This window comes from Thermothelomyces thermophilus, chromosome 4 (assembly GCF_000226095.1).
Source record: "Thermothelomyces thermophilus ATCC 42464 chromosome 4, complete sequence".
Lineage (NCBI taxonomy): Eukaryota > Fungi > Ascomycota > Sordariomycetes > Sordariales > Chaetomiaceae > Thermothelomyces > Thermothelomyces thermophilus.
In genome coordinates, this window is record NC_016475.1 from 88,858 (window position 1) to 303,226 (window position 214,369).

Consider the following 214,369-nt stretch of genomic DNA (forward strand, 5'->3'; position numbering starts at 1 on the left):
TGCTATGCTTCCGCTTCATTCTCTAAGGTATCTATATCTAATTTACAAGTATTGGCAAAATTAGGTTTATCTCTACTTTATTATCTACTAGTACGAGCATTTCGTACTATTTCTATTATACTATTATCTATAGTCGCTTGTCTTGCTGCCGTCATCTAAAGATTATAGCGATTTCTTATATTTCCACTAGGAGGTTTCGATATAGTAGTCTCTTATACTAGTTCCTCCTATACTACGCTACTACCTGCCGCTATATAGGCGTTAATGGTTTCTAGGCCCCTCGAAGGGCCCTAACCCGTTTCCTAGGTTAGTGCTAACCTCTTCGGTTATTCGGCTAATAGTAGCTTTATCGATTGTGCTTATTTCTGTAAGCCATTAAGTGCTTATAGCTTTCTACTATTAAGTCCGTTCTGCTTTCCGTCGTACGTGCTATAGCTTTATCTAAAGCTCCCGAATTTGTGATTTCTTTTTGTCTACGTAATAAAGGTAATCGTTACTCTAGCACGAGTCCTATATATCTCGTCCTATTCTATAGTGCCTAGGCTAGGCTCGTCTTAGAACTATCGTAATGCCTTCTAGATCGCGGGCTTCGATCTTCTAGAGCAATTCGGCCGCTCTATTTCCTATATCGTAGACCTATTCCATAAGGTGTAAGCTTCCGTCCTCATTTCCTTGTTAGGTCGGCTAGTAATTGTTTTCGAATTTATCGTAGAAGTAGTATTAGCATCTATATGCTATATACTAGAACTAGGGCACTTATATATATACCTTATATTGAGGATATAGTCGTATAACGTTGCTTAGGAGGTATTAGAATTCTTTCCTAAATCCTTCCTATTGTATATAGACTATAGGTACCCTAATACTAAGGTAAGAATGTTTCTTCTAGTAGCTTTCCTACGTATGCTCGTCTTTTCTATAGTTTACGTATATAAACTAGTATTCTAGGTTCTATATATCGTTACTAAGTTACTAGTTATTAAGGTACTTAGCGTAGCTATTAGGCCTATTATATATTATAGGCTATTTTCCTTTAATAGTTTCTATAATATATTAGAGTTCCCTTGTCTTGTCCCTTATCTTATCGCTTTACTAGACAAGTTAAATCAAGCGTCTATCCTATTTACGTAATTCTATATTAAGCTAGAAAACTTCATTATGGTACCATTCGATTCGTTTCTAAAAGAATAGAATATTAGGTCTAGGTCTTTCGATTCCTTAGGTATTAGTTGTCTATAATCTATCCCGCCTCTATATAACTGTAAAACCCTACTACCTTAAGGCTAGGAGAATCGAAATTAGCGGTACATACTCTCCTACCGTATCCTATTCGGCAAGACCTATCTCTAGGTCTATAGTAACTAGTTCGGAGTACGGTACTTATTTATCTTTACTATTGCCGTCATGTCCGAGACTATCCATATTATTGCCCCTATCTTCATAGCCCGTGGCTACTACTTCGATAACATCCTTAGTAGTTTTGTCGATAACCGTAATTTCCTTTCTAGGGACTATCTTCTACTCTTTCTTTAGGCCTTGATATTCTTGCTTATAGTGCCCTTTCTTTCTATAGTTATAGTAAGTAATATTAGACTTGTCTTTAATTATCTTCTTCTAGTCCTGCTTCTATGCTATATCTATATCTATAGCTCTAGGGTGTATTCTATACGAGGTACTAATATATACTTGCTTTTTCTTATCGTTAGCCTTAACTATAGTTCTATTTATTTGACCTCGTTTCTACTACTCTCGTATATAGAGTTACTTATCGATTCTAATAGCCTATACGATATATTTATCTAGAGTCTTGGGCTGATTATACTTATATAGCTTGTCTTTAACCTTTTCCTTTAAGCCGTTATAAAATAATTATATTAATGCCTCGTTATTAAGCTAAGACTTAAGCATGTCCTATTTAAACTTATTACGGATAAGCATATAGACGGCCTAGCAGGCTATAGCTAAGACGTAGGATATTCTAATAGCTAATTACTTAACAGACTAATTAGAAGATTATTACCACCAAGACTAAGGTCTTTACTAGTAATAATAACATATCACTATCGATAATATAGAATTATAGAGTAAAAGGAAAAATAGTACTAGTAATAACTATTAAAGAAGGACAGACAATTATATATATATAGCTAGCTAGTCACTTGTCAGGTAGACTCTAAGAGTTCACTAGTAATAATAATCACAATTATAGTACTTATACTAAGTATTGCTAATTACTATAGGAGATAACTCTAATGTTATTATAAACCCTTTAGCTTTACTAAATCCCTTAGACAACCTGCCTACTTGTCCCACTTAATCTACCTTCGTCTAAACCCTTTCAAAAGAAGTCTAAGTTAGGTTCGTTATACATTAGTACCACTCCCTTTGTTCTATTATAGTTTAGAATAGAGGTAACTTCGACCTCGACATCGATATAGCTACTAACGTTATAGCCAAATAGCTGCTTGCCTAGCTTGGTTAACTCTATTAGCGAATCTAGGAGTTAGACTAGAGAGATAAGGCTACTTAAGCTTAAATTAAGGAACTTGAGAACGGCGAAAAGCACTTGTAGAAATTAGTTAACAAGGCCTATACCAAAATCAAGGCACTCGAGAGCGCTAAAGCGAGCTATATTAAGATTAAACTACCTAGCAAATATAGAAGAACTAAGGAAGACCTTATAGGATTCCTAACAAACCTCTAATCCTACTTCTGGCTTAATAATAATAAGTTTCTAGACGATAAAGCCAAAGTCTTCTATATAGTTATAAGACTAGAGGGCAAGGTACTTGGATAGTTCGAGCCTATATAGAATGACTATCTTACTAAGGAAGATAAAGATGACCGAGACGCGTTTACGTAGGTAGTCTTTTAATCTTACGACCGTTTCGAAGAAGAGCTTCGGAAGGTTTTTAGTAATAAAGACGAGAAGATTTATATATAAGAAAGACTTACTAATCTCTAATAGACTAAGTTAGTAACCTCCTATACTATATAGTTTAGATAGGATATACTTAAGTCTTAGCTTAATAATAAAGCGTTAATATAACTATTCTATAATAGCTTAAAGGAAAAGGTTAAAGATAAGCTATATAAGTATAATTGGCCTAAGACTTTAGATAAATATATCATATAGGCTATTGGAATCAATAATCGACTCTATATATAGGAGTAGTAGAAACGAGGTCAAATAAATAGAACTATAGTTAAGGCTAATAACAAGAAAAAGCGAGTATACATTAGTACCTTGTATAGGACGTACCCTAGAGCTATAGATATGGACGTAATATAGAAGTAGGACTGGAAGAAGACGACTAAAGACAAGTCTAATATTACCTATTATAGTTATAGAAAGAAAGGGTATTATAAGCAAGAATGTCAAAGCCTAAAGAAAGAATAGAAGATAGTCCCTAGAAAGGAAATTACAGCCATCGACGAAACTACCAAGGACATCATCGAAGTAGTAGCTATAAGCTACAAAGATAGGGGTAATAATACGGATAGTCTTAGATACGATGGCAATGGTAAAGACGAACAAGTACTATACTCTAAACTAGTTACTATAGACCTAGAGATAGGTCTTGCCGAATAGGACACGGCAGAAGAGTATATACTGCTAATTTCGATTCTCCTAGCCTTGAGGCAGTAGGGTTTTATAGTTATATAAAGGCAGGATAGATCGTAGATAACTAATACCTAAGGAATCGAAGGACCTAGACCTAATGTTCTATTCCTCTAGGAACAAATCGAATAGTACCGTAATAAAGTTTTCTAACTTAATATAGAACTATATAAATAAGATAGACGCTTGATTTGACTTGCCTAGTAGAGTAATAAGATAAGGGACGAAATAAAGGAACTCTAATATATTATAGAAACTATTAAAGGAGGATAGCTTATAATATATAATAGGCCTAATAGCTACGCCGAGTACCTTGACAACTAGTAACTTAATAACGACGTATAGAACCTAGAATACTAGTTTATACGTACAAACCACGGAAAAGACAAGTATATATAGGGAAGCTACTAGAAGAAACACTCCTACTATAGCATTAGAGTACCTATAGTCTATATATAATAGAAAGGATTTAAGAAAGAATTCTAATACCTCCTAGGCAACGGTATATAACTATATCCTCGATACAAGGCATATATATAAGTGCCCTAGTTTTAGTGTATAGTATATAGATACTAATATTACTTCCGCGACAAATTCGAAAACAATCACTAGCCAACCCGATAAGGAAATAAGGATAGAAGCTTACGCCTTGTAGAATAGATCTATAATGCAAGAAACAGAGCGGCTGAATTGCTCTAGAAGATCGAAGCCTGCGATCTAGAAGGCATTATAATAGTTCTAAGACGAGCCTAGCCTAGGTACTACGGAATAGGACGAGATATATAGGACTTGTGCTAGAGCAACGATTACCTCTATTACATGGACGAAAAGAAATCGCAAATTTAGGAGCTTTAGATAAAGTTATAGTATATATAACGAGAAGTAGAACAGACTTAATAGTAGAAAGCTATAAGTACTTAATAGCTTATAGAAATGAGTATAATTGACGAAGCTACTATTAGCCAAATAACTAAAGAGGTTAATACTGACCTAGGAAACAGGTTAGGGCCCTTCGAGGGGCCTAGAAACCATTAACGCCTGTATAGCAGCGAGTGGTAGCGTAGTATAAGAGGAACTAGCGCAAGAGACCACTATATCAAGACCTCCCGGCAGAAACATAGGAAATCGCCGTAATCTTTAGACGACGGCGGTAAGACAAGCGACTATAGATAATAGTATGATAGAAATAGTACAAAATGCTTATACTAGTAGATAGTAGAGTGGAGATAAACCTAATTTCGCTAATACTTATAAATTAGCTATAGATACCCTAGAAAATAAAGCAGAAGTATAGCATAGTCAAAGGGCCATTTCCAATATAATAAGTATATAAGGAGACCGAACTAATCGATATTACTATAATAGGAAAGACTATAGTAGTTATATTTAATATTATAGATATAGGCAACGACAAAGATATAATATTAGGGTTACTATAGTATAAAGATTATAACCTAGATATTAGCTAGAAGAATAATAGCTACCTATAATCCTAAACAGAGTTGTATTTGACTAGCAAGATAGGGAGCATACAAGGATTATAAATGGACAATGCTCAGGGGAAGGCATATCCTACGGATCTACTATAAGAGACGGACAGTGGCAGGCAGACTACTACAGACTCTAGAAGAAGCGGCATAACGATACCAACATTACGATGGGAAGAACGAGCTAAACCGCCAATAGCTATTCTCTCTATTAATAAATATAGAGTACTATAATTAGAGTAGTAGGTTAAGACAGAAGAAATTGCTAGCATTGCTATAGATAGAACCAAGTTCGTATACTATTAGAAAACTAAGAGACGAGACAAGACTAGGGAAGTACCAAAGGAATATAAAGGATACCTAGCATTTAAACCAAAATATCTAAAAGGACTAATAGAATATAGCCTATAGGATTATAAGATCAAGCTTAAGGAAGGAGCATGACTAAAGTTCTTCAAGATCTATTATACAAGCCAGACTTAGAACAAAGAACTTAAGTAATATTTAGAGGAGAACCTTCGAAGAGGATATATCTGCCTATTAACATCGCTAGCAGGCTACCTAGTCCTATTTATACCTAAGAAAGACGGAAAGCTATAGTTATATATTAACTATTAGTAACTTAACAAATAGACTATAAAAAACCGATACCCGTTACCGCTAATCTTATAGCTCCGAGATTAGTTAGCAGGAGCCTAATATTTTACACGTTTTGACTTGCTATCGGCCTATAACTATATATGGATTAAAGAAGGCAACGAGTAGAAAACGGCCTTTAGAACACCTTATAGCTACTATAAGTACCTCATTATACTATTTAGACTTATAAATACGCTAGCAACGTTCTAAGCCCTAATTAATCAAGCTATCCGACCCTTTCTTAACAAATTTGTAGTATATTATCTCGATGATATACTTATCTTCTCTAAGACAATAGACAAACACTAGAAGCACGTAAAAGCAGTACTAGATATACTATACACGTATAAACTATTAGTTAATAAAGAAAAGAGCGAATTTCTTATTAGGAAAATAGTGTTTTTAGGATACAAAATATCCCTAGGACAAATTCGGATAGAACCTTTAAAGGTTAAAGCTATCAAGAATTAGCTATAACCGATATTAGTTATAGAAGTACAAAGCTTTATCAGATTTGCAAACTTCTACCAAATGTTCATCAGGAACTTTAGAGCGATTATACAACCTTTATACGAACTTATAAAGAAGAATGCTAAATTCCAATAGAAAGAATAGCACGAGCAAGCATTTATATAGATCTATAACGCCATTACTAAAGATCTAATACTAGTATTACTAAATCCTAAGAAGCTATTCAAGATGGAAACAGACGCTTTAGACTATACTATTGGAGGATAATCAGGATAACGAGATAAACAAGGAAAGCTATATTCTATAGCCTTCTTTTTAAAGAAGCTCGATAGACTATATCTTAATTATCTGATCTATAATAAGGAACTACTTGCAATTGTCAAAGCTTTCAAGGAATGGTAACTATACCTTAGTAATATAATTAAACTAATATAAGTATATATGAATTATAAGAATTCACAATACTTTATAATGACAAAGGAGCTTAACGGACGATAAATATAATAGGTAGAATTCCTTGTAGAATTCAACTTTAAGATCTGTTATAAGAAGGGTAAAGAGAATATACAAGCAGACATCTTAAGCTAACGAACGGCTTATACAGAAAGACAAACAGAAACAACACCACCGTTATTTAAGGAACGAATAGACAGAACGCTATATCACGAAATATAGACACCTATAGAAGATAATCCACTTAACTCGTTCCTAGAATGTTATATAATCTTTCGAGAAGAAAGGATTAACGAGATATAGTATCAAGCAGCACCTGGACTAGTGGTACCTAATAGAGTAGAAGAAAGAAATAGGAAACTCTAGTACTAAGGCAAAGTATATATCTATAACAGGGATTAATAGCTACAAATAATTTGAGAACTCTATAAGTCGAAACTCGGAGGATATAAAAGAGTTATAAAGACTGTCGTATAAGTTAGGAAACATTATAAATTACTATAGTTAACGGTACGAGTTAAGGAAGTTATACGAAACTACGACATTTGCAATCAAAGTAAAACGGTATAATACAAGCTATATAGGCTACTTTAGCCACTACTAATAGCTAATAAACTATAGAGTTTAATTATAATAGACTTTATTACAAAGCTACTAGAATCTAAGGACATAGCTATAGGAGTAATCTATAATGGTATTCTTACTATAGTAGATTGCCTAACTAAATAAGTATACTTCTTTCCCTATAAGGAGTCCTAGATAGCTAAATAGCTAGCAGATATAATCTATTAGTAAGTTACATTAGTATATGCTTAGCCGTAAGAATAGATTACCGACAGAGATACCAAGTTCGTATTAAAGTTCTAGCAAGTGTTAATATAACAATTAAGCGTCAATAGCAAGCTATCAATAGTATACTACCTATAGACTAACAGACAAACGGAGCGACTAAACTAAGTTATTAAGCAGTACCTCCGCTCTTATATTAACTACTAGCAAGACGACTAGGTTATACTATTACTAATAGTATAACTTGCTTATAATATAACGCTAATAGAAATAACTAAAGTTATACCGTTCTTTACGAACTACAGATATAAAGTAGACCTTAGGCAAAGACTAGAGGTTATAGTACTAAAAGCAGTAGTTAAAGCAAAACAAATATACACACTATATAAAAAGCTTAAAAAGGAACTCGAGTTTGTCAAGACTAGAATAAAGAACTACTACGACAAATATAGGCTTAAGGGACCTTACCTAGAGAAGGGAGACAAAGTCTACCTAATCGTACGAAACTTATAAACCAAATAATCAAGCATAAAGCTAGACTTTAAGAAGGTCGGACCCTTTATTATTAAAGAACGAATTTTAATATCTAACTACTGACTATCGTTACCGTTATCTATATAACTATAGACAGATATTTTTTATATTTCACTTTTTGAACTAATACTAAAGAACGCTAAGGTTACTATATATATCGAAGCAAAGGATGAAGAGAAAGAATGAGACGTCGAAGAAATTCTAGATTTATATACTATTAATAAGGAACTATAGTATCCAGTTAAATACCTTAATTTTAGACTAGAAGATAACTTATAAGAACCTATTAGAAACCTAAACTACCTTAAGAAATTAGAATAGTTCTACTAGTAGAACCTAGATTAACTAAAGGAAAACCTAAGACAGAACTAAAGATAACACCCTAGTTAATAGTATCGACGGTATCATTAATCTCTAACAAGGGTATAGTAGGCGCCTCTTGCCGCTCTTGCCACTTAACTGCCTCTAACTCGTCTAAGGTCGATAGACTATACATTACTATATTGGTATCTTTCTCTACTAAAAACTCCTTTTACTAACAAAGACGCTAGAGCTACGTAAGCTTTTCGGACAACTCGTACTAGGCTTCTTCTAGACGGTATTAAGATTTATCTAGCTTAAGTTCGGTATAACGTTTAGTATCCTTGATATGACGCTACTCCTAGAGAATGCAATTTATTAGAATAAACATTAGGAATCATACTTAAAAAAAAAAAAAAAAAAAGGGAGACGAGCTTATAGGAAGAAAGCAGGATGCCAGAGCTATTGTAAGAACAACCTCGACAAATATAGGTCCTATAACGCTTCATACGCGTGATTATTTTATAGACAAGGCCTTATAACGCGTACTAAGAGCAAGGTATAACGATAAAACCGTTCTTAGCAATGTTCTAAGCAAGGGAAGCATAGTAATGTATAGAAAGCAACTTTCGTTTCTCTATTAGCATTTTGTCAATATGGCGACTATAACGTAGAAACAGGAAGAATGTAGTACTTATAAGCGAAGGGTGTTAGCACTATTTAAAACGGCCTAAGAGGGCTTTCGGGTCGAAAGCCTTAAAGGAGGGGCATCGTATTATAGATAAGTATATAGACGGCCTAGCAGGCTATAGCCAGGACATAGAACATTTCGATAGCTAATCACTTAACAGACTAATTAGAAGATTATCACCGCTAAGACTAAGGTCTTCACTAGTAATAATAACATATTACCGTCGATAACACGGAATTACAGAGTAAAAGGAGAAATGGTACTAGTGATAACTATTAAAGAGAGATGGACAATTATATATATATAGCTAGCTAGTCACTCGTTAGGTAGACTCTAAGAGTTTACTAGTGGTAACAATTACAATCATGGTACTTATACCAAGCATTGCTAATTACTATAAGAGATAACTCTAGTGTTATTATAAACCCTTTGGCTTTACTAAATCCCTTAGACAACCTACCTACTTGTCCTACTCAATCTACCTTTATCTAAACCCTTTTAGAAGAAGTATAAGTTAGGTTCATTATAAAACTATATAGCGTAGGAGGCTACTAACTTAGTCTATTAGAGATTAGCAAGTCTTTCTTATATATAAATCTTCTTATCTTTATCGCTAAAAACCTTCTAAAGCTCTTCTTTAAAATGGTTATAGGATTAAAAGACTGCCTATATAAATATATCTTAGTCATCTTCGTTTTCCTTAGTAAGATAGTCATTCTATATAGGCTCGAACTATCTAAGTACCTTACCCTCTAGTCTTATAGCTATATAGAGGACTTTGGCTTTATCATTTAGAAACTTATCGTTATTAAGCTAGAAGTAGGATCAGAGGTTTATTAGGAATTCTATAAGGTCCTCTTTAGTTCTTCTATATTTACTAGGTAGTTCGATCTTAATGCGGCTCGCTTTAGCGCCCTCGAGTGCCTTAATTTTAGTATAGGCCTCGTTAACTAGTTTCTACAAGTGCTTTTTGCCGTTCTTAAGTTCCTTGATTCGAGCTTAAGTAGCCTTATCTCTCTAGTCTAACTCCTAGATTCGCTAATAGAGTTAACCAAGCTAGGTAAGCAGCTATTTAGCTATAACGTTAATAGCTATATCGATGTCGAGGTCGAAGTTACCTCCATTCTAAACCATAATAGAATAAAGGGAGTAATAGCAACGTATGACGAACCTAACTTAGACTTCTTCTAAAAGGGTTTAGACAAAGGTAGATTGAGTGGGACAAGTAGGCAGGTCGTCTAAGGGATTTGGTAAAGCTAAAGGGTTTATAACAATACTAGAGTTATCTCTTATAGTAGTTAATGATGCTTAGTATAAGTACTGTAATTGTGAGTTACTATTACTAGTAAACTTTTAGAGTCTATTATAACGAGTGACTATTTATATGTATATATACTTCTGTCGATCACTTATAGTCCTCTTTTATCCTGTCCTTAGATTGCCTTTGGTAGCTAGCTATTCTCTGCTATCTTTCCCTTTTTGGCAATTGTTTGCCTATAGTAGCCTGTGCTCCCTAGCGATTCTATATCAGCCTCGCTTCGTGCCCTTTTTGATTGGTGGCTTATTTAGCCTGCTGCACCCTACCGGGTCGCGGTATATGGTTGGCTCGTAATACTATATTATTACCTAGCTAGGATAAAGGTAAGGGTAAGGCTATTAATCCCGGTAATAGCTAATAGTCGTAGATAGGGAGTATTAAGTAGTATTTTATCTAGTAAATTTGACTTATTTTCTACCCCCTAGTTATATAAGCCTATGATTAATATCTTAAAGATTAAAGAGAGCCCTTTAGCGCTTAAAGGCTTATTAGCTAAGTCATTTAGTAAGCCTATCTATTAGTATCTAACTAGTTAATAGATATATAGCTTTAAACGTTCCTTTTACTACTTCCTAGTATAACTATATATTATAGATATCTATATACTATTATTATTATCATTAGTCCCATACTATTATGCTAATAAGTATACTAGAGCCTCTCTAGTTATATATAAAGGAAACCGTGCCTAATAGGCCAGATAAAAACCTCTATCCTTCGTTTAACGCCTATTCTAGAAAACTAATACACTATAAAGAAAAGGAGAAGTGGCTAGAACAGCCCTAAAGAGGCCTTCCCTCCCGGTCTAGCCTCCTTGTAAGGCGGTATTCCGGGAGCCTCCCTAGGTCTATTAGCCACTATAGAACCCTCCTTGCCAAACGATAGTTATAGGCCCCTATACCCTGTAGAACGAGGTCTAGGTCCCTTTGTGACCGTATATCCTAGGACCCCTACGTTCGGCTTCTTAGTAGGTTTTGGTACCAAATAACTAGGTGCTTAATAGTCTCCCTCCCCTGGCTATAGGTATAGTAAGGGGTACTAACCCCTAGGACTTAAACCCTAAATAGGAAGTCGCGGAGGCCGATAGCCCTTATATGGGCCTATACTAGTAGGGAGCTCTAGGCCTTTATTAGGCCCTAGTACCTTTATAGGCCTTCCCCTATAAAAACTAGGCATAGGGGGTCCTTGTCCGACACGTGCTATATCTTCTTACTAGCCTAGTTAGCCCTCTAGTGGTTGCTCTAGCTAGCTACTACGGCTAGTTCTGTAGCCTGTAGCCTTCTTTATAGGGTTTGTAGGGGGGGTTAACCCCTTCTATAGCCTTTCTAAACCTACTGCCGGACTATCGACCCTGCTACCTCTAGGGCTATAGGCCTCGGCTCCTAGCCCCTTGCCTTAGCCCTTCTCTTCTAGAACCTTAGGCTTAGCCTATTATAGGCCTGCTAGATAAGAGCCCTTGTAGGGACCTAGGAGGCCCCTAGGCCTGCCCTGGTCTATAGGAGTAGCTAGTCGAGTTTGGCTTCGAAGTCGGCTAGCCTCTTGTTAAGATAGAGGTCGAGGGGCAGTACCTAGGCTTTCGTTTCGAGGCACTAGATAGGGGTAGCCTTATAGGCCCTAGTAACTACTCGAAGGGCCCTATATTAGGCCTTCGATAGTTCCCTAGCAGGGCCTTCTGGCTTACCCCCTGGTTTGGTAGGCTTATAGAAGTTCGAGGCCCTATAAGCTAAGGCGCTATAGATACACTTGGTATAGACTTCGTAGGCCTATAAGAGGCCGGGGCCCTAGGTCTTTATAGGGAGACTAGTCAGGGCAAACTCTTAGGTCTCTAGCTTCTTAGCTACCTTCATATAATAGGGGCCTTACTATAGCCTCTAGTCTTACTAGACCCCTAGGAATCTAGCTAACTTTAAAAGGGCTATAGTATAACAAACCCAACTCAGACTTCTTCTAAAAGGGTTCAGATGAAGGTAGATTAAGCAAGGCAGGCAGGTAGGTCGTCTAAGGGATTCGGTAAAGCCAAAGGGTTTATAACAACACTTAGAGTTATCTCTTATAGTAATTAGCAATACTTGGTATAAGTACTGTGATTATGATTATTACCACTAGTAAACTCCTAGAGTTCGCCAGAGTCCGGTAGAACGAGTGACTATATACAATTCCCTGTCCTTCCTCCTTAAGTCTTAATCGTGCGGTCGCTGCTACGATCCTACGATCGTTACCTAAGTGCTCGTCTTGATCGAAGTACGATCACTATGATCACTTCCTGATTGGTCCTTAGGTCTTGTGGTTCCTAATTGGTCCTATATGCCTTGCCGGGTTGCCTTATATAGCCAAATCGTGATACAATGCCCCTCCTTTAGGTCTTTTGTCCTTAAAAGACTCTAGTCCGTTTTAAATAGTGCTAATATCCCCTATCTATATGTAATTGCGTTTCCTAGTTTCTTCCTTCCTTTGCCTTCCTATAATGTTATCGAGATAGCTAATTATGTGAGAAAGAAGTCGAAATCTAAACCTACTATATCGACTCTTTGTGCTAATTACCTTCTTATAGCGATTCTTTCTTCGGATAACCTTTTAACGATACGTCCTTGTTTGCCGTGTGAGTCTAAAGGCCTTAGTTTATATAAGGTCTTGAAAGCTAACTCTTCTTAATATATAGAGTATGTCTATAATAAATGCTCGAATTGTAACGTTCTTAGCGTTTCCCCTACTTAGCTTTGGTCTATTACGGCTTAATATTAGAAACTTGAGGATGAACTTATAGCTGCTGAGGAGCGAGTCCTTCGTCTTCGGAAATAAAAGCGGATATAGTTTGAGAAGATGATAAGGGCTATTGCTCGGGGTATTGATAGTGTAGAGGAGTTAGAACGAGTAGAGCGTGAAGAGGCTGAGGCGGCGGCGGCAGTGGAAACTTCTGGGGTTATTGCGTCTTCTTCGACCCTATCTCGCCTGTCTGCCGATTTCGGATAGCTTTAGGATACCGTGTATCCTGAAGTTCCTTTAGATCTGTCCTTACTAGCCGATTTCGGGTTAGTCTCTGGTTTGTCGCTCTCGGCCGATTAGGGTTCCTCTAGTAGAACTGCTGAAGTTTCTTAGGGTAATTTAGGTTCTTAACAGGTTCCTATGAGTTATCTTCTAGTCTAAAATCAAGCCATTTAACTAGATATTACAGTTCTCTATTGATAACTTGTAAATCTAAGATTTCTTTGACGTCCTATTCTTCCTCTTTGTCTTCTGCTTCGATATTTGTGACGACTTTGGCGTTCTTTGGTGCTGGTTCTAAGAGTGAAATATAAAAAACGTCTGTCTGTAGTTATATAGATGATAGTAACGATAGTCGATAGTTAGATGTCGAGATTTGCTCTTTAATAATAAATAGTCCTAATTTTTTAAAGTCTAGCTTCTTGCTTAGTCGTTTGGTTTATAGGTATTATAAGATTAGGTAAACTTTGTCTCCCCTCTCTAGGTAAGGTCCCTCGAGCCTATATTTATTGTAGTAGTTCTTTATCCTTATTTTAATAAACTCGAGTTCCTTTTTAAGCTTTTTATATAGTGTATGTATTTGTTTTGCTTTGACTGCTGCTCTTGGCACTGTGATTTCTGGTCCTTGTCTAAGGTCTGCTTTATATCTGTAGTTTACGAAGAATGGTGTGACCTTAGTCGTTTCTGTTAGCATCGTGTTATAAGCAAGCTATACTATTGGTAATAGTATGACCTAGTCGTCTTATTAGTAGTTAACGTAAGAACGGAGATACTATTTGACGATTTAGTTTAGTTGCTCTATTTGTCTGTCGGTCTGTAGGTAATATACCATTAATAGCTTACTATTGACGCCTAATCGTTATATTAACGCTTACCAGAATTTCGATACGAACTTGGTGTCTCTGTTAGTAATCTATTCCTATAGCCAAGCGTGCACTAATGCGACTTGCCGATAGATCACGTCTACTAGCTGTTCTGCTATCTAGGACTCCTTATAGGGAAAGAAGTATGCCTATTTAGTTAGGCAATCTACTATAGTAAGGATACTATCGTAGATCACTCCTGTAGTTATATCCTTAGATTCTAGCAGCTTCGTAATAAAGTCTATCGTGACCGAACTCTATGGTTTGTCAGGTGTTAGCAGTGGCTAAAGTAGCCTATACGGCTTATATTGTGCCGTTTTGCTTTGGTTGTAGATGTTGTAGCTTCGTATGACTTCCTTAACTTATACCGTTAACTGTAGAAAGTCGTAGTATTTCTTGACTTATATAATAGTTTTCGTAACTCCTTTATATCCTCTAAGTTTCGACTTATAGAGTTCTCGAATCATTTATAGCTATTGATCCCTATTATAGATATATGCTTTGCCTTAGTATTAGAGTTTCCTATCTCTTTCTTCTACTCTATTAGGTACCGGTGGTCCGGGTGTTACTTAATACTATGTCTTATTAATCCTTTCTTCTCGAAAGATTATATAACATTCTAGGAATAAGTCGAGTAGATCATCTTTTACGGGTGTCTACGTTTCGTAATATAGCGTTCTGTCTGCTCGTTCCTTGAACAATAGTAGTATTGTTTCCGTTTGTCCTTTTATATAATCTGTTCGTCGGCTTAAGATGTCTGCTTGTACGTTTTCTTTGCCTTTCTTGTAGCGGATCTCAAAATTAAATTCTATAAGGAATTCTGCCTATCGTATTTGTCGTCTGTTAAGCTCTTTCGTCATTATAAAGTATCGTAAATTCTTGTGATCTATATATACTTATACTAGTTCAATCGTGCCGCTAAGGTATAGTTGCTATTCCTTAAAAGCTTTAATAATTATAAGTAGTTCCTTGTCGTAGATTAGATAATTAAGACATAGTCTATCGAGCTTCTTTGAAAAGAAGGCTATAGGATATAGCTTCCCTTGTTCGTCTCGTTATCCTAATTGTCCTCCGATAGCGTAGTCCGAAGCGTCCGTTTCCACCTTAAATAGCTTCTTAGGGTTTGGTAGCACTAGTACTAGATCTTTAGTAATAGCATCGCGGATCTATGTAAATGCTTGCTTATATTGCTCTTCCTATTGGAATTTAGCGTTCTTTTTGGTAAGTTTATATAAAGGTCATACAATCGCTCTAAAGTTCCTAATGAACATCTAGTAGAAGTTTGTAAACTCGATGAAACTTTGTACTTCCGTGACTAACGTCGGTTATAGCCAATTCTTAATGACTTTAACCTTTAAAGGTTCTATCTGGATTTGTCCTAGGGATATTTTGTATCCTAAAAAGACTGTCTTCCTAACATGGAATTTGCTCTTTTCCTTGTTAACTAATAGCTTGTACGTATATAGCACGTCTAGTACTACTCTTACGTGCTTCCGGTGTTTGTCTATCGTCTTAGAGAAGATAAGTATATCGTCAAGATAATATACCGTAAATTTGTCGAGAAAGGGTTAGATAGCTTAATTAATCAGGGCTTAGAACGTTACTAGCGTGTTTGTAAGTCTAAATGGCATGACGAGGTACTTATAGTAGCTATAGGGTATCCTAAAGGCCGTTTTCCACTCGTTGCCTTCTTTGATCTATATATAGTTATAGGCCAATAGCAAGTCAAGATATATAAAATATTAGGCTCCTACTAACTAATCTCAGAGCCATAAGATTAGTAGTAATAGGTATTAGTTTTTTATAGTCTATTCGTTAAGTTACTAATAGTCGACATATAACTATAGCTTTCCGTCTTTCTTAGGCATAAACAGGATTAGGTAGCCTACTAGTAATATTAATAGGTAGATATATCCTCTTTAAAGGTTCTCCTCTAAATATTACTTAAGTTCTTCGTTTTACGTCTAGCTCGTATAGTAAATCTTAAAGAACTTTAGTTATACTCCTTCCTTAAGCTTGATCTTGTGATCCTATAGGCCGTATTCTAGTAGCCCTTCTAGATGTTTCGGTTCGAATGCTAGGTGTCCTTTGTATTCCTTCGGTACTTCCCTAGTCTTGTCTCGTCTCTCGGTTTTCTGATAGTATGCGAACTTAGTTCCGTCTATAGCGATGCTGGCGATTTCTCCTATTTCAACCTACTACTCTAGTTATAGTGCTCTACATTTATCAATGGAGAGAATAGCTATCGGCGGTTTAGCTTGTTCGTTTTATTGCATCGTTGTTATCATTTTGCCGCTTCTTCTAGAGTCTGTAGTAGTCTGTCTATTACTACCTATCTCTTGTAGTAGATCTATAGGATATGCCTTTCCTCGAGCATTATCCTCTTGCGATCCTTGTATGCTCCCTATCTTGCTAGTCGAATATGACTCTGTTTGGGGTCGTAGGTAGCTACTATTCTTCTAGCTAATGTCTAGGTTATAATCTTTATACTATAGTAACCCTAATATTATATCTTTATTATTACTTATATTTACGATACTAAATATGACTACTATAGTCTTCCTTGCTATAGTAATATCGATCGGTTTGGTCTCCTTATGTACCTATTGCGTTAGAAATGGTCCTTTAACTATACTATGCTTCTGCTTCATTCTCTAGGGTATCTATAGCTAGTTTACAAGTATTGGCGAAATTAGGTTTATCTCTGCTCTACTATCTACTAGTACGAGCATTTCGTGTTGTTCCTATTGTGCTATTATCTATAGTTGCTTGTCGTGCCGTCGTCGTCTAAAGATTACGGCGATTTCCTATATTTCCGCTAGGAGGTCTCGATATAGTGGTCTCTTGTAGCAGTTCCTCCTATACTATGCTATTACTTGCTGCTATATAGGCGTTAATGGTTTTCGGGCCCCTTGAAGGGCCCTAACCCGTTTCCCAGGTCAGTGCTAACCTCTTCGGTTGTCCGGCTAATAGCAGCTTTATCTATCGTACTCATTTCTATAAGCCATTAAGTACTTACGGCTTCCTACCATTAGGTCTATTCCGCTTTCTATCATATGTACCATAGCTTTATCTGAAGCTCCCGAATTCGTAACTTCTTTTCGTCCGCGTAGTAGAGGCAATCGTTGCTCTAGTATAAGTCCTATATGTCTCGTCCTATTCTGTAGTGCCTAGGCCAGGCCCGTTTTAGAACTATCGTGATGCCTTCTAGACTCCGGTCTTCAATCTTCTAGAGCAATTCGGCCGCTCTGTTTCCTATATTGTAGACCTACTCTATAGGGCGTAAGCTCCTATCCTCATTTCCTTGTTAGGTCGGCTAGTAATTGTTTTCGAATTTGTTATAGAAGTAATATTGGCATTTGTATGCTATACACTAGAACTAGGGCACTTGCGTATATACTTTATATCGAGGGTATAGTCGTGTAGCGTCGCCTAGGAGGTATTGGAATTCTCTCCCAAATCCTTCCCACTATACGTAGACCGTAGGTACTCTAATGCTAAGGTAGGAGTGTTTCTTCTAGTAGCTTTCCTACGTATGCTTGTCTTTTCTGTAGTTCGCGTGTATAAACTAGTATTCTAGGTTCCGTATATCGTTACTAAGTTACTAATTATCAAGGTACTTGGTGTAGCTATCAGGTCTATTATATACTATAAGCTATTCTCCTTTGATAGTTTCTATAATATATTAGAGTTCTCTCGTCTTGTCCCTTATCTTATCGCTTTACTAGGCAAGTTAAGTCAAACGTTTATCCTGTTCACGTAATTCCGTATTAAGCCGGAAAACTTCGTTATAGTACCCTTCGATTCGTTCCTAGAGGAATAGAATATTAGGTCTAGGTCTTTTGGTTCCTTAGGTGTCGGTCGTCTACGATCTATCCTGCCTCTGTATAATCGTAAAACCCCACTGTCTTAAGGCTAGGAGAGTCGAAATTAGTAGTACATACTCTCCTACTATATCCTATTTAGCAAGACCTGTCTCTAGGTTTATAGTGACTAGTTCGGAGTATAGTACTTGTCTATCTTCTCTATTGCCGTTATGTCCGAAACTGTCCGTGTTACTGTCCTTGTCTTTGTAGCTTGTAGCTACTACTTCGGTAACGTTCTTGGTAGTTTTGTCGATGTCTGCGATTTCTTTTCTAGGGACTAGCTTCCACTCTTTCTTCGGGCTTCGACATTCTTGCTTATAGTGCCCTTTCTTTCTATAGTTATAGTAGGTAACATTAGACTTGTCTTTGGTTGTCTTCTTCCGGTCCTGCTTCTATGCTATATCTATATCTATAGCTCTAGGGTATGTCCTATACGAGGTACTAGCGTATGTTCGTTTTTTCTTGTCGTTGGCCTTGACTATAGTTCTGTTTATTTAACCTTGTTTCTGCTACTCTTATGTATAGAGCCAATTATCGATTCTAATGGCCTATATAATATATTTGTCTAGAGTCTTAGGCCGATCGTACTTATATAGCTTGTCTTTAACCTTTTCCTTTAGGCTATTATAGAATAATTATATTAATGCCTTGTCGTTGAGCTGAGACTTAAATATATCCTATCTAAACTATATAGCGTAGGAGGCTACTAACTTAGTCTGTTAGAGATTGGCGAGCCTTTCTTATATATGAATTTTCTTGTCTTTATTACTAAAAACCTTCTAAAGCTCTTCTTCGAAATGGTTATAAGATTAGAAGACTACCTATATAAATATGTCTTGGTCGTCTTTGTCTTCCTTAGTAAGATAGTCGTTCTATATAGGCTTAAACTATCTAAGTGCCTTACCCTCTAGTCTCGTAGCTATATAAAGGACTTTAGCTTTTTTGTCTAGAAACTTATTGTTATTAAGCCGGAAGTAGGATCGGAGGTTTGTTAGGAATCCTATAAGATCTTCCTTAGTTCCTCTATATTTGCTAGGTAGTTCGATCTTGATACGGCTCGCTTTAACGGTCTCGAGCGTCTCGATTTTGGCATAGGCCTTGTTAATTAATTTCTACAAATACTTTTCGCCATTCTCGAGTTCCTTGATTTAAGCTTAAGTAGCCTTATCTCTCTAGTCTAACTCCTAGATCTACTACTAGAGTTAACTAAGCTAGGCAAGCAATTATTTGGCCATGACGTCAATAGCTATATCAGTATCAAGGTCAAAGTCACCTCTATTCTAAACCATAATAGAACAAAGGGAGTAGTAATAACGTGTGACAAACCTAACTCAGACTTCTTCTAAAAGGGTTTAGATAAAGGTAGATTAAGTAAGGCAGGTAGGTAGGTCGTCTAAGGGATTTAGTAAAGCCAAAGGGTTTATAATAACACTTAGAGTTGTCTTTCACAGTAATTAGCAATACTTGGTATAAGTACTATGATTGTGATTGTTATCACTAGTGAACTCCTAGAGTTCGCTAGAGTCTGGTAGAACGAGTGACTATATACAATTCCCTGTCCTTCCTCCTTGAGTCTTGATCGTGCGGTTGCTGCTATGATCCTGCGATCGTTACCTAAGTGCTCGTCTTGATCGAAGTGCGATCACTGCGATCACTTCCTGATTAGTCCTTAGGTCTTGTAGTTCCTGATTAGTCCTGTATGCCTTGCCGGGTCGCCTTATATAGCTAAATCGTGACATATAGTAGTAGTGCCCCCTCTAGGCCGTAGGAGCTTAAGCGGCTACGACTACTGTTTCTAGCCCTTATTAAAGTAGATAAGTTTATACTTTTCTAGGGCGAAAGCTATACCCTAGGTCTTTGCTTACTATAGATAGGCCTTTTAAGCCTTCTATAGCTAACCATTATAGGCCTCCTTGGCCTTCCTAAAGGCTAGAAGGTTGGTATCGTTAGCAAAGTCTATTAAGCTAACTATAGGGCTAGCCTAGCGAATAGCCTGGTGGAGGGAGGCTATATAGAGGATAAATAGTATAGGGGAGAGGGGTAACCCCTATAGGACCCTAGCCCTTACTACTATATCCTCTATTTCCTAGCTATCGAAGTAAAGGATAGCTACCCTATCCTATAACCACTCCCTAACCTAGACTACTACCTACTTTGGGAAGCCCTAGCTCCGTAAAGTGGCTAGTAGCCAGGTATAGTTAATAGTGTCGAAAGCCCTTGAGATGTTGAGCTATAGGAGGGAGGTAGCCGCCTTATACCTCTAAGCCTCCTAGACCTGAGCCATAATAAGCCGAATAGCTAGTTCTATAGACCTATGTTCCTAGTTGCCTATCTGTTTAGCTAGGAGGAGCCTATAGGCTTTCATAATGGCCGTTACCTTCTAGGTAACTATAGCCTCTAGTACCTTGCCTACTATTAGTAGGAGCACTATAGGCCTATAGCTACCTAGGGTAAAGTAGGCCTATAGGGGTTCACTAGGCTTATAGAGGACTACTATCTTAGCCCTTTTAAATCAGGCTAGGAAATAGCTAAGCCGTAGGCTCTTCGAGGCTAGTTTAGCTAGTATCCGGTAGAGCGGCCGCCTATAGGCCTTTAGTAGGCCTATGGAAAAGAGGTCTTCCCTTAAGGCTTTCTATAGGGCCGCCCTAGCTAGTACTACCTTGACTTTGCCTACTATAACCTCCTAGCTTATTTCGAACTTTGGCTCCTAATGGTTATTTAGATCTAGGTCGTCGATATCTAACAGGTCTACTTTTAGGTTTAGAAAAAACTTATTAGCTAGAGCCCTAGCCTTCTATTAGTAGGTTATAAGCCCTTCTTTAAAGGCTAAGAGCTTTAAAAGGTCGACCAATAGGTGGCTTTATAGCCTTGCCTACCGCTCTAGCCTCTATAGTAGGTCCGGCGGGTTAGTTACCTCCTATAATATAGCTCTCTAGCTCTTAGTCTTTATAGCTAAAATAGTCTTAGCCTAGTCCTATAGGGCCTGCTGAAGTGCTTCCTATATATAGGGGTTTAGGGTACCCCTATAGGCCCTCTCTACTTCCTTAGCCCTCTTCTAGGCCTCTTAAACCTCCTTTGTCCACTACTAAGCTTGTTTACTACCTATACTAGCCTTCTTTACTAGGGCCGAGACCGTAGCTATCTCCTCGAGGGCCTCTATAAGCCTGTCAAAGGCCTATAAAAGCTCCTCCGGGCCCCGGAAGATAGGCCTGGCCAGGGCCGATGCCTACCTACTAAGCCAGAGTAGGAGGTAGGCCGCCTCGGCCTACATGACCTCCTCGTCTAGGCTCTTCTAGTCCTACCCTTTACTAGCTAGTATAGGCCTATTAGTCCCCTAGAGGGAGACATTTAGGGCCTATAGGTAGTAATCGGATTTCCCACGTTCCGCGATATCCCTATAGGTCGCTTCTAGCCTAGCTAAGGCCTAGAATAGGTCTATCGTAGAAGGCTAGCCACGTTAGTCCCCCTAGGGGGCCCTAGTAACCTAGCCGTAGGGTGTATATAGGTCAAGGTCCTATTAGTCTATAAGGCTAAGGAGGTCCCTAGCCCCCGGGCTAAGCCTATTAAATAGGTCCTAGACCGGGTAGTAAAGGTTAAAGTCACCTATAAGAACTAGGAAGTAGGTTAGCCAAGGTAGGGCTAGCAGGTCCTATAAGAGGGCCTGCTCCCCCTTGTTATTATAGACTAACTAGAGCTCGAACCCCCTCTCTCCTAGGGCTAGAAAGGTTACCTTATACCAGTTCTCCTCTGCCGAATAGTCCTACTAACTAACTAGGAAGCGCTTAGCTACTAGAATAGCCGTCTTACCCTTAGGCTTATAAACCAGGTAATATTTCGAAGCCTAGGGGTAGTATATTAACCCTATAAACTAGTTAATCTATAGTTCCTAGATAGCTAATAGGTCGTATTTAGCCTCCTCTAGTAAGACCTCGAGGGCCTATTTATTACCTTAGGTATTCTACTAAAGGATCTTAATTTACATTCGAGGTAGCCAGAGCAGAGGCCGAAGGTATAATAGTTAGCTCTATAACTATTACCCCCTCGGCTGGTTACGAAAAGGAGGGGGTTCCGGGTTGTAAAAAGAAGATACAGGTCTATCGGGCGTCAAATAAGGCGCTCCTAGCCGCCTATTAGACTAGGGTAGGCCTCCTATAGGGGCGTTTAGCCCCTATTTGATAGTGGTCGTCATCTTCCGGCTGGTTACTAAACTCGAAGGCTACCCTCTAATATAGTTGCTCTAGTGGTTAGAAGGTTTAGGGTCTATACTAGTAGGTCTTCCTAGCCCTCTCCTAGGCCTTGACTTTCTTCAGGCAGTCCCTATACTAGGCTATATAGGGGCCCCTATAGGCTATATACCTATAAGGGAGTTAGTTAGAGTAGGTAGGGCACTAGGCCTCCCTAGCCTTCCCCCCTTCCCTATAGGCCTTTATACTATAATAGCTATAACAGGCCAGCTACTAGTAGTACCGCTAGGTATAGCCAAAGCTCTAATACCTATAGCACTACCTTAGCTCTAGAGCATCCTAGTAAGGCTTGTAGTCTAATACCTAGGCATCCTAGACCACGCCCTTATTATAGGCCTTCTAGGCCTCTTCGAGGTCCTATAGGCCTAGGAGTACTATAGCCTACTTCTTTTACGGGCTCTTTAGTAGCCGGAACTTGATCGTTTCGATCGAGTATAGGCCTACGGCCCCTTTAAAGTCTTGTTCGCTAACCCCTTGTAACTCCTCCTTCTAGACTCCTTTGGCTAGGACTATATAGGCCCTGCTAACCTCCCTAGCCTCCTCTCCAAAGGCTATAGCTACCTATCGCTTATTAACCGAATACCAATCCTTAGTAGCCTTGTCCTTAAAGACCACTACTATATCCCCGCTTAGGAGCTTCTTAGCTATAACGGCTCTCTGGCGGCTAGAAGCCCCGTTAACTGTTTAGACTATCTCGGCCAGGGTTTGGGCTTTGAGGTCCTCCTATAGGCTTGCGTTCCGTATCGTAACCTCTCGCGAGGCCCGTAACGGCACCGCCTTGGCCGATGGTAGGCCTCCCTAAGGGCCTGTTATCCCCTGTTGCGAGCCTGCGGCCACCTATGCCTAGGTAGGGTGGGGGGTGGCCTTAAGGGCTTCTTTAAGCCTTTTTTTGACTTCCTTAGCTACGAGTTCCTATAGGTTCGGAACCGGGCTATCTATATACTATAAGTAAGTATTAATATATTTGTTCTTAACTATTACTAGTCTTATTATTTGCTAATTGTTATAGTAGATGTTCTAGGGTTCCCTAAGCTTAAGATCGATATCCATAAATAGCCTTTTAAGTGCTATAGCCTCTCTTACCGTAAGGGAGAGCATTAGAAGTTCTGCTTTAGTGCTTAACGTTATAATAATATCCTAGTATAACGCTTTCCACGTAATAGGACCTCTAAATAGGAAGAAGATATATCCCTATAACGAATACTGTATATCTAGATTATCTATATATAAAGTGTCCCTAGCAATTATAAGCGTTAGACTTTCTAGCGCTTGCTTACCTTTATACTAGATTAATAGGTAAGAGCTCCTAAATAGATATCTTACTACTTGCTATACCTTTAATAAGTAGTCTAGTCCTGGATTGGTTAGGTATTAAGAAAGTACTAAATAGGTATATACAATATCTAGACGTAGTATAACTATATAGTATAAGATTAATCTGACGAGCTCCTAATACTCTTTAATCTATATACTAGTAACGCTCCCTTCGAACTTCTTAAGTTCTTTATAGCTTAAGAGAGTTAGCTTATATATACTAGGTATATCTAGCCTATATCTTCTTACTACCTTTCTAATATATTAGTTATAGACTAACTATATCTTACGTATAGATCGGTCTTAAATCACTCTAATACCAAGGAACTAACCAATATTACTCTATTTATAGACGTCATATCAAGCTTTAATTCCTTCTATTATATACTCGGCCGCTATAGTATTACTTTTATAGAAGAAGACTAAGAAGTTATCAATATAGAAGATTAGGATAACTTATTTATTATAGCTTAGGAAGAGACACTTCTCTTTGCCTAATAGTTCTATACCTAGTTCTAATAGCGTTTTATAGAATTCCTTATACTATAAGAGTAGCGAGTCTCTTAAGCTATATAGAGCTCTTTATAACTCTATACATTTCCCTAGTTACTTAAATCCTTCTAGTAATTTGTGGACGATAGGATCGTCTTCCGGTCGTTCGGCGTTAAGGAATGCTTATACTATATTAAACTGCTTAACTTCTAAGTTAAAGTACGTAGCGATTGCTATCATTATATAGAACGACTATACCGCTAGAATAGCTATATATATACTTTCTACTAAGCTAATATCTTATAGATCTCCTTATATATGGATCCTTGCCTTATACTTTTCTAAGAAACTGTCCTTATCAAACTTATATATAAAGACCTATTTTAATGGGATAGGTCGCGCTTTCGCCTACTTGTACGGTATAATCTTCTATATTCCCCTGCTCTCTAGGTTATATATCTCCTCGCGAGCTATATCTTTAAATTATTATCCTAATAGGTAATTATATAGGTCTTGCTAGTTAGTAGGAACGCGAGCAAGATCGTTAATATACTAATATAGCTTATTCGGGGCTGCTCCAAGGTATATAGTATTCTTCTATTATATAGCGGTAACGAATACTATATATATCATTCTTATACTCTGGTTCTCTAGGTAAGCTTCCTATTAATTAGGTAGGTAAGTCTTATGAAACTATTACTGGAGTTCCTTAGTTATATAGATAAAGGAGTAGTAGTAATTGACCTTCTCTTCATTTTATAGCCTTTTACTTGACTAGATAGGGTCCCTAGGCTTATAAGCTCTCTTCCTACCCCTGCCTCTCCTTATAAGAGGTTACTAAATAGCTTCTCCTTTGCTTCTACCTTTTAGAGGATACGTTAGCTAATCCGGACTTTACTTAACACTCTACTTCTCTAGCCTAGCTAGGTACGATATATTAGTAGTACTATCCCTAGCTCCTAGCTCTTCTATCTATTTATCGTATATATTGGATTCTTCCATAGAAGGCATTCCTCTATTAAATTCGATAGCTCCCCTACTCTCTCTAGCATCTAATTAGCTAGCTAGCAACTAGGAAGGCCCTGATTTAAACCTTCCTACTTCTTAGTAGACATCCCCTTTACTAGCCGGTATAGAGTAAGTTATCAAGGGCTTAGGTATATATTTAGGGGTTAAGAGTCCTCTAAAGCTCTCTATCTATTTGGTAAGTTTATCTATTATTTATATCTCTATTATAGGAGTCTCTAGAACTGATTACTTACTTATAGGCTATATATTAAAGAGCTCCCTTACCCCTAAGTCTTGACCCTATTAGAGAGGTTAGTCTACCGCCGGACTCTCTTAAAATAGAGGTAGCTAAGCCACTATAATAGAGTCTTCTATTAGTTATCAGGTCTATTATAACGCTTCCTAGAGAAAATCGGTATCTTAGGAATCTTTGCTAAGATCGAACTAATTAACTTCCTAGCTTATTACTACTAGTAATGACTCCATCGGCTGCTCTTTACCTAGATAATAGAAAGTCTTCTTATCGAAGCGAACGTTACAAGTTATAATAACCCTCTTGAGCCTAGGTATCTAAACGCGATAGATATTAGATATACAATATCCTATAAGATACCTTGTTAGCCTATATAGTAGCACCTTAAAGTCTTTTATACGTTGCTTAGCTTCCCTATCCTTATGAAGGATATATACTTAGTATCTATATATAAAGATATTACTCTAATCTAGGTATAAGTCGCTAGTTAATGTAATTATTAAGCTAGGTTCGTACTAGCGAAAATACTATTTAAACTAGCTATAAAGTACTTTATTAGGAGTTCTAGATAAGTAAGTATAGCTTGGGCTTATTATATATAAGTATACTATTACTTATATACTTTCTAACTAGAGCTTTATAAGGAGATTTATACCATTAAGTATCTTAATTAAGTATAAAATTAGTTTTTACCCTACTTACTCTATTAGTTTATTAGGCTTATGGGTATATAAAGGTAAGAGTTTAAGATTAATACCGCTTTTTATAGCCTAAGTCTAGTAACGTATTAATATACGCCTTGCTAAACTGATCGTTATAATATCGTTATCCTGCTTAATCTTATGGATAGCAAGCCTATATTAGCGTCTTACCTAGCTCTCGAAATTCTAGATAACTCTTAAGATTTAATCTAGTAACTTCGTTATTAAGAGAAAAGGGAAGAGCTTCTTATTATACTTATTAATAATTATAAGTAGCTATCGCGATCTATTAATTACTTTAGGATAGTTAAATGGATCCTAGGCCACTTGCTAAAACAGGTATATAGACTTCTACTTAGGTAGTATTTTTCTAGAGATAACCTTACTTATATAAGTACAAGTATAGCTCTTGTACTTAATATATACTATCCCCTTAATATAGACGTTTCTAGCGTTATTAATAAGCGCTTTTAACGCTTCTAGTCCGAGGTAGCCAGCTCTTAAGTGCTAAAGATTCTCGGTATTCTCTTTTATAATAGGTAATACTCGTATATATAACCTTTTACTATATATAGTAAATATATTCCATAAGGATATATAAATATTTATAATACCTGCTTTACTAATTAAGATATAGTCTAGAAAGCTTGAGTAATAGGAAAGTAGCTTATATTCGAGGAAGGTAAGATTATACTTACATTCTAACTTATAAAGTATAATGTTATTTTCTAGTATTTTAAAACGTAGTAAGTAATCTAAGCTATAGTATTAAGTGCCTACCTTAAGTAATAAAGCTTCTAAGATAATATTAATATAAAATCCTTTGATAATAACGATATCTTTAAGCGTTAGGTTCTTAATATATAATCCATATAATCTATCTAGAATATTCTTAATTACTTAAGTACCTTTCTTACTAATAAGAAAGGTCGTTATACCTACTTTAATAAACTTAGGATCTTCTACCTTGACAAACGTCCTAGGCAAAAGGAACTTTTTATCATTAACTAAGTAAGTTATACTATATAAGTCTAGTAGAGTACTTTCTAAAGGAGGATAGCATTATAGAGTAACTATACTAAACGCCCTATAGTAAGTTAAGAGCTTACTAAGTAGCTAAGGGCTAATAATTAATATATTAAGGGAACTAGGGTATCTTACCCCTAACTACCTAGAATAGGATAGCTTCCCCTACTTAGCAATAAGTTAACTCTTTAATCTAGCCTACTTTAGCTTATTAAGCTTTTAGTAAATCCTCTTATACTCCTTATTAGAAAGGTATAAGCGTTACTTGTTACTATAGATAGCTTACTTAAGTATATAGCAGTTTACTAGATCCTATAGATATCTTAAACGCTTATAAGGACATCTTATATTACATTACTAACTATTATAAAAGTCTCTATATAAGTCTCTACCTCTCTCTTTACCGCTCTTCTAAGCTATAGGAAGTGTTAATATATAAGTTGTCAAGAAGATTCTATACTTCTAAGAGACTCTAGGTTATATATCATTATTAATTAGGATCTTAGCCATTATAATAAAGGTACTAAGCTCTAGATGTAGCTATTCTATACTATTAGCAAGCTCGATTTCTATCCTCTTGTTTACTACCTAGGTTAGTAAGATATATATAGTAATAGTATTAAGAAAGGTATAAAGTCCTTATACGCCCTATACTTTTAGAATATTATATTAGATAGCTTACTAGAAGATAATATTAAAGTTATAAATCTAATATTATAGATTAACTCTTAAATACTTAGCTATATTAAGACTAGCTATATATTATATAATAACTATTATATAAAGTATTACGATAGATAGCGTAAGTATAAAGTAAAGCGCCTAGATAATCCTTCTAATAAGGTTAATATCCTTCTTCTTATACACTTTTATAGCTTTATAGAGTTTAAGATCTATAGTATATACTAGCTAGTTGTCACAGAAATATATATGCAGCTGCCGCCTAGGCCACCGACACAAACAGGCCAATCAAGCCGAAGAATGATAGACCAATCAGGATAGGATCACACTTAGCAAGAAACGATCCTAGCAGAGGATCACTAGCTCACGACGTAAGCCAGGTAAGCTAGTACGGAGGATCACCACGACCACTAGTAATCCTAGGATTATATATATATATAGATAGTCACTCGTTATAGTAGACTCTAGGAGTTTACTAGTAGTAACAATTACAATTATAGTACTTATACTAAGCATTGCCGACTACTGTAAAAGACAACTCTAGTGTTGTTATAAACCCTTTAGCTTTACCAAATCCCTTAGACGACCTGCCTACTTGTCCTGCTTTACCTACCTCTGTCTAGACCCTTTTAGAAGAAGTCTGAGTTAGGTTTGTTACACGTTATTACCACTCCCTTTGTTCTATTATAGTTTAGAACGGAGGTGACTTCGACCTTAACACTGACATGGCTACCGACGTTATAGCCAAATAACTGCTTGCCTAGCTTAGATAACTCTAGTAGCAGATCTAGGAGTTAGACCAGAGAGATAAGGCTGCTTAAGCTCGAATTAAGGAACTCGAGAACGGCAAAAAGTACTTATAGAAATTAATTAACAAGGCCTATACCAAAATCGAGACGCTTAAGAACATCAAAGCGAGCTATATTAAGATTAAACTACCTAGTAAATACGGAGGAACTAAGGAGGATCTTGTAGGATTCCTAACTAACCTCTAATCTTACTTCTAGCTTAATAATGACAAGTTTCTGGACAAAAAAGCCAAAGTCCTTTATATAGCTATAAGACTAGAGGGCAAGGCACTTAGATAGTTCGAGCCTATATGGAACGACTATCTTACTAAGGAAGACGAAGACGACCGAGACGTATTTATATAGGTAGTCTTCCGATCTTACGACCGCTTTAAAGAAGAGCTTTAGAAGGTTTTTAGCAATAAAGATAAGAAAATCTATACGTAAGAAAGACTTGCCAATCTCCGATAGATTAAGTTAGTAGCCTCCTACGTTATATAGTTTAGATAGGATATATTTAAGTCCTAACTTAATGATAAGGTATTAATATAATTGTTCTATAACGGCCTAAAGGAAAAGGTTAAAGACAAGCTATATAAGTATGATCGGCTTAAGACTCTAGATAAATACATCACACAGGCTATTAGAATTGATAATCGGCTCTATATACAAAAGTAGCAGAAATGAGGTCAAACGAATAGAACCATAGTCAAGGCTAACGACAAGAAAAAGCGAACGTACGTCAGTACTTCGTACGGGACGTACCCTAGAGCTATAGATATAGACGTAGCGTAGAAGCAGGACTAGAAGAAGACGACCAAAGACAAGTCTAATGTTACCTGCTATAACTACAGAAAGAAAGGGCACTATAAGCGAGAATGTCGAAGCCTGAAGAAAGAGTGGAAGCTAGTCCCTGGAAAAGAAATTATAGATATTGACGAAACCATTAAGAACGTTACCGAAATAGCAGCTATAAGCTATAAAGACGAGGATAGTGATATAGATAGTTTTAGATATGATGGTAATGACAGACAAGTACTATACTCCGAACTAGTCACTGTAAACCTAGAGATAGGTCTCGCTAAATAGGATATAGTAGGAGAGTATATACTACTAATTTCGATTCTCCTAGCCTTAGAGCAATAGGGTTTTATAGTTATATAGAGGCAGGATAGATTATAGACGACCGACACCTAAGGAATCGAAAGACCTAGACCTAATGCTCTATTCCTATAGGAACAAATCGAAGGATACTATAATAAAGTTTTCTGGCTTAATACAGAACTACGCGAATAGGATAAACATTTGACTTAACTTACCTAGTAAAGCAATAAGATAAGGGACAAGATAAGGAAACTCCGACGTATCGTAGAAACCATCAAAGGAGAACAGCTTATAATATATAATAGACCCGATAGCTACGCCAAGTACCTTGATAATCAGTAACTTAGTAACGATGTATAGAACCTAGAATACCATTTTATATACGCAAACCGCGGAAAAGACAAGCATACGTAGGAAAGCTACTAGAAGAAACACTCCTACCTTAGCATTAGAGTACCTATAGCCTATATATAGTAGGAAAGATTTAGGAGAGAATTCTAATATCTCCTAGGCAACGCCATACGACTATACCCTCGACACGAGGTATATACGCAAGTGCCCTAGTTCTAGTATGTAGCACACGAATACCGATATCACTTCTACGACAAATTCGAAAACAATCACTAGCTAACCTGACAAGGAAATGAGGACAGGAGCTTACGCCCTGTAGAGTAGGTCTACAATATAGGAAACAGAGCGGCCGAATTGCTCTAGAAGATTAAAGACCGGAGTCTAGAAGGCATCACGATAGTTCTAAAACGGGCCTGGCCTAGGTACTACGGAATAGGACGAGACATATAGGACTTATACTAGAGTAACGATTACCTCTACTATGCGGATGAAAAGAAGTTGCGAATTTGGGAGCTTTAGATAAAGCTATAGCATGTACGATAGAAAGTAGAACGGACCTAATGGTAGGAAGCTATAAGTACCTAATGGCTTATAGAAATAAGTATAATTAACAAAGCTGCTATTAGCTAAACAACTGAAGAGGTTAGCACTGACCTGGGAAACAGGTCAAGGCCCTTCGAGGGGCCCGAAAACCATTAACAACTATATAGCGACGAGTGGTAGCGTAGTATAAGAGGAACTGGTGTAAAAGACTACTATATTGAGACCTCCCGGCAGAAATATAGGAAATCGCCGCAATCTTTAGATAACGACAGCACGATAAGCGACTATAGATAATAGCATAATAAAAATAGCATAAAATGCTTATACTAGTGGATAGTAGAGTAGAGATAAACCTAATTTCGCTAATGCTTGTAAATTAGCTATAGATACCCTAGAGAATGAAGCGGAAGTATAGCATAGTCAAAGGACTATTTCCAATATAATAGGTATATAGGGAGACTAAACCGATCGATATTACTATAGCAGGGAAGACTATAGTAGTTATATTTAGTATTATAGACATAGGCGACGACAAAGATATAATACTAGGGTTACTATAATATGAAGATTACGACTTAAATATTAGCTAGAAGAATAGTAGCTACCTATAACCCTAAACAGAGTTATATTTAACTAGCAAGATAGGGAGTACGCAAGGATCGTAAGAGGACGATGCTCGAGGAAAGGCATATCCTATAGATCTACTATAAGAGATAGGCAATAGTAGACAGACTATTACGGACTCTAGAAGAAGCGGCAAAACGATACCAACGCTATAACAGGAGGAACGAGCTAAACCGTCGATAGCTATTCTCTCCGTTAATAAGTATAGAGCACTGTAATTAGAGTAGTAGGTCGAGATAGGAGAAATCGCTAGTATCGCTATAGATAGAACTAAGTTCGTATACTATCAGAAAACCGAGAGACAAGACAAGACTAGGGAAGTACCGAAGGAATACAAAGGACACCTAGCATTCGAGCTAAAATATCTAGAAGGGCTACTAGAACACGGCCTATAGGATCACGAGATCAAACTTAAGGAAGGAGCATAACTAAAGTTCTTTAAGATTTACTATATAAGCTAAACGTAGAACGAAGAGCTTAAGCGATATTTAAAGGAGAACCTCTGAAGAGGATATATCTACCCGTTAACATTACTAGTAGGCTACCTAATCCTGTTTATACCTAAGAAAGATAGAAAGCTATAGTTATATGTTAACTATTAGCAACTTAATAAATAGACTATGAAAAACCAATACCTGTTACTATTAATCTTACAGCTCTAAGATTAGTTAGCAGGAGCCTAATATTTTATACATCTTGACTTACTATTAGCCTATAACTATATACAGATTAAAAAAGGCGACAAGTGGAAAACGGCCTTTAGGATACCCTATAGCTACTACGAGTACCTTGTCATGCCATTTGGACTTATAAACGCGCCAGCAACGTTCTAAGCCCTAATTGATCAAGCTATCTAACCCTTTCTCGACAAATTTACAGTATATTATCTTAACAATATACTCATCTTCTCTAAAACGATAGACAAATACTAGAAGCATGTAAGAGTAATACTAGACGTGCTATATATATATAAGCTATTAGTTAACAAGGAAAAGAGCGAATTCTATGTTAGGAAAACGGTATTTTTAGGGTACAAAATATCCCTAGGACAAATTCGGATAGAACTTTTAAAGGTTAAAGCTATTAAGGATTAGCCACGACTAACAACAATTATAGAAGTATAAAGCTTTATCAGATTTACAAACTTCTACTAAATGTTTATCAGGAACTTTAGAGCAATCGTACGACCTTTGTACAAACTTACCAAGAAGAATACTAAATTCTAATAGGAAGAACAATATAAGCAAGCATTTATATAAATCCGTAACGCCATTACCAAAGATCTAGTACTAGTACTACCAGACCCTAAGAAGCCATTTAAGGTAGAAACAGACGCTTTAGACTACGCTATTAGAGGACAATTGGGATAACAAGACAAACAAGGGAAGCTATATCCTATAGCCTTCTTTTCAAAGAAGCTCGACGGATTACGTCTTAATTATCCGATTTATAATAAGGAACTACTTACGATTGTTAAAGCTTTCAAGGAATAGCGACTATACCTTAGCAGCATGATTAAACTAGTACAAGTATATATAGATCATAAGAACCTATAATACTTTATAATGACAAAGGAGCTTAATAGATAATAAATATAATAGGTAGAATTCCTTATAGAATTTAACTTCGAGATTTGCTATAAGAAGGGTAAAGAGAATATACAAGCAAATGCCTTAAGCTAACAAATAGATCATACGAAAGGACAAACAGAAATAATACTACTATTGTTTAAGGAACAAGCAGACAGAACACTATATCACAAAACGTAGATACCCGTAAAATATAATCTACTTAACTCGTTCCTAGAGTATTACGTAATCTTTCGGGAAGAAAGGATTAACAAGATATAGTATCAAACGGCACCCGGACTAGCGGTACCTAATGGAGTCGAAGAAAGAGATAGGAAACTCTAGTACCAAGGCAAAGCATATATCTATGACAAAGATCAATAGCTACAAATGATTTAAGAACTCTACGAATCGAAACTTAGAGGATATAAAGGAGTTACGAAAACTATCGTATAAGTCAAGAAATACTATAACTTTCTATAGTTAACGGTACAAGTTAAGGAAGTCGTACGAAGCTACGACATCTATAACCGAAGTAAAACGGCACGACATAAGCCGTATAGGCTACTTTAGCCACTATTAATACCTGATAAACTATAGAGTTCGGTTACGATAGACTTCATTACGAAGCTACTAGAATCTAAAGACACGGCCATAGGGGTAATCTACAATAGTATTCTTACTATAGTAGACCGCCTAACTAAATAGGTATACTTCTTTCCCTATAAGGAGTCCTAGACAGCGGAACAGTTAGTAAACGTGATCTATCGGCAAGTCGCATTAGTGTACACTTAGCTACAAGAATAGATTACCGATAGAGACACCAAGTTCGTATCGAAGTTCTAGCAAGCGTTAATATAATGATTAGGCATTAATAGCAAACTATTAATAGTATATTACCTACAGACTAATAGACAAACAGAACAACTAAACCAAGTTATCAAGTAATACCTTTATTCTTATATTAACTACTAGCAAGATAACTAGGTTATACTATTGCTAATAGTATAACTTGCTTACAATATAATGCTAATAGAAATGACTAAAGTCATACCGTTCTTTACAAACTACAGATACAAAGCAGACCTTAAGCAAGGGCCAAAGGTCACGGTGCCGAGAGTAGCAGTCAAAGTAGAACAAATGTACATACTATACGAGAAGCTCAAAAAGGAACTTGAGTTTATTAGAACTAGAATAAAGAACTACTATGACAAACACAGGCTCGAGGGACCTTGCCTAGAGAGGGGAGACAAAGTCTACCTGGTCGTACGAAACTTACAAACCAAACAACCAAGTATAAAGCTAGACTTTAAGAAGGTCGGACCCTTCGTTATCAAAGAACGAATTTCGACATCTAACTATTAACTATCGTTACTATTATCTATACGACTACAGATAGATGTTTTTTATATTTCACTTCTCGAACTAGTACCAAAAAACGCTAAGGTTACTATATATATCAAAGCAAAGGATAAAGAGGAAGAATAGGACATTAAAGAAATTCTAGATTTATACATTATTAATAGGGAACTATAATACCTAGTTAAGTAGCTCGATTTTAGACTAGAAGATAACTTATAGGAACTAGTCAAGAATCTAAACTGCCCTAAGAAACTAGAACAGTTCTACCGCCAGAACCTAGATCGACCGTAGGCACTAGCTCGGACAAAACGGCCAAGTTAGCCTCCGACAAATCTAGGCCTAAAGAGGACTAGTCAAACAGGACGTTAGTACCCTAGGACTATACGTTACTAATGACACGTGCCTTAGAATCCTGTACCCTCTGTTCTTCTGCCTCTATTTCCTCTAGAGACTATATGCCTTAACGAAATAGCTTAGAACCCTGCTCCTTTAAGAAACGTTTCTAGCGATAAAGATAAGCTAATTGACTAACAGCCATCTAAAGTTGAGTTTGAAGAACGAAAAGGGCCTCTTTAGCATTAGCCTCTTCTTATTCTATATGTTTTTATTTAGATATAATCTTTATTACTATAAAAGATTAGCTATAAACATCAAGGCAATAACTAGGCTATAAATAAGCAGATGCTACGTCGGAACTATTATAAAAACGACCCCAATATATACACTCGCTATAGCGAGAAGAGCCTAATACTATATAATAAGCCAAGTTCCGCTTAAAACACTACGAACATAGTATAACGTCTATGCCAGAAGAGTCAATAAAAGAAGCAAGTATAGCACGTTATTAGGATTTCAAAGATTGGCATTTAGAGATACGATCTGCCATCTTATTAGCCACTAGTAGTATAGAAAAAGGGAAAAATTACAAGGTATATATAGAAAAGGATATTAGCGCTATTTGAAACGACCTAAAGAGGGCTTTTAGGTCAAAAGCCTTAGAGGGAAGGCATCATATCATAGAAATATATATACAGCTGCTGCCTAGGCCACCGACACAAACAGGCTAATCAAGCCAAAGAATGATAGACTAATCAGGATAGGATCACACTTAGCAAGAAACGATCCCAGCAGAGGATCACTAGCTCACGACGTGAGCCAGGTAAGCCAGTACGGAGGATCACCACGACCGCTAGTGATCCCAGGATTATATATATATGTAGATAGTCACTCGTTATAGTGGACTCTAGGAGTTTACTAGTGGTAACAATCACAATCACAGTACTTATACTAAGCACTGCCGACTACTGTAAGAGATAACTCTAGTGTTGTTGTGAACCCTTTGGCTTTACCGAATCCCTTAGATGACCTGCCTGCTTGTCCCGCTTTACCTACCTCCGTCTGGACCCTTTTAGAAGAAGTCTGAGTTAGGTTCGTCACACTAGTATTATAGCTATCCTATCTACTTATTAATATCTATAATATATATAATATCTTTATAAAAGGAGTCTTATAATTATATAAATTTAGCTATAATAGTTATATTAAAAGATATTAAATCTATAGATATTAAAGGTAATAATCCTTCTAAGAGTTACTCCTAGGAGGCTAGAATAAGGTTATCTCTAGCTTATTTATAGGTTAGGCATTATAGAACTTCTAGATCTAGCTTATAGTTACTATTAAGGTTAATAAATCCCTATATACTAGTAAATTTAGCCTATAACTATAGTTTAATATACTACAAGTTCCAGGAACTAAGCCCTATAAGGCATATAGAAGTCTTAACTAGGATCTTAGATATAATAGATAGATATATCGTCAAAAGCGTATTAAAGCAAGGTAAGAGAGTTCGTAATAGAAGAAGCTACTACTAATATTAAAGATACGTCAGTAGAAGAGTAGTCAAGGCGCCGGGCTTATAACTACCGAATGTAGTGATGAGCTTCCGGGAGCGTTAAAAGCAGTCTATAGTAGGTGGCTATACGAAGGAAAAGAGTGCCTTGTTAAAACTATCTATAAAGGAGACAAAAAGAGTGGTATTTATAGACAAAGGGACTGGCCAATGCGTTGAACAGCCTTATACAGCTGTGGCAAACGCGTGGCTAATGCGTTTGGAAGCTCCACAGCTTCCGACAAGCTTCGATCTAGGCCTACTCCGTATCCGTAGTGCTCCGGGAATAAGGTAGAGAGGCGTAATCATACCACTCCCAGTTAGACCTGGCCGTTCTTATTGCATTGGGGGGCCAACAACGGCTATATTGTATGTTGGATTAGTCAAAAGGCGTTACGATTGGACATATAACAACTTTATGTTCGCCCGCGACGCGCTTCAAGAGTGCCGTCGTGTCGGTTGCTTTGACTCCTTGAGCACCGGCATCTATTCCTACAAACATCCATACCCGAGATAATTGATTACTTTCGTTGCTGGAAACATCAACATGGCCCCGGTCTACGCAGATCATCCCTTCGCGCTCATTCCGACTCCCGGCTTCCTCGCCAGGAGCAGGAACGAAGAAGTATAACTTCATCCCTTTGGTCTTTTGTCTAGGTATGCTCGGAACTTACATGTCTCCCAGCCAGACATGTTCGACAGGGTCGCCTCGGAAATGGCCCTTGTGCACAACGTCATCATCCGCGGGCTGAACTCCATCTACCTCCAGGCGCCGTACATCCGGCCGGAGGACGAAAAGGCCGTTTTGCCATTACGTATCGAGCTGGTGCCAGTTCCTGGACGTCCACCACGGCAACAAGGAGGAGTTCTTCTTCCCTTTCGCGGAGGAGATGACCGGGGTCAAGGGCATCATGGACGCCAACATCGAGCAGCACAAGGCGTTCCACGACGGCGTTGAGGAGCTCGAGGCCTACGTCGGAGCGGTGCTCGCTGACGAGGACAAGTACGACGGAAGCAAGGTGGTGGGCACAATCGACAGGTTCGGAACGGTCCTGATGCAGCATCTCACCGACGAGGTCGCCTCCATTCTCAGCCTCCGTCCGTACGGCGACAAGCTGGCCGGATTGCCCAAGCTCCTTGACGAGGAGGGAGGCAAATCCATGGTATGCGAGTTCCAGCTTTCACAAGCCAAGCCCAGCCCGCCCAAAAGACCCGGAGCGAAAGCTGACGCCGTGGAGTAGAAGAAGATGGGCAACTTTGTCGGGGTCTTGGCGTTCGCCAATATGGACCTGCAATATGAGAACGCCATGTGGCAGGACTGGCCGTCGGCTCCGGCACCGGCAAAGCTGATCATGCGCTACGTCTTCTGGTGGATCTACGCCGATGCCAGGAAGTTTGGCGCCGTCGACAGAGCCGGCAACTTGAGGCACCTGTACGCCGTTCCCGAGTCGGCATGAGCACAGTATTACAAAGGTTTCAGCGTGTATAATTAGACTATCAGTGTAACAGTACTACTCTCAAGATACTAATACTCGCAAAATAAAGGCCGAGCCGTGCATACTCTGGGCATGTCTTGAAGATATTCAAACAGGAATTTTTTGGTGCTCGCCAGTAATTAACATACGGCATATTTCTGGGATGGCGTTCTCCGGATCGGGGGAACAAGCTCTCGTTGCGAAGGGACACACAGCATGCTCTCCAGTCCGATCAACACGGGGGATCACTTATTAACCCGCACCGTTTAAATCTAACCCTGAGTGCCGACGGTAGTTCAAAAGTGACAGGAAAATGACGGCGAGGGGACTGTTGGGCTGGTTCTGTTATTATTAATTATAGATCAACCCTGCACCATTCCCTCAATACTTTACCTACGTGACCTCAACATGTATGTGTCTTCTGAATAATGGGACCTGATGAAGCTCTTCATTTCTGTGTGCTCCATAAACTAAGTTTGGGTCGTCGTCTGATTGGAACGGAAACGGCATTCATTTGCAGTATTATCGACGGTGATGGCGGGAACCATGGAACCTCTCGACGGCACCGGGGCCGCTCCAGGGGCGTCCCTAGATCGGGACCCGGAGAAGACAAAGACGCGGACCAGGGTGCATGAACGCATTGGCGACCAGATCCCTCACGAGATGGTCGAGGAGCTGGCGCCGAACGGGAAGGCGAGTACATCCTGGACAAGATCAACAACATGAGCGAGGAGGAAGCCATCTCGATCATCCGAGAAGCGGACGATTTCCACGCCGACGACTGGAACTTCCCGAGCGACATGCGCGAGCGCATGCGCCGGCTCCTTCAGGGGCCCTAGCAGTATTACGGCGAGTTCTACGACCGCGACCTGCGAATTGACGCCGTCATGGTCCGCTACTCGTCCCCCTACCCGGGCGTCCGAGCGGTGGCAGAAATCATGGACGACTCGAGCACCCCGACCGAGACGGCGAGGGCCTACTTTCTCGCTATATCGTGGGCCATCATTGGCACCTGGGACTGGGCCTCTTCAACCCCATTACCACCTTGGACTGGAACGTGGCCACGAGCTCGTACAAGACGCCCGGCTTCCTCCTCCTGCTCTTCTTCATGTACTGGCTGCCCCGCCGCCGACTGGCCTGGTGGGAGAAGTACAACTACGTCCTCTCGGCCGCCCTGGCCGCCGACGTCGCCGTCGGCGCCGTCGTCATCTTCTTCGCCGTCCAGGACAACCCCGTCGAGCTCGACTGGTGAGGGAGCAGGGTCAGCTCCGCGGGTATGGACGGCAGGAGCGTCGGCATCTTGCCCATCCCGGAGAGGGGTTACTTTGGCCCCGAGAGGGGAAGCTTCCCGTGGCCATTCCATCCATCCACTCGCTCTTTTGTTACGTCGATCAAGCCGTACGTATCTTAGGGCATCTCGTCCGAGGCGGGATGGACCCGGTCCCTTTAAGGCACTTATTAATGGCGATTAGCAGCGGACAGGCAGATAGGACAAAATAAACTACCTTAATGAAAGCCGGGCGGCTTGCCATTGAATAGAACCTGTATCATTCGAGTGTGTGGCGGGCGATATGCTAACAACTGAATCTTCGAAATCGAGTGTACAGGGCTCAGATCAGAGTCGGGAACTCCTATACCTTGTTAATTATTCGGGCATCTCCGCAATGGTAACCGTCTAAGAATAGGCCAGTGGTTCAAAACTGAGCGCGCTCTAAAGGCCAGGAAGACAAGAAATTAGGGACAGCCCGTTGCACACACCAAGCACCCTTGCTATCTGGCCTTGTTCCACTTGCCACCATTGTCCAACAGCTGTTTCGTTTCACACTTGCTACGAGAGATTGTCGTTTTTTTGGCGGCTCCGGAAATGACGGGAACATGAAACTTGGACAGCTCGTGTAAGGTATCATGATTTATTCCCGCCACTGTGCCACTGTTGCACTCTCACTGTGCTCCATACCTGCCGCGTATTACTCTCCTTTGTCAGACCTCATGGAAACGCACCTTCCCGCCAACCAAGAGACTCGATCGCAGGCCCTTGCTCCATTGCAAGCGCTCTTTCCCTGTTAATGCAACGGAAGAGCGCCCTCGGCGACTCGAGGGACCTTTCTCGCCCCCGCGGTCCATTTCTTCGAGTCAGCGTCTGTTTGCTGGCCATCCTCTCATTCGCCCTCGTTTCAATCCGCCCCAGCAGCAGCATCAATGAGCTCACGCGACAGATCCTCAAAACGCTCGATTCAGCAGCTAATCCTCACCTTCCACCCATCAACTGCAAGCCCAACATGAATTCTAGCATCCGCCGATTACACGTCGCTCAGGAAGAGCACTTTGTCCATGAGGTTCCTGGCACGTACCCCCGCTTGTGCCGCCTCTCGGACGGCTCTATCCTCGCGGGATTTACGCGCTTCTTGCCCCGCGGTCAGCGTGCTCTTACAGTTGTGCGAAGCACCGATGGAGCCAGAACGTTTCAGCCTCACGGCGAGGTGACCCGCTCGTTCGGCGACTGCGATAACCTCTTTCTCCTCGAGGTGCCGCCCAGGCCCTCGGCAGGTGGAGAGCCCAGGCCGAGCGCGCCAACTGTCCTCGCCGCATTTCGCAACCACGATTTGGACCAGAACGGCGTGCACACCTACTTCCGCATCACTGTGTGCCAGTCCACCGACGGCGGCCGGACGTGGTCCTACCTTTCTCAAGCCTTTGAGAAACCCGCCCCTTTCGGTCTGTGGGAGCCTTTCCTCCGTATGAGCGCCGACGGCAAGGAGGTCCAGCTGTTCTTCTCCCAGGAGTTGGCCGCGAACGACCAGGACACCATGCTCGTCCGCAGCTCCGACAACGGCGCGACCTGGTCGGCGAGACAGCGCGTTACGGGCGCGGGCGAGGCACTGCGCGACGGCATGGTCGGGCTGGCCGAGGCAAGATACTGTGGGGGACACTCGGCGTTGGTTCTTGTCATGGAGACCACCCGCAGGGGCACCTTCTCGATCGAAGCTATGGTCTCTTTCGACGACGCAAACACATTCGGATTCCGGCACGTGGTGTATCAGGCGAAGGAGGGGCGGAATGCTGGGGCGCCTCAGATCACGGCATTTGCGGACGGATCGGTGGCTGTTGTGTTCATGACGGACGAGGACGGGGAGGGCCCGTCCAGGTGGCCACGCGGAGCGACAATCAAGGCCGTGTTCGGTACCTTTAATCCTGACGGAACGCTTCAATGGAGCGCGCCTCAAGTCGTTCGCAACGCCGTGAGCTGTTGGCCGGGCATCATGCGCATAGCTGATGACGCAGCCGTGGCGGTTTATGAGAGCTCGTCGAGCATCAGGGGCCGCGTTTTGAAGGTTGCAACACTCTCAGCTAGCTAACCATTGCTGATAGTACGCCGCCGCGTGGCGCGAGGGTGCGGCATGACAGCTGCAGGATCATCTAAATATGCTGGGAAACCTGCTTTGAAGAAACCTGGAGCCGACAGCAGATTTCAGTAGGGCTGGCTGGCTATAGGCTCTCGCCCTCCCTTTTCCTCCCCGCGCATGCCCCAAGTTAATTATCCCTCAATGCCCAGGGTATGACTCCCCGCCTTCTTTCCGTCCGCAGACATTCCGTCACCAAACCACCCAGGCTCTCATACCTAGCCATTAACGACGTGTTGTCTGCACCGGCCTGTTTTCCTCCTCACATGACCTATCGTGTTCCGTGGGGATCAGAGCAGAACTCAGAGGTCGATGTATCGATACTAGCCGGGACGCACTTGAAAGAAGTCGAGAAGGTGGCCCCTCCACCTGGACGGATATTTACCCGGCTACCGGTGCTGGCCGCGCGCATTCATCCCCCTTGACCAACCCCGGGTGTTAGCCAATCCGCAGGAGTTGCGGAATTGAGATCCGCGTAGACTGCAGCTCCTGCGCACAACGGAATCTGGGGTCCCGTGCTGCGTGGAACACGATACCCCGGAATATCGAGTTGGCATAGGAATAGATTAACAACGCCCCTCTTCATCCGGCGCGGTGGCTTGGGATTCCGAACTCGTATGGCGTCACTTCGGGCGACCCACTTATGGGCCAGAATGGAAAATACATGTGTATATATCCTCAGGTGAGGAAATGTGGGAGGGAGAGGGGGAAGGGCATACATAGGGCTACTCAGCAAGCTACCTACTTACCTTGCCGGCCACTCCCCTAGAAAGCAAATTCAGCGTCGTTACGCGTCGGAAAAACCACTGCGCGTCCTAGCCCGATCTCGGAGACCGTCATGATGAAACCCATCTTGATCGCGGCCCTTTTTGGCACAGCCCTGTCGTCGCCGGTGATCGCAGCCGACGACCCCATCTCGACGCCGACGCCGACAGAGCTCCAACCGGGGGCGTACTGGATCCGCGCGGTGGCCGCGCCCAACTTCCACAAGTACTTCCAGACGATACCGGCCAATGTGCCGGGGGTGGCGATCCTCGAGTCGCACACGACGGCCGGGCAGTTCAACATCGAGGACGGCCAGCTCGTCAACAAGGTCTCGAACCCGCCGCTGTACATGTGGGTGGAGGAGCCGGCCGACAAGGCGGACCCGCCGCGCACGCTGGCGACGGGCTTCAATACGACCAAGAACACGTTCGGCACGTTCGCGTGGCAGGGCGACGCCCTGACCTGGTCGGATCCGAGCATCAACCGGCAGAACCTGGCGGCGTGGCTGGTGTGTGCGAAACAGGAGCTGTTCATCAACACGGGTGCCTACGGTTGGCAGACGCCCGAGGGTTGCGCTGATCAGACGGTGAGTTCTTCATTCTCCCTCTTTTTTCCTTTCGTTTCTCCCCTTTCCCCCTCTTCCTTTCCGCCTTGGATTGCCGATTCCTATGAATGTGCATGGATGTGCATGATTGCTATTGTCGATGGCTGGTCTGTTGTACGTCCGCATTGCGAAACCACAGCAACTAATATTGGGGTTTTGTCCGCAGATCCACTACTATAACGGCCAGACGGCAAACGAATGAGGGGCAGGGGTTAGATTAAGCTTGAAAGATAAGAGAGGCAGGCGGATCAAGCCAAAGACACAATCATCTATGTGATGTACGGCTCCTCAAGTCACTTATTCAGTATCAATCAGGTGGTGTTAACGAGCTGGAAACTCGGTGCAAATTGCAACCAGTGAAGGAAATCAATTGCCAGGGTTATTATTCTACAAAGACTTGGCTGTACTCCGTAGTGGACGCGAAAAGGGGTTCAGCCTTCCCGTTGCTGCTCGTTCCCGGAAAAGAGCGCTGCGAATCAATTTTACAATACACTAGTCATTTGCCAAAGTGTTTTGTCTTTCGCGGAACAGGATCGCTCTGTTTCAAAGCCATGACAATCTTCGGCGGTAACTAGTTATTGAACGTGCCCTTTTTTTTTACTGGGTGTTAAGGAAAGAGCCGCGTGTGGGTACGGAAGAGTTAGATTACGTCCGTACATTCATTTTAACTAGACTGCCGGACTTCCCGTTTGACAACTTCTCCCCCTCCACTCTTCCGCTCCCGCAATTGTGTGCGTACTGCGGTTTCTCCGAGCCGTGTTCGGTGGGGCTCGGAATTGCCCATCGCTTGCACCATCCAATCAGTTTGAAGTAGGTAATCCGTACTCCGTACCCGACATCTGTTGCTTTTGCCCCGGATTGCAACTTGGGTCAGGACTCCAAAACATGCGTTCAAGATGAACGGCGGTGCAATCGAGTCCGTTGCCGTCATGCGGTGACCCAACTGCCGGAATCGAACCTGCGGCCACTGACGATCGCAGCGTCACCAAACTGCCGGTAACTGGAGAGCCCTCATCGACCGTTCTATCGTGAGCGTCCGATTCCGTTCGATCGCGCCCTCCAGATCGTGGTTGTCATCAACTGAAACCCATGGCCACCTGCCCTTTGCCCAGACCACCTCCTCCCAGCGAACGACTCAGGGGGTTTTCCATGGGGTCATCTTCCCGCTTGATGTCGCCAAGACGAGCGCCCAGAACGACTGCCGGCCAGTCGCATTGTCGCAGTGGATCGCCCAGCCGCTGCCGAGTCGGGCACCGCCCTGCGATGCCCAGAAAGCCAAGCGTCTACCGAGAGTACCAAGAGTCCAAGGACGCCCCTTTCGCGTCATGCCCCCGAGACACAGCACCCAGCCGTCCGCCGGGTTCCAGAAACCATGGTTTCTCTCACTCTCTCGAGAACGTTCCGCTCGTTGTCGCCCAAACTGTTGGCCATCATGACACTCGTTTGAACCCCTCCGTCACTCGCTTGTTTACTTTCGATACCCCGCCCTTATTCCTAGGGCGACTTGCTCAATAACTACGCATTTCAGCGTACGATTATATTTTTTTTCTCGAGTCATTTTTTGCCGCCGCTTTGCTCGCCCGGAATCGCTCTTCCCCGCCGGTAACGACTCCCCCGGTTCGCCGCATCAGAGTGTCGTGACCGAAGTTTGGGAGGATGGCACTATCACCACCGTCAAACAGTCCTGCGCGATGGCTGCTAAGCGCTCTTCTTGCGACGAGCAGCTTGCTCCCGGTCGCACAGGGCCAGGGGTACAAGGTTGGCACACCAGGTATATTCTAAGAGGAGCGACCCAGGGGATCAAGACTGTCAGGTAAGCTAATCGGGCCATAGACGAAATTCGGGAATCTGCACGAACCCTCGCCTACGACCTGATGCTGTTCTACAAGGGCAATCAGTCCGGTGAAATTCCAGGCATCTTGCCAGGTCCGCCAACAGAGCACAAGGGCGACTACTACTGGTGGGAAGGAGGGGCCATGATGGGCACATACGTCGATTACTGGTTCCTGACCGGCGACCCGAGTTACAACCACGTCGTCACAGAGGGCATGCTGCATCAGGTCGGGCCCAACGCCGACTACATGCCCCCTAACCACACGGCTTCCCTGGGCAACGACGACCAGGGATTCTGGGGCATGTCGGCCATGCTCGCCGCCGAGAATAAGTTCCCCAACCCGCCCGAGGACAAGCCGCAGTGGCTCGCGCTCGCCCAGGCCGTCTTTCACACTCAAGCAGCGCCCGACCGCCACGACGGAACGTGCAACGGCGGCCTTCGCTGGCAGGTGCCTCCGACCAACGCGGGATACAACTATAAGAACACCATCGCCAACGCCTGCTTCTTCAACCTGGGCGCCCGCCTGGCCCGCTACACCGAGAACCAGACGTACGCCGACTGGGCCAGCAAGACGTTCCAGTGGCTCTGGGACGTAGGCTACATCGACCACGAGAGCTGGAAGGTCTACGACGGCGGTCATGTCGAGCACAACTGCACCGACATCAACAAGGCCCAGTTCAGCTACAACGCCGCCCTGCTCCTTCACGGGTCCGCCTTCATGTACAACTACACCAACGGCAGCGAGATCTGGAGGGAGCGCGTCGACAAGCTGCTCGAGGGCATCCTCCGCGACTTCTTCCCCGACGGCGTCGCCTTCGAGCTGCCCTGCGAGGGCCGCAAGGGCGCCTGCACCGCCGACATGCTGTCCTTCAAGGGCTACGTCCACCGCTGGATGGCGGTGGTGACCAAGCTGGTGCCCGACACGGCCGGGACCATCCTGCCCGTGCTGCGGACCTCGGCCGAGGCGGCCGCGAGGCAGTGCACGGGCGGCGACACGGGCCGCCGCTGCGGCTTCTACTGGTCCGAGGGCGTCTTCGTCGACCCGGCCGTCGACAAGACCAGCGGCGCCGGCGAGGCCATGAGCGTGCTCGCCGCCGTGTCCAGCTTGCTCATCGACGAGGCGCCCCCGCCGGCCACCAACGCCACCGGCATCAGCAGGGGCGATCCCAACGCCGGCAGCCGCAGCCGCGGCCCTTCGGAGCCGCTCGCGCCCATCACCACTGCCGATCGGGCCGGCGCGGGCATCCTGACCATGTTGATCCTTGGCGGTTTCATTGGTACCTGGAGCTGGATGAGCATCGGTGATTAAAGAAGGGGGTAGGGGGAATTCGTTGTTTCGTAACTCTTCGATTTTCGGGTCCATATTTCTGGGATGTGGCGCTTTGTTTTCCTTGCAATGGTCGTTTAGTCTTGCAGTAGTTTCCTTTTTATTTGCTCTTTGCGCGGCACTGGTTGCGCGGGGGCACCAGGGGCGGCGTTGGAGATGGGGTTGGATAGTTCGGACCAGTCATCCAGTCATTTGCTTTTCCGGCCCTCCTACTGGCGGCGTTCGCGATATGAGGTATGTATGGATGTACTGTACTCCGCACATACCTTTACGGACCTGTACATTCGCTAGTGCATCATACTATATTATAGTGCATGGTGTCTATCATGATGACGGGAGCACTGCAGTTCAAACCGTGCCTCTTCGTGTCCCAGAACGGTTATCTCAAGACACAATTAATTGTGCCTTTTGGTTTTTAAGACCTTTTTAATGCGAACCGTCATCGATTGCTCTTGTATTGCAGTTCCCGGCCTGCCCTCTGAGCACTCAACGCGTCAGGATACCAGGATCCTTATCTAGGGCAGCAGCAATTAGGAGATAAATGCTGGCTTCAAACGTGGCGCACCTTGCACACCGGCTGCAGGTTTCCTTAGTTAGCTCTCCCCGAGCTCGAGGTCACGGATTGGTCTGTACAGAGTCGATATCAAGGCTATGCCGCAAGCTTGACGACTCGTGCAGACCACATCTGCTGTATGACCTGATGCTGCCCTCTTGATGATGCCCCTGGGAGGTCTCGCTCCTTTCTTCCTGCATCTGCGTTCCCTCGATTGAGTGACGGACCTCCTCGACAAAAAAAAAAAAAATTAATCTGCCATCCCCCTCCCTGATGTTGGCTCTTCGGTTCTAGCTCTGTATATGTGTTGGATCTCTCTTCCACGCTAGCTTGGTAACGTCGCCCAGGGTGCTCTCCTGCTCCTCTTGAGATCCATCATGGATCCAGACCGTTACTGGCACGCGGCCGAGGGCTACGAGACCGATACCTTCACGACCAAAGAGGTCGCCCGCCGCTCTTCACGGCCAAAAGGGCCACCCAAACGGGGATGCCCACTACGCAAAAAACAACGGCACATGTTCAAGTTCCCCAACCTACGCGAAGGCCTCGTGTACATCTCCCTCTTGGTGCCAGCCTACGCCATGGCCCAGTCATTTGTCGGCGGCGACCTCTCACATCAGGCCCCCTACGGCCTGCCGGTACAGGACTTCGCCGCCGCCTTCTCGAGGTCTTCTTCGGACGCCACGTTCCCCATCCGCGGATACAACACGTCACTTCCCGCCGGCACCGCCCGAGCGACGGAGCGCACGGTTGACGGCTGGACCATCACCATCGGCCTCGCCGCCAACGTGCCGCTGACCAACGCGGCCAACGCGGCGGTCGACAAGAGCCTGTACATCGACGCGACCGCGCTGTCCATCACGCCGCCGGCGAGCATCCCTCGCTACAACAGCAGCAGCTGGCGAGTGTGCGCCGTCGTCTTCACCGACGGCCTCAAGGCGGGCGAGAGCGCCAAGTCGGACGGGTCCTGCTCGGCCGTGCTTCCGGACGACTGCATCCGCCAGCTGCAGGCCGACAGCGTGGCCAGCAAGGCCGGGCGCACGGGGAGCTGTCGGAACCTGGCCATTCCCGACAGCTGCGTGGGGCATTTCAACGGGAAGAATGGAGGGACTGCTTTTGGTGAGTTTCTGAGAGGCTTATTTGACTTTTCTTCTTCCCATGCCCATGGTTTTATGTCATTGTGCGGAGCTGACGATGATGATGGCCGTTTATCAGAGATCACGCCTATCGGCAGAAGCGGCCGCGCGGACAGGCAATCCATGTTCTTCGCTGCGGGGTTCGACCCGGTTCAAAAGGGCAACAAGTCGGCGCTCGAGGCTGCGGCGCGCCATATCTGGCCTGTGGTGTTGGCGTGGACGCATTTCGGCAAGACCGGCGACGTCCAGGACAGTGCTGGATGGTTGTCGTGCGCGAAAACTACAGAGTCGAAGGAGGTGACGGGCGGCGGGCAGAGGATGGGCGCTGAGAACGTATTGAGCATCCCCGGATGGCTCTTTCTGATCTGGGCCATGTCCATTGCTTTGATGTCCAATTGAAGAAGGAGGGTCAACACAGAGGACTCTCTCGAGAGGTTGGATCGGTGGTTGCATGAATTGGGTGGGAAACGGATGGAATGCGTCATCGGAATGCAGATTTGTTCAGGTGCTACAGGGGCGCTAGTGAATGTCCTCTGATATTTCGGTTCTTGCGGATAGGTTTAAATAACAATATCGTAAGGAGAAAAGTGTATCGGGTGGCCGTTTCGGACCACCAAACGATTTCTCACGTCGGCAGTGTGAAGAGCTCAAGGTTCAGCAGTAGTTAGGTGTCTGGAATGGGCCATTGCACAAATTCATTCAAACCTTAATCAGGCCCAGAGCAACCCACTGACCCATCAAGGTTCGCGCCCAGGCCCCGCTAGGAGCCCCGCAACACCCCAAGCTCGAGCGACCGAGCCGAAATTTTTTGGATTACGAGCGGGAACAGGAAGCAACCACACGCGTTGCGGCGCCTATCAACCCCTCCACGATGCATTCCGTCATCCGCCCCAATGCTTGGGTAGCGCTTAGACTCCCATCCGGAAGCACCAAGGTTCTCCAGGTTGCCCCGAATACGTGAGTTCATCCTGGTTCTTCTTTGGCCAGATCGCATGCTGATGCAGTTTCTACAGAACAATATCGCTGGGCAAGTACGGATCGTTCCCTTCCAATCTCATCATTGGGCGCCCATATCACCTCACATTTGAGGTATTAGACAAGGCACCCGGTGAGAACTTTTCTCGCCTTCGAGTTGTCCCTACCGACGAGCTCTACGCCGAGGTGTTCGCCGAGGAGTCGGCCCCGGAGTGTTCGACACCCGCGGCAGGCACAAACGAGACAGTGATATCCGCCACGGACGGGGAGGAATTTCGCTTGGTCGACGACGATGGCAACGTAGTCGCGCGCTCGAACCATGAAGTCATCGACGAGAATGCGCGCCAGACCCTGACGCAGGATGAGATCGAGGAACTGAAGAGAGAGGGCACCAACGCCGGCAAGGATGTCATTGCCAAACTGCTGCTGTCGCATACAGCTATCGATCAGAAGACGAGCTTCAGTCTGGCAAAGTACAAACTCCTCAAGACGAAGAAGTACATCCGGCGGTTCCAGGTCCTCCCGATTGACGTTCCGACCTTCGCACAATGGCAGCTCGAGGAGAGGGATGCCAGCAAAATCATGGACCTCCGGGCCGAGATGCTAGGGCTCGTCGGTTGTTGGGGCAATGTGCACTACGGGGGCGACGATGTCATGCTGCCGGATCCTAAGGCCCCCACCGACGCGGGAGACGAGGCGCGTGTTCCCGTGGACGAAAAACTGCTGCGGGGGAGGTGGCTCGTGGTGGATGATACCTCCGGGCTATTAGTGGCAGCAATGGCCGAGAGGATGGGCGTGTTGTATGAGAGAGAGGAGACAAGCGAGGAAACGACCGAGAATGGAGCCGCAACAGAGCAGCGACCTGCTACTGCACAACACCCACAAGAGCCCCAGCCTAGCGCATCAACTCCCGGAACACAGCAGCAGCAGAAAGATGGAGACACCGAAATGGCGGATGCGCCGATGACCTCAACCACCACGAGGCAGAGCGATGGAAGGACGAAGCAACAAAAAGCCCATCCCTCCGACTTTGCGATTCCATACTCTCAAACAAACACCATCACAGTGATCCACTCAACCAGTCAGCCGAATCTCTCGCTTCTCAATTACTGGGGATTCGACATCACCTCCCCCAACCATCCGCCACACCCCTTACTCAATCATCTCCTGACCCTTACCTGGCTGCAGCTCTTGAAGCCGGAACTCGATACCTCGTACTCGACACCACCGCTCACGGCGACTCCCGAGACTCTCGCGTCGTGGAAGCCAAGCCGCAGAGGCAACTTCCACCGCAAGCGAAGGAGGTACGCCCGGATCCGGCACATTGTCGATAGCACCCGGGCGGGCAACTTTTCCGGCCTTGTCTGCGCGAGCACCATGGACCCCATCAGCATACTGCGCTACACCCTCCCCTTGCTCGCCGGTGGCGCGCCGGTAGCAATCTACTCCCCCTCCGTGGAGCCCCTTGCCGCCCTTGCCGATTGCTTCAGCGTGCCGCGGCGCACGGCCTGGGTCAGCGGCAGCGTGCCCGAGATCGAGGGGCTCTCGAACGAGGAACTGGAACGCTGGCAAGGTAACGACCGATTCCCGCTCAACCCCACGCTGCTCCAGGGCGTGTCCATCCAGACGAGCCGCGCCCGTCGGTGGCAGGTCCTGCCGGGCAGGACACACCCGCTCATGACGGAACGTGGCGGGGCGGAGGGTTATGTGTTCACGGCGTGGAGAGCAAAGCCGGCTGAGGGGAAGGTGGCCGCCAAAGGGAAATTCAAGCGCAGGAAGGTTGATTCTGAGACGGCCACCCCTGCTCCCGCGTGAGATGGGTTCGCACAGTGAGTACGGTGTAATCCGTAGACCTGAACAAAAGACGGTTCAAGTGCACCCTGGCGTTGGCGTCGTTTAGATATTACCACCATTAAACCGGCCATGTGAACCTGCACCGATTGCGAGTCGCATAGCGAGCGCCCTATTTCCTTGCCGGCGATCTATCATGCAGCTCTTGTTTTTGTCACTACAACGACGTCTACCAACCTAAAAGCCATCTGCCGTTTTGTTACAGCCCCTTGCCCATAAACTTCCTCTTGGTAAAGCTCAACCACCACTTGCTAGGCTTGGCATCGCCCTCGTCGTATACCCTCGCCAGTAGCCGTGACGCAAGCTCTTGCCTTACCTGCGACATGTACTGCCGGAGAACCTCGGCATCTTGCCTGTCGCGGGGGGGCTCATACATCTACGCGAAGCAGAGTGTTAGCATCCGTCCCACCTTCAACACACAAGGCACCCAATTTCCACATACTTGATTCAGAGGGAACGCAGGGTCCCCCGGGATCGCAAAGTTCAGGTCCAACGCGAGGTTCGTCACATCCTTGGTCGCCTCCCGCAGGGTCGCATTCGGCTTGATCTTGCTCAGACAGTCCGACACGAACCAGATGCCGTACACGAGAAGCCTATCGGCGGGGCCCTGAATCTCAAAGTTGCGGAAAAAGGTGTTGGCGCGGAAGAGCGCGAGCACCTCGTCCAGGATGTCGTAGCTCTCCGAGCTCGGGTCGGGCGACTCGTTCGCGGGCAGGGGCGGATCCGGGAACGGCAGCGGGTAGACGGGGCCTCGGACCTTGGTCCGCAGCGGGAACAGAGGGAAGTTGCCGATCAGCCGCGGGGCCGGCTCGGAGGCGTTGAAGACGGAGTTGTAGGCCTACGAGTGTTGCATCGGGGGCAAGTCAGCGGCGCAAGCGGCGAGAGAACAAAATAAAAGGGGGGGGGGGGGGTTGGGGTTGGAGGCGGTGTCGAATGGAAGCCGAAGAGAATGCTGGTCGAGGGCAATGGCAATCATTGGACTTATCGACTCACCGGCATCGTGGGCAGCACGCGCCTGGCGAGAGCTCCTTGGATTGCTGGGGAATCGAAGTGGGATGTCTATTGCTCTCGGGAGCTCTATCGCAGCCTTGCGGGGTCGCTTGGGCGGGCGCAACCAGGCTGCTGCCAGTCAACCCTGACGTCGCTGGTTGTGGCTGAGCTGGCTTGGCGCGCGGTCGGAGTAACTATGTGCCTCGGGCACAAAAAGATGGAGGTGTCACTGCACTGCAGGCAGCCACACCGTCAGCTGGCGAAATTGGTGGGGCCCAGCGGCTTGTGCCTCATTCCCCGTTTCAAGCTCGGGGGGGGGTCTGATGACACTTGACACCAAGATGCGATCATGCGAAACATTTCCTCGTGCTCATTAATTATGCTGTCTGAGTTGGTAAAATCTGAGCTGGTGAACCTGGCTTCAGAATTTGGAATGCGTCGCGATCCCCAACGCGTCGGACTCTTTTGTAGAATGAATGAACTTGTCCGAGCCAGGTATCCGTATTTCGTACTGCAAGTGGTGCCAACTCGCAGCAACTGCATGTGGTGCCAACTCGAGCTTGCGGCCATCAAGGCACAAGTGATTTGACACGTCGGTGCCTAGCCGGATCCAGTCAGTGTCACGGGATTTCGCGTCCGGGCCGCGATGGCCAAGAGCCCATGTTGTTGGCACATTTTGCTCGCCACACCCGAAGGGCGAGTTGAGGGGGTCGAGCCCCCCCCCGGCTGGTCGCGTTGGTTTCTTAAACCCACGCATTCCTACCCAGCCAGTTCCCGAGCTGGCCAGAGACCCTCTTGTCGCACAAATCACTTCACCACTGAAATACTCGTCTTTTCGACGCCCAGAATTACAGTTTATCTTAGGAGCCAAATTATTTGGGTCCTAGTTTTATTGTTTTTTTTTTTTTCGCTATTCATTAGGCGACACATTTTTGCGACCGAGGTCCTTCGCGCCTGTTCGTGTTTTGCGGGGCGACAATCGCGACAAGCGGGTGTCAATCCACCCACCCCGGCAAGGCGACCAGCCTTCCTTTTTCGATGCTCACAATTGAGTAAGTCGCGCCTTTTCGTGTTTTCAGCAGAGAGAACCGAGTGGACAAGATTCGCCAATTCGAAAATTCCTTGAAAAGGATATTCCCGCTAAGGCGCTCCGCCTACTGAACCAGATCCTTATTCAGCAGCAGCTTTCTCGGTCAGCTGCGCGCCATCGTCCACATGCCGACCTCACACGAGAAGTCCGGCTCGCCGGAGCGCGCCCGGCCCTCCAAGAACGGCAGCCCAACCCAGTCCACACCGGCGACAAGGCAACCGAGCCGGCGTCGGATGACGCGCATAACGCGGGCCGAGCCGGGCTCGTTATATGACATCATGCATGACCACGCCGGCACCCCCCTCTACGTCGTCCCCATCTGTTGGACCGATCAACACGCCCAGTTGCTGGGCGCACGGTTCCGCAAGCGCGCCACTATCACCACGCCCGTCCCTGAACTGGTTCCCGGAGTGTGGCTTGAGCCGTCCAAGATGGCGCAAACCCTGACATCCGAGTTGCACACGCTTGCTCGGGAGGACGCGACACCGGCGCGAGCCTTCTGCAAGAATCGCGCCATCAAGCACATCCTCTCCACTCTGTTCCCGACAACATTATCCCGTCCAAAAACTGGCGCCGAGCTGAACCTCTACTTCGGACATCGTGTCTTCAAGAAGGTGGTTCGCATCCCTTGCGTATGGAAGAGCCCTAGCTGCACCGACACGTCCTTTGACTCGTGTCCGGCCTTACCCGCAACGTCGTTCAACGGCGTGCCAAGCAGTCCTCGCGATGCGGGCATGCCGATGTTGGCCTACATCAACAAGTCGCAACTCGCCGCGGTTCGCAAGAACCTCTACACCGTCCTCCGCGGCCCTGGGGGCTGCGCCAACGAGCCGGTCAGCAATCTCCAGCGGCTAAGATCCAAGATGTTGATACCGGCAGACCCCGATCGCGACCGCTACATCATCGCCATCCTCCTCGCCATGGCGCAAGCACACTTTTACCATGAGTCGTCGTCGCGTTCCTCATCGCAGTCCGACTCGCAGAGCGGCCGGAAATCCTTCCGCATCATGCCCCCATCATTTCGCGACGTCCAAGTACAGGTTATCACGCATGACGAAGGCAACGACAACGACCCCAACTTTGTCGTCTACACGGCGACGGTCACGGCGACTTTCCTTAACCGCTTCATGTTTCCACACAAGGCACCCAGGGGCCCAGCGGGAGAAGACGGCGACGCCGGAATGGACATCTCATACACGCCGGTCAGTTTCTGGCCCATTCTGGGCCTGAAGGAACGCCTCGCCAAGGCCCTAGGCAGGGAGATCGCCGGCGACGCAATATACGACGATCCAAACTACATCGGTCTCTGGGGTCCCCTCATCGAGCCGCAGCAGTCGCCGGTGTACCACCCAGTCAGCCTCAAGCGGAGGCGTACGGACCGGGAGCCGCTCTCGCAGGTGTTCAACAGTAGCTTTGAGGAGGAACCACCGAGCAGTTCGGATGATCGGCCCGTGCTCAGTCCCGCGGCTAAGAAGCGAAGGACAGCTCGGCGGGTCAACGGTAGTAGTACCTTGGAGGTATGCTGATGCTGGATGGTATGATGATGACAAAAAGGTTTGGCGTCCGGGTCTTGGTTTCCTTTTCTCCGCCGTTTGGGCGGCAGGCAGTTTATGACTTCATCGCGAGGCACGACGGGTCAAGTCACGGGAAATGGTGCATGGAATGGGACAATATACCCCTTTCGCAGGACCGGCTAGACGGTGAGAGGTGTTTATGACAGTGCTGAGAGTTGAGATATGTCCGGAGATGGCAGCGTGGTCATGGCTATGCTCTTGAAAGTTGCATCATATATGCAGCGCTAGGTTGACACCTGGCTGTTGCCTTAAGTCCTCGCAGCGGCGAGTAGACATTCGGTGCTTCATTCTTGTTCGGCAAAGTATACATTTAAAAGAATATCCTTGCCTGGTTGGGGATACGTCGTGGCCCCGCCACAGGTCCTATCCATCTTCGCAAGCCTTCCGACTTTTGCCGTGATTCATGACTTAACGTGACATTTACGGTTGTTATTTCTCGCAACCGGCGAGGCGTTTCCATGAGGAACAGTGTTGAGTTGCTTGGAGGCAACGGCTTACGGTCTACCTGGCCAAGCGAGCATGAGAACGTATCATATTCCAGGGCTGTGTGCACCATCGTCATGCTCTTGGTGAGCGGCCTCTCCTTCGCAGGGCGAGGAACTCGACTTCAAACAAGTGCAGCGTTCCTTTCCCTCGCCGCGAGCGTGTCGGAATCTTAATCTCGGCCACCTGGGGCTCCCGCAACTCGGATAGCTCGCACACCCGAGCTGAATCGGACGTTCCAGACTCGTTTGCACGCTGCACGTTCGGGGGCACATGAGTTCGAAGCTGGCTCTGGGGCGACGGGAAGGAGCGGCAGGACCGTGAGCGTGATTTGCTTTCTCGTCGGACAGAAATACCAGGACGCCACTGCCATATCGGGATCGTGTCCGGAGGACTGATTTGGTTCTAGAGCGCCCCGACTGCCATCATCAGATCATCAAAGGAGAGTACGATGTCCGCACGACCGAAGAGGTTTCCCCTCTCTTCACATGTCTGTTGGCCTCAACCGCGGCGAGGGATACCTCATTCCCAGGCGAGCTCGCAGGCAGACACACCAAGGCGGGGTCTGTCGCACTGCATCCAAGTGAAGTAGCTGTGCTTATGTGTGGGGGACATTTCTTGCGGCAGTTGAGGGCCTTGGGATCAGAGCTCTCTATCTGTAGTACATATTTAGCGTAAGCTTGGGATGGTCGGAGAAAGCACCGTAAGCGGACAGCCTGGGGTACTAAGGGCAATAGGACCTTGAAGCACGGAAGGTGTGGATGCGGCACATGGTAGTGGGAACCCTCCGGGCGGAGCCGCTCCTCTTAGAACCCAATCGTCCGTGTTCCTTTCGGCGCCAAGGGTCTAGATTGGGCAACTCGCTTGCTTCCACCGTTGCGCTACTGAAGGGCTCATGTTCGGACGAGAGAGAAAGCAGCGGTGTAAACCTGACAGTCGGGCTGTCAGGGGATGGTTTTCTCAGGCCATCGATCTAATAAAGTTACTTTTGATGGTTGGCCACTTTCCAATTTTGACCGAGCAACTTGGGATTCACTGGCGTAGTAAACTGTGTCGGCACGTCCGTTTGGTTGTCGAGATATACTGCAAAGGGCTCGCAACGGCTGCCACTGCCAGCGTCGTTGCTTACTTACCTGAGAAAGGCCTGGGGAAGGGAAAGAAAGGGCGTACTCGGATATCCAATTTCACTGGCCAGACAACCCTCTCAAACATGGCGGCCTGACGCTCGGCGGTGTGCACCTCAGAGTAGCAACGGTAGAACTGATGGCGCTAGACTACCAAAAAAGCAGGAAAGGGTGAGGCGCAGCATAGAGGGTCGGGGCTTCACTCCAAAATGGGAAGGTCACCCCGGCTAACCCGCAAACCCGCGCAGGCCCCACACATCGCTTTCCCCAGACTTTCCCCAGACTCTTCCCCCGCAATGCCGGAGCGGTCAAACTTAACAGCAAAACTGTCAACCTTCTGCACACCAATACCGGTGCCCGCGCCTTTACCAGTCTTTTTTTTTTTCCAGTTCTTGATCCCGATAATACGTTACACCCGTGCCGTCGACTACCGCCCCAGCAAACAGATGACAGTCGGGAACTCTACCACACCTCGCATCAGCGCTTGAAACCGAGTGACACTGAACCTCTCACATTTGCCCTTCAAGCTTAGGAGACAATACATACAATACATACATGTGCGACAGAAGTAAAGAACGAGAGTAATATCTTTGGGCTTCTTGTTTTGCTCCCGGCCATCGGTTTCTCCACTCGAGATCGGGGTCGAACGGTGACTGTCCGAACTCGAGCCCAGATTTCGTAAGGCGGGCAACCCTCCGTCCAGGTGACGACGACTGGTTCCCCGCGTCCGCGAATGTTGGAGAATGCCCGCTGCGACTAACGCTAGCGGCCGTCTGCGGATCAACGCCGAAACGAAGTGCTAATGCACGGCTGCCCTGCTCGCCATTTTGTGTTGCCGAGGCTGACACTAACGCCAGGCACAAAAAAAGCCCTCTCTTCACATGCTTTTTTTCCCCACTGCACCCCCGCCAGGCACGGCGAGACATGGAAATGAGGTGGCTCATATTGGCGGAGGATGGAGGTCGTGGCTCAGGTTCAGGTGCGTGACGTGACCAATGCAACCCAGACTCACCCTGTTACTGACTGTCCAGCGGAACCACTCAGTGAACCCCTCCTACCCTTCCACCGTGGTGTTCCAAGGGTTGTAAGCGCCCTCTTCCTCAGTAGGAAAATGAAGACTGAAGATGCCGGCTGGGTCCCTCATTCGGACAGTTTCTCGGCGCGGAAGACGCTAGCAGCTCCCACCCCAACTGAAGCAAGCTAACTCACCCCGGACTTCGCAAACCGAATCGCAAAAGGAGTCCGGCTCCATTGTTGTTTCTCGGGATCTTTTGCCCACTCCGCCCAGATCTCCATGCAGTCGCGTGGTCACCTGGGCCACTGCGGAGCCCTAGGGCACGTTGTATGTATGTACATGGCCAAGTCGGACTCCCCTGCTATACGGTTTAGTCTGTACACTAAGTACTTCGCCGAGTCTTGTATGGTGGGGGGTCATGCCCAGCAGTCACTGTTGAACCCGTGTGGGCATCCTCGAAGGGATCCGTCTGCTCCGATCAGACAGGTGGATCACCACGATGGGCCTCCCCAGAAGCTGCTACTATATGAGGCTTCCTCTCGCCGCCCCTCTGGTGGAGCTACGACTTGAGGCTGGTCAGTCAAGCAACCTCTCGACTCCTCGTGCCTTGTCAGCCCCCTCCTCTTCCCCTTTCCTGGTGTCGCGTGCCCCAGCAACCAGATCACCCCCTAACGCGCCATGAAGGGCTTCACCACCTTGGTCACCGCCGCCCTCCTGGGCCGGGCTGTTGCGGCCCCTCCGGAACCGCCCACGAAGATTGTCGAGAAGAGGGCTGCCCCTACGGTCACCATCGCTTCAGGCTCCATCGTCGGCGTGAGCCGCCAGGCCACCGAGGCCTTCAACGGCATCCCCTTTGCGGAACCGCCGGTTGGCCCGCTGAGATTGAAGCCTCCCGTCAGGCTCAACTCATCTCTGGGCGTCTTTGATGCCACGGGGATTGCCCCGGCTTGTCCGCAGTTCTTTGCGGACTCGGACTCGAACGATTTCCTGTCCAGGGTCATAGACACCGTTACCAGCTTGCCTTTCTTCCAGAAGGCCCTCAAGGTCAGCGAAGACTGCCTGACCATCAATGTCATACGGCCGAAGGGTACCAAGGCTGGCGACAACTTACCCGTCCTGTTCTGGATCTTTGGAGGAGGTTTCGAGGTGAGTTATTGTGTCATGTTCCAACATTGCTCGGCCCATATTCCCCCCCTAACTTCCATATCAGCTAGGCTGGAGCTCGATGTATGACGGCGGCCCCCTGGTTTCGAACGCCATCGACATGGGCAAGCCATACGTGTTCGTGGCCGTCAACTACCGTGTCGGCGGCTTCGGTTTCATGCCGGGCAAGGAGATCCTCGCGGATGGCTCGGCCAACCTCGGCCACCTCGACCAGCGCATGGGTCTCGAGTGGGTTGCCGACAACATCGCGGCGTTTGGCGGCGACCCCAACAAGGTGACCATCTGGGGCGAGTCGGCGGGCGCCATCTCCGTCTTCAACCAGATGGCTCTCTACAACGGCGACAACACGTACAAGGGCAAGCCCCTCTTCCGCGGCGCCATCATGAACTCAGGCAGCATCGTCCCTGCCGACCCGGTCGACTGCCCGAAGGGTCAGGCCGTCTACGACCAAGTCGTGGCCAAGGCCGGCTGCGCCGGGGCCAGCGACACCCTGGATTGCCTCCGCCAGGCGCCTTACGACAAGTTCCTCGCCGCCGCCAACTCGGTCCCGGCCATCCTGTCGTACAACTCGGTTGCCCTCTCGTACCTTCCCCGTCCCGACGGCAAGGTGATCACCAAGAGCCCGGACGTCCTGGTCAAGGAGGGTAAGTACGCGGCCGTGCCCATGATCATCGGTGATCAGGAGGACGAGGGCACGCTCTTCGCCTTGTTCCAGTCCAACGTCACAAGCACCGACAAGCTCGTGGAGTATCTCGGCGGTCTCTTCTTCCACGGGGCCACCACCGAGCAGATCGAGGGTCTCGTCAATACCTATTCCACCTCGATCCTGGCGGGCTCGCCGTTCCGCAGCGGCATCTTGAACGAGATCTACCCGGGCTTCAAGCGGCTCGCCGCCATCCTGGGCGACCTCGTCTTCACCCTGACCCGCCGCGTCTTCCTCGAGGCCGCCACGACGGTGAACCCCAACGTCCCGGCGTGGTCGTACCTGGCCAGCTACGACGAGGGCACCCCGATCCTGGGCACGTTCCACGGCAGCGACCTCCTGCAGGTCTTCTACGGCATCCTGCCCAACTACGCGAGCAAGAGCATCCAGAGCTACTACGCCAACTTTGTCTACAACCTGGACCCCAACGACGCGAGCGGCGGCACCAGCGCCAAGAGCAAGGTCGCCGAGAGCTGGCCGCGCTGGACCGGCACGGAGCGCAAGCTCATCAACTTCTTCTCCAACCGGAGCGGCTATCTGAATGATGACTTCCGGTCCGAGTCGGCCAACTACATTAGCTCGAACGTGGGAGCTCTTTACATTTGAGTGCATGTTTTGGTTGTTTTCTTTTTTTTTTTTTCTATTCCCTTTCCAAATGAATGAACGTAACTATGGGCGATCTTGAAGGGTTTTAATGCTCTCCCTAGCATTAGGAACGGCTGGCATGTATGCAATGGGCTTGGGGTCAATGATACTATTTCTTATCTAGGTACATATCAGTTGGTTACGAATGTCTTGGATATGATCTTGGTTGGCAACTTGCACACACCATACGGTGCCTATTGTGGCAGTTAGGGAGTTATCCGTTTACGCCCGTGCGTCCGGAGAGAGAGAGAGAGAGAGAGAGAGTTGCATGTGACAAAGCCAACGATGACTGCTTCCGGTCCTTTTTTGCCCAAATGAGTCAGCAATCAAGAGCTGATGATTGTTTTGCTTTTGAACCGCATATTACCCAATGATGATAACCCGATATTGTCATGAGATCGACTCCCGAGGGCCAACAGGCTTCGGTTCGACACGCAAAGTCTCAGCTCTTCTAACAAGATGTTCAACAGAAGACAGAGAATATAATCAGATGCTATCTGCTTGTCGGAGCACACTGGATCCCACGGACATTCGGGTCTCCCCCGCGGGTTGAGATACCGCACCAAGCAATAATATAAGACATGCAACATCAAAAGCCCTGAGCAGATGCTGCGTGATCTGATTGGCGACCTGGAATGGTATCATTAGTATTTTTTTCGTGGCTGATGGTCATGAGTGTGAATCAGTTTCAAATAGTGTCTCTCTGCCTTTCTCTCTCTGTCTTTCTCTCTGTGTGTGTACGGAATACGTACATACATAATTACATCCCTTCTACAAGTAGGCTAGTCTACAATCCTGATATCAACATCCCTTTTCGTATTGATCAGTGATCACGCCTGTTTCTGTCTCTCGCCACTTTTGCCAGCTGAACTAACAGGCTCCAACTATGTTTCCGATGTCTCCGTTGGTCTCCCCAACGGTAACGACACCGTCTCCGCAGTTGTAATACTGATTCATCCATACGGCATCCGGCTGTTGGTCAAAAACCACCAGGAACAGGAGATTGCAGAGTTCCTGCGGGTGGGATGGAAGGTTGTGAAGAGAGAAGTTCGAGTGTTCTATTAGGTGTATTCTGAAAAGAATTTCTGTTCTTGCCGCCCCTCCGTGCCTGTTGCGGGTAGCACCGTGATCCACGGTCCCACAAGGTGATCGACAGTCAAGATTAATACCTCCAAAGCAGCAAAGCAGTTGCAGAACCCCGCTCGCAGATGCTGTCGCCATGGGAATTAAAAAGGCCACGCGTTACGGAGTTACTAAGACTCAAACTTCTGGTAAATGTGCAAATCTCAATCGTGAATAATAAAGGTCCGAGGTAGGTGCCATGAGGGGAAAGCAGAAGAAGGAATTACGCAGGGGCAGACATATGGCCATGTTCCGGGCCGCGCTTGATCTTCAGGGAGATTTGTATGTATGTGGTCAGGAAGGGAAATTTGGTGCCTGTGATTACTTAAGCCTCTCGGGCCATTTGAGCATCAGGAAGGGGAGATTCAAATGATAGATTGGGAATCGCTACCAGTGTTTCTCTACGGATCAGACGATCGGAGCACTCCGTACAATACTCGCACGACCATGTATAATGTCTCAATGTCTACGATCTTTCTCTCAGTTCCTTTGTTGCTCGGTACTCATGCAGACACCGCGTGTGCAATGCATTGTATGCATTCGGTGCATGCATACGTAATTACAATACGATAATTACACCACACCAGCTGGAACACAAGAATAACAGCACATAGCAGACTTATGTCCTGCTCAAAGTGTCGATGCTTAGGAGAAGAGAGTTGTTTTATCTACCACAAATTAGCCCGCCAGTTCCAACAATCAGCAAAAGCCGCCCTTCTCGGGTGTGGTGTAATGGCTAACATCGTTGACTCTCATTACTCAGCAGTGAATGTTCTCAACAGCTCCGGGTTCGATTCCCGGCATCCGAGTCACAACTTCTTTTTCTTCTCAATCTGTCCCTTTTCTGTTTTATTCTTTTGCCCTCTTCATCAAACAGTTCCTCATGTGTTGGAACAAAAGAGTGTCTTGCAACGCCGGGCTAGCCATGCGTGACCACTTCACACGAGGACTCCCTTCATGGCAAGCTCATAAACAGCTTCAGGAGCTTTGGGTAGATGGGCGACCTGCTACAGTTAGCCGCAACAAGATCATGTTCAAGGACGGGAACAAGTGTGTCTTTCTGCCATACCCCAGACCTGTCACCGGATCCCATCCCTCCTCGACCGGAAAGCCGTCAGTTCCGCATCCGGGGTTGGATCCCACGGTGATGTCGGTAAAAACCTCCGGGTGTTGATACTGAGAAGCCATGAGCAAAACCTGGCGGTCAGAGGGGTTAAAGGGGGGGGGGGAGGAAAAGAAAGAAAAGAGAAAAAAGAAACAAAAAAAAGAAAAGAAAAAAAAAGAAAAAAAGGGGGGGCAGGTTTAGCAACTCACGAGGACCTGATGCACAAAGCCGACGGGGCCCTTGCCCACCGCCCGGCGCTCCTCGTTGATGAGGGTCAGTATGGAGGCCCAGACCGGCGCGGCAGCCGAGGTGCCGTGCATGCGGTTCGGGTAGCCCCTGAGGACGACGCGGAAGTTCTGGCCGACGGCGGCCACGTCGGGATAGCCCCTGCCGAGCCTGTTGAACAGCTTGCCGCCGGCCGGGGGGGGCCGCAGGCTGTCGAAGCTCATCCCGGCCGCGTTGTCGTACCCGAGCTCGGACAGGTTGGTCTTGCGCAGATACTCCCTCACGTGCCTGTCCTGCCACTTGGGCCGCCCGAAGATGTTGGAGAAGCCGCCGCCCGAGGCGAACGTCCGGGCCGCCACCTCGACCAGTCTCGGCTCCTTGCCGCTACCGCCCCGGTCGGCATGCTGCTGCTGCTGCTCCTGCTCGGGGTCGACCAGCGCGGTGGCCCCGACGCTGAGCACGTACGGGCAGTTGGCCATGACGCGGGGGCTGAAGACGGCGCGGTCCGGGCCGAGGCAGCCGGCGCGGGGGTCGAAGGGGCGGCCGCCGACGCCGAAGTCGCCCGACGACTCGACGACGGTGACGCCCTGCAGGGCCAGCTTGAGCACCTCGAGGCACTGCCGCCGCATGTAGCTCGCCGGCCACGAGTCCTCCGTCCCGCTGTAGCTGACCGACACCACGCTCGTCGGCCGGTGCCGCCCGCACATGAGCGCCCCCGCGTACCCGCCCTGCTCCGGCGTCGCGTTCGGGTTCGGGTACTCCGGGTCCCGGCACTCCGGCGTCACGCAGTTGCCCGTCATGTTGAATGCCGTCATGTGGCAGTAGGACCCGTCGATCGCGTCAAAGAAGGCTGGGGGGCCACGTCAGTGTCATATATATTATGCTTTCTTACTCTCTTGTTTCTTTTTTCTTTTTCTTTTGTTTTCTCTTCCCTCCTCTTCATTCTTTCACTCTTCTGTTTTTATTAGTACACAGAGAGTTGATGGCACGCACGTACTGTTAAAGAAGCCCGGGTACTTGGTATCAGCGCGCTGCTGGTCTTGCTGATACCACTCGTCGTCCGTCTGGAAGAGGACCGTCCTCTGAGGCCATATCAGGGGAATGGCAATCTGGAAGTCGAGGTCCGCTTCCTCTCCGGCCCTGAGTGTGTCGTTGGCCGGGCCGAGGGCGCCGTTGATTGACCGGAGTTCCGGGTGCGTCCCGCGGGGGACCCAACTGCTTTGGGTCAGTCATCATCATCAAGCTTACCGCCGTGCTGAGGCGTTCAAAGAAAATGGGAAACCTCACGGGGCAACGTATTTCCAGTAGTTGTCGAGATCTTCCTGGCTGTAATGCTGACCCAGTCCCTGGAAGATGCCGAGCTCGTTGCCGCTCGCGGCTCGTGTACCGTTGGGGAGTTGATATTGAGCTAATTATCCTGATTGGTCAACAACTGTAATTACCAAACATCCAAACAAGAAAACAGAGAAATGACTTATGAACGTACCCCGAATACAGTTGGGTGTGATCTCGGCGCTGCACGGTCCGGTCACCCGGAAAGGGCTGTCGTCCACGACGGGATCATCCGGCGATCTACTTCCTCCTCCTCCTCCATGACCCATTCCATGGGCTCCCTTTCTGCCCTGGCTGGCCAGACCCGCTACGAGAGAACGCCGGTCCGCTTTCCTCCACCTGACCATTCTTTCCTCACGCCCACCGGCCATGAGCTTGATGCCAGGAGTGATGTAGTCGATGTGATGCGACACGTCGCGAGGAACATGGTACCTGGCCATTCAGTTGGTCCTGCTTATTAGCTCACTCAAGGGTGGGAGAGAACGGGCGGTTTTGCCTTACTCGGAACAAGCAATGTTCTGCACACCCGTCTCGAGGTTTTCAAAGATGTGGTACCTCGTGAGGAGCAATTTCTCGAGCTCGTAGACAGGAGCATCGAACTGAATCCACTGTACCGGCAGCCGCGGACATGCTACTTTAGCTCCTTGCTTTGTGTTTTCCCCACTCAAAACTCCTGGCCATAATTAGTATATGGCGGTAAACAACTTTCGCTCACCTGCTTGTTGGCCGATTGCGAGATTCTTCCTTCATCAACCCCTGCCGACGCCAGCCAGCGTTTGACCTTGGCAACCGAGTGTTCCCGAGGTGCAAAGAGATCTTCGACTTCGCTCCTCGAGAGGTGTTTGCCGTAGTTTGGGGAACGTGGGTCGGAGCTAATCATGTTCATGTAAGTGTTCATGTAAGTGCACCATCAAGTCATTGGTGTCCCCTTTTCAGACTTACATGTCCATCAGCAAGTCATGCGCAGCGTCCACGTTGGACTGCTTCAGCCCGATCCTGACCGGAACGGTGGACTCGGCATCTGCGAGTCCTCTCTTGACCCATCCTTCAACGTTGCCCGCCTCGTGTCTCTCGTGAAGGGTGTGCGACGGCGGGACAACCCGCCTCGATAACATGTCCCTACTACTGATTCGGGCCCCCGAGGCAGTCCCGAGGAGACAGCAGAGGCTAGCGATCCCGACCAGGGCGTGACGAATGCGCATCTTTATTGTTTCTCTCAGCCGCAAGCCAGTAGAGATTCGATCTCCCACAACAAGAGGAAGTTATCAGGCCAAGTGTCACATTTCTTGAGGGGGGGGGGAGACAACACGAGCCATCTTAAGGCGAACGGGTGTGCTGACTGACAACTCGGACACAGTGGCAAACCAAGAACAGGCGCGACCCGCCAATGTCTATTTTCGTATTAATATCTGTTATCCATCTTGGCAGGGATAATTATGAGGACCTGGTACAAGCTTAGCCTGGGAGTAGGATTGTGGAATGTGCGGCCGGGTAAATGCTACCTTTATTGCGGTACTGGGCCCAGAACCCTCTTAAAGGGAAAGCTGCGAGCTACTTGCACATCTTCCCGAGACGAATTCGGGAGAGAGGATGATGAGTTCCGCCGCTAGTCATAATAGCAGTCTCACTCAAATCCTCTCCTTGGTACGGGGCCGTCTTCCGGTCAATATTGCAACCTGTAATATTGTACAGCACATACATACGTAGTCGTAGTGTTGTACTGGCTCAAAGATGCCTCTTGAACACATGGATGAGGCTCAAACCCACATAATCCGAAGTCCTAGAACCTGAGCCACGTGCAATGCTGCTGCTAGCAGCAGCTTTTGGTGAATTCACTGGGGTATGCCTTCAAATGGCGTCCACAACGGTATGACGTCTTTGTCAAGGGGAGAGAGATGGAGGTATAATTATAGAATCAATCATTAAGTTGTATATATATTCCGTTCAAAGACGCCAAGATATGCCTGCTACCTAATATACCATCGTCTCTATATATGGACCTACGTACAAGCTCTAAACGGTCTATCAAGTCAACCAACCGCCCCAGGACGCCACCCAAACGAGGACTGATTAAGGCTTGGAAACCTGCTCCTTCCGGAAGAATTTGAAGAAGCCGATGGGAATGATCAGCTGGAAGATCAAGCAGACCCAGAAGAACGGGCTCGCAATCCCCGGCATGACACCCTGAGAGAAATCCGGGAACGTCGTGTTCGGCGAGAGAGCGTTCGGACTTGTCGCGCGCGCCAGCATAGTGAACACGCTTCCCACCACCTGCGCCCCGATCAGGACGGTCAACACGTGATGCCGGGTCAGCGTAGCGAGCAACAGCATGCCGATTCCGACGCCCTGGATGTTGTCTAGCAGACCTAGCCACAGCCAGAGGCACCTCGACAGGATCGTCGACCCCACGGGGCCGCCGGCCCACGGCAGGTACCAGCCGAGGCCGCTGGTGCCCCAGAATTCCTGGGCCCAGCGCGGGGCGCACAGGCCGATGGCGAAGATGGGCAACAGCCAGGTGTGCTCATCCGAGAAGTACGAGAATGCGTACAGCACCAGCGCCCACAGCCCGCAGTAGAAGCCGAGCGCGAGGAGGAAGATGCCCCAGCCGGGAACGTGCTGCGTGTTGAACAAGAACTGCCAGCTGCGGCCGTAGGGCGCCGAGAGCCAGTAGTTCTGCAGGATGATCATGACGAAGAACCACGGCACGACCTTGCGGCGATACAGCGAAATGTAGAAGCCCGGGATGGTGGCGGGGGTCTGGCGGTAGAAGTCCGGCAGCCCGAGGTAGAGCACGACGCCGATGGCCCAGCACAGGAGGCAAATGGGCACGCCTATGACGACTGCCTGCGGTACCTTGGAGGTGCCGACAAAGACGGTCGCCGTCGGGTCTGTGTCGGCTACTATGGAGCCCCAGTACCAGAGACCGATGCTGTAGACCTGGGCGAAGCCCGAAACGATCAGAGCGCGCGTAATCCATTGCTTGGTGGGCGCACCGCCTTGTTTCACCTGTCAGCATCTGCCTGCATACACGCGAGGGGGGGGGGGGGGAAGAGAAGAAAGGGGAAGGAGGCAGGGAGGATTGGGGCATTAGGGAGCCATACCTTCGTCGCCAAAGTTTAGGGCAAACGACAGCGCACCGCTGCTGGCACCGGCGGCGTAGAAGCAGGTGGCAGCGTCCTCGATCTTGTTGGCTACGCGCCAGTCGGGGATGAAGGGCGCGACGCCGATCAGCAGGAAGGCGAAGCCGAAGAAGAACCACGGTAGAGACAGAGGGTAGACGGACTTGAAGTTCCGCTCCATCGCCCACCAGAGCAGCGAGGTTCCTATGTACGTGGCCGCGACCATGTAGAGCTTCTCCGGTGTTTGGGTTGTCTCGCCCGTGAGGAGGACGATTTGATACGAGCTGACCGAGATGATCTGACAAAGAGCGAGGAGGAAGGAGTAGAGCGGCCAGTCGCCAAGACGGATGGAGAGGATCCTGGTCAATGGTCAGCACAGTTTACGCAACGACAACAAGATTAGAGAGCCCATCCTCGAGGCTCGGGACTTACTTCTTCAATCCGGTTGGGGGTTGGTAGCCGTCGCCCAGCAGGAACTCGTCGTCCACGTCGTTCGGCGGGGGCGAGACATCGAAGGCGGACCTGGCGAGGCTGCTTGGCGTTATGCTCCGGTGGCGTTGGCGGCCGCGGCTGACAACAGACTCGTTCCTCCCTGAGCCTTGTCTTGACGCCGGCCGACTGTTCGCTGGGCTTCCGATCCTGGAGTGCCTGCCCAGCTTGGCATCCCGGTATCTGGCGAACCATTCTTTCTCGCTCTTCTTGATGAACGCCTCGATGCACAGCTCGTTGGCCGAGTTGGACGCGGTCAGAGACTCCAGCATCTCCTCAAACATGGCATAGTACTCGCCATTGGAGTCGTTAAAGAATTGGTCAACCTGCTGCAGCTTCAGGTCGTGTCTATCGCCGACGACGTCGGGGAGACTGAGAAGACTGCTGTTGCGGTGGCTCTGTCCGACAGTGGCTCGAGGGGGGGCCAGCCCGAAGTTTGGGGTCAAATTGGGCGAGTCCATGCCATCCTTTTGTGCCCGAACACCGAAGCTGTCGACACTCATGGTGCTTTCCCTTGCCGTGGCATTCCCGTAGATGCTTCCTGCAATGGAGCTTGCGGCGGAATCACGGGGCGAGCTGGGAGCCGTGCCTGTCACCCACGGAGCCGAGGGACTTGGTAGGTCTGGGCTCAACATTGCCCTTGGTGCCGGCGAGGCGGACGAGTGTGGTGGCATAAGATGTGTCTCTGGCCCTGGGCTAAGTGCCGAGGACCCATGGTCAACATACGTGGCCGTGCTCGTTGGGGAAGGCGGCCGGGATGACAGCCGGGACGGCGGCCGGGACGGATTTGGGCTGCTGGGACTGAGTGCCTCGAGCTTCTTCTTTCTCGCCTCTTTGTGGTGGATCCGGATGGACTCGCTGTACAGTTCATCCAGCTGCTTGACCCATTGCGCGACAGGGAAGCGTTGCTTGGCGCTCCAGGCGCGCATGAGGGCGCGCTTGGAAGGCTTGCATTCCAAAGCTGACACAATGGCCTGCTTGAACTGCTGTAGGAGATGGGACGGCGTCATGGACTCGACCGTGTACCAGAAGCCGGGCATCTGGCCGAGGCCTCCAACGCGTGCGCCGACGCCCAGCGCGCCCTTGCGACCGAACTCAACAGCGACCAGACCGAAAGGCTCGTCCCGCGAGGGAATGAGAGCGAACTCTGCGCCGCTGAAGACATACGGCGGCAGCTGGGTGAACTCGGGCTTGCTAAACACTCGCTTGGGGTACTTCTCCATCAGCTTCTGGAGCTTCAGAGCCGCAAACCGACCGTAGAGGTCGATAACCGGGCCGACGCAAATGAGCTGCGTCTTGGGGTACTTCTCCAGAATGCTGGGGAAGATGTCGGCGATGAGATCCACGCCCTTCTGCAAACTCCAGCGACCGACGAAAACAAACAACTCTGCGGTAGGGTCAACTTCCAGGCCGGCCCATTCTTGCGCCTGGCGTCTGAGGTCGGCCCTCTTCTCCTCGAAAGCCTGGTCGATCTCAATGTCCTTGGATTGCTTCGAGACGTCCTTGGTAGGATCCCATTCGGCCGTGTCAGACGGGTCGGGGTTCGGGAGCTGGCCGATATTCTTCAAGCTCCAGAAGATGGGGTACCGTGCAAGAGAGCGGTCACCGTACTTTTTGGACACGCCCACTGCGCCGAAGCCCCGCTGATGGATCCGGAGGTAACTGGCACCGGCGTGGAGCAAGTTGAAGACTGAGCCGTATTGTACGTATTCCTTGACTATTTCCGGCGACAGGTTGAAGACGTCACAGACCTCTTTCTGTTCTTCCGGCGTTCGCATCGGCCACAGACCTTGGAATTCGGCGTTGTGAAGAGAGAGACAGCAGGGAATGGTCCGCGGGAGGAGATAAAGTGGAGCGGCAGCACCGTGATAGTCGTTGATATGGTAGATATCGACCGGGAACCGACGGATTGTCTCGGCGATGCAGCTGTTCCATGCGGAGTACAGAATGGCGCTCTCGATGTCGTCCATGCGAGCGATGTACGGGTTCGCCTTGGTCTGCTTGCGAAAGATCGGGGCATCGAGGAGGACGTAGGTGATGTTTTTGGTCGTGTAGTAGTAGACCTCTATCTCGTAGGGCTGCCCCATGACGTTCACGAACATGGATTCTGCCCGGGTCATGCGGTCAGTCGGGTAGTCAACATCGCCCACCATGGGAACAACCCAAATGAGGTCGACATGAGAGAGCGCGCTTCCCATCAGCTGGGCCATGACGCCTAGGCCACCAATCTTGATCTTGATACCGAAGTCGTCAATGTTGTACTCCATGGTAGCGATGAGCACGGTGCGGCGGCTGCCGGTGGCACCAACAGGGGCGACGGCGGCGGCGCTCTGGGCCGGCGACGGAGTCATGGCTTTCATTTCGACGCTGCCTTTGCCGAATGATTTGAGGTCAAGCATGGAGATGCTGCTGAGCCCCAGGGGCATCCATCCCTTGCGAGTGAAACCCGACTTGTTGACCTTGACTTGATAGAAGCTGCGAACATAAATCCACCCGGCTAGCACGGCGAAGATGACTGGCAGGACGGCGAGCAAGACGAAAATCACGATCTGGAGGCCCATATTGCCTGCAGGCTCATACCTGAACTTGAAGGCCGAATCGTCGAAAACGAGCTTGTAAGCGAGCGCCGGCATGGGTGGCGGTTTCGTAATGTTGATGACGTTCTTTGCCAGACTGCTGGGAGGCAGACGATCGACCACGCCGTCTCCGTCGATATCTCCGAAAATGGCGGTGACGTCGGGCTGCTTGTCCGGATTGATGCCCCAGACGTTGAGCTGAAAGTTTGCTGGCCACTCGTACATGAAGTGCAAAGACCAGGTGTGGTGATAGATGAGGTCCATGGATCCAGGCAAACCGGAATCGTATCCCCATTTGTTATACGGGCCATGAATACGAATATGGGGGAGTGATCTCTCCCACTGAACGTCGTTGCTATCGGCGTGTTGGATGAAGGCCGAGGAGCCGAGCGGCTTACTGTAGTACTGGACCTGGATATGCGTACCCGTCCATTTCTGCAGGTCCGTTCCGTCCCACTTCAACTTGGGAACCACAGGCCTCGTATCCGAGGAGTCATAGGGGAACCATTCGCTCCAACTTGACGCCCAGTTCGTGCTGTACCGCCAATGCGTGGCGCCAGGGGCGCTGTGCTGGATGTACACATTATCCCCTTCTTCGCCAGCCAGCAATGTTCGCGAATAGTTGGCCAGAGACGGGAAGACTACGGGGTTGTTGATTCTGCCGAAGCGAATGAGAAAACGGTCGGTGGTGTTCGTGGAAATGCCACCCTTGGTGAGAGCTTTGTCGATGGTGATCTGGATGACGCCATCTGGCACGTTCCTCAAGCTCGTCTCCAACCTCCAGCTAGACTGAATCTCTCCTGTGTAGCCAAACCGTTTCTCCGGCGTGATAGTGCTGCATTTCGGCGACTGGAAGGTGAGCTTGGTAGCGTTGTGCGCGCCGTCCGTGGTGACCACCGCGGTCATAGCATCCTTGAAGGAATCGCAATCCATCTCAACGTTATACTCGATGACAATGCCGTCGATCTCGCCATTTGCATCCGTCGAATCAAGAGACACATCATGACCAGGTGCGAACTTCGTAATCATGGGGCCCGGTGCCACCCATTCCCCGGCCGGCACGTATGCCCGGAACTCGAAGGGCTCGAGGTCGATGCTGGAGAGACAACCGGCGCTCTTGCCAGTTCCCGTGAAATTGTTTTTCCGCGGAGAAGCCTCTAGTCGAATGGACTTCCCGTTGCTGAAGAGGTCCTTGACTTCGGTACCCTCGTCGAAAGGCGAGACGAAGGCGTCATTCACGTCGTCGCAGGCAAATGTGTACGAAGCAGACTTTTCACGGTTGTGGTATACCAGCCACACTGGCGTTTCGGTCTCGTTCTGTAGCGGGTGATACATGTCGCGAACCACGCTCCAGATGCCGAACTCTGTCGGGGTTGTACTGCCATTGAGCGTGATGAATTCGGTGCGCTTGGAGAGCGTCTGGAGAAACCAGCCATGCTCAAGCACCGGAAAGGAGTCGCGGAGAGCAAACATGTGCCGGAAGATGTTGCGAAGAGGCGCTGACGGATCCCGATGATCGCGGGAGACACCGGGATCTGTGCACCCATGGCGCCCTTGTTCAATGGGCCAGCCGATATACTGGCCGATCGTAAGCTGGAAACACCCGTGAGCTTGCCACGCCGGGGACGGGGCGAACGCTTGCCGGCCATAAACGTAGTTGGAAGCGGTTCCGTCCAACGCATACAGTGCTTGCTCCTCGCCGTAATATACCAGCGGGGCGCCGGGCATGAGGAGGGTGGTGACGAAATAGCCCAGGAGCATGCGCTCGACCCCGAGTTTGATGGCGGGCCAGCGAAAAACATCCTGGTTGGTCACGCCATACAGATGGCGCGGGTCGAACTTGTTGTTGTTAGGGTTGAAAAAGTCGTTGGTGATGACCATATGGTTCCAGGCGTCCACCCAATCCAACGGCAAGTCGTATCCAGCCTCAAGATTGCCGCTCAATCCGAGGAAGCGGGTCAAGAAGCGGTATATCGAGTAGTGGAAGGCGCCGGCATCGAGCGCGCTGTTCCCGGCCTCGCGGATGAAGAAACGAGAGGAATCGGAACTGGATGGTTCAAGGGCGATGGCATTGTCGGGTTTCTCCAGTTCCTTGGCCACCTTGGGTTCCCGGCCGCGCCCGAGATAGATGGATCCAAGGTCGTTGCCGCTGGTAATTTCTCCAAAGATGACAAAGTTCTTCTTGCCAACCTCACTCGCACATTTGCGCATCGCAGAACTGAACGCGGCCTGCGCATCAACAGTGACTTGAACGGCCTTGTCAATACGGAAACCGTCGACATCCAACATCCGGATGGCCATGCACGAGAAGCGCTGGAGGCGAGCAGCTACCGAAGGCTCCCATTCGCGGAGGCGGTCTTGGACAGATGCGAATTTGGCGAGTTGGCGCTGCCAGTCGGGGTACACACCGAAGGCCTCGATATCGCCATACTGGTCGAAATCGCTGTCATAGCAACCTTTGAGCCCTGGCGGGTCAATTCGAGTCCCGTCCTCCAGCCAGAACTGCGGATAGTTGCACGTCTCATTGTACTCGTTGCCGATATCGAAATCGTAGTAGCGCCTTTCCGGATCCTTCCAGAGAACTTTATGTTCTTCGGTACGGAACGGTGTGCTTTCGTTCAGGTAGCCCTCGAACCCGATCAGGTCGCCCAACCTGTCCTAGGGTTAGCCGTCCCGCCGGCCGCGAGAGAAGCAGCACATTGCATATTTACGTAGCCATAGTGTTGTCCATCACGACCCACATGCCGCGGGCATGGATTTCGTCAATGACCTGTTGCCATGTCTTGATGGTGCCGAAGTGCTTATCGAGCGTGGTCAGGTCGATGGGCTAGATCTCGCCGTCAGCACGGAGAGGAATTCGATGTGTTGTCCTTCAAGACGTACCGAGTACGAGTCTGCACCCCACGGAAGGTTGACGAAAGGAGAACCTGCGATGTAAAGACCCTACTTTCCCGTCAGAACAAGCTACCTGTGGTGTCGAGGGACCTCAACGGTGCGCGGTACCTTGATTCCCATGCCAGTGATATAGTCTAGCGAATCTCTGAGGCCTTCGAGATCGCCGCCGAACCGGAGCTGGGTGCTCATCATGTCGGTTTCGTAAGGAGTGGAATAGATGTCATCGTTTGACGGGTCGCCATTGACAAAACGATCCAGGAAGATAGTGTAGAATGGCATCCGCCAGTTTTCCGGAGACGGAGCATACTTGAAGTCGGGTTCATCATCCTGACGCGATCCCCAGTAGTCGTAAGGGCTTGTGGCTGACCGGTTTCTATTAAGATTGTAGTCTATCAGGCTGGCGTCGAACTTGCGGCCGGAAACGAAAGTCGGAAGAGAAAGAACCGTAAGAAGGAGCGTGCCAGTGAGGACGGAGGGACGAGTCATCGTCACTGTCGCCCGCCTGTCATGGAGGGTGATAGATAATACGACGAAGCAAACGAGAGACAACAGAATACACAAACGACAGACAACGACACACTACACTGCAAAGCGTAACACGAAGGAGCGAAAGAGAGGCGATGCCATGAGGTGGATGAAGAAAAAGGTACACCCCAGGTTCGAAAGGAGCTGGCATCCAACGAGGGAAAGCCCCTTGTTCCAAAACTCCAGAACGGCCACTTGCCCGTCCAGGAGGGAGCAGCTAAACGAGATTCTAAACTGGGAGTCTGGAGGCATCAAGGGCGGAGGTCCATCCAGGAGGTTCTCGACCCGCTCGGGTCACAGAAGGAGAGAGCCTATGGCGGAGCATGTCAGCATGGTGTATCTCTTGGCCGAATTGTTATCGGTCCATTCTCCGGGCGGTGCGCCAGCTGGGTACACGATGCGCTCCTGTTCCCAATGAGATTCAGCACAGCCGGAAGCCGGCAGAAACGCTCTTCCTGGGAGTGGGGTTCGTGGCCAAGGCGTTCCTTGAGCTCTCGTCCTACTGCCTCCCCACGTACTCGTAGTTATCCATCACCGTTTGCCACAAGCGGCTCTGCTATGCCGCGCTCACCGGAGAGTGCCGTGTAATGTACGTCGCCCGGGAAGTAAACCAGTCCTTTCGTTCCAGGAAGTCTGGCAGGGATCACGTTCGAAACCAAGTGCGTTTGAGCGCGGGAGTAAATCCGACCTACCCGGCAGCACTTGCTGGCTAGTGTACTCAAGGTCGTGCAAAACCTGCGTTTGAGGTGGGGAGGGGCTCTCCTTCTTTCGCCGCATGTTCCCCATTGTGTCGACATCATCGGTAGCGTACTGTGTACTTGTAAGGGAATGTAGTCCGTTTGGCGTTGACATGGCTCCACTTTAGGATGGGGCTCTGGTCGATACGAGGCTCCCCTTCAGGTAGCCGAGCGCCCGGGCTGAGAAAGTTGCATTCCGACAGCGAAGGCGAAATGGTCGATCGGCTTCGGTCAGGAACGGCGCGATCGTTGATCGCTAACAATGATTGCTGCCCATCTCCCGAGCGATTCCCACAACATCATGGGTGACGGCGCTTGGTCCCTTGCAAGGTGGGGGAAGCTCAACTTCGTTCCTGTCAGCCATTAGTTATCCCATCTTCGCTGGTCGGATACGTCGTCGGGAATCTCACAAACTCACGCCGAGACCGGGGTCGCCGCGCGGGTCCTCGTTGTTGTCAAGGAAGGGGCATAATTTTTTTTCGTGGTCTGTCGTTTGCCCGTTGTGCCTGTGCGTGGTGCAATGCAGTGCGTTGAAATGGCCCCACATTGGCCAGATTTTTTTCAGAAGCGCTGAAAGCCCCACAATGCCCACCTCGCGGCTCTCATGCTACAGCTGGTGTAAAGGCCCCTGCTGAGACACGCGATAGTGGGTCTCCCGTAGAAAGAGCCCTTACCCTACCGAGGACCCAGGAATTTGAAGATAGAGAGCTGACAACCCGCTACAAGTCGTTGCCTCGAAAACGCCGAGTGTGACCTCCGATGGCAATCCTCCTGCACAGTAGGCCTGAGCACTTGTTAACACTGGCTGCGACCATGCCAATGTGTTACCGAGGCCTGGGTGTTCCCTTTTTCGAAATAACTACTAGTAGGTATACCCTAGCGCGTTCTCTTTCGTATTCTCGACCTCGGGGTGTTCTCTGTCCGATTCCAAACCGATCCAGGCTTCAGACTGACAAGGATGGTTAGATACATGGCCGGAGCACACACCGCAAACGCGACTCAGAGTGGTCCGGCATCCCCGGGCAGGTTGAACGAGCAGTACCTGGTCTCCACTTCCGCCTTCGTGATGGCACGCTTTAGCCATCGTTTACGAAGTACACTACTGTATGCCGATAACATGAGTGGCTTGGTGCATGATTGGGTGGTTCGACATTGTTCGGAGCATACGCCTTAGCGAGGAGAAAAAAAAAAAAAACCCGCTGTTCTCTCAACAGGGAAATCCTTTCAGGATCGTTTTGATACTGAGCCGCGGGTCAGACGCAGTGGCCCCCGGGCCGGGTGGTCCCCCTTGGGCCGTACAGTGCACTGGTACGGCAGGATGGCCACCCAGGCCTTTAGTTACCATCACTGGCGCTATTCCAACCGGTTGGTGTCTTCTCTCCCCTAGCTTGGGGTAAACGAACTAACGTCTCTCCTGCAGCAAGCACCTCGACCCTTACGCTCGACCCTTACGCTCAACCCTTACACTCGTTTCAACGTCATCTCCTTAGCACTTCACTTACACTCGTTCTAGTCTGTTTATGTCGTCTCTTGCTGCCGTGCTGCGTAATTTGTTGATGCAGCAGGGTACGCGAGAAGACCTGTTGTTAGCATCCGACCACAGTCACTCCTTGGGACGATCGACAGCCGATAAGACCGGTCCTTCCGAAGGTCTTTGGACCGGCTTAGAAGTAGGAACGTTATCTACTCGAGTACTCCCCTAGTGTTTTAGTCGCTGCGAACATGCGGACATCCATCATCAGTACCGCGGTGGCCACGGCCCTGGCCTTCGCCGGCTTGGGCTCAGCAGCCAACATAACCGAATGGAAGTCCCGATCCATCTACCAGGTCATGATTGACCGGTTTGCTCGCACTGACGGTTCCACGGATGCGTCCTGCGATGTCTCACGGTTCTGCGGCGGCACCTGGAAGGGCCTCCTGAACAATCTGGACTACATTCAGGGTGAGCATGTCGTGAATGACTACCTCCCATCCAAGGAGCTTGTTTGGCAGCCTAACCGGAATCGCGCGAGGCAGACATGGGCTTTACCGCCATCCAGATCAGCCCCATCGTGAAGAACATAGAGGAGCATACCTCCGTCGGCGACGCGTACCATGGCTATTGGTCGGTCGACAACTACGCCCTGAACGATCGTTTTGGTACGAAGCAGGATTTTGAGGACCTGGTGGCTGAGCTCCACAAGCGTGACATGCTGCTCATGGTTGACGTTGTGGTCAACAACATGGCCCAGGCTTTCGACAACGTCGTCCCGCCCAAGATCGACTACTCCAAGTTCAATCCGTTTAACGATAAGAAGTACTTCCACCCTTACTGCAATGTGACCCAGTGGGAGAACGCGACCGACTATCAGAACTGCTGGTTGTACCCGTACGGCGTTGCCCTGGCCGATCTGGCCACCGAGACCAAGCCGGTGTCGGATGAGCTGGGCAGGTGGGTTAAGGAGCTTGTCGCCAACTACTCGATCGACGGCATCCGTATCGACGCTGCGAAGCACGTTAACGACGGGTTCCTCCCCGGATTTGTCGAGGCGTCTGGCGTTTTCGCTTTCGGCGAGGTTCTCACCGGGTTGCCGGAGGACATGTGCCGCTATCAGTCCCTCGGCTTGCTCCCGGGCATGCCCAACTACCTCGAGTACTACCAGCTCAACGAGGCTTTCAACGGTGGATCTATGGCCGATGTTGCCGAGATGCGCAATGAAGCGGCTTCCAGCTGCAACGACACCGCTGCGCTAGGAAGTTTCCTCGAGAACCACGACATGCCCCGGTTCGCCAACCGCAACGACGACATGGCGCTCGCCAAGAATGGCATGACGTACATTCTCCTCAACGATGGCATTCCCACAGGTAACTATACCCATTTAGAGGTCGTCTTATCGGCAGTGCGGCTGATTGCTCGCAGTCTACCAGGGCCAGGAACAACACTTCAAGGGCAACGGCACCCCCTTCAACCGTGAGCCCCTCTGGTCATCCGAGTACAACAAGGAATCGCCTCTGTACGTCCTCACGGCGACACTAAACAAAGTGCGCAACAATGCCATCAAGTTGTCGTCGGATTACATCTCGACGCCCTCGGAGACGCTCTGGGCCGATGTGAACCACCTCTGTCTGCGAAAGGGCCCGGACGGCAGCCAGGTGGTGTTTTGCATCAACAACAAGAGCAGCCAAGGCGAAAGCTACCAAATAAGCGTTGGCGGTTTTCAGAAGAATGAGAAAGTTGTCGAGGTCTTGACTTGCAAGACCAACACGGCGGACATCTCGGGCAATGTCACCATGTACATGAACAAGGGCGAGCCGAAAGTGTATGTTCCTCAGGCGGCACTGAGCGGCACGGGCCTTTGCGACAAGACTGAGGAGGATGGACCGAGCAGCGGGGCGGCTGCGTTGGGTTTGACCGGCAGCGTGGTGTTGACTGCTGTCATCGGATGGGCGGTAGTGCTCCTTGCGTAAGTCACTCATTGGGGTGCGGTCATGCCGGCCAAGTCTCGGCATCGTGTTGGCCCTCTTCAAGTACAAAGGACGCATTATAATACCCATGAACTACCTAATCTATCAACGCTGCTGAGTGCTCCTCGTAGCGTTTGCTTTCCCACAGGCCACAGATAGCGTAGATGCTTTGGGCACAGACACCAGCGAAGGACTTCGGACTGCCGTTTCTCTTCCCTCCGTAACCTCCAGTCCTCAATCGCTTGGCCATCTGCGACAATTGGCTTTTGTATTCCCCCATCAAGTAATGCTTGAGCAAATGCTGTGGAAGACTCGTATTATTGAAAGAGCCCCTGGATATCTGCCATCCCATCATCACGGCAAGATATGCCTATCGTGCCAAGTCAGCCAAGTCAAAGGCCCACTAGGATCCCCTCCCCCCCCCCACAACAAGCAACACAAGCCCCCAGCCACTGCCCCATATCATGGGAAAGTGGCACGACTGGAATGCGGGCAATTTTGCGGTAGGGTGGGACGGTAACGTTAATTACACATGTATGTACATACGTGCATACGTAGATACACTACATGCAGGATGACCAAAAGCCGAGTCTACATTACATTATGAAGTAGTTGTGGTGTAGATAGCGAGGCCTCACGAGGTTGGTCATCGTGTTCGGCCGCGCGGGATTGGGCAGACTGAGAAATTAAAGAAATGATGTAGGAGATGCGTACTTGCGAGAAGACGGGCAACAGTATAACATGATACTGTGCCTCGTTAGCATTTGAATGGGTCGTTGCTCAGGGGCCTGGACTCGGTAAGATAAGACCAGCTGCAGGGCTGCAGGGGCTAGGGGCAAAGAAAAGGTGGGACCGGTCCTGCTGCCTCCCTACCTACACAGTATCTCCGTACGTTACAGTACCCCCACGCAGTTCAGACGTGCTCGCTACCATCTTCTTGTGCCACAACTAGTGTAGAGTTTGGCGAAATACCCTTCCTTCAAAAGATAAGAGGTTGAATAGAAAGTGGAAGACCGGTGACAAGTCGCGTCCCGCATATGCAAGGTGGTATTGTAGGTCAAATTATTGTGCTTTAACAGGAAGGAAAAACGAGTGAAGATCCAGAGGAATACCTACCTAAAAGTTTAAAGGGATATTCCACAGGGCGCGATGTGCGTGACCAATCATAGGAACGAGGCGCATACAGTACATACATGCTCATATTACTCCGTAGATAAACGTGGGATGAGAGCCCTTATACTCCGTAGTACCCAGTAATCTACCCGACTGACCAAAAATGGTGTTCGCCAACCTCCACAGTGGTGACTAGGTACCTAATATGGATGGTGTGCCTCGCGCCATTCTACCAAGCGGTGAGAGCAGTCGCAAAGCAGTTCTAATTAGTTCCTATCTCCTCTTCCCTGAACATGAACTGAGCTTTGGTCCTCTGTTTCTTGTAAGGAATGTAACACCGGTATGAGGCCAGAACTTGAACCGCACATAATAAAGGGAGACTGACAACGGAATCATAGTCCATCTCCAATCTCCCTTGGGAGAGAATGAGATCTAGATCAACCTACTACGCCACCGGGTACAATGTATAGCGCACTCAAACCGTTCTGTTCCAGGAGCATTGTTGATCAACAAACAGACCAATAAAAGGGGGATGACTCGTATGAAATGTTGACACGGTTTGTAGGACAACAACCTAGCCGCCTCACATTAATCCTAGCATGTGCATAACCTACGTGCTACGATGCTAACATTTCAGATCCTGTTAGGGCTTCTTACTCGACTCAGTGATATAGCGGAGGGAGTCCCCGATCTGCTGCTTGAGCCACCTCGCCAGTTTGGCTAAAATGCCTTCCCTGCTTGGAGCCAGTTAAAGAGAAGAATATCATTCATTTTCTCTACGCCAAAGAGACGAGCAGACGATCTCAACCCCCCGCGCACACACAATGACATTATCTTACAGTGTCAGTTCGTCGATAACTTCAATGTGCTAAGCAACAACAGGGACGTCTCAGAGCCAAAATTGTCGACAACATCTTTGACAGATATTGCTAGGCGCATAGTGTAGTATCGGAAACGAGAGCAAAGTCGTTTTGCTGTGATCGTCGAGGACGTAGCGTCACGCGAGAAACGGAGAAGCACGGAGGTTGTAGTTACGTTAGAAACTGATTTAGGCTTCCAGACGGAGATTCAGAAGCACGAAGGAAGCGGGCTGCTCGCACATGGTTTTACGCTTTATTTTTACACCCACATCGAATGCTCTTTCCGCTATAATTTATCTGGTGATGCACGGTGCTTGGGCTTACGGCAATTGAGAACCGTCTACACTCTGGGTTTGTTTATAAAGTCTGGGTTTACTCCTACTCCCTCCATAGCAGGTACGGAGTCAAGCTAACCGACTTGGGAGCAGTTGCAGGGATTCTCCTCTCCGTTGCTTCCCTGGTCGCCCCAACCAGGCAACTCCAACCGCTTTCAGGTGCAACGCACTGCAACAATGACGGTTGAGCAACCGAGGTATTCGAGTGGTCTGATTCCCCTTCCCTAATGGATCATAGTCACCCGTGGCGGCCCTCGCAAGCGACATCAAAGGGAACGCCGGGGCTTGCTTCCTCCAGGAGCTTTGCACACATGACCTAAGGATTCGCAGCCCAAAAAAAGGCAGAACATTCCCAAGCTTTGCACTTTGCTCCGGCTGTTCGTGATACCCACGGTTGCCGAATCTTTTACTCGAGTAGTCCCGGCCGCCTCGACTCCCTGCGGCAGGAAAACAAGATGGCATCCAACACCGACAAGAAGCCCGTCATCATCGTAGGCGCGGGGCTCGCAGGCCTCGTCGCCGCATTCGAGCTCACCCAGCAGAACGTGCCCACCATCATCGTCGACCAGGAAAATGCTGCCAATCTGGGCGGCCAGGCGTTCTGGTCGCTGGGGGGCCTGTTCTGCGTCAATTCGTCCGAGCAGCGCCGCATGGGCATCAAGGACTCGCGCGAGCTGGCGATGCGCGACTGGTTCGGCTCCGCCCGCTTCGACCGCGACAAGGAAGACTACTGGCCGCGCAAGTGGGCCGAGGCGTTCGTCAACTTCGCCACCGACGAGATGGAGAGCTACGTCAAGGCGCGCGGAATAGGGTTCCTGATGAACGTGGGCTGGGCGGAGCGCGGCGACGGGCGGGCGGACGGGCACGGCAACTCGGTACCCCGCTTCCACATCACCTGGGGGACCGGGCCGGAGGTGGTGCGCGTCTTTGCCGAGCCCGTCAAGGCGGCCGAGAAGAAGGGCCTCGTCGAGTTCAGACACCGGCATATGGTGGACGAGATCATCGTCGACGAGAAGACGGGCCGCGCCGTGGGGGTCAGGGGACGGGTGCTGGAGCCAGACGATTCGCCGCGAGGAGTCAAGTCGTCGAGGAATGTCGTGGGTGATTTTGAGATCTACGGCTCTGCCGTGCTGGTCTCCTCGGGCGGCATTGGCGGCAACGTCGAGAAGGTCAAGGCATGCTGGCCCGTTGAGCGCCTCGGACCTAAAGTCCCCGAGAACTTTGTCATCGGTGTGCCGGCACATGTCGACGGCCGCATGATCGACATCGCCGAAGCCGCGGGTGCCAATGTCATCAACCGCGACAGGATGTGGCATTATACCGAGGGGCTCCAGAATTGGGACCCCATCTGGCCCGATCACGGCATCCGCGTCCTGCCCGCACCGTCCTCCCTATGGCTCGACGCCACCGGTAAGCGCCTGCCGCCGTTCCTCTATCCCGGCAGCGACACTCTGGCGACGCTCAAGTACATCTGCAGCACGGGTTACGACTACACGTGGTTCATTACCGACCAGACCATTGTCGCCCGCGAGTTCGCCCTTTCGGGCTCGGAACAGAACCCGGACTTGACCAATAAGTCCATCTGGCAGCTTCTCACCCAGCGCGTCTTCGGTTCCCAAGGCACCGTGCCCGTGCAGAAGTTTGTCAAGCACGGCGTGGACTTTGTCGTGCGCGACAATCTCGAGGACCTCGTCAAGGGCATGAACGAGCTGGTCTCCACGGTGCCCGGCGCCCCGCAGCTCGACTACGCCCAGGTCGTCGAGGTCGTCAAGGCGCGGGACGGGCAGTTTGAGAACACGTACTCCAAAGACGCCCAGGCGATGCTGATCCACAACGCGCGGACCTACTGGCCCGACAAGCGGAGCCGCGTCGCGGTGCCGCACCGGCTATTGGACGTCAAGAACCACGGCCCACTGATCGCGGTGAGGATGAACCTGCTGACGCGGAAGACGCTCGGCGGGATCGAGACGAACCTGGACAGCAACGTGATGCGCCCCGACGGGACGGCGTTTCCGGGGTTATATGCCGCGGGCGAAGCGGCCGGATTCGGCGGCGGCGGCGTACACGGGTACAGCTCACTCGAGGGTACGTTCCTCGGAGGGTGCATCTTCTCGGGGCGCGCGGCGGGGCGGGCTATGGCAAGGGAGTTTTTGGGCGAGGGGGCCAAGGGGACAGAATGAGGTCACTACAAGTGCACTCTCTCTTGCGTGTGGAGGCCAGGAGTTGTGAGGCTCGTCTATTATCTCAGGCGCCCCCTCGTGTTATACGTTCTACCGAACCGCCGTTGACGACTCATGCATATAGGTTGCGCGGGTCTAGCGTTCAGGTAGAATGCGCCCCTCCGCCGTAGTGTCGAGTCGGCGCTCAAGAAGGTTTGTTCAACAAAGAAACGGGGTGCACCTCGATCGTTTCCGGCAGAATTGACGCCGCGAGAATTTGAAAGCGTAAAGCGCCCCGAGCTGGGAGATCGCTATTGTCATTCGGATATTCTGGACATGGAATGGAGTCCGGATTATGTACATACATGTGATATGTATATACATCCGGATTACTGAACAACAACAGCAGTCAATGAAGATCGATGGTGGGCACGGACACCGTGATCCTTTTTGATGTGTATCCGCTGCCGACGATTCCCACACCACTCCCCCAGATTGGCTTTCCATAAGTATTAGGCAACCAAAAAAAACAACGAACAGCAGTTGTTGCGAACATCAGTCACATTGAGATGCGTCAGTCGACGAGGAATTGATTGATTGCGCCCAGGCCGCGGACTGTACATTTTCCTAGTTTTTGAAGCTCATATCCATCGCGGTTGTTGCGCAAGGAACAACTAGTCCGTACCTTGGGCAGCACGTGCCCGTCTCTGACCCGCCCGCCAATGGCCCACCAAGCGAGCATCAGGGAATACGGACTGACCAGACCTATGAGCACTTTGCTGTGTTCACAGTTACGTGGGGAAGCCTCGAGCTCCTGCAACCCCATTTATTTCTGCAATGCGACCCGACTCCCGCGTTCGCGCTTCTTGCCTGATCGTGTCCCTCTTTTACTGGCCGAGGGAGGTGCGATTGTTGCATTTATGCCCAGTGGCCAGCCAAGTTCCAACGTCGCAGCTTCTTGGAGACCTTTCCTATCACCCAAAACGTCGATTCCCTCCCAACCATGACGCGCACCCAAGCCCAAGCAGCTGCTGATATAAGGCATCCATCACCGGTGTCAATGGGCCAAGGTACCTACTTATTCCTCGTCGCACCCGACAACGCACATTTTGCTAACGGCCACGCGAGCACAACCCCAGGCCATCCAGTCGCCGACCGGAGGTTGCAAGCGCAAGCGGCCGATCGAAGACCCAATCGAGTCCCCTCCGGACCGAGAACGCCGGCGAAGGATAACCCCCACACGCACTGCCGGAGATACAATTAGCGAACCAGGGATTGGCGGTGGCTGTCCTGAACCCACCGACCCGATTTCTTACTGGGTAGAGAACCAGTGCTGGCCAGAGAAGCTAAAGCAGCCTGAAGAGGCCTTAGAGATGGATTACATGGAATATCCACTTGCACGGAAGAGATCCGTGTCGAGTTCATCCCGGAAGCGACCGAGCTCTACGATGACGCGGACGCCCACCGACGAGAAGCCGAGGGAAGAGAAGAGCACAGCGTATCGGAACCCGCAGTTCCCCCTTCTTCTGAAGGCCCTGGGCTCATATATGGAGGCTTCTGACCTTGGTATCACGGATACAAGTGAGCATCTTATCTCGGCCCTCCTTAGCGGCGAACAATCGGTTCCCAGGGGAACGCTTTTCGACGACGATGTCTTTGCGGATGCTTGTCGCAACCTAAAGAACAGGAACGAGCCGAGGGTTATCCAAGATATTTCCAGGCTTATCGTTCCTTCGGCGGAATCTCTCGCACTTCGTGACAGGAAGTACAAATGCCTAGTCGAGAGCGTCAATGAAGGGTGGAACCACTCGATCCCTCTAAGCCGTATTACTCGTCCTCAGCCCGACTACTCTGTTGGGTTTAAGGATGATGCGTTCACAAAGGAGCAGCTTACCAAACTGTCGCCACTTGTTGGCGATATCGTCGCCGGGGACCGGTCCTTCTTTATGGCCACCTGGTACATGTACTTCCCCTTCCTGACCTGCGAGGTCAAGGCCGGCACCGCCGGGCTCGAGATTGCAGACCGACAGAACGCCCACAGTATGACGCTTGCAGTACGTGGGGTCGTTGAACTCTTCCGTACTGTAAAGCGCGAGAGCGAGGTCAACAGGCAGATCCTCGCCTTCTCTGTCTCTCATGACCATACCTCTGTCCGAATCTACGGCCACTACCCTGTCATCAGCGGGAAAGATACAAATTACTTCCGGCACCTGATCCATGAATTTTCCATTGCTACGTTCAATGGAAGGGATAAGTGGACGGCATATCGCTTTACGAAGAACGTTTACGATATATGGATGCCTAAGCACTTCGAGAACATCTGCTCCGCCATCAACCAGTTGCCGTCGGATTTGGATTTTAATGTCCCACCGCTTTCTAGGGGGACCGGGCTTTCCCAGGAGTTGGGGACTGTCATAGAGTCGGAGGCAGAGACAGGCTCTGCTTCAGCGCACGCCGAACGCGCCAGCGGGTCGACAAGTGGTGTTGGGCAGCAAGACGTTACCCCGGACACCTCGTTCATACCATCAAGGGCAGGAAAGAGGAGAAAGGAATGAGCCAAGGAAAGGAGGGCTATGCCCAGCTATACACAGAAGACAGGACTAAAGAAGGATTGGTCAGTGTTAGGGAATTAGCCACACTTATGATTAGATGGAGGGAGACGTCGCCTTCTGCCTGCGGGGGGGGGGGGGGGGGGGGGAGCCGATCTTCAGATTCCTTAATTACGTGTACTACCATTCGTTTTCAGCTCTCTCTCTTCCCTCTCCTTCGGTTAGGAAAAGGGAGTGGGAGATGTCAAGATGTCCAGGAATTACCTAGGTAGTTAACCATCCAGTCAGCACTAGTGTCATCCGTACAGTACCAATACACACATGTTGTCCTAATGATTGGCAACTTAATCAAGTTTCCAGACACGATTTTGCTGTCCAATCGCATTGTAACCTCTCGATGACATAATATACTCTTACAATGAATGCACTGCCTCTCGGCATAGACACCATCCGAGAAGGTCTGGCCGCACGAAGAGTACCTAATATTAATACATGCATTACCTAAGCTTGCGCCGCATCATCTTGAGATTCAGCAGGTCCAATCAGACTTGCGACGCTACTGGCAAGCGGCTTCTTATCAAAAGTTCCCTTCTGTTCCGGCTAAGCTTCTTGGAGCATCTCCATACCTCTAACTAAGACTTAATTATTAGCGTTAAAGTTGACCTCGCCACGGCACAGACCGTGGTCCACCCTCCCACCGAGTCATGCACGCCTCGCTTTCGTCTTTTTGCCCATGCATATGACTTGGTCCATACAAGCCACAGGATTACTGCACTTACGCAGCGACAAGATTTGGACTCAACCGTGATTGGTAGGACGACACGGACGGGTACATATATACGTACATACATACATTCGTTTATTATAGTACTGTTTCCTTTCGCTTGCCCCTCGAAGAGGGGGAAGGTACCGGGGATGAGACGATGATGAAACAACAGGACCAAGCTTCGCGAAAGTCCCCAACGAAGGCGCAGCGCTTCGTCTCAACAACACACACTACGGCGCTGCAGCTTTAAATAGCGTCGTTGCCACCTGGAGTGCCTTTGTTTTCCATTGTGAGGTTGCTTGTATTAATTATTAAGTGAAACTGTATATACTGCATAAATAATCCATACCCGTGGCTTTCTCTTTGATCTTAATTATTACATTTAGCATCGTCACTCCTGTTCGACGCATCACCCTACCACCGCTTCGCAGTTGCACTGCTTAGTACAACAACGAATCAACCGCAAATCATGGACAGCAGGAGCTTTTCCTCACGCTTGCGCGAGCTTGTCAAGGTGAGTGTAATTATACGCTGTCGAAACAACAACCCAACCCCCCCCCCCCAAAAAAAAAAAAATATTCCCGACGGCCTTTCTTGTTCTTTTTTGTCCTTTTTTTTTTCCTGTTGCAAAAGAAATATAAATATATCTGACCTCATGCCCCTCCGCAGTTCCTCAGCACCGTCAAAGGCGACCTCGCCAACGTGACCGGACCCCCATCGCTCCTGGCGCCGCTCTCGGTTGTCGAAGTAGGCCGCTTCTGGGCCGAGCGGCCATCCGTCCTCGCCGCGCCCGCTCGGGAGCCCAAGCCCGAGAAGCGGGCGCTGCTGGTGCTCCGCTGGTTCCTCATTGCCCTGCGCGGCCAGCTCTACGTCGGCGTCGACCTTAATAACAACCACAACCATGACCACAACCACAACCACAACCAGAACAACAACAACAACGGCAAGAAGACTCCGACGAGCAGCACGTCCATCCGTAAGCCGCTCAATGCCTTCCTGGGCGAGCTCTTCCTTGCGAGCTGGACCGACGAGACCAAGGGGACGACCACGACGACGACGCGGCTGGTGGCCGAGCAGGTGTCGCACCACCCGCCCATCACGGCCATGCACGTATCGTGCGACGACGACAGCGAGGGGGGCGGCGAGGGGCTGGTGCGCGCGGACGGGTACGCGCGGGTCGAGATGGTGTTTGGCGGGGTCAGCGCGGGCCTGCAGATCCGGCAGGTCGGGCACGCGACGGTGCGGGTCGACCGGTACGGCGAGGACTACCTGATCCCGCTGCCCGACGTGCGCGTGCGCGGCTTCCTGGCCGGCTGCCTGTACCCCGAGATCGCGGGCGTCTACCACATCGTCGGCAGCAACGGCTTCCGCGTCGAGATGAAGTTCTGGGGCGAGGGCTTCATCCGCGGCAAGAGGAACTCGTTCGAGGCGAGGGTGTACCGCGACGAGGAGGAGGAGGAAGAGGAGGAGGAGGAAGAAGAAGGGGAGGATGAGGACGAGAGCCAGAACAAGGAGAACAACAACAACAAGAAGAAGAACAAGGAAAAGAAGAGGATCCGGGTGGTCTACTACGAGGTGGCCGGGTGCTGGAGCGAGGGGTGGACGGTCAAGGACGGGCGGACGGGCGAGCTGGTCGAGGTGTACCGGGTGGACGGGCCCGAGAACGGGCCGGCGCGGATGGAGATGGAGCCGGTCGAGAAGCAGGACCCGTGGGAGTCGCGGCGGGCCTGGGCGGGCGTGCTGCGCGGGCTCGCGGCGGGCGACATGAGGTCGGTGGTGGCCGAGAAGACCAAGATCGAGCAGGCGCAGCGGCAGATGCGCGCGACCGAGGCGGCCAGGGGCCTCGTTTGGGAACCGCTCTTCTTCAACTCATACCCGTCCGACGACCACCCCGTCTTCCACCGCCTGTCACAGGGTCTGGGCTGGCAGCTGCATGCCGACAAGACCAAGGGTGTCTGGAAGTTGGACGATGGCCGGCTCAAGAGGATACAGCGTCCATTCCGGGGCGATATCACCCCGTTCGGATACTGATCATGCCTCCGCTCGTCCATAGGGTCCAACCGTACTGCCGTCACGATAGAGAAGAAGGGTGGGGAAAAGGAGGACGTGGAGGAAGTAGCGGCGGAAGAAGAGAAGAAGAAGGGGGACGGCGGCGGCGGCAGCCGCGGCGGCAGGGATGGGATGATGATCTTCGCGCGGACGAAGCAGGAGGAGCGGGACCTCTGGGTGGCGCGCAAGGAAGGCGCTCTTCGCCATGACGAGCATGCGTCCCGACGGGCACGTGCTGTGGTCGACCGACGTGGCCGTGCCCGTGTCGCGGCTGGCCGACACGGTCGACTGGTCCAAGGCCGAGTGCAGCCGGCTGGGCCTCTTCGCCAGCGTCGTCGGCCACGTCGGCGACGGCAACTTCCACGTCGCCATGATCTACGACCCGCGCGACCCGGCCCAGGCCGCCGCCGTGGCCCGCTGCGTCCGCCGCATGACGGACCGGGCGCTCGAGATGGACGGCACCGTGAGCGGGGAGCACGCCATCGGCATCGGCAAGAAGGCCTGTCCCCGGGACGAGCTCGGTGACGAGACAATCGGGCTCATGAGGGCCCTGAAGCGGGCGCTCGACCCTAAAATGGATCATGAACCCGGGCAAGGTGTTTGATGAGACAGACAAGGTGACCGGGAAAGCATTCACAAATGAAGGGCCGCCAACTTGTGTCTGGTCTCCCAGGGACCCTGGCTCTCGGTATTATGCAGAAAGCCTAGGCACGACGCTAGCCATTGCCGCAACAGTTTAGACGTTGTATAATAACAGTACCACCAGCACCACCAACAACAATAACACCAACAAGCGGATCGTCGCGCCAGGCAGGCGGCCGTTCTTCTGGTGGGTCTAGTACCCGGGGTGAAAATGGGAAAACGGCAGCAATCGCCGGTGCCATGGGTGTCCTCGGGTTTGGGACCGGGGTGTTGTTGACCAAGTATTACCCCAGCAGCCATGATGATGATGATGATGGGGCCGTGACGGCAGTACGGTTGGACCCTCCGACAGAAGCCACCGCCGGACCGCGACGGCGCTACGCCAGCCAAGCCGTGAGAGAGAGCAAACAACAACAACAAAAAAAAAAAAAAAGAAGAAGATTAACGTCGGTCGGCGTGGGCGGCGACCGACTCCTGCTTGGCCTTGACCTCCTCGACGCGGAGCTCGAGGTCGTTGAGGGCCCAGTCGGAGCGGTTCATGGTGGGGACGAAGAGGGGCGCGTCGGTGAAGAGGCGGTTCATCTCCTCGAGGGGCCGCTTGGCGGTCTCGGGCAGGAAGGCCCAGAAGAAGAGGGCGTTTGTGAAGTTGCAGACGACGAAGAGGAGGTAGAAGCGGTACCCGACCGTCTTCATGGCCGGCCCCGTCACCTGGCCGATCATGGTGTTGAGGGCGAAGGAGGTCATGGTGGCGATGGAGACGCCCTTGGAGCGCGTCTTGGTGTCGAAGATCTCGGCCGGGATGATCCACGAGAGGGGCCCGCAGGTGGCGCTGAAGCTGAAGTTGTAGACCCAGGTGACGACGATGAAGCCCCAGGCGGCCGCCTTGTTGCTGCTGGTGCCGGGGGGGTAGCGGGCCAGCATGACGGTGGCGATGATGAAGGTGACGCAGTTGCCCAGGTTGCCGCCGATCAGGGTCCAGCGGCGGCCGAGCCGGTCGATAAGGAGGATGCAGAGCGCCTGGGCGACGAGGGCGATGATGGACGAGATGGCCTGGTACTTGAGCGTGTCGTCGCCCTCGATGCCCATGAGGCCGTAGATGGTGACCGAGTAGTACTGGATGGCCGAGACGCCCGTCATCTGGACGGACCCCTGGATGGCGCAGGCCAGGAACAGGCGCCGGAAGCAGGACCGGTCCCGGAACAGCTCCGCGTACGACTTGGCCTCGTTCTCGCGCACGAACTCGACCGACTCGCGGATCTGCTGGTACTCGGCCTGCACCCACGCGTCGTCCACGTCGCCGTGCGAGTGCAGCTGCGCCAGCGTCCTGAGCCCCTCCTCCGACCTGCCGTGGTCGATGAGCCACCGGGGCGACTCGGGGAACAGGAGGATCAGCGCGGCCAGGAAGACGGCGGGGATCACCTGGATCCCCAGCGAGGTCCGCCACTGCCCGTCGTTGGTGGGGGCGAAGCCGACGTACGTGCCTGGAGAGGACGAAGAAAACTCAGGGGTTAGCCTATTTTTTTCCTTTCTCTTTCTTTCTTTTTTCTTTTTTCTTTTTTCTTTTTGTCGATCGGGGAGACAGCAGACTTACCGTACGAGATCCAGGCGGCCGCCAGAGCGCCGATGCCGAGCATAAACTGCTGCAGAGCCGTGATTCGGCCGCGGATGCTGGGGTGGGCGAGCTCGGCCTGGTACATGGGAACGATCATGCAGAGCACGCCGACGCCGAGTCCGGCGATGGAGCGGCCCGCATAGAGGTACGAGAGCGCCTGGGCGCCCGTCTGCAGGGCGCCGCCGAGGCAGAAGACGAGGGCGCCGCAGAGGATGGTCCAGCGCCGGCCGAGCTTGTCGCCCATGGGGCCGGCCGCCATGGCACCAAAGAAGGCGCCGCCCGTGAAGACGGACACGACCGCTGCTCTAATTAGAGAGAAGCAAAAGTGTCAACATGTCTGTCACTTAATATGGACCGAGACATATGGGAAAGGGAGGAAGAAGAATGAAAAAAAGTCAAGAAAAACGGCGGTGAGAGGAAGGAGAGGAAGAAGATAATAAACTAGTAATTAGGTAATTAATTAATTACTCACTCCTCATTGTCACTGGGACTGAACCGTGACTTGAAGGACTGCGAGGCAATCACCTGGGCAATGACACCCAGGTCGTAGCCGTACAGCAGAGACCCGAGCGAGGCGAAGACGCCCACCAGGAACTGATACCACTTGGGAGAGAGGACCATCGTGGAGATGGGATGGTGCGACCAAGCTGCCGGTCAAGTTGGACTTGTCTTGGTCTTGCTGTTGCTGTCGGTACTGCTTTGTATATATGGTAGTATGCAGCAACGTCAGCAGCATCGGGAGAGATTCAACCCCACACGGGGAGATCTGCAACCTTTATACACCAAAAGTTGGGGATGTAACGGCCGGTTTCCTACCCCCCGGGGGCCCAGGATCCGGGGCAGCTAACCCCCCCTGGTCCTGCCGCTGTCGCGTGGCAACGGAGTATTCGAGACCTTGGAATCCATCGTGTTGGTTGTCCACCAAGGTCTTGCTTAGTGCTACTGCAGTACTAGCACTCCGTAGCTGAGAAGGAATGGGGATGGTACTAGCCACCTGACGCATACATACGCTATTATGAACTCCACGAGCCAAGCGAATGGTGAGGAAAGCCACAAACCAAGAAAGCAAGAAGAAGAAAATACACCGAACTAACAAGCGTTTAACCAGTATGCTCCTGGCCCATCCAGGTAGCGCACCTATCCGAGACGCCCCTTACCCCCGAGCTGGCCCGAGATCCTAGGGTACCAACAAGAGAACGTACTGTACAATACATACATACAATACATACATACAGTAATTACCCCAGTCTCCGCCCCGGCATTCTGGTGCATCATGGGCCCCAACTGTAGGACCACAGTACATACACTCGTAGCATCCAGCGCCGCCAGGGTCCAGACCAAAACGGGGCTCCGCGCGTGCAAAGATGCGCCGAAGCTCGGGAGGGCGGCACTGGGGAATGCAGGGCCCACGCCGACTGGTGGGTATTCTATTGCATCGTCCCCGCGTGGCGCTTTCCCCGCCTATCCCCGGGTCTGGCTCCCGATCTGGGCTAGGAACCTCTGGGCATGCTTGTCAGCTCCAGGGCGGATTTGGGGGATGTAGTGTACTGTAATATGCGCACGAATCAGCGGCCGCCGGCTAACGGCGATAAGCTCCATCAGGAACCCCCCTCCCCTCCCCCACCTCCCACTTTCCGCACCACTCCCCTTCAGCATCGTAAGGTCATAAATCATGCGGAGAACCTGATTCGTACTCCATCACGACCGACCAGAGGAGAACGCGATGCCGGAGGTTTGGGGTGTGGAATAAAAAACATCACAGAGTAATTATTGGGTCTTTCTGTTGTCCCCCCCTCCCCCTTTTCCCATCGAGAAGAGAGAAAGGGCAGGAGTGAGAGGCACTATCCCCACGAGATCAGTATTATAGGAGGGTAACTCTAAGTTTGCGTTGTTGTCTGTTCACAATGGCCACATTCACAAGGATCGAGGACGGCGAAAGCCCCTCCATTACCATCCATCCCTCGCACAAGATTGCCAAAATCAGCGACAACATCTATGGCGGCTTCACAGAGTAAGAAAGAAACAATGACAGGACTATGGCCCCAACATGGTCTCGAAAGACATAATATTACGAAGTGCTGACAAACCTTGGAAATCCAGACACATGGGGAGGTGCATCTACGGTGGCATCTACGACCCCGGCAACCCGCTCTCGGACGAGAACGGCTTCCGCAAGGACGTCATCGAGGCCCTTAAGGAGCTGAGAGTGCCCGTGGTCCGATATCCCGGCGGTAACTTTGTTGCCACGTACAACTGGCTGGACGGCGTTGGCCCGAAGGAGAAGCGGCCAAAGAGGTGAAACTCTCTCTTTCTCACTTTGTTATTTTCTTTCTTTCTTTCTTTCTGTCTTTTTTTTTTTCATTTTCTTGTCGAGGACTAACCAGTGTACAGGCCAGAATTGGCGTGGATCGGCGTCGAGACCAACGAGTTCGGAACAGACGAGTTCATGAAATGGTGTGAAGTGGTCGGGGCCGAGCCGTACCTCTGCCTCAACATGGGCACTGGCACCCTGTCTGATGGTCAGTTTAATGAATCAACCCAGTGTGGGGAGTCGTCAATATTCCATCAACTATTAATTAACACTTACCACCACTGGAACAGCTCTCGCCTGGCTCGAGTACTGCAACTCGGACCGCGACACATACTACGCCAACCTGCGGCGTAAGAACGGCCGTGAGAAGCCATACAATGTATTATGTGACGGTGTCCATTTCCTTTTTTTTCTTTTTCTTTTCTTTTTTTCTTTTTGTTTATTTAATATTTTTTTGCATCCACTTTGTTTTTCAACCAACACGGACCGCTGACCGTCTTTCGCTTCCCCCTCTCGTCTGCAGGTCAAATACTGGGCGCTCGGGAACGAGTGCTGGGGCCCGTGGCAGGTTGAGCAGATGACCAAGGAGGACTACGCAAAGAAGGCGTACCAGTGGGCCAAGGCGCTCAAGTTGCTGGACCCGAGCATCACGCTGATCCTGTGCGGCGAGACGGGCTACTCGTCCTGGGACCACCACGTGCTCAAGGAGTGCGTCCGCTGGGACGTCCACGGGCTCGGGGACCAGAACCAGACCAAGTCGCTCATCGACATGCACAGCATCCACGTCTACACGGCCGACCGGGAGCACCTCCCCAACGCGACGGCGCCCCGCAGCGCCGAGCGCGCCATCCAGATGGCCTCGGCCCTGATCGACCTGGCCCGGATCGAGAACGAGGTGCCGGCGACGGTTCCCAAGCAAAAGATCTGCTTCGACGAGTGGAACGTCTGGGACCCCGTCCGCGCCCCCGGCGAGCAGGGGGCCGAGGAGCGCTATACCCTCTCGGACGCCCTGGCCGTCGCCGTCTGGCTCAACGCCTTCGTCCGCCAGGCCCGCGACCTCGGCATGGCCAACATCGCCCAGTCCGTCAACGTCATCTCGCCCCTCATGACCACCCGCGACGGCCTCGTCAAGCAGACCATCTGGTGGCCCCTGCTGCTCTTCAGCCGCTACATGCGCGGCCACACCCTCGCCCTCCACGTCCGCGGCCCCGAGTACACCGGCCGGACCCGGCCGGCCTGGATCCGCGCCGCCATCGAGACCCCTTACCTGGACTGCAGCGCCGCCCTGGGCGACGACGGCTTCGTCAACCTCGCCGTCGCCAACCTGCACGAGCAGAACGACTACCCCGTCGACCTCGACGGCCTCCGCATCGCCCACGGCGACCGCGTCGCCGTCTTCCTCGTCACCGGCGACCACGTCGGCGTCGCCAACACGGCCGACGAGCAAAAGGTCGGTATCGCCGAGAGCTCCTGGGACGGCAAGGGCAAGTTCACCTTCGTCAAGCACTCCTTCACCCTGCTGAGGTGGAAGCCGGCCGAGTAATTAAAACACGTCATAATATCAGAAAATCGAGTCCGGGGTTTGGAGGGAGGAGAAAGGTTAGGGAACTGGTTAATTATTAGGTCATCACGGGTTAATTAATTACAAGATAATTATTAGACTTGGGATTCGGAGTGGGAAGTCACATAATTAATACTCAATTACGCCCAAACAATGTTCCTGGCCGAAGTGATGTTTGAGAGAGTCTTGAAACAGTAATTAATCGCGAGGTAGTACTATATATAATTACATATATAATTATCTAAGGCCATGCCAAGCTGCATGTGCCGAGCATAGATCCGGGCGAACGATCATCTCACTACTCGCAGGAGAGACTAACTATTTTACATACACTACACGGCAAGTCCGAAGCTAATTAAACAAAGTTTAGCCTGGGCGGTCAGGACTCGCTTGGTTTAGAGACTTGTCCACACTTGGTAGGAATAAGTAGGGTACTACACTAGTATTTATTAGGCACTTAGTCGCGGCAGTTAGCTGCATTACTGCACTTCAGGCTCCACTCCCTTAAGGTTGAACTCGGGACAAATCACGGCCGAGTCGGTCACCGTCGCCCGATCTGCCTTTCTCTCACGATAATTACAGATGATATTAATTAGACGTTTGGAAGAACGGGGTGGTATAACGGGACGCACTCATGGGCATCAAATAATAATATGGCACATTTTCATGGAGCCAAAGAGGTTGTTGTTTCATATTCTCCCTTCGACTTTCTCTCTTCAACGAGAGGGGGGGGGAAAAAGCAGAGGAAGTCGTTTGCTGAGGCCTGTAAATATTTCCCCCACACCACGCGAATCATCCAGCAACGTCACCTCACCCGTTCTGCAATCCCGAAAAGCACAAAGCAGTCTAACAATCCACAGGCATTCATTCATTCCTTACAAAAGGGACTCATCAAACCCCTTCCACCACCTCTGCACATTCCCTCTCTCTCTCTCCCTCCCACTGCGACTCTCTTCTGTGAGAACTCTAATATTAATTAAACCTTCTCCTGCTCGCCGACGGAGGGCACGGCCTCCACCTCGCCGGCCTCGGTCTTCTCGCGCCGGCGGGCCTCGACGGCGGCGATCTCGGCGGCGAGGCGGGAGTCGCCCTTCCTGGTGTTCCAGGGGTGCGGGGCGTCCGGGCCGGAGAAGAGGAGCTCGATCTCCTCGAGCGTCTTGCCGCACGTCTCCGGGCAGAGCAGGAAGAACCAGGCGGCGGCGGTGACGCAGAGGACGCCGAAGATGATGAAGAGCTTCCAGGTGATGTTGACGAAGCCCGGCGGGGTGAACATGCCGAGGGCGAAGTTGAAGACCCAGTTGCTCATGGCCGCCAGGGACATGCCCGTCGCCCGCGTGCCCAGCGACCAGACCTCGGCCGCGTAGATCCAGCAGACCGGGGCCAGCGTCAGCGCGTAGACGACGATGAGCAGGTACGAGAAGGTGATGACCGTGTTGGCCGGCGCGCCCTTGTTGACGGCGATGACGATGTTGCCGTTGGGCGGGTTGCCCACGCCCTCGGGGTGGTAGGTCGAGTGCGCGCCCATGACGCCGCCGACGACGAAGTGGCAGAAGCCCATGCCGAGGGCGCCCCAGATGAGCAGCGTGCGGCGGCCGGTCTTGTCGATGAAGAGCCTTTTTTGTTTATCATGATTAGTAAGAAGAAACAAGGGTTAATTAATATTACTCGGTTAAGGTGAAAAAGGAAAAAAAAGGAAATGGATGGATGGTGGACACCGGGAGATTGCATAACAATGGATGATTAATACTTAATACTTACCACATGATGCCGGTGAAGACGATGAAGACGGCATATTGGATACCCGACGTAACCATGGCGACGTCGCCGGTCAGACCAGCCATCTGAGCGATGTAAGTCAGGTAGTAAACGATCACGTTGGCGCCAGCCAGTTGCTAATTATTTCCCTGTTAACTTTTGTTCCTCTTCAACAAGAGAGGGATGGAGAAGAAGAATGGAGATCAAAATGAAGAGAGAGAAAAAAACACGCACCTGCCACGCCTGGACCGACATGCCGGCCAGGGTACGCTTCCACATGCCGTTGAGCAAGAACTTCCTCCAGCCGCGGCCGGCCTCGCGCTCGGCCTGCATGACGGTCTGGATCTCCTCCCACTCGGCAATGACGCGGGAGTCCTGGGTGTTGCCGTCGGCCTGGATGTTGGCGAGGGTCTCGATGGCCTCCTTGTCGCGGCCGACCTTGGCGAGCCATCGGGGCGAGCGCGGGAGGAAGGGGAGGCCGAGCATGAGGAAGACGCAGGGGATGAACTGGGTGCCCCAGGCGGTGCGGAAGGAGCCGGTGCCCTCGATGGAGGCGCAGCCGTAGCCGATGAAGTACATGATGAGGATGCCGAACTCGACGGCCAGCTGCTGGATGATGACGATGGAGCCGCGCTTCTCGGCCTTGGCGATCTCGGCCAGGTAGACGGGCACCTGGGACGACGTGATGCCGACGGTGAAGCCGTTGAGCACGCGGCCGGCGATGAGCTGGCCGACGTTCTGGGTCGCCACCTGGACCGCCGTCCCGACGAGCCAGAACAAGCAGGCAAACATGATGGAGTCGCGCCGGCCCATCCAGTCGGACAGCGGACCTGCCACGGCAGAACCGACGACCGAGCCGGCCGCGAGAGCCGACCCGATGGCGCCTTGGATAACCCCGGTAGGGTTGTTGAAGTACTCAATGTACTGGTCGGTCACGACGATGGCCGACATGGAAGAAATGTCGAACCCGAACCTGCAAAACGGCGGGGCGGAAGTCAGTCCGAGGTTCTCGTCTTGCCGTAGATGCGAATTGGATGGGTGGAGAGGTCATTCATTAATAATAATTAGGTTGCTGAAGGGGGGAACTTACAGCATGCCACCGAGGGTCGCGATGATGGCCACGAGCTGGACATTGTAAATCGTGGGCAGCTTCATTTTGCTCCGTGTCGCCTTGTTCCTTGCAATATATCACAGACGTATTCCGATGCTAATTCGCGGTTCAGTTCGGAGGGTAATAAATGGGGATGAGTTTGTGTGTTTCACAAGAAAGTCGTGGTGGGAAACAAAATCAAGTTCAAGTCGCAATTGGCGAAGAAATCCAGAAGGCTCCGGGTTTATGCACGCGCGGGTGCTGTCTCAAAACGTCGGCCGAGAGAATCACGCCGGTACCTGCCACTTTTATCTGAAGTGGCAGTGTTGATGTTTTGTTTGCCGGTGGCTCCAGAGGGCCGAACAATCTGAAAGGTCTTCTCGGGATTAGCCGTGAATAATTATCTGTTCACTCCCCCGGATTCGCCGTCGGCCTGCGAGCTGATGGAGAGAACCGGCATGAAATCAATTGAACTCTCCGCACATCCTTCTTCCCCAGGTCGGCGACGAGGCCGGGGAAGCTTTAATTATATTTATAAGTGATCATCCCCCTGACAGACTCCATGCGGAGTCGACTCGACACGGGCCGAGATTGATCAAAAACGGACCCATCGTGGGCTGCAAACCCGGAGAGTGGACGTTACATGGCAAGCACATGCTTGATGCTGCCATGGAACGATGGCTCCTTTGTTTTGTTTGGTCCGCTCTCAAGCCCCAGGCCAGGGTTTTCGGACGGTGGATCCCGCCAATCAATGGGGAAAGCTCTGGGGAGTGTAATGGAACAACGATCGAGTCAAGAATCCCGCGCTGCACCCGGCGGTGCCAAGCTGACGGGTCGCGGCCACCTGATAGGCGCGCTTCTGGCGCCCTGGCGGGGCCGCTGTGGACTCGCAACAAGCTCACAAGGGCACACTACCGAAGGAGGCAGTTTTTGGCTCGAGATGCCGTCACTACACCGCCGTTGGTCGCCGTTGGTCGCCGTTAGTGGGCGAGGTGGACCGATGTTCCTGCCCGGTCGCTTGGCAGTCTAGCGCCCGGAGTTGTGTATGTACGGAGTACAGTACTGTACAGTACAGAGTTTTGATCTTTTCCCGCTGGGCAGCTGACGCACACCCTCTCTCCTGGAAGGAACTGGTCTGGGGGGCTGGCATCCTCTCGCTTCCCCACACTCCGCACTCGGGGTAAACAACATGCGGGGGACGCATTCATCGGTGGGCTGACCAAAACCCCCATGTAATTATCCGAGTTTCCTAGTCACATGCCCGAAGTAATTACAAACAGGAAGAGGCTGTAAAACCACACCACAGCGATTGCTTTCCCGAGTCTGGATGCAAACGGCAGCATATCGCAAAATCACAAAATACCCGCCTCCTCAATTAGCTGCAAGCAGTTCGTCTCGTCGATTGGAATTCCGCATCGCGAGCTCCAATCGCGGCATGGTTCGCACCGACAATGGCGCGGTCTTGCCGCACAAGCCTGATAACATCCGTACGCGCTGTGTGCGTGTCGCCAGCGCTCATCCCCTCGTACATCATAGTGTGTGAGAGTAGCGTCGTCTCTCTCATTCTGGTCGGCCGTGCTAGCCGGACGCCGCCGCTTCTCCCGCGGTTGGCAATGAACCGGTCTCATCCAGGCAACCCGACTGTCTTCCCACTATCCTCGAGGGCGCGAACGATCCAGGCATCGACAAACCCATTCAATTCACGTTGCGAACCAATACGGGACGACGAATAGATGATTATTGCCCTGTTTCCTTGCTTATTGTTGAACTCGTATGGGTTGTCATGGGTAATGCAGCTTGCGGGTGAAGTTGGAGCAGTGGAAGCTCTGTGAACGCCCATTTCAGTGAGAGAGTAAGACGCAGCCAATCACACTGAGGCCGGATCATGCGTTAAGAACAGCTACACGTCGCGAAGCAGTTGCCGGACCTGCAAGCTGAGACCCATTTGCCAGGGAAGCGATGGGTGCGTGGAATTGATGACTGCGCGCCGACAGTGTAGGAGGATTAGGTACACGCGCGTGCTCTCACGGGTCCCGCCGGCAGAGGCTGTTTTAGCAGGACATGTGCCGACTCTGGCCCATCTTTGTAGAGTTTCTCTTGCCATCCATATCCGCGGGGTGGAACGATATCGGACAGATCCACGAGCACTCCGCTTTTCCAGTTCCTTAAGAGGGGTGAGAAGGCACAGCTGAAGCCGGCAAGCCAAAAAAAGTCCATCGCTTTCTGCATCGTCTCGGGGTCGTTTTCGCCTTCCTCGACGTACTCGTAGACAATTGCGATGTATTCCTGGTCAGGCGTGAGGTAACGTTTGATCCTGTCAACCTGAACTGGGGGCGGCCGGAGTGTCCAGTGCAGTTCCCGGAATATCGTACCGGGGATTGTCAGCCAGCCGTAGCATTTCTTCACGCGTGGCATGGTCGATATCTGGCAGAAGCCTTCTTGGGGGGGCCCAGAGCCCTGATCGGCCGGTGACGGCTGTTTCAGACGTGCCTCGTCGGAAAAGGCGGCGAGGTTGGCGATCGCGTCGTCCCAAGTTGTCGGCTTGGGGTTGACCAAGATTGGACGAGAGGCTGCAGCCGCCTGCTCCACTGCGGTTTGCATCATCTGGAGGAGAGCGGCATTCTGGCATTCTCGCTGCGGGGCGTAGTAAGTTGGAAAGTCGACGGGCTGGGCATCCCAGAACTGGCGGGAAACATGAGCGATGATGGTCGATAAGCGGGGCCAGTTTCTCGGGGGCCGGGATACAGGAAGCCTGATGAGGGAACGACTTACCACCTTCAGTACGAAAGGTCCTTGGGTCCCGAAGCGGACCTTCCAAACATAGCCATCTAATCCGCCGCCCATACGGGCTTCCCAAACCATGCTGTCCAGGTCGAAAGGGCAGCGGCGCAGCCGGGGCATCTCGAAGTCTGCGGCAGTCGTCTTGGGCGGCCCAACCATCGGCGCGTCGTCGCGGAAAGGTGTCTGTGCTGCTTCCAGCCACGGCCGTCGGCGTCGCACTCTGCGCTGCAAGGCGACTCGCACCTCAACGTAATCTGACGACATGAGAGGGGAATAAGGGATCGAGACAAGTGAGCTTGAGGAGGCAAATGGCAGGCGCGAGGTTGTCTTGCTAAATTACGCGATTCGATGAAGAAAGCAGCCTTGGTCGAGGCAGGCAACTGCAAACAAGTGCACTGCAGTGCAATATCACAAGGCCCCACACTCGCCTAACACCCTCTTAAATCGAGCCCTCTGCCGCGCAACTTTGATTGCCCTGGAATCGGTGTGCATACTGTATGTACATACATCCTTCGTATATACATACCTGAGATAGGTACGATAAAGCACAGGTTTTCGTCGAGGCTCACCTTTATCGATGCCAATGGAAATGAGCGTGTCACTACAAGGGAGCAGTGGAAGAAGGTTCCTGGTGGATATCAGCTCACTGGGAGGAAGAATGTTTACTTCACCAAGCGCTTCCCTTAGGCTGGGCAGCAAGGACAGTCAAGCGTTCTTCAAGAACCACCTATTTCCTCTGACCCTACTTCCTCGGAATCATCAGAGTCGGTTTTCTTTTATTATCATTCGCGTATTCCCGCGGGTTTCAATCAAGTCGGCGTAATTAAAAGACACTGAGAGGGCGAAGAAAGTTCAAATGAGGTGGGATATTCCGAGCGCGGCGAGGGCAGACTGGATAAGGTATTATGTTCATTTGTCTCCTCCTGCCAGTTTACCGTGGTGCCTGTTAGGCTCCCGCAATTGGCGACCATTGAAGTCTTGCTCAAGTTAGGTCTTCAGCGTAATTCACCCTCTTTCTCACATAGCTCGACGGACGCACCTCGTTCTACCATACCTCCAGTAGTCTCTCCGAGGTAAAGAGTAGAAAACGTTTCACAGGTTTGTATTATCAGTGTAATTTACAGGAGTCATCGCCCTGGTAGCGGTACGGAGTACTCTTTGGATTAAGACTCGGGCAATTTGGGTCCTCAGTTGAGTGACGTGACGTAAGGACCATAGCTCTCAGGGAACTGTATGTATCTTGCTCGATTTCATCTACCCTGATGAAGTAAAGTACACTTAAGGCTCAGTATCTTTGTGATCAACCCCAACAGTGGAATCTTCTTCCGCTCCGCAACGTTTGCAGAACCGACCGAGCTCAGATATAAGGCTGGAGGCTGGGCAAAACCTTGGTGTACGCGGTACCGCTCGGCGGCTCACTAAGCGAGGTTAGACAGGGAGGGAAAAAAAAACAAGATCTTCAGAAAGGAATGAAATGAGAGAAGAAAAATAAGAAAACACTCACATCGAGTACATGTAGTCGGCCCACCAGGGACCGGCAGCCCACCAGAGCCAGCCCTGCCAGACGTCCGAGTTCTCCTCCATGAAGGAGAGCATGCCGGTCAGGGCCGAGATGCACTGGTCGTTGGCGCCGCCGGCCGTCTCGCCCAGGATGGCCTTCTTGCCGTTGGCCTTGAGCCACTCGGTCGCCGCCTGGAGGCGCTCCCGGCCGATGGTGCCCGAGACGCACTGCTCGTGCGTGCCCGACCCGTCCTCGTCCAGGTACTGGTGCATCTCGTAGATGAGCTTGTCGTCGCCCTCCGGGTCCGACAGGTTCAGCAGGGACTCGCCGTTGCCCGAGGAGACCTGGAAATGACATGATTGTCAGCTGCTATTACACCGGTCCAAAAAAACAAAATCATAAAATCAATATAAATATCCGGATCAGAAATCCGTGTTCGTACCCAGGTCCATGCGCCCGTCCACGAGTTGCCCTCGATAAAGATGTACTGCGAGGTGGCGCCGGCGGCCCGGATGCCGTCGATGGCGGCCTGGTTCAGATTGACAACGAGCGATTGGTCCATGTCGTGGTACTCGTTGTTGGTGTCGAAGATGACCTTGTCGTTGTCGGCAAACAGCCCGGCCGTGGTCGTCCACCAGGCCTTGAAGCCTTCGACGTCGGTGATGACTTGCGTGTAGTACCGGCCTGTGAAATTTGGTGGAGCAAGTCTTGGTTAGCTTGTCTGCCACGGTCCCAAGACATGGTCATTGTAAGCTGGTCGTACCGAAGTTATGGGGGTCAATGACAGCATAGGCTCCCTTGCTCGTGACGTAGGAAACGGTCTGAAATTCCGGTCAGCAAATTCCGGCCCCCCGTTCTTGAGAAGCTCTATGTCTGTTTCATACATCGATAAGCCCCGCGGAGTACGTTTCGTTGACGGTTCCCGTCAGTTGGTTGGGGATAAGACGCTCCCTGCAACCCGTTGTCAGCAATGTGTGCCCTCTTTACTTGTAAAGCGAAGCGGAAAGGGCACTCAGTCCTACATCATAAACGGGATGCGAATGGTGTTCATTCCGGTGGCGAGGAGTGTCTGATTTTCGAAAGCCTGGTTACTTCCATTGTTCCTTTTTCGTCATGGTAGCTCGAAGTTCAAAGACACTTACATCAATGCTCGACTTGGCCGGCCAGGTGTAGTGCTTGTTGAGCTGGCCCGGGAGCGTGTCCTGGCCAAACTCGGCGCAGGACTGGTTGACGCCGACAAACTTGAACTTGCCCGCGCGCTTTGTCTTGGTTGTGCAAGTCGGCGCTGCCAGGGCCGAGCTGGCAGCTGCGGCACCGAGAAGGACGTCGAGGAACTTCATGGTTGAGTTGGTTGTCGACAGAAAGTAAACCGCTTCCTGCTGCACCAACGGTTCCGCATGGGGTCCCTTTCTGAGATGGCCATTGCAGATTTATATGTCCAGCTATAGGTAGCTCTTTCACAAGTTTGTTGAAGGGGGTTTACTCATTATCAAGATGCGTGCTCGGAAAGGTTGGCTCCGCGCTCGAGACCAGGTTATAGCGCAGATCTTTACTATATTAACCCGCTCATTCATTCAACTCGGAACGCGCCCCGGGGCTGTTTCCGCTGGCCTCCAATCCCAAGCAGATCATCTCCGGCAATAACAATTTTCGGCGCGCTCGGTGCATCCACAGCTCCCCGTCATCCCCGGGCCGCTGCCGGGCGGGGATTCCAAACAACCGGGGCACTCCCGAGCCAGCAATTAGTGACAAGATTGTTAACAAGAGGGCCCAAAAGGGGATGCTTCTTCCGCCCCCCTCCCCCTAAAATCAGCCGAGTGAGTGCCCGAGGAGCGACACTTAGATTCGCCGCGCATAAACACAGGAAACACTCGAAAACTCATAAGTGTGATTTACTTAGCTTGTTTCAACATTACGAGATAGTCCGAGAAAACGAAGCATATCATGGTTGACGTAAACGAAACCAGCGTACCTTACTTCGTACTAGATCCACTATCAACAGAAAGATTTGAGGTAATACCTAATTAACAAAAGATCCCGACGGGGCCGACGGCCAGCTTGAACAAGACATTGAATTGTTCAGTGGTCATGTAGCAGCAAAACGACCGTAGATCGAGACGGTTTCGTGTTGAGCAACGCAAAAGGACAAGAATGGTTACGGTACAAAAGACATCATCTGATTACGTGACTTGACGCGTCAAACTACTGGTAATTCCCTGTGACGACACTTAGCAATAACAATATCCTCGTCCTTCGGTAAGAGAATAATTACCTATTCTCGCTGTGATTTTTTTTCTGAGGTTTAATAAGTAACCTTACCTTAAGGTATTAATTAACCTAGTCCTGCCTCATGCATGCATATTATTGAATCGAAGCTTCAATTGCTAAGTCTCTGAGAGGTGTATACATTGAAGAGCGAAGGAAGGAGCTTCGCTTCTATATAAACGGCTAATCTTCCAGATTAATCTGTGCACCCATTGGATGCCATACGCTTGGCAGCCCGTGGTGCTCTTTCCCTCTCCAATTATCACAGTCGAGGGTGCATTTGAAGCGAAGCTTCATGCCTACTGTGGGCCTCGATGAGAGGTGCGCGAAGCGTACACCACAGTCAGGGTATTTTAATAACTAATTACAATGACATGCCAAGCTGAAGAAGTATTGTTGAACAAGAGAATTGCCCCCGAACCTTGGCTTCTCCGTGCGGTAATTAACTAAGTAATTACTTTATAATCGTTCTACTGCACTCAAAAGTATCATTGATTCATATCAGATTCCATCGCCACGCTCCTTGCTGCTGCTGCTGCTGGTGTTGGTGCTACTGGTGTTCAAAGTGCCAGAAGGTGTTGATCTCGTCGGCGCCCATGTGGTGCATCGTCACGATCGGGTGGCACTAGTGTGACGGGCCGAAGGGTAAGGTTGATGGCTTCTCGCCGTTCATACTAGGCCACTAAGGAGGGAATGGAAAAAAAGAACGTTTCTCGCTCTGTCAGCGCTGATCAAAACTCCTCGTGGGTCATAGGAGCCCTCAATTGCCCCAAGCGTGACCCAATGAAAGAAGTACCAAGTAATTAGGCATTGTAAATAAGTGGGTATTAATTAATCGACCTACGCTTTGCTGAAGGCTCAAGCCTGTCTTGTCCTTCAAGGCGCGGGCAAAGACGTAGTCGCCGCAGCATTCCTCGCGGGTGAGCACGTCGTCATCCGGATGCTTGCCGACAAACTCCTCCATGGCGCCCTTGCTGAGGAGATAGCCGGAGCCGCCGTGGCCAAAGATGAAGGTCTCTTCGTCCTGTCGGATCCGCGCCGCACTGCCAAGGTACAGCTTCCTCCTCGGGTCCAGCTTCCCGAGCCACTGTATCAGATTTGGCCACACGACATATGTGTCGGCGTCGACGAAGAGGTACCACTAGTAGCCGGGGCGCATCTGGTACGCCTTCTTGGCGATGTGAACGTTCTTGCACCGGTCCAGCCTCCAGCCCTCGCGCGCCGGGTCGCCCAGCTTGTCGCATTCCCCCTGGCCGACGACACACCATTGGTTGCCTTCCTTGACGCCGGGCAGCATGGTCGAGAGGCTGTCGTGGATCTGCTGGCCGGCAATATTCTGGTCCATATCGCTAAAGATGAGAAAGTCTGGCAGGCACCGTAGCACCGTCAGGAGCTGCGTGGGCACCCGGGCAAAGGCTTCGGATGCGCCTGTCTTCATGACCAGCAGCACCTTGCTGGTGTCCGGGAATCTCTCGCATTCTGGGTCCCTCGCAGATGGCAACAATCCAGAACGGTGAGGAGGAGGAAGAGGAGGAGTGGGATCCGGTGTTGGATGGGCAACTTCGAGCGTTACGCACTGGGGAAAAGGGTAGTTATGAGGCCTTTGGTAGAAATAAGCCTCGCGCCGGCTATTAGAACAGGGTAATAGCCATATCTTTGAGAAGTAGACGAAGATGAGAAGAATGCTGACCGCGGTGAGGGCGGGAGTGACAAATGGCTTCAACCGGGTGATCATTTTGAAAGCTGTTTCTGTTCGGGATGGACACGAATTAATTAACCTAATGTTTCTCGCGTGACCTTCTTCTCTTCCTCCTCGGGAGGATAGTTACTGGACGGGTGGAACGCCTCGGTAATGAAAAGGACCAACGGCTGGTATGAGAGTTCAGCCTCTGCCCGATCCTCGATGGCAGCTTGATGTCTCGGAAACGGGCCGCATATCTGGACATGCAAGGTTAGAAGCCTCCATGCATGCTGCATCGCACGCTGCGGTCACACGTGTCAGGCCGATTTCGCGGGCTTGCAGTGCTGGAGAGGCTGCGGCATAATCGCGTGTAATAATCAACCCGAATCAAACCGCCTGACGCGGCGCCATTGGTGCGGAGGTTACTTTGCGGCTCCCAAGAGAACGGTTAGAAGCGCCGAGATGGGGCCCCTCCGCTAAGCCGGCCAATGTTGGCGACCGGTCGTTGGGGGCTGTTGGTTCGAGTAAGCGCTTCGGCGCGCTTTGTAACCACTTCATTCGTCCACCTCGCGCTAGCTTCGATCTTGTTCCTGCGACCCAACCTGCCGCCTGCGAACGGGGCTCTCTCGCAAGGAGGATGCAACGCCCACAGGCAGAGCCAAGAACAAGGTCAACAATGGCGGGGGGAATAACTACCCGAAGAAATAAAATCCGAGCTTAGAGATGTCCTTTTGCTGATAGCCCTTGTATGCCCTCGAATATAGTGCGCAATTGCCAGCCTAAGTGCACAGGTGGTGCGGTACATACAGAAGGCTTGCTTGGTGTTCGGTCCGCCCGACAATGCACGTCCTCGCTGACGGTTCGCAACGCCAGGGTCGTCAGCCGAGACGGAGGAACGCGTCGACGAACTCGAACATGGTGATATGGGGGCGGCCCGTTGATCACCAAGCATCGCCTCACCCTCTGTCCCGAAGAGGGGCGAATGCCGAAGATAGCCAGAGGGAATACTTGTGGAATACTCCAGATGGGGACAAGCCCGACTTCGCCGAAGCCTACACCTACGGCGACGAGATCCTCATCTCGTGGAACGCGCTCAACAATAGCATCTACGACCTCTGGCTTACTAGTTGGCAAGTCGGGCCCGACCCGGTAGTACTGTGCTTGGCAAGTAAGTCTGAGACCAAACCTAACCCACCCACCTCGTTATTCCAGGGGGCGGACCTGCTGACAACGGCCGACAAAGGGGCAGTGAATCTCACTCAAGATGGCAGCCTCAAGCTGGTCACTTCCGATCCCCCGGCGGCAGAGTTTGCCAGGGAGACGAAGTACGTCTTCCGCTTCAAGCCGCCGACAAGCCAGGGCGAGTTCGTGGCGTCGGACCCGGACCTGTCCAGCCCGGGCTTCTTGCTCGTCGAGCCATCCTTCCACCAGAACAACTTCGTCCCGAGCACCACAGGCACCACGCAGTCTCCCTCGGCGACACCGGCACCGATACCGACACAATTCCCAGCGACACCATCGCTCGACGTGGCCACACCGCCCGCCGGGTCGGAGGACACGAAGCCCAACATGTCGCCCATCGCAGCGGCCGGGTTAACAATAGGGCTGATACTGGCAGTCGTGCTCTTGGTGGCCGTGGAGGTGGGCTACCTCATGTGGCGGCGCAGGCGGCGGCGGCGGCGGGGACACGGGGACGAAAGCGACGAGAAGACGCCGGCGCCCGCTCGGAGGAGGTGGTGGAAGCGGCGCAGCAAGGACGAGAGCGACCGCGGGTTGTTTATCCAGGTGGGCAAGGCTGAGAGGATCGTTGATGACAAGGTCTGGATGTCGCCGGAGTTGCCGGGTGATTCGACATGGGGCCAGAGTGTGTTGCATGAACTGCAGGGGTCGCGGCTCGGAAGGGGAAATCCACCAAAACGGTCTCTGACGATAAACAGTTCGGTGGTGGAGCTTGAGGCTGGGAGGGGAGTGAGTGAACCTCGTGTCTGACACGATGAAGTTCGGCAATCGAAGAATGTTGTCTCCGATGCCCCGTACCTCGTACTCCCCAACTTGTTGCGCGGCCGGATAAATTTCTCGCTGCATATCGCTGTGTTTTCCGAAACATCGGCGACGGGTTACTTGAGAGAGATTAAATTAGGCATCTGTGCGTGGCCGGCCTGGCCGAGCCTCTTGGGAAGGAACTCGAGAAGAAGCGTTGTTTGGGAGTCGGACCTACGCAGTAAGAACCGGTCACAAGACCGAAATTGCAGGGCCTGGTCTACCTAACCGTTGACAAGCCATCGTCTCAGCAATGTGCCTGGGCTGCCTTAGCAGATCCCTTAGCTTGTAACGCTGTAGAGTGTTAGTGAAGCACTGGCTGCTGCGGCTTGGCAGGATCTGTGCCCCACCTGCCCATGAAGGCAGCAGTGCTTTGGAATCCATGCTGATGAAGCGCGCGAGCTTATGCACCGCTGCCGTCATCGACGTTTCCCCAGACTTCCATTCCCGTTCGTCCCATCGGCTCTTTGCCTCGTGTGCAAGACACGGACCTGCTGGTGCTTGGTTCCTGCTGGCAGCTTCTTTTTTTTCCCCTTTTATTCTTCTTCTCCGACACTCTTTACTTCCAACGATATTTCTCTTCCCACCCAAAGGACCGAGACCATTCTGTTTCTTCTTCCCGCTAGCGCGCCCGTGACCGGGTCATCCCGACCACCGTCTTGTGCAGTCCGATCCGCGAGCGGCTTGTCGATTTGTCCTGTTTGCATCTCCAGGTCCATGCAAACGATATCGATCTCCACTTTATACCAGCCCGACATTGATTCTCGACTCCCGCCCTGAGGGCGTACGGAATACATCAGACGCGAACACCCTCTAAGAGAACCCCGCAACCGTGATCAGGATGCGGCGCTCGTCGCTGGACCTGACCGAACCGGCTCGGAACATCGAGGAGTCGAATGGGCAGCCATCCGCCGACATGACCGACGCTACCGCCGACAACATTCTCTCGCCTCCCGCTGAGGAGATGGAACTCATCGGTGACGATAGCGAAGCCACCGCTAGAGTGTACACACCGCCGCCGCACATTGCCGCACGGCTATTCTACCGTCCGACGAACCAAACTCGACGCAAGGACAGCGCGGCTTCATCTCGCCGCAACAGCATATCATCTGCGACGTCGCGCTCCTCGCACGGCGGTGTCCGCAACGGCGGCCCGCAGAGCAAATACATTGCACAACATCTCCGCCGCGCCTCCATACTGGAGGACCGGAAGGCGCGGCTTGCTGACCGTGCCGCCCATGCCGAAAAGGTGCGCCTCCGAGCGGCGCTGGCCAAGGCCAGGACAAGGAACGCAAGTGTGAGTGAGGAGAGGGCCCTGGCTGCCGCGCAAGCCCGGGAGCGCAACCTTGCCGAGATCGCTGCTGCCTGTGCCGAAGAGGTCAGGCGAGCCAAGGCTGTTGCCGAGAGTATGAAGGAAAAGCGGGAACAGGAGATCCGAAAGATGAAGCTTCAGATGGAGGAACGCCTGGCCGAGGCGGAGAGGAGGAGGGAGGAGCTACGCAGCCGAAATGCTGCCAAGGCGAAGGGGAGAGAGCGCGGGCAGAGCCTAGGGACCCGCAAGCCCCCGGCGGCCGACGTCGTGCCCGGAGCCCAGGAGGCGAAGCATTGGGCGCGAGCTCCCCTCACCAAAGAGGTCGCTGCCTCCAAGATATTGTGGTTTTGGAGGGCCAGCAAGAGGAAACAATATGTGGCCGAGTTTTCCGCCTTGGGCCTATCCTTGGACGCCGTGCGCGAAGCCTCCTTTGATGAGGTCACGATGCTTCTCTCTCAGGAGCGCGTCCTAGTTTTGACCTCGCGTATCCTTCGCATCTGCGGACTCAACGAAGGCGACCCCGGCTCCGTCGAGGAGATGGCCGCGGTGAGGTCTTTCCTGAGTGCCTTTCTGATCTTAGGTCACCCATCGCAGGTTCTCAGCAACAAGGACACCGAGATGGCGGAAGAGGCGGAGCTGGGCCAGGCGCACCCTATTCCCAAGGACAGTCTTGCCAACCCTCAGTCTCAAGAGCTCGTTAGCAAGGCCAGAGACCTCCTGGTTCTGTTCGAGAACGTTCTTGGTCGGTTGACCGCTTTCAACCACTACACGCCGCCACTGGCCCTGCTGGCCGCGTTTCCAGAGGTATATGCCACCTTCTACAACGCTCTGATTGCCTGGAAGGCCCGCGACTCGAGCTCGCTGGTTGACCTGATGGTCATGCAGTTTGTAGAGCTTGACGCCATCTGGGAGTCTGTGAAGGACACCACGGACGGCTCGGTGGACCAGGTCTACAAGGAGAGCATCCGTAACAACCAGCTCCTCCTGCTCGTCCGGATCAAGCGGCTAGCCGGCGCTGCCAAAGGGAAACAGCTAGTCGCGGACGCCGTGAAGGCTGCGCGTAAAGCAAGGGCCAAGAAGCCCGTTGGCGACACGAAGCCGCGTATGGCGGAACAGACGGTCACCGAGACGGCGATGGGAGTTCTCGGCGTGGAAGAGAGCAGCGCGCAGCCACAAACGCAGACCCCAACTCCGCCGGCTACCCCGTCAAGGAAGCCGGAGCCGTTCCGGATCAGTGTCGTGATTCCGAGCGGGAAGAGTCTGCTGCCTGACAATCGGATTGTTGTCCACGAGCTGGCCATCAACAAAGAGTTCCGCACCGAGCCACACGAATACCACGAACAACAAGAGCATCTACTGGCTCCGCTATTTCGAGAGATGCGCTCCACCATGCAGTCGCAGAATCGGGAGGCTCACTTCTTCCTACTCCTGAAGGTTGCCGACCTGATCCGGGAGAAGCTCCAGCGCCTGGTCAAGCCCGGCAACTCGATGCATACCTTCATTGGGGAGCTGCTGGATACCGAAATTGCTCAGCGTCAGTTCGCCATGGGCAGCTTCTCCTACGAGAAGTTCTTTCAAGCTATGGGGTCGTTGCTGCCAAAACTCTGCGCGCCCGTCAGAGACGACGAGGTCAAGGTCCTTGTCGAGGAGAAGTTGAGTCATGGCAGCTACGTCGACCGCCTCGAGGCGCTAAATGGCTTCATCGACGTCATGCTCAGCGACTACGCCAATTACCTCCTCCAGCTGGCAGCCCCCCGCCTCATTGAGCAGGCCCCAGCATACGAGGCGAGGGCGTTTGCGGCCGATCTCGAAGCCGGACGACACGACCTCGCCGTCGCCACCAAATGTTGGCGCGCGGCACGGCAAAAACTATTCACAGAGGCATCGCGTCGCGACCCAGAGGGCATCAACCACCCAGGGTCGCGCCCCACCGCGAATCGCATCTACGCGCAGCTCCTTGTCGACCTCTTCACGCAGCTCTCCCCCGTCCCTCGGGAAGAGGTCCCGGAGATGCTCTTGCTTGACCACAAACGCATCATCGAGGCTGGCCGCCTTACCCGCCACATCATCACGACCGGCGCGATCCTCTTGCAGTGCAAGAACCTACTCAAGCGAGATGTCCGCGCCCCTTGGCGGAGCGAGGCCCAACGCATCTTGGCCGTGCTTGAAAAGAGCGACGACCCTCGAGCGACGGACATGACGCCCGACGTGGCTGCCGAGGGCATCAATGCGGCGCTCGAGGCCGGCCGCTGCATGCCTGCGGCCACGAAACAGCACCTCCGCGGGCTCGTCAACAAGTTACTCGCCGCGAGCGCCGAGGCGGCGACGATCAAACCGCGGGAGGTCGAACTCCAGGAGCCCGTGTTGAGGCTGCTTCTGGCCAGACTGCGCGGGCACGTGCTCGCCCGGCTGACAGCTTCATCGGCCAGCGAGAAAGTCAAAGCCACGAGCACCGCAGGGGAGAAGCTGGCTGGGCTGGGTCTGGCCGAGTTTGTGGATAAGGTCAGGGATATGGTGGACATGATGGGCCGGGTGTCGGCGGTCGACCGGGATGCGCATGGGGTATGGTGGGATAGGGTTGCGGAACTTGTCGAGGGCGAGAATACACAGTAGGGAAGGGAGGGGCAAAGGGACTGGGTTTGCGAGATGAGGGGTTACATGCATTGATTTCGGGTAACTGGTATTCGCATGAGGGTTTCAACAGGCGGCACCAACGGTGGGAATCACGAAGGTTGCGTTTCACTGTGTCTGGCTGGCTTTTCACCTTGGGTCTTGGTTGATGGCGATGACTGCTTGTCTTCGTACTTGGGGCGTTGGATGGATGCTGGCGAAAGGGTTTTTTTTTTTTTTTTTTGTATGCCGAGTTCGACTATTCAGTTCGACTGTTTACTGTTTAGGTCATCTCAGCACAGTTTCTGGAAATTCATTCAAGCGTCTTAAACATTACTTCGTCCAATATTTCTTGCCTCGGGTTGTCCTCCCATTTGCACCTCTCCTCTTACAGTCGACGTCGAGTCTTGTTTGTGGATCGGATCGGCGGATAGCGCCGGCCTTGGAGCCGCACACACGAGGTTGTTTCCACTTTTTCGGCCAGCAACAAAACACCAGCGGGGTCTGATCTCAAAACTTTAACGAAACGCTGCAAGAGTGCATAGCGCGCTTGGGAACTCCCAATCCGTCCTGTCTTGGCTCAAGCCAACCATAGGGGCAGGAGCGTAAGCCAGCATATACACACAAGAACTTCATGCCAATTCTTCTCTCTCTCTCTCTCTCTCTCTCTCTCTCTCTCTCTCTCTCTCTCTCTCTCTCTCTGTCTCTCTCTTCTTGGTCCTCTGCACGGCCCCGAGCTGCCTAAATTTCTAATTAGTGTGTAACATATTCCGTCATTGAACTTGCTTACATAGTAGTAAGCTGCGTCACCTCAACGCGCTCGGCAAGCGTCCTCAGACGCGCCTTCCTTCTTCCTGCAGGTGCCGTCATAAGGGGGGCTTCGAGCTGCATATTGGTGGGGTCTGGCCCGAGCCCGACCCCCAGATCCCAAGCTCCCATGAGCTCCTCACGCATCCTCGTCCGAGCAAGGTTTTCAGCTTCGTCTCGGTTTTTTTACCCCGTGCATCGAAAGAGCTGGCTCCCTCGATCAGCCACTGTTCTTCAGGACAAGAATAGCTTCAGGCATTTCTCCTCACTGCCTCTGAGACCTCCTCCAAGGACTCGCAGATTGCCACTTGGCCCCGCTGCTGCGGCTATCCGCAGCCCCGCATCCACTGAGCCCCTCCGTTACTGCTCTCACGCATCGTTCAGACACAAGTTTGCCAGTATGACGGACAGAGATATTCTCCCAGACACTTTCAAGCCGGTCCATTACGATCTCTTGATTACGGACCTCAACTTCAACAATTGGTCATACAAGGGCAGCGTCAGGTAAGCAATCGCCTGCCGGCATGACCTAGCTCCTTGAGTTATCGTCGCTACCTGAGCTTATCGAGTCTTTGCGAGCTGACGACCCTATAGGATCGATGGCGAGCTCACCAAGCCCACAACCGAGATTGTCTTGAACACCCTGGAGCTCAAGCTGCTCAGGTCCAAGATTGTCGTCAGCCAGGGCAAGAGTGACGAAACATGGGAGGCGACCGCATTCGCCGAGGACACCAAGAGCCAGCGCTCCACCATCACCTTCCCACATGAGCTTCCTGTGTCCGCCAAGGCCTCGTTGAGCATCGACTTCATCGGCGAGCTCAACCATGACATGGCCGGCTTCCACCGCAGCCAGTACAAACCGGCTGCCCCGGCCGCCGCCAGCGTGCACCGTGACGACGAGTTCCACTACATGCTGAGCACCCAGTTCGAGGCCTGCGATGCCCGCCGTGCCTTCCCCTGCTTCGACGAGCCGAACCTCAAGGCAACCTTTGACTTCTCCATCGAAATCCCCGAAGATCAAGTCGCTCTCTCAAACATGCCCGTGAAGGAGTCGACGCCCGTTGGCGAGGGCAAGAAACTCGTCTCGTTCGAGCGGACCCCGGTCATGAGCACGTACCTCTTGGCTTGGGCCGTCGGAGACTTCGAGTACGTCGAGGCCTTCACCGACCGCGAGTATAACGGCAAGAAGCTTCCCGTCCGTGTTTACACCACCCGCGGGCTCAAGGAGCAAGGTCGGTACGCGCTGGAGCACGCGCCCAAGATCATCGACTACTTCTCGGAGCAATTCGAGATGGACTACCCTCTCCCCAAGAGCGACATCCTCGCCGTGCACGAGATCACGCACAACGCCATGGAGAACTGGGGTCTGGTCACGTACCGGATGACGGCCATCCTGTTTGACGAGCAGCTGTCCGAAGCCAAGTTCCGCAACAAGATCGCCTACGTAGTCGCCCACGAACTGGCTCACCAGTGGTTCGGCAACCTGGTCACCATGGACTGGTGGGACGAGCTCTGGCTGAACGAGGGCTTTGCCACCTGGGCCGGCTGGCTGGCCGTCGATTACCTGCACCCCGACTGGGAGGTCTGGCCGCAGTTCATCAACGAGGGCATGGACCAGGCCTTTTCCCTCGATAGCGTCCGCTCGTCCCACCCCATCCACGTCGAGGTCCGTGATGCGCTCGATGTCAACCAGATCTTTGACAGGATCAGCTATCTCAAGGGCTGCTCCATCATCCGCATGCTGGCGTCCAACCTCGGCATCCAGACTTTCCTCAAGGGCATCGCCATCTACCTGAAGAGGCACGCCTACGGCAATGCCAAGACCGAGGCCCTTTGGGACGCGCTCAGCGAGGCGTCCGGGGTGGACGTCAACAGCATGATGAAGCCATGGATTGAAAAGGTCGGCTTCCCCGTCCTGACGGTCACCGAGGGCAAGCAGCAGATCTCGGTCAAGCAGTCCCGCTTCCTCTCCACCGGCGACGTCAAGCCCGAGGATGACCAGACCATCTGGTGGGTACCGCTTGCCGTCAAAGGCAAGGTCGGCTCCCAGGGCATCGAGCCGCTAGCCCTCACGAGCAAGGAGCTCACAATCGACGGCGTGTGCGACGAGTTTTACCAGCTCAACGCCAACGCGACCGGCTTTTACCGGGTCAACTACCCCGAGTCCCGCCTGAGGCTTCTGGGCACCCAGCTGGACCATTTGACCACCGAGGACAAAATCTTCATCACAGGCTCAGCCGCCGACCTCGCCTTCTCCGGTTACGCCACTACCGGTGCGCTGCTATCCTTCATCCAGGGCCTCAAGAGCGAGACCCACTATCGTGTGCTGAGCCAAGCACTGGACTCTATCGGCACGCTCAAGTCCATGTTCGGGGACGATGAGCAGATCAACAAGGGACTGGAGAAGCTCACCCTCGAGCTGATCGACAAGGCCTTGAAGCAGGTCGGCTGGGAGGGACCCACGAATGAGGACTTCAACACCAGCCTGCTCCGCAAGCGGTTGCTCCTGGCTGCCGTCACGAACTCGCATGAGGAGTATGTCTTACTTCTTGAACTTCCTTGATTTTCTTTTTCTTTTTCCCAACCTGGTTCCCACCATATTATCCCTATACCTCTAAACCGAAAAGACTGGGTGCTAACAATCTTGCCTCCCTCTTTCGCAGAGTTACCGCCGCCGCCCTGGAGCGCTGGTCCGCCTATGAAGCCGACTCCGCCAAGTCCCCCATCGCCGCTGACCTCCGTGCTCCTGTCTACCGCGCCGCCATCCTCAAGAACCCGGCCGCCGCCGTTCTGGGCCTCAAGAATGAGTGGTTCACCACGCCCGCCATCGATGGTAAGGAAATCTGCCTCCAGGCGCTCGGCCACACAGCCGACGAGTCCCTGGTCGAAAACGTCATCCTGCCCTTCCTGTTCAACAGGTCCCCGCCCGCGGCGGCCGCCGACTCGGTTCCGACCGCCGACATGCACATCCTAGCCGGCGTCCTCGCGGGCAACCGCGTCGCCCGCCCGCTGCTGTGGGCGTACCTGCGCGACCACTGGGACCAGCTCGACGCCAAGCTGGGAGGAAACCCCATCCTTGTCGACCGCATGGTCAAGGTGAGCCTGCCCAAGTTCTCCGACCTCGAGACGCTCGCCGAGATCGAGCGCTTCTTTGCCGGCGTCGACACCAAGGGCTTCGACCGTACACTTGAGCAGGTCAAGGACAAGATCCGCGCGCGGGCGGCATACAAGGCCAGAGATACCGAAGGCGTCAGGGGCTGGTTGGTCGCCAACGGGTATGCCTAGGCTCAGAAAGTCCCGACGTAGGTACTATTCTTTCTCGCGTCTTTTTCGGATACCGTGTATTACCATCTGGGGTTGAATGAGTATTGGGAGAGGAATGAAATGCAAATCGTAAAGCCGCCATAAACAGAGCTGCTAGGTGGAATAAAAAAGCCCTCTTGGCCTTGTGCGCAGCCAATCTGTGCGTGACATTCGGATACGAGTAGCGTGGTGAGAACGTTCAAACGTATGCTACCAGCGTTCAGGAGATGATCTGTATCAGCCCCTGATTGGGACGGGGCTCCTGCGAAATGGGTATTATCTGAGTCACACCCCTCCGCGTCGACACGTCCTTGATCATCCAGGGTAAACAATCAGAAGGGGAGTGAACGATATTAATCTCAAAGAAAGCTCTCCTCACTATGTGTTGAATTTTCACCGTATGCGATGTTCCTCCCTACCCAGGGAAAGGCCCCTTAGGGATATGACAACGCCGCTTCTCACTTCAAGAACGACAATGATTCGGCATGTGGCACGTATTATCTACACGGATGCAAATCGATGTAGTAAAGCCACTCACTCTCTGGTTCCGACCGCAATGTGAGGGGCTCTTGAGCAGTTGCGGTTTTAATTACCTTGGGACTGGTTCATGACTGACCCCGGGCCGTAAACATTCCGTCACTTTCTGCGATGTTGCGTTTCTCTATCTGCCCGTGACCGAAATGATAAATGCAATGAGATGCAAGACGCTAATTACCTTGCCGCTGAGCATATCGTGTGCGTTGCCAAATGTCTAACTTTCAAGATCATGTCGCAGTCCAGTGGATAAGTGAAATGGCGGTCGACCTGGAGTGAACATAGGCTTAGATGGTCCTACTCTGAAGATGAGCTAACGTTCTTTCCGCCTGGTCCCACGAATCAAGGTGTCCAGCTCCTTTCTTGACACGCCAAAGATATTCCTCTCTGTCCACGGCGACTCCCTCCACCGCATGAAACGGCATACAGTCTCAAGTTTTCAAAGCTCGCCTTCATCCTAGGATCTTCGGATGGACAGAAGATCTATTGTGTAATTACGCCATGAGAAGGAATTCCCATGGAGGACCAGTATGGTCAGACGCCCGGGTGCTCCGGGAACATTACCCCAATAACACAACCTCCTGGTGCAATTCCTCGCTTGTTTGAGGGCTGATCTTGGAAGCGAAGGGGAGATGTACGAGAATCCAAACGACCCGTTTCAAATCACGCATTTGAACTCCACTTGATCAGAGAAAAGCAGCAACGTACGCGAAGGAATAATTAGAGACTTCGTGGTGGTCGCAACGCTGCTATTCCGTAGTCCAGTTGTGATCGGTAAGCGAAACGGGGGCAGGTGGAAGCGAAAGAAGCTCCTTCAGGCATTGGATGATCCGTGATGAAACTACCTCGAGCTTCCATTCCGCGCAAATCCGGGAGCCAGTTTGGCTTCCGAAGGCGTACACACAACAGGCGCGAGAGCACTTGGACTGGCAGCAAACCAAGGGGGGCTCTGCTATTTTTGGCCGATAAGCAGCTGACCTGGGGCGCAACGTAACCCGGTTCGTGGTAACTCAGGCCGGGGAAAGACGGAACTGTAGATATTCAAACCACGGCAGATGGTCTCGGCAGGCGTGATCCAGGTGCGAAACATGGACGACCAAGCCCACAAAACCGGGAGGGCGCGAAGATAGAGAGACATCTGCGGGGACGCACCCAACCGGGTTTCCTCATCCTAGATGCGCAACTTGGGGATCCAACACTACACCAGATTGGCACATGCATCCCGCACATGCCACTCAAAGTTCTTCCAGATTTGGCCATATAAACCGAAGCCGTTGCTTCCATCTTCGGTAAAGGAATGGTGCTCGAGCCTGAGCTAAGGAACACCAGCTCGCCAGCTCACCTGCAAAGTCGTAGTGCCGTATCACTCTACCCGGGATATTCCACCGTCTTGGTGCCTCGGCCTGCACGGAGCTGCTTGGGATACTTGGCTAAGCTTCCGGGGTAAGCGAGGTGCTCGCCAGTCCAGGCTTTCTCTCTCTCTCTCCTCCAACCTTATCCGGGACAGCGTGGCGTGCAGCTGGATGTCACCGTCTCGGGCAGTCCACGGCGGGGTCCGCAGCCACCCGAGTTGCGATGCAGTGCGGCTGCTGGCTTGCTCTCCACCATCGCGGTATGACGCTTCGGCACGAGGCTCTTTCCCATGGTTCGAGAGTTGCCCGGGTGCACTTGTGAGTGGCGGACCCTTTCAACCTGGGACTAGCCCTGGTAGATAGTAGCGCAGAGATACAGGAAGTGGACGCAGGTGGTATTCGAGGTCCACTATCAAGAGGCTTCGCATGAGACAGAGACGCTTAGGTGAACAGGTTGGGAAAAAAGACAGATGCCTAATGGGTACCTCCGTCGAGTGTCACTCCGAGGATGCGATGACGGTTTTGGGAATAGTGCAGGTCGCTAGTAGCTTGCACCGGGAGCCGCAACCCCGGTTCTCGAAAACCACCCTGGATGGAGTGATTAAGGCAGTCATATAAGAGAGCAAGAGAGGAGAAGATGAGCTGAAGAAAAAAACTGACGATAAGGACGGCAGAAATCAAGGTCAGACGACAAGTTTTCAGCCTCGCGGTTTTATGACAGGAGGTGAGTGCAATGTAGAGGTCGATATCTCGGTGTTTTCGGATGCTTCCCACACAGGCGAGACCAACTGGCATCATACTTAGCTCGGCTTTGGGAACGTTGCGTCAAAAAGATACCATGGGCCTCGTAATCTTCGAGGCCTGGACATTGGGGTTGTCAAGGGGACCCCGTCTTGAGTATTCGAATTCTCGAGATTTCTTCGTTCGAGTCATGCCATCAGTCCGAGTCTGGTTCTGGAAAATCTCTCGGTCTTGTCCCGGCCAATACCTGGGCGGTCTTGCCTCATCAAGCGGAAGAAGCCAGGGCATGTGACGCCTCCCAGTGCCTCGTTTGGTTCGGTTGTTGCCTTGTATGGAAGAAGATGGAGTGTTTCTCAGGACAATGTGGAGATTATGGGTAAACTTCGGAAATATGCGGCGAGCGAGCTCCCCAGCCGGCTGACCGAATTGACCGAAGTATTGGAGGAAGGCAGGGGCGGCAGGGGGCACTGCCAAGGCCGGGGTTGACGCAGGACCCTGGGAAGGACCTGCCAGCGGCATGGTTTTTGGTGTGCGCGCGTTGATCGCACGGAAGAGGACGGAACAACCCCACTGGTGTACTCCGTAGTTATTCCGTACTGATTTATTCGCGAGCACACAGGCAGGTGCAAGACTGGGCCTGCAGGCACCTGTCGAAAACAAATGCCACGGCGCATGCGAAGCTGGAATCTTCGTGAGGGCAACTAAACGTGTACGCAGTACTAAGCAATAATATACCTGAATTAGTGTAATGACCGTCCAAGTAATGTGGGGCAGATATTTGGGGGAGTTGGTTGTCTTGGAATCCGAGGCTGACTGTATCGGCCGGATTCCTACTTTCAAAGGACAAGCGAATCGCGGCGAATTTTGCACTTGGCATCGATCGGAACCCGCCCGGGCCTTGGAATCGCGGGCCGCAACGCGGCTAGCGGGTGCCACTTTTCTCAGGAGTCGCGGAGTTGCGGTTCCGACGAGCGGCCCACTGCAGCCTGCTGGGACCAATTGAGCCCGTTCAAGGTATCTTGCAGGGTCCGGACCCTCCAATTGCGCCGGATTCACCTCCCTCGACCTACCCCAGGCGGACCCCCCCCGGAAAACACGCGAGAAACAGTGGAGGCTGATTGCCCAGAGACTAGCCGCATTCTCCGCCGAGACATCTCTGGTTGACATCGACGACCAACGATTGACAATGCAGCGACAACCCACCACACTGCTGCCACCGTCCAACCAATGCAATCGCCCAATGCCACGCCCACTTGCCTCATGGCAGTCATGATGGTCGATGGATGAGGGATCTGGCTGTACGCTCTTATACCCAGTGCTGTAATCCGTATTTACCTAAGGTATATACTGTAAGTGCATAAAGAGGACGGATGCACATACGGTGGATAAGGAGGAAGCCTGCGCCCTGAAGTTTCGTATCATCCTCAAACGGGTGCTACCATATGTGCTCCCGCGCTCCCGCCAACATTTCGTTGGGTGGCATGGCCTGGGGCGTGGCAAAGTAGAGAAGGCGACGGCCCAGCGGCCAGAGCTACCGTGTCCTGGGCGTTCTCCCACCCGCCCGCCTTCAAAGGCGCATCCCACAGAAATTGCTTGATAGTGCAGTCGCAGACGGAATATGTATGTACAAAGGTACTTACAAATCCGCTGCCAACCTGAGTATTTGCCATTCATCCCTCCTATAACGCTATCGGCACATGCCGCCGCTCTTGTGGGAGCATGAAGCGCGAGGCCCACCCCGGCCCCCCAGCTGCCAACCGCTGGGCCTGCTGCGCGGAGACTGATGCGCCGAGCATACTGGTCTTCCCTCTGGAACCCCCTCCCCTTCGCCTAGATCTTGACCCTCTTCTCGGGGAAACTACGGGAATGTTTGGCGAGAAGGCTCAGCGGTTCCGGTGCAGCGCGGGCAGCTGTCTCGCATTCTGCCTAAAAGTGCCGATAACGTGAGCTAGGGGCACCCTTTATTATATTGATGCCCTTCGCCGTTCCGGTGGCCTGGCTGGGCCGACAATCCAGAGGGCCGGGTTATGCGAGCCATCCGGGACTAATATCTACCGTGTAGGGGGTCCATTGGGGTCACACCAGTCACCTTATCAAGGGCGCGTGTTCTCATTTCCTTCTTGATCACCTCTTACAGGCGGAGGCAGGAAAGAGCGCGGAAAGCACGAGAGAGGAAGGGGCGCTCGAGCAAGCAGGCAAGCAAGCAGACAGGGAAGCAGAGAAAGAGGGAAAGAAGGCAAGAAAACCAACGAAGGACTACGGAGAAGGAAGGCACACACCACAACACAACCAGACTTTCACCCACTGCAAGACTGTGTCAGCTGGCCAAGCCCACCTGTGCACCACCGTTCTCGTCTTCGAACACGCCCACCACCCCGATGTGGTACGACCAAGCTCGCTTTCCGAGGTCTCGATGGTTACTAGGACAGGATGACAGGCTCAGCAACCGGCGCCGCTGTGGCGGTATCGACGAGGGCGTCGCCAACAACAGCGGCATCGATAGACGTGGTTATGGAGGGGACATCGACATCGACGTCGGCATCATCGTCAACACCAGCACAGACGACGGCGACGTCGACGACAGCTCCGAATGCAACGACAAATACGACAGCGGGGACTCCGACACAGACTGCAACGGGAGCAGCAGCCGCGGCAACCACCATTGTCAGCGCGAGCATGCTGGCAACGATTGGCAGCACCCATGGCAATAGCAGTTATGGCCGCGACCAGAGCCAGAGCCAGGGCCACAACCAGAACGCTAGCGGGGGCAGTTTCAGGGACAAGGGTCTCGAACCACGGGCGCGGTGCAGCCAATGCGGGCGTCGGCGCACCGCATGCCACCATTTTCCACACCCACACCAGCAGGGCCTACAGGCTTCCCCGGCCTCCGCAAATGCGACTGCAAACGCAAATGCCGCTGCGGCGCCCCTGCACACGCGACCCCGCAGGGTCTCCAAGCTCAGACACCGCGCTGCCTTAACAGCCAATGCCACCCAACAGCAGCAACACCAGCACCCAACAAATGCAGCGGCGCCTGCCGTCAGCTTCTCTCAACACTCACCCTCCAGCAGCCCGGCGACGACGACAAGGACCGCGAGTAGGAAGAGGAGGACATCGACGCCCCCCGACCCGGCCCCCGACTCCAGGGACTCGAGTGACTCCAGCAGCAGCAGCGCCGCAATGGATCCTCCCGTGCTCTCATTTTACGGCAAGGAGCCGGTCCCGCTGCCCTCGCGCTTTGGCCAGATCAAGCGCAGCCTCGTTGCCGGCCACGAGGCCGAGCTAGAGGCGTCCTGGGCCCGCTTGATCACCGCCCTGCGCGAGCACGTCGACGATATTGCCTCGCGCGGGTCCTCTCTGACGCCGAGCATCGACTTCGCCGACATTCACAACCCTGAGGCCCGCGCCGCGTTCTCGCGCGACCTGAAGCGTTACGGCCTCGGTGTCGTGCGCGGGGTCGTGCCCCGCGCGGACGCGCAGGTCTCCATCGACGAGACGGTCAAGTACCTCGAGAAGCAGACCGAGTTTAAGCGGCCGCCGCCCCAAGATCCGACATGCTTTGACTTCTTCTGGACTCCAGCACAGGTGCGCACCCGCGCCCACCCGCGCGTGCTCGAGGCGCAGCGGTTCGTTATGTCGCTGTGGGACAACAATGCCGACGACCGCATGGCCATCCGCTTCCCCATTGCCTACGGAGACCGGCTGCGCATCCACGGCGCCAATATCGGAAACGTAGGGCCCGACGCCGCCGCCGCCGCCGCCGCGAACGATAACGACAGCAAAGCCGACGACGACCAAGAGGCCAGCGGTTCCCTCCCCGATGCGGAGCTTGACGATGACCTCGAGGCGCAGCAGGCCGCTGCCGAGCTGCTCGGAGATTTCACCTCGTCCACCATCATTGCCCAGGTAGACAACGGCAGCTTGGAGCGCTGGGAGCCCGACGGATATGGACGCGGTGGCACGTACGATGCCGTGTTCAAGGGCGAGTGGGAGAAGTACGATCCCTGGGATCCCACCCACCGCGTGACCGCCACGTCGGACCTTTACAATGGTTATGGCGCCTGCAGCATCTTCCGCATGTACCAGGGTATGGTGGCGCTTAGCACTATCGAGCCGGGCCTGATCCGCCTGCTCCCTAGCCCCAAGCTGGCCACTGCCTACTTCCTCCTCCGGCCCTTCTTCTCCCCCAAGACGAAGCCGCCGGAGCGCCGCGATGGCCCCGAGTGGGACGCATTCCTCGACCCGTCCAACTGGGCCTTGGACAAGGAGCAGTCCACCATCATCCACGGCGCTGTTCCGGGCCACGCCCAGCGCCTAACTGAGCTGTGGCACCCGCACCTTCACCTCCGCCGCACCCTTCAGACCATCCCCACGCTACAGACGGGTGACTACATCGTCTGGCACCCGGACCTCGCCTACCACATCACCTCGAACCCCAACGTCATGGCCAGCCGCGCCCCGACCCCCCCGCCCGCCACGGCCGCCGGGGAGGAACCCGCCGGTCGCAACGGCCGGCCAGTCTCCATACTTGTTTATGTCCCCGCCGCGCCCCTCACCCAGACCAACGCGCTATACCTCGCGCGCCAGCGCAAGACGTTCCAGCGCGGCCACCCAGGCCCGGACTTTGACTCCACCGGCAGCGGCCTAGGCAGCGAGGCCACGCACATCGGCCGTCCTACGGAGACCGACATCGCCGAGGTTGGCGGGCCAGCCGCCCTGCAGGCTATGGGCCTCGCGCCATTCGACGTCGCGCCCACCCCGCCGCAGTCTGCCGGTTCTTTATCATCATCACCTCCTTCCGCCTCCGCTCCTGCCGGGGAGAAGGCGGGCAACGGAGGAGAAGATGTGGAGATGGCCGATTCAGGTTCCGGTCCTGGGTCGGGCGTGGGGCCGAGTGCGAGTGGGGCTTCATCCATGACGCGGGCCGAGGCTGAGGTCGCCCGGATGGCAAACATCATTCTGTTCCCAGACCGGTACGACTTCTACATGGCCAAGAGGAATAGCAGCGGGACCAAGAGGAGCAAGGTTCGGGTAGAGAGGCTCCTGAACCCGGTCGATCCGCCATCACCGCCTAAGGTGTCCAAGGATAAGGGGACGACGACGACAGCGGTGGCGGCGGCCGATGGGAAGAACTAAAGTTAAGTAAGATTTGGACAGCCGGGAGTTTTTTAGGTTTTCTTGATTTTTTTCTGTCTCTGCTCCCCTCCTCCACCCTAAACTTCTCGCTTTGTGATGGAACGGACCAAAGACGGACTCGTTCCTTGGTCGTGCGTTTACAGGGTGTTATAGAGGCGACATCATACCCCTGCTGTCTTTTTTCATCGGTTGCAAGGAGAAAAGAGAGGAGGGCTTCCTGTTGAGGTGCCAATACCTATTATCGTGGCCATACCAGCCATACATCTCTCACATCGGTGGTCCCCAATGGAAAGTGGCGGGTTCTTGCTAAGGCTTTAGGTCGACTGAGCATGTAAGCAGTTTTGCATTTAGCATACCATAGTAGGATGGTAGAAGCGAGCGTAGTGTTGGGCCTTTTTGGCCGGCCGAAAAAAGAAACTGTTTGTACGGGATTCCCGAGGCCCTCGTACTATCTGCCGTTAACTTGACCGGGGTGTGTGGCCCTGCGCTGCGCCACGGAGCAGGTTATTCCACTGTTTCGAACTTCGGAGTATATCGACTCCCCTGGACTGGCCAGCCCCAACCGTGCGTCATATTCTGTTCGTTTGCAAGTCCTGAAAGGCCATACAATAGGCTGAACGACTGTTTCGCGGCATGAAATAAATTAGTTAACAGCCAATTTGGCTTGCGTAGTATCCAGTGTGCAGCTCCTTGGGTTCCATGCCCGGAGTAAATAACAGTGGCCAGCCCCCTCCCTGTGGCCGAGCACCGGCCTGCTACTTTAAGCTATTTACACTAAGCTATGACGAGCTCTCCTTTAGCCCGGTCCATGTGCGTACAGGGTAATCCGTACAGATCCGCACATATTGCATACCTTTACGGAGTACACTAGGCCACAGGCCAGATCTTGGTGCCCTCTCGCTAAACAACCCCGGCAGTTTCTCCTCTGTCTCGGCGCGCACCGGCCAATACCGCTCCAACGAGTGCGGAAATTGCCAAGTCATGAAAGTGGCTTTTATCGAGCACAACGCTCCCGAAACGCCCAGGGGTGGTCGTCAGGGTGGGCCAGTTAGTGGTGATGGGCAGTCTACACTCGACAAGGGTCAGCACTTCGCACGCCTCTCCGATAACCCTGCTACTCCGAGTTACCTGTTTAGGGGCCACCAGTCCATGTTCAAGCCTGAAAACAGTGTTAGTAAAGCGGCCAGGCGACGCGAGAAACACAAGAACAGGATCTCCTTTACGGAAACCAGCGAGGGTGTCTGGGTGAGGGTGCAACACCATGGTCCCCCAGTCGAGTTTCAAGTCTCCCCTCTCCGTTGGAAGGCGGCACGCCTGGTCTACCACACCAAGCACTTCGTTTCAAGACTGAGGAGCCCGGGCAAGGTATCCATACCATCACTACCACCAACATCCACTGATCGCATCCCCGCCGCCGCCGCCGCCGCATCCCGCCGCACCACACCTTCTTCCCCTTCCTCAACCTCCGAAGCATCATTTCTCGACCTGGCCGCCGCCGGCCCGCCGTCTTTTCTCATCGCTGCTGTTTCCCACGCCCTCCCCCGCCCCGCCGACCGCCTCGCCCCTTCTTCTTCTTCTTCTTCTTCTGCTGCTGCTGCTGCTTTCCCTCTTGCTCGGATCTTCCCCACCCTCGACGAGATGACCAGCATCCTCCTCTTGCCTTTGCACAACAGCGTCGGCGGCAGCGGCAGAGCGAGCGGCAGCAGAAGGAGCGGCGGCGGCGGCAGCAGCAGCAGCAGCAGCAGCTACCGCACCGCTATAGCGTACCTCATCGTGGCCGCCACGCTGAACCACATCCGCCGGACCACCCTGTGCCCGCCAACGGTGGGGGGCTACCAGTACCCGTGGTGCGTCATGATGGGGGGCGTCGGCGCGAACCCGCTCGAGGACCTGCGGCTGGCTTTGTCGAACCCCGACGTGTTTGTCGGCGCCGCGCTGGCCGGCTACGGGACGCGGTGGGCGCTCGTCGCGCGGGTGGTCGGCGGGGGGGTCTTGGCCACGTGGGTGGTCGAGCTCGCTGTGGGCGCCTTGTTGCGGAGGATCTTGTTGCTGTTTGTGACGGCGGCGGCTGCAGGAGCGCAGGAGAAGAAGGGAGTTGGGTGGAGCAGCGCGGGGAAAGGGACGTGGGAGGTCGGCGGGTCGGCGGCGCTCAAGGTGGGCTACATGCTCTGGCTGCTGATGGGCGTCGAGTGTGCCTTTGCGAGGGGCATGAATGCGGCCGCGTGGCTCGTGGCAGGGTACAAGCTGCTGCTTGTTGCCGGGGAAGAAGGCGTCGGACGCGTCGCGTTGCGGAAGGCGATACAAGGGAAACTCCTGCAGGGGTGTTTCGTGGCCTGCCACTTGGTGTACTATCTGATGGGCGGGATCGGCCCGGTGGTATGGCGGAGCAGTGTGTCCGCAGCCAGAGGGCAGCCTGGATCGCTGCTGACGCTCACGGGGATTGTGTGGGGTGTGTGGATGCTGCTGAGGTATCGCAGCACCTTCTTCATTGCGTTGGAGGTTAGTGGTTTCTTTATATTTCTTGGCTATGTTGTATTTGGCCTCGGGGTGTTGGCGTGGGAGTTCATTGATGACCCGCTGGGGTTGAAGGTGCACACTGCCCTTGATACGCTTAACGGAATCAAGGGAGAGTAAGCTCGACGAGAATAAACAAGGCGCGATTGTCGGGGAAAAGGTCCGTCTGGAGAGACCTGGAAGTGACGTATAGACCTGGCAACCGGAGGTGAATGGCCGGAATTGGATAACGAAAATACGCGTTGATGGACACTGTATGTAGTGTCAGACCTCTTCATCTAGATACCCGCAGCCGTATTACCTAAATCATAAAACCAGATCTAAGGTGAGCATAAACATTGGACGGGCGAGTAATTGGGCGTGAGGGCGACATCAAGTGTGCCCAGCACACCACTGTTGGGTTATTAATGGAAGTGCGCCTGGAAGCGTCTTGATATCGGTATTATATCACTGCATGACTATCGCCATGCCGCTCTAAACCGGTTCCTCCGCTGACTGGTATCCAAATTCTTCGTTACTTTCGCTCTCCGGGCCAACGGCGATTGTCTTATTTCTAGGCGCCCGCAGAAACAGTAGCGAGAGAAAGGCCAAAAGGACGAGCCCGGCCACGTAGAACCACGGTAATCCAGTCCATAAGCCCTTTCTCGACAGCCCAATGTTGAAACACCATGCCAGGACCGGGCCCCCCAGAAAGGCGCCGCCCGTTTCCAACATGCTGATCAAGGCGTACAGTCGCGACGTCTGCTGGGGTTCGACGTAGCTTGTGGCAATGGCCCGACACAGCGGTCCTTGGGAGGAGCCAAGGGTGCCAATTGTGAGGCCGATGAGAAACAGAACAATTTCCCTGCTGCACCCTTCGAGGATCGCTCCCAAGACGAGGAAGATGAACGAGATTTCGGCGAGCAAGAGGTCCTTAGAGAAGACTGACAGGCGGAAACGCCCAGACTGTTTCGTCAAGAAACCGGAAATCAGAGGCAGCAGGGCGATGACGACGAGTTGCAGGGCCCCAAGGGGGGCGAGGAGATAGTTGGTTTGTGCGAGAGTCCAGCCAAAGTATGTGCTGATGTGCTGGGCCATGGTCGACGAGTAAGCCGCGAAAAGCGCGGGCTGGACCAGAAAAGCCGGCAGCGACAGGGCGATGTTGCGGTTCTTGAGCAGGGAAAAGGATATACCGAGCTCCTTGATCTCTTCGCGGACTCTTTTGGCCGGTGGCCGCCGTTCTTCCTCCGTGGTCGTTTCCCGTAGACTGATGGGAAGTGTCTCTGGGAGAAAGATGACCAACATGAAGACGAATGGCGTGAGGCAAAAGACTAGTCGTACGGGGGCCCAAGGCCCCAGGTGTTCCATCAACAACCCCGCCGAGACGGGACCAATGAGGCCACCGGAAACGGCGCCGAACGAGAGGCACAGGAAACCAGTCGCTCTAGAGAGTATGGGTCAGCAGTGCCGTTGATGGCCTACAGAATGATCCCACTGACTTATCGCCGTCCGAGCTGATGTCAGAAGCCATGGCGTGAAGAGTGTTGAGTGCGACCGGGATGCCGCCTCCGATAAGGAAGAAAAGGGGGCCGAAAACCGAGAGGTGCACGTGGGGAAACTCGCCGATGCTGAGAATCAGGGGACCCCACGAGAAACACAGGACAATGCCAACGTACGCGAGGGTGAAGGTAGGTTTGCGACCGATTCTGCCAGCGAAGGTCAGTAGGTAGCCTCGAATAAGAACGCCGGCTGATTGTCCGCTTTTTGTGCTTACCGATCGGCCAAGACGCCGTACGGGAGTGTCGCGATAAGGCCAACGACAGAGTTAATCATGGCGCCAATGCCACCCAGAAAGGCCAGCTCCTTTTGCACGGCATCGACCTTGCACATCCGTTCCTCGACGGGCTCGGACTTGGGCTTTTCGTAGTGAAGATGGCAGACGGCGTCTTCCATGAGGCGGAATATGGGGACGAGGAAGAGCATGCCGCTCGTGGTGACGACGAACGTAAGGACGGCCAGCAGGCCCAAGACGGTGGTGCGTTTCCGGTCCCGGAACCGAGAAGCAAGCCCGCGTCGGCCAAGCTTTCCATCGCCGGTGCGAAACGAATCGCCATGGTCGGGGTCGGACGGGGTCTCCCTGTTGTCAATGTCAACCTTGTCGCGTTCCTCGCCCGCCAGAAGCGGCTCCCCCTCAATGGAGTCGCGTTCGTGCGAGTTCATGACGGCGAGCGTGTTTCGGAAGGAAACATATTTGGTCCAAAGGTAGAGGTGATGAAAAAGGGGGCAGTTTTCATTCTCTTGATTTTAAGCTCTGGAGTTTCCATTCGTGGTGCATTAATTAGTGTAGAGCTGATGACGCCGCTTTGGGGCTGAAACAAAGCAAAATCCAATCAGAAACCCGCACAAGAATACGAAATACGATGCCAAGAAGCGATACGCGTATTTCCTTATGGAGTAATGAACTTGAATCTCTTAAAAAAAAAAAGTGAGGCTTCAAGCTATAATAACCAACAGTTAACAGCACCAGAAACGCCGTATAAAATCAGCCAGCGGCTGTTGGTGTTTCGGCTTTTTTGCCTTCCAGATTTTGGCAAGGTAATTAGTTTCGTTTTCTGGGAACGCATCGCGGTCCTGCTCACATCATCTAGGTAATATGCCAAGACCTGAGCCAGCTGCGCGGAAGCTGCCGCCCCTCCATCACACCTGGTCATGCCGCACCACAGCTCCACATCTGGAGGAAAGGGCGACCAAGTCGCTGGTCATGGCCCTCGATATAATTGCACGAGTCTGCCTCGCGGCCTGAAACGTGAGTTGGTCATTCGGGCCCATTAGTTAAGCGCATTCACAGAGCACGAACAAGATGGAGTTTCGTGGCGCAGAGTTCCCCTGGCTTCCGCCGGAGGCCCAAAGGTCGGCTTCTCGCTCATAATTACTCATTGAAATGAAGACTGCCACCGCCGGCCCTCGTCGTTTGTAATGTACACAATGACGACTTTTGGATAATCCACTATTACCTCGTACCAAGGAGGACTTCATTAGGCGCGTCTACCTTGTATTTCGATTTCGCGTACAGTGACACTGCCTGCGCTGTTTTCGGAAACATCAGCATGCCCCCAGCCATCGAAGCACAACCCGCTGCGGAATCGGCAAACCGTCCGGATGCTGATAAGGAACAACCGTCCGTCCCTCATCAGATGCAGCTCCAACCATACACACCACTGGAGCTAGCAGTTGGAGACGGCGCCGAACACGAACAAGAGTCCAACGCTGGTCTGACACGGACTAGTTTCGCGGACGGCGCCCGGTTTCTTCCTGCACCGACCGACTTCCTCAGCTGGGCCTCTTTCGGCGAGGTTACTCTCCGGCCGAGAAAGAATGCCAGGAGGTCTCGTCTCGACAGGATCATCTCTCCCCTCAAGTCGGTCGGCGCCGGACTGCCGGGCAACGTGAGTGTGGAGGGTCTGGGCGGGCTCATCGAGTCCGCTCACGGTATCTTCCACTCGGTTCGCCGCCTCGACTTTATGGAATCGGAGCGTACCATGTACATGTACTCGCCCCCAACTCCCGGAGGCCCCCGCGTCCCGGCACCCGACAAGCTTCCCCGACGCGAGCTGGAGAGGTACGAGGACGAGCTCTTCGACCTGAGCAAGTACAACGGCGCGTCCGACTATCTCACCGCCATGGCGTGGACCGAGGAGGCCATGTCGGGGTCTCTGACCCTGTATCGGGTACTGTCCGGCATCGCTGGCGAGGCGACGGGCGTCCGTCCCGTTGCTGCCATGCGCGACGTGCCGAGCCAGGTGCTGGCCAGGATGCGGACGGACGGGAGGGTCAGGCGGAAAGCCGTGGTGACCCTGATCGAGGACGACGACCGCACGTTTGACTGGAAGGCGAACCCGGGCAGGGGCCCGCGATACGTCAGGCTCGCCTCTTCTGGGGTGCGGTCCCCGGGCCGCTCTAGCTCTAATAGCAGCAGGTATCGCGGACCGGGCATGGCCGACGCCGATGGGGTCTGCGCCACCCTGCCGCAGTTCTTTGCCCTGCTGCACTCGCGCCGGTCTCTCCTGGAGAACGTTGGCTCGTCCTGGGTGACCCAGACGCGCACCGATGACGGCGAAGCCCACCCCATGGTCTTCCTGACCAAGTCACCCCAGTCGAGCCCCCACGAGGGCAACCGAGTGCACGTCGCCGTCTTGGTTCCGAACGACGCGCTCTGGGCCGAGGATGAATTCATCTGGACCGACCAGACCGGGCTAGCCGAGTTCCGGCAGAGGCAATATTGGGACTTGATCGAGCCTCCGAGTCGGAGAGCCAGAGGCAGAAGTCGGAGTCGAAGGAGGGAGCGTGATGATGCCGGACCTACAAGATCTCCAATCAGGGGCAGATCTTGAGATTGGTGACGGGTTGCCCGCCTTGGCCAAGAGGTTGGGGAAAATGGGAGTGGGCGTGAGAGGAGAGAAGAATGCTCTTAATAGTCTCCTGCAACGGTGAAGACAAACGGCCATCTGTCCTCCATGATTCATCATTTCCCTTGTCGTTCTCCCACTCAGTAGACATAGATGAAATCCTCGTTCTGCAAGTCCGTCATGTCCCGTAGCGCATTGTCTTCCTCGAGCGCCCTTTGCCGCCTGTTGTTGGCATCCTCCACCTCGACCGCCTTGCTGTCCTCTATTATTTGGATCTTGGCTATCATGGATTCATCCACGAGCACGGCGTTCTTGCCGAGCTGCTCACGGCGCTTGGCGTGCCGGCGGTTGAGGAACATTAGGTAGAAGGGGATAAGTCTTGTGGCAAAAGAAGAACAGGACAAATTTAGCCCCCGTTTTAATAACAACACCAATCACAGGATTCAAAAATGAGGGGGTTAATTATTATGATTCGACTTACGCAGAGATACTGCCGACAAGGGCAAACATGACGAGATTGGAGATGAGCCCCGGGCGGTACAGAGGCGCCTGGCTCTCGTCGTAGAGCAGCGGCCCGATCACGTTGCCGGTGCACATGCCGATGAAGACGACGGCCGAAGTGCATTTCTTCTTCGTGTCCCCGCCCGTGTTCTGGGCCTGCCACGCGTAGATCAGGGGCGTGATGGCGGCCAGGCAGGACACCTGTGATTAGCGTGTCAGCTTGCACATTGTTCATCTCGGGGATCAACGAGTGGCACAACCAAGAGAGAGCAAAAAGGAGAAGAGAATTCAGACGAGAAAGCTTACCAGATAATAGCCAAACAGCAAGACGCCCTTATTGTGGTCGTTCCGCGGGACGGTGAGCATGAGGATGGTGCCGACCAGGGGCAAGACGCTGACGGCGGCGATGGTCAAACCCTTCCTCTGCCAGTGCGTGGCGGCCCAGCCGGAGCCGATGATGACGAAGAACTGGATGGCGCCGAAGGGGATGTTGAAGAGGATGGCGTCAAAGTTGGTGTAGCCAAAGTCCTTGACGATGAGGCTGCCAAACGTCGAGATGCCGCCGCTGGCAATCCTTTTGACATTGCATCTCGTGTCAGTTTCTTGCAAGACAGAAACCATCTATTAATACATTTGAAAGAGGAAAAAAAGCATATAAAATATTAACAATAAACATTAAGGAAAGGGACCTACGAGATGGAGACGATGGCGATGAACCAGCACCAGGTCTTCAAGTCCCACAGGGTCTCCCAGACGTGGTCCCATCGCCAGGCACGGGAGGCGACGCCCATCTGGTTAGCGCGCACGCGCTCGACGGCGATGACCTTCTCCCTCTCGGCGAGGTACTTTGCCTCCATGGGGGAGTCGGGCATGAGGAGGAGGACGACTAGGGCGTAGCAGACGGTGAGGAGGCCGCAGAAGAGGAAGATGATCTGGTACTTGAAGAGGACGCGGCTCTCGATGTGGCCGAGGCCGTAGGTGAAGAGGCTGCCGACGATGGCGGTGATGCCGTTCATGGCGTTCCAGTAGCTGGTGCGCATCGTCTGCTCGCCGCGGCGCCACCACATCTGCGTCACGGCGACGCAGCTGGGCGCGATCATGGCCTCGAAGGCGCCCAGCAGGAAGCGCAGCCCCAGCAGGGAGCGGAAGTCGGTGCAGGCCGACATGATGGCCAGCGCCGAGCCCCAGAGCAGGATGGCGCTCCCGATCACCTTGCCCGTCGGCAGCTTGACGAGCAGGAACGCGGCCAGGGGCTGCATGACCAGCTGCGCCAGGTAGAGGATCGACCCGAGCCATGAGTACTGCTTGCCGACGAGGTGGGCGTCACGCGAGATGCCAAAGACGGAGACGTAGCTAGTTTATGAGAGAGTGTGTTTGCCTTCCGGCGTCAGCCCGAGTCACCCCCAAGGTTCATTTTCATCGAAGGAGGAAGGAGAGTAGAAGAGGCGGGGACACCAACCTCAGCGAGCTCTTGTCGAGCTGCTGGAAGAAATAGGCGCCCAGGAGGAGCGGGAGGATGCGGAAGTCGATCCGGCGAAGGACGCGGCGCTCCTCCTCGTACGTGAAGGAACTGTCTCCGGCGCCGTGGCTGGCGAGGAAGTCGGTCGCCTTGTCGCGCAGCTCCTTTCGCCGAACGCCGGCGGGTTCCGGGGCCGGCGTGATCTCGTCGCCCCCCGAGGGGTCTCCCGACCGGTCTCTAGCCATAGGTTTCCAATCGTTCGTTTTCTGAAATTAGGAACTGATGTTGTTGGCATTGATCTGGTACGTAATCTCTCTCTCCTTTATGACAAGGAGGTCGACAGTATGCAGGAACAAGATGAAAAGGCTGATGATGATCCAGACGACCCCCAGTACTACAGAAACTGACCCGACAGTTCGGGGAGGTGGAGAAGACTGTCCAGTATGATAATATCAAGGCCTTTATATTGGAAGCTGGAACCGGCACGGGAGCAACAACCGGGCCAACAGCAGCATGGCGATCGCTTTATCTTGGCCCGAGGGGAGGAGTCTTGGCCTGTTTGTGCGTTGTATTGTATTTACCTAAGAAGATACTCTTGGATATAACAGTTTTCGTAGTACACAACCAGGATGCCGACCAGGTACGTCCTGCTTACCGAGCATTGTTGGCTCGCCGCCCTGGTTGTCGGCCTCGCATCTGAGTGCCGTCCCCGGCTGCGGCGGGCTTCCTTGCACTTGCAATCCGTTGCTGGCAAGCCTGCTAGTCCGTACCGTTGTTTATGTCACCCGCGAACAAAGTGATTGGCGGATTAATTCAGGTTGAACGAGCGAAGGAAGCACTGTGGAAGTCGCCATCATCGTTCACTAATACCCTCCGGTACTAGTTACTCGTGAACTGCTTGCACTAGAACTTGAGGGTGACTGATCTGCTGTGGTCCAGGAACCGGGGATGGGGAGCCAAGCCAACGGCACTTAAGGTACAGAAGTGCACTCGCAGTATATATGATAAGCGAAGCACACATGCACGGGCATCCAGTTATACCGATTACATGGGTCGCGGCAAGGTATGTAGCTCCCTATTTTAGCCGGCTACACTACCCCCGAGTCGTGACACTGCCGCTTCCCCGCACAATCCCCCCGCATCTTCAAAGCTCTGGGATTGGAGCCGGTCCTTGCCGTGTTCAGCCTAAGATTCGGGGAGTGGGATATCTCCGGCCGAGACGGTGGGAGATGTGTCCGAGAGAGAGACAGAGTCTCGCTGGAGGGCCAGGACAACGGCGTTATATCTGTTCGCTCAGGAGAGTGAGCCTTCAGTAGTCGTCCTTGCGATAGTACTACAGTTATCCTGCGGTGGTGTGCGGCACTGTACTGCAGTATCCCGTTAAGACGTGTGTGTAAGTGCATGTATACATAGGTGCCCACCTACCTGCATATATTATCTTGCAAGCCCCTGAATTTGACTGACTGACAACAGTCTTGGAGGCACTCGACGATTCTAGTCTTCCCAGTCATCGGAACACTAGAAGAGGAAAGGAAAGAAGATAATTAAGCAATAAAGAGAGAGAGTGTGTGTGTGTATGTGTGAAAGAGCAAGGAAACAATAAATCAAAACAAAAGGGGTTAACAGTAAAGGAAGAGGAAAAAAAAAAACAAAAACAAATATCAGAGCTACACCCCATCAAGCATGGCTACCACCAGGAAGCGCTACGCCATCGTGGGCACGGGCGCCCGGTCCAGCTTCTTCTTCAATGCCATCGGGCAGGACTACCGGGCGACGGCGTGCGTGGTGGCGCTCTGCGACACCAACCAGACGCGCATGAACCAGCGCAACAAGCGGCTCGAGGCCATCGGGCACGGGTCGGTGCCGACGTACCCGGCCGCCGACTTTGACCGCATGATCGCCGAGACCAGGCCGGACGAGGTGATCGTGACGACCATCGACCGGACGCACCACACCTACATCATCCGCGCCCTCGAGCTCGGCTGCAACGTGGTGACCGAGAAGCCCATGACGATCGACGCGCCGCGCTGCCTCGACATCCTGTCGGCGGTCGACCGGACCGGCGGCCGGGTGCGCGTCGCCTTCAACTACCGGTACGCGCCGCACAACACGAAGATCTACGAGCTGCTGCGGTCGGGCGCCGTCGGCACCGTCACGTCGGTCCACTTCGAGTGGCTGCTCGACACGTCGCACGGCGCCGACTACTTCCGCCGCTGGCACCGCGACAAGCGCAACAGCGGCGGCCTGCTGGTCCACAAGTCGACCCACCACTTCGACCTCGTCAACTTCTGGCTGCGCACCCGGCCCCTGTCCGTCTACGCCCAGGGCGACCTCCGGTTCTACGGCCGCGAGAACGCCGAGGCCCGCGGCGTCACCCGCTTCTACAGCCGCGCCCGCGGCAGCGAGGCCGCCCGCGACGACCCCTTCGCCCTCCACCTGGACCGCGTGCCGGCGCTCAAGGAGCTCTACTGGGACGCCGAGCACGAGGACGGCTACTACCGCGACCAGAGCGTCTTCGGCGACGGCATCAGCATCGAGGACACCATGAGCGTCCTGGTCCGGTACCGCAACGGCGCCGTCATGACCTACTCGCTGACCGCCTACGCGCCCTGGGAGGGGTTCCGCGTCAGCTTCAACGGGACGGGGGGCCGGCTGGAGGTCGAGGTGGCCGAGAACAGCTACGTCAACGCGGCGGGCGAGCAGGGGCCCGAGGGGGCGGCCGAGCGGCGGTCCATCCTGCTGCGGCCCCTGTTCGGCAAGCCGAGGGAGGTCGAGATCCCCGCCGCGGACGGCGCCCACGGCGGCGGCGACAAGATCCTGCTCCGCGACCTGTTCGGCGAGCCGCAGACCGACGAGTACATGCGCGCCGCCGGCCACCTCGACGGCGCCGCCTCCATCCTGACCGGCATCGCCGCCAACAAGTCCATGGCCACCGGTCAGGTGGTGTACGTCGACGACATCCTGAAGCTTCCGGATTGAGCTGGAACGAACGAGCGAGCGAGAATCGAGGGGGAAAGCGAGCTGGTAGGGTTGTCTCGAAGAAGGCCCTAATAATAAAGAGGTTAGGATCTTAGATAAGACGGAACATCTTTTTTATCATTCCTCGCCATCTCGTTACCTGGCGAGCCAAGTTGACCCCGGCGTGGTTGTTCCTGTCCAAGTTCTATGATTGGGAGAGTTTTTTTTTAAGAAACCATTACCGCGTAGCATGCGCCAAGAATCTATCATGATCGCCCGCAGTGGGCCGTCATCGAACACGGTCAAACCTCGTCAAGCATCAAACAATCATGTGCGAGGGAAGAAAACAAGGTGTAATTAAAAAAACGGCGTCCCATTGCTAGAACCTTCCTCCCAGTTGGCCTGGTGCAAGCCGAATACATCCAGAGCCAGACAGATCAGCGGTCTGTCGTAAGAGAATTAAACAACAAGACGGCGAAAGAAAAAAGAAAAAATTTCCCTGGTCCCTGAAAAAGACGGCCCAAGCCGCAAGCATATATATCTATCCGTAATTCCCAGAGCCTTCCTGGCGACCCTCCAACAGCGCCGATTGCCGGTGTGATGTTACCCCAGAAATATATGCTCCAGCACCAGATAAGATGGTAGGTACAAGAGAAAAAAAAAGAAGCCCATGACACCGAGTCAAAACCCTGTAAAAAGCCCAAGTGGTATCATGCGGCAACTGCCAAAATATGATGAGAAAACACCAAAGGATGCAGCCAACCCGGTTTAAAGCGGTCCAAGCGACTCGACAAAGCAAGAGAGCTCTTTGTTCGGCCAGGAGCTATCAGATGCAGCGAAAGGGGTCAAAAGAAAAACAGCGTTTCGGAAGCGTTGCGAAGAACCGATGGCGTGACCCGTATAAGTCGGTCCACGCTGACGAGAGAGTGCGAAGCGATTGCTGCCAAGTGGAGGAGTCCCGGTAATTAAAGTTGGGAGTGAACTATTTTGTTGTTGTGTGCAACGTGTGGAGAACTCTTTGGCCGCCCAGTTTGGCCGAACTACATGCGTAGGATCGGATTGGTGGTGTGGGTTAGGGTGATGTGGCGACCAGCGCCGTCACCGACTCCTCATTGGTGGTGTTGGCGGCTGAGAAGTTCCAGCCCACCTCGGTTGGCGTTTCAAAAAACTTTGGGTGGCAAGTGTAACGTGTGAGGTGTTCCTTGTTGCTCTGATTGTTTCGCCACGTGATGTCGAGCGGTTCGGGGGTTAGGCCAAATTGTTCGTCGCGGAAGTATAGAAAAGAAGGTGAAAGCAGAGATTTACTCTTCCTTCACGTCGGGCGACCTGTCGCCGCTGCGATGGAGATGGTGTTGGCGCTGTTGCTGGTGATGGTGCTGGTGCTGGGGCTGGGCCTGAAGCGGGTGTTGCGGATGCTGCTGGCGAGCTTGGTGGTGGTGGTGCTGCGGCTGCTTCTGCGACCTTTCATAGTGCGCATCGGCGCGAGCCCGCTCGCGCGGCCGGCCTCTTGTTTCCTCTTCGTCGACGGTTGCGCAGCCAAATCTTCTCCTGTCCTCCTCGTACCAAGCGCACAGGGGCTTGCCCCCAAACATCAAGTCGTCGTCGTTAATGACAGTGGCCACCATCCATGGTTGGTTGGTGGACAAGTCGATCTCGTCGGCAGACGGGTCTGGAATGTAGAGGTTGTGCACGACCATGGGAGGCTGTGGCGTGCAGTTGGGTGTTGAGCTCTCGGAAGACATTGTTGGTGTTGTTGTTGTTGATCGCAACGATGCGATCTGTCGAGCGCTGTGCTGTAATGTTGATCTGCGAGGAAGTTGATGGCGGGGGTTCGGAGTTGAGCGTTTGTTTGTTTGCTGGCCCGAAGCAACGGGGTCCGCACAAGGGGCGCAACTCTCCTATGTCTCTGTGATCATAAAAGAGAAGAGCCTCTTGTTGTTTCAACGGGCGAGATGGTTGCCTGATAAAGGGGGGCGGTGTTTCTGGCGAATGCGCGTGCACCTTCCACGACAAAAGCCTTGTCGTGGCGTCGCAGCTCCGTTCCGACCAGTAGCCGCAACACAAGTCAGCAGCGGCTTGTCAAGCGGCAGGTTTGGGGCGAAAACACGTCGGTTGGGCGTTTTGTCGTGGTGGTCAGAGTCGGGCCTGATGGAAAAGCCGCGTGGGTCTACACGAGGCGTCTCGTATCTTCTATCAGTGCATCTCTCACCACCCGTCCGTTCGTTTTTGGTCGAGATGTCGTCGCACGGATTTCTCTTCTCAGGGCCGCGCAACGCGGGGTTCTCGGTGGAGGGGAGTTGCTGGGATCGCCGTTTTCCGGTTGCGGGGAAACGGTGGGCAGGTGGAGCGCGTATGTGGAGCGCCTGCCGAATAAGGCACCCAACACGAAAAGGATCTGCTGGTTGAATCGGATGACCTGCACAGCGGTCCCCTGAGCGAGGCGTCGAACGATGCTTTAAAGGAAGCAGATTATATGTTTCGAACAAGGTCATGCGCTGATGTGCTCGAAATGATGAGAAAACTGTCGAACAGAGTGGACACGAGGGACACGAGAGGGAGGCGAGCCAAGACCGGGATGAGGGCTACCGATGGATAGGCCACGTTGTAGGCTGTCAGGTGCAAGGCAGATACAGCTAAAGCAGCAGAAACTGCGGGTTGCAAAGAATATATACATCAAGTCGGCTACTGCGCTATAAACCTTGGAAACGCGCGGGATTGGATTTTGTTCGGAGCTTTCCTGCTAACTGCTGCCCACCGCCTCACTTGCACACACGGCTAGTGTACTGACAGCGCCACCAAGTCAGATACACCAGTCCTGGCGAGCGGACAAGTAACTTGAAAAAAAAAAAACCTGATCGCAGATGACGTTTTCGCATGTTGTCTTGGCGACACAACTTGATTCTGAAACTCGGTTGTCGCCGCTTGCCACGAACCAAGAAACGCTTTGATCCAAATCTTCAGTTTCGCGGAAGAAATCTCTCTCAGCTAGCTGTAATAGCGATCGCGCCGGTGCGGGTGGGATGGTCCGAGATTTGCAGATTGTATCTGGGATTGAAGAATGCGATCGGGGTACGATCACTGATGCCGTTTCCATCACCGAATGCCGGTTCCGTTCGCTGCGAATGCGAGTCCCCATCAAGGGACTGGACGGAATTCGCCAGATCTCTGGTGATAGTTATGACGTAACCGCGCGCGGGGTCTGTTTCCTTTGCGGTGGTAACGAGATTGCGGCACAAGACAAAGGCACAGGATCTGAAATCTTCTTGGCTAACGTACATGGACCCGAAAAACCACTCGAGACTCTTGCGATGGGCCGGTTGCTTCACGTGCGATCCCGAAATGCATGAGCAGCGATGATCGCTTAGCGCAATACGGAGTAGTGAGATGGAGCAATTGACTCTCAGCGCGTGCCACCAAGCCTCGCGTTGACCCAACACCTTGGCACCACAAGTACCTGCGAGAATGTACGAAACCCCGCTTTGTATTTTGTTATGCGCGGACTCGATGGAGTGCCAGTGATTACCGGACTCGGTCTCGCATGGCCACCACGAGGCCACAACGCCAGGCAAATGTCGGGCACCATCTCGAACGAGGTTCCGTTGTCCACTCTTCGCCGTGATAAGCGGGGGTTCTGCAGTTGTCGGGGGCATTACACTAGATATTTAGCGTGTAGGTATAGGGCTGAATCCCCTGCTCCTTCCTCGGCCTTCCCGCATGGGGCACCAAATGGGAAGCCACATGGTGATCGACCTGATTTGAGCGGGCCGCCAGTCGCACTGCGGGGCTCATGACAAATTCCTTTGCATACTCTTATATGGAACCCAGCGCAGCTGGACTGCGTAGAGGGAACGGCCTCGACATCGATCCAGACGGTCGTATTGCGCACAAAGGGTGACAATTACTAGATCGCTGCAAATTGTGAAAGACGAACGATGACCAAGAGAACCTCGCTCAGGTGTGGGAGGAGTCCCCGACGCGGTATTTTGTCACTATGGTCCGATATTCCACTACCGCGCCGTTTGCCACCGCAGAAGCCATCGGCGCTACTGTCGGCGCTGATGGAACAGATCCTAATCCCTCGCACAGTCGGCTCCAACTATCGGGATGGAGAGCTTCTCGTGCAGTAGGAGAGCTTTCCAACAGAGCTGACTTTTTATGAGCGTAGTATTTGACATTGTGAGTCCATGTCGCTGTTGTGTTGCGGCACCTCCCTTCGCATCGCAGGAAGAAGAGATAATTACAATACAGGGACAAGTGATCGGGACAATGACTGCCGTAAGTGCCGACAACGGAGTCACTGGTTCAACACACAGAGATCCAGCTGCAGCGGCTTGTCTCGAAATATGGCCATATGGCCATATGGCCTTTGACTTGTTAACCGCTTGCGACTCGCCGATCGTCTTCTATCAGATACATCTTTCCCTCAGCCCGGGAAATCTCCTCGGGTGAGCCGGTGCGACCGGATAAGTTGGTATACACGGCCTCAAAAAAAAAATATTCCAGACGCCTGTCCTGAAAACTATGGTGGGAACCGTCTCGCTCGCGATTCATCGTCCTTCTCCTGACGGCCATCCCCGAAGGATTTACCTTATTCTCCTTGAGGCAGCTAGAGGCGACCAGCGAGTGTTGAGCTGCTCCCGAACCTTCGCATCTCATGGACTAGCACAGGCTTCTAGGCTGGCCATGAGCGTTTCCCCACACTGGAATAAGGATGAACAAGATGCATGCAGTTGCGAATCCTTTGGCTGTTGAACATGGTTCTATTTGTTTCGGTGAACGTCTTCCTCACAAGCCAGAATGGTCTTTTGGCCCCACTACCACGGTGGCAGCTGTGGGCCGCTTCCTGTCAGCGAAGCTGGGTCGGGCGCTCGAGGGAAATCCAATCAAAGGGAAGGTTCTCTGATGCGAAAGAGAGGAGTACCTTGGTACGTCAGAGTCTGCAACGCCAAGCCAGTTTGTCGTGCTTAACACTTTGGTCTTGCAATGGGCCGTTGGGACAACGCAAGCTAAGTCTTAGCAATACGAGAACGCCAGGATAACCCGTCAGGTATTAGTTTACTTTAGTGCGTCTTTGCTTGACAGGTGGTAGTATTTGCGTTGGATTTTGCGTTGATTTGACTTGTTTACGTTAAATAATTATATTTGCGTTGTTAAGACCGCTGGCACTAACTACTTATCATCTATAATTATCTATGAATCAGTAAAGTCAAGAATCACATAATTTATAGTAGATAACTAAACGGAACCTAAGTATTGAAACTTGAGCAACTGCCTAATCAGGAGTGACCTAAAAGTGTACCCTGATACAGGGTGATTGCCGAACGCAGTGATGAGCTTCCGGGAGCGTTGAAAGCAGTCTGTAGTGGGTGGCTGTACGAAGGAAAAGAGTGCCTTGTTGAACTATCTACAAAGGAGACAAAACGAGTGGTATTTATAGACAAAGGGACTGGCCAATGCGTTGAACAGCCTCATACAGCTGTGGCAAATGCGTGGCTAATACGCTTGGAAGCTCCACAGCTTCCGACAGTGATCAAGGCGCCTGATGACGCGAATATCTGAGTCTGGGCATGCCTTTGAGGCAACTTCTAATGACAACACTTGCTTGAGGTAAACGAAGGGACTAAGAACGCAACGCCCTGCTTCGGACGCCGAGTACAGTCTGCTATCGGCTCTTAACTGGGCGTAGCATACAAGTTGTGTTCCACGTTTGTTAGTTTACCGGTTTGCTGCCGGGCTCCTGCTTCCTCCATATTCTCCTTGAGATTATCACGAATACCAGTCCCTGTAATCAACACAATCACCCAGTAATTACCAGGCAGTAGGATCTGTACCTCTGCACCTCATAGTGCATACAAAGTGAGTTCAACCTCGGACACCCAGCAGTGACCCGGCATGGGACCTGGACAGGAGCAGCCATCGTCTGGGGGTGGGGCAGAGCACGAGCTGACAGGTTAGCCTCGCGGCCATAGAGGAGCTCGAAAGCCCCTTGAGAGAAGCCAACCTCCGAGGTGAAGCACAAGAGGCGGCCACGCCGGGTTTCGACTTGGGGCCTTCGCCGTCTTTTGACTCGGACCAGTTTGACCTGCTCGTCGACGCTTTCACGCCACCCCCTGTCGGGCAGGTTCCGCTCATGGACCCAGGAGCGGCCGGCCTCCCGCCATACTCGGGCGGGCAGCTGATCAGCCTGGGTCTTTTTGAGCAGCTTCTCTTTCCTTTGACATTATTGATGACTTGTAAGCCAAACCTTGGATTCGATTACTGCTGTGCCTCAAGTGGAAGCGGATCACGGAACTGAAGGTAGCTTACCTAGAGCTTCCTTCTACTTCCAAACAATAATTATTTTACACGACGGAGCACCGATGTTCCAGAGGAGGAGGAGACCTCGGGGATGGCCTTGCGGCGTCCGATCATCATCATCATCCCGGCGGGTTCCCGGTGCCGTCGTTCCGCGTCCTAGTCAAGTCCGGCCCATGTACTCGGAGCAGTGCGGTGGTGCCGTCCATGTTGAAAGCTGGCACCCCGAGAGGGCTCTTCTCGGAGATCGTGCCAGGCCCGGGGGGGGGGGGGGGGGAAGGGTAGGTTTCCAGTCTGATATGGTGTCCTACTAGCGTCTAGACAGACAATGCAGTAACAATAGCACTGCTGATCACCATGTCCTCCCTTTTTGTGTCTGGGATGGCCAGAAAGTGGAACTGCCTCTACCGCTGCTAGGCTTCCTCCAATGTTGCCTCGGTGCTTGTAAAGAGCTACCTCCGTCTAGTGCTCCATATCACGCCCCCGCATACTATCGCCGTGTTCTACTTATCATCCACGCTTTCATCCTTCCTTGCAACCTCGCCCTCCCGCGGCTGTGCTTCCAACGCTCCTGCAGTGCTTTCGGAGGACGCAGACTGAGGTATCGCCGCCTCCTTCTCTCTTGCCCGCTTCTTGTCTCGCCAGAGAAGATACTGGACGATGGCGGTTGCGAGGACTTGTCCAATCAGGCGAGAGGAAAGCGGGGCGTCAGTATTATAGCGGTAAAAAACGCAAAACGGCCAAAAAATAGGCCGGGAGGGGGAGGGGGGGAGGGGGGAAACACTCACCCAAGAGGCATTGCAGGATGATTGACCATGTGTAGCCTTTCGTCGCTCTGGGAAAGTCGGTCGTCTTCCAGACAAAGTTGGGGGCCTAGATCACGAGACTGTTCGTACCACAGCACGGTTCTCCGGTAGAGGAGAGAACAAAACAAAAACAAGAAAAAAGAGGAGAGATTTAGGGGGAAATCCTGGACGTACCACAGCCTGGACGACGTAGGCAAAATCGTTGGCGGCGGCAACAAGTATCGCGCGCTTCTCCGTATCGTCGGAGCAGATCTCGTTGATCCAGCTCAGAATCAGGGGACCGGCGCCGCTCTGCAGACGGAGGTTAGCCTCCGATGGACTCTTGACCGTTAATAGCACAGACAGCGGAGCGGACTTACGCCGATGCGACTCAACCAGTACACGACCATGCGGCCAGTGATGTTCTCGTAGAGCGGCATCTCCCTCAGGACGACGGCAAAGACGATCTGTTAAGTTTTATAAGTACCCGCGACACGACACATGTCAGAAGATCCCAACAACGAGATCGACCACGACACCGGCTCCGTTGTGATTCACGCACCCCGATGACAGCGCCGATATACATAAAGGGCCATCGCGCGCCGTGGCAGAACCCGTCGGACAACCAACCCCAAGCAATGGACATGACAACGAAGATGCCGGTGGTTGGCAAGGGAACTATCACACCGCTTTCTCGTTAGTTCTCTCCCGGCTCTTTGATTTGTTTCTTGTTTCTTTTTTTTCTCCCAACTTACGGTTGTTGATCTCGGCAACGCTGAAATGCCTTCCCGGTACCGGAGGTGGATCCTCATTGAAGCTCTTGAGCCAGTAACCCATGGCGTCCTGCATAGCTGCGTTATTCCACAAGATGTATAACATAGCTGGCCTCATGTCAGCCCCTTTCTGTCTGTTTTGCCAATTCTCGGGCCGTAGAGAGGGAGAGAGAAAAAGGGGGGGGGGGGGAATTGCCGCTTACGGAGCAGGTACGCATGCCAGCTCAGGAAGATCCTCCGCAGCTTCGCTCTGCTCCATTGCTGCTTCCCGGCGCGATTAATGGCGGCCATCCTTCGGACTGAGAGTTCGTGCTCCTCCTGTGTGATCCACCACGTCTTCTTACCGCCCTGCGGTAGGTTTGGGAAGAAGACGTAGCCGAGAACGGCGAGGGGCATGGTGATGACTCCGTCAATGATGAAGAGCCAGCGCCCTGAATTTGTTTAACACGTAATTACGGTGTCAGCCTTTTGCCACCATCCATCGAACGTGCTCCCTTGACTCGCGGCCCAGCCAGAAGGAGAAGAACAAGAAGAGAAAAAGAATGACTTACAGCCCGCATAACCGTGCACGCCGCTAAGGTTCGTGTACGCGGCTGCCTGTAGGAAGCCGCTGAACATCTGGCCAACGCTGCCAGCCAGCCAGAAAATCATAGCCCGCTTGCCCAGCTCCCGAGGCGTGTACCAGGACCCGAGCATGTAGTGAATGCCAGGGTAGAAACCGGATCTGCACACCCACCACCACCCCCCGAGGTTAGCCTTGGTTCGATGGGCGAGTGTGCACACCAGGTGATGACTAAGGAACGAAAAGAAAGGAAAATGAGGGAACGGGCTTGCCTACTCAAAAAAACCGACAAAGAAGCGCAGGGCGTAGAGAGAGTGGTAGTTCTTGATTGGGGCCGTGCTGATCGTAGCGACCCCCCATAGCAGCTCGAGCGAGGGAATGACCCATCGTGGCGAGACCCGGGTCAAGAGCAGATTGAACGGGATCTGGCCGATGACGTATCCCACGGTCCAGACGGATGTGCCTCGAGAAATCGGAATTTTAGATATTGATTTAGCTAGCTCGGAGAAGAGAGACAAATAGAAGAAGAAAAAGACTAAGGTAGGAAGTAATTAGAAGAAAAGGGGCAAACGCACTGGTCACCAGCTCATTGCCATACATGTTCAAGTCCTCCTTCATGCCGCTGAGAAAGGCATTGTTGACGTTGGTCTGGTCGAGGTTCTTGAGAAAGTACCCAATCGAGGCGAACGTGAGGATGAAGGCGTCCACCTTGAAGAGCATCCTACGCTCGGCCCGGGGCAGGTCCCACGTATCCCAGACGTATCTTTTCCATGACTTGACGGGCGGGTCGTCACTGGAGGCGTCCGAGCTGCCGGCGCTGATGCCCGACTCGACGTCGATGCTGTTCCCGAGCCGGGAGACGGACGCCTCGGGAGTGTCTTTATCCCCGCCGTCCTTGGTGCTATGAGCCATAGTGATTAATTACCTTCCTATTTGATTAGGTAGATAGGTATTGATTGCTCTTTTCTCGGCCTCTCTTGGGCAGATGTAAAAGGGGCGGTTTGCGGGCTGTCCAAATCTGAAGGACCCCTTCCGTGTTCCGTTTGGGGGGGGAGGAGGACATAACTCGTCCAAACAAACATGACAGTTAAGTCAGAGAATTGATCAGAGAGACTTTGTGTTGTGTTTATGTGCTCCGGCATGCCGGGCAGCGCCGGCCCACGTGGGGGGACGGCATCTCGACCAGGTATCGGGCTATGTTGCCATGACACCCCTCAATCGCGCCAGCTCCTCTTATTAGGCATTCCCTCACCCTTATCACCCATGCCAGCAATCACGTCAACTAATATGATGCGGGTCAACTGCTCACAACCCCGGCTCCTTCTCGGTCCAATAAACCGATTCGAGAGGGGGAAGATGCGCAGTGATCCAACAGCTGCACAAACAGTTCGATTTCTTTCGGGCATCCACCCAAAGCCGGAAGGGGGGATAATTGTACACTGGGAAATTTCTATTCTTTGTGATTCAAGTTGGCACTAGTGTCTAACATTCTCAACAGGTGCCAGGGCATGCTCACTTAGGAAATATGTCAAGCAGACAACGAGCTGATTATTAGGCACCTACCTACCTCAGACTACCTAAGGTAGTCAGGTAGTCTCCTTACCTACCTAACTAGTAGTGTCTATTAATAATATACTTTAACTCTGTACTCTGCCCCCTGCACCGGTTGCCTTTGGTGAGGTAGCTTTGATATATGATTGGTATAAAACTAAGGCCCCATATTTGAACTACCTCGTTAGAATGACCCCTTCGCCGGCAACAGAGCTCCCGGGTAAACAGAAACTCCAAACCATAGTATTAGTATTGACTTACGTAACCCTGGAGACCACAGCATTCCAACGTGCCTCGCTGGGCAATGGTGAAATGGACTAATAGCAGGCACCGATGACAGGATTTCTCCTTTGGTGTTTAAGTGCAAATGTGGCAATCGTACCTAATAAAAGGGGCAAAGGAAATGGTTCAATTTCGACATTTTGAGCCACAATTAGAAATACTCTGCCGGCCAGACATGGTCTACCACGGAGTTGTAACACCAATGCCGGGAACCCCGCCGATACTTCCTCTGACCAGTCGATAGCCTCAGGTCTCGCACATGGCACAGGTAGGGGGGTGTCCGTCGTCTCTTACTGTCGAACCAGTGTTCTTCAGCCCAGCTGCCTCTTGCTTCAGCCGTCATCACCTTCACCGTCTTTTTCTTCACCGGCCAGGGGCTAGCGTGGGACAGATTCATCATAGTCCGTGGGAGTCTAGGAAGTGCAGCATGACCTGGTAGCCGGCCGAGGCACTTTTCGCGACGGTCAGGGCGTGGCCGGTGTTGGGCTGGAGGCAGGGCTCAGTGACAGGGTCCGGGAAGAGACCCTAGGCCATGGTCGCGTTATAAACGCCTCTGAAGTCACCGATGCAGATGTAGTTGTCGAACTCGCTGTTGAACAGCTATGTACGGGACGTCAAAGTGTTAATTGGTCGTACGTCCTGTTAAAGTATGTCCATACATTTCGAGATATAGCTGGACACTGAGACTCGCCTGTATGGGCCCATTAAACCCAAGCGCTGGTGAGGGCAAGTAGTTCTAGTTGGTGGCGACCACCAGGACGGGCACCTCGAGCTGGACACAGTGCTTGAAGAAGCTAGCCGCTTCTCCGGAAGCGATGGCTGCGACTTGCTCCAGAACCCCTAACAGGACGGAAAAGCAGAGAGCGGATATTATTAATCATCATGCTATCTTGATGTTTGTCCGGAGTAGCTAGGTACCTTACCTAGGTATTAAGCTATGAGAGGCTAATGATGGTGACCATGGATACCAACTTAAACAGTTAGCTAGAACACTCAATTCTATACTTAGTCTAACCCCTGAATAACAAATCTCATGTAATCTCTGACTTTGCCCAAGTTGTACAGAATTTGGAATATATTGTGCGTATTCCAGTCGAGCATCACGTATTAGCCAGGTTATTCGGAAAATGAACTAATCTGAAACAGTACTCCATTTTTGTTAAGGATGAGTGAATACCTACCAGGGACCTGAGGCAAGTTCAGGCAGAGGGTATTAGAGAATTACCGAGCTACCCAGCTAATGATTAGCATCAATTTATAATTAGGAATAAAAGCAGGAACTAGACACCATTATATATATAATGTATAGGAAGCTGCTTCCAATTGACTGCCGAGCTCTCGTTTCGTGGGTAGAAGGACATGTATGTGTCGTGAATTCAACATCGCATAGAGCTAGGGCACATTAAGAAACGTCTTTAATACAAAGCGTTGATTAAGAGGAAAACGCTTCTCCAACTAATTATTGGCAGTCGTGAGATGGTCCTGTCTTGATGGCGCATTTTGTCTCCTAAGAAACCTATCGTCAAACAGATAACAAGATGAGAGGGGGCGGGAAGATCTCGGATTCCAAGCAAGACACGACGCAACAGAGTCCCAACTTGCAATATCTTGCCGTAACAATGTACGAGATTCGTACCGGGCGAAGATGGTCAAACACAGTGTGTACAATACTTGGTACCGTGAAATAGGTATATTTTCATGTATATGTGTACTGTATGTATTCACGAACATATACGGTAAACGTTAACAGAGCTCTTGATGCAACCAGCCCTGCCACACTGGACCTGGCCCGGTAGCACAGAACGAGCACAAACTGCAAAGGCAACGCATCACTCTTCCGGTCGATCGCTACCAAATTGCCCAGCGTGCTCTTGATCGCTGTCGGGCGATCCTAACGCCCGAGACATTGCCGGCATTTTGTGCGCTCCGGGACCGAACACGAATTTCCCGACGCGCAGCCCAGATCGCAGCAGCCCAACCATTGCGCGAGCGACCGCAGACCATCTCAGCCCGGTCGCAGAAATCACGCATCCTTGAGCGAGTCGAGCTAGCTGCGATTGTTTGTGACTGTCAACAGGCGGAAACAGAGTCCCGCGAAAAGAGGTAACCAAACTGCAGCGAGGAAATAATCAGGTTTTGCTTAGGTAACCTAGTCTTCGAAAAGCCATGGTTCAGCAAGCTGACCAAGTATTGTATGTACCCAGTCGTGTAACTATGCGTGCGTGTGTGTGCGTGCTGCATAATTAGGCATGACGAATGCAGGGACAGGAAGAGAGCGCCCTTCGGCAAGCTTGAACTTCCTCAGTCGGTTTTTCCTTGGGAAAGCAGCGGTCAGGGAACACGTAAACGATGATCCAGGTACACGACGCAAAAAGGACTCGAAAGCAGCGCAGGACACTGCATGATTAGTACGGAGTAGCAATTCCCGACTGCGGGACTCACGCGTCATCCGACTGGGGAGGGGGAGGGGGAGGGGGAGAATACACAGCAATTACGCCTTGACAAAGCCCCTTTTGGCAAAGCCTAATCTTGAAAAGGCAACGTGGCAGGGCTGCAGTGATATACCTGAAATAATTTTATGGCTCAAATAACTTTAGTTGATTACATGCCCTACACTGCTGCGAAGGCATTACGTTAGTTAGCCATGGAGACCCATTGACATTGGTCGTCTGGTGCGTGGCCCGTTGGCCGGCCGAATGTGCGCGAGGATTTCGGCCGAGAGCCTGCGCGTCCCCCGGTCGGCCTCGGACTCGGCCTTCGGGCTGCGCTGGCTCACGATGCTCGGCAGGGTGCCCCCCCCCCCCCCCCCCCCAAAACAACCATATTGAATGAGAATCACTTGGGAGAGGTGAGAGTGATATAAAGGCTTGGCATTCAACCGTCGTGAGAAGACTGAGCATCCATCCAGAGATCATCGACACTGAACCCTTGATTGCCACCAAACTGCGGAATAATTATTAGACTCAGTTCTTCGTTTAATACTCAATTAATTAATCAAGTACTACTCAACTTGTTTCTCCTCCTCACGACCTTCCTCTTGACCACCTGCATCTCCTCTTCTCATCCTCTTTTCTCTCTTGAAAAGAAGTGGATTCAAGGGGAGGATAAAAAAACGGAAAAGGAGAGAGAGGGAAGAGACAAGGAAGTCCAAATGAGTTCGAACCATCCCCGTCAAGAAATGGCCATCTCCCCGCCTCCCCCCCTGCGCGTGCTGATCTCGGGCGCGGGCATCGCGGGCCCGGCGCTGGCCCTGAACCTGAGCAAGCTGCGCGCGCCGCTGCAGTGCTCCATCACCATCGTGGAGCGGCACCCGAGCCTGCGGGCGGCGGGGCAGCAGGTCGACCTGCGCGGGCCCGGGATCCAGGCGATGCGCAGGCTGGGGATCGAGCGGGAGGTGCGGGCGGCAGTGGTGGACGAGCCCGGGGTGCGGATCCTGGACTGGCGACGGGGCGCGCCGCAGGCCTTCTTCGGCCGCAACGACTCGGGCAAGGGGCGCCAGACCTTCTCGGCCGAGTGGGAGCTGATGCGCGGCGACCTGTGCCGCCTGCTCTACGACGCCACCCGCGACCTGCCCGGGATCCAGTACCGCTTCGGCACCACCGTCGACTCCTGGGAGCACGTCCGCGGCGGCCGCGCCGTCCGCGCTCGCCTGTCCGACGGCACCGAGGCCGAGTACGACCTCCTCGTCGGCGCCGACGGGCTCGGCTCGCGCGTGCGCCGGCTCATGTTCGCCGACAAGAAGCGCCAAAGCAACGGAGAGAGCAGCAACGGAGAGAGCAACGGCAGCGGCAGCAGAACCGCAAACGGCCTGTTTCCCATCGGCATCTCGTGCGCCTTCTACACGGTGCCGCCCGAGCCCGGCGACACGTCCGTCGCCACCTTCTGCCACTACCCCGGCCGGCGCTGGATCATGACCCGGCGGGACCGCCCGGACTGCCTGCGCGTATACATGGGGTACGCGGGCGCCGGGGCGGCCGACGAGCGCTTCTCGCGCGTGGTCCGGCACGGCACGCCGGCCGAGCAGAAGGACGCCTGGGCCGACGTCTTTGGGCGCGATCTGGCCGACGCTTGGGGGGTCCGGCGGTTCGTCGACGGCCTGCGCTCGCCCCAGGCCGACGACTTCTACACGCAGGAGTTCGCCCAGGTCAGGATCGACCGCTGGTCCGATGGCCGCGTCGTCCTCCTCGGCGACGCCGCCTTCTGCCCCGCGCCCATCACCGGCCAGGGCACCACGCTGGCCCTCGTCGGGGCCTACGTCCTGGCTGGCGAGATTGCCCGGGCTTGCAGCAGCAGCAGCAGCGGTAGCGGTAGCGGCGGTGGTGCCGCTGCCAACGACGACGACGACGGCGGTAGCCCCTGGGATAACCTCCCTGCCGGGCTGGCGGCATACGAGACGACCCTCCGACCGCTCGTCAAAGGGGTCCAAGACGTCCCCGTCAAGACCATCGTCAGCCTTATGTGCCCGGAAAAGCCCTGGCTTATCAAACTGTTCCACTGGATCATGTGGTTCATCGCCACCCTGCGCATTGACCTGCTCGCCGCCAGGTTCCGCTCCGAGGAAGACAGCTGGTGGAAGCTGCCAGACTACCCCGAGTTGGTGTCGCCCAAGGCGTGAGAAGAACAGACGTGGTTGGGGCGAGTTGGGGGGGGATGAAGGGAAATATGTCTGGTCTTTGTTCTTACGCAACAAGGAATACATCAAGGGGATAATAATTAAGGATCATGGTCATCGCCACTCGGAATGACAGAAGCACCTCGTCTCATCTGTTTAATAGCAATACTCATGTGTTATTATGTCTGCACATACATGTAGAAAGTTAATGAATGATGCTATCTGTTGTATAATAACAACGCCATTGGTACTGTCCTGGTCCCCACATCCCAGGAAGCGAAAACTGTGTGAGAGAGAGCAATCAGTCATAGGCCTGACAACCGTAGGTACTTAAATGCCTAGGAAGTTCCCAGGACTATACTCACGACCGCCCGCACTACGTCGCCAAGCGTCCCGGACTGTATAGAATAATAGCGTTCCCTGCTAGACGACCTGAAAACCATGGCTCAATCCCCGTTCAGGGCTCATCGCGCTGCGGGACGACGGCGAAGCCGGCCGGAACCCGTGCACTATCCGGGTTCGTGCCATCGGGTTGTCCGTCTCGTCCTCCTTGCTCTCCTTCCCTTTCTCCCCCCTCTTCTACTCCTCCTTCTTCTTCCTGAACTTTCTCCTCCCCCTCCTCCCGGCCGTCTCGTCCTCCTCGTCCTGGTACACCGCCAAGCCCGTCATGACGGCCACGTGGGTAAAAGCCTCGCCCAGCGTGCCCGCGGCTGCCGAGCCCCAGAACTGAAAGTAACACCGCACGCCGCCGCAGCCCCGCGCCCGCGCGTACGACGCCAGTATTTCTTCGCCCGCCCGCGTGAACCCCATCGGCCGGTCCCGCCCCCCAGGCGCGCACCGCTGGCCACCGCCGCCGCCGCCGCCGCCGCCGCCTAGGCGCACCAGCACCGATCCCGACGGCGAGCACACAAACTTCTCCTCCGGCGGCCGCTCGTCTCCCGTTGCCATTGCGGGGAGCGTCTTCTTGCGGATTCCGCGCGTCTCCCAGCAGGCCGGCGGCGCCCGACGCCACTCAAATGTCTCGAGCGTCGTGCGCGACGTGCTGCCTCCGCCGCTGCCGCTGCCGGTCGCGTCGGCTGGCGTGGTCGGGACGGCGAGCTGGAAGCGAAAGGTGACGGGCCGGCAGCGGACGTGGTCCACGTCGATCGTCGTCTCGTCGGCACGGACAAGGCCGCCGTCATCATCGCCCCCGTCGTGGTGGGGGTCGGGTATTAGGTGATGGTGATGAATCGTGACGGTAAAGGTGGCGGGCTCGTCGTCGAGCGGGAAGAGAGACCAGGACGGCCAGTTTTCCTGCACCGTCACGAGGGCCCGGCTCTTGTCCCTCCTGCGGCCGCTCCCGCGCAGGACCTGCTGCCGCGCGTGCAGCTCGACGTAGTGGCACGGGCGCCTCCGGTCGGCTCCGTAAATCTTGAAGCCTCTCAGCCCGGCCATGCGCACTGCGAAGCGCTTCGGATAGCCATGCGGACCGGGTTCAGAAAGGGGCGAGTCGCAGTCGCCCGCCCGGCGGCGAGGGTGAGAAGTGGTCCGCTGTTTGTGGTTCTGCCCCATAATTAATGTTGATAAGTCTCTGTATTGAACACCGCAGCCTGTCACCGTGTTGAATATGGCGAGGGCCGCTTGCTCGAAGGGAGTGAAACTCGGAACGAAATAGGATAATTTAATTAGGCCTCGGATCAGAGAGCGAACGGAAGCAGAAACGTTATTCAATCGTTGATACTGGAGGATCGTTTGTCCGGCGCCAAGAACACTATTAGGGGCAATGCATTAAGAAGTAGAAAAACTGCGTGAAAGGGTATGAAAACGAAAGCTGAGACCTCCGTGTCGAGAAGGAAAGGAATCGCCCAGTCCGGTCATTTCTCGATTCGCATGGGAAGGCGGTTGTCTCGGCCCCAAAGAGCTCCTTCCCGTAGTTTCATTTAGTGCTGCCCTTCCCCTGAATAATTAGCAGTGGGAACCTGAGGATGAGGGTGTTCGTGGACAGCTGCGAATATGTGTTAATATGCCATACAACGAGAAAGACCAAACGCTACCAAATACCGTGCTGAGCACTGCCGACTGGTTTCTTGCTTTACGTTCCTCGTCGTTAGCTTTAATATAGTATTTACTCTGAAGAAGCAAATGTTGATACTGCGAACAAACGGTGTTTTGCAGACGGGGAACAAGAAGCGGAGAAAAAAAAAATATCATAGCGAAATCAGGGCATCCATTTAATTACCTCCCACAGATCTTGTAGCCTGAACTTTCTGTTTTACCACTCTGAAATTAAAATGACATTAGGTTTAGGTTCTTGCATAATCCAAATTCGCGCAAATAGCCTACACCTGTAAGCCAGCCTTTTGCTCCTTCCTACCTAGAGCGCCCCCTTCTGATCTGCTCCATCGGCAAATACCCATTAGGATCTTCAACCAACGCGGGAGCATGTCCAAAGATCGTTCACTTCTGTTCATCCTTTTGACTTCCGCCGCCTTTTCCACTCTCATTTCCGCCCGAGTCCTTGTTACTGTCAAACGCCGCTCCATCCGCTTGACTGTCCCGCTCTTCCTTCTGCTCTTCCCCCTTCTTACGCGAGTCTGCCGCGCCGTCCTTCTCTGCCTGCTTCTTTTTCTCCTCTTCCTCCTTTCTGACCTTCTCTTCCTCTTCCTCCTTCTTTTTCTCTTCTTCCTGCTTTCTCTGCTCCTTGATCCTCTTCCTTTCGTCCTCCTCCTCCTTCGCCCAATCGCGATCCGAGCCGGCAGTGGGCTTTGCCCTGATCCGGCCGGCCAATTCGCCCGAAGACAGGTGCAGTCGTCCCTCGCCGACCTTCGCGCGGCCGATGAGGCTAATGACGAGAGCAATGCCCACTACCCCGGTAAGCACAAACCGGTAGGACGCGTACCAGGTCGGAGTCCAGCCCTTGACGGTCGCCTGGGAATCGACATAGTACAGGACACAGAAGGCGGCAAACTGGGCGGTGAGCGCCCACTGGATGGGCATGAAGATCGTCGGCCATGCCACAGCCGGCGCTAGGACGCCAATTCCGTACCGCAGGCGCGCCCGGTTCTCGACAGTCTGCTTCTCGGCAAACTCCAGGCCCCAGTGTATCGCACCAAGGAACGAGATGATGACGGCTCCGTAGCCGACCTGAATCGGCTCCAGTATGTGCAGCCAGTGTGCGGCCTGCTCGTGGTTGAAAAGGAAGGCGTTGGCGAACCTCGACCGTGTCGGCCATTCATTGTTCAGGTTCCACGCCAGGACGAGAGTGGACAGGGAGGTAGCCAGGTAGGGCAACGTGCCGGCAAGACCGAGGGCGAACGGTACTCGCGGGACAGTAGCGAGCGCGAACGTCTCTTTGACAGTATTCTACAAGCATTGTAAGCCATGATCTGGGAGAACTTGGCACTGAATGGAACCCAGGAAGGACGGGGGCGATCATGAACGTACCAGGTCACCTCTCAACCCTGCCATGAGGTCCGGCTCTTCACTTGGTGGTGGTGCCTGACTTTTTTTGAAGACTTGCCGAACCGAGGAGGCGCGCGACACCTCTTCCGGGCGCGGCTCGAGCTTCTTCTTCGCCACCTGTTTCTCGAACTCTTTATCGATCTTGTTCGGCCGCAACGGCGGCTTCGTGGACATGACTGCGCGGAGCACGCTCGGGACATTCTGGCATGCGCTGGGATGAAGGATCGGGACAGGACGTCTCGTGAAGGAAGCCGACGACCGCACGAGACCGGTTGCCGCAAGAGTCCGGGGGCGGATCGTCCTCAGTACCGGTGAAGCTCTCAACGGGGCCGGAATCATGGTGGACTGTCCGGGCTTGGAACCTTGATCAACGAGGCAATGATGACTATTGAGCGGCGCAAAATGCCCGTTTTCGGGTCCAGAAATTTACCATGATAAAGCAAAACAGTTGCTAGATTCTCCCTTCGTCGAGATCTGGAGTAGAAAATGGGGAAAGGGCAAGAGCAATAAACCCGGGAAGAAAGTGTGTGCGGGGGCCGGGAGGTTGAACAGGGATCTCGAGAGCAGCAGGGTTTGGATCTACAGTTACGTTTTGTATCATCGCCTGGGAATTAGTGTTCTGCCTTTTGTCAAATGCCGTTGAGAATCCGGTATGTACAGTACGTGATTGCCAAACTGCTTCCAAGCTCTGTGCAGGTCCATGACAGGAGTGAGCTGTGAAAATACCAATGACGTAATGACTGGAATCGGTCCGCGCTGCCTAGCAATCCATGGCGGGGCAAGTTCTCTAGGCCAACCCTTGCCGTGAGATTAGGCACCATACCGTACTGTAGTGTACAAGTATGTAATCTGTGCATACCCTGAAGCCGAATTTGATCTGGGCTACTTACACTTCGCAGAAGTACTTGAAAAGCGGGAGATATCGAGACAAATGCTGTGGGATTCCGGCGTTAGGCTAGTAGGAAATGCATCCCCTGTCAACCTAGCTGCTGAAGAGTCCTGTCTCATCTCGGATTGTAAAGGACCCAGCTTTCTCACCGCACTGCTGAGACTGTGTGCATACCAGTGAAGAAATCGCTTTTTGCGCAGCCCACGGCCAAAAAGCTTTACGTAGTAGTATAGTCGTCCAAGACGAGTTAGCACCGAGCTTGGAAACTGCGTTTACCCCACTGGCGTCAATCTGTCCCCGCACCCTCCAGCGGCCCGCTTTTGGACCGCGGCCCAAGCTTCGGGCTCTTTCCACTTGCCTGAGCGTGGGCACCAACAATCCGTCCAGCCTGGCAGATGATACGTCGTCATCGGCGCCAACGCGAGGGTCTGCGGAAACTATACTACCGCTACTGTTGACCTTCGACGTTCCTCGGCTCCTTTTGTCTATACTCCGTTCCTGTACTCCAGCGACTCGTCGTTGCCATTCTTCAGTTGCTTCTAGTTCGCGCGTTTCGTGGCCTCCCTCTCTCTTCCCCGCCTCTAGACCTAGCTTTGGGTCTCGCTTCCTTTACTGACAGGGTCGGGTTGCACGTGTAGAGCTTCGATTTGATACAACGCCGTCTTTTTTTACGCCTTTCTAAGCTTGTTATAAACGCAACCGAAGATCTCATCGACGCGTTCCTCGACGACAAGCGCACCCCGCAATAATCCTATTAACTACCCGTCTCCTTCAATTCCTGCCAATGTCGCCCCTGAAAACCGCACGATAAACGCCGATTCCGCTTCCCTCTGCCAGGGTTACGGCACCCCACTCTCAACATGTTGGAAGGTCTGGTCGCGGGGCTTTTGAACCGCTTTCTGGGCATGTATGTGAAGAACTTCGACCCAACACAGCTCAAGGTTGGCATCTGGTCCGGCGATGTCAAGCTGAGCAACCTTCAGCTGCGCCGGGAGGCCCTTGATCAGCTCAAGCTCCCCATCAATGTCGTCGAAGGTCACCTCGGCGAGCTCACCCTGATCATTCCTTGGTCCAACTTGCGCGGTGCTCCTGTCAAGGTCTTCATTGAAGATGTCTTTTTGCTGGCCTCCCCGAAGGAAGAGGCGGAGTACAATGAAGAGGAGGAGGCCCGCCGGAAACAACGGATCAAGATGGAAAAGCTGGATTCGGCAGAGCTGTTGAAGGAGAGGTCGCAGGAAGGTCTGAGCCAGGAGGAGCAGAAACGCACACAGAGCTTTACCGAGAGCCTGGTCACCAAGATCGTTGACAACCTGCAGGTCACGGTGAAGAACATCCACGTGCGCTACGAGGATGCCATCTCCGCTCCCGGGCATCCGTTTGCCTTAGGCTTCACCCTCGAGGAGTTCAGTGCTGTCAGCACCGACGGTGAATGGGCACCCACTTTCATCCAGGACTCGACCACAACAACGCACAAGCTTGCCACGCTGGAGTCATTAGCTGTGTACTGGAATACCGATACCAAGCTCATGGGCCCCGGTCGCGAGGCGCATACGCCCGGAGCCGAGGTGATGCCGCACGACGATATGCTCAAGAACTTCAAGACTATGATCGTGAGGAGCGATAATGACCTCTCTGCCAATCATCAGTTCATTCTGAAGCCTGTCTCGGGTCAGGCCAAGATCGAGCTTGACAAGACGGGAAATCCTCAGGCTCCCAAGTTCAAAGCCAACCTGCTATTTGACGAGATCGGACTGGTTTTGGATGACCAGCAATACCGCGATGCCCTCATGATGGTTGACCTCTTCCACTACTTCATCCGCCACCAAGAGTACAAAAAGTACCAACCGAAAGGGGTTACGCCGAAGGAAGACCCCCGGGCGTGGCTCAGATTTGCCGGCGACGCGGTCCTCAGCAAGATCCACGAGCGGAACCGGCGGTGGTCCTGGGATTACTTCAGGGAACGCAGGGATGACAGGCGTCGGTACATCGAGCTGTTCAAGAAGAGGAAGCAAAACCAGCAGTTGACGCCTGATGAGGCCGACGACATGAACAAGTTGGAATGGAAGCTCAGCTATGAGGACCTTCGTTTCTGGCGTTCCTTGGCCCGCAATCAGCTCAAGAAGGAGAATGCCGAAGCGCTCAAGAATCGCCCGCCCGCTCAGGAACAGCAACAGCAGGGCTGGCTGTCCTGGGTGTGGGGCGCTAAGCCGCAGCAGACGGAGAAGCAGGACGAGATGGAGAATACCGAGATCACGGAGGAGCAGCGCAAGGAGCTCTACGAAGTCATCGATTGGGACGAGAAGGCTGCGCTTGCTACAGAAGTCGACGTGCCCCGCGATATCGTTAAGCTGCAGATTGAGACCTCCCTCAGCACTGGCAGCTTCACACTCAAACAAAACCCGCATGGCAACACCAGGGATCTCGTCAGCCTTCATTTTGACGTCTTCAAAGCCAGGGGCCTCAAACGCCCAGACTCTTTCCTGATTGACCTGAGTTTGGGTGGGTTGCGTGTCAATGACGGCACAACCGAAAAGAGCTTGTACAAGGAGATTGTCCGGGTCAAGGACGCGCCGACTAGAAATGCCCAGAAACGGCTGTCGATCGCCGAGCTGGAGCAGGCCGGCGACGAGGCCTTCTTCCACTTCCAGCTCGAGCAGAACCCCCTGGACGGCCGGGGCGACGTTGCCGTGACCGCAAAGCTGAAGCCGCTCGAGATTGTCTGGAACCCAAACGTCGTCGTGGGAGTCGCCGACTTCTTCAGACCACCAGAGCGCCACATGGAGTCTATCACTGCGCTCATGGAGACGGCCGGCGCCACGGTCGAAGGTATCCGCGAGCAGACCAGGGCTGGGCTTCAATTCGCCCTTGAAGAGCACAAGACTGTCAATGCCAAGCTGGACCTGCAGGCTCCTCTCATCATCATCCCGGAAACCGTCACCAGCCAGAACACGGCTTGCGTGATTCTCGACGCGGGCCACATTAGTGTCACCAGCGAGCTAGTGGACAGGGAGACATCAAAGGAAGTCCAGTCTAAGCAATCCGAAGCATATGCCGAGCAGGATCTCGGGCGCCTGGAGACTTTGATGTACGACCGGTTCCTCGTCAAGTTGACATCAACCCAAGTCTTGATCGGGCCGTCTGTCGAGGAAACAAAACAACAATTGGTGGCGAAGGATGACCAACGTATGCTCCACATCGTCGACAAGATCAACGTTGACTTTGTTGTCGAGACATCGATCCTCCCCAAAGCCCCAAACCTCACCAAGCTCAAGGTGTCGGGCCACATGCCCATGCTTCAGGTCAGTGCGTCGGACGCCAAGTACAAAGCGCTGATGCGGATCATCGACGTCGCGATACCCAGGCTTGGTGGAGATCAAACCCAGCCACCGCAAGGCCACATCACTGCGCCCGGGCGACCGCGGGCCGAGAGCACCACTTCCCTACAATCGCGGAGGCGTAGCGACAGGAGGCTCTCACAACTGGGTCTTCCATTCGCAACACAACAACAGGAAGCGATCGTGATTGATGACGACGAGCTTGACGACGAGGACGACAAGTTTGAAGATGCCAAGGATGGCTTTCCGGACGAGCAATTGCGAGTTCAACAGCGCATCTTCGAATTCAACTTTACGGTCGACAAGCTGCGTGGTTCGCTTTATCGAAGCGATCCTGGTAGGCAGCGACCTGACCAGCTGCTTGTCGAGCTCGTCGCTGAGCGTTTTGGGGTCGAGTTCCGCTTGCGGCCTTTCGACATGGGTGCCGAGGTGTCACTGGGTTCCGTTACTGTCGACGATTTCGTCGAGAATCCACCGGCCGAGTTTAAGTCGATCGTATCGTCAGGTGATGTCGAGGACAGGCAGCAGGCAAGGGACCTTGTCCACGTCCGATTTGTCCGAGTCCAAAAGGAGTCGCCAGAGTTTATGACGGTGTACGACGGCGTCGAGACCAATGTCGACGTCGCCATTTCCACCATCAATCTTGTGGTCACCCGAAAGACGCTGCTCACCCTGCTGGACTTCATTCTCGTCACTTTCACCAACAACCAGTCCGCCAATGGGCCTTCCGCTTCCCAGAAGACAATTACTGACCAAGACTTGGCGACCGATGCTGAGCTTGAACCACTTTCACCGGTCGAGCAGCCTGAGGGCGGTGCCATCAGGGTCAAGGTAGATCTCAAGAGTATCCGGCTGATACTGAATAACGATGGCATTCGGCTAGCCACCTTGTCCTTCAACCACGCCGATGCTGCCGTTTTCTTGCTTGGACGCTGCATGCGCGTCTCGACAAAGCTTGGCGACCTGAGCTTGGTGGACGATGTGAACCTCGGGACTTCGGAAGACTCGAGCCTGCGCCAGCTTGTGGCCATCCAAGGCGACGAGCTTGCCGATTTTCGCTACGAGACTTTCGACCTATCAAAACCCGAACGATACCCCGGATACGACTCGTCTATCTTCTTACGCGCCGGGTCAGTCAAGGTTAACTTCGTCGAGGAGCCGTTCCGCAAGATCGTCAACTTCCTGGTCAAGTTTGGCAAGATGCAGGCCATCTACAACGCCGCGCGCCAGGCTGCCGCCAACCAAGCGAATCAGCTGCAGCAGAGCCAGGGCCGCATCAAGTTCGATGTCGTTGTCAAAACGCCCATCGTTGTCTTCCCGCGCATCGTGGTTTCTGAAAGACCGAAGCGGGACCTTATCACGGCCTATCTCGGGGAGATCTACGCCCAGAACAAATTCGCACCACTCGACGACTCGAAAGATTCGGAAATCGCCATGAAGCTCTCGGCTGGAATTCGCAATATCAGACTGACATCCAGTTTCCACTACAGCCATGACCGTGAGGAAGAATTGGAGCTTATTGATCATGTCGACCTCGGATTCAAGATCACGTACGCCGAGCACAAGGACGGCGTGATGCGGCCAGACCTAGAGGTGCAAGGCTCCATGACCGATTTCAATCTTCGCATCACCCCTTACCAGCTCAGATCTCTCCTCGAGATCTCCCAATCGGTCCCGGCCGCCTTCTCCGGCGATGTGGAACAGCACACCGCGGATGCCGAGCGAGATGTTGGCGGTGCGACGCTAGAGCGTGCGAGAACGACGCCCGGTTATGGGGGGGGAAACACAAATGAGCAGCTGATCGACATGAATCCTGAGCTTGAGACACACGGGGAAGCCTGGACCAAGCTGGACCTCGTCTTCACGGTGAATGAGATCGGCTTAGAGCTCATCAACGCCTCGGAGGATTCTCCTGTTGGTGATCTGGATGCGGCCAGCTTGTCGAAGTTCAGTCTCAACTCCACCCGCCTGAAGACCCGGATGGACTCCAATGGCAGCGTGGAGGCCGAGTTTGTCGTCCAGGCCCTTACGATCTACGACACGCGCCAACACGGAGCGAACAAGTTCCGAAAAATCATGACCAGCGGCAATACCGGAGTTGAGCAGCTTATGGCCAGCATTACTATGGCCGGTGGCAAAGACAGAAACGTTATTGCCATGGTTGCCATTGACAGCCCTCGCTTCATCTTTGCGCTCGACTACCTCTTCGCTGTCCAGAAGTTCATCACTATTGGAACGCAAACTCCTCCCGAGCCGGATGTTCCCGAGAAGAGCCCCTTGGAAACACCCGAGGAAATGAGCGACGTAGAGTCTGTGCAAGCCAATTTCTCCGGCGAGGGCTCGGAAAGTAGCAGCAGCCGCGTTGCTCAACCGAGGCTCCAGGGTGAACCCAAGAAGGATGAGCCACAGTTGAGGCTCGCCTATCGGGTCAATATCGTGGATGCCCAAGTCATCTTAATCGCCAACCCACTGAGTGCCAGTTCCGAAGCCATTGTCTTGGGGACAAAACAAGTAATCCTCTCCCAGCAGCATGCACTCACTTTCCAGGTTTCCCAGTGCGGAATGTACCTCTGCCGCATGGATCGGTTTGCCGACTCCCGCTTGAGGATCATTGATGACTTCTCGTTACAGTTGTCAATGGACAACTCACAACCGTCGACTACGAAGATCCATGCTGACATTGAGCCCCTTATCCTTCGACTATCGCTGCGGGATATACTCCTTGTCATGCAGACAATTGCCAGAGCCTCAGAACTGTCAGGCGGTACCGCCACCGACGAGACAATACATTCCGAGCAGAAAGCCAGACAATTGAGGGCACCTAACCTTAAACAGAGGCCAACAAGCGGCAGAGCTTCGTCAAGCTTGGCAACGAGGACAGGACGAGCAAGCAAAAGCGTGGGCAGTATCTCGCACGGGGCTGCAGTACCGCCTCCTCACGACATCGTCAAACCCCCTCAAAGACAGGAAGAACTCACTGTCACGTTTGACGGAATAAGGGTCGTGCTTCTAGGCGATGTTCATGAACTGCCCATTCTCGATATGAGCGTCAAGGACTTTACCGCCAGCGCCGCGAACTGGACCTCGGATTTGAGAGCCGAAACTGCTCTGGAGATGTACACCAACATTTACAATTTTGCCAAGTCGGCGTGGGAACCCTTGATTGAGCCGTGGCAGGTCGGCTTTGGAGTGGCGCGCGACCAGAGGAACGGCGTCATGTCCGTCGAAATGTCGTCTAAGCGCACCTTTGACATCACAATCACCACAGCCAGTATTGCTCTGCTCTCCAAGTCATTTGCTTTCTTCTCTCAGGACCAGGATGTCCTCGGCAAGCCCCGCGGCGTCGAGGCCCCTTACCGTATCCGGAACTACACCGGCTTCGATGTCATCGTTCATGCCAAGCGACAAAGCAGCGAAGAGGTCACCACTCTGCGTCTTACTGACGGACAAGAAGTTCCGTGGAGTTTTGAAGACTGGGAGAAATCGCGAGAGAACTTGCTGCGGACCGAGGGCGCCGGCGCAAACAGTGTATCAGTCCAACTCGATGGCAGCGGATTCGACATGGTCAAGAACATCCGGCTGTCGCGCGAGGGCGAGTTTCTATATGCCCTGAAGCCGAGGACCGACGGGGTCTTGCACAAGCTGCTCGTCGACGTCAAACTGGGTACTGACAATGTCAAGTATGTCACTCTGCGCAGCCCTTTGCTGGTAGAAAACGAAACCGACCTCCCCGTGGAGCTTGGGGTGTATGATGCCCACGACGGCCATTTACTCAAGATTGAAAAAATCGCACCTGGTGAGAGCAGGCCGGCGCCTGTCGGGGCGGCATATCTGAAGAGCCTGCTGGTCCGTCCGGATCCGGGCTTCGGTTACAACTGGAGCACCGACACACTCTGGTGGAGGGATCTTCTCCGACGCCCTATCAAGACCCTGGTGTGTAAGGGGGAACATGGCGACCCTTTCTACTTTCAGATGTGCGCGCGGTGGGACAAATCAAACCCAGTGACCAGGTATTACGCCCTTCCATGTTCTTGTTCTATCCGGTCCCGGTAGACGCAGCTAACCTTGAACAGAAATTATCCTTATTTGCGCCTCAAGCTCTCTGCGCCCGTCACCCTCGAAAACCTGCTACCCTACGACTTTAAGTACCGGATCTACGATAAGAACACGAAACGGGACTGGTCGAATTTCTTGCGCAAGGGGGGCGTCAGCCCTGTTCATGTCGTGGAGTTGTCCCATCTCCTCCTCCTCAGCGTCGATATGCAAGACACCCTTTTCAAGCCGAGCGAGTTTGCCATCATAAACGCTGGTTCGGCGGAGGACTTCAAGAAGGAGACACATCTCGTGTGTCGTGACGATGCCGGCATGTCCTTGAATCTCAAACTGCACTACTTCCGGGTCCCCGACAGCGGGGGCGCCTTCAAGGTCACGGTCTACAGCCCCTACGTCATTCTGAACAAAACCGGGCTGGGCGTGAGCATTCGCTCCAAGGGCTTTATGCAGCAGGCGAAGGCCGCGGCGGGCCAGCCGCTCATCGATCTTTCTGATGGGACCGAACGAAAGACGCCGCCAATCATGTTCTCATTCAACAACGACGACCACAGGAACAGAGCCACTATCAAGGTCGGTGAGTCCGAGTGGAGCAAACCGCAAAGTTTCGATGCAATTGGAAGCACCACCGAGGTGGTGCTTCATTCTGCGGGAAAGAACGCGGAGATCCATCTCGGTGTCACTGTTGAATCGGGCCTGGGCAAGTACAAACTGGTCAAGACCGTCACGCTGGCTCCGAGATACGTCATCCAGAACAAGCTCGGAGAAGACATCAACATCCGCGAACCAAGTTCCTCCACCCTGATTCCGCTCAAGGCGGGCTCGCTCAAACCGCTCCATTATCTTCACAGGGGCGGAGTCAAGCAGCTCTGCTTATGCTACCCTGGCTTCGACAACCAGTGGACGGCGCCCTTCAACATCTCTGATCTTGGAATTACACATATCAAGATTGCCAGGGCAGGACAGCGCCAACGGCTTATCCGGATCGAGACTCTGATGGAGGACGCAACGATATTCCTCAATCTCAGCATGGAGCAAAGAAGCTGGCCGTTCTCAATGCGCAACGAGAGTGATACCGAGTTCACTTTCTACCAAGCCAACCCCAACATCGATGATGACGGGACCGAGGATCGATCTGGCTGGCGACCGGTTAGGTACCGCCTTCCTCCACGCAGCATCATGCCTTATGCCTGGGACTTCCCCGCAGTCAAGGTCAAAGAGTTGTGCATCAGCGCCTACAACAAGGAGCGGCACGTCAAGCTAGCCGAGATCGGCAACCTTATGCCCATGAAGTTTGTGGGCGCAAACGGCCAGGCAAAAATCATTGACATCAATGTAACTGCTGATGGGCCGACACAGACTCTGATTCTTTCCAACTTTAAGCAGTCCAAGAGTCTCTACCGGCAGCGATCCAACGCAGGGTCAGGCAGCAGTCGCGAGGGATTCGAGGCGAAGGCGCTCGATATCAACACCACTTTCAGCGCGCAATTGCGCCTTTCCGGCATTGGTATCTCGCTCATCAATTCACAACTCAAAGAGCTGGCCTACCTCACCTTCCGGGATGTCCAGCTCCGGTACAGCGACTCGCCCATGTACCAGACAGTGAGCCTTGCGGTGAAGTGGATCCAGGTCGACAACCAGCTCTACGGCGGCATTTTTCCGATGATACTCTACCCCAGCGTGGTTCCGAAGAGGGCGCAAGAGATCGAGGCGCACCCTTCGTTGCACGCCATGGTCACGCGTGTCAAGGACGACTCGTACGGTGTCGAGTACATCAAGTATGCCACCGTTCTCGTGCAAGAGATGACGGTGGAGCTCGACGAGGATTTTATCTACGCGGTACTCGAATTCTCCAAGATTCCCGGCGCTTCCTGGTCGTCAACCGAGGAACAAGACAAGCTGTGCGATGACAATATCGACATTCCACAACCCAAGCAGCAGCAGGCAGGAAGGGACATCTACTTTGAGGTGCTCAACATCCAGCCTATGCAGCTGGACCTCTCGTTTGTGCGCACCGAGAGGGTCAACGTGGAGGACAAGACATCGTCGAAGAACCCCGTCATGTTCTTCTTCAACGTCATGACCATGGCTCTCGGCAACATCAACGACGCTCCCGTGCGGTTTAACGCGCTGATGCTGGAGAATGTACGGGTCTCGGTTCCGGTACTCATGCAGAACATCTCGAACCACTACAGTCAGGAGGCCTTATACCAGATCCACAAGATCCTAGGTAGTGCCGACTTCCTCGGGAACCCGGTCGGCCTCTTCAACAACATCAGCTCCGGCTTCGCCGACATCTTCTACGAGCCATACCAGGGTCTCATCATGTCGGACAAGCCCGAGGACTTTGGTCTCGGCCTCGCCCGCGGGGCCGGCTCTTTCTTCAAGAAGTCGGTCTACGGCTTCAGCGACTCCTTCTCCAAGGTCACGGGCAGCTTCGCGAAGGGTCTCGCGGCCGCCACCATGGACAAGCAGTTCCAAGACCGGCGACGCATCACGCGCGCGCGCAACCGGCCCAAGCATGCCCTGTTCGGCGTTACTGCGGGCGCCAACAGCTTCCTCACTTCGGTGGCATCGGGGGTCGGCGGGCTCGCCCGCAAACCGCTGGAGGGCGCGGAGCAGGAAGGCGCGCTCGGCTTTTTCAAAGGCATCGGGAAGGGTGTGGTCGGGCTGGCGACCAAGCCGGCGATCGGGGTGCTCGACTTCGCGTCCAACGTGTCGGAGGGCGTGCGCAACACGACGACGGTCTTTGACGGCTCGGAGCTCGAGCGCGTGCGGCTGCCGCGCCACATTCCGGCCGACGGCGTGGTGCGGCCGTACTCGCAGCGCGAGGCGCTCGGCCAAAGCTGGCTCAAGCAGGTTGACAACGGCAAGTACTTTAACGAGGCCTACATTGCCCACCTGGAGCTGCCGACCGAGGACATGGTGGTGATGGTGACGTACGGGCGCATCCTGCTCATCAGGAGCCGGCGTCTGCAGACCGAGTGGGACGTGCCGCTCAAGGATGTGCAGACGATTGCGAAGGAACGAACGGGGCTGAGCCTGACTCTGCGCGGGGGCACCAACGGCCCATTCATTCCCATCGGGCAGGAGAGCGGGCGCACCTTCATCTATCGCATGGTCGGGGTGGCGGTCGAGGAGTATAATCGGCGGTTCAAGGGGTTAGAGTAGGGCGCTGACTTTGGCGGAGAGGGAAAAGACGATAGCAAAGCCAGGGGGAGGAGATGGGGGCGGCGGCGGAGGCGGAGGCGGAGGCGAAGGCGGTGAGCTGAATACGGCGTAACCAGGGCGGGCGGCATTGCGCGGTATCGCTTTGTTTGATTGATCAGTCATTGGCCGGGAGTTGCTGACGACATTGTCCCGTTTGGAACCGAGTGATTGGAACATGGCGGCTTCCCCTACAAGACATGCTTTTGGTATGCTTTTGCTATGTAATATGGCTATGGCGTCGTCGTTGGGCTGACGAGAATTGATATCGTTTGAATTATTACTAATTAATTACGGAGGATGTACGGACGTACACTAGCAGGCGATTTCCGTTTACGTGTGAAACATGACTGCGCCACCATGCGCGAGGCTCAGATTGGATCCCCCCCGCCTCTGAATGCGGCTGACGCGGCTCGAGCCGAAACGGCGGCTGCTGTATGAGAAAAGATGTATCGAAGAGCGACAAAGGAATGTGTGGCTGCTCGAGATGCATGGCACAGGAATCGTCACGGGCTTTGTAATTACGTAATTACTGAGTACAAGGACAAGAGAGTAATTAACGTTCAGTGGCCTACAGGAACCTTCTGTCCGGAGCGGGAAACCCTCCTCGCTGTATGTATGCACATGTGTGCTCTAGTATGTGATATGTACTGTGCTTGCTGCAGCCACATCTGCAGCTATCACCGAGAGGAGAGCATCGGCTGAATGCTGTGTGAGCGGGGGGAAGGAGGGGAAGTGAGGGGTAAAGAAACGAGATAGATATACATAAAAGAGTTACAGAGCGGGAGAAATACGGAGTATATGCCAGAGCAGTTGATAAATGGTGAACACTGGTCCGTATGATACTTGCATGATAGGTAGGCATCTTTAGATATCGAGCTTGTTGTGTGATTGTAGTCAACAAACGTCAAGATAGCCTCAGCAATGTTTACTAGTGTAAGTACTGTACTCGCAAATGGACTAGAAGGTAGCGTAGTGGAGTTTCTGCAAACTGATTGCTAGTGTAGTCTCGGGCCATCACACGCTAGTGTATCTATCTACTACTATGTAGTTCATATGGGTAAGTTTCTTCCCCAAGACGGGTACTAACAAGGGTCCCCGCTTACAACACCACATTGAGAAACAAAAGCGTAGAAAATAGGATTTTGCTTTAAAAATCATGTACATTATATAATAAGGGACGTATTTATCGTATTATCTTGTATATATTATTTTTCTCTTTGGTTGATGATGTTGTACATGTGTTGAAGTTGTATTTCTAGTACTTTGCAACAAACGCCCGGGAAGCTTGGGAGTTTTCCGTGTCGCCCCGGTCGGTACCTGCCTAGGGGAAAAGCCTTTGGCTCCCAACCATAGTATACAAGTATACTTCCAGCATACTTGGTAGTGTCGGCGTGTTTGTTCCACCAAGACGGAGCTTGGATCAATCGGATCTGCTCCCCAGGAACCCGCTCTCGGTGGACGGACCTGTTACCGAATCCGAATTCGTTCGGCTTGATAGTGTACACTAGTGCACGCTAAGTTGGACCTGGCACGGGGTGGTGCACATCCCCCGCCCGTTTGCAACGTTCGCTGCCGACGGTTCAATTCCTACTGGCTACAGTGCGCAATTGTTGGTGATGGACTGACGGCCATGCGAGCTCCCGTTTGGCGGTCTCCATTTTTTTTACCCTTCTGCGTAGTAATGCCCCTCCTCGTCCGCTGCCACGTCTTCAACCCCCCCCCCCCGGGCGCTCGCTTCTGAGAGAGGAGCATGGCGGTCCCAAGACCAGAACGGCCGCTCCAATCAACTCCAATCGTCAGAACAGGATTACAATCCCACCACCACTTCTTTTCCCCCGCCGCCACCCGGTGCGAGCGAACAATAACTTCCCTTTTCAATCTGACAGCTCCCCCTTCTTTTTTCTTTTCTGGTTTTGTTTGCTTGTTTCCGTTCGCGCGCAGACAGGGTTATCCCATCAATTTCTCCCGTCGCGAAACCTTTCAACAAACCACACGAGTAATTACAGCGAGCCAATTCTCCGCCGCCGCCATGTCCTCGCCAGCCAAGAACGAGAGCAACAGCCCCGCTCCGGCCGAAGAGAAGCCGGCCGAGACGAAGCCGGCCGAGACGAAGCAGGCCGAAGAGAAGCCGGCCGAAGAGAAGCCGGCAGAGACGAAGAAGGCCGAATCAACGCCTGCCGCCGCCGCATCACCGGCCGCCGCATCACCGGCCGAGGCATCCTCGAGCGCCCAAGCGCAGACGTCGGCCGAGTCCGGCGCTCAGGGCGGCATTCTCCCCGGCCAGCACTGGACACAGCAGGTAAGTCTATCCGGGTGGGTGCAAGCCCCCCTGAGCACGCCCCGTCTCGTCTCGTTTTTTTTTTTTTTTTTTTGGGGGGGGGGGGGGGGGGGAATCCCCCCCCTCCCCGAGAGGAAACAAGGAAGATGATAGTTGTCAATAAGAAGCCACAAAAGCTGACGCTATTGTGACACCCGCTCATCAACCCCTCATCTAGCCGATCAATGACGCCGACTCGAGCTACGACAGCGATATTGCCAGCTCGACCAACTCGCTCACCTCGAGCATTCTAGCCTACCGTACCATCAGCGGGAGGACCTTCCACAGCGATAGGACGCCGGCCGAATACTGGTTCGTCTCCGACCGAGCCTTTTCCTTACCTTGCAGTTTTGTTTTGCGCTGCTTGCTGCGAGTGATGATGGGGGACCTGTCCGGCTCACACCATTGGGGGGGTGCTCTTTTGCGCACCCTGATTCTCTCGATCCAGGGGCCCGAACGATGAGAAGCAGACCGAGTGCATGGATATCCAGTGAGTGAGAGAACACTGGCCCACCCCGCGGCATTCTGGATGGGGGAAAATGTGTTTTAGGAGGAACGATATAGCTAACCGCGGTTTTTTCACCCGCGCTCTCTCGTCCTCCTTAGGCACCATGCGTTCACCCTCCTCCTGGACGGCGCCCTCTACAGGGCGCCGCTGGAAGTAGACAAGATCCAGAAGGTTCTGGATGTCGGGACAGGAACGGGTAAGTACCTTACGGTGCCCCCCTACGGTAAGCATAACATGCTGACCGCGCTTTTTTTTTTCTACAGGAATTTGGGCGATGTAAGCGTGCCTGGCTTGTTTCCTCTCTCCTGTTTCTTCTTCTCTCTTCTGATGGGCCAACAACTATACCAGCGACTTCGCCGACGAGCACCCCAACGTCGAGGTGATCGGCACCGACATCTCGCCGATCCAGCCCGGCTGGGTGCCGCCCAACGTCTTCTTCGAGATGGAGGATGCGACGCAGGCGTGGACCTTCGCCGAGAACTCGTTCGACTTTGTCCACATGCGCTACCTCTACGGCTCCATCGTCGACTGGAACCAGCTCTTCCGCGAGGCCTACCGCGTCCTCAAGCCGGGCGGCTACATCGAGACCTTCGAGGCCGACTCCGCCATCTACTCCGACGACGGCACCATCAAGGAGGGCTCCCCCATGGACCAGTGGGGTAAGGTCTTTGAAGAGGGTGGCAGGAAGTTTGGCAGGACCTTCATGCCCGTGAGCGAGAATGTCCAGCGCACCGGCCTCGAGGCAGCCGGGTTTGTCAACCTGGTGCAAGAGGACTTCAAGGCAAGTAGTTTGTTCTTTATTTTTTTTTTTTAAAAAAAAAAAGCTCCCGTCCCATTCAAATACGTGCTAACTCGGTCTGCGTCGCAACTCTCCAGGTCCCCCTCACCGCCTGGCCTGCCGACAAGAAGCTAGCAGAGATCGGCGCTTACTGCCACCTCTCAATAGAGCAGGATGTGGAAGGTGAGTCTTGAGTCTAGTCCGGCGCAGCTGGCCGTAGTCATGCGCTCGCTCTCTCTCTCCCCCTCTCTCTATACAAGTTGTGGCCCTTGTTGTCTTGGCTGACGGGATCGTGTAAACCCACCTCGACAAACCTCCAGGCCTGATTCTGTACACGTTCCAGCATATCATGGGCTGGTCCTCAGTCGAGGTCCATGCCTACGTCGCCCACCTTCGCAGGCAGATGCGCGACAAGACCGTGCACCCCATCGGGAAACTGCGGCTGATCTACGCCCAGAAGCCCCTCTGATGGCCTTGAGTTGCTGTCGCTGCCGTCGTGCGGAGCGCGGGACGACGTCGTGTCATCGGGCCAACACGACCAAGAGAAGGAGGGGGAGGGATACATGCTACCCTGGATCATCACGAGGGAAAGCTCCGATCAGGATTTCGTTAAAAATGTTTCCTATCCAGCTACCTTGCCTGCGGCTCCCACGTCACCCCACCCCCCCCCCTTGCCTTGGAACCTTGGAGGTACTTGGGGCTGGAAGATCAGGCAACATGCTGCATCGGCAAAGTTGGGAGGCATATATAGGAAGGCGAAAGCCGGAACAAGTCGATATGTGTTTGGGTAGACGCCTTCACCGATGCGCATGCGTCCTATTTCATGCCTTGGGGTTCATTCATAGTTCATGGTTCTTTTTTTTCCTTTTTTTTTTTCCCCTCTCGAGCTTCTGGTGAGTGGGACATTAGCCATGTCGTGTGGACGATACCCATGCAACGATACCCATGCACCCTTGAAACACAACATCCGACGGCCCGTCCTCAGAGGTTGCCTTTTCGAGCGCTTATACGGAGTAGCCAAGCCCCGTAGTGCGCCTCCAAATGCCCGGGGCCCCCCACCCCCAATCAACCCCTGTCCCCTGAACACGCCTCCTCCACACGGACACAAGGACACGGACACAAGGGGCTGGGGGCACCTCGCGATTCAGCAGTCGTCTCAGGTTTTTGAGGCTCTGCTGTTCGCAGGACCCGACCTCCCCGGATCCGAGACAGGTGAGACAAAAAGCGCTGTCCGGCTCGGCCAATAGAAATGGCTCCGCCCCGTGTCATTACGCCACTTCTCTCCGTTTACTTGTAAAGTGCCCCCGTACACACAAAATTATTTGCGGTACGGAGTATATAGCCGGGTGCAACAGGTGTAACTGCGTATAGTGTACGGATTAGTGTAACTGAGATGCCAAGCAAAGGGCGGGCACTGACGGCCCAGATCTCTGCGCTTCATCATCTCATCATCCCGGAATTCCGCATTATCCATGCTCCCCTGCTCGTCTGCTCAGGGTACTCCGTAGGGGGGCACCTCCCTCCCCAAGAAGGCCATTCAAGATCGTACGATCCCCCGTTTGGGGCAATTCGTGCATCATCTCTCCTCCTCTTTTGTACCGTTTCTTCTTTTCTTTTCTCTTTCTCTTCTCTTCTCGTCTTATTTCCCTTCGGGTGACGCTCCCTCAGTCTCCACATAGACCTCCTAATCCCCCGAGGAACACCACTCGTTGCTGGACAAAGAAGAGTGCCGGTCGCTGGTCGCTGGTCGCAGTTCGTTCCGTTCGTTTCTTGAGTAACTTGTTATTTTAAAAGAAAAAAAAAAGGGAAGAAGAAGAGGAAGAAGAAGATATCCGACACTCCTCTCCGGCCGGTCCACGCAGTCTACCATACCTAGTTCTCTTCTCCTCCCCGTCACGCGCTTTCGATCGCTTTCGAGATTAAAAGCCCGCACCGAACAGAACCGAACCGAAGCATACCATTTTTGAAGAAGAAAAGGAACAAAAGGGGAAGAAGAGAAGAGAAAAAAAAAAACCATGGGCCAGAACCTGTCCCTCTCGGAGCCGTTCGCCGACACGTCGGGCGCCGTCCTGTCGCCCACCGACCGCGCCAACGACATCATCCTCGCCGCCATCTGGGGCCTCTCCCTCTACGGCATCGGCATGATCTGGTGTGCCGTAGGCCTGCTGCGACGCTGGGCCGGTCCCAACAACGACAGGGGCGTCACCATGCTCTCCGTCCTGGCCGCCTTTCTCATGTCCACCGGCTGGCCCGTCATACTGGCCTACTTTGCCTTCTCCAATCAATAGTCATCCCGCGGTCGCCCGAATGGGTTAATCATCCACTGTGCGATGCACATTCGACAGGGTCACTTAGCGTGGGAGGGTCAGTCAGTAGTTTGGTCTTGAGGGACAACGGGGGCAAACGGGACCGCAGGCTGTCGGTTTGAATGGCGGGTATTCGGCGGCATGCAGTGGGCTTTGTTTTGGATGGGGGGGAGTCGAGCTGAGATTTCGAGGCACCGAGCATATGAGAGACACAGGTCGAGGGTGCTGGATGAGGACGCTGAAAGGGAACTTGCAGGGCAATGGGCAAATCAACGAGGTGCGACAGGTGGACAGTGGTCGGGTTTTTCATCAGAGCGTATATAATAACCGGCTATATATTCTTCTTCTTCTTCTTCTTCTTCTTCGCGATGTACACAACACCACATTGTCGTCCTTTACCACGTGAGTTGTGATGATGAAAAGACTCATGTGTGAGCGCTGTTATGAAACCTGATTTGGGGCTATTAGTTACTTCGCCTGGCGAAGCCACCGCCCTCGCCGTTGTCGATTCGGCCCACTCGTCGGACTCCGAAGCCGGTGTTGAGATTGATCGCTGCCCAGGCACCCAAGCTGATGAGTAGCTGGGTATCTTTTTGAAAATACTGAATAATGATGCTGAAGGCAATTAGGTGAGGTCTTTCAAGATAAACTGCGAAAGCCCCACTGAAGCTTCCTGGACCTCTCATGATGGGCCAGCCTCCCCAATGTGCTCCGTTATTACCCCCATGGCGGTAATCAGGCATTCATCGGAGCTCTTTACCGCGATGCTGTCAGTCGCAGCAGCTTAGTACTATGTCTGGGAGCACGTACCTCGGTGGCATAGAGGCCAGTGATGACCGTGCCCGGAGCGGCTCTGACTTCACTGCACACCCTGACTTCACCGCACTTGAAAATCTGGCATGATCTCCCGCGGTTTGTATAAAACTGGAAGGATAAAGGGAGTGATCAATGCTGCTCAACCGGGTCGGGAAGAGGGAAGGGATGAAGAGGAACATACCTCGCACCAAACCATAATCTCTTTCCCAACGATCCGAGGGAGGACTTCCCCGGAGCTGGGTGCAGAATAGCCCATCTTGATGCCTTCAATACGCTCTCCGCCAGGCCCATCGATGGAGAAGCCGAGGACATAGTCATGTTCCTCTACGATACTGAGGCGGCCAAGGACTCGATGCTCTGGTGGAACTTCTTTGTTGTAGGAAAAGTGGATTCGAAGCAAGCCATCCGAGGATGTCGCCGAAATGCTGGTCAGGTGCCGAAGGTACTTCCCCCCCGGTCCTCCGAAGTGGCACCAGAACAGTGGGTTGTAGCCAACCATATAAGAGTCAAGTTGGGGGAATGAGTCCTCGTTCAAGCAGAGGTTCGGTGGCGGAATGGTAGGATACCACACCGCTGCGTCTCGGAATCGGCTTTGGTGCGGCAAGGCTCCTCGAAGAGGAGTCGATCGTACATAGACAGCGAGACTGACCATCTTGCACCCCTGCCCAGCGTTAGCGTTGCGTGGTCCGTAGTAAGTGCGCGCATACAGTACAGGTATGTGGTATATATAATGGTCTGTGTATGGACTCTCTCGCCGAGGGCCACATACATCGAACCCTGCTTCCAGCCCCAGGATACGGCCGGCGACCAGCAGCCGATCGGTTTGAGGCACCTCATCCAGGTATCCGAGCCAGGGCGACCCCGAACCCGCCGGCCCAGTAATGCATTGGAGACCCTGGAGGCCGCGAGATCCTATGGCCAGGCGGAAGCCCCAGAGGTGGGAAAGCTCGACGGAATGTTCCGAAGGAGAGCAGTAGCCCAGGCGAATGTGATCTCCGGCAAGGGTAGAGAGAGACATTCCCACAATATACCCATCATCGGGGAAAGCAGCGGTAGAGACGGATAGACGCGCAAGAGTGTCGGGGATAGCAACTCTTTGGGTTCGGAATCTACGGCAGCCGTAGCGGAAATAGTCGGCGCCACCGGGCTGCTCGGCACTCCAGAGAAGCCCAGTCGCCTCGATGCGCTGATCAGTAGCTTGCAGAACGGAATCCAGCGACCATAACAGGGGCAAGGCGGGGGGCAGATTGTTCCAGACAAGAGTCATAATATTCACCACACCTTCCAGGAGACGCCAGATGCGCCGCCTATTGCGGAGTCCATGGTTGAGATGGACGTCTTTATGAGTGTGACGGTAGAGCCAGCGCCAGTCTTTTGGCGAGTGATCGCGGGTTTCAAAGAGCCAGGACCGGTCGCCAGACGCCCCGAATCTGGAAGCCCAGAACTGCTGACTGTAGAAAAGGGGGAAGAATGCCCACGAGGCCAGGCGAGCGCGAAGCGCATCTGCGGTAGGCAGGAGCATGGCAATGGCTGCGCATAACTCTGCAGGCAGTGACGCGAAACAGTCCCTCCCTAATAGAATCCGAGACGGCCGAGCGATATGCGTGAAGGCCGGCGGCGGTTCCTGTGGATCCTCGGCAATGAGACGGTCGACGCCGGGGACCTGATAGGGGTCCGCGCTGAACACCGGGTCCGGCCCGGAGAAATCCCGGGCGTCGTATCGTCCTTCTTCTTCCCAGGGGAAGGAGTACGTCTTGTCTACGACAGCAGCTCCGCCATAATCATGGCCCCAGCTTGGCGCGTGACTATGGGGTAAAACGGGAAGGGAGCGGCAGACGTCGAGCAATCTCTGGAGCGAGAACGGGGCTGGGCGCGACGCTTCTTGCAGCAGTCTCCAGCAGGAATCGTGGAAGACATAGCCGCGAATGACTCCAAGACCCGGGAAATACGAGAGGGGAATGGCGTCCTCGTCGGAAGGGTTGAAGCCGGCACCGCTCTCGCCCATGTTCTTCTCGTCGTGGGGCGCGTTCGTGATAGCCGGAACGGGATATCCGGTGTGCACGGGGCCAGCGGAGGTGAAGCACACTACTCCATTGTCAGCTGCCCGAAGCAAACCGGATCCATCGAGATTGGGCACCCTATGAGCACTTACGGGCGCGAAGCTTGTTTTCCCATCTTTCGGAAGATTCAGAGTCCCATTTTGGCCGCACGACCCACCCGCAGAGCGCGCAGCAGACCTGATATAAGCTCATAATTATCTTGTTAATCGCCTGACCGTCTCCGACAACCAGAATCAAGAAAAATATAATATGGCCATCACGGCATGGTAGGTAGAGGAGGTGGTTGTTGCAGTTACAACACATATTAATTGAAAGAAGGGCCCACCGAGCTGTAGCAGCCACTGCAGCTCGACCGCGTTTTTCACCTTCCCGCAGGCATCCACATAACGGACCAGGAAGACCGAAAGCAGTTACTACCTGACATGATAAAAACGGAAGTTGGCTCCCTGGAACTAAGGATACACAGCACCTGCCATTCCTCTCTTCCCTCTTCCCACAGGTCGTTTTGTTGCAAGAGTGAACCAACACCCGTTCCATCCCTGCGGAAAACCTCGGTCCAGTAATTAATTAGTAGTTGCAGCAACTCGCACACAAAGGAGAACCGAACTGGCGCCACTTCGGTGTCGCTCTAGACACGCCCTCCTCCCCAACTTGACGACCTGTGTCCTGGTCCGTGCTGATAGCGGCATACGGTTTTATGGGGATCAGGTTAAGATCTTGATTCTTCATGGGTAATTATGGAGCTGCGAAGGTGATGAACGACAGATACAATTATTCTGTGCAGCTACAGCTACGCGCTATGAATCGCCTAGTAACGAGCCTCATTCTCCCAACTAAACCTGACAAGACGGGTATCCTATACTGAAGTGAACTCCGACCATGGACTTCTAATTAGCTAAGCGGGCCGGGCGCAATGAACGCCTTCAACCCTCTCTCCTCCCTCCCTGTGTCGGGACTCTAAAGAACTTGAGAATGGCAGAGGGCTGTGACCGAGGATCCCCAAGGTACTTACATCGGCTTGACAGCTAAAGTAGTTCCACTATTAGGTTTTTTGTTCGTAGGGTTCCAACACCAAACAAGCGACTCGGATCTCCAGGGGGCAGGCAAAGGCAGACTGAGGCAAGGTTGGCTCGGTTGGCGATCGTGTTCCATTGGCCGCGGCTCCTCTTCGCCTCTTGATGTCATCATGATCGCCCGCTCGCCAGCTCTCCACAATTAATAATTAGATCATGACTGCACCCGGTGTTTTAGTTATAATATGTTCAGGAAGAAGACGCCTTCACAACGCGGCCGCTTATCCTTTAGATTCCATCCCGACTCTCTTATATGTGCAATTCATACACTAGAAACTTGTCTTCGGACTAGACATTGAAAGTTATCTCCGGCTTAGGGTAACTCGAGCTCAGAAACCCAAAGGAAATATACGTCGAACGCTCCGAAAAAATCAAGGGGAGAGGAAGAACAAAACATAATCATTAACACGCCCGATTCAACCTCGTCGACACCACAAAGATTCGAGCGAAAGACGAAAAGAAAAAGAGAAAAGAAAATAACCGATTCCCGCCATGTCTAACATGTTAGCCTCCCGCAAGGTCCCGCTCGTGCTAGCGGCGGGCATCGGCAGCGGGCTGCTGTACATGACGTACGGGGCGAACCAGCAGCCGCGGCCACGACAGCAGCAGGGCGAGGGCGGCGGCGTCGGCGTGTCCGAGACGCTGCAGGCGGCGGCCGGGCAGGGCGGGGCGCGGGCGCGGCAGTACGACCCCAAGGACACGCGCCTGCACAGCGCCGACCCGGCCGCGCAGAGCAAGCGCAACCCCGACAAGACGCGCGGTGACGACCTCGGCGGCGACGGAACCTCCCCCGGCGCCGGCCTCGGCAAGCACACTGGCGACCGCGGCGAGGGCCAGGCGGGCGACCTAGCCCGGAAGAGGACGGGGTCTTAAAATCTTAAAATCAAGTATGTTTTTTTTTTTTTGTGGGGGGGGGGGGTGTAAATATGTCGGGGAGCTGGGTATCAAGGGGGGGTTTAAATAAGTTAAGGGATGGGATGGGTGTTTTCGGTTGATTGTTTGATAATAATACATATTAGACGGCCCGCATGCACCGGAGGGAAGGGAATCTCTTCCAACTGGTATTTAGAAACCCAACTGGTATTTTTGAATGAAGATACACTAATTAATTAATTACTAGGTCGCGGAGCAGTGGCGAGTGTTTTCCTTGACCGGGTCAGGTACATACATACATAATTACTTATAACCCATCATGAGAATCAAAACAGGGGGGCAAAAGAAGATGATCCACCCAAACGAAGCAAGCCATAACCCAAAACAACTTGATTAACCCCAACCCAAAAACATGCTCATAATCAATTCGAGTGAAATGACCTCATGCACTGCTGCTGTACCCGTCCAGCTTCTCGACGTGGCCGACCTCCTTCTCGTCGGGCTTGGGGTCGCCGCCGGCGAAGGTGCTGTGCGGCACCCACTTTGCGCTGTTGCGCGGGGTGGTCTCGGCCAGCATCTGGTCGACCTGCTCGAGCGTCAGGCCCTTGGTCTCGGGGATCAGCAGGTAGGCGTAGACGAAGCAGCAGGTGCACAGCGCACCCCAGATGTAGAACACCTTGGGGCCCAGGTTGCCCCTGTCCGTGTCGACCATGTAGGGCGTGATGACGGCGATGATGCAGTTCCCTGAGGATCGAGTCAGTTTTTTTTCTCTTCTTTTTTTCTTTTTTTTCCTCGGCTGATCTACGCGAAAAGAGAGAGAGAGAGAGAGAGAGAGAGAGAGAGAGAGAGAGAATAAAACTTACACAGCCAGTTAGAGGCGGTGGACAGGGCAACGCCCTTGGCGCGCATGGGCAGGGGAAAGATCTCGCCAATGACAACCCAGGCGCCGGGACCCCAGGTGGTGGCGAAGAAGAAGATGTAGATGCAGATGAAGGCGATCATGACCTTGACGCACGTGTCGTCGTCCGGGCGGACGGTGCCGATGATGGCGACGATGAACTCGCACACCAGCATGCCCAGGGCGCCCCAGATGAGCAGCGTGCGCCGTCCGAGGCGCTCCATGGTGTAGAAGGAGATCGGGGTCGAGCAGGTGTTGACTAGGGTGGTGATGAGCGAGATGAGGAAGGGGTTCTGGATGACGCCGAGCTGCTGGAAGAAGGTGGTGCCGAAGTAGAAGACAAAGTTGATGCCGGTCCTGTATTAATTATTAATTATTATTAATTAATTAGTTAGCTTTGTTATTTCCCGAAGGAAAAGACAGCAAGAAAGAGAAAGATTGAAAAGAAAGAAAGAAAGAAAGAAAGAAAGAAAAACTCACCATTGCTGCATCATCTGCATGGAGGTGCCGAGGGCGGTGCGGCGCAGGTAGCTGCTACTCTCCCAGAGGGAGCCGCGGAAGCACATGGCCCAGCTCTGGAAGTAGCTGCCGTGGGGCACGACGGTCATCTCGTACTCGTGGTTGGCGACGATCTCGGCCAGCTCGTCCCGGATATAGGCCGATTCGACGGGCTGGTCGCGCAGGCGGGCGAGGGTGGAGGCGGCGCGGGCGAGGTCGCCCTTCTTGACGAAGAAGCGGGGCGACTCGGGCAGGAAGAAGAGACCGGCGGCCAGGATGAGGGACCAGGCCATCTGGAGGCCGATGGGGATCCGGTAGGAGCCGCTATCGGTGCGGTCCTGGGTGGCGTAGTCGACGGCCGAGGCCAGGAGGAGGCCGAGGCAGATGCAGAACTGGTAGCCCGACACGACGGCGCCGCGGACCTTGCGCGGCGCGATCTCGGACATGTAGAGGATGATGATGGCCGAGACGAAGCCGACGCCGAAGCCGGCGACGAGCCGGCCGGCCACGATCAGGCCGAGCCCGGCGCTCGCCGTCTGCAGCGCCACGCCGACGATGAAGACGGCGCACCCGAGGATGACGGTGACGCGCCGCCCGAGCCAGTCGGCCAGGTCGCCCGCCATGAGGGCGCCGAAGAAGGTGCCCGCCGAGAGGATGGACGTGATGAGCGACTTCTTCCACGCCGCCAGCACCACCCCGTCGCCGCCGCCCTCCATCACCCGGATGAAGTAGTCCATCCCCATCACGCCCGAGATGTACCCGGAGTCGTACCCGAAGAAGATGCCGCCAAAGGCCGCAAACACGCACATCAGGTACGCCTTGACCGTCACCGGCGCCTCCACCCGGCTCACGTCGGCCGTCCCCGCCGGGGGCGCCGCACCGCCTGGCATCTTGGATATCTCGGTGCTGGGGGGGTTGTCTGCTTGTAGAGTCTGGGTCGGTCTTATTGGCCCCCAAGGTCGAGGTCGGATCTTGTTATACTCGGGTACAGTAACTGGTAGGAGTGGTGGGTGACAAGGATAAAAAAAAGACAATATGCCAGAGCAAAGACACTCCTTTGGAATAGGAGATGTTGACTTTCGCAGAAGCCGAGTTTGAATAAGGCAGGTATTGGAATATGAACAGGTAGTGCGAAGTTGAAAAAAAAAAGGGGGGGGGAATGTCAAAGGTTAGTTATATATACTCAGTACATGTGTAAGTGCTTCTTTTCTCATCAGGGCAAGCAGGATGAGCTCTGGCAAGTTCGCCTCCTTCCCCCGTACGGCATCCCCCAGTCACTCCCCAAACTTCCCCGGCCGGAGACGAGCCTGGGGAGTTCTGCGTTCCCTCGTGGCCTCCACAAGCACAGGGGGGAAGGGGGGTCCGCATCGCGCACCCCGGGGTCTGGAGAAGCGAGAACCCCGGATGGAGGAGGACGTGCCCGGGCTGTTGGCCGGATGGACGAACGGATGATGCGGGCAGTGGATATGAGCAGGCGAGGCAGGACAACCTCCCATCAGCAGATACTAGTTAGTGTATGTACAGTACAAGTAATTAGTGTACTTGCGTACTTGGCAGCCAGATCCCAGCCATGCTCGCCGATACATGTATCTTCTTTAAGCACAATCCGAGAACCACCTTGTTCTCCTGGATCATCCAGGAGATCTCGCGCCCACAATTTTAGCTTTTGAATTGTGCTCCTGTTCTCACTAGTACCTCACTATTTGTGATAGGGTGGCAATAATCAAGTATCAAGCTACTGCGCCCCCGTATTTAATTATTCCACGTTCGCCTTCAAATGTCAACAATCAACCCAAGGGAACATGCCGTGAACAGGTCCCTGATCTAGCTACTGGCGTAGAGTAGATTCGGGCACTCGGCCTCCGCGAGCTGGATCGAGCTCGGGCGTGCCTCGGTTGTAGGACCCCGGGGCGAGATTCGACCGCGGAGGGATGACGTCTGGCCGGTCTCGCCGGCGAGCCGTGTCACTAGTGAGCGAACTGGATCAGAAGGCTGAAAAAAAAAAAAAAAAAACAACAACATTAGCCCGGGAATCCTACCCGAGATTACGAAGATCTCACTCTCAGTACTCTGCAAGGCGGTGATGCATGGCCTAGCACGCACCTTGCCCCCAGTCCCTTTCAGGTCCAGTGCGAGGCGGCGACCCACAACCACCCGTCTCACTCACGATATGCGGTGCCACCCGTGTTCAGAGTAGGGCCGAGAGACGGCCGCGCACGCTGACCGTTGATTGGGGGTCAACCGCGGGAGAGCCACCAACGCTACGACACGGGGCCGGGTAGTCTCCGAGGATGAATTGTATCGTGTGTGCCATTCGGGCCTCGTCGGGGAGACTGAGAATAAATTTAATTCACCTATCTATCCTGTGCTGTAATACTGCAGTCATCTTGATCCCTCCATCTGAGCTTGACGCGGGGAGGAAAAGGGCCGAGAATGATACCCTCTTTCTCTCTCTCTTTCTCTCTTTCTCTCTCTCTCTCTCTCTCTCTCTCTCTTCTCTCACCGCCGACAGCGGTCAAGAAAAAGCATGTGTTCGGACGATGGGTGCCAAGGCGCAAGTGCCGGCACTCGAACGAATCGCTGAGCTTTCCGGACGGCGCTGATTCGGCCATTTTGTGGATGGGCGGATGGAGCCTGGGAACTCCCGCGCTCCACTGCTACCTATCAGCCGCCCGATTCATGACTCGGCTTGGCACGCAACATCAAGGGACCAGAGCTCAGGATAAACATCTGCGCTGCGCTTGCCTGACGTTGTTTACTTGTACGGATTACATGCGCGTACTTCACGTACACTCGTGTACGTGCGCAGCACCCAACCTCACCACCTCCGCTCAGGCACAAGGTATGTATGTACAGGTCAACGGCTAAATTCGTCGACCTGGCCGAGCTTCGTGCAGCCAAAAGAGAGAGAGAATGTGGCTTCAAGGGTTTCAAGGGTCCCAGATCGCTGAGCCTGCAGCCTGACGGTCAACGCTCTCGAGATTGACGTCATTGTCTACTATGTAGTTGGAGCACCTTGCCAGAGTACCTAGCTACCAAGTAGGGCCCTACACAGTACACCAACATCTTTAAGCCTTGACACCTCAGATGCAGGTATTGGCCCCGTTATTTCGTTCAGGAACGGCCTACATAGAGGCAATGTCCAGAGGGAAATTTAAGGGAGGCCGAAACTCTACTCCGTAAATGTTTTTTTCTCTCCTTTTTTCCCTTGTGCGGCGTGTGCTTCGTGTAATTAGGCTGTGTCGAGTCATGTGAGTCAATAGCAGCAATGCGCCTCCGATCCTTACCCATGAAACGGACCCCATTCCAGTCATACTGGAAATGCCAAAAGACGCCCCAGGCTCGCTTGCACTATAAGTGGGGGGGGGAGGGGGGGGGAGGCTTAACAAGGACAGACTACTACAAATACACTACCAAGGAGGCCGAGGCCGCCAGTTGCGCTGCCAGGGACCTATTACTCCGCATTGGTCAGAATACCAGAACGGAACTCGAGAACGAGATAAGCTTGTGCCTCCCACGTTCCCACGTGTGAGCCACCCCTCCCCTCTTCCACAACTCCACAAGGAGTGAGGTACTGGTACAGAAGAGTCAGGGAGCACGAGATGCGAACTGTTGGTAAAGTTGCCCATAGCTAACTCGAAAGTGAGGGGATGAGGAAAGGCGAAACCCAGATGAAACGAAGAAACAGAAGCAAGAAGTAATGTCAAGTACTGATTTTATGCAGGTACTTAGGACAGGCTGCTCGTGGAAGAGAGGTAATTACTCTACCCGTTGATCAACATTTCAAATGATATTATCAGAGCGGCAGCCAGGTTGCTCTTCAGGTTCCGCATGACGAGAACGAAGGGGCCTGCCTGCCGGTGGCTGAAGACTCACGCTGGGAGGCGCTGTATGTACATATATCCGCCCCGGCATCGCCCCCGCCTATGATCATCAGGCGGTACTTCTTTTGGTTCGCTCATGGGGTCCGGAAAATACCCCGATTGTGGTGTATTTACGCACTTCGCGCACCTGTCGTCAAGGCCCGCAATAGGCATGAAGCGTCGCTTCATAGGCGTAGGCTCGACCCTATTAGGGTATTTGCATTTACAGCACTAGTCACGCCTTTGTCGCGAATGTACCCTGAATTGTAGGCGATAATTATAGAGGGAAGGATCACCACGGGAGGCCGAAGTGTGGCCAGGCACCGCCCGACACAATCCTGACGGGAAGATTCGCCGTTTTGTATAGCGCGTTGCTGTGGACAGCCCGGTTTCTTTGGCTCTCTTGTGTTGAACCGGATAGGGCGAAGCCTTCCAGGCCCTTTCCGGGCGCCTCCAGAGTTTAATTAATTAAGAGTTGCATGGCAAAATGTCCGAAAAGGTCAGAACGGAGCAGCTGTGCATGGTTTTAGTGTTCGTATCTAAGCGCGATGAGCAACGAAAACAGCTAGGGATGCTTGAGATGTGATTAGATTGAAAAGGCTACAAAATTCAATTCTAATATCAATTAACACTGTACGGACTACAATCAATCATGTATATCCGTATATCCAGGATTACTATAAGTACAAGAAAGGATATTGACTAACGTCCTATATACCTACCTAATTACCGTACGTATGTTCCTCTATCGTCATGTATGATACTATTTAATACTATTATCCTTCATCAGTCCAGCCAAGTAACTCTTGCTTCCCTTCGCTAGACTTTCTAACGTAGCTTAGTTATTGTTTGAGTCTCGCATTCTGCTTTCTTTCTTCACTCGCCTGTCAAGGATCTACCTCGCAAGTAGTGCCTCGAGATGTCGGTAGCTACCTAACAACCAACATTGTGCATGTACATGCGTTCTACCTCAATTACTCCGCACTACCTTACTTATCCTTATTACACCTTACAGAGACCCCCTGTTCATCCGTGGCTACCAGCACAACAAACTATAAGCAGTTTGCTTTGGACCTTACGCAATGCTTGGAATTTCGATCTGATAACATCGGATAATCATGTGAGCCAAAAAGGGCTGGGAATAATAGTTTGTACGCCAAGAGAGCAACGTCAGTCTCGGTGTTGCATCCACACCAAGGCAGCGCATCATTGGCTCGAGCCGACCTAACGGACCGGCCATGATGTCAGAACAGCTTTCAACTCTGGTCATCGCGTTCCATACCGGCTGAGGAACGGAATGACGCTGTCGAGTGGGTTCATCTTTTGTTTGCGGCAAGAGGTATTAATGAGTTGAGGGCCGTTAATGTGCGCCTTTTTTGACTTCGGTCCCCGAGTGTTAATACCTCTTACATATATGTACATCAACCGAAGATAATACTGCTCAGCAACCTTGCATCGGATAACTCGCACCCACTCCCCCGGCCCATATCTTGGCCCGAAGATATACGCCCTGTAATTGCTTCCACTCAATTGTCCGAAGTGCAATGGCAACAAGTGCACTCCCCGGGTCCTACCCCGACAGCATCCCGCCCACCCCGGATGAGACGATGATGCAGCAACAGCAGAAGCAGCCGAGCCAGCTTGATCAGCAACGCCGGCAGAGTAGCAATCTCCACAAGCCCAGTGACCCTCGCGGCCACAAGCACACCGACTCGGGCGTTGCCATTCCCGAGTCGGGGCCCATCCGGTCTTCCCACCATGATGATAAGTCCCACTGGTACGGCCCTAATGAAGCAATAGGGGGCGGCACTTATGTCCGGGGACATCATACTACCCTCTTTACTGGCCCCATGAAGTCGCCCATCGGAATCGAACTGGGCACGACGACGAAGCCGACAGCGGCACGCGAGACCAAGAACAGCGCCGTCTCGAGCAAGGATGAGAACAGAACCTCGACTGCCGCGATGATTGGTACCAGTGCCGTGGAGGGAGGTGCGGGGAAGACCGAACCGAAGGCATTGCAGCAGCAGCAGCAGCAGCAGCAGCAAAGCCTGGAGCCAAGCCGTCCGCTGTCGGATGAGCCGGCCTCGCATTTGGGAGACGCAGACGGAGCCGTCTACAACACAGTGACAGGCCACGGAAGTGCCGCGGATGACCACGAGGAGCATCACCACCTGCCTCCAAAGTCAGCCCCGAACTCATCGTCGCCGGGGACAGCCGTCGTTGAGGGAGATGTTACGAACTATCCCAGGGGCACCGGCGTTTACAACACCGTGACAGGGCACGGTAGTCAAGACGACGACTTGAGACGCCGCTCTCGGGCCATCGCTCCCGGCTTCCTCCCGGAGACGGCCGTTCGCGACGACGTCCTCCATCTCGCCGAGGCGAACTCGAGAGACGGTGGGCACGTCGACGCCCAGGCGAAGCGCGAGACCGCTCCCCAACAACGAGCTTTTCCTCTTGCCACGGGGCCTTCGGAGGGCCGCAACGACGGGCGCGCGTCAGAGTCGCCGTCCAGACAGGGAGCTGCTGCTGCTGCTGCTGCTGCTGCTGCTGTTGCCGATCGGAACCAGGAGGGCGTCGGCGCCCTCACCAATGGAAAGGGAGAGAGGAGCCAGGCCGTCGCAGCAGGCGGAGCCGCGAAGGGTAACGAGCGACGCTCTTCGCAGCCGACGTCGCCGATCGAGAAAGCCAGCAGCCACGAAGAAGGGTGGCACAAGGGCAACAACCGAAACAGGAAGCACGGCATCTTTGGCATCTTTCACCGGCGCAAGAGTGACGCCAAAGAGGTAACCCGCAGGAAGTCTGCCGGCGACCAGGACGAGCCGGCGAACCAGGATGCCACCGTGGTCGGCAACCCTCCGAGCCGCCCGCGCAAACCCAGCAGGGGCGAATCGACAACGGAGCGCAGGCGGTCGAGATCATCCGCCAAGACCGAGGACGAGACCTCGGCGGGAGGAGCGGCAGCGGCAGCGGCAGGAACGGCGGCGGCGGGGGCCGGTGCCTTTGGTCTCTTTCACCGCGCCAAGAGAAAGAGTACCGGCGAAGAGACCCAAGAGAAGACACAGGACGCAGCCAACAGTAACCGTGCGCCAATGTCTGCCGGCGCAGGCGGCGCAGGTCCCGCCGGAGGGACCATGCATCAGACCGAGGAAGTTCCGACCCCCTTTGAACATCCGAGAGAGCCGCCGGTGCGTCCAGAGGGCGTCGGCCACGGGCTCGCTGCCGCCGGGGCCGAGAACCAGTCTGGCGCAACCCAGGGGACGCAGCAGAAGAAGGCGGGTGCCACAACGACGAACGAGCCGGGCGGCAACTATTACAACACCCTCGCGTCCGGGACCCCGTCTGGTTTAAAAAAACAGGCGCGCGGAACTACCTCCCGTCATGAAGAGTACGACGGCGACGGCGGCGACGGCGGCGACGAAGACGACAACAGGCTCGAGTACAACGTCCTGTCCTCCGGAACCCCGTCCGGCGTCAAGGTCAAGCCCAAGTCGCGGCGGCGGAGCGCGCACGCCGACACCGCCACGGCAACGACAGGAACGGACGGGGGGGGCCTGCCCGCCGCCGATAACGACACCAACACCTCGTGCACCGCCGCCGTCGTCGGGCGCGTCGGGTACGGCAGCGCAGCGGCAGCGGGCGCGCCGACGATTCCTTCGACTCGTACTCAGCAACAGCAGAATCAGCACGAGCTGCTGCCGCCGATCCCGCCCTCCTCGCACGGCCCGGAGCGCGACGGCGAGCGAGCAGCGGGGGCGCGCCACGCGCCGGCGCCCGGCATCAGCAACGCCAGCCAGGAGTCCCTGCCCGGCGTGACGACGTATGGGCCGCGGGCGGCAGAGCACGACATGAGCCCCGAGGTGATGCCGGCCGCGTATTACGTCGCGTCGTCCTCGTCGTCGCGGTCTGCACTGGCACCGGCGGGGGCAACCAGGGACCGCGGCGGCCGGGTGATGCACGTGTGCAGGCACTGCGGCTTGGAGAACGATATCACCGAATACCTGCAGCGAGCGGGTCGCGCGGGAGACGGTCCTGTGTCCCACTAGGGGAGTCTAGCTGGTATGAAGTCTAAGGGGCTGAGATGCCTTGCTTGTATGTATAAGGTAGTATTAAATTAATGGCGGTGTGAAGGACCTTAGAAGGCTGCTTTGGTCAGGTAGGGCAGGCATAATTATTGTATTATTCATTCTTTGCTTCGGTACCTGGCAACTACTTATATCTAGTATTACAAAATGAATTTAAATTTCCAGAATGTCAAGTCATTATTGTTTTTCTGTTGACGTTATTTGCCTACTGATAATGTTCTCTTCAGTGTTTAATTAGACCATTCATTACCTGAACCTGGTCGAGAACAGCGCTCTCAGTAACGCAAATATGCTTAATGCAAGCATGTCAAATCAACGTAAAATCTTGGGATATATACGGCTGCAATTAATGACTAAGCAGACTCGGCTCATTGCTTGCCTAAGGTTTACCGGACGAGATCCCTTTTACGTTCCCGGATCGTAGCCGCCTCCGTAATAGTAACAAATGGCGCCGGCGACGGAGGCCGGAAGGCGTCGCCTATTCTACTTCATTTATACCTATCGAGCCCCCTGGAACGTGTCCTATATATTTGCGATAGAGATATATTTTTAGTATTAAGATCCTAGCTGCTCCAAAAAGGAGATATCTATTTCTGGCTTCCTCTGTATAGGCTATTTTCTAACCCCTGAAACCCGCTTTTAGATCCTTGAGCTGCTTAGGGGTTACGCGAGTGGCCAGGCTAGGCACGCTAAAAATGGGCGGACTTTGTCCGAGGACGCGCTGCCTTTCAGACATCTAGAGCGGAGACGGTTGTGCGATAGCATTTCCCTACACGCGAAGAATAGACAGTTGCCCCCAGCGCCACTTTGCCGTGGCCGCTTTCCTTCCCTTTTGCTAACTTATGTGTTCTCCGCGCAATGTATTTCAATCGCCTTGCCCACACAGCATACCTCAGTCGACTGGGTTCTCGTAACAGCCTCAGAATGGCTTCCACAATTTTGGGAGCATCAGGCCGCGAGTACATCCAAGGCGAGGTTCTCCAGCGCGATCCCAAGGATAACAAAGCTCGCATCTTCAAAGCCGGGTACGTCCAAAACCCCATGTGCCAAAGCCTAGCTAGGTGGCAAGATTCTGACCATGCCGCTCAGGTGCGGAAATGAGTCTTTTGTCTTCAAGCACGTGTCTCAGCCCTTCTATGATCTGTCACAGCACCTCGCACTGGAGTTTGCAGGTTCTAGTCGGCTGCGGGTGCACGTGGATGCCAACCAGGACGAGCGAATCCTGGTGTATCCATACTTCAGGAACACGCTCCTTGCCTTGATCAAAGAAGACCCAGACTTTCCTCCGGCAGAAAGGGTCAAAGTCCTGCGAGTTGTTGCGGAGGCGATTCAAGAACTTCATTCCAAAGACTGGATCCACAACGGTGAGTAATCTGCAATTGGGCACTGGTCATTATTCTAACCACAAGACGGCCCGCCGGCCCTTGCAGATGTGAAACCTGACAACATCCTGGTGGACTGGGCCTGTGACGAAGATGGCAACAAGACGGTCACCAAGGCGGCGCTCGGCGATTTTGACATTGCGCTCAAGCTGGAGGGTGCCAAGCCGCTATACGGCCCTCATGCCGTGGGTAATGCCATGTGGCGGAGCCCTGAAGCCCAGACCGGACGGGGCGTGACAAAGGCGTCTGACGTCTTTTCATTTGGACTCGTAGTAGGCGACCAAATCCAGTCTTCCCCTGCAAGAAAACCGCCGACTCTGACCTTCGTTTACAGTGCATCTATGCTCTTGGAGGCGGCGACTTCCTGCTCCCGCACAACTACGAGGAGCTGGTGGAGCGAGGAATTAGCCCAGAGCAGGAGATCCTGACCAGACACTTTGCTTATTTCGGGCCCGTGACCGAGGGGCTCCTGAAGCAAATCGACAGCGAGGTTTGGTCCAGGGCTCTGAAGGCCGCGTCGAGGACGGGACAGCTCGCAGTGGAGGATGACCCTTTGCTTAGGTTCGAGCGCTGGGGGGAGGGCCTGGGGCCCGCGGCTGTCGACATGATATCCGGAATGACAAGGCTTGACCCGGCCGCCAGGATGACGATGGAGCAGGTCCTAGAACATCCTTGGTGGACGGAGGAGTAATAGAGCAGGACGAGCCCCGCATCCTATAGGACGTCGTTTCAGTGCCTCTCGTTAGCTTGTGACGAGGCCATATGGTGTAGCGTCTTCATAACTACTTAAGGTCCGCTAGGCCTTAGCCAAATTAGAAGTAACTTATAGGGATATTATAGAGTAAAGAAGGTTAGACTACTACCTATAGGCCCTATAGGTCTCCTTTTAAGGGGCTAGTAAGCTAGTACTAGCTGAAAGAGGATAAGACTAGAAGAGGCTAGATAGGAAGATAATATAGGCTAAAGCAGCCTACTTCCCCCTCTAGCTTAGAGGGTAGGCTATAGCTCCGGCTAGGCCTATTTTTCTAGGACCTAGAGGAGCTTCTATAGGCCTTTAATAGGCTTATAAAGGCCTTAAAGAGGTAGCTATAGCTTTAGCCCTAGTAAGGAAGCCTATTATAAGCCTATAGCTACCTATACCTAGGTAGGATAAGGAGGAGCCTTAAGGGCTTTTTTAATCTCTTTCTTAACTTCTTTAGCTATAAGTTCCTATAGATTTCGAACTAACCTTATAATAGTACTTATAAGGCCTTATAAGAGCTAACTAGTAAGGTCTTATATAATGCCCCTTCCCCCTCTAGCTTGGCTAGTAGGCTACGGCCCTAGCTATATTTCCATTGCGAGAACTCGAGACAGGGCCGTCGAGCTGGCCCCATCGGTCCAGGGTCCAAAGAGAAAGTACGAGCCATCACAGCTAGCAGGCGCGCCGAAGAGGGGGAAATTAATGAACGACGGCGGTGACGGCGGTGACGATGGTAGCGACGACGGCAGCGACGACAAAGCTAGCATCATCTTCCAGCCAGCCCCTGAGTCTTCTGCAGCAGACGCAGCACTTCGGTGGCACGATCAAGCCCTGGCTGCGCGTAGCCCTGTCATAGGGATGGAGGGAGATGTCATTCTTGGGGTCCGACACCCCTTTGAAGATTTGCGAGCTGGCGATAGGGCCAAGATTATTGGGCCCAACGGCGAAGACTACATGGAAAACATAGACGCTCCGTCGCTCGCGGAGTACTGCGACACAACGGCGCCGAGTTCCCGCTGTACCCTGACGACAGCCGACGCGACGCGCATCCTGACCGACATGGCGACCGCCCTCTACTACATTCACCACCAAGGCTTTGCTCACAACGACGTCAAGCCTAGTAACATTCTTTTCTCGCAGACCCGCGGTGCAGTCCTCATCGACTTCGGCATCTCGACAGAGCCCACCGAAACGGGCGTGCATGCCGGAGGGACGCCCTGGTACATTCCGCCCGAGTACGCCGCCTTCGGCAGCCGAGGGCCGCCGGGAGATGTTTTTGCGCTCGGGGTGGTAATGCTCTACGTCCTGGGCAAACTGCGCTTGCCTGAGCTTTACGCGCCGGAACTTCACTGGAAGATTGCCGACGTACGGATAATCGGGTCCGAGGCCTTCAAGGCAATGAAGAAGTGGCAAGATATCCTTAGAAAAGCGGCCAAGCAGCTGAATGGTGCTTCCATACTCGAGATGTTGGTGAAAGGGATGGTCGATGAAACGCTAGAAGGTAGAATCTCATCTGGCAGACTTGTGGAAGAGTCCTCAGTGCTCGTGTGAGAGTGTTGAGCCCTAGCTGTTGAGTTATAACATCCTTCCTTGGACAGCAGTAGCAAGATTAATGGTATAAGTTTAGTTGGATTTTCTAAGATCCTCTGATAATAGAGCGTTTTGCTTGGGATGCCAAAGCAGCATTATCTGCCTCGAAAGCTTGTTTGCCTGCCCTGGTCAGCCCCGCAAACTGTGTAGCACTTTAGGCCCGAAAGCTTGGCTTTTCTGCCTCACAACATAGATAGGTCCCTGTTCAAGACCTCCAAGTTCCTTTCCTTTACACGTTACGAAGCACATCAATAACCAACAATACATCGACAACTATCACTAAGCTGCATCCATCTGTAGTCCCTGCGGCATACTGGCAGATATGGACGGATGTTTGCCTCGTCCGGACGACCCGAACGACCCGAAATGGCGTTGGCCGTGGTGGAAATTCAGATTGCCGCCCGACGCGCTATTCACGACGCTTCACGACCGCTTCAACACTAGAAGCTGCCCAATCCAGGAACCCTACGCATTCCTTCTCGACGTCCGCGAATGTGCCGACCAGTCGGCTGGAGTAGATGAATTTTACACCAAGCTTGCCGAGCGGAGGGATCAGCGGAGAAGCGAGCTCGAGCGCGCCTGGGACGAGACGAAGCGTAGGATGGAGGAATTTCTCCGCGATGAGCCGATATGTGGCTTTCGCGACTGCAAAAGCCGCGATGAAGACTGGTTCGATGAACACAGCCAAAACGACACGAGAGCAGACCGGTGGATCAACTTTTGCCGTTCGTGCAGCCATATGTCGTTCGACCGCCTGGTATCCTTCTTCGACGGCTTTGTACGGGACAAACGGAAAGACGTGGAAGAAAGGGTCCGTGAATTCTATACATGTCTGGGAAGCCATCGTCGACGCAAACTCGCCCCGGACTATTCCAACCCTCTTGTTCCGCCCAGAAGCACCAGGACAGATACCATGAAGAAGGATCCAGCTGAAGCTAGTGACTCTGCCGAGAATCCGCCGCATCTATGCCCGCCGCTCTCGGCGTCTTCGAGCACCCCTCCCAAGCAGACACCCATACAGAACGAGAGAGCGGAAGACGGGCAAACACAAGCCTCCGCCATCCCACGCAGCAGCGGGAAGAGGAGCCGTAGTGGCTTGGGCGCAGAAGAGAACAAGGAGGAAGCTGACGCCGAATCCGGCCATGTACCCCCGCCCAAGCGACGACGCAGGTCGCCCCCCCCCCCCCGACGGCGACCACTCCGCCACCGACGACTCATCAACGCACACGCCTACACATTTGCAGACGCCTCCATCATCGCTGTCACATACACCAATACCGACATCCTCAGTAGAGTACAGCGGTCGTCTTGCTCCAGCTCAGCACACCACCTCGGAGGGGGAGAATCCTCTGCCGAGCACCCGCCCCACCTCGCCAGCAGGGATTGGGGAGAATAGCCTTGACCCTGTTTTGGGCTTCCTAGTCGCTAACGGTTTGCCTGCGGAAAGCATAGGTGGTACAGGGAGTAGTAAGGGGAGACCTGATAGGAGCAAACAGGATAAGGAAGAGGTTCATGTGAGCAAGTAGGGGGCGCAAAGGGTCTGATCGTAGACAGTGTTATGCTATTCTTTATAGTTAAAGGATCGACAATGTATCGCTTTGAAGCAATGAAGGGAAGGGGGCTTGAGGAATGATGGAGTCTAGGTTTGACACGAGTGATGATGCTGGCAATCAATTTTGTGATAGTGGATGATCGCGAGAACTGAGAACTTATGGAATAGGTGAACGCCCTGCAACTTGCTCCGCATGTTGTCACTGTGCGGGTGTTGGTCGCCGTCAACATGTCGGCGTCGGGCATAAAGTAGCTCGACCCATCAGCCACTACCATCTCCCGCTACACCGCAATCCGCGTCTTGACCCTGCCTGTTACCAGCAGGGTCCCTAAACCGGACGGTCCTGTCCGCTGCCCTGACCGCCCTCGACCTGGTCCGGAGATCGCGCCGCCGGCTGATATCTGCAGTTAGCAGCAGCAGGGCAAGAAAAGGAGATAAGTGCAGGAAAGAGGGGAAAGGAGATAAAGACGGCGCGGGCAAGCCCTTCATCGTTATGTCCGACAAGGCGCTTCAGGACGTGTAACACAAAGCATTGAATTGGATCCATTATAACACTACATTAAAGCTAGCAAGTCGAAATTCTTAGCAAGGACATAGCTACTATAGCTAATTAAGGGACCTAGTAATATATTGTTCACACTTATATCTCTCTTCAGCCGGATCTTCCTAGTTAGGAGCCATACTAACGGTTTATAGAGAGCTATCGAAAGGAATATAGTTAGGAGTACCGTCCAAACCTAAACCTTATTACTAATAAAGCCTTCCTTTAGTATATTAAAGGTTTATATCTACTAGAAGTAGTTATAACCTCTCTTAATTACCTTACTAATACTAAGAGAGTTTCCCTAGAGTTAATCTATAATTATACTAAGGCTAGAGAGATCAATTTCTAGATAGATCGTAAGTAAGGTAGACGTACCCTTATCTAGCAGGTGAAATAGACAGCGTTTCAGACGGATAACCCTATTTTTGCTACTAACTATAAAGGCTTACTAATAGATACGTTACAGTCTAACTAGACGGTAATATAAGTTTTTAATGCTATTAAGTTAGAGGTTAATAGTAAAGATATTTCTAATAGGGATAGTAATATAGTAATTATAGTATAGAGTATTACCCTTATAAAGTGCTATTTTATGGAAATAAAGGATAAGCTAATATAGGATCCTATTAGGTAAGAGGGGACTAATAAAGTAAAGACTATTTAATTACTAAAAAGGACTATAGAAGTAAGAGGAACTAACCTTCTAGCTATAAGTTAAGAGGTTATAACTATTACTAAGAGGGCTGCTAATCTAGCTAATAAGGGAGCTCTCCCCCTAGCTAGATAGAAATAAACCGTTCGCTTTAAGGAATTAGAGAAATCGACTAAGGAGAACGTAGCCTATAATATACTCTCTCTAGTTAGTAAGGCTCTTTAAGTAAAGATACTTACTATTGACAAGGTCTTAAGGATCTCCTTAGTGTTTAAGAACACGCTAATTACATTCCTTAAGTAAGATTATAAAAGTCCTTAGGAGGTAATTATTATTATTATTATTATTATTATTCCTATACCGCTATGCTAATAAGCATGCCGGAGCCTCTCTAGTTATATACAAAGGAAACCGTACCTAATGGACCGGATAAAAACCTCTGTCCTTAGGAGGTAATTAAGTATAAGGGCTTAGCTATTCCCTTCCCTAATAAGCCGGCTTTATAAATAAGAAGGAGAGCGCTATAAGAGGTTAAGATATACCTTAGCTATCTAGGTAGATAGAGTAATATTAAGGAAGAAGAGTCTATAATTATAGTTCTAGTATTTTTAGGGGTTACTAGTAATAGCTAGTAGGCCGTTATGACGGATAGTTTCTAGAATGATTACCTTACTAGATAGTAAGACTAGCTAGATTTAGAAGAAATCGAAATATCCTTCTAGGCTCTAATCTATATACTCTCTATTAGCTAGAAAATCTAGATAGGTATACTTATATAGATATATATACTATTAATACTCTATTATAACTTTAAGAATCTAAGGGATAAGAAGGTACTTACTTTAATTAACATTAGATCTAAGTATAATATAATTACCCTTAGCCTAGTATAGAAATACTATCTCCTTATATAGATAATAATAGTAATTTCCTAGGGTCTTTATAATAGTAGGCCGTTTATTAGGGAAACGGTTAATATAATTATCTTAAAGGCTATCTTAATTTATAAGCATTTCTTTGTTTTAAATAGAGATACTAGTAGCTACTAAATCTTACTAGGTATACTATTTATCTATAATATAAGCCTAATATTTAGTCATGAAGCTAGCTATCTAGTTATAGTAAATATTATCGTTAAGAATAAATTAATTAAAGTGTTGGTTATCTTGGACGTTATAACCAAAATAACGTTCGAAAGAAAACATTAACTTATAGAAGACGAACTCTAGAGTCTAGTCACAATGACTACTACTACCCCCATATTTACTGACGTTTAGGATAACGAAATTCTACTTAGATTTCTTAATGATTAGGCTAATAAAGCTATTTTTAATATAATATTAAGGATTTCTTGCCTACCTCTTATTGATATATTTACTAAAGTTTCGATATTTTATCTTACTAGATAGAATACTTTAAAATGGAGATACTAGGAAACGGAGGGCAAAACGGATAAGCCTAGCTGTCTAGATAGATAGAAAGCGCTTAGGAAACTTACGTCAAAGGTTAAAAAAGAATTATAGGAGGTATAGACATTTACTATATAAAAGTCTATAGCTAGAAAAGTTTACCCTATAGATATAGCTATTAGCGATAGTTTGGTACCTAATAGTAACCTTAACTAGTAGGAACGGCGCCTAGGGGAAGCTATTAAAAAGATAAAGTTTAGGTTAGAATGGGATAGTCTTATTATATTACGGTTTTCGAACCTAGAGCCTAGGATACGGCTTATAGCTAAACGGCTTAATACGTTGCTTATATCTATAGGAAGCTTTCTATTTGACTAGGAGAAGGAACTCTTTATATAGGTTCTATAGAATAGGGAGGCCGCCCTAGTGTAGGATTTCACTAAATATAGATAGATTTACCCTAATATTGTTCCTCCTTAGGTTATCTAGACCATTCCTTATATAGTATAGTAATTAAAGAGTATCCCTATCCTAAAGCTATTAATACCGAAGGTCATTAACCTCCTAAAGTAGCAGATCTAGTATAGGATCATCGAGCCTAGCTATAGAAGCTACTATAATAACTAGTTCCTAGTCCTTAAGAAGGATAGCAGTCTCTGGCTAATCAATAACGCCTAGAAAGCTAATACTATAACTATATAGGATATATTTATACCGCTAGCTATAGAGGAATTTAGTAAGGACTTTAGTAGTTATAAAGTTATCTCCCTCTTAGACCTATTTTCTAGGTATAATTAAGTTAGCCTTAACAAATAGAGCTAGGACCTTATAACCTTTTAAATGCCTATTGGCCTCTTCCGGATATATACCTTCCTTATAGGTAGAACGAACTCTATTGCTTAGTTTTAACAAGCAATGACCTAGATCTTCTAGAACCTAATTCTAGATATCTGCTACATTTACCTAGATAATATCTATATAAAGGGGCTATAGTCTGACTATAATAGGGAAGAAGTAACCCTTAGGTTATAGAAGTTTATAGTTAAACACCTTTAAAATATTAATATAGTTCTCCTAAACGCTAAACTTGCTAAAGCTACTTGTAACGAACCTAGCTCAGACTTCTTCTGAAAGGGTCCAGACGGAGGTAGGTTGAGCGGAACAAGCAGGCAGGTCGTCTAAGGGATTCGGTAAAGCCAAAGAGTTCACAACAACACTTAGAGTTGTCTCTTATAGTAATCAATAATGCTTGGTATAAGTACTATGATTGTGATTGTTACCACTGGCAAACTCCTAGAGTCCACTATAACGAGTGACTAGCTAGCTATATATATACAATGGTCTGTCCTTCTTCAATAGTTATCACTAGTATCACTTCTCCTTTCACTTCGTGATTCTGCGTTGTCGACGGTGACATGTTATTATTACCAGTGAAGACCTTAGTCTTGGCGGTGATAATCTTCTGATTGGTCCGTCAAGTGATTGGCTGTCGGAATGTCCCGTGTCCTAGCTGCAGCCTGCCAGGCCGCCTATGTGCTTATTCGTGACACGATGCCTCTCCTTCAAGGCTTTTGACCCGAAAGCCCTCTTAGGTCGTTTTAAATAGCGCTAACAACCCTTCGCTTGTAAGTACTGTATTCTCCCTATTTCTATATCGTGGTCGCCATGCTGACAAAATGCCGATAGAGAAACGGAAGTCGTACTTTATACGTTACTATGCTTTCCTTGCTTAGAACATCGCTAAGAACGGTTTTATCGTTATGCCTTGCTCTTGGTACGTATTATAAGGCCTCGTCTGTAAAATGATCGTGCGTATAAAGCGTTATAAGGCCTATATTTGTCGAGGTCGTTCTTGCGATGGCTTTGGTATCTTACTTTCTTCCTATGAGCCTGTCTCCTTTTTTTTTTTTTTACTGTAATTTCTAATGTTTGTTCTAGTAGATTATATTCTTTAGGAGTAGCGTTATATCAAAGATGCTAAACGTCATGCTAAACTTGAGCTAGATAAATCCTAATACTATCTAGAAGAGGCCTAGCGTAAGTTGTCCGAAAAGCTTACATGGCTCCGGTGTCTTCGTTAGCAGAAGGAGTTTTTGGTAGAGAAAGGTGCCGATATGGTGGCGCGTAGTCTGTCGACCTTAGACAAGTTAGAGGAGGTTGAGCGGCAAGAGACGCCTACTATGCCCTCGTTACAGATTAATGATGCCGTCGATGCTATTAACTAGGGCGCCGTCTTTGGTTCTGTCCCGGGTTTTCCTTTGGTCGATCCGGGTTCTGCCGGTGGAACTGTTCTAGTTTCTTAGGGCAGTTCAAATTCTTGACTGGTTCCTATGAGTTGTCTTCTAGTCTAAAATCAAGCCATTTGACTAGGTACTATAGTTCCCTGTTAATGATATATAAATCTAGAATTTCTTCGACGTCCTATTCTTCCTCTTTATCCTCTGCTTCGATGTGCGTAGCAACCTTAGCGTTCTTTGGTGCTGGTTCGAGAAGTGAAATATAAAAAACATCCGTCTGTAGGCGTATAGATGACGGTAACGATAGTTAGTAGTTAGATGTCAAAATTCGTTCTTTGATAACGAAGGGTCTAACCTTCTTAAAGTCTAGCTTTGCGCTTAGTCGTTTGGTTTGTAGGTTTTGTGTAATTAGGTAGACTTTGTCTCCCCTTTATAGGCAAGGTTTCTCGAGCCTATGTTTGTTATAGTAGCTCTTTATTCTGGTTCTGACAAACTCGAGTTCCTTTTTAAGCTTCTTATATAGTGTGTATATCTGTTCTGCTTTGACTACTGCTCTTGGCACTATGACCTCTAGTCCTTGCCTAAGGTCTACTTTATATCTATAGTTCGCGAAGAACGGTGTGACTTTGGTCGTTTCCGTTGGCATTATGTTATAAGCGAGTTATGCTATTGGCAATAGTATGACCTAGTCGTTTTGCTAGTAATTGACGTAAGAACGGAGATACTACTTAATAACTTGGTTTAGTCGCTCTGTTTGTCCATCGGTCTGCAGGTGATATGCTGTTAACAGCTTGCTATTAACGCCTAATCGTTGTATTAACGCTTGCCAGAACTTCGACGCGAACTTGGTGTCTCTGTCGGTGATCCATTCTTACGGCCAAGCATATACTGATGTAACTTGCCGATAGATTATATCTACTAACTATTCCGCTATCTAGGACTCCTTATAGGGAAAGAAGTATGCCCACTTAGTCAGGCGATCTACTATAGTAAGAATACTATTATAGGTCACTCCTATAGCTATGTCCTTGGATTCTAGCAGCTTTGTAATAAAGTCTATTGTGACTAAACTCTATAGTTTATCAGCTATTAGTAGTGGCTAAAGTAGCCTATACAGCTTGTATCGTGCCGTCTTGCTTCGATTGCAAATGTCGTAGTTCCGTACAACTTCCTTAACTCATGCCGTCAACTGTGGAAAGTCGTAGTGTTTCTTGACTTGTGCGACAGTCTTCGTGACTCCTTTATATCCTCCGAGTTTCGACTTATAGAGTTCTCGAATCATTTGCAGCTATTGATCCCTGTCGTAGATATATGCTTTGCCTTGGTACTAGAGTTTCCTATCTTTTTCTTCCACTCCATTAGGTACCACTAGTCTAGGTGCTGTTTGATACTATGCCTCGTTGATCCTTTCCTCTTGAAAGATTGTATAGCATTCTAGGAACGAGTCAAGTAGATCATCTTCTATAGGTATCTGCGTTTCGTGATATAGCGTTCTATCTGTTCGTTCCTTGAATAACGGTGGTGTTGTTCCCGTTTGTCCTTTTGTATGATCCGTTCGTCGACTTAAAATGTCCGCTTGTGCGTTTTCTTTGCCCTTCTTATAGCGGATCTCGAAGTTGAATTCTACGAGGAATTCTGCCTATCGTATTTGTCGTCCGTTAAGTTCCTTTGTTATCGTGAAGTATCGTAAATTCTTATGATCTATATATACTTGTACTGGTTTAATCGTGCCACTGAGGTATGGTCGCCATTCCTTGAAAGCTTTAATAATCGTAAGTAGTTCCTTGTTGTGAATTGGATAATTGAGATGTGGTCTATTAAGCTTCTTTGAAAAGAAGGCTATAGGATGTAGCTTCCCTTGTTTGTCTCGTTATCCTAATTATCCTCTGATAGCGTAGTTTGAAGCGTCCGTTTCTACCTTGAATGGCTTCTTAGGGTCTAGTAGTACTAGTACTAGATCTTTAGTAATAGCGTTACAGATCTACGTAAATGCTTGCTTATATTGCTCTTCCTATTAGAATTTAGTATTCTTCTTAGTGAGCTTATATAAAGGTCGTATAATCACTTTAAAGTTCCTAATAAACATTTGGTAGAAGTTCGTAAATCCGATGAAGCTTTGTACTTCCGTGACTGACGTCGGTTGTAGCCAATTCTTGATGGCTTTAACCTTTAAAGGTTCTATCTGGATTTGTCCTGGGGATATTTTGTATCCTAAAAAGACTGTCTTCCTAACATGGAATTCGCTCTTTTCCTTGTTAACTGATAGCTTGTACGCGTATAGCGCGTCTAGCACTACTATTACGTACTTCTAGTATTTGTCTATCGTCTTGGAGAAGATGAGTATATTATCGAGATAACATACCGTAAATTTGTTAAGAAAGGGTCGGATAGCTTGATCAATCAGGGCTTGGAACATTGCCGGCGTGTTCGTAAGTCCGAATGGCATGACAAGGTACTTATAGTGGCTATAGGGTATCCTAAAGGCCGTTTTCCACTTGTCGCCTTCTTTAATCTATATATAGTTGTAAGCCGATGGCAAGTTAAGACGCGTGAAATATTAGGCTCCTGCTAACTGATCTCGGAGCCGTGAGATTAGTGGTAACGGGTATCGGTTTTTCACGGTCTGTTCGTTAAGTTGCTAATAGTCGATATATAACTATAGCTTTCTGTCTTTCTTGGGCATAAATAGGATCGGGTAGCCTGCTAGCGATGTTGACAGGCGGATATATCCTCTTCGAAGGTTCTCCTCTAAATATCGCTTAAGTTCTTTGTTCTGCGTCTAGCTCGTATAGTAAATCTTAAAGAACTTTAGTCGTGCTCCTTCCTTAAGCTTGATCTCGTGATCCTATGGGCCGTGTTCTAGTAATCCTTCTAGATGCTTTGGTTTAAATGCTAGGTGTCCCTCGTACTCCTTCGGTACTTCCCTAGTCTTGCCTCGTTTTTCGGTTTTCTAATAGTATACGAACTTGGTTCTATCTATAGCGATGCTAGCGATTTCTCCTGTCTCAACCTACTGCTCTAATTACAGTGCTCCGCATTCGTTAACGGAGAGAATAGCTATTGGCGATTTAGCTTGTTCCTCCTATCGCGATATCGATGTCGTTATGCCGCCTCTTCTAGAGTCTGTAGTGGTCTGTCTGCCACTGTCTGTCTCTTACGGTAGATCCGTAGGATATGCCTTTCCTTGAGCATCGTCTGCTCGCGATCCTTACGTGCTCCTTATCTTGCTAGTCGAATATGACTCCGTTCGGGGTTGTAGGTAGCTACCATTCTTCTAGCTAATGTCTAGGTCGTAGTCTTTATACTATAGTAACCCTAATATTATATCTTTGTCGTTACCTATGTCTACGATGCTAAATACGACTGCTATAGTCTTTCCTGCTATAGTGATGTCGATCGGTTCGGTCTCCCTACGTACCTATTACGTCGGAAATGGCCCTTTGACTATGCCATGCTTCCGCTTCATTCTCTAGGGTATTTGTAGCTAATTTATAAGTGTTAGCGAAATTAGATTTATCTCTACTCTACTGTCTACTAGTACGAGCATTTCGTGCTATTTCCACTATACTGTTATCTATAATTGCTTGTCTTGCTGCCGTCGTCCAAAGATTGTAGCGATTTCCTATATTTCTACCGGGAGGTCTCGATATAGTGGTCTCTTACGCTAGTTCCTCCTATACTATGCTACCACTTACCGCTATATAGGTGTTAATGGTTTCCGGGCCCCTTAAAGGGCCCTGACCCGTTTCCCAGGTTAATGCTAACCTCTTTAGTTGTTCGGCTAATAGCGGCTTCGTCGATCGTGCTTATTTCCGTAAGCTATTGAGTGCTTGCGGCTTCCTATCATTAGGTCTGTTCTGCTTTCCGTCGTACATGCCATAGCTTCGTCTAAAGCTCCCGAATTCGCAATTTCTTTTTATCCGCGTGATAGAGGCAATCGTTACTCTAGCACGAATCCTATATGTCTCGTCCAGTTCTGTAGTACCTAGGCCAGGCTCGTTTTAGAACTATCGTAATGCTTTCTAGGTCGCGGGCTTCGATCTTCTAGAGCAATTCGGCCGCTCTGTTTCCTATATCGTAGACCTATTCTATAAGGCGTAAGCTTCCGTCCTCATTTCCTTGTCGGGTCGGCCAGTGATTGTTTTCGAATTTGTCGCGGAAGTGGTATCGGCATTCGTATACTATACACTAGAACCAGGGCACTTGCGTATATACCTCGTGTCGAGGGTATAGTTACGTGGCATTGCCTAGGAGGTATTAGAATTCTTTCCCGAATCCTTCCCACTATATGTAGACCGTAGGTACTCTAGTGCTAATATAAGAGTGTTTCTTCTAGTAGCTTTCCTACGTACGCTCGTCTTTTCCGCAGTTCGCGCGCATAAACTGGTATTCTAGGTTCTATACGTCGTTACTAAGTTATTAGCCGTCAAGATACTTAGCGTAGCTATCGGGCCTATCGTATGTCACAGGCTGTTCTCCTTTAATGGTTTCTACGATATATCAGAGTTCCCTTATTTCGTCCCTTATTCTATCGCTTTATTAGGCAAGTCAAATCAAGTGCCCGTCCTATTTACATAGTTCTGTGTTAAGCCGAAAAACTTCGTTACAGTACCATTCGATTTATTCCTAGAGGAATAGAATATTAGGTCCGGGTCTTTCGATTCCTTGGGTGTCGGTTGTCTACGATCTATCCTACCTCTGTATGACTATAAAACCCCACTGCCTCAAGGCTAGGAGAATCGAAACTGGCGGTATATATTCTCCTGCTATGTCCCATTCGGCAAGACCTGTCTCTAGGTCTATAGTGACTAGTTCGGAGTACGGTGCTTGTTCGTCTTTACCGTTGCCGTCGTGTCCGAGACTATCCGTATCACTATCCTTGTCTTTGTAGCTTGTGGCCGCTACTTCGATGACGTCCTTGGTGGTTTCGTCGATAGTCGTAATTTCCTTTCTAGGGGTTGGTTTCTATTCTTTCTTCGGGCTTCGGCATTCTTGCTTATAGTGCCCTTTCTTTCCGTAGTTATAGTAGGTAATATTAGACTTGTCTTTGGCTGTCTTCTTCTAGTCCTGCTTCTATGCTATATCTATATCTATAGCTCTGGGGTATGTCCTGTATAAGGTATTGACGTATACTCGCTTTTTCTTATCGTTAGCCTTAACCGTAGTTCCGTTTATTCGACCTTGTTTCTACTACTCTTGTATATAGAGTCGATTATCGATCCTAATGGCCTGTGCGATATATTTATCTAGAGTCTTAGGCTAATCGTACTTATATAGCTCGTCCTTAACCTTTTCCTTTAGGCCATTATAGAACAATTGTATTAACGCCTCATCGTTAAGCTAAGACTTGAGTATGTCCTGTCTAAATTGTACGGTATAAGAGGCTACTGACTTGGTCTGTCGGAGATTAGCAAGTCTTTCTTGTATATAAATCTTCTCGTCTTTGTCGCTAAAAACTTTCCAAAGCTCTTCTTCGAAACGGTTATAAGATCGGAAGACTGCCTACATGAACGCGTCTCGGTCGTCTTCGTCTTCCTTAGTGAGATAGTCATTCCACGTCAGCTCGAACCATCTAAGTGCCTTGCCCTCTAGTCTCGTAGCTACGTAAAGGACTTTGGCTTTTTCGTCTAGAAACTTGTCGTCGTTAAGCCGGAAGTAGGATCGGAGATTTGTCAAGAATCCTACGAGATCCTCCTTAGTTCCTCCGTATTTGCCAGGTAGTTCGATCTTGATACGCTTCACTTTGGCGCCCTCGAGTGCCTTGATTTTGGCGTAGGCCTCGTTGACTAACTTCTGTGAGTACTTTTCGCGGTTCTCGAGTTCCTTGATTCGAGCTTAAGTAGCCTTGTCTCTCTGGTCTAACTCCTGGATCTGCTGCTAGAGTTGACTAAGCTAGGCAAGCAGTTGTTCGGCCGTGACGTCGGTAGCCATGTCGGTGTCAAGGTCGAAGTTACCTCCGTTCTGAACCATGATAGAACAAAGGGAGTAGTAATAACGTGTGACGAACCTAGCTTAGACTTCTTCTAAAAGGGTCCAGACGGAGGTAGGTTAAGCGGAACAAGTAGGTAGGTCGTCTAAGGGATTCGGTAAAGCCAAAGGGTTTATAATAACACTTAGAGTTATCTCTTATAGTAATTAATAATGCTTGGTATAAGTACTGTAATTGTGATTGTTACTACTGGTGAACTCCTAGAGTCTACTATAACGAGTGACTGGCTAGCTATATATATATAATGGTCTGTCCTTCTTTAATAGTTATTACTAGTATTACTTCTCCTTTCACTTCGTGATTCTACATTGTTAACGGTGACATGTTATTATCACTAGTGAAGACCTTAGTCTTGGCGGTGATAATCTTCTAATTAGTCCGTCGAGTGATTGGCTGTCGGAATGTCCCGTGTCCTAGCTATAGCCTGCTAGGCCGCCTATGTGCTTATTCGTGATACTACTATTATAGTTAGAAAATCCTAGTAATGCTATCTATAAGTAGTATTACTTAGCTATCTCTATATACCTAAAGGGCGACTACCTAATAATGCCAAAGTTATAAAAATCCTTAAGTAGACTTCCTATTTAGATTTAAAGGATGTTTATATCTTCCTAGGGATTATTAGCTACTACCGGATCCAGATAGAGCACTTTACTACGATTACTCGGCCGTTATATAATCTAATGAAGAAAAATACCTATTAGGAATAGGGCCTTGCTTAATAGCAGGCTATAAAGAAACTCTAAACCCAAATAACCACTACCCTAGTCCTTATACCGCTTATTTTCGATAACCTTAGATATAGTTAGATATACCTAATGACCGATGCAAGTCTTTTCGGTTAGGGAGGAGTCATTAAATAAGTCGGCCCTAATAAGAAGAGGCACCTATGCCGGTTTAAGAGTAGGATATAGTCTAAGGTAGAGAAACGGTATAACCTTACTAAATAGGAGCTCTATAGACTACTTTTCCTATTGAAACGTTTCTAACGGTACCTCTTTAACGTTTACTTTATCGTGGAAACGGACGCTCTTATCCTAGTTTACTAGTTAAATGGCATAGCTAGTGATATATCTAAAGCCTTGATAATATAGTAGATTATATAGATTTAGCTATTCGACTTTAAGGTTAAGTATATTCTAGGTTCTAAAAATGCTATTACTAATAGGCTTTTATAGAAGCCTTCTAGTCTGTCTGACTAGATAGAGAAAGCAAACGAGGAGGATCTTAACGATTAGGTTAATATATAAATCTATATTAACCGCGTTAGCAATCCTTTTAAACCTATAGACCTAAACCTTAAGGAAGGATACTCTAAACACTCTAGGGTAATCGTATAGTACTTAGCTACTCTAGAAGAACCTATAGCTATCTGACTATACTAGCGGTAACGTCTATTTAAGAAGGAAGCGCTTAAATATTTAGTAAATAAGGGCTATCTATTCCTTTAGCTAGTAAACGATATCTAGAATCCTTACTATATAGTAGATACCTTAGAAGAAAGGCAATAAATTTTCTAGGCTTATTACAATAAAATAGGCTATGAAGGTAGAGAAGCTACTTACTAAAGGGTTACTAACTACTATTATTAGAAGGGAATATATACTAATATAGTAAAGTAGATTTATACCTGCTTAGAGTGTTAGATATAGAATATTAAAAGATTTAAAGAGGTATATTTATATTCGGAGCCTTCTCTAATCCTATTTACGAAATGGCACTTAGATATCTAGTTTATACCCTCTAACTAGAGGGGGAAGCCTTATTTTCTCCTCGAGGCATATAACGATCTTATAGGATTTGTAGAAGCCAAAGTCCTACCTGAGCTAGAGTGGTAAAGAACTTTATTAACCGTAACATTCTTCTTCGTTAAGGGCTCCCGATAGTTATAGTCGTTAATAGGGGATCTAAATTCAAAGGGGAAGTAAAAGCTATCCTAGAGGAACTAGGGGTAAAATGTATTATCATTTCTCCCTATAACTCTAGGGCTAACGGTATTAGTAAGGCTAGGTATATACCTATTACGGCTACCCTAGTAAAGATAACTATAGGGACTAGAAAGAACTAGTGATAGCTTCTTCCCTATATCTTATATATTAACTATACTACCGTTTGAAATAGCTATAGCTGCTTACCCTTTAACCTTATCTATAACTATAATCCTATTAGTCTAGGAGCTTCTCTTACATCTTTGCGAATACCCTACCAAAACATACGAAACTACCATCGCTAGAAAGCTCTCGAAAAACGCTATCTAACGGTACCACTTTCAACTGCGCGCGAGCCGTTACAGGTGTACAACAGCCATCGCAGGCGTAGGAACCGGACCTGACCACATTCCGACCGCACCTTACACGCCTGTCAAAATCTTCACCGTATAGACTACCTAGCGCCCCTGAACGTAACGTCGATTTAAGGCCTAACGCTAAGCCACTAAGTAAGGAGGCCTATGGCTTTAAACTAATCAAAGGGGGGCCTACCGTAGGCCTACCCTGCCCTGGATATTAAGGAGCTAAGGGGTCTTGTCACGTAACTAGTCAACCTTGTACTAAGCCCTAAATAGGGCAAGGTATAGGACCTTGCTGATAGGCTCTTATAGGGCCTTACAACCACTATTATAGGCCCGGGTCTAAACCTATAGGAGCTTGTGGCCGAGGAGGTCAAAAAAGGGCTTAAAGAGGCCCTTAAGGCTACCCCCCGCCCTACCTAGGCGTAGGTAGCTATAGGCTCGTAATAGAGGGCAACAGGCCCCTAAGAAGGCCTACCGTCGGCCAAGGCGGTACCATTATAGGCCTCACGGGAGGTTACGATACGGAACGTAAGCCTATAAGAGGACCTTAAAGCCTAAACCCTGGCCGAGATAGTCTAAGCAGTTAATAGGGCTTCTAGCTGCTAGGGAGCCGTTATAGCTAGGAAGCTCCTAAGTAGGGATATAGTAATGGTCTTTAAGGACAAGGCTACTAAGGATTAGTATTTAGTTAATAAGTGATAGGTGGCTATAGCCTTTAGAGAGGAGGCTAGGGAGGTCGGTAGGGCCTATATAGTCCTAGCTAAAGGAGTCCGGAAGGAGGAGCTATAGGGGGTTAGCAAATAGGACTTTAAAGGGGCTATAGGCCTATACTCGATTAAAACGGTTAAGTTCCGGCTACTAAAGAGCCTGTAGAGGAAGTGGGCCACGGTACTCCTAGGTCTATGAGACCTTGAAGAGGCCTAGAAGGCCTATAACAAGGGCGTAATCTAGGATACCTGGGTATTAGACTATAAGCCTTACTAGGATGCTCTAGAGCCGAGGTAATGCTATAGGTGTTAGAGCTTTGGCTATACCTAGCGGTACTGCTAGCGGCTAGCCTCTTATAGCTATTATAGTATAAAGGCCTATAAGGAAGGGGGGAAGGCTAGGGAGGCCTAGTACCCTACCTACTCTAACTAACTCCCCTATAGATATACGGCCTATAGGGGCCCCTATATAGCCTGGTATAGGGGCTGCCTAAAGAAAGTCAAGGCCTAGGAAAGGGCTAAGGAGGCCTATTAATATAGACCCTAGACCTTCTAACTACTAGAGTAACTATATTAGAAGGTAGCCTTCGAGCTTAGTAGCTAGCTAGAGGATAACGACTACTATTAAACTAGGGCTAAACGCCTCCGTAGGAGGCCTACCCTAGCCTAATAGGTAGCTAGGAGTGCTTTATTCGATGCCTGACAGACCTATATCTCCTTCTTACAGCCCGGAACCCCCTCCCTCTCGTAGCCGGCCGAGGAGGTAATAGCTATAGAGCCTACTACTACCACCATGCCTTTATCCTCTACCCTAGCTACCTCGAATATAAATTAAGATCTTCTAGTAGAACACCTAAGGTAATAAACAGGCCCTTAAGGTCCTACTAGAGGAGGCTAAATACGACCTATTAGCTATTTAGGAACCGTAGATCAAGTAGTTTATAAGGTTAATATACTGCCCCTAGGCTTTGAAATACTACCTGGTTTATAAGCCTAAGGGCAAGGTAGCTATTCTAGTGGCTAAGCGCTTCCTGGTTAGCTAGGAGGACTATTCGGCAAAGGAGAACTAGTATAGGGTAACCTTTCCGGCCCTAGGAGAGAAGGGGTTCGAGCTCTAGTCAATCTATAATAATAAGGGGGAGCAGGCCCTCTTATAGAACCTACTAGCCCTACCTTAGCTAACCTACCCCCTAGTTCTTATAGGTGACTCTAACCTTTACTACCCGGTCTAGGACCTATTTAACAGGCTTAGCCCGGGGGCTAGGGACCTCCTTAGCCTTATAGACTAGTAAGACCTTGACCTATGTATACCCTATGGCCAGGTTACTAGGGCCTCCTAGGGGGATTAATACGGCTAGCCTTTTACGATAGACCTATTCTAGGCCTCGACTAGGCTAGAAGCGACCTATAGGGATATTATAGAACGTAGGAAATCCGACTACTACCTATAGGCCCTAAATGTCTCCCTATAGGGGACTAATAGGCCTATACCGGCTAGTAAAGGGTAGGACTAGAAGAGCCTAGACGAGGAGGTTACGTAGGCCGAGGCGGCCTACCTCCTGCTCTAGCTTAGTAGATAGGCATCGGCCCGGGCCGGGCCTGTCTTCTAGGGCCTGGAGGAGCTTTTATAGGCCTTCGACAGGCTTATAGAGGCCCTCGAGGAGATAGCTACGGTCTCGGCCCTGGTAAAGAAGGCTAGTATAGGTAGTAAACGAGCTTAGTAATGGATAAAGGAGGTTCGAGAGGCCTAGAAGAAGGCCAAGGAAGTAGAGAGGGCCTATAGGGGCATCCTAAACCCCTATACGTAGGAAGCACTTTAGCAGGCCCTATAGGACCAGGCTAAGACTATTATAGCCGCGAAGACTAAGAGCTAGAGGGCTACGTTATAGGAGGTAACTAACTAGCCGGACCTATTATAGAGACTAGAGCGGTAGGCAAGGCTATAAAGCTACCTACCGATCGACCTTCTAAAGCTCCCGGTCTTCGAAGGAGGGCTTATAACCTACCAATAGAAGGCTAGAGCACTGGCCGATAAGTTCTTTCTGAACCCGGAAGTAGACCTATCGGATATTAACGACCTAGATCTAAATGACTATTAGGAGCCGAAGTTCGAAATAAGCTAAGAGGTTATAGTAGGTAAAGTTAAGGTAGTACTAGCTAGGGCGGCCCTATAGAAAGCCCTAGGGAAGGACCTCCTCCCCATAGGTCTATTAAAGGCCTATAGGCGGCCGCTCTACCGGATACTAGCTATACTAGCCTCAGAAAGCCTACGGCTCGGCTATTTTCTAGCCCGGTTTAAAAGGGCTAAGACAGTGGTCCTCTATAAGCCTAGCAAACCCTTATAGGCCTACTTTACCCTAGGTAGCTATAGGCTTATAGCGCTCTTACTAATAGTAGGCAAGGTGCTAGAGGCTATAGTCGCCTGGAAGGTAATGGCCGTTATAGAGGCCTATAGGCTTCTACTGGCCGAATAGATAGGTAACTAGGAATATAGGTCTATAGAACTAGCTATCCGGCTTGTTACGGCTTAGGTCTAAGAGGCCTAGAGGTATAAGGTAGCTACCTCCCTCCTATAGCTTGACATCTTAGGGGCTTTCGACACCGTTAACTATACCTGGCTACTAGCCACTTTACGGAGCTAGGGCTTCCTAAGGTAGTTAGTGGTCCAGGTCAGAGAGTAGCTATAGGATAAGGTAGCTATCCTTTACTTCGATAGCTAGGAAATAGAGGATATAGTAATAAGGGCTAGGGTCCTATAGGGGTTACCCCTCTTTCCTCTACTGTTCATTCTCTATATAGCCTCCCTTTACTAGGCCATTCGCTAGGCTAGCCCTATAGTTAGTTTGATAGGCTTTGCCGACGATATTAACCTCCTAGCCTTTAGGAGGGCCGAGGAGGCCTATAACGGTTAGCTATAGAGGGCCTAGAAGGCCTGCCTCTAGTAGGCGAGAACCTAGGGTATAGCTTTTGCCCTAGAAAAGTGTAAGCTCATCTACTTTAATAGGGGCCGGAAACAGTAGTCGTGACCGCTAGAGCTCCTACGGCCTAGAGGGGGTACTACCACTATAGCCCTATCGAAGTCGGCCAGATTCCTCGGGGTCTGGCTAGACTAGAGGCTATGGTAGGGCCCCTATTGTATAAAGGTAGCTAAGAAGCTAGAAACCTAGGAGTTTACCCTAACTAGGCTCGCTATAAAGACCTAGGGCCCCGGCCTCCTATAGGCCTACAAGGTCTATACCAAATATATCTATAGCGCCCTAGCTTACAGGGCCTTGAACTTCTACAAGCCTACTAAGCTAGGGGGTAAGCCGGAAGGCCCTGCTAGGGAACTATTAAAGGCCTAATATAGGGCCCTTTAAGTAGTTACCAGGGCCTACAAGGCTACCCCTATCCGGTGCCTCGAGACAGGGGCCTAGGTACTACCCCTCGACCTCTATCTTAACAAGAGGCTAGCTAACTTTGAAGCCAAACTTGACTAACTGCTCTTACAGACCAGGGCAGGTCCGGGGGCCTCCTAGGTCCCTATAAGGGCCCTTATCTGACAGGCCTATAATAGGCTAAGCTAGAGGTTCTGGAAGAGAAGGGCTAAGGCAAGGGGCCGGGAGCTAAAGCCTATAGCCCTAAAGGTAGTAAGGTTAACGGTCTGGTAGTAGGTTTAGGAGGGCTATAAAAGGGGTCGACCCCCCCTATAGACCTTATAAAGAAGGCTATAGGCTACGGAACTAGCCGTATTGGCTAGCTAGAGCAACCGTTAGAGGGCCGACTAAGCCGGTAGGAGGATATAGCATATGTTAGATAAGGACCACCTGTGCCTAGTTTTTACAAGGGAAGGCCTATAAAGGCACTGGGGCCTAATAAAGGCTTAGAGCTCCCTATTAGTATAGGCCTATATAGGGGCTATTGGCCTCTATAACTTCCTTTTTAGGGTTTAAGTCCCGGGGGTTAGTACTCCCTACTATACGTGTAGCTAGGGGAGGGAAACTATAGAGCACCTAGTTATATGGTGCCTGAACCTACCAAGAAGCCGAACGTAGGAATCCTAGGAAATACGGTCGTAAAGAGACCTAGACCTCGTTCTACGGGGTATAGGGACCCGTAACCATCGTTTGGCAAGGAGGGTTCTATAGTGGCTAATGGACCTAGGGAGGCTCCCGGAATACCGCCTCGCAAGGAGGCTAGACCAGGAGGGAAGGCCTCTATAGGGCTATTCTAGCCACTTCTCCTTTTCTTTGTAATGTATTGGTACTCCGGATTAGGCGTTAGAGGCAGGACAGAGGTTTTTATCTGGCCAATTAGGTATAGTTTCCTTTGTATATAACTAGAGAGGCTCTGGTATATTTATTAGTATAGTGGTATAGGACTAATAATAATAATAATAATAATAATCTTATTAGTCCGATTAAAAACGATATTCCTACCTAGTAAATCCTTTACTAGGACTCTATAGCTGTCTAACTAGATTAGGAAAATTAAGTAGAAGTCTATCTATAATTATTAGAACTCTATACTAAGGTACTACTTAATATAGAATTTAATCTAGAAGTTACCGCTAAAAAGATTACTAAAGCTAGACGAAAAATAGCTAAATGCTAAAACAAAGCCTACTACCGTAAATTTAGAGCTAAGAATGCCTAAATTAAAGCAGGCGATCTTATTCTAGTTTATAATAACATTCGGCAGATCGATATAAGCTCGTTTCGAAAACTCTAATATAGGTGGTATAGTCTATACTAGGTCTAGGAAGTTAGGAACAGGAATACCTACTACCTAGAGACTCTTAATAGTGTAACTATATAGATACTATATTCCGCGAACCGTATTAAGAAGTTTTTTAAGCGGGATAGAGTTTAGCTTAAAGCCGACGGATCTAATAGTCTTCTAGGTAAGTAGAACCCCTAGAACTAAGAAGTAGGTTCTTTATTACTAGAAGCACTTAAAGAAGTAATAATAGAAGAGGAAGCTCCTAGACGAACTAGGTAACTATAACTAAGCGACTAACTAACTAGATCTAAAGCCTAAAAGTAATAATGGTAACGGTAGGAGCTTATAATTAAACTAACTAGAGGGAAACCACCTAGGTTTTGACCTTCGAGCTATTAATAGAAATATAAGTTAACCCCGTTTAATTTCACTTTTATTTACTCTTTGTTACCTAAACCCCTAATTACCCCTTTTCTATACTACCTTTACCCTTTTTCCCTAAACCCTTAGTTCCCTACCTGTAATTGCCGTTTACCCTATTTATAAGCTGCCTGTTAATCCCTAACTATACTATCTAAATCTATTGAAATTAGAGAGCTCTTTTTCTACGTTACTAGCTAGACATTCTTTAGCTAGCTATTAAGGTTAAACTTAGCCTAACCTATAAGCCGAGGGTTGGGATCTTAGGAGCTATCATTAATTATATCTTCCTATAAGTACTTCTTATCACTCTAATAATAGTTTCTATACTATCTATTTAGGATAGGACCTATTAAAATGTAGCTATAGAATGGCTATATAGTATAGATAGTAATAGGCTTCTTATTCCTTAGAGGGATAACCTTAGTTATCGACCTTCGGTAGGACTATTTATAGGCCTAGCATAGTGCCGGATTCCTATATCCTTAATTAGCTCTTCCTCTAACTAAAGGGAGGAAGTTATTCTTATATATCCCTGAATACCTAGATAAACAAACTAAGAACTCGGGCCTAATAAGTAACTATAGTATAAATCTACTAACCAAACGGACTACCGTTATTAATTTCCGCGAGGACCAGGTATAATCGCTTTACTAGAGCTCCCTTATAGGTATAGAAGAATTCTATATAGGTAGGAGCAAGTCTTAGGATTCTAAATATCTACTCTAAAGTATTAGGATTAAGGTTTAGCTCCTAGTAAATATATAGGACTACTTATATCCTAGGGTACTTAATAAAGAAGAATCTATAGTACGAAAGGAATAGTTTATACTAGTACTATATTAAGGCTACCTTTAGATAATCTAAAGGTATTAAGGGATCTTCTAGGTAAGCTACTCTTATTACCTATATAAACTTAGGAAGTATAAAGAACCGATTATCCTAGGTAGTTATCAAATCTACTAGTCAGTTAATTATTAAGGGAAATATAGGCTTAGTATCCTTATTAACTTCTATATCTTCCTAGATAGAGGATTTATATCTCTAGTACTTAACTCTTTTAGTAGATATAGTAGTCGAACTTGCTTATAAGAGCTTATAGCAAGTTCGAAGGGGAAGTAATATAGGAAGAAATAATACTAGCCGTCTAAGTAGAGGAAGACAATTACAAGCAAGAGTTAGTTAGAAGGGTGGAAAAGTAGGAAGAAGTTTAAGGAGAAATAGGGGATACTTATCCTTTAAATAATTTAATAGTTAGGGTACTAGAACTATTAGACTTCTATTCGAAGAAGGTATACCTAGGCTAGAATAACCTATTATATAACAGGTTATACTCCTTTATTACCATTAGATAAAATATAAGTTAAGGTCATTCCTTAGAGTTATAATAAAGAATGACCTAGTTATATAAGGGCTAATATAATTACCTATTAGATAGTACCGGAACTAGTAAATATAACCTAGAATAGCCGGATAAAGAAGGCGTCTAGGAGGAATTAGAAGGTCTATAAATACCCTTAACTTAACCCTCCTCCTCTCTCTCTTTTCTATAACTAATAACTATAAACTATAAATTGCTAACTTGCAAAAACGCTAAATAAAATGTCTTCTCTACCTAGTTAGATAGCTAGGTACTGTTAGGTAAGCGTTCTACTAAGTAATTCATTTTTAAATGTTAGTAGTCTAGATTTTAAACGACTCTATATAAGTCTCCTAATGGTAAATACGTATAGGGATAACGTTAGAGAGTTAGATCGACGAAGAAGGGAAGGATCGGTTCCCTTCCTTCTGACTAGAGGGCCGAGCTAACTAAGTATAGGACTACCTTTACTCCTCCTAGGGGAGGATCCCTAAACCTTAAGGCTCTTTCTTCGGTACCTCTTTATGACTTAGGTTCTAGGGGAAGAAATCGCTAACTACCTAGGGAGTAGTAATACCTAGAAGCTCTTTAACGAACTATATACTAGGCCTATTCCCTCTCCTAAGGAAGTTATAGCTAGAAGGCTAGAGTAGCTTATAAGTCCTAGCTTTAAGATTAATAAGTAAATCGTTAATTACCTATTTCCCTTATATACTAGGCTATATAGTTAGGGGAAGATATACTTTAGCTAACGTTAATACGATATCGCTATAAGCCTATATAATATTAAAAGGCTTATACTAAGAAAGGAGTACCTAAATAGCTATAATCTCTTAAACCTGCTTTAGTATATATTAGTATCTTATAAGCTATATATCTATATCTTTCTAGAAGCTATTAGCGACCTAAAGCCTAAATGGTTAATACTACCCCTATAAAAATAAAAGGATATAGCCGGAAAACAATTCTAGGTAATCCTTTACTACTTATAACAATTATACTAGGCTATAGCTATATATAACTAGATAGAGTCCTATCTCTATTATATAGATTTCTATCCTTCTAATAAATAGAGCTAAAAAGATCCATTTAAAACTCTATAGGATAAGGTCGTTCTCCCTAGCTTTCTTTTTCTACCGCCCGGAGGTTATATATATTAGCCGATAGTATAGGTAACGTTAAAGCAAAAGGGCTAGTAGGAATATAGCGTCTGGGTCGCTAAGTTCTGTCGCTTCTACTTTTAGGAAATATAATAGGGAGATAAGGCATAGCTTAAGCTCCCCTAGTAGAAGGGCTATCTATACGTAAGGCTAAAAGTAATAGAGGCTAAGAATAAGATGTTAATACTCTAGCTTAGAATAATCTAGATAGCTCTAGGCTATCTATTTAATAGCTCCCTCTAGCTAGAAAAGCCAAAGAACCCTTAGGGGGATATCTATCCCTATTAACTACCTAGGTAGCCTATAGATAAGCTACTTTATAGGCCGCTAGTTCTATAGCTATAGCTATAGCTAGGATAAGCTAAATTAGTTATCTCTATCTAGATAAAGGAAGGAAAAGATAACCTACCGCTAATAAAGGAGTAACTAGTTATAAAGAAGGATCGTTAGGTCCCCCTAGATAATGCTATCTAGCGGTTTCTTAGTAAGGCGCCTAAGGGACTTAGGCTACCTTAGCTACTTTAATAAGCGCTCGAGTATCTCTATAAACCAAGGATAGCTATTTACTAGTATATAGTAGAATAGGTAAAAGAGTAACTTATAGCTATAGAAGGATAAAGAAAACCTTTAAGGTTATAATAGTAGTAACTAGTAAAGTAGGCGCCTTTGGTAATACGATGGCTGCCTAGTTAGACTAAGACAAAGCTAAGTAAGCCGGTATAGACATAAGAGATACGCTCGACCTAAGCCGCTAAGAAAGGATAAGCTTATTAGCGTTATCCTAACGATAATCCTACCAAATAGACTCGGCCCCTACTATTTAAACGTTTAGGGCCTAAAGATCTAGAGCTAGTTCTAGAGTACCTACTATAGTTTATAGGCTAGGATATGTTAAATACTAAAGTAGAAGCCTAGTAAAGGCATTAGGCGTCTAAGAAACGGCCCTTGCCTAAAGGTAATGGTAAAGCTAAGTAGGCTAAGCATTAAGAGAAATATAAGTAAGGTTTTAGGTCCGAATTTGCTAGTAGAAGCCTTAGGGCGAATTCAAAGGGGAAGTATAGACTAGGGCTAGAAGTTCTTAATATAACCAGAGGGATATAGGGTATAGTTTTGTTTTTCCGGTTCTATAGAGCTTTATTATATACGATAGATATAAATAGGGGTTGCCTATCTAGGGGCGTTAGACAGATAGATAAGGACAATAGATAGCTTTTAACACTCGTTTGCTCTAATAGATTAGAGTAATAGGATATAGTTCTTCTTTCTTTTATAAGTTAGAGATATCTTTTTCTATATAAGTAGACTCTTCTATGTCTGTCTAGAGGGATATTACTACTGCTACCTCTGCCTCTATCGTCGTTACTATCTAGATGGTCGGACTTGCCTACTATAACTGTAAATACTTAGATGCCTTGGACATTTTGAGCTAAAGCTCCTCCCTATCTGACTAGACGGAGGTTTGGTTCTAGAGGTGTTAAGTAGTGCCTTAGAGGGTTGGCATTAGCTTAATATTAAGAATGCTTACTATTAGATTTAAGTATAAGAAGGGGATAAATAGAAAACTGCCTTTTGAACTTATTATAGATCATTTAAGTATTTAGTTATACTATTTAGCTTAATGAATATACTAGCCACTTTCTAGAATTATATCTATTAAGTATTAGGTAGACTACTTAATAAATTTTATATAGTTTATTTAGATAATATCCTAATTTTTTCACCTAATTACGAAATATATATAAAATATATCTAAAAGGTCCTTAAATAACTATAGAATATATAGTTATATTATAAACCTAGTAAATGTTCATTTTATAAGGACTAAGTTAACTTCCTTAGATTTGTAATAAATCGGCAAGGAATTATAATGGATCTAGCATAAATCGAAACGGTAGAGAAATGGCCAGAACCCCAGACCTATTATAATATTTAGGTATTTCTCAGATTTATTGATTTTTATCGGAAATTCATTCGCAATTTTTTATAGATTGCCTACCCCCTGACAAGTTTACTAAAAGGGCTAGAAAAAGGGAGGAAACCAGGAAGAGTTTAATTTAACCTTAAGGAATAAAGAGCATTTCAAGAAATTAAGAACTACTTTAAATCAGCGCTAGTTCTCCGGTACTTCGATCCTAAAAAGCTAATAACCATCGAAATAGACACTTTTATATTTATAATAGGGGCCGTTTTATTATAGCAAGTAAAGGACTCTTAAAGATATCCTATCATATTCTGGTTAGCTAAATTCTTAGGATTAGCCTACTATTATAATACTCTTAACAAGGAAATAATAGCGATCCTAGAAGGCTTTAAGCATTAATGACACTATTTGATAAGAAATCCCTATGAAATCATAGTCTATTTAGACTATAATAATTTATAAGGATTTAAGATAAACCTAACTTAATAGTCGCTAAGCTAGATAGTATATATATCCATTAGGCTTCGATTTTACTATTACGTACTAGCTAGGGAAGTAAAATCCTATAGATAGCCCTTTAAGAAGACTAGATTATAAGGAAGATAATCCTCTTAGGAACTAAGAATAGTTACCTATAATCTAAAAGAAAATAGCAAACTATAAAAACATATATTATTATTATTATTATTATTATTAGTCCTATACCATTATGCTAATAAGCATATTAGAGCCTCTCTAGTTATATATAAAGGAAACCGTGCCTAATAGGCTAGATAAAAAAAAACCTCTATCCCTCCTTTAACGCTTGATCTAGAATACTAATACACTATAAAGAAAAGGAGAAGTGGCTAGAGTAACCCTAAAGAGGCCTTCCTTCCCGGTCTAGCCTTCTTACAAGGCGGTATTCTAGGAGCCTCCCTAGGTCTATTAGCCACTATAGAACCTTCCTTGCTAAACGATAGTTATAGGCCCCTATACCCCGCAAAACGAGGTTTAGATCCCTTTATAACCGTATTTCCTAGGATTCCTATATTCGGCTTCTTGGTAGGTTTAGGCACTATACGACTAGGTACTCTACAGTTTCCCTCCCCTAGCTATAGGCACAGTACAGGGTACTAACCCCCGGGACTTGAACCTTAAAAGGGAAGTTATAGAGGCTAATAGCCCCTATACGGGCCTGTACTAGTAGGGAGCTCTAGGCCTTTATTAGGCCCTAGTGCCTTTATAGGCCTTCCCTTGTAAAAACTAGGCACGGAGGGTCCTTGTCTGACACGCGCTATATCCTCTTACCGGCTTGGTCGGCCCTCTAACGGTTGCTCTAGCTGGCTAACACGGCTAGTTCTATAGCCTGTAGCCTTCTTTATAGGGTCTGTAAGGGGGGTTGACCCCCTCTATAGCCCTCCTAAACCTATTACTAGACTGTTAACCTTGCTACCTCTAGGGCTATAGGCTTCGGCTCCTAGCCCCTTGCCCTAGCCCTTCTCTTCTAGAACCTTAGGCTTAGCCTATTACAGGCCTGTTAGATAAGAGCCCTCGTAAGGACCTAGGAGGCCCCTAGGCCTGCCCTAGTCTATAGGAGTAGCTAGTCGAGTTTAGCTTCGAAGTCGGCTAGCCTCTTATTAAGGTAGAGGTCGAGGGGCAGCACCTAGGCTTCCGTTTCAAGGCACTAGATAGGGGTAGCTCTATAGGCCCTAGTAACTACTCGAAGGGCCCTATATTAGGCCTTTGATAGTTCCCTAGCAGGGCCTTCCGGCTTGCCCCCTAGCTTGGTAGGCTTATAGAAGCTCGAGGCCCTATAAGCTAGGGCGCTATAGATATACTTAGTATAGACCTTACGAGCCTATAGGAGGCTAGGGCCCTAGGTCTTTATAGTAAGCCTAGTTAAGGTAAACTCCTAGGTTTCTAGCTTCTTAGCTACCTTTGTATAGTAGGGGCCTTATTATAGCCTCTAGTCTAGCCAGACCCTAAGGAATCTGGCCGACTTTGACAGGGCTATAATAGTAATACCCCCTCTGGGCTATAGGAGCTCTAGCGGTCACGACTAGTATTTCCGGCCCCTATTAAAGTAAATAAGCTTGTACTTTTCTAGGGCAAAAGCTATACCTTAGGTCTTTACCTACTAAAGGCAGGCCTTTTAGGCCCTCTATAGCTAACTATTATAGGCCTCCTTAGCCTTCCTAAAGGCTAGGAGGTTAGTATCATTAGCAAAGCCTATTAAACTAACTATAAGGCTAGCCTAGCAAATAGCCTAATAAAGGAAGGCTATATAGTAGACTAGGGTGTGACGAACCCAACTCAGACTTCTTCTAAAAGGGTTCAGACAAAGGTAGATTGAGCAGGACAAGCAGGCAGGTCGTCTAGGGGATTCGGTAAAGCCAAAGGGTTCATAACAACACTAGAGTTGTCTCTCACAGTAGTTAACAACAATGCTTAGTATAAGTACTATAATTATAGGTTACTATCACTAGTGAACTCCCAGAGTCTACTATAACGAGTGACTATTTATACGTATATATACTTCTATCGGTCGCTTATAGTCCCCTTCTATCCTGTCCTTAGATTGCCTTCGGTAGCTAGCTATTCTCTGCTATCTTTCCCTTTTTAGGAATTGTTTGCCTGTGGTAGCCTATGCTCCCTAGCGATCCTATATTAGCCTTGCTTCGTGCCCTTCTTGATTAGTGGCTCATTTAGCCTGCTACACCCTACCGGGTCACGGTATATAGTTAGCTTATAATACGATGCCCTCTCTTTAGGGCTTTTAATCTAAAAGCTTCTTATGACTTGTTTTAAGTACTACTAATACCCCCTTTTCCTAGTAGGTAATGTCCTTCTTTTGCTAACTTCCTTTTGCTATAGCTAATCGTATTCCTAGGAATTGTCGCGATCTTAAACGCGAACGATATACTATTATAATTAAGATTAAGCG

At 51.1% G+C, this 214,369-nt stretch overlaps 51 protein-coding genes and 1 non-coding gene across 52 annotated transcripts; 31 read left to right on the forward strand and 21 right to left on the reverse strand.

Annotated features, from left to right (window-relative positions):
* Positions 1–36,512: 36,512 nt before the first annotated feature.
* On the forward strand, positions 36,513–37,422 carry MYCTH_103022 (uncharacterized protein; the record flags this gene model as incomplete). Its single annotated transcript, XM_003663632.1, has 4 exons — positions 36,513–36,590; positions 36,651–36,767; positions 36,799–37,128; positions 37,207–37,422. 4 exons carry the CDS (start codon positions 36,513–36,515, stop codon positions 37,420–37,422), a joined length of 741 nt encoding a protein of 246 aa, XP_003663680.1.
* A 564-nt stretch (positions 37,423–37,986) lies between these two features.
* MYCTH_2110752 (uncharacterized protein) lies at positions 37,987–38,692 on the forward strand (the record flags this gene model as incomplete). Its single annotated transcript, XM_003663633.1, has 3 exons — positions 37,987–38,106; positions 38,283–38,434; positions 38,509–38,692. The coding sequence occupies 3 exons, from the start codon at positions 37,987–37,989 to the stop codon at positions 38,690–38,692; spliced, it is 456 nt and encodes a 151-aa protein (XP_003663681.1).
* A 700-nt stretch (positions 38,693–39,392) lies between these two features.
* On the forward strand, positions 39,393–40,962 carry MYCTH_2305757 (glycoside hydrolase family 93 protein). Its single transcript, XM_003663634.1, has one exon. The coding sequence runs from the start codon at positions 39,720–39,722 to the stop codon at positions 40,794–40,796; it is 1,077 nt and encodes a 358-aa protein (XP_003663682.1). The 5' UTR covers positions 39,393–39,719; the 3' UTR covers positions 40,797–40,962.
* A 511-nt stretch (positions 40,963–41,473) lies between these two features.
* MYCTH_2305759 (uncharacterized protein) lies at positions 41,474–42,722 on the forward strand. The gene is made up of 2 exons (XM_003663635.1): positions 41,474–42,192; positions 42,377–42,722. The coding sequence occupies exons 1-2, from the start codon at positions 41,683–41,685 to the stop codon at positions 42,410–42,412; spliced, it is 546 nt and encodes a 181-aa protein (XP_003663683.1). The 5' UTR covers positions 41,474–41,682; the 3' UTR covers positions 42,413–42,722.
* Positions 42,723–43,635: 913 nt separating this feature from the next.
* Positions 43,636–45,353, forward strand: MYCTH_83041 (glycoside hydrolase family 76 protein; the record flags this gene model as incomplete). The annotated part of the gene is made up of 2 exons (XM_003663636.1): positions 43,636–43,981; positions 44,044–45,353. Exons 1-2 carry the CDS (start codon positions 43,867–43,869, stop codon positions 45,351–45,353), a joined length of 1,425 nt encoding a protein of 474 aa, XP_003663684.1. The 5' UTR covers positions 43,636–43,866.
* Positions 45,354–46,439: 1,086 nt separating this feature from the next.
* MYCTH_83040 (uncharacterized protein) lies at positions 46,440–50,042 on the forward strand (the record flags this gene model as incomplete). The annotated part of the gene is made up of 4 exons (XM_003663637.1): positions 46,440–46,633; positions 46,874–47,043; positions 47,140–47,434; positions 48,074–50,042. 4 exons carry the CDS (start codon positions 46,440–46,442, stop codon positions 49,848–49,850), a joined length of 2,436 nt encoding a protein of 811 aa, XP_003663685.1. The 3' UTR covers positions 49,851–50,042.
* Positions 50,043–50,085: 43 nt separating this feature from the next.
* On the reverse strand, positions 50,086–50,885 carry MYCTH_2127482 (uncharacterized protein; the record flags this gene model as incomplete). Its single annotated transcript, XM_003663638.1, has 3 exons — positions 50,086–50,262; positions 50,329–50,724; positions 50,880–50,885. The coding sequence occupies 3 exons, from the start codon at positions 50,883–50,885 to the stop codon at positions 50,086–50,088; spliced, it is 579 nt and encodes a 192-aa protein (XP_003663686.1).
* A 1,042-nt stretch (positions 50,886–51,927) lies between these two features.
* On the forward strand, positions 51,928–53,658 carry MYCTH_2305769 (uncharacterized protein). The gene has a single exon (XM_003663639.1). It carries the CDS (start codon positions 52,092–52,094, stop codon positions 53,490–53,492), a length of 1,401 nt encoding a protein of 466 aa, XP_003663687.1. The 5' UTR covers positions 51,928–52,091; the 3' UTR covers positions 53,493–53,658.
* A 2,640-nt stretch (positions 53,659–56,298) lies between these two features.
* On the forward strand, positions 56,299–59,059 carry MYCTH_2305770 (uncharacterized protein). The gene is made up of 2 exons (XM_003663640.1): positions 56,299–57,308; positions 57,373–59,059. Exons 1-2 carry the CDS (start codon positions 56,841–56,843, stop codon positions 58,633–58,635), a joined length of 1,731 nt encoding a protein of 576 aa, XP_003663688.1. The 5' UTR covers positions 56,299–56,840; the 3' UTR covers positions 58,636–59,059.
* A 1,301-nt stretch (positions 59,060–60,360) lies between these two features.
* Positions 60,361–63,800, reverse strand: MYCTH_2305771 (uncharacterized protein). The gene is made up of 9 exons (XM_003663641.1): positions 63,401–63,800; positions 63,174–63,330; positions 62,960–63,066; positions 62,613–62,890; positions 62,414–62,534; positions 62,124–62,341; positions 61,111–61,976; positions 60,866–60,972; positions 60,361–60,800 (listed from the first exon to the last, which is right to left on the reverse strand). The coding sequence occupies exons 1-9, from the start codon at positions 63,658–63,660 to the stop codon at positions 60,752–60,754; spliced, it is 2,163 nt and encodes a 720-aa protein (XP_003663689.1). The 5' UTR covers positions 63,661–63,800; the 3' UTR covers positions 60,361–60,751.
* MYCTH_t100 lies at positions 60,515–60,605 on the forward strand. The gene has a single exon. It is a non-coding gene; the product is annotated as a tRNA-Glu (tRNA).
* Positions 63,801–64,367: 567 nt separating the features above from the next.
* Positions 64,368–72,023, reverse strand: MYCTH_108416 (glycosyltransferase family 5 protein; the record flags this gene model as incomplete). Its single annotated transcript, XM_003663642.1, has 6 exons — positions 64,368–65,454; positions 65,560–65,936; positions 66,010–71,295; positions 71,384–71,469; positions 71,526–71,585; positions 71,646–72,023. 6 exons carry the CDS (start codon positions 72,021–72,023, stop codon positions 64,529–64,531), a joined length of 7,113 nt encoding a protein of 2,370 aa, XP_003663690.1. The 3' UTR covers positions 64,368–64,528.
* Positions 72,024–74,359: 2,336 nt separating this feature from the next.
* On the forward strand, positions 74,360–76,293 carry MYCTH_2305783 (glycoside hydrolase family 13 protein). The gene is made up of 3 exons (XM_003663643.1): positions 74,360–74,741; positions 74,816–75,643; positions 75,699–76,293. Exons 1-3 carry the CDS (start codon positions 74,522–74,524, stop codon positions 76,244–76,246), a joined length of 1,596 nt encoding a protein of 531 aa, XP_003663691.1. The 5' UTR covers positions 74,360–74,521; the 3' UTR covers positions 76,247–76,293.
* Positions 76,294–79,006: 2,713 nt separating this feature from the next.
* Positions 79,007–80,731, forward strand: MYCTH_83025 (fumarate reductase/succinate dehydrogenase flavo protein-like protein; the record flags this gene model as incomplete). The annotated part of the gene is made up of 1 exon (XM_003663644.1): positions 79,007–80,731. The coding sequence occupies one exon, from the start codon at positions 79,007–79,009 to the stop codon at positions 80,729–80,731; it is 1,725 nt and encodes a 574-aa protein (XP_003663692.1).
* A 751-nt stretch (positions 80,732–81,482) lies between these two features.
* MYCTH_2305791 (uncharacterized protein) lies at positions 81,483–83,394 on the forward strand. Its single transcript, XM_003663645.1, has 2 exons — positions 81,483–81,780; positions 81,839–83,394. The coding sequence occupies exons 1-2, from the start codon at positions 81,771–81,773 to the stop codon at positions 83,263–83,265; spliced, it is 1,437 nt and encodes a 478-aa protein (XP_003663693.1). The 5' UTR covers positions 81,483–81,770; the 3' UTR covers positions 83,266–83,394.
* A 929-nt stretch (positions 83,395–84,323) lies between these two features.
* MYCTH_2305792 (uncharacterized protein) lies at positions 84,324–86,076 on the forward strand. Its single transcript, XM_003663646.1, has 2 exons — positions 84,324–84,539; positions 84,695–86,076. The coding sequence occupies exons 1-2, from the start codon at positions 84,495–84,497 to the stop codon at positions 86,054–86,056; spliced, it is 1,407 nt and encodes a 468-aa protein (XP_003663694.1). The 5' UTR covers positions 84,324–84,494; the 3' UTR covers positions 86,057–86,076.
* Positions 86,077–86,807, forward strand: MYCTH_2305794 (uncharacterized protein). Its single transcript, XM_003663647.1, has one exon. It carries the CDS (start codon positions 86,280–86,282, stop codon positions 86,676–86,678), a length of 399 nt encoding a protein of 132 aa, XP_003663695.1. The 5' UTR covers positions 86,077–86,279; the 3' UTR covers positions 86,679–86,807.
* On the reverse strand, positions 86,807–89,039 carry MYCTH_2305795 (uncharacterized protein). The gene is made up of 3 exons (XM_003663648.1): positions 88,801–89,039; positions 88,308–88,633; positions 86,807–88,197 (listed from the first exon to the last, which is right to left on the reverse strand). The coding sequence occupies exons 1-3, from the start codon at positions 88,947–88,949 to the stop codon at positions 87,158–87,160; spliced, it is 1,515 nt and encodes a 504-aa protein (XP_003663696.1). The 5' UTR covers positions 88,950–89,039; the 3' UTR covers positions 86,807–87,157.
* A 1,009-nt stretch (positions 89,040–90,048) lies between these two features.
* MYCTH_83019 (glycoside hydrolase family 51 protein) lies at positions 90,049–92,348 on the forward strand. Its single transcript, XM_003663649.1, has 5 exons — positions 90,049–90,339; positions 90,429–90,623; positions 90,720–90,847; positions 90,930–91,018; positions 91,163–92,348. The coding sequence occupies exons 1-5, from the start codon at positions 90,233–90,235 to the stop codon at positions 92,180–92,182; spliced, it is 1,539 nt and encodes a 512-aa protein (XP_003663697.1). The 5' UTR covers positions 90,049–90,232; the 3' UTR covers positions 92,183–92,348.
* An 828-nt stretch (positions 92,349–93,176) lies between these two features.
* On the reverse strand, positions 93,177–95,110 carry MYCTH_95427 (sugar transporter-like protein; the record flags this gene model as incomplete). Its single annotated transcript, XM_003663650.1, has 4 exons — positions 93,177–93,813; positions 93,959–94,092; positions 94,190–94,928; positions 95,046–95,110. 4 exons carry the CDS (start codon positions 95,108–95,110, stop codon positions 93,177–93,179), a joined length of 1,575 nt encoding a protein of 524 aa, XP_003663698.1.
* Positions 95,111–96,958: 1,848 nt separating this feature from the next.
* Positions 96,959–98,217, reverse strand: MYCTH_2305804 (uncharacterized protein). Its single transcript, XM_003663651.1, has 2 exons — positions 97,818–98,217; positions 96,959–97,727 (listed from the first exon to the last, which is right to left on the reverse strand). The coding sequence occupies exons 1-2, from the start codon at positions 98,088–98,090 to the stop codon at positions 97,050–97,052; spliced, it is 951 nt and encodes a 316-aa protein (XP_003663699.1). The 5' UTR covers positions 98,091–98,217; the 3' UTR covers positions 96,959–97,049.
* Positions 98,218–99,183: 966 nt separating this feature from the next.
* On the reverse strand, positions 99,184–100,667 carry MYCTH_52068 (glycoside hydrolase family 5 protein; the record flags this gene model as incomplete). Its single annotated transcript, XM_003663652.1, has 7 exons — positions 99,184–99,244; positions 99,331–99,671; positions 99,770–100,011; positions 100,091–100,148; positions 100,212–100,278; positions 100,350–100,396; positions 100,470–100,667. The coding sequence occupies 7 exons, from the start codon at positions 100,665–100,667 to the stop codon at positions 99,184–99,186; spliced, it is 1,014 nt and encodes a 337-aa protein (XP_003663700.1).
* Positions 100,668–102,388: 1,721 nt separating this feature from the next.
* On the reverse strand, positions 102,389–103,758 carry MYCTH_2305805 (glycosyltransferase family 31 protein). The gene has a single exon (XM_003663653.1). It carries the CDS (start codon positions 103,325–103,327, stop codon positions 102,734–102,736), a length of 594 nt encoding a protein of 197 aa, XP_003663701.1. The 5' UTR covers positions 103,328–103,758; the 3' UTR covers positions 102,389–102,733.
* A 1-nt stretch (position 103,759) lies between these two features.
* Positions 103,760–105,573, forward strand: MYCTH_2305806 (uncharacterized protein). The gene has a single exon (XM_003663654.1). The coding sequence runs from the start codon at positions 104,114–104,116 to the stop codon at positions 105,260–105,262; it is 1,149 nt and encodes a 382-aa protein (XP_003663702.1). The 5' UTR covers positions 103,760–104,113; the 3' UTR covers positions 105,263–105,573.
* Positions 105,574–105,747: 174 nt separating this feature from the next.
* MYCTH_2305807 (uncharacterized protein) lies at positions 105,748–106,047 on the reverse strand. Its single transcript, XM_003663655.1, has one exon. The coding sequence runs from the start codon at positions 106,030–106,032 to the stop codon at positions 105,850–105,852; it is 183 nt and encodes a 60-aa protein (XP_003663703.1). The 5' UTR covers positions 106,033–106,047; the 3' UTR covers positions 105,748–105,849.
* On the forward strand, positions 106,048–109,321 carry MYCTH_2305808 (uncharacterized protein). The gene has a single exon (XM_003663656.1). It carries the CDS (start codon positions 106,155–106,157, stop codon positions 109,236–109,238), a length of 3,084 nt encoding a protein of 1,027 aa, XP_003663704.1. The 5' UTR covers positions 106,048–106,154; the 3' UTR covers positions 109,239–109,321.
* A 603-nt stretch (positions 109,322–109,924) lies between these two features.
* MYCTH_2305811 (uncharacterized protein) lies at positions 109,925–113,610 on the forward strand. Its single transcript, XM_003663657.1, has 3 exons — positions 109,925–110,546; positions 110,637–112,577; positions 112,706–113,610. The coding sequence occupies exons 1-3, from the start codon at positions 110,443–110,445 to the stop codon at positions 113,325–113,327; spliced, it is 2,667 nt and encodes an 888-aa protein (XP_003663705.1). The 5' UTR covers positions 109,925–110,442; the 3' UTR covers positions 113,328–113,610.
* A 4,608-nt stretch (positions 113,611–118,218) lies between these two features.
* MYCTH_2305813 (uncharacterized protein) lies at positions 118,219–121,261 on the forward strand. The gene has a single exon (XM_003663658.1). It carries the CDS (start codon positions 119,153–119,155, stop codon positions 121,106–121,108), a length of 1,956 nt encoding a protein of 651 aa, XP_003663706.1. The 5' UTR covers positions 118,219–119,152; the 3' UTR covers positions 121,109–121,261.
* Positions 121,262–121,781: 520 nt separating this feature from the next.
* Positions 121,782–123,919, forward strand: MYCTH_2305814 (uncharacterized protein). Its single transcript, XM_003663659.1, has one exon. It carries the CDS (start codon positions 122,090–122,092, stop codon positions 123,740–123,742), a length of 1,653 nt encoding a protein of 550 aa, XP_003663707.1. The 5' UTR covers positions 121,782–122,089; the 3' UTR covers positions 123,743–123,919.
* A 177-nt stretch (positions 123,920–124,096) lies between these two features.
* MYCTH_51742 (general substrate transporter) lies at positions 124,097–125,821 on the reverse strand (the record flags this gene model as incomplete). Its single annotated transcript, XM_003663660.1, has 3 exons — positions 124,097–125,045; positions 125,101–125,307; positions 125,376–125,821. The coding sequence occupies 3 exons, from the start codon at positions 125,819–125,821 to the stop codon at positions 124,097–124,099; spliced, it is 1,602 nt and encodes a 533-aa protein (XP_003663708.1).
* Positions 125,822–126,510: 689 nt separating this feature from the next.
* On the forward strand, positions 126,511–128,076 carry MYCTH_2305819 (uncharacterized protein). Its single transcript, XM_003663661.1, has one exon. The coding sequence runs from the start codon at positions 126,709–126,711 to the stop codon at positions 127,990–127,992; it is 1,284 nt and encodes a 427-aa protein (XP_003663709.1). The 5' UTR covers positions 126,511–126,708; the 3' UTR covers positions 127,993–128,076.
* Positions 128,077–128,147: 71 nt separating this feature from the next.
* On the reverse strand, positions 128,148–130,212 carry MYCTH_2118844 (uncharacterized protein; the record flags this gene model as incomplete). The annotated part of the gene is made up of 5 exons (XM_003663662.1): positions 128,148–128,385; positions 128,489–128,709; positions 128,815–129,073; positions 129,202–129,861; positions 129,968–130,212. The coding sequence occupies 5 exons, from the start codon at positions 130,210–130,212 to the stop codon at positions 128,148–128,150; spliced, it is 1,623 nt and encodes a 540-aa protein (XP_003663710.1).
* A 1,438-nt stretch (positions 130,213–131,650) lies between these two features.
* On the forward strand, positions 131,651–132,946 carry MYCTH_2118845 (uncharacterized protein; the record flags this gene model as incomplete). The annotated part of the gene is made up of 1 exon (XM_003663663.1): positions 131,651–132,946. One exon carries the CDS (start codon positions 131,651–131,653, stop codon positions 132,944–132,946), a length of 1,296 nt encoding a protein of 431 aa, XP_003663711.1.
* Positions 132,947–133,138: 192 nt separating this feature from the next.
* Positions 133,139–135,524, reverse strand: MYCTH_2315428 (uncharacterized protein). Its single transcript, XM_003663664.1, has one exon. It carries the CDS (start codon positions 134,665–134,667, stop codon positions 134,227–134,229), a length of 441 nt encoding a protein of 146 aa, XP_003663712.1. The 5' UTR covers positions 134,668–135,524; the 3' UTR covers positions 133,139–134,226.
* A 382-nt stretch (positions 135,525–135,906) lies between these two features.
* Positions 135,907–136,575, reverse strand: MYCTH_95413 (uncharacterized protein; the record flags this gene model as incomplete). Its single annotated transcript, XM_003663665.1, has 1 exon — positions 135,907–136,575. One exon carries the CDS (start codon positions 136,573–136,575, stop codon positions 135,907–135,909), a length of 669 nt encoding a protein of 222 aa, XP_003663713.1.
* Positions 136,576–138,597: 2,022 nt separating this feature from the next.
* MYCTH_95412 (uncharacterized protein) lies at positions 138,598–139,428 on the reverse strand (the record flags this gene model as incomplete). Its single annotated transcript, XM_003663666.1, has 3 exons — positions 138,598–138,707; positions 138,779–139,109; positions 139,402–139,428. The coding sequence occupies 3 exons, from the start codon at positions 139,426–139,428 to the stop codon at positions 138,598–138,600; spliced, it is 468 nt and encodes a 155-aa protein (XP_003663714.1).
* A 294-nt stretch (positions 139,429–139,722) lies between these two features.
* On the reverse strand, positions 139,723–142,251 carry MYCTH_102997 (uncharacterized protein; the record flags this gene model as incomplete). The annotated part of the gene is made up of 11 exons (XM_003663667.1): positions 139,723–139,895; positions 140,008–140,092; positions 140,200–140,316; positions 140,385–140,471; positions 140,567–140,682; positions 140,760–140,885; positions 140,981–141,208; positions 141,329–141,501; positions 141,616–141,802; positions 141,915–142,132; positions 142,205–142,251. 11 exons carry the CDS (start codon positions 142,249–142,251, stop codon positions 139,723–139,725), a joined length of 1,557 nt encoding a protein of 518 aa, XP_003663715.1.
* Positions 142,252–146,350: 4,099 nt separating this feature from the next.
* Positions 146,351–147,787, forward strand: MYCTH_108407 (monooxygenase; the record flags this gene model as incomplete). Its single annotated transcript, XM_003663668.1, has 1 exon — positions 146,351–147,787. The coding sequence occupies one exon, from the start codon at positions 146,351–146,353 to the stop codon at positions 147,785–147,787; it is 1,437 nt and encodes a 478-aa protein (XP_003663716.1).
* Positions 147,788–148,387: 600 nt separating this feature from the next.
* On the reverse strand, positions 148,388–149,272 carry MYCTH_2036724 (uncharacterized protein; the record flags this gene model as incomplete). The annotated part of the gene is made up of 1 exon (XM_003663669.1): positions 148,388–149,272. A coding segment is annotated over one exon (885 nt), but the record flags the coding sequence as incomplete, so codon positions are not given.
* Positions 149,273–149,982: 710 nt separating this feature from the next.
* Positions 149,983–151,576, reverse strand: MYCTH_116603 (uncharacterized protein). Its single transcript, XM_003663670.1, has 2 exons — positions 151,208–151,576; positions 149,983–151,126 (listed from the first exon to the last, which is right to left on the reverse strand). Exons 1-2 carry the CDS (start codon positions 151,562–151,564, stop codon positions 150,221–150,223), a joined length of 1,263 nt encoding a protein of 420 aa, XP_003663718.1. The 5' UTR covers positions 151,565–151,576; the 3' UTR covers positions 149,983–150,220.
* A 1,276-nt stretch (positions 151,577–152,852) lies between these two features.
* On the forward strand, positions 152,853–162,874 carry MYCTH_2305828 (uncharacterized protein). Its single transcript, XM_003663671.1, has 2 exons — positions 152,853–159,459; positions 159,523–162,874. Exons 1-2 carry the CDS (start codon positions 152,975–152,977, stop codon positions 162,668–162,670), a joined length of 9,633 nt encoding a protein of 3,210 aa, XP_003663719.1. The 5' UTR covers positions 152,853–152,974; the 3' UTR covers positions 162,671–162,874.
* A 1,565-nt stretch (positions 162,875–164,439) lies between these two features.
* Positions 164,440–167,268, forward strand: MYCTH_2315429 (uncharacterized protein). The gene is made up of 8 exons (XM_003663672.1): positions 164,440–165,008; positions 165,205–165,338; positions 165,475–165,516; positions 165,633–165,730; positions 165,798–165,810; positions 165,883–166,315; positions 166,411–166,495; positions 166,633–167,268. Exons 1-8 carry the CDS (start codon positions 164,739–164,741, stop codon positions 166,779–166,781), a joined length of 1,224 nt encoding a protein of 407 aa, XP_003663720.1. The 5' UTR covers positions 164,440–164,738; the 3' UTR covers positions 166,782–167,268.
* A 1,059-nt stretch (positions 167,269–168,327) lies between these two features.
* Positions 168,328–168,600, forward strand: MYCTH_2064545 (uncharacterized protein; the record flags this gene model as incomplete). Its single annotated transcript, XM_003663673.1, has 1 exon — positions 168,328–168,600. The coding sequence occupies one exon, from the start codon at positions 168,328–168,330 to the stop codon at positions 168,598–168,600; it is 273 nt and encodes a 90-aa protein (XP_003663721.1).
* Positions 168,601–169,687: 1,087 nt separating this feature from the next.
* Positions 169,688–171,355, reverse strand: MYCTH_2045079 (uncharacterized protein; the record flags this gene model as incomplete). The annotated part of the gene is made up of 2 exons (XM_003663674.1): positions 169,688–170,095; positions 170,204–171,355. Coding segments are annotated over 2 exons (1,560 nt in total), but the record flags the coding sequence as incomplete, so codon positions are not given.
* Positions 171,356–173,059: 1,704 nt separating this feature from the next.
* MYCTH_2041611 (uncharacterized protein) lies at positions 173,060–173,338 on the forward strand (the record flags this gene model as incomplete). Its single annotated transcript, XM_003663675.1, has 1 exon — positions 173,060–173,338. A coding segment is annotated over one exon (279 nt), but the record flags the coding sequence as incomplete, so codon positions are not given.
* A 544-nt stretch (positions 173,339–173,882) lies between these two features.
* On the reverse strand, positions 173,883–175,726 carry MYCTH_2127519 (uncharacterized protein; the record flags this gene model as incomplete). The annotated part of the gene is made up of 3 exons (XM_003663676.1): positions 173,883–174,184; positions 174,304–174,695; positions 174,819–175,726. 3 exons carry the CDS (start codon positions 175,724–175,726, stop codon positions 173,883–173,885), a joined length of 1,602 nt encoding a protein of 533 aa, XP_003663724.1.
* Positions 175,727–180,002: 4,276 nt separating this feature from the next.
* Positions 180,003–182,954, forward strand: MYCTH_2305838 (uncharacterized protein). Its single transcript, XM_003663677.1, has one exon. The coding sequence runs from the start codon at positions 180,244–180,246 to the stop codon at positions 182,746–182,748; it is 2,505 nt and encodes an 834-aa protein (XP_003663725.1). The 5' UTR covers positions 180,003–180,243; the 3' UTR covers positions 182,749–182,954.
* A 691-nt stretch (positions 182,955–183,645) lies between these two features.
* Positions 183,646–184,860, forward strand: MYCTH_52839 (kinase-like protein; the record flags this gene model as incomplete). Its single annotated transcript, XM_003663678.1, has 4 exons — positions 183,646–183,812; positions 183,877–184,151; positions 184,218–184,441; positions 184,504–184,860. The coding sequence occupies 4 exons, from the start codon at positions 183,646–183,648 to the stop codon at positions 184,858–184,860; spliced, it is 1,023 nt and encodes a 340-aa protein (XP_003663726.1).
* Positions 184,861–186,649: 1,789 nt separating this feature from the next.
* MYCTH_2305841 (uncharacterized protein) lies at positions 186,650–188,263 on the forward strand. The gene has a single exon (XM_003663679.1). The coding sequence runs from the start codon at positions 186,824–186,826 to the stop codon at positions 187,895–187,897; it is 1,074 nt and encodes a 357-aa protein (XP_003663727.1). The 5' UTR covers positions 186,650–186,823; the 3' UTR covers positions 187,898–188,263.
* A 4,067-nt stretch (positions 188,264–192,330) lies between these two features.
* On the reverse strand, positions 192,331–194,876 carry MYCTH_69999 (uncharacterized protein). Its single transcript, XM_003663680.1, is given in 3 exon segments — positions 192,331–192,542; positions 192,597–194,268; positions 194,287–194,876. The coding sequence occupies 1 exon segment, from the start codon at positions 193,539–193,541 to the stop codon at positions 193,326–193,328; it is 216 nt and encodes a 71-aa protein (XP_003663728.1). The 5' UTR covers positions 193,542–194,268; positions 194,287–194,876; the 3' UTR covers positions 192,331–192,542; positions 192,597–193,325.
* Positions 194,877–198,397: 3,521 nt separating this feature from the next.
* MYCTH_2127524 (uncharacterized protein) lies at positions 198,398–198,865 on the reverse strand (the record flags this gene model as incomplete). The annotated part of the gene is made up of 2 exons (XM_003663681.1): positions 198,398–198,718; positions 198,815–198,865. The coding sequence occupies 2 exons, from the start codon at positions 198,863–198,865 to the stop codon at positions 198,398–198,400; spliced, it is 372 nt and encodes a 123-aa protein (XP_003663729.1).
* A 1,892-nt stretch (positions 198,866–200,757) lies between these two features.
* MYCTH_2064311 (uncharacterized protein) lies at positions 200,758–200,952 on the forward strand (the record flags this gene model as incomplete). The annotated part of the gene is made up of 1 exon (XM_003663682.1): positions 200,758–200,952. A coding segment is annotated over one exon (195 nt), but the record flags the coding sequence as incomplete, so codon positions are not given.
* Positions 200,953–214,369: the final 13,417 nt, after the last annotated feature.

Bases quoted from the DNA above. Each gene is read 5' to 3' on its own strand.
- MYCTH_2305757 (XM_003663634.1), top strand. From the start codon at position 39,720: ATGAATTCTAGCATCCGCCGATTACACGTCGCTCAGGAAGAGCACTTT.
- MYCTH_2305759 (XM_003663635.1), top strand. From the start codon at position 41,683: ATGAAACCCATCTTGATCGCGGCCCTTTTTGGCACAGCCCTGTCGTCG. The intron at 42,193-42,376 runs GTGAGTTCTTCA...TTTTGTCCGCAG, and splicing joins AGGGTTGCGCTGATCAGACG to ATCCACTACTATAACGGCCA.
- MYCTH_2305769 (XM_003663639.1), top strand. From the start codon at position 52,092: ATGCCGACCTCACACGAGAAGTCCGGCTCGCCGGAGCGCGCCCGGCCC.
- MYCTH_2305770 (XM_003663640.1), top strand. From the start codon at position 56,841: ATGAAGGGCTTCACCACCTTGGTCACCGCCGCCCTCCTGGGCCGGGCT. The intron at 57,309-57,372 runs GTGAGTTATTGT...CTTCCATATCAG, and splicing joins TCTTTGGAGGAGGTTTCGAG to CTAGGCTGGAGCTCGATGTA.
- MYCTH_2305771 (XM_003663641.1), bottom strand. From the start codon at position 63,660: ATGCGCATTCGTCACGCCCTGGTCGGGATCGCTAGCCTCTGCTGTCTC. The intron at 62,342-62,413 runs GTGAGGTTTCCC...GACCCAAAGCAG, and splicing joins TACTGGAAATACGTTGCCCC to TTGGGTCCCCCGCGGGACGC. The intron at 61,977-62,123 runs GTACGTGCGTGC...GTGGCCCCCCAG, and splicing joins GTACCCGGGCTTCTTTAACA to CCTTCTTTGACGCGATCGAC.
- MYCTH_2305783 (XM_003663643.1), top strand. From the start codon at position 74,522: ATGCGGACATCCATCATCAGTACCGCGGTGGCCACGGCCCTGGCCTTC. The intron at 74,742-74,815 runs GTGAGCATGTCG...CGCGCGAGGCAG, and splicing joins CAATCTGGACTACATTCAGG to ACATGGGCTTTACCGCCATC. The intron at 75,644-75,698 runs GTAACTATACCC...GATTGCTCGCAG, and splicing joins CAACGATGGCATTCCCACAG to TCTACCAGGGCCAGGAACAA.
- MYCTH_2305792 (XM_003663646.1), top strand. From the start codon at position 84,495: ATGGACAGCAGGAGCTTTTCCTCACGCTTGCGCGAGCTTGTCAAG. The intron at 84,540-84,694 runs GTGAGTGTAATT...GCCCCTCCGCAG, and splicing joins GCTTGCGCGAGCTTGTCAAG to TTCCTCAGCACCGTCAAAGG.
- MYCTH_2305794 (XM_003663647.1), top strand. From the start codon at position 86,280: ATGACGAGCATGCGTCCCGACGGGCACGTGCTGTGGTCGACCGACGTG.
- MYCTH_2305795 (XM_003663648.1), bottom strand. From the start codon at position 88,949: ATGGTCCTCTCTCCCAAGTGGTATCAGTTCCTGGTGGGCGTCTTCGCC. The intron at 88,634-88,800 runs GTGAGTAATTAA...CTCTCTAATTAG, and splicing joins AGTCCCAGTGACAATGAGGA to AGCAGCGGTCGTGTCCGTCT. The intron at 88,198-88,307 runs GTAAGTCTGCTG...CGTCCTCTCCAG, and splicing joins GGCCGCCTGGATCTCGTACG to GCACGTACGTCGGCTTCGCC.
- MYCTH_83019 (XM_003663649.1), top strand. From the start codon at position 90,233: ATGGCCACATTCACAAGGATCGAGGACGGCGAAAGCCCCTCCATTACC. The intron at 90,624-90,719 runs GTGAAACTCTCT...ACCAGTGTACAG, and splicing joins AAGGAGAAGCGGCCAAAGAG to GCCAGAATTGGCGTGGATCG. The intron at 90,848-90,929 runs GTCAGTTTAATG...CCACTGGAACAG, and splicing joins CACTGGCACCCTGTCTGATG to CTCTCGCCTGGCTCGAGTAC.
- MYCTH_2305804 (XM_003663651.1), bottom strand. From the start codon at position 98,090: ATGTCGTCAGATTACGTTGAGGTGCGAGTCGCCTTGCAGCGCAGAGTG. The intron at 97,728-97,817 runs GTAAGTCGTTCC...GTTTCCCGCCAG, and splicing joins GACCTTTCGTACTGAAGGTG to TTCTGGGATGCCCAGCCCGT.
- MYCTH_2305805 (XM_003663653.1), bottom strand. From the start codon at position 103,327: ATGATCACCCGGTTGAAGCCATTTGTCACTCCCGCCCTCACCGCGGTC.
- MYCTH_2305806 (XM_003663654.1), top strand. From the start codon at position 104,114: ATGCACGTCCTCGCTGACGGTTCGCAACGCCAGGGTCGTCAGCCGAGA.
- MYCTH_2305807 (XM_003663655.1), bottom strand. From the start codon at position 106,032: ATGGACCTGGAGATGCAAACAGGACAAATCGACAAGCCGCTCGCGGAT.
- MYCTH_2305808 (XM_003663656.1), top strand. From the start codon at position 106,155: ATGCGGCGCTCGTCGCTGGACCTGACCGAACCGGCTCGGAACATCGAG.
- MYCTH_2305811 (XM_003663657.1), top strand. From the start codon at position 110,443: ATGACGGACAGAGATATTCTCCCAGACACTTTCAAGCCGGTCCATTAC. The intron at 110,547-110,636 runs GTAAGCAATCGC...ACGACCCTATAG, and splicing joins TCATACAAGGGCAGCGTCAG to GATCGATGGCGAGCTCACCA. The intron at 112,578-112,705 runs GTATGTCTTACT...CCTCTTTCGCAG, and splicing joins GTCACGAACTCGCATGAGGA to AGTTACCGCCGCCGCCCTGG.
- MYCTH_2305813 (XM_003663658.1), top strand. From the start codon at position 119,153: ATGGATCCTCCCGTGCTCTCATTTTACGGCAAGGAGCCGGTCCCGCTG.
- MYCTH_2305814 (XM_003663659.1), top strand. From the start codon at position 122,090: ATGAAAGTGGCTTTTATCGAGCACAACGCTCCCGAAACGCCCAGGGGT.
- MYCTH_2305819 (XM_003663661.1), top strand. From the start codon at position 126,709: ATGCCCCCAGCCATCGAAGCACAACCCGCTGCGGAATCGGCAAACCGT.
- MYCTH_2315428 (XM_003663664.1), bottom strand. From the start codon at position 134,667: ATGTCTTCCGAGAGCTCAACACCCAACTGCACGCCACAGCCTCCCATG.
- MYCTH_116603 (XM_003663670.1), bottom strand. From the start codon at position 151,564: ATGATTCCGGCCCCGTTGAGAGCTTCACCGGTACTGAGGACGATCCGC. The intron at 151,127-151,207 runs GTACGTTCATGA...CAATGCTTGTAG, and splicing joins CAGGGTTGAGAGGTGACCTG to AATACTGTCAAAGAGACGTT.
- MYCTH_2305828 (XM_003663671.1), top strand. From the start codon at position 152,975: ATGTTGGAAGGTCTGGTCGCGGGGCTTTTGAACCGCTTTCTGGGCATG. The intron at 159,460-159,522 runs GTATTACGCCCT...AACCTTGAACAG, and splicing joins AAATCAAACCCAGTGACCAG to AAATTATCCTTATTTGCGCC.
- MYCTH_2315429 (XM_003663672.1), top strand. From the start codon at position 164,739: ATGTCCTCGCCAGCCAAGAACGAGAGCAACAGCCCCGCTCCGGCCGAA. The intron at 165,517-165,632 runs GTGAGTGAGAGA...CGTCCTCCTTAG, and splicing joins ACCGAGTGCATGGATATCCA to GCACCATGCGTTCACCCTCC. The intron at 166,496-166,632 runs GTGAGTCTTGAG...ACAAACCTCCAG, and splicing joins AATAGAGCAGGATGTGGAAG to GCCTGATTCTGTACACGTTC.
- MYCTH_2305838 (XM_003663677.1), top strand. From the start codon at position 180,244: ATGGCAACAAGTGCACTCCCCGGGTCCTACCCCGACAGCATCCCGCCC.
- MYCTH_2305841 (XM_003663679.1), top strand. From the start codon at position 186,824: ATGGACGGATGTTTGCCTCGTCCGGACGACCCGAACGACCCGAAATGG.
- MYCTH_69999 (XM_003663680.1), bottom strand. From the start codon at position 193,541: ATGCCAACGGAAACGACCAAAGTCACACCGTTCTTCGCGAACTATAGA.